The sequence below is a fragment of the Microcaecilia unicolor genome, chromosome 10 (assembly GCF_901765095.1).
Source record: "Microcaecilia unicolor chromosome 10, aMicUni1.1, whole genome shotgun sequence".
NCBI classification, from domain to species: Eukaryota; Metazoa; Chordata; class Amphibia; order Gymnophiona; family Siphonopidae; genus Microcaecilia; species Microcaecilia unicolor.
Window position 1 is genome coordinate 142820364 of NC_044040.1, and position 263543 is coordinate 143083906.

At 44.4% G+C, this 263543-nt stretch overlaps 1 protein-coding gene and 1 long non-coding RNA gene across 2 annotated transcripts; one reads left to right on the plus strand and one right to left on the minus strand.

Moving 5' to 3' along the window:
• Nucleotides 1-101966: 101966 nt before the first annotated feature.
• Nucleotides 101967-104725, minus strand: LOC115478939. The gene is made up of 2 exons (XR_003943596.1): nt 104555-104725; nt 101967-102941 (listed from the first exon to the last, which is right to left on the minus strand). It is a non-coding gene; the product is annotated as an uncharacterized LOC115478939 (long non-coding RNA).
• Nucleotides 104726-104832: 107 nt separating this feature from the next.
• LOC115478881 (ubl carboxyl-terminal hydrolase 18-like) lies at nt 104833-241822 on the plus strand. Its single transcript, XM_030216526.1, has 15 exons — nt 104833-104939; nt 124681-124752; nt 149413-149478; nt 152405-152491; nt 163845-164234; nt 178418-178514; nt 184647-184792; nt 190162-190244; nt 193902-194042; nt 200483-200578; nt 201749-201910; nt 202485-202616; nt 209822-209871; nt 239064-239096; nt 241145-241822. The coding sequence occupies exons 2-15, from the start codon at nt 124698-124700 to the stop codon at nt 241239-241241; spliced, it is 1635 nt and encodes a 544-aa protein (XP_030072386.1). The 5' UTR covers nt 104833-104939; nt 124681-124697; the 3' UTR covers nt 241242-241822.
• The last annotated feature ends 21721 nt before the right edge of the window (nt 241823-263543 follow it).

Genomic DNA, 263543 nt, shown 5'->3' on the forward strand with positions numbered 1-263543 from the left:
GAATATGTCTGCTTTTGGAAATGTGCATCTGTGATATTTTGCATGTAAGTTTCAATTTTTCTAGTATTGCTGCATGCTGAGTCTGACTTCTTGAGGTAACTTTCCAGTTCAGTATTTTGCCTTCATATCTGTTGTGTCATGGGTTTTTCATGTGTGATCAAGGTGCAGTATCCTGCTAGCGTGTAGTATTTGCAGCCCTTTTTGTTTTGTTTTTTTCACGCGGTAGTGTAATGGTGTTTTAGAGCCTGGTGTAATTACAGTTCTACCTTTCCACGCATAAGGTTGTAGCTCGTCCTGCCCTTGGAATTAGTGCTGTTATGGTTTGGTAAGGTTATGAGTGTGTTTTTCCACAAGTTTGTGTATAGTGTTTTGCAGTGGAGAGATTGTGTGTCCGCACCTCTGCCCCCCCTCCCCCCCGGGGTTATGAGAATTGGAACTGCTAATTGTAGTGGACTTGAACTGAATAATTTCTGGGGAGGCGGGGTTTCATGATAGCATTGTGCTTATTATTTCAATCAGTTTTTCTGTACAAATTTAGCTTCATTTGTCTTTATTTGAAATTTCATAAATAAAAAACGTTCTAAAAATTTAATAATCAATGGGGTGGAGCTGGGGCGGGGTGGGGCTAGGGCAGGGCTAGGGCAGGGCAGGGCTAGGATGGGGCCCCACCAAATTGGTCTGCACAGGGCCCCGCACTTGCTAAGACCAGCCCTGGTTGCAGGCTCCTTAATTGCTTTGCTTCCATACACCTGTTTCTGCTCTTTCTTTGCCTGGCTTTCAGGCTCCTTGATTGCTTTACTTCCACCCACCTGGGTCTGCTCTCCCTCTGCCTGGCTTCCCTTGCTTCTCTCCTATTGGTCTTCTGGTTCCTCCTTCCCCTGCTCTTGTCCTATGGCTGTGCCCCTTCTCCCTGCTAGTCCCTGCTGATGTCAGACGCCAGCACTTTATCAGCTGAGCTCTCCCTGGACTCGATGCTTCGGCTTCTACTTTGGTAGGTGTTACTTGCTCAGTAGTGTGCTTCTCCTCTACTGTGCTCTTCATTGCTGACTTTGCCTGTACCTGGATTACTTTCGTGCCTGCTGCCTGCCTACTGACTCTGCCTGTACCTGAATTACTCTTGTGTCTGCTGCCTGCCTACTGACTCTGCCTGTACCTGGATTACTCTCATGTCTGCTGCCTGCCTACTGACTCTGCCTGTACCTGGATTACTCTCTTGACCTGCTGCCTACATACTGACTTTGCCTGTACCTGGATTACTCTCTTGACCTGCTGCCTACATACTGACTTTGCCTGTACCTGGACTACTCTCTTGACCTGCTGCCTGCCTACTGACTTTGCCCGTACCTGGATTACTCTCTTGACCTGCTGCCTGCCTACTGACTCTGCCTGTACCTGAATCACTCTCTTGCCTGCTGCCTGTCTGGCTGTCATGTTCATCACCCTGCTTCCTGCTTCATCTCATAAGCCCTGCAGGCCGCCCACACCTAGGGGCTCAACCTCTGGGGAACGGCGGTCAGCGCAGGTGAAACCCGGGGTTGTCCATCCGCCAAGCAGAACCTGGTCCGAGTACCGGGCTTGGCAGCACTCTACTTGGTACAAGAACTCACAAGTCTGAGAATTAAGCAGTTAACGTGAATTAGCACACAATAACTCTGACTGCAGAAGCACAATATCTGTTAACATGGTAGCATGACAGTGCACACTAATTAATGCATTAGTTGTATGTTTTGTTGGGGAGTGGCAACTAGGCAGGTCATGGATGGAAAATAGGCATGGACTGCATATTGCAGTTAGCTCATGGTACTTACTATAAATTAATTGTCACTTGTGCAGTTAGCATGGGTTCAGTTACTGCCTCTTTAATAGGAGGCGCTAATTAAATCCTTGTTAATTGCAAACAGATGTAATGCACACTAATGAACTTTTCAGTGCAATAATTGCATAGGATATGCTGGGCACATTCCCAACAATTATCACTCAGCCTTTGCACTTACCACATGCAGAGATGGGTAGTAACGAAGTACTTGCAGTTTGTTACAGTACTTAAGTACCAGTCAGTACTTTTACTTGTAACGAGTTACATTTTTTCCAAAACTTTTTACTTGTAACTCATTACAAATAAGCTGTACTTTTGTACTTAGTAACGAAGTACAAGTTAAGAAAGTATTTTCTAAAAAAAAGTATTTTTCCTTACCTCTGCTTCTCCCCCTCAGCACTTGCAACTGATTGGGCCCGAACTTCTGGTCCCAAAAACAGGTGAGCTGGGACCGGAAGTTTGGGCCCAACCAGATGCAAGCCTGCATCTGATGTCACATCACCTGCCAGGAGTGTAAGTCATCCTACCAATAGGGGGAACGGTCGCACCCCAAATGGATGTTTCAAAAAAACGTACCTATGCGCATGCACTGCCTCCTTCCCACTTGCACGCAGTGCCACAGCAGTGATGAATAAAGCAGCGCCGGGATCGTCATCATCGTGATACTGTGTTGCCTGCCCTAACATGACTGCTCAGGTGAGCCAGCCCAAACCCTACAGTTCAGCCCCAGCCACGCACACACCTTACCATAAGGAAAGAAGGTATGAATACCTGGTTGACATTCTTCTCCTTCGGGCAGCACTGTGGGGCCCCAGCAGGGTTCTCAGGTACAGCCTGGTGCAGCCCTGCTGTTCGGTGCTGTGTGTTCTGACTGTGCTGGCTTTGGCACAAGGAAGGGTTCCGTTCCACGGTGCTGTGTGCTCTGTGCTGGTTGTCCTAACTTTTTAGGTTTTGGCTTTGGCTCTAGCTGTCTGGATCAAGAGTCAGATTCCTGTTAATGATATTGAGTGGGGTGCAAGATAATGCCTTTTGGGAAAACACAAGTTTCTTCTGGATATAAAGACTATCTAAAAGAGCCTGCAGACATGATATGCAGTGTAGAACGGTTTATCTAGTATTAAAGACAAATAAGGTGCCTCCTTATTTCCTTTCTCCAGTAAAATGATACACTGTGGGGGGGGGGGGGCAGAACAAAAGCAAGATGGTCATGACAAAGGGGGGTCATCAAGGGAAGCAAGAGTGAGATCAAGGTGCTTGGCACTATTGGGAGGTGGTACAGCTTCGTTTCAGTCACAAACAGAAGAAAATGTTGCAGGTCTGCTATTCATAGTTTCCGTTTGCTATATAGTTTCTGAGCGGCATATTGTTTTGTGATGATAAAGAGCAGTGTGTTATTTCTAGCAAAAAAGGTGCCGGTACTCAAATGTCAGGCCATCCTTCAGGGGTGGGGTGATCAATGAGGAACCCACCCCATAAGAGCCAGGCCCCCTGCAACCAGTAACAGAGTCTATGACAAGGCAGAATTGGTGTGTAGAGCCTGAGCTCTTTCATTAAAACTTGGGGTCCATGGGTCAATTTTAGCAGACAATGGAAATGGTGCCGGTACTCAGTACCCCCAAGTACCCCCTCAAAAAAAGCCCTGATAAAGAGTATCTGGCAATGGAGGGATGTTGTGTTGCTATCTGTTATGGGATAAGCAAATTCATATAAATCTTACAGTTAAACAATGAAATAATTTTAGATATGCTTTGTTTAGCTGTGAATTTTTGCTTATAGTTGCAGTGATGATAGTTGCTATGTCAATTTGGCATATTATTACATCTCTGTTATTTGTTTATATAGTTTAGATGTCTCCTCTATTAATTTTTCTCCAGTATTGGTTTCATTTTATTCTCACTTATTATGTTTGTGTTCCATTGTACCCTCAGAGATCTAGACAGATCACAAGTTGATATGTACATATTCACAAGTCAGTACTGCCGCTTGTAAACATACTAGATTCTGTGGTCCTATTTAAGAATACTTTTTACTTTGTAGTAAAAAAGTAGTTTTAAGAGCTGTACTTTATTACTTTTACTTAAGCATTTTTGGGGATACAACTTTCTACTTTTATTTCACTACTTTTGGAAGCCAATACTTATACTTTTTACTTAAGTACTTTTAAAAAGTAACGAACCCATCTCTGACCACGTGATAATTCTTGCAGTTAAGGTGTGGTAAGTGTCATGTCTATGATTGTACGTACATGGTGTTGGATTATTTGTAGTAAATAATTAGCAGATTTTAGTACACACAGCTTCAGCTTTAGAAATGTTAATTTCTTTCTTCATCTCTCTCTCATTCACCCCTGAATAATTCACTGCTGAGTCACTTTAAAGTTGAAGTAACAAAACATCTGTTTACTCACAGTTTGTAGTTAGATTATAATCAGACAGGCTTATATATACATATTACTATACATTTGTATTATCAGCTCCTTCCATGTGCTTAGATGGTAATGGATGCTCACACCACCATAGATCCTCTCAGGTTAGGAGAGATCATGAGCTCCATGTGCTCCATGTGCTGCATGTGCTGCATCTATCCCCCACAGGAAGTTGCATAGCAGTGTGACCTCTCTAAGTAATTCACATCAGAGGTCACAGAGTAATCACAGAGAAATAATAGGTGACAGGCAATGCATGTAAAATACAATTACATTCCAACAAACCCCTTCTCATGCATAACTGTCATGCAATTATTTATTCATACAAAGTCCAAGCTTTATACGCAGATTCACAAAATGTTCTCTGGGTAACGGTTTGGTCATGATGTCAGCTGTCATCTCACTGGTGTGACAATAGTGTAGACTGATGACCCCTTCTTTCGCCAACTCTCGCACGTTGTGGTATTTCGTTGCGATGTGCTTGGTGCGTGACTGAACCTTGTCATTCTGTGACAGTCGGATGCAGCTCTGATTATCTTCCATTATCTGGATTGGTCTCTGTTCAGCTATTCCAAAATCCAGCAAAAGTTTTTCAATCCACATCAGTTCTCTGCACGCTTCCGATGCTGCCACATATTCAGCTTCTGTAGAAGACAGACTCACAATACTTTGTTTATGACTGGCCCATGAAATTTGTACATTTCCATACATAAACACATATCCACTTGTGGATTTATAATCAGAATGATCCCCTGCCCAATCTGAATCACAGTAACATATTAGTTTTGGATTACTATTGGCTGAAATCTTTAATTTACAATCAATGGTACCCTTTAAATACCTTACCATCCTTTTAACTGCAGTCCAATCTGATTTGGTAGGTGAGCTGACCCTTCTGCTCAAAATTCCTACTGCATTTGCTATATCAGCCCTGTATGTGGTAGCTAGATATAAAAGCTTACCTATGGCTGATCTATATTGGATGTTATCTGGTAAAGGTTCTCTTACTGTTTCATCCTTCAGAAAATCAGTGATCATGGGAGTGCTTACAACTTGGGCATCTTGCATACCTAAACTTTCAATAAGCTCATTTATTTTCTGCTTCTGGCTTAGAAGATAAGAACCATCATTTTGTTTCTCAATTTCTATACCAAGATAGTATGACACATTACCAAGTTCTTTTATCTCAACATTCTGGTTTAAACACTTTACAATGTCCTTGTACTCTTGCTCACTTTTGCTTGCAATGAGCAGATCATCAACAAAAGCTAAATGTATGCATATTGTCCATTTGTGCACCTAGTGTACAAGCATTTATCTGCTTCACCTTGCTTAAATCCTAAATTTGTCAATATTTCATGCAATTTTTCATTCCAACATTTTGCACTTTGCTTTAATCCATAAAGACCTTTGTTTAATTTACACACTAGCTGTCTTTGTTTTGTATTTATGAAACCTGTTGGCTGTTCCATGTACAAGTCTTCAGTTATATCTCCGTGAAGAAACGCTGTTTTCACATCAATGTGTTTGACTTGCATGCCTTTTGAGACTGCAATGCTCAGAAGTGTTCTTATTGTCGTGTGTTTCACTACAGGTGCAAACACTTCATCAAAATCTTCTCCATATTTTTGAAGATATCCCTTTGCCACTAATCTGGCTTTATACCTTTCCACTTTTCCTTGTGCATTCCTTTTTAACTTGAATACCCATTTGCATCCTATAGCTTTCTTGCCAGGAGGTAATTTTGTAAGAATCCAAGTATTATTTTTATCCAATGCATCAATTTCTTCTTGTGCAGCTTTATGCCATTCAGCAGCTTCTTCTGCTGGCATTTTCTCAATCTCATCCCATGTTAAGGGCTCTTGAGCTTCTGCTGACTTTGTTAGGTAAGACAGTCTTGGGGGTGGAACACCTTTGTTTTCCCTGGATGAGCGTCTGACAACAGGTTGGTCTGACCTTTCCGCATCCTCTAAATCTGAGAGTTCTTCTCCAATTGATTCCCCTTCTCCAACTGTACTGTCTTCTTCAATGATCCTTTCTGTGTCTGCTTCCTCTGCCTGTTCCTCGTTAGATACAGATGAGTTGCTTTCAGACATCTGCCTTGGTATGGCATTTATATACACTGGCATGTCTATTATGGTTCTAGTTTCATATTCTGGATGATAAGGCTCATCTGGGATAATCCAGCCTTTATCAACCCTTTTGTTTTCATCAAAATATGTAACATGTCTTATGCCAACAATGCCAGTTTTCAGATTCAAAATTCTATATCCTTTGTGTCCTGGAGCATAGCCAACTAAAATGCCCCTTTCTGTTGTGGAATCCAGCTTATGCCTTCTTTGCTTTGGTATATGAGCATATGCTGTACTTCCAAATGTTCTTATGTGTGACAGGTTTGGCTTCCTACCATGCCATGTCTCATGTGGTGTGCGCTCAGCGCCTTTAGTTGGCATTCTGTTTTGTAGGTACACTGCTGTGAGAATGGCTTCCCCCCATAGTCTTTTAGGGAGATTGCTATCTGACAGCATACATCTGGTCATTTCCACAAGTGACCTAAATTTTCTCTCTGCAACAGAATTTTGTTCTGGTGTATAAGCTACTGTTGTGATATGTTGAATGCCTTCTTGTTCTAGAAATGTGCGCATGCTTTGTGAAGTGAACTCACCACCATTGTCGGTCTGAAGAACCTTTGGTTTTCTTTCAAATTTATTGCTCACCATGGCTACGTATTTCTTCAGCATGTCTGTGACTTGACTTTTTTCTTTCAGCAAATAGGCCACACAATATCTAGAGAAATCATCCAAGAATATTAGCACAAATCTGTTATTTCCCAATGATGGGATATTAAACGGTCCACATAAGTCACTGTGTATTAAGTCCAGCACTTTATTACTCCTATTTCCTGTGTATGCAGGAAATGAGGGTCTCACACCTTTTTGAGTAACACAGTCTATGCATTTCTCCATTTTACCAGCATCTGCACTTATCTGAATGCCGGTGGCCAGTTGCTTACTGTAAAGATCCTGGATCACCTTAGAATCACGATGTCCCAGGCGGCGGTGCCAGATTTCCAGACTACATTTACCATCATTCTTCCTTACTTGCGCCATATGTGAGGCTTCACCTGAAATGTTCAGCTTATAAACATCATTATGCATAAAAGCTTCAGCATACACTTCATCATTTTTAGAGATTGTGCACTTACTGTTTTCAAAATGAATCACAAATCCCTTCTTATCTAATGTAGATACACTAAGCATATTGCAAACTGCTTGGGGAATATACAAGACATCACTTACAGGAATTTCTTTAACTTCATTAGACACTTTGCATTTTAAGAATCCAATACCTTTTGCTTGGATCTTAGCAGTCCCTGCGTTTGCAGTTTTAAGAATACCTTCCTCTGGACACATTTCCTGAAAGAAATCCTTACAATTGGTTAAATGGCATGTGCTCCCCGAATCCAAAATCCAAGTACTTTCATTTGAATTATTATTTACCATAGTCAAAGATTTTTCTGCCATTAGAAAGCCCTTGTGTTTATCTTTGTCCTTCATACATTTCCTGGTTTGAAAATTCTCTAGTTCCATTGGCTTAGGTGAGCTAGAGGGAGTGTTTTGTGTTTCCTTACACCATTTAGATACATGTCCCTCCTTTCCACATGAGTAGCAAATCAGCTTGCCCTTGGGTGGAGTTTTCCCATAGCTCCGCCTTCCTCTGTTCTTTGCCAAGAAATTTGTTTCATTTCTCTCTGACTTGCTTTGAGAACAGATCTCCTCAGAATCATTTATTATGCATTCCTGCCTTAGTTTTGATGTTGCCTGTTCAAAAGATTGCCCTTCAATGGCCTCATTTACAGACCTAAAAACATCAAACTTCTTTGGTAGTGAGGTAAAAAGAAATGCTCTTTTCAATGCATCACACATGGGAATTCCAGAAAGTTCTAGCTTTTGAAATGAAGACATAAGATGCATAATGTGATCATTACATTTACTTTTATCCCTTAATTTGGTTTCATTCAACTCTGCCAACCAAATTGGTTGCTGCTTTGCATATGTAGTTGCATACATAGTTCTCAGTTTATATAAAATGTCCTTTGGTGTATCTTTTCCCTCCACTAATATGGCTTGTTTCTCTGAGAGAGCTTCCAAAAGCATGCACTTCACATAATAGTTTGCATTGTCCCATTCAGCCATATTTTCATCTGTTCTGTCTTGGTCTAAGCATATATTTAATCCTTTTGCTCGAAGGAGACATATGAATCTTAATTCCCACTGCTGATAATTAAACTCAGTTAATCTAGGCACCTTGAGAGAATAGAACAATGGTGAATTTCTTCCCTCAGCCATTTTCTTAGCCTTCTGTCTGCTGTGTGGGGGGAGAGAGAGACAGACTGAATCTTTCCTTTAAAACTTAAGAGAAAAAATGTGGCCTTTTTTTCTGCCTGGTAATATTTCTCTTCTTTTTCAATTCCTGGCCCTGGGCCCATAACCCTTTTGTTGGATTATTTGTAGTAAATAATTAGCAGATTTTAGTACACACAGCTTCAGCTTTAGAAATGTTAATTTCTTTCTTCATCTCTCTCTCATTCACCCCTGAATAATTCACTGCTGAGTCACTTTAAAGTTGAAGTAACAAAACATCTGTTTACTCACAGTTTGTAGTTAGATTATAATCAGACAGGCTTATATATACATATTACTATACATTTGTATTATCAGCTCCTTCCATGTGCTTAGATGGTAATGGATGCTCACACCACCATAGATCCTCTCAGGTTAGGAGAGATCATGAGCTCCATGTGCTCCATGTGCTGCATGTGCTGCATCTATCCCCCACAGGAAGTTGCATAGCAGTGTGACCTCTCTAAGTAATTCACATCAGAGGTCACAGAGTAATCACAGAGAAATAATAGGTGACAGGCAATGCATGTAAAATACAATTACATTCCAACACATGGCAGGGCAGAAATGTGGTCACAACAAGTAACTATGCTGTTGCTCTGATTTTAGCCTACGTGTTTTCAGTGAGTGGTGGAGGGAAGGGATAAATAAGTGCATGTGGTCATCCTTCATGTAACTGAATTTGGTCGCTTCCTTTCCCCAACTCATGCAGTGCAACATTAGTGGATGTCTGCTAAACATGGATGGGGTCTGTGACCTAGATGTATACATCATAGGATCCAACTTTTCAAAATTATTGGGGGCCCTAGACCCAATAAAAATTACCTCTCCCTGGACACAGTGAAGGAGTTTATTCAATATTGGGAGTGCTCAAGTACCCACAACACCCATAGAGCTGGCTCCTCTGCATACATCTTATGTGGTACCCCTGTACAGGGCTTCAAATCATGCAGCACTGACAGATATACATGCCACTTCACATGGGCTGGCCTGCTTTGTTAGGAGTGACTGCAATTACAGGCGCAGGTGGCATCTTACAGACTGATCACGTTATTGAGATGTGTGCCTATAGGGACCAGTGTACAATGCATCAGATGCTGTTGGTTACTGTCTCCCTGCAGAGGTCATGCCTCACTGTACCGGTTGCTATGTGAGTTGCCACCTGCTTTTGCCATATCTGTGTAATGTGACAGACACTTGGCTGTATAGATCCAGCCACACCTAAAACATACCTCGATCAGCAGCTAGATGACACTGGATTCGCTGCAGCAAGTTCAGCTGGACCCTCCGGATGGCATGGAACCTTGTCTTAAGTGCTTTATTATCTCTGTCCACTTTGAAGCACCTAGAACAGAAATAAGAATTAGGATATACTGTGACAGGCTTTCTATATAGGTATGGAATGCAGGGCTTACTTTCTGAGCTCTGAAGGGATTCTTCTTCCTTCTCCCCTCCCCAACCCCAGTTCCCACTACCTTGGGAGAGATGATGTGAAAGGGGGCCCATCTTAATTTTTGCACCTGGGGTCCATTCAGTCCTAGCTACATCACTGGAACTGAGTCATGTTAGGGCCTGTATTTAAATCCCTCATCTGCCACTGTGATTAGTGTCAGTGTTATTGATGGCCCTGCATGCCAATCCCTAGTTTTACCCTCTGCTATTTAGATGTAGCTATATATTTGCACAGGTACTTGCATAATGCAGGTGTTAACTCTGGCGTCATGGCTCAAGTATGCTACAAAGTATGCTGTCATGTCTCATGGCATATTACACATTATATTTTTTTGGGGGGGGGCGGGGGACGGACGGGAGGAGGCAGGGTATATTCTAGCTGTTAGCCTTGCCACCTTAGGTGGCCATGGCTAATGGCTGACAGATGTTTGCCTTTCTCAACATGTGTGTGCCAACTGTGTTCCTGGTGATCTGACCACATGGTTTTCTAGTTCACCACTAGTATTCAGAGCCTGTCTAATCCAGCCACTGTATTTTGGACTGATGCTGGGTGGCACAGACTTCCCCTCACCCCCAGGTGTGTGCCTATGCACACCCTCTAAATGGGCATCCTTTAGTTAACAGGTATCTGGCAGTGATGGGTGTGGGACCAAAGGGAAACACGTTGAGGCTTATTTTGCCAGGGCTATCCGGATTATTTCTCCAACTCGTCGTGCTGCAGCATGACTGCCAGGAGGCCACTCTCTGCCTAGGAGAAATGCATTTCCTCCTGACACTTTGTTCCTAATGTAAGATCTGCTAAAGACTGCGATATTGTACAAGATCAGAAACACATTGTTGAGGCTCTACATGGCTCACTGTGCGAGGCTGCAGGGCAGTGCAAGAAGGCTTATGCAAGTGGTGGCCTGCTGCCATATCTGTGCAAATTGTGACTGGTCTGGGGACACATGTATCTCCATTTTATTTGTTTATTTATTTATTTATTTATTGCATTTGTATCCCACATTTTCCCACCTCTTTGCAGGCTCAATGTGGCTTACAATATATCATGAATGGTGGATATACATAAGAAAATAGACATTTAGTATTACAGATTTTGGGTAACATGATGATGAAAAAAACATGAAAGTTTTGCCACAAGTTGCATGTTTTTCCCCAACTATGATACACTGGACTTTTGTATACAAAAGTATCCCTATTCCTCCATGTGTATCTTCTGCCCAATGGTTTATTTTATTTGTTTTTTTCCAGAGAACAGAGATGCGCTGATTTTACATTGGACCTACGCTTGCAGACCTTCAACATCCTTGTTTATTTTCTCATGTATGCAATCTATCTAAAGTGAGCCTGCCTATACGGTCCATGATGACTTTAGATCCTTTTTCTGGGTGGTGCCCTAAATTATAACTCCTGATGTGGAACCTAGCATCATGTAGTTATAATTTAGGTTATCCTTTCCTCTATTGATTAGTTTGTACTTGTCCATATTAAATTTCATCTGCCATTTGGATGCCCAGTATTCCAGTTTTGCAGAGTACTCCTACAATTTCTCATTATTTGCATATGATTTAACAGCTTTGAATAACTTGGTGTCATCTGCAAATTTTATCACTTTATTCTTTTTTCCCCCATTCCAGATCATTGATAGCTATGTTAAAAAGCACATGTTCCTGTATAGATTCCTGGGGTATTCCACTATTCAGTTTTGTCCATTGGGAATATGTAAAGCTAAATAAACATAAACACTCCTTAGAAGTTTTGCATCTGCAGCTCCTGATTCGACCTGCAAAAACTCCACAGAGGAAAGTGGAGAGATCCAGTCTTTGGGGCTGAACATAGCCTAAGGCAACACCGAATCTAACACTTCTTGTGTTCCTCCTAGAGCCAACCAGGGATATGGTAAAGCCGGTGCCAAGACCTAGGACTCGAGTGTGCCGACTACAACACCCGGAGCCTCTGCAGGGTAGGGTTTTACTTTCTCCTTGCATTTCAGCTCAGTTAATAAAAGAATGATGAAAAAAAAAAGAAGCAATTGGGCACAACATGGAAGGTCTCCATGAGACTGGATCAGCTAACAGCATGATTGCCATTTGGGGGGAGAGTTAATGACTGTTGTTTAGATAAACAGTACAATTTACAGAGTTTAATATAAGTTCTGTTATTCATTTCCCATAATAATTAACTGTTTTGCTTTCATATGCATTCTTCACAGCTCATTAATATTATTTCTAACCCAATGGAAGTTGTAAAGAATTATACAAAAGGGGTCAAGATTCAGGTTTATTTATGTCATAATATACCGCATATCAGGTACAAAACTAAAAAGATTTCATGAAAGAAACAGCTGAAGAAGAAAAAGAAGTTACATGTAAGAAATTCTGAGAAAATAGTAGGGAAGTAATTGTCCAATTCTGTGTGCAATCATTAAGCACCCACAGTCTTGTTCCAGACCCATAGAGTTATCAGGATATAAAGGCTTTCTAAAAAAAAAAAAAATCAGGGGGAAGGCTGCAATTAAATAAGTTGGCAAATTATGCCATAAGGTTGGTCCCATGAAGCGAAAGATGGAGGTACGAATAGCATCAAACATTGTTTGCCTGAAGTTGTTGATATTGGGAATGCAGGGTTCATTGAAGGTGTGTAGGGTAAATACAAATGGGAGACTGGTTATGTTGAATTTGATGAACTAATGTAAGGATTTTATAAGAGATATGGAACAAAACAGGTAGCCAGTGCTCATTTTTCAGAAGAAGGGTCATGTGAATCCAGCCTTTGGCTCCTATGAGTAATATGACCATTGTATTCTTCATATGCTGTAGACATTTTAGTTCTGTTGAACGTACACCTGAAAAAGATCATTGCAATAGTTCATCTGATTTAGGATTAAAGAGTGAAGAGTGAAATATTATATGCAGTGATTTCTCATCAAAGAATGACCACCCCAAATGAATCTGTTTTAGTTTGAAGAAGTTTTTCTGGATAAGAGCGGAGATGTAAGAGTGGAATGTTAAATTTATAATCTAGGATTATTCCCAAGATTTTCAAGGAGTTAACTGTTTCAGTATGGGTTCCTGCCGTAGTAAGTGGATGTAGTATCTTGACAGGTTCTGGCCTGTTAAATATCAAGGCTTTTGTTTTTTCAGGATTTAATTTTAGCCTGTGAGATTGTAGCTGATTTGCAATACTAATTAATTTCTCATTTATTATTTTAAATATCTTGAGGGCAATTTCTCCATATTGGTTAGATTTGCACATACTATGCCAGGAATGACCCTCACTGTTAAGCCAGGTTAGGGCTCGTCAGCTTGGAAAAGAGATGGCTGAGGGGGGATATGACTGAGGTCTACAAAATCCTGAATGGTGTAGAACTGGTTAAAGTGAATCAATTTGTTACTCTTTCAAAAAGTACAAAGACTAGGAGACACTCAATGAAGTTACATGGAATTTTTTAAAAACAAATAGGAGGAAATATTTTTTCACTCAGTGAATAGTTAAGCTCTGGAACTTCTTGCCAGAGGATTTGGTAACAGCGGTTAGCATATCTGGTTTAAAAAAATGTTTGGACGAGTTCCTGGAGGAACTTGAGATGGATATGGGGAAGCCACTGCTTGCCCTGGGATTCGTAGCATCAAGTCTTGCTACTATTTGGGTTTCTGCCAGGTACTTGTGACCTGGATTGGCCACCACTGGAAACAGGATACTGGGCTAGATGGACCATTGGTCTGACCCAGTATGGGTATTCTTATGTTCTAATACCTCTCGCCATGGGCAAGGCCAAATTAATCCAAAAAAAGAAGGAAAGGGAAATGGGACTTCATATACTGCCTTTCTGAGGTTTTTGCAACTACATTCAAAGCAGTTTACATATATTCAGGGGCAATGGAAGGTTAAGTGACTTGCCCAGAGTCACAAGGAGCTGCAGTTGGAATCAAACTCAGTTCCCCAGGATCAAAGTCCACTGCACTAACCACTAGGCTACTCCTCTACTCCAGTACCTCATGGTACCTTCTGGGAAACAGAGCAATGAAGTAATAATACAAAAAAGACAAGGTCAAAGAACTTCGAGTTTTCAAAAGTTTAATCAACTCCTACAAGATATAATCCCACCCCTAGAAACCAGATGTAGAGTCAGAGGAGGCGGAAATGGCAAAAGAAAGGTCCCAGTTAGGCAGACCATGTGAGCGAGAGTGAGGAAAGTGAAATATGCATTTGCATTCCTCACAGCTCATTAATATTATTTTCAACCCAGTGGAAGTTGTAAAGAAATATACAAAAGGGGTCAAGCTTCAAGTTTATGTCTTAATATACCACATATCAGAGATACCATCTAAGTGGTTTACAAAATAGAAAAGAAAATGAATGAAAGAAAGAAAAGGCTGACAAGGAAAAATAAAGTTACAATTCCATGTAAAAACTTCTGAGAAAATAGTGGTGAGGCACTTGTCAGTGCAATTCCATGTCAAATGTTAGGTATCCACAGTCTTGTTTGAGACCCAAAGAGTTATCATTCTGCCTCGCCTCACTCTATGCTTGGAATAAACTTCCTGAGCCCTTACACCAAGCCCCTTCCCTACCCATCTTCAAATCCTTGCTCAAAGCCCACCTCTTTAATGTTGCATTCGGCACCTAACCTTTACACCTTTCAGGAAATCTAGACTGCCCCAATTTGACTGCCCCTACTTGACTGACTGTGCATTTGTCCTTTAGATTGTAAGCTCTTTGAGCAGGGACTGTCCTTCTATGTTAAATTGTACAGCGCTGCATAACCCTAGTAGCGCTTTAGAAATGTTAAATAGTAGTAGTAGTAAAACCTTTTCAATAAGGCTTAAACATCTGAAGGGAAGGCTCCAATCATAAATAAGTTAGCAAATTATTACATAAGGCTGGTCCCATGAAGCTAAAGGTAGAGGTACAAATTCTGTCAAACTTTATTAACCAGCCAAACAAGAATAATGGGAGATTGGTTATGTTGAATATGATGGACTAATATAAGGATTTTAAAAGGGATATGGAATGAAACGGGTAGCCAGTGCTCATTTTTCCGTAGAGGTTGCATGATACTACTGTTTGACTCCCGTGGGTAATTTGGGTGGTGACTCCTAATGTAGAATCTAGCATCTTGTAGTTATAATTAAGGTTATCCTTCCCTCTGTGGATTAGTTTGTACTTGTCCATATTAAATTTCATCTGCTGTTTTGATGCCCAGTCTTCAGTTTTCCTATCTGCATATGATTTAACTGCTTTGAATAATTTGGTGTCCTCTGCAATTTTATCACCTCATTCTTTCATACCATTCCAGATCATTTATAACTATGTGAAAAAGCACATGTCCCTGTACAGATTCCTTAGGGTACTCCACCATTCAATGTTGTCCATTTAAACCTACATAAACATAAACACTCTTTGGAAGCTTTCCGTCTGCAACTCCTGATATGAAGTGTACAAACTCCACAAGGAGATCCAGTGTTTGGGGCCAAACATAGGCAACACAGAATCCATATTTCATGTATTCGTCCTAGGTAACACAGAATCTAACACTTCTTGTGTTCCTCCTAGAGCCAGGTAAGGATGTGGTACAGCCACTGCCAAGATCTAACATTCGAGTGGGCCCCCCACAACACTTGGAACCTCTGCAGGGTAAGTTTGTACTTTCTCCTCACACTTAGGCTTAATTAATAGAAAAAGAAAAAAAGAATGAATCAGGAAAATAGGGAAGGTCACCATGGGTCTGGATCAGCTCACCCATGGCTGTTATCTTGGCTCCCCTATGTTGCTCCAAGGGGAGGGGGAAGTTAATGACTGTTATTAAATTTAGATGTACAACACATCTTGAAATGTTTAACACAAGTTGTGTTATTCATTTTCCATAATAATGAACTGTTTTGAATGCATTTGCATTCCTCACAGCGCCTTAATATTATTTTCAACCTAGAGGAAGTTGTAAAGAAATATATAAAAGGGGTCTAGCTTCAAGTTTATGTCTTAATATACCACATATCAGAGATACCATCTAAGCATTTTACAAAATTTAAAAAAAATCATGAAAGAAAAGGCTGACAAGGAAAAATAAAAAAAAGTTACAATTCTATGGAACAGCTTCTGAGAAAATAGTGGGAAGTAGTTGGTGCAATTCCATGTGAAATGTTAAGTGTCCACAGTCTTGTTTGAGACCCAAAGAGTTATCAAGAGATAAAAGCCTTCTCAATAAAATATGTTTTCAGGGAACCCTTAAAAATCTGAAGGGAAGGCTCCACTCATAAATAAGTTGGCAAATTATTCCATAAGAGTGGTCCCATGAAGCTAAAGGTGGAGGTACAAATTCTATCAAAATGTATTAAATTGTGAAACAAGAATAATGAGAGGTTGGTTATGTTGAATTTGTTGGACTAATGTAAGGATTTTATAAGGGATATGGTACGAAATTGGAAGCCAGTGCTCATTTTACAGTAGTGATCACAAGATACTAGTGTTTGGCTGCCATGAATAATTTGAGTGGTGACTCTACTCCAGATCTGTTAGAACCATGTAAAAAAGCACCACTCCCTGTATAGATGTCTGTGGTACTCCACCATTCAGTTTTGTCCAATGGAAATATTGACCATTTAAACTTACATAAACACTCTTTGGAAACATAGCATCTACACCTGCAGCTCCTGCTACAAACTATAAAAACTACAAGGGGAGAAGTAGAGAAATCCAGTCTTTGAGGCTAAACATAGGCAACACAGAATCTCATTTTTCTTGTATTCCTCCTAGGCAACACAGAATCTAACACTTCTTATGTTCTTCCTAGATCCAACCAAGGATGTGGTACAGCCGCTGCCAAAGTCTAGTACTCAAGTGGGCCCACAACACTTGGAGCCTCTGCAGGGTAGGGTTGTACCTTTCTTCTCACACTGAGGCTTAGTTAATAGAAAAAGAAGAAGAAAAGAACAAATCTGGCAAAACAGTGAAGGTCTCCATGGGTCTGAATCAGCTCACAGCATGGCTCCATCTTGGCTCCCCAGGAAACTCCCAGGGGAGGGGGAAATTAATGACTCTTGTTAAGTTTAGATGTACAACACATGTTGCAAAGTTTAACACAAGTCGTGTTATTAATTTTTCATAATAATGAACTGCTTTGCACGCATATGCATTCTTCTCAGTTCTTTAATATTCATCCCAGTGGAAGTCGCAAAGAAATATAGAGAAGGGGTCAAGCTTAAAGTTTATTTACATCTTAATTTACCACATATTGGAAATAACATCTAATTGGTTTACAAAACTAAAAACATTCATGAAAGAAAAGGCTGACGTGGAAAAATAAAAAAGTTAGAATTCCATGTAAGAAGTTCTCATAAAATAGTGGAGAGGTAGTTGTCAGTACGATTCCATGTCAAATGTTAAGCATCCACAGTCTTGTACGAGACCTGTAGAGTTATCAAGATACAAAGGTGTTCTAAAAAAAAATACGTTTTAAGGGAACCCTTATATAGCTGAAGGGAAGGCTTCTATTATAAATAAGTTGGCAAATTATTTCATAAGGCTGGTCCCTTGAAGCTATAGGTGGAGGTACAAATTCTGTCAAACTTTATTAACCAGCCAAACAAGAATAATGGGAGATTGGTTATGTTGAATTTGATGGACTCATATAACGATTTTAAAAGGCATATGGAATGAAACCAGTAACCAGTGCTCATTTTTCCGTAGAGGTTACATGATACTAGTGTTTGGCTCCTGTGAGTAATTTGGGTGGTGACTCCTAATGTAGAATCTAGCATCTTGTAGTTTATAATTAAGGTTATCTTTCCCTCTGTGAATTAGTTCGCTCTTGTCCGTATTAAATTTTATCTGCTGTTTTGATGCCCAGTCTCCAATTTTGCTATCTGCAAATGATTTAACTGCTTTGAATAATTTGGTGTCCTCTGCAATTTTATCACCTCATTCTTTTATACCATTCCAGATCATTTATAACTGTGTGAAAAAGCACATGTCCCTGTACAGATTCCTTGGGGTACTCCACCATTCAATGTTGTCCAGTGGAAATATTGACCATTTAAACCTACATAAACACTCTTTGGAAGTTTTCTATCTGCAGCTCCTGATATGAACTGTAAGAACTCCACAGAGAGATCCAGTATTTGGGGCCAAACATAGGCAACACAGAATCTCATATTTCTTGTATTCCTCATTGGCAACACAGAATCTAACACTTCTTGTGTTCCTCCTAGAGCCAGCCAAGGATGTGGTACAGCCACTGCCAAGATCTGACAATCGAGTGGGCCCCCCACAACACTTGGAACCTATGCAGGGTAGGGTTGTAGTTTCTCCTCACACTTATGGCCCTGTTTACTAAGCAGCGTTGTAGGCACATTAACATTTTTAACGCACGTTAACCATGTACGCGTGTTAACCATGTACATGCTTACAATATCTCTATACGCACCTACAGGGTTAGCGCACGCGCTAAAAATACTAACACACCTTAGTAAACAGGGCCCTTAGGCTTAGTTAATAGAAAAAGAAAAAAAGAATGAATCAGGCAAAATAGAGAAGGTCTCCATGGGTCTGGATCAGCTCACAGCATGGCTGCTATCTTGGCTCCCCTCTGTTGGTCCAAGGGGAGGGGGAAGATAATGACTGATATTAAAGTTAGATGTACAACACATTTTGAAAATTTTAACACGTTGTGTTATTTATTTTGCATGATAATTAACTGTTTTGAATGCATTTGCATTCCTCATAGCTTATTAATATTATTTTCAACCCAGTGGAAGTTGTAAACAAATATACAAAACGGATCAAGCTTCAATTTTATGTCTTAATATACCACATATCAGAGATACCATCTAAACGGTATACAAAAGTTTAAAAAAATTCATGTAAGAAAAGGCTGACAAGGAAAAATAAAAAATTTACAACTCCTCATTATCTGCATATGATCTAACAGCTTTGATTAATTTGATGTCATCTGTAAATTCCATCACCTTACTCTTTTTTCACATTCCAGATCAGTTAGAACCAAGTTAAAAAGCACAAGTCCCTGTACATATTTCTGTGGTACTCCACTTTTAAGCTTGTCCACAGAAAACATTGACCATTTAAACCTACATAAACACTCTTTGGAAATGTTCCATCTACAGCTTCAGCTCCTGCTATGAACTATAAAAACTCCAACGGGAGAACTAGAGAGATCCCGTTTTTGGGGCTGAACATAGGCAATAGAGAATCTCACTTTTCTTGCATTCCTCCTAGGCAACACAGGATCTAACACTTCTTGTGTTCTTCCTAGAGACAACCAAGGATGTGGTACAGCCACTACCAATACCTACCACAGAAGTGGGCCCACCACAACCCTTGGATCCTCTGCAAGGTAGGGTTTTTCTTTCTTCTTACACTTAGGCTTAGTTAATAGAAGAAGAAGAAGAAGAAAAGAATGAATCAGGCAAAACAGTGAAGGTCTCCATGAGTCTGAATCAGCTAATAGCATGGCTGCCATCTTGGCTCCCCAGGACACTCCCAGGGGAGGGGGAAATTAATGACTCTTGTTAAGTTTAGATATACAACACGTCTTGCAAAGTTTAATACAAATAGTGTTATTCATTTTTTATAATAATGAACTGTTTGCATATGCATTCTTCACAGCTCTTTAATATTATTTTCATCCCAATGGAAGTTGCAAAGAAATATAGAGAAGGGATCAAGCTTAAAGTTTATTTATGTCTTAATTTACCACATATTAGAGATACCATCTAAGCAGTTTACAAAACTAAAAACATTCATAAAAGAAAAGGCTGATGAGAAAAAATAAAAAAGTTAGAATTTTATGTAAGAAGGTCTCAGAAAACAGCAGGGAGGTAGTTGTCAGTACAATTCCATGTCAAATGTTAAGGGTCCACAGTCTTGTTGAGGACCCATAGAGTTATCAAGAGATAAAGGCCTTCTCAAAACAATATGTTTTAAGAGAAGGCTCCAATTATAAATAAGTTGGCAATGTGGTCAGCCGCTGATGGCCAGCGTTTTGTCCCCTGAGCAGCAAGTGCGGGACCGCTGTGCATCGACCTGCCCACAGATGAAAGGGTTGGCGAGTCCTTTGATTAGCGCCGGTGAAGGAGCGTCAATGCTCTTGGACCTGGAAAAACAACTCCATTGCTCCCGAATTATTCAACCACCATGTCCAAAGGAGTGGAGGAGTGAGTTAGAGGCATATGCTGAAACGGAGGACGTTTACAGCAGAACCCGAATCGGCGGAACCACTCCTAAACACCTCAAGAGAAATCATCTTGGAGTTTTTGGCTTCCGTGGAGGTCACATTGAATACCATCTGGAAGGCGCTTCGGGACCTAACGGCGGTAGTAAATAACTTTGTTTCAGATATGATCTTATTGGAGAGTTGCATGGACAATTTGACTGAAACCTCTGAGAGTGAAAAAAGTGATATGACAGATGAAGTTCTGTACAAGCAAGAAGTGGTCATGATCTTGAAAATAATAATGGACCAGAGACTTTGAATAATAAGGTGGATGTTTTTGTGGATGATTAATGTCGAGATTATTGTTTTTCCCAGTTCCAGGTATTGACTCCTAAAGTTTTCCTCAAAAATATTTCCTTAATTATTACTTTGAAAGGAGTGAAGCCTGTGAAAACTGGGATTGCTTTAATCAGTGGGATTTGAATTAGAGATTTAATATGTATCATTAAATAATTTCTGGTTTTTAAAAGAGAGAAAATGTAATCAGATGTATTATTTCTAACTAAAATCTGGATAATAAGTATGTTCTCAATGAAATGAATTGACTATACGCCGTATTTGGTCTTGAGGAAGCCAACCAGATGATCAATGTGTAATAATGAAGTAGATGAGTAATATCTAGGGATAATCAGGTTAATACCATGCTTTCTTTTTTCTGTTTACTGTTTAATAGATCTCCTTGTCTTATTTCACTCTCCCTATTTTTCTTCACTTTGTGGTCTAAGAAAGAGAAAGATTGTATATAATCCATATATCTAGTTGGGATTGTTTTCTTCTTATATTGTATTAATGTGCAATCAGCTCTGTATTACTGTTTGCAAGTGACCCTTGTAAAATGAAAAATTATAAATAAATGAGTTTAAAAAAAATAAATTAATTAATAAGTTGGCAAATTATTTCGTAAGGCTGGCCCCATGAAGCTGAATGTGGAGGTACAAATTCTGTCAAATTTTATTAATCAGCGATACAAGAATAATGGAAGATTGGTTATGTTGAATTTGATGGACTAATATAAGGATTTTAAAAGAGATATGGAATGAAACTGGTAGGCAGTGCTCATTTTTCCATAGAGGTTACATGATACTAGTGTTTGCCTCCCGTAGGTAATTTGGGTGGTGACTCCTAATGTAGAACCTAGCCATCTTTTAGTTATAATTAAGGATATCCTTCCCCTCTATGGTTTAGTTTGCACGTGTCCATATTAAATTTCATCTGCTATTTGGATGCCCAGTCTCCAGTTTTGCAAAGTAATCCTGCAATTTCTCATTATCTGCATATGATTTAACTGCTTTGAAGAATTTGGTGTCTTCTGCAAATTTTATCACCTCACTCTTTTTTCCCATTCCAGATCATTTATAACTAAGTGAAAAAGCACATGTTCCTGTATAGATTCCTGGGGGGTACTTCACCATTCAGTTTTGTCCAGTGGGAATATGACCATTTAAACCTACATAAATATAAACACTCTCTGGAAGATCCACTGGCACAAGTAGAGAGGTCTAGGCTGTGGGGCTGAACATAGGCAACATAGAATCTCATACTTCTTGTGTTCCTCCCAGGCAACACAGAATCTAATACTTCTTGTGTCCTTCCTAGAGCCAACCAAGGATGTGGTACAGCCACTGCCAATACCTACCACAGAAGTGGGCCCACCTCAACCCTTGGATCCTCTGCAAGGTAAGGTTTTTCTTTCTTCTTACACATAGGCTTGGTTAATAGAAGAAGAAGAAAAGAATGAATCAGGCAAAACAGTGAAGGTCTCCATGGGTCTGAATAAGCTAATAGCATGACTGCCATCTTGGCTCCCCAGGACACCCCCAGGGGAGGGGGAAATTAATGACTCTTGTTAAGTTTAGATATACAACACGTCTTGCAAAGTTTAACACAAATAGTGTTATTCATTTTTCATAATAATGAACTGCTTTGCATGCATATGCATTCTTCACAGCTCTTTAATATTATTTTCATCCCAATGGAAGTTGCAAAGAAATATAGAGAAGGGATCAAGCTTAAAGTTTATTTATGTCTTAATTTACCACATATTGGAGATACCATCTAAGCAGTTTACAAAACTAAAAACATTCATAAAAGAAAAGGCTGATGAGAAAAAATAAAAAAGTTAGAATTTCATGTTAGAAGGTCTCAGAAAACAGCAGGGAGGTAGTTTGTCAGTACGATTCCATGTCAAATGTTAAGGGTCCACAGTCTTGTTCAGGACCCATAGAGTTATCAAGAGATAAAGGCCTTCTCAAAAAAATACATTTTAAGAGAAGGCTCCAATTATAAATAAGTTGGCAAATTAATTCATAAGGCTGGCCCCATGAAGCTGAATGTGGAGGTACAAATTCTGTCAAACTTTATTAACCAGCCAAACAAGAATAATGGAAGATTGGTTATGTTGAATATGATGGACTAATATAAGGATTTTAAAAGGGATATGGAATGAAACTGGTAGGCAGTGCTCATTTTTCCGTAGAGGTTACGTGATACTAGTGTTTGGCTCCCGTGGGTAATTTGGGTGGTGACTCCTAATGTAGAGCCTAGCCATCTTGTAGTTATAATTAAGGTTATCCTTCCCCTCTATGGTTTAGTTTGCACTTGTCTATATTAAGTTTCATCTGCTATTTGGATGCCCAGTCTCCAGTTTTGCAAAGTAATCCTGCAATTTCTCATTATCTGCATATGATTTAACTGCTTTGAAGAATTTGGTGTTTTCTGCAAATTTTATCACCTCACTCTTTTTTCCCATTCCAGATCATTTATAACTAAGTGAAAAAGCACATGTTCCTGTATAGATTCCTGGGGGTACTTCACCATTCAGTTTTGTCCAATGGGAATATGACCATTTAAACCTATATAAATATAATCAATCTCTGGAAGATCCACTGGCAGAAGTAGAGAGGTTCAGACTTTGGGGCTGAACATAGGCAACATAGAATCTCATACTTCTTGTGTTCCTCCCAGGCAACACAGAATCTAATACTTCTTGTGTCCTTCCTAGAGCCAACCAAGGATGTGGTACAGCCACTGCCAATACTTACCACAGAAGTGGGCCCACCACAACCCTTGGATCCTCTGCAAGGTAGGGTTTTTCTTTCTTCTCAAACTTAGGCTTAGTTAATAGAAGAAGAGAAAAAGCGTGAATGAGGCAAAACATGGAAGGTCTCCATGTGTCTGGAAGAGCTTTGAGCTTGCCATCATGGCCCCCTTAGGACACTCCCAGGAAGGGGGAAATTAATGACTGTTGTTAAGTTTAGATGTATAGCGCATCTTGAAAGTCAAATACAAGTTGTGCTATTCATTTTCCATAGTAATGAACTGTTTTTCATGCATTTGCATTTCTCACAGCTCATTAATATTGTATTCAACTCATTGGAAGTTGTAAAGAAATATGCAAAAGGGATGAAGCTTAAAGTTTATTTATGTTTTAATATACCACATATTGGAAATACCATCTAAGCAGTATACAAAACTAAAAAATTTCATGGAAGAAAAGGCTGACAAGGAAAAAGAAATAAGTTACAATTTGATGTAAAATGTTCAGAGCAAATAGTGGGGAGGTTGTTGTCAGTGTGATTCCATGTCAAATGTTAAGTGTCCACTGTCTTATTCAAGACCCATAGAGGCCTTCTAAAAAAAAAAAAAAAGATTTCTGGGGACCCTTAACTAACGAAAGGGAAGGCTCCAGTCATAAATAAGTTGGCTAATTATTCTATTAGCTGGTCCCATGAGGCTAAAGATGGAGGTACGAATTGTGTCAAACTTTATTTGTTTGAAGTAGGGGACAGTCAGAAATTGTTTATGTTAAGAGCACAGAGCTTTTGAAGGTGTGTAGGGTATTAGCAGGCAAAACAAAAATAATGGAAGGTTGGTTATGTTGAATTTGACAGACTAAGTAAGGTTTTATAAGAGATATGGAACAAAAATGGTAGCCAGTGCTTATTTTTCAGAAGAGAGGTCACGTGATACCAGCATTTGGCTCCCGTGAGTAATTTGACCATTGTATTCTGTATATGCTATAGACCTTTTAGTTCAGTTGAATGTGTACCCTGAAAAAGGACATTGCATAGTCCAGCTGATTAAGAATTAAGGAGTAAAGTAGTATATGTAGTGAGTTTTCATCAAAGAACGAGCACCTCAAACGAATCTGTTTTAGTTTGAAGAAGCTTTTCTAGATAAGAAAGGACATGTGGGAACAGAACATTAATTTGTCATCTAGAATTATTCCAAAGATTCATATGGAGTTAACTATTTCAATATGGGCTCCTGCCGTAGTATGTAGATGTAGTATCTTCACAGATTCCATCCTGTTAAATATTAAGGCTTTTGTTTTTATTTTCTGGATTTAATTTTAGCGTGTGAGACTGTAACCAATTTGCAATACTAATTAATTTAAAATATCTTGAAGTCAGTTTCTCAAAATGGGTTAGTTTTATGCATTCTATGACAGGAATTAACCTTGCTCCTCAACCTGGGCATGTGGTGTATATTCTTAGTTTCTCAAATTTACTGCTATCACTCACCATAAAACTTGCATTGTGCCAAAAAGAGTTTCTCTCTGGGGTTTGTAAGATGTAACACATACAAGCAACCTATTCAAGTGTGTTTGAAAATTCTTTTTGATCAAGTCTGTGGCACCCAAAATGATGGGAAATATTTCTGTATGTTTCTGTCACATCATCTTGATCTCAGGCTTCATTTGTTGGTACTTGAAAATATTCTCTCTTTCCACATGGTCCACAGAGTAATCGCTTGAGACCTGAAGTACGTGCGGTACTTGAGGCTGCTGCTAGAGTTCTTGGCAGCCATTTTCAGGAGCAGCTAGCACCGGGCCTGCCCATTTCCCCCCTAGGCCACCAGGGACCATGCCTGAGGGGGGCTTGTGGGGGTGTCCGAGCTTGGGCCATATGGTATTTTCTTTGGAGAGGGTAGTGGGAGGATCTGAAGGGGGGATAAGCAAGGTTTGGGGGTGGGAGGGGGTTATTAAAGAGGGTGCTATGCTGTTCTGGGGGTGAAAGGGAGGATTGGAAGGGGATTCGCAGGAGCACATGTACCACAACCCGGAGGTTAAGTGGGCCCCAGCTAACATTCAGACCAGAGCCCAGTTAACCTCACCGCATAAAGTTAGAACAGCCTTTATGCTGTCCTAACGTTTTGTGGTAAACCTAACCAGTCAGCGAACTGAATATCGCCACTAACCAACTAGGTCATTGCTCCACCATAACTCTGCCTCTGGCCCATCCCTATCCTCGTCAGTTAGGAAATGGCCATTTAGAGGGATATTCTGTGGCACTGCCCAGTTAAATGCCAATGAATATCCGATAGCCCCGGACAAGCGATTTAAACAGCAAGGAGCCTCTCCTGGCCATTTAAATAAATTTGAATATCAGGCCCTTAGCATGCAAATGGCATTTACATTTAGGAAGTCAGTGTTTTCTGCTACAGAGTTTAAAGAAACCCAAATCTGTAGGTGGTGGGATTCAAGCAGCAAAAGTCAAAGTGGGTGCTAATATTAATATACTGTATTCATTCATGTAGATGGCATTTTCATCACTGTTCTTTCAAATCCAGTTTCTAGGCAGAAACGTGAACAAATAAAAAAAAAACTGGAAGCCATCTATGGACCTGATGGAATCCTAGGTAATAATTCTTTGCTATTATTTACAATACCTGGTGTTTTACATGAACACAAGTCATTTTGGGTACTGTGCATAAATTCAATGGTACATGCAATAAATAGCACCTCGTATTGTGTGAACCAATCAGATTCCATTCCGCATAAGGTCATGTCTGGCATTGTTCCAAATATGGCTGCTTTCAGAGCTACTTGGGAAATTACATAAGCAGCTGAAAAGTTTACAAAAATAACTTAGCAGTAACCTTTCTAATTTGATAGATGAGTTCTGTTCATTGTAATGTATGTGTAACCCCCAAGGAGATTTCCCTCCTGCAGGGTGAGGGTGGGGGAATCTCCTGGGGGTCACTGGGTTGAATGGGAGCTAGAAGAGCTGCCTACTGTGGGCGGAGAGGGAGAGGGGATGGGGTGAAAAGAGAAATAAAAGTGCTAAGCACTGTTAGAGCGGGGTCTTTGGTTGCCCAGTCCCTGCTGAGACTCTAAGCACCAAGGGGGAATCCCAGACATGGGAAAGTGGATCTCTGCAACTGTAGGTCAAGTTTAACCTCTGCTGAGGAGCAGAGGTGATAGGAACCAGCTTCCCTGAGCTGGGAAGCCATGTGTGTAAGAAAGGAGCACCTGGTGGAAAGGCATCCCAGGCAGGAGAGAAGTGGGCACTTGCTGTGACTGCCTGATTTATTTTTAAGAGCTGGTTCCTGAGAGAATTGGGGGGTGGGGATGCCCTCCGGCCTACTCAAGACTTCTCTGGCCCCGGCCTGTACCCAGCCAGAAAGACTTTTTTTTTTGTGAGCCAAGAAACCCTCACCAAGAGCTCAGTCAGGAGTTTAGTCATATATTGCTGGAGCAAGGGTTACAGATATTTTTGAAGTATTAGCCAGGACCTATTGAAAGGGTCAAGGAAACCATATACAATCTGTAATATGCAGCCATTATAATTCAAGAGAGCAGAAAAGAAGAATTTACAATTCAGAACTGATCTTACGAACTGGAGTTTTGCTTAGCAGCTTTTTCAATCAAGGAATAAAATGTTTTTTTAAACAGCAGTGCCAGCAGAATTATGTTTTAGTTGATTGATTTGGCAATTAAAACAAAAACTACCATGTATGGTCTCTTTTTTTGTTTGTTTTTGCTGTGATTTTTATTTCACTTCTAAGGAGATAACTGCATTTCACATATTTAAAAGCTCCTCCTACTGAGATTCATAATGGTGGGGCAGGCAAAGTAAATTCTTCAGCCTGCTAAATAGGAGGTGGTAAGTGCTCCTGCATTTATTTTTTTCAGATACTGCATACTAATAGGAGCACTAGCACATGACCTAAAAAACATTTTTTAAACCCTACAATAATGCCACTTTAAATCTGGGCGTAATGTTCAGGAAAGTCCTGTGTTATAAAATGCTAAGCTCAGGTTCTACTGCACCTTTAGGCTTCTAAAATTTGTGACCTATTTTCAGTCAAACTTAAGAGCACGTTTCAGCTAAAAATTAAACTTATGCTTATAAAATTAGGCATATAATTCATTTGCATAGGTTTATACACCTAGTTTATGAGCCTAGTTCTGAAAATCAATGCTAAGCTCCAAACTTTTTATTCCTGCCCTAAATCTGTCCCAGTTTCCACCCACTTTTTATGCTCCTAAATTTAGTAGTTTAGTGGAATTTGTAGCATAAGTTTAAACACTGAGTGCTAGTAAAGTTTCAAAGAGACCAATTTAGGAGCATAACTCTTAAAGACAGGAGTATGAGTCCTGTAAATATTAGACCTTTAGGGGAAATTCTACAACTGGGTGCCTCCATTTTGGCAACCTGAGCAGTCAGAGACGAATCTGTACTGGAACCTGGACCTCCAGATTCTGTTCTTGAATACTAGCATAACCTGTATCGATGTGTCTTTTACACACTTGCAGTTACACCAGCCACAGATCTGGTGTAACTGCAGACACGTAAATGCGGCAGGGACACACATAACTGGGAGCCCTGTCCATGGCCCACCCATGTTAATGCCCCTTCCTTGCATTTACATGCTATTCTGCTTATTTTCGAAAGAGAAAAATGCCTATAGTGCAACCTAAATCGGGAGATAGACGTTTATCTCGCAAAGGCGCCCAAATCGGTATAATCGAAAGCCGATTTTGGGCGTTTCCAACTGCACTCTGTCACGGAAACGAATAAAGTTGACGGGGGCGTGGTGGAGGCAGAACGGGGGCGTGGTTATCAGCTGAGGAGAGATGGGCGTCTTTAGCTGATAATAAAAAAAAAGGCTTTTTTACCGCGATATTGGGTCACTTTTTTTTTCACGAACAAGTCCCAAAAAAGTGCCCCAACTGACCAGATGACCACTGGAGGGAATCGGGGATGACCTCCCCGGACTCCCCCAGTGGTCACTAACCCCTCCCACCAAAAGACCCCATTTTAAAAACTTTTTTCCCAGCCTGTATACCAGCCTCAAATGCCGTACCCACCTCCATGACAGCAGAATGTGTTCGATCCTCTCACAGCCTTTCCCTGGGTCAGATGTGGCTCTCGGGTGCACTACAGGGTCACATCAGCATTGCATTGTGGTGGGTGTAGGGTATTGGGCTCCGTGATTTCATTAGCTTGTGTTACAGTTGGTAGGCTCTTCTCCCATGGTGCTTTTCCCCCTGCCTACTGGGTCAGAGTGTGCCCTGTTGTGTTTCCTGTTGTAGTCCATGCGGTAGTGGCCATTTTTGTAAGCCAGTTTTAGTTCCCTTTCCTGTGTTAGCCACGTTAGAGAACTTAGTTCTTATCTTGAATGTGGCTGAAAGAGGGCATTGTACAGCATTCTGCCAGCTCTGACCTACTGCTCATCTCAGTACCAGGGAGACTTGTTGCCAGTGGGGCACAACCTCTGATCTGCAGTTAACTGTGAGTAAGCGTGCTTATTCCAATAAAGGACGTTTTGGAAGAGATTAGTCTTCAGGTGTCAACTGGTGTGCCAATGTTATAAAGCAGCAACCAGTCCTAGAGGCCTGCGTGTATGCAGGTCCCTGGAGCACTTTTAGTGGGTACCGCAGTGCACTTCAGCCAGGTGGCCCCAGGTCCATCCCCCCCCCCCCCCCACCTGTAACACTTGTGCTGGTAAATGGGAGGCCTCCAAAACCCACTGTACCCACATGTAGGTGCCCCTTCACCCCTAAGAGCTATGGTAGTGTTGTACATTTGTGAGTAGTGGGTTTTGGGGGAGGGGGTTGGGAGCTCAGCACCCGTGGTAAGGGAGCTATGCATGTGGGAGCTTTTTCTGAAGTCCACCACACTGACCTCTAGGGTGCCCAGTTGGTGTCCTGGCATATCAGGGGGGCCAGTGTACTACCAATCCTGGCCCCTCCCACGACCAAATGGCTCGGATTAGGACGTTTTTGAGCTGGGCGTTTTTAATTTCCATTATCGCTAAAAAAAAACCAAATGCCCAGCTCAAAAACGTCCATTTTTTCGAAAATACGGTTTGGCCCACCCCTTCACGGACCCGTTCTCGGAGATAAATGCCCATGGAGATAGGCATTTCCGTTCGATTATGCCCCTCTATATAAGTTATATACCATTACAGAATAGCATATTTTGCGGGTAAGTGTACACTTACACAAGTGCTAGTATTCTGTACATTTACCTGTCCAAAAGGCACATAAATATGAGCACCTAGATTATAGAATTGCCCTTCATGTACTTAAATGTGGACAATACTGAGGGTAGGAAGTCGTCTTAGCTTTCTAGTGCTGAACAAACATATGTCTAAGGCCTCTAAGTTTTAACTGACAATCACAGGGGCTGTAGGTCCAGCTCAGAATCGGTCATTTATTTATAATATTAAGATAAAGAAAAGCAATTTAAATATAAGACCAAGGTCTGCAATTTCTGTACCAAAACTAGCACTATCAGAAGGCTTTTATTGCACAGTTAATCAGTGTTTGAAAAGTACAGTAATTCTCTTATAATATTAGCTGATGCCTGTAGAAGAAACTGGGTTTTGCTATACTTATGCACCCTGTTCCCACCTCCTGGATACACCTCTCGTTACTACTCAATTCTAGAGCTAAGTACCATAGACCACTTGTGAACCCTGACATAGATGTGTTGATGGGGAAGGATCTTTACCTTCAGAGTCCACAGAAACATTGCACACAAAAGTGAACATTTTAGCTGCAGATTTCATGCAAGAAATTACAAGAAAATAGAGGTTTCTGATCCTTCATTTCCATACTCTCCTAGGACACCATAACGCCCCTGCTGTTTTTTAGATTCTCAAGCACTGTTCTTATATCTGTTTCTCCAAACTATTTGAATTTCAGCCAAAAGTAATAGAAAATGATCCACTTTAAGATGTCTGGGAGTATCTATATGGGTGTTGAAGTCACCCAGAATCACAAGATTACAGTGTGGTTCTCCAGCCTCAAGGACAGAGAAAGAAGGCAATAAAAAATGTAAAAGTATAAAGGAAGGGGGAGGAGAAGAAGTAGTTTAACAACTAAAACCTCTGAAGGTTCATAGAAAACAACTGATGCTTCTCTTAGCTGTATCATGCACTTCCTTGTTATCAAACAGATGAATCCATTACAAGTGGGTTGTGTCTATCAACCAGCAGGGGGAGATAGAGAGCACTGAAAAACCATAGTGCCTCATGGCCAGCTAGCTCCATCTGCCTCTTCAGTATTCTCTATCTCCCCAGCAGGGTGGACGCAGCTTGTTCAAGCTCCTTCAGAAATCTGCCTGGGGTGGCTCCTGTGCTGTTGCCAGTTGTAGCAGGGGTGTTGTGGCTGATGGTGCCCACTTTAAAGGCACATAGGTACGCCCTTTCCCTGCCTTACCCGGCCCCCAATGTGGATGTAGACACATAGGCAAGCCCTGTCCCTGTCTTTGCCCACGCTGTGGATGCAGGCAAATAGGTTCGCCCTTTCACTGCCTTTCCCACGCTACTGGTCCTCCGGAGTGGAAAAAGTTGCCTCTTGCGCTGTTGCCTCTAACTTTCCTCACAGCGTCAAAAAAAAAAAAAAAAAAAGAAAAGTCGCTCCGCGCTGTAGTGCTGCAATCCAAGAAAAGAGGCTTTCCTTCAGTTTGTGCAGCGGATCGGAGCTCTGTCGACTTGTTCCGGAGAGGTAAGAACATTTTGAAGCTCCTCCGGGGTGGGCCCGCGTTCGGGGCGATTTTGGCATGAATCTGCCATTTTGAATTTCCCTGACAGATGGCTGCAGGACAAGCGCAGAAGGGTGGATTCCCCTTCAGAGAGTGGCGCACCCCCATGTTCCCCCCCGTGGTCGGGATGTGAGGAGTCTGAGGGGTCTGGCAGGCCCTCGTGGTCTGGAGAGCCGGAGGAAGGTGCAGGATTGCCACTGGATCCGGATGATCCTTCTGCGGTGAGGATTTTCCACCACGATGAGCTGCCAGCACTGATTTCTAATGCACTGCAGGCCCTCTGTATCGAAGATCCTGTGAGTGCTGAGCTCTCCTCTGCTAATCCAAGGATGACAAGTACTAAGAAGCCTGCTCGAGCCTTTCCTTTGCATGACTCCATCCAATAGCTTATTTCAGCTCAATGGGTTGACCCCAAGGGGTCTTTGAAAGTTGCCAGGGTTATGGGGCAATTATACCCTCTAAGTGAGAATTTGGCGCGCCTAGCTGTGCTTAAAGTGGATGCCCTAGTCACAGCTGTGACAAAGAAAACTACCCTTCCGGTTGAAGGAGGAGTTGCCCTGAAGGACATGCAGGACCGACGCCTTGAATCAGCTATAAAGCTGTCCTTTGAGATTTCAGGCCTATCCTTACGGGCATCTGCATGCAGCTGTTACGCTGCCCGAGCCTGCCTTGCTTGGTTACAACAGGCAGTGGAACAGCCCGGAGATGGAGCGGAGCCCCTTGCGGAGGTGGCACCGCGGATGGAGTCGGCCTTGTCTTTCTTGGCTGACGCCCTTTATGATCTGGTCAGAGCTTCGGCTAAACAGATGGCTTTGGCGGTGGTGCCTCGCCACCTGTTGTGGCTACGGCATTGGGCGGCTGACATGGCCTCTAAGTAAAGGTTGGTGAAGTTGCCCTTTCGAGGCCTTCTCCTATTTGGTGAGGAGTTGAAGATCATTGTTAAAGGCCTGGGGGATGCTAAACCCCAGCGCTTACCCGAGGACAGGCCGCGGCCTTCCTCCAAGGGTCAGGCGGTTCCCTCTTCTTACAGACCTCGTTTCAGAGAAGCTCGAAGGTACCGCCCAGGGCGTTCTGCTGGGTTCACTTCTCATGCCCATTTTCAGCAGAGGAACTCCTTTCGCTCGGACAAATGTTCCGCAGCAGCTGGCTCAAGGCCTGGAGTTCAAGGACGACCCTCTTAATGATGGTGCGCCGGCCCTCTCCTCGCGCCCTGACTTTCCCTCTTTCACGAGGAGTGAGCCAAGATTTCCTCAGATCAGTGGGTCTTGGACCTGATCAGAGATGGCTACAGAATAGAATTCAAATCCCCGATAAGAGACGTGTTTGTGGAGTCCCGATGCGGTTCTGCCGCCAAACGGACGGCGGTAGAGGAGACCTTACAAGGCTTGATTCACCTAGGGGCGGTGTGCCCGGTGCGTCCCGCCGAGCTCAGCTCTGGCCGTTACTCCATTTACTTTGTGGTGCTGCGAAAAGGAGGGTCTTTTCGGCCAATCCTAGACTTAAAAGAAGTCAACAAGTCTCCGAGAGTGCGGCATTTTCACATGGAAACCCTGCGCTCTGTCATTGCAGCGGTACAGCCAGGAGAGTTTCTCACGTCTCTGGACCTGAAAGAAGCTTACTTGCACATACCAATTTGGCCCCCACACCAGAGGTTTCTGCGGTTTGCGGTGATGGGAAAACATTTCCAGTTTCGGGCCTTGCCTTTTGGCCTCACCACAGCTCCCCGAACCTTTTCCAAGCTAATGGTGGTAGTAGCTGCCTTTCTCAGGTGAGAGGGTAGCCAGGTTCACCCGTACCTAGACGACTGGCTCATCAGAGCGGACTCTGCAGAAGAGAGTCATCATGTTACAGCCAGAGTGGCCTCAGTACTGCGATCTCTGGTCTGGGTCGTCAATATAGCCAAAGTCACCTGACCCCCTCTCAATGTCTGGAATATTTGGGGGTCCGGTTCGCCACAGCCTCGGGGTATGTTTACCTACCCGAGCAAAGGCGGTGCAAGCTTCAGAACCAGGTCTGTCTGCTCCTGAGGATGCCTCGCCCCCGAGCTTGGGACATTGTCCAGCTGTTGGGGTCGATGACAGCCACCTTAGAAGTGGTGCCATGGGCGAGAGTGCACCTGAGACCTCTGCAGTGTTCCCTGCTTCAACGATGGTCTCCAATATCTCAGGATTATCAATGCAGACTCACGTGGCTCCCTGCGGCCCAGCTCAGTATGGAGTGGTGGCTCTCAGACAGCATGCTGCAGCGAGGAATGCCGCTAGCGGTCCCCGATTGGTGCCTGGTGGTAACAGATGCCAGCCTGCAGGGCTGGGGTGCACATTGCTGGGGAAGGCATGGCCAGGGTCTCTGGACACCTGAGGAGTCGGTGTGGTCCATCAATCGCTTGGAGTTCAAAGCGATATTTCAGGCGCTTCTGGCCTTTCAATTGACCCTGGAAGGATTGGCTGTCAGAGTACAGCATGGCTATTGAGAGGGCGCAATTGAGAGACAAGGGCTATTCCAGTAAAGGTCATTTCCACTCTCCTACAGGTCCACAATGGTTCCACTTCCGTGGCTTATGCCAGGATTTGGCACCAATTTGAGGCTTGGTGTGCTTCTAAAGCGATCACACCCATGCGGGCTTCTGTCTCGCCGATACTTGACTTTTTGCAGGATGGTTTACAAAAAGGCTTGGCCTATAATTCCCTGCGTGTTCAAGTGGCAGCCTTAGCATGTTTTCGAGGGAAGGTCGCTGGCCTCTCTGGCTGCTTGCCTGGATGTGGCACGGTTTCTCAGAGGGGTGCTTCAGCTCCGTCCTCCCGTGTGGGCTCCCTGTCCGGCCTGGAACCTGGGGTTAGTTTTAAAGACCCTTCAGTGTTCACCCTTCGAGCCACTTAGGCGAGATTTGGAGAAGGATTGACCTTAAAAACGGTCTTTTTGGTGGCCATTACATCGGCGAGATGGGTATCTTTGCTCCAGGCGCTGTCCTGTCAAGACCCATTTCTGCAATTCTCAGAGTCCAGAGTTATGGTACATACGGTGCCTTCCTTCATGCCTAAGGTGGTTTCAGCGTTTCACCTAAACCAGCCTATTTTCCTGCCTTCCTTTTCTAAAGAGGAATTTCCAGAATCATTTGGGCAATTGCACCTTCTGGATGTGCGAAGGGCTCTGTTGCAATATCTGCACATGTCAAATGCCTTCAGGACCTCTGACCATCTTTTTGTTCTATTGTCAGGTCCGCACAGAGGGTCTCCAGCGTCTAAGGCCACTATAGCCCGTTGGCTCAAAGAAGCTATTTTCTCAGCATATTTGCTGTCTGGCCGGCCTCCGCCTGAAGCCTTTAAGGCGCATTCCACAAGAGCGATTTCGTCTTCCTGGGCTGAAACTGGAGCACTTTCTCTTCAAGTGCAGCGACATGGGCTTCTAAGCTCTCTTTTGCCCGACATTACAGGCTGGATGTGGCTGCCAGGAGAGACGCGCATTTTGGAGCACAAGTGCTGGTGCGTGGTATGGCTTGTTCCCACCCTATCTAGGGATTGCTTTGATACATCCCACTCATAATGGATTCATCTGCTTGATGACAAGGAAGGGAAAATTAGGTTCTTACCTTGGTAATTTTCTTTCCTTTAGTCATAGCAGATGAATCCATGAGCCCTCCCTCAGTGGTTCATTATATGATTGATGTTAATTTTATGTTCAGTTTTTCCTGTAGATATGTTTCCTCATTGGGAGAAGTTGGAAAACAGTCTTCAGGATTTCTGTTCTGTTACAGGAGGTTGAGTTTGTCCCTCCTTTGAATTGTTGCTCCTGTTCTGGGGCGTTCATCCACTGTGAGGAAAGTTCATGTTATTAGGCTTTGCGGTGTAACACTGCTTTGGAAGCTTCAAATACTGAAGAGGCAGATGGAGAAGAGGCAGATGGAGCTAGCTGGCCATGAGGCACTATGGTTTTTCAGTGCTCTCTATCTCCCCCTGCTATTTGATGGACACAACCCACTCATAATGGATTCATCTGCTATGACTAAAGAAAAGAAAATTACCAAGGTAAGAACCTAATTTTCCCATCCATGGACAATGCAAAAAAAATTAATGCCCACCCAAAGACAGGACAACCTGTCTCATGGACAGGAATTGTTTTCTTATATACATTAGAAAAAATATGTATTTTAGAACAAAGAAATTCAACATTTTGATAACAAAAAAACTGAAAATAATATGATAACATAAGAGAATTTTCATCCTGGACAAACACAAAAGCATAGACCTTTTGGTGATGAAATTGTCTGAGGCCTCTAGCAAGTTAGTAACATCTAAAGATGACTCAGGAGCAGGATCTAGTCTCTTTTCTTGATTGCCCATTGGTATATAATGTATATTTTATTTTGTTACATTTGTACCCCATGCTTTCCCACTCATGGCAGGCTCAATGCAGCTTACATATTGTATACAGGTACTTATTTGTACCTGGGGTAATGGAGGGTTAAGTGATTTGTCCAGAATCACAAGGAGCTGTCTGTGCCTCAAGTGGGAATTGCACTCAGGTCCCCAGGACCAAAGTCCACCACCCTAACCACTAGGCCACTCCTCCATCTACTGTTCAATGGTCACAAAGTATTCTTTTGGAATGTTGATACTTCCATCACATGTCTATAAACAACTCTTAGGGAGATATAGAATAAACAAGGACATTTCATATTTAAACGTTAGCTGCATTTTCCATATTTTCAATTTTTCCATGTATAACAGTCTTATCCAACACCATCGTAGCTTGAACTTCCTTAACCATCTTTACTTCTTGTTCCAATGTATCAATCTTCTGAACAGTTTTACTAAACTTAGATTCAACAGCCTGAGTTTTAGCAAAAGCCTGTGAAGCAAATTGAGGAAACAAAAGACAGAATGTATATAGGAACGCTACCACAGACCATACTTCATTCAGGGTTATCTCCAAGCCAAGGTCTTACCAAGGGAGGAATGCTAACAAGTAAAGCACAATCTCAGCAAATCTAGATGTCTCCACTCTTCCATCCACTCCTTTATGAGGATCAACAGTTCCACTCCTTTAGCAGTGGACAGCCCTGTAATTCCTACCTGTATCTCGACCACCCCTGTGGAGGTCATATGGCAAAGCTTTCCCCCAGCCAGAGTAAATTTCATTCCTTCTGCAACCCTTGGCTGATCATCATTGGTAGACTGGGGAAAACTGGGCTCAGTGAGACATCACTGCCCAAGGAAAGTCCATTCCCTGACACTCTAGTGTTTTCTTTATAGAAATCTTTTATTGCAAAAACTATAGCATCAGCATTACTTCCTTTCAGTTTTAAAATTCTACAGAATAACATTCTATATTCCAATGAATTCATGGGTCTGAACTTGAAGTAAAATATAAGATATTTGATAAGTGATATGTATGTATTTTCATCACCAGTTAAAGTATGTAACACTGATTATCTCATTTCATCTATGATATTCTTTTGCACAACACTAAGAACATATATGTAAATTGTTATCTTTTAATGCAGCTTCCACTCTAGTATGGACTCCAATATGGTATACTTCTCTCTCTTAGCTACCTTGCAAAGTTAATATATGCAAAGTGTTCTCTCTTAATGTAGTATGGACTCTAGTATGGTATGCCCCCTCTCTTATCTACCTTGCAAGAGAGGCACTCAGAACAGATACAGAACTAATCATAGGTCATCCTACTATATCCAGAGACACACACAAATATTGACACTAAGCAAGTAGATCTAACCAACCCCCCCCCCCCCCCCCCCCCCACACACACACACACACACACACATCCATTAAAAAAATGGTTGAGCCCTGGAAATAAAAAAAAAAAACCCTTCACACCCTAATAAGAGATAATATGTTCATTATAAGAATACTGCACAATACAGAGAGGGCTCAAAGTACAGAAGAAGGTCCAAGTATCAAAAGAAAGCACCAAGGGTCCTTTCTTTTGAAGATTGTTGTCTAAGCTGTGTGATTAAAGGAACTTTTGTCCTGTATTTGGAGGCCCTTTAAGAATACTTACAGAGCTATCAGTCCTAATGCTATTAACATCCATGGAGGCCACAAGAGAGAACAACAGCATACCAATACTCTACAACTTGCGCCCCCACAGCAATAACGGCAACCCACTCCAAAAAATGTAAATCACTCACTTGATGTCGAATCACAACAAAAGACCAGAAAGGAGAACAAGAAACACAGAAACCCTAACGAACGCCAACTAGCAAAAATTACCACTGTTGCGCAAACAGAGGATGAATACATACCAATACCTGTGGGATATATCAGTGCCAGATTAGTGATAAAACAGAAACTATAAAGGATTGGATATCAGACAAAGACCTCGGTCTGATATTTCTTAACGAGACATGGATCCATGACAAAGAAGACCCTATTGTCCTGGATTTGTGCCCACCAGGCTATAAAATCATACACTGGACCAGAAAAGGATAAGAGGCGGAGGAATAGCACTGATCTATAGAGCCTTCCTAACGGTTGAAGCCATAGTGGAATTCATAACACCACAACTGGAAATTGCCTTGTTTATAATTAAGTACCAGACACTACATAATCAACTGTGCTGCATACTATTCTACAGACTCCCAGGAAACTGGAAAGAAACCCAAACAAACTTCAAGGATTTTATTTCTAGCACATGTATAGCCAACCCCAATACCTTGCTAATAGAAGATATTACTATGCATCCAGATGACCAAAAGATAGACAGCTCCAAAGAATGTAACAAATTTCTTCAACTATGGGACTGCCAGTGACGGCCAGTGACCACAACCCCTGTCAAAGGCCATGCCATAGACCTACTAGCCTACAGATTCTCAAAGGATACTAATTTCATAATACAGAACCTGAGCTGGACAGCATCCCCTTGATAGGATCACTTTAAGCTAAATATGACCCTTTACTAGAAAGAACACACAACCTACACAACATCAACATGAATACCATACAAATCATGAGGAAAGTTTGATTCAACCAAATTTTGGATGACCATATTTGAAAACCAATGGTCCGAAATGACAAACACAGAATTCCTATCAGAATGGGATGAAAGGTGGATTAACAAACTGGACATAAAACAAAAACTGGATAAAGGCGCAAAACAGTCCCATGGTTCAATGAAGAACTAAAAGCAACTAAAACCTTATGCAGCAGATTAAAACAAGCATGGAAGAAAAACAAAAATGAAACAATACCACATGGAGAGAAGCTTGAAACAGATACAATATCAAAATCAGACAGGCTAAAACAAAATTCTACAAAGAACAAGTAGACCCAGGCTACAAAGACACAAAGAAACTATACAAAATAATAAACAACCTAATAAACACCAAACCTCTGATGACGGTGAACAAAAATTCGCCATCAGCTAAAGATGACATAAACTTTGAATCCCTAATAGATGAACTCGAACACCACCTAGATGAAACCTCAGCAGACAGAACATGGACCACCTTCACGCATCCCACAAATAAGATAGTAGCACAAGCATTAAGGAAATTCTCCTCTACTTACTGCATGCAAGACACATAAGCACATAAGCATCGCCACGGTGGTAAAAGACCAAAGGTCCAGCAAGCCCAGCACTCTGTCTCTGACAGCGGCCAATCCAGGCCCCAAGAACCTGGCAAAAACCCAAATTTAATAATGATCAATGGACTTTTCCTTCAGGAATCTGTCCAGGCCCCCTTTAAACTCAGCAAGGCCAGCTGCCGTCACTACCTTCTCCGGCAATGAATTCCAGAGTCTAACTATGCGCCGAGTAAAGAAAAACTTTCTCCGATTTGTTTTAAACCTACCACATTCTAGTTTCATCTTGTGTCCCCTGGTTCTATTATTGTTAGAAAGTGTAAACAAACGCTTCACATCTGTCCGCTCTACCCCACTCATTATTTTGTAGACCTCTATCATATCACCCCTCAGACGCCTTTTCTCCAGGCTAAAAAGTCCTAGCCGTCTTAACCTCTCCTCATAGGGTAGATGTCTCATCTCCTTTATCATTCTTGTTGCCCTTCTCTGCACCTTCTCCAATTCCTTTATATCTTTTTTGAGATGAGGCGACCCGAACTGAACACAATACTCCAGGTGCGGTCGCAGCATGGAGCGATATAACGGCATTATAACATCCTCATCCTTGTTTTCCATCCCTTTTCTAATAATACTCAACATCCTGTTCGCCTTCTTAGCAGCCGCAGCACATTGAGCTGAAGATTTCAACGTCCTATCAATGATGGCTCCCAGATCCCTTTCTTGATCCGTGACTCCTAAAACGGAACCTTGCATGACATAGCTGTAATTAGGGTTCCTCTTTCCCACATGCATCACTTTGCACTTGTCAACGTTGAACTTCATCTGCTATTTGGACGCCCAATCCCCCAGTCTCATGAGGTCTTCTTGTAATCTTTCACACTCCTCCTGTGATGAGACGACCCTGGATAACTTTGTGTCATCTGCAAATTTAATTACCTCACTAGTTACTCCCATCTCAAGGTCATTTATAAATATGTTAAAAAGCAGCAGTCCCAGCACAGACTTAACTATGTACTAAAAGTTGGCCCAGACCAATTCATAGGCCAACTGACCTCTCATCTGAACTACATGTTTCAGGAAGGCTGTTTCCCACAGAAAAAAGGCAGCACACTGCTTACACCAATCCTGAAAGACACCAAGAAAAATATCAGTGACACTTCAAATTACAGGCCAGTGGCATCCATACCTTTAATGACTAAAAAAATGGAAGGAATAGTGGCCAACCAACTACATTAACAAATTTTCCATACTACATGACTCCTAATCAGGCTTCAGACCCCATCACAACTCCAACACAGTATTGATTACACTACTGTCCAACTTCAAAAAGGAAATTGCAAATGGAAAAAAACATACTCCTACCACAATTTGACATGTCGAGCGCATTCAACATGGTCGACCATCAAATCCTAAAAAGAATCCTTGATAAAATTGGCATTGGAGGGAAGGTGCTTAACTGGCTAGTAGGCTTCCTGACTTCAAGATCCTATGAAGTCAAGACAACTTCCTCTCTCTCCCCTCCATGGAAAGCAGAATGTGGGATCCCCCAGGGCTCACCACTCAATGATACTATTAAACTTAATGATGGCCCCCCCCTGGCCCAAACACTATCCAAACAAGGCTCCAACCCCCTCATGTACACCAATGACATGTCCATCTACACCCCCTTCCAAAAAGACCTGACTGAAATTGTGTCTAGAACAGCAGATGGCATAAACATAATGGAATCCTGGGCATCATCGTTCAAGCTCAAACTGAACAAGGAAAAAACACACTGCCTTATTCTCACATCACCACACAATATGAAATACTACCCAAATATCGACACCATGGGCACATCCTTCCTTATATCTGACAACTTAAAAATCGTAGGAGTTTCCATCAACCGCAATTTATCCTTTGACAAGCAAATATGAACCACAACGAAAAAATGTTCCAAACCATGTGGAAACTGAAACACATAAAAAAACTACTTCCCAAGAGACGTATTCCACACACTAGTCCAATCCATGGCCCTTGCCCATGCAGACTACTGCAATGGAATATATGCCGGATGCAGGGAACAACTGCTAAAGAAGCAGCAAACAGCACAAAATACAGCGGCCCGTCTAATATTCGGAATAAACTGATTTGAAAGCGCAAGACCTGTGCTGCTCAAACTCTACTGGCTACCCATCAAAGTACGTATAACCTTCAAGATTTGCACACTGGCTCATAGGATTATCTTTGGCCTCGCACCAGAATACATGACAAAACTAATAGATCTACCTATGCGCAATGCAATTGAAGGTGCAAGAACCTACCTCACCTTATTTCCCCCGAGTCCAAGGATCAGGAAATTATGATTCAAATTATTCTTCCCAATGTGCATCACTGTGCATTTGTTCACATTAAATTTCATCTGCCATTTGGATGTCCAGTCTTTCAGTTTCCTAAGGTCTTCCTGCAGTTTTTCACAATCCGCATATGTTTTGTCAATTTTGAATAGTTTTGTGTCGTCTGCAAATTTAATCACTTCAGTCATCATTCCAATTTCGAGATCATTTATAAATATGTTAAATAGCATCGGCCCCAGACAGTACAGATCCCTGCGGCACTTCACTATTCACCCTCCTCCATTGAGAAAAATGGCCATTTAACCCTACCCTCTGTTTTCTACCCAGTGTGTATGTAAACATCAGCACATTTTTCTCTATGCTGCCACCAATGTGTATGTGAACATCTGCTCATTGCTCTCACTGCTGCCACTACCAATGTGTATGTGAACTTCAGCACATTACTCCCACTGTTAATGATTTCCAAGAACTTGATAGCATACATTTTTGTTTCTTCAGTTATTGAGTGCTTGGAATATTTAATCATGTGTTCATTTATATCTTGATCTGATAACACTGAAGTGTTTATTTTAATGACCAACAATATACTGTCAATGATAAAGTTTGACTTCTGGACAGTGACGTAGCCAGACCAGTTATTTTGGGTGGGCCTTCAAAAAACAAACCATTTCTTCTGCGTCTCTCTCCCTCTTTTCAACCCTGGACCCAGTATTTGCCCCATCTACAACATGGCAACCCCCCTCCCCCAGTGCACTTCCACGTTTACGGGCGGTAGCAGCAACGCACATCCACTGGCAGCACTGGTCTCTGCAGGCTTCCCTCTGCGGCATCCTGCCACAGAAAATGGGAAGTGACATCAGTGAGGGCGTGATGTGGAAGAGGGAAACCTGCAGAGATCAGCACTGCCACCAGATGTGCGTTACTGCTGCCACTCACAAATGTGGTGAGGTAGGGAGGGAGGGAGGGAGTTACCGGGCGCACTGGATCCAGGGAAGGCAGAGAGAAAGTGAGGGGAGTCATTTGGCCACCCCGAAAATGTGTTGGCGGGACCAGACAGGGTGTACCTGAGCTAAGAATGAGTGGGCCTGCCCACCCGTAGCTACGCCACTGCTTCTGGATTTGAACAGTGATATTCTAGACACTCTCTCTTTTGAACTTCTTAGAGTTTCAAGTGAAAGGTTTTTAGTTCTTAAATGTGTTACAACATCAGGATGTGACATACTTGAAAGATGACGCTTCAAGAAATCTAGCCTCCATATATCCTCTGAGACCTTTCCTGTAGAAAATTCTCCAGGAAATTTGGCATCTTGGCAATACACACAAATAACTCCATAATCCTACTGCTACTACTACTACTTATCATTTCTATAGCGCTACTAGGCGTACGCAGCGCTGTACACTTGAACATGAAGAGACAGTCCCTGCTCGACAGAGTTTACAATCTAATTGTAAAGTGCAGTTTAAATCACTCTGTTTGTCAGTGTAGCTGTTTCTATCATTTCATCAAAACAATTATGACAAAGAAATTCACTGTTCGCTTACACTTGGGTTTAGACATCACTAACTGTTATTCTTCTATATGAAGATGATACATAGTTGTTCAACTTATTGCTGGTGAACTAATAAGATTATGATATGAATAAACAGGTTAGCCAAATATGCAGAGGGCAGAAGCATGTTTTCATGTGCTATACTCTAACCTAAGGAGGTTCTATTGGTCCTTATATATATGACTAATAGAAGGACAAAACTTTCCAGAATAGGAGCAATGGTGATGCAAAGATCTTTGGTATACAAGTGAAAACATGAACATAACTGCTGTAATGCCACAAAGGCAGTGATACCAAAATAAATATTCTCATTTGAAACTCAGATTTAATTGACTAAAAGTGACTGTGTGTGAAATTTTGAATGATTGGAATTGGAACTTTATCTGTGCTTAGAGTTTTGCCATGTGTGCTAAGAACTATGTCTGTGTGCACAAGCACATAGCTTAGAGGGAACACTAGTGCCAATACTGGGTTATGCTAATATTCTATAACAGAATCTGGGCACCCAGATGCTGTTACAGAATTGCCTCCATAACATTTTTGTCCACTCTTGCTCCATCCTCATATCACATCCCTTTTCCAAGCAGATAAATTATCTCATTCTGCAACAGAATGGCCAAATTTATTCATGGAATCATAGTGGATTTTGTTAATGCATTTATGTATTTGGCACTATCACTGACTCCATAAATGGTTTTGAATATTAACTTCTTTGTCTTTAGGTGTTATAGAAAGGGCAAACAGTTGTTAAGGGAATTTAATTGATCTTTCATTTCAGGTGATCAATTTGAAGCATGTCCCAAAATCCTTATGTCATGTGGTCATGCAGTGGAACCCAAGACACTGAGTGAATATTGCCAACACAAGGTAGAAAGTGTAAGTGTGCTTTGTTTTTCCAATTACCCAGCACTGTATAGAAAGTCTGATGTTAAAGAAGGGTTTTATCTATAGAAGGAAAGATCCCATTCATCTTTTCAGAATCAATTGGAACTTTGAAGAGTTTGTTCTATTTGGAGATGGGAAAAAGATGGAAAGAAAAAGGTGCATTTTGGAAAAAATGATCATGGCCTAAAATGAGGCCTGGACCTCTCCAGCAGGATAATTGCTAGGTGCCTTTTCAGAGAGTGAAAGCAGCTATTGTGGAGGGTACATCTCTGCTTGTCTGTCTATCCATTCATCTAGCTATCCATACATATCAGTATTTAGTGAAAGTTATACATTCACCACCTCACACCCTCTGTCAAATGGCCTCTCAAGCCCCGTGCAAGGCAACACAAGACCCAAGAATAGAATGGAAGGAGTAGCAGGAGTCTGTGCCACTGATGCTCCCAGTATCTGCTCACCCTACATAACTTTTAGGGATGGGGACAGGAGAGGTGATTTAAGAAAAATGTGTCTCTGTTCAATGTGCATTCACTTTCTACCTTGTACTATTGCTGCTTGAGTGAATGAAAGAGCTTACACTGCTTTGAAGTGTCATTAAATATCCTTGATTCACTACTACAAGATGACCACAGTGAGCAATACATGTTATTTCACTCTCACAAACGTAGAGCTTTTTTTGAACTATTCTTATACAGTATGTGTAGTTGCTGATATCTTTTTGAACAGAGACTGCTAAGCCTGTTAAGCTTGCAGGATGGGTGACCTTCAGTGGTCTATAATCTGATCCATTTGCCAGTTATGGAACCTTGATTTCTTTGTTTCTGCTTCTTTTGGGAAGCTGGGTGAGCCTACTGGTGGATCTGTGGGGTGCACAAGAAAATGAGCAACATAGATTTTTAAGAATTTACCCCCACAATAATATGTAATTGCATATTACCTGTCTGTGATGCTTGAAGTCACCTGCTTGATTTCTGGGCCATAATGTTGCATAGAGATTAGGAGAGGCTAAAGATCACAGCCTCACCCACAGCTCAGAACAAAGGCTGCATCCTCTTCCACTGTAGTACATCAACCACACATTTAGAAGCAACATTAGTCAAATTTCACTGATTGTTGATGGGTGGTTTTGAAACTCAAAACTGGTTATTGAGTTCTAAAACAATGCTCACACACGTTATAGTGGATCAGGCCACAAATGAACTCACTCTGGAGAAGGGTGAATTCCCCCTCCCTCCATGTCTTCTGTGGCTTGAAAATGCTCCTCCGTACTAGCTTTCTTGGCATGTCACCTAGATACTATTTTAGATGTTGCTGGGGAGAAGCCAGCTGTCTTGGTACATGTGGGTACCAATGACCAATGCCACAGGAAAATGTGGGAGGGAGGTTCTGGAAGCCAAATTTAGGCAATTAGGTAGAAAGCTCAAATCCAGAATCTCTAGGGTAGCATTTTCAGAAGTGCTCTCCATTCCATGCACAGGGCTCAAGAGACATACAGAGCTCCGGAGTCTCAATGTGTGGATGAGGTGATGGTGCAGGCAGATTTGGGAGAGATACCAGTGACAGAAATGGTATTCAAAGCTGATGAGTCAGAGAAACTGAATGAAATCTCTATAAACCTGGAAGATATACAGGGGCATAATGGAACGGGGTGCCCAAGTTTTCATGAGGGCGTCCTCACAAGACGGCCCCGCAAAGGGGCGGGGAAACCCGTATTATCGAAACAAGATGGGCGTCCACCTTTTTTTTCAATAATACGTTTGGGGATGCCCAAATTTCAACATTTAGGTTGACCTTAGAGATGGTCGACCTAAATGTTGAGATGATCAACCTTAGAGATGGTCGTCCCCGGTTTTCAGCCATAATGGAAACCAAGGATGCCCATCCCAAAAATGACCAAATGCAAGCCCTTTAGTCATGGGAGGAGCCAGAATTCGTAGTACACTGGTCCCCCTGACATGCCAGGACACCAACCGGGCACCCTAGGGAGCACTGCAGTGGAATTCACAAATTGCTCCCAGGTGCATAGCTCCCTTACTTTGGGTGCTGAGCCCCCCAACCCCCCAAAACCCACTCCCCACAACTGTACACCACTACCATAGCCCTAAGGGGTGAAGGGGGGCACCTACATGTGGGTACAGTGGGTTTCGGGTGGGTTTTGGAGGGCTCACATTTACCACCACAAGTGTAACAGGTGGGGGGGGGGGGCCTGAGTCCGCCTGCCTGAAGTGCACTGCACCCACTAAAACTGCTCCAGGGACCTGCATACTACTGTCATGGAGCTGGGTATGACATTTGAGGCTGGCATACAGGCTGGCAATTTTTTTTAGGGTGGGAGGGGGTTGGTGACCACTGGGGGAGTAAGGTGAGGTCATCCCCAATTCCCTCTGGTGGTCATCTGGTCAGTTTGGGCACCTTTTTGAGGCTTGGTTGCAAGAAAAAATAGACCAAGTAAAGTCGGCCAAGTGCTCGTCAGGGACGCCCTTCTTTTTTCCATTATCAGCCGAGGATGCCCATCTCTTAATCACGCCCTAGTCCCGCTTTCGCTATGGTGCCGACACGCCCCTGTGAACTTTGGTCATCCCCGCGACGGGAAGCAGTTGAGGACGCCCAAAATTGGCTTTTGATTATGCCGATTTGGGTGACACTGAGAGAAGGACGCCCATCTCCCAATTTGTGTCGGAAGAGGGGCGCCCTTCTCTTTCGAAAATAAGCCTGATTATGACAAATTTGACAAATTGAAGAGTAGCAAATCACCTGGACCAGATGGTATTCATCCTAGTGTACTGATGGACTTGAAAAAATGAAATTGCAGGACTATTGTTGGTAATATGTAATGTATATTTAAAATCAAGCATGGTACCGGAAGATTGGAGGGTGGTCAATGTAATGCCGATTTTTTAAAAAAGTTCCAGAGAAGATCTGGGAAATTATAGAACAGTGAGCCTGACGTCGGTGCCGGGCAAAATAGTACAGACTATTATAAAGAACAAAATTACAGAGCATATTCAAAAGCATGAATTAATGAGACAAAGCCAACATAGATTTAGTGAAGGGAAATCTTGCCTCACCAATCTACTACATTTCTTTGAAGAGGTGAACAAACATGTGGATAAAGGTGAGCCAGTTGATATTGTGTATCTGGATTTTCAAAAGACATTTGACAAAGTGTCTCATGAAAAACTCCAGAGGAAATTGGAGAGTCACAGGACAGGAGGTAGTGTTCTATTGTGGATTAAAAACTGGTTAAAAGATAGGAACAGAGAGTAGGGCTAAATGATCAGTATTTTCAATGGAGAAGGGTAGATAGGGTTCCCCAGGGGTCTGTGCTAGTCCTGTTCCTACCCTGCCACTCATCCCAATGGAGGAGTTTTCTTACCACTCTACTCATCTCTTTATCATTCATTCACTCTGACAACTTCCCTTCCTCTCTTCTCTACTCCCTCTTTCCCCCAATCACCTTCTTACTCTCATCTCTCTACTTACCTTCAAATCCTCTTCTCTTCCACAATCTCCTCACCTATCCTCTCTTCCCAGCCATGCTGTTCTGTTCTGTCTCTCCTCCCCTCCCCCCCAAGCTAGTGGGGCCTGGTGAACTTTGCCAACCACACTGACACAGCCTGGAAATGCCTACTTGCTATATACTTCCAGCCAGCCATCTGAGGTGGGGTGGGAGGGTTAACCTCCAAGATCCCAGCATAAAATATATACCTCTTTTCTTTTATTGGTGTCACAAATAGTGCAATAACATTTTTAAACTGGATATGAAATTTAATATTTGTCTGAGTCTTTCTTTCTTTCTTTCTCTCTATGGGGTCCTTTTACTAAGCTGTGCTAAAAAGTGGCCTGCGGTATCAGTAGCACGGGACTTTCTCGTATATTGAGGCCACTTTTAGTGTGGCTGTAAAATGGCTGCATTTCCCATATCTTCAATTAATGGCCATGTGCTAATTTCCCAATTAGCAAGTAGTCATTAGCACATGAGCCCTTACCAACATCCATTTACTACGCGGTAAGGGCTCCCGTGTTAATCACAGTCTAATCAGTTAGCATGCAACGATTTAGCTGTGCTAACCAATTAGAGATGGGCACACCTACTCTCTGCTCCCAAACATACCCAAGTGCTAAAAAATATTTTCCAATTTGTAGCATGTGAGTAGCGCACGCCAAACACAAAACTACAGTGGGATACCTGAAGGTGCCTAACGGTAGTGGATTTTAACCTGCGGTAAGCACGCATTAGTACTTACCACAGCTTCATAAAAGGGCCCCCCCTATATTTGCAGGGGGGCCCAATATTCAAAGGATTTATGCTCCTAACTATGAGGCCCTTTTACTAAAGCTTAGCGTGCACTAACAGAACTAGTGTGCACTAAATGCTAAGAAGCCCATTTTATATCTTTGGACTTCTTAGCATTTAGTGAGCGTTAAGCTTTAGTAAAAGGGCCTCTTTGAGAGTTTATTTATTTATTGCACTTGTATCCCACATTTTCCCACCTATTTGCAGGCTTAATATGGCTTACAAAGATCTGTTATGGCATCGTCAGACAAAGGGAAGAAATACAATTGGTGTTGTAGAGAGATAACAGATAATAAGAGGGTCTAGTCATGCAGTTGTTCCTTGAAACATTCTGAGTAAAGTGAGGGTTGTATTCTAGTGATTATGGGTTATCGTGGTAGGCTTTGTTAAAGAGATATGTTTTCAAAGCTTTGCGGAATTTATTTAATTCATTCATTGTTTTCAACTGAGTTGGTAGTGCATTCCACATCTTTGTGCTTATGTAGGAAAAGTTGGACGTATGTGTTAGTTTGTATTTGACCCCTTTACAGCTGGGGAGGTGTAGGTTTAGAAAGGTGCGGGAAGATCATTTGGCATTCCTAGGTGGGAGGTCCACAAGGTCTAGCATGTAGGTCGGGGCATCTCCATAAATGATTTTATGAACAATCGTGCATATCTTGAATGTGGTATGTTCTTTCAGTGGGAGCCAGTGTAGGTTTTTTCTTCGGGGTTTTGCACTTCCATATTTTGTTTTTCTGAATATAAGTCTGACTGCAGTAATTTGGGCCGTTTGGAGTTTCTTGATGGTCTGTTCTTTACAGCCGGTGTAAAGTGAGTTGCAGTAGTCCAGGTGGCTTAGTACCAGGAATTGTACTAGGTTTCGAAAGATGACTCTTGGGAAGAAAGGTTTTATTCTTTTGAGTTTCCACATGGAGTGGAACATCTTCTTCGTTGTATTCTTCATGTGGTTTTCAAGTGTGAGATTTCGGTCGATGGTGACTCCAAGAATTTTCAGACTGTTTAAGACGGGGAGGGAAAAGTTAGGGGTGGATATGGTGGTGAATTTATTTGTGTTATATTGTGAGGTAAGTACAAGACATTGTGTTTTTTCTTCATTGAGTTTTAGCTGGAATTCATCCGCCCAGGAGTGCATGATTTGGAAGCTTTGGTTGATTTTGTTGGTAATTTCTTTTAGGTCATGTTTGAATGGGATAGAGATTGTGACATCATCTGCGTATGTGTATTGGTTAAGGTTTTGATTGTCTAATAGCTTGGCTAGTGGTATCATCATTAGGTTAAAGAGGGTTGGTGACAGGGGGGATCCTTGGGGGACTCCGCATTCAGGTATCCATGGGTCTGATATCGCTGTGTTAGTTGTTACATGGTATGATCTAGTTGTCAGGAATCCTCTAAACCAGTTGAGTACCTTACCTCCAATTCCAAAGTATGCCAGGATATGTAGTAATATTCCATGGTTGACCATATCGAAGGCGCTGGACATGTCAAATTGTACGAGAAGTATGTTATTGCCAGTTGCAATTGCTTGTTTAAATTTATTCGTTAGAGTTACTAGTACTGTTTCTGTACTATAGTTCGATCGAAATCCTGATTGAGATTCATGCAAGATTGAGTATTTATTTAGGTAGTTGGTGAGTTGTTTCGTCACTGCGCCTTCCATCGGTTTGGTTGTTAGAGAGATAGATTCTACTGGGCGGTAGTTGGTTAGGTCATTTGTACTTTTCTTTGCGTCTTTGGGTAATGGGGTAAGTAGAATATTTCCTTTATCCTTTGGGAACAGACCATTTTGTAGCATGTAGTTCAGGTGTTTTGTGAGGTCAGTTATAAATTGTTGGGGGGGCGTTTATTATCAAATTACTAGGACATATGTCTAATCTGCAGTGCGATTTGGCGTATCTTTTGAGTGATTGTGAGATGTTTTAGGTCGATAGTTCGTCAAAGTTTGTCCATGATCGGTCTGCTGGATATTCCCCATGTATTGGGTCTAGGCACTCAAGGAGGTTTGTATAGTCAGTTGAGTTGCTGGGTATATTGGTTCGTAGTTTAGTGATTTTCTCTTTGAAGTAGTTGGCCAGTTTGTTTGCTGATGGGGTGTCTATGTTATGCTCCTAAACTGGTCTCTTTGAAAATTATAGGGCTCAGTGTCTAAATTTTATTTGCAATATTTCACTACTCCTAAATTTAGGGGCATAAAAAGTAGGTGACAACGGGGCAGATTTAGGATAGGGAAAAGAAGTTAGGCACTTAGCACTGATTTTCAGGACTAGTCTCAGAGGTTCCCATCCCTCTGGAGCTTATTTAAAAATTTTACTTTTGGAGTTTTTCTTCCCTTTTGAAGTAAAACCAGAAACAGAGACATAGCTGCTAAGCCGCTAAGAACAAAGCCTGGAGTGCAATCCTTTGAGCTGGGTCTGTGAAACTACCAGGAAATCACAGCCCTCTCATAGTGACAGAGTTCATTCACATTGTTTGTGTTTGAACTCTGGGGATTTCTGATGCAATCTGGAAAAAGATTCAGTTGGGAGCTGAGAGGAAACCAAACAGAACACTGAAAAGAGCAGTTGGACTACAGAACCCACAGGACTCTTAGCCCTTGAGCCCCAAGGTTGTTTCAGCACGTATAACAAGGAATTACATGGTTGAGAAGCTCTCTTCTCAAGTAAAACACTGATTAATATTAGAGCTCTCAAGGAATTGACTAGAAAAACCTAACATAGTAACATACATAGTAACATAGTAGATGACGGCAGAAAAAGACCTGCATGGTCCATCCAGTCTGCCCATGACAAACTCATATGTGTATACCTTACCTTGAATTGAATTTGTACCTGTCCTTTTCAGGGCACAGACCATATAAGTCTGCCCAGCAGTATTTCCCGCCTCCCAACCACCAGTCCCGCCTCCCATCACCGGCTCTGGTACAGACCGTATAAGTCTGCCCTCCTTGCTTCCCAACCTCCACCCCCTCTTCCCTCCACCTGCTCCGCCACCCAATTTCAGCTAAGCTTCTGAGGATCCATTCCTTCTGCACAGGATTCCTCTATGCATATCCCATGCATGTTTGAACTCTGTTACCGTTTTCATCTCCACCACCTCCCGCGGGAGGGCATTCCAAGCGTTCACCACCCTCTCCGTGAAAAAATACTTCCTGACATCTTTCCTGAGTCTGCCCCCCTTCAATCTCATTTCATGTCCTCTCGTTCTACCGCCTTCCCATCTCCGGAAAAGATTCGTTTGCGGATTAATACCATTCAAATATTTGAACGTCTGTATCATATCACCCCTGTTCCTCCTTTCCTCCAGGGTGTACATGTTCAGGTCAGCAAGCCTCTCTTCATACGTCTTGGAACGTAAATCCCATACCATCCTCGTAGCTTTTCTTTGCACCGCTTCCATTTTTTTAACATCCTTCGCAAGATACGGCCTCCAAAACTGAACACAATACTCCAGGTGGGGCCTCACCAATGTCTTATACAGGGGCATTCAAACCTCCTTTCTTCTGCTGGTCACTCCTCTCTCTATAAAGCCTAGCAATCTTCTAGCTACGGCCACCGCCTTGTCGCACTGTTTCGTCGCCTTCAGGTCCTCAGATACTATCACCCCAAGATCCCTCTCCCCGTCCGTGCCTATCAGACTCTCCCCGCCTAACACATACGTCTCCCTTGGATTTCTACTCCCTAAGTGCATCACTTTGCATTTCTTCGCATTGAATTTTAATTGCCAAACGTTAGACCATTCTTCTAGCTTCTTCAGATCTTTTTTCATGTTTTCCACTCCCTCCGGGGTGTCCACTCTGTTGGAAATCTTGGTGTCATCCGCAAAAAGGCAAACTTTACTTTGTAACCCTTCGGCTATGTCACTCACAAATATATTGAACAGAATCGGCCCCAGCACCGATCCCTGAGGCACTCCACTACTCACCTTTCCCTCCTCCGAGCGAACTCCATTTACCACCACCCTCTGGCGTCTGTCCGTCAACCAGTTCCTAATCCAGTTCACCACTTCGGGTCCTATCTTCAGCCCATCGAGTTTATTTAAGAGCCTCCTGTGGGGAACCTTGTCAAAAGCCTTGCTGAAATCTAAGTAGATGACGTCCATAGCACGTCCTTGATTTAATTCTCCTGTCACCCAGTCAAAGAATTCAATGAGATTCGTTTGGCACAATTTCCCTTTGGTGAAACCATGTTGTCTCGGATCTTGCAACTTATTGGCTTCCAGGAAATTCACTATCCTTTCCTTCAGCATGGCTTCCATTACTTTTCCAATAACCGAAGTGAGGCTTACCGGCCTGTAGTTTCCAACTTCTTCCCTATCCCCACTTTTGTGAAGAGGGACCACCTCCGCCGTTCTCCAATCCCTCGGAACCTCTCCCGTCTCCAAGGATTTATTAAACAAGTCTTTAAGAGGACCTGCCAGAACTTCTCTGAGCTCCCTCAGTATTCTGGGGTGGATCCCGTCCGGCCCCATGGCTTTGTCCACCTTTAGCTTTCCAAGTTGTTGATACACACTCTCTTCTGTGAACGGCGCTCTATCCACCTCATTCTCAGGTGTACTTTTGCCAGTCCCTCTTGGTCCTTCCCCAGGGTTTTCTTAAGTGAAAACAGAACAAAAGTATCTATTTAGCAAATTGGCTTTTTCTTCATCATGTTCTACATAGCGTTTTGTTGTATCTTTTAGTCTCACAATTCCCTTTATAGTCTTTCTCCTTTCACTAATATACCTGAAGAAGTTTTTGTCTCCCCTCCTTAAATTTCTAGCCATTTGTTCTTCCGCTTGCGCCTTCGCCAGACGTACCTCTCTCTTGGCTTCTTTCAGTTTCATCCGGTATTCCTCCCCGTGTTCCTCCTCTTGAGATTTTCTATATTTCTGGAACGCTAACTCTTTAATCTTTATTTTCTTAACATATCTACAGTATTATATTTCTTTGGGCCCATCAGAGCTATCTAGGGAATTCTGTATATGTCATCCAAAATTAGGCGCCGGGATGATCTGCGCTAAGGGTGAATTCTATAAAGGCTGTTCTGCATGGAATGGTCTTCATACAATTCTAATTAGTATGCATTTTCTTCTAGATTAGTGTGCATTTCCCCCCTGGATTCTATATATTGCGCCAAAATCCAAGCGTATTCTATAACAATGCAAGTAAATTAATTGACTTAACAAGCCAATCAACGTTGATAACAATGCTTAGCAAGCAATTATGAGCACTAATGGGTAATAATTAGAATTTACGTGCATAACTCACTAACCAGCTTATAATCAAAAGTGATCGCCGGCCATCTTCCGACACAAATCGGGAGATGGCCGGCGATTTCTTAAAAGCGGCGAAATCGGTATAATCGGAAGTGGCATTTTTGACAGCATCGCCACTTTCCCGTCGCTTCGCCGGCGAAAGTTCAAGGGGGCGTGTCGGTAGATTAGCGAAGGTGAGACATGGGCGGGCTTGGGCTTGGCTACCAGATGGCCGGCTTTCGCCGATAATGGAAAAAAAAGCGGCGTTAAGCAGTATTTCACCGGGTTTACTTGGTCCTTTTATTTTCACGACCAAGCCTCAAAAGGGTGCCCCAACTGACCAGATGACCACTGGAGGGAATGGGGGATGACCTCCCCATACTCCCCCAGTGGTCACCAACCCCCTTCCATACTAAAAAAATAAAACTAAAAACCTTTTTTGCCAGCCTGTATGCCAGCCTCAAATGCCGCACCCACCTCCATGACAGCAGAATGTGTTGTATCCTCCGACAGCCTTTCCCTGGTTGCGATGTGGCTCTCGGGTGAGTGTGACACCTTTTCTGTTAGGTGCCCTGCAGAGTTACATTAGCAATGCATTGTGGTGGGTGTAGGGTACTGGGCTCTACTCCCATGGTGCTTTTCCCCCCTGCTAACTGGGTCAGAGTGTGCCCTGTTTTGTTTCCTGTTGTAGTCCATGCAGTAGTGGCCATTTTTGTAAGCCAGTTTTAGTTCCCTTTCCTGTGTTACCCACGTTAGAGAACATAGTTCTTACCTTGAATGGTGCTGAAAGAGGGCATTGTACACCATTGTGCCAGCTCTGACCTACTGCTAATCTTAGTACCAGGGGACTCTTTGCCAGTGGGGCACAACCTCTGATCTGCAGTTAACTGTGAGTAAACGTGGTTATTTCAAGAAAGGACTTTTTCAGAGAGATTAGTCTTCAGGTGTGAACTAGTGTGCCAAAGTTATACAGCAGCAATCAGTCCTAGAGGCTTTATGCAGGTCCCTGGAGCAATTTTAGTGGGTGCAGTACATTTGTGGGTAGTGGGTTTGGGGGGGAGGTTGAGGGGCTCAGCTCCCAAAGTAAGGGAGCTATGCACGTGGGAGCTTTTCTGAAGTCCACCGCAGTGACCCCTAGGGTGGCTGGTTGGTGTTCTGGCATGTCAGGGGGGCCAGTGCACTAAAAATGCTGGCTCCTCCCACGGCCAAATGCCTTGAATTTGGCCGGGGTTTAAGATGGCCGACATAACTTTCCATTATCGCTGAAAAACAAACCCGGCCATCTCAAACCCAGCGAACTCCACGGCATTTGGCCGGGCTAAACCATATTATCGACAAAAAAGATGGCCGGCGATCTATTTGGCCGGCGACGTTCGATTATGCCCCTCCACGCATATTCTGTAATGTACTGTGCCTAAATTCTAATGTGCACATCCAAAAAGGGGTGTGACTATGGGCAGGGAAATGGGCGTGTTGTGGGCATTCTGGAAAACTACGTGTATGATTATAGAATATACCTGCTCCAGAACCGCTGCAAACACGAAAACACTGTATGAGGCATGGCCATTAACAACCCACCTGTGCACAGTCCATAATTTTACATAAATTGTCTATAGCGCCAACTTAGCTCATTTATATCCACTTAAGTCCACTTAAATTTGTTATTTTACTACAAAAATAAATCTGCCCAATATTTAGGGCCCTGTTTACAAAGGCGCGCTAGCGTTTTTAGCACACACTAACCCTGTAGATTTTAGTCGTCTTTTCCAAGAGATGGTCACATATTTGTCATTAAAACAACTTAACACAGGAATTTCCTGAACTCTAACTGTAAAATTAGCATGGTTTCTTAGGTCTTTATTTCAGTTGTTTCAGGTCATGCACTAATATTGCTAATAGCACATGAGACCTGAAAAAAAAATAATGCAGGACCACTTAGCTGAGTGCTCCTGTGTTACGTTTGCATTAACCAAACCAGAGAATAAACTTTGTGTTGAGTAAGTTTGGTCTCCCTCGGGTCATCTTGGAAGTGTCCTATTGGTTACACTACTCCTATGTTACTGTGCAACTGTTCGTAGTGTTTCTTGTTCCTCCATTATGGTGGTTGATCTACATGCATTAACCAGTTAGCATGTGTTAATAAAAATGCAGTAGCTGGTTAAAGCAGACATGCTCATTCCCCACCCCATACCATACTCCCTCCCAAAAATATATATATTTTAAAAAATTCATAGCACACGGTTTAGTGTGTGAAAACAGAAAAAATACTGCAACATGCTTTAAACTGTTAATGCAATAGCTTGTTCTCAAATACTAACTGCACATCAAGGGGGTCTTTTACAAAGGAGCGCCAGCGGTTTTAGTGTGCACTAATTATTAGCATGCTGTAAATGCTAGAGACACCCAAGGGAATATATGGATGTCTCTAGCATTTAGGGTATGCTTATTTTTACTATGTGCTAAAAACGCTAGCATGCCTTTGTAAAAGGCCCACTCAGGGCTTAATGCCCTTTAGTAAAGGGGCCCATAAGTAAGCTACAGAAGAAAATCTGCAACTCCTAGAGATGTGGAGGAGTGGCCTAGTGGTTAGGGTGGTGGACTTTGGTCCTGAGGAACTGAGTTCAATCCCTGGAACAGGCAGCTCCTTGTGACTCTGGGTGAGTCACTTAACCCTCTATTGCCCCATGTAAGCTGCATTGAGCCTGCCATGAGTGGGAAAGTGTGGGGTACAAATGTAACAAAACAAACAATTTCAATAGAGAAATATCACCTAACAATTTACTGCTTTTCCAGGGGAACTTTAAGTTTACTTGCCCTTATTTTATTGATGAAGAGGAATGCAATAAAGAGTGGTCTTATGAAGAAGTACGAAGGAATGCTTTCCTGAGTGCCAAGCAGCGAGAGAAGTTTGAAGAAGCTATTGCTTTGAAGACTATGACCAAGTTCTTTGACGTTAAACAGGTAAATAAAGGGGTAGACTTTCAAAAGTTTAGTCAGGGTCTATTCATTTAAATTCTGGAGTAACAGATATATCCAGCTCTTTGAAAATGTATCTCAAATAGCAGGTAAAAAACTACATATGTACTTTATGTAATTTTATATAACATATGTCCACATGTAAAGCATGTTTTTACATGCATAAAATGGCTCTTATAACATTGTACTGGTGTTGGAGAGTAGCATATGCCTGTATTTCTTTTACTTTTCAAAAGTGCTTGTATATATTACATGAGTATATCTAGAAGAACTTAGTTGCTATTGTCATAACTAGGCATTTTTAATTATATAAGTTCAGGTAATATTTGTGACTGGAAATCCAACAAAAGTTGTGGGCTAAAGTTATCTGGGTATCTTCCCTGCTGAGCTCATTTTTACAGATTTTCCTCATAAGGCATTAGTAACCCAATTTACTGCTCATTACCATACAGTGGACCTTGGTTCTGTATTCAGGCTGATTGGGACTGGGCACACTGCAGAGACAGTGTTCATTGACCCAGGATGATAGCGAGTGAGGGCTGACCCAAGGGTACCAGATGCCCTTGGTAAACCTTCTGCCATATGCTTCCCTCCACCTCCCCTGCACTCAAGCACTGTCTGCCGCCTCCCTCCCATTTGGGGATAGTGGCAGAGGGTAGTGCTTGAGTGTGGACCTCTTCTGCAAGGCCCCATGCCAGCTCAGAGTACTTTCCAAGCAGCCTGAGAAGAGGTGCAATACCTTGACAGAGATGGTGGCAGAAGGAGCATGCTGGACATGGGACCAAGGTAAGGATGGGGAGATTAGATGATGCTCTTCTGCCGCACCATCATCCTCTAAATGCTGATGCCCTAGGCCAGGGGTAGGCAACTCCGGTCCTCGAGAACCGCAGGCAGGTCAGATTTTCAAGATATCCACAATGAATATGCAGGAGATAGATTTGCAAGCAGTGCCTCCATGGTATGCAAATCTATCTCCTGCATATTCATTGTGGATATCCTGAAAACCTGACCTGCCTGCGGCTCTCGAGGACCGAAGTTGCCTTCCCCTGCCCTAGGCAGATGCCTAATTTCGCTAAAATTTTGCGAATCGCTAACAGCTAGCGATGCACAAAGGGGATCGCATGCAAATGAGCTGCATAGATCCCTCTTTGTGCATTCTTGCTGTTTGCGAGTTCGAGCTGTCAAATGGGTTTGACACTGCTGTCAAATCCATTTGACAGCTCTGATGCACTGAACCTCCCCAACTCCACACTATTTTTAAAACATTTACCTGGTGGTCCAATGGACCGTGACCCCCCCCCCCCCCCCCCCACGACTCCTGAACCTTTTAAAAACATTTTCCCTGGTGATCCAGTGGACCGTAACCTCCCCCTCACAACCACCGAAACCGCTAATCTTTTAAGAACATTTTCCTGGTGGTCCAGTGGATTGAGCTGCTTTTGACAGCTCTGATGCACTGGACCTCCCCAATCCCACACTTCTTTTGTAAAAAATTTACCCTGGTGGTCCAATGGACTGCAACCCCCCTCCCACGACCCCCGAACCTTTTAAAAACATTTTCCCTGGTGATCCAATGGACCACGACCCCCGCTCCCACAACCCTCAATAAACCCCAAACCTTTTAAAAACATTTTCCCTGGTGGTCCAGTGGACCGTGATCCTCCCCCACGACCCCCTTATATGGTGTTTAGCCCCACCCAGTGCATCCCAAAATGCACTGAGCAGGGCCTAGGCACCACCATTTTGTTCAGACTGGCCCAAGGCAGGAAGGAGGAGCCTTTGCTCCTGCCCTCCTGCCTCCACCTTGTTGTAAAGGTACAGTGAGGGGCAAGGTGAGGGTCGGGTACATGAGGGGGGGGGGATGTGCACGCGCAGGGGAAGGAGTTTGATCCACTGGACCACCAGGGAAAATATTTTTAAAAGGTTCAGGAGCCATAGGAGGATTGCGGTCCACTGGACCACCAGGGCAAATGTTTTTAAAAGGTTGGGGGGTCATGGAGGGGTCGCGGTCCATTGGACCACCAGGGAAATTTTTTTTTTAATTGGGGGGGGGGGGGGGCGCCAGGAGGTGAGAGGTAGGAGGCATAAGCAGGCAGCCTTTGCAGCTGCCTGCTTGTGCTCTTCTCCTCTCCAACAGCTCCAGAGCAGCTGTAAAATTTGCTTGTTAAATTAGGACTGCTCTGGAGCTGTGCGTCCTCTGGAATACACATTAGACTACTAATGAGCTCATTAGAATACTAATGAGCTCATTGTAATGCATTTGCATGGGGTTCTCGGTGGCTGCTAATGGCACACATTAGAGCCACGGAAAGCCCATTTATGCATTACTAAGTACCTAAACGTTTGCTTTAGACTGGGTAGAACCAGTCTAAAGCAAATGTTAATAGCACTGTAAGCTTTGTACATCCGGCCCACAGATAGTACCTGCCTATAATAAATATAAACCACTTTGGTTGTACCACAGAAAGATAATATATCAAATCCATAGCCTATTTACTGCTTGGCTGTTGACATGTCAGACAATGAAGACATTGAGAAGCTAGGAAATCCAGCTAGACTCTGAAAGCCAACTTTGATACAAGAGCCTAATTAGGAAATCTTCGCTCAAAGTAAATTCCTTTGCATGCATGTGGCTTCATTTATCCTCTGCTTCTGTTTTTACCTACCTTTTTGTTGATCTCGATCTCCATTGGATTCCATATATTGTGCTGGGATTTCCACATGGAATTTAAAGCGTACTCCATAACAATGCACATAAATTAATTGGTTAACAAGCTAATCAGTGCTAATAATTGGATGTTAACAACCAATTATCAGCACTAATTGGCATTAATTAGAGTGAACGCGCACTACTTGCTAAGCATATTCTGTAACGTGGTGCAAGTAAATTCTAAGTCGCATAGTTGAAAAAGAGGCGTGGCCACGAGTGTGGAATGGGCAGGTCATGGGAGTTTCTAAAATCTATGTGCATTGTTATAGAATAGACCTGATCCATGCCTAATTACTGACAAATCCTTCTCAAACTTTTAAAGAACTTTTTCAAGAGTTAATGTTTTCTGCTCATTAAGGGTCATAAGTTTTTCATATCGAGTTGACTGTGTTTGGAGAAAGTCTCTCCTTTGCTGTAATCGATCCAGCCTTAAGAGCAATGATTCTTCCATCTTTCCAACCGCCTCCCACAGCTCTTCTAAGGCAGTGTTTTCCAAGTCCAGTCCTGGAGTACCCCTTGCCAGTCAGGCTTTCAGGATATTCACAATGAATATGCATAACCTTGATTTGCATACACTGCCTCCATTATATGCAAATCTCTTTCATGCATATTCATTGTGGATACCCTGAAATGCTACAACATCAAGAAGAAGAAGAACCTATACAGTCAACCTCAACAGTTATGGACTTATGGTTAGATATTATTCAGTTAAGAAAAAACATTATTAGAAATGATATGCATTTCCAGACTATGTTAAGTTATTGTAAGACTTAAAGGATTCCGAGAGGGCTCAGAATCACTAAGAGGCATATTTTCAAAGCACTTTGGGAGGCTAAGTTCCATAGGTTTCTATGGAACTTTGGGAGGCTAAGTGCTTTGAAAATGAGCCTCTATAGCACCTACTATGTTTTTAGATGATGAATCTTTTTTAGACAAATGGTGCTGCATATTGAATAAGTGTAGCCTTGATTTGATGATTTTATTAGCTGAAACTTCTAAACACAAAAGTACCAAACTACAGGAACCTCTAGATATTAAGGTCAATAATATACGTTCTGTAGATCCGAATTTTGAGCATGTATCCAAAGATGTTGATCATAAGATGGTCAAAATTAAAAATGAGATCAAAGATATTAAGAATCGAAAATTCTTAAGAGATAAATTGGATTACAAGAGAGGAAATGTATATCCCTTCTCTAAAGCAAGAGTATATCATTCAAGAGACAAGAGCAATATTGCATTTCATACTAAAACTCATGTAATACATCCACATCATACCACTGACGATTATACACCTAAAACACCTAGACTTTCTAGACAAATATCTCCTAGAGAGCAGAGACGCAAAAGAATCAGAAGTAATTCAGGGGACATGTTCACATCACCTTTATGCAGCCCCACTGGTATACCCAATTATCAGCCACCAGTGAGGAATACCAATAGAGAACTCAATACACTACCAGATGAAGAATGTCCACCAATAGACAATCTCAAGTATGATCACACTCAAGGTTTTTTAGAGAGACTCTGGACCAAAGACAATGAAACAAAGAAGCCAAGGATACAATCCATCTCCAAGAGCACATACTATCCTCCCAAAGAGAGGAAATATTCGACCAGATTTTTCTTTCCCCACAGAGGGAGGGGCCGAGTCAGATACAGGGGAACATCAAATTTCCAGTATCACCCGTATCAGGAGGAGAGACCCTATTACAACAACCAGGGGAAATCACACCAATACCAATCACCGGAGATGACGTTCCCTATTTTCAATCTTTCAAAAACTACACTTTCACAACAGGAAATGGATGTCTTACATAAAGGGTGTCATTTGTTCCCAGTGTTAAATACAATGCCTTTCAGACCAGGATTGACCTATTCAAATTCAATCGAAAATTACAAATTATCCAAGCTTTCACTAATATAACTACTTCTAGCATGGACATATCTACGGTAAAGAAGCCCTCAATCTGGATGCCACCAGGTCCCATAAATCCACTCATTCAAGCATTGCCTACGTATGTAGAAAAAGATGTTCTGCAGCTTGAGAAGAAGAAAAAGTTACGTTACTATAATACAACCAGAATAGAACAAGAAGCTATTCATAATCTTAGCCGTAATAAAGAAACAGTGATCAAACCAGTAGACAAGGGAGGAGGGATCGTAGTGATGGACCGTAGTGATTATGTATGTGAAGTCCTTAGACAACTTTCAGATCTCAAATTTTATATTCCATTAGATAAGGGCCCCACTTCAGATTTACAGGCGGACATTCAAGAACTTATAGATATATCTTCACGTATGTGTTTTCTTACCAAGAAGGAGAAAGAATTTTTACAAGTAAAACATTCAGTTATCCCTACAATATACATCTTGCCCAAGATCCACAAATCCTTAGATAACCCACCTGGTAGACCCATTGTGTCTGGTAATGGATCTATTCTTGAGCCACTTTCAATTTTTTTTAATTTTTTTATTCGACCATTTGTCCCTCAAATTCCTTCTTATGTACGTGATACCACAGATATGATAAATATATTACAGGAATATGATGGATCATTAACAGATACTATAATGGTGACATTAGACATAGAATCATTGTATACCAATATTCCTCAGATCGAAGCACTCAAGATTATAGAAACCTTTCTCCAGAAAAGAACTACACACAAAAGAATTCCAAATCACCTCATTCTTACTTGTGCAACCCTTGCATTCACAAAAAATTATTTCTTATTTCAAGATACTTTCTATCAGCAGAGTCTGTGAATAAAGGTGTTTCCTTTTATCACCGTAGTCCCGTTTCCCTGGAGTCATTGGTCCACTTCCCACTTCCTATTTTGACAGTTTGTGTTCATAGAAGTTGTTCATCCACCCCGTGGATAGCTTTCTCCTTTACCCTGAAAGCCTGACTGGCAAGGGGTACTCCAGGACTGGACTTGGGAAACACTGTTCTAAGGTAACCTTCTCCAGTCTTTTCTTCCTCCTACTGCAGCTGGATTCTCCTTCCAGCTGCTGCAGTTTGGAGTAGGCCTCAGGAGACTGATCTATACCATCTCCAATCTCCAAAACCACCCGAGAGTCATTCTCTCCATCATCAGCAATCTAGGACACCACTGCCCCATCAACTGGTTCTGCCTCAGCGGTGTTCTCTGTAGTGGTGTTGTAGTAAAATGTCCGGGTCAAGGAGGCATATCTCAGCATTCAAAGCTAAGGTATACATCTAGGACACTGTGCTCCGTTTTTCCTTCCCGGAGCACTCCCACCCATTCAACTGAACTGGAAACCCAATATCTTCTGCTGCATCAGAGCCGAAGGGCCTCCAGACTTAAATTAGTAAGTCCGAGGTTTTCCTTTGTGTTTGACCATCGCTACTCTCACAAAACTCCAGGCTCAGAGACAGAGCTCAATAGCGAGCTGTCATAGTCTGCAGCATTTTGACATCTTGGATGAAAAATGGTCATTATTCTCAATGGAGAAGGGTTTAATTTGGAGGGTTGGGTACAGTTTGTAGGGTGTTATGTCAGTTGCAGGTAGAGTAGTTTTTGGGGTAGGATAGTTGTGGCCCAGTTTTTGGGATGGGGCAGTTCACAGGATGGTGGGGCAGATGGGGGAGTACTTTCATGGAATGGAGCAGTTTGCAGGGGTGTGGAGGAAGTATGCAGGGTGACACGGAGTAGTTTTAGGAAGTCGGCAGTTGCAAAGGGTAAGTGTAGAAGAAAGGGCAGTTTTCAGGGGTGGAGCAACTGCAGAGGGTAGTTTTTACATAGAAACATAGAAAAAAGCAGATGAAGACCATATGGCCATTCACTATCTGTTCCTCTTCCTTAGAGATCCTATGTGCTTATACCTTCCTTTCTTGAATTCAAATACAGTCTTGCAGGCTTATTTTCGAAAGAGAAGGGTGCCCATCTTTCAACACAAATCGGGAGATGGGCGTCCTTCTCTCAGGGTCGCCCGAATCGGCATAATCGAAAGCCGATTTTGGGCGTCCTCAACTGCTTCCAGTCGCGGAGACCACCAAAGTTCCCGGGGGGCGTGTCAGAGGCGGGACTGGGGCGTGCCTAATAGATGGGCATCCTCGAGTGATAATGGAAAAAAGAAGGGCGTCCCTGATGAGCGCTTAGCCGACTTTACTTGGTCCATTTTTTCTTACGACCAAGCCTCAAAAAGGTGCCCAAACTGACCAGATGACCACTCCCTCCCACCCTAAAAAAAACAACTTTAAAAACTTTTTTTGCCAGCCTCAAAAATCATACTCAGGTCCATCGCAGCAGTATGCAGGGCCCTGGGGGGGGGGGGGGGAGGTGTGTGTGTGTCAGTGGAGGCGTGGATGTCCTTCTTTCAAACATTTTGGACATCCTGAACTGCCCCCCCCCAACAGGAACAGCCAAATTTCAAGGGAGTGGAAGAGTGGCCTAGTGGTTAGAGCACTGGTCTTGCAATCCAGAGGTGGCCGGTTCAAATCCCACTGCAGCTAGAAATCCAAATAAATAAATAGCAAAAGCATGGACATCCTTCTCATAGAAACATCCACATTTTGGACACCCTTAGCAGGGACAGAGGCATAGCGAAGGCGCTTAACACTTGGATGTCCTTTAACCATACTAAAAAAAAAAGACATCCCTGACGAGCACTTTGACGTTGTCACCTGGACTTGTTTTTTTAAGGTTGTAGACGACAGTTTATTTAAGGTTGTAGATGGCTATTATACACGCAGCTTGTCTACGTGTATGAAGTTGTCTTTGGCACGCGCAGAGCAGCCATGCATAACGCTTGGCTGCTCTGCACTGGCTTCCCCTCCTTAGGAAGGAAATCGTGTGCAAATGAGCTAACAGCGAGCAGCTCATTTGCAGGCGATTTCCTTCATGCATGCCCGTTCCTTTCCGAATCACTAAGGGATCAGTAAGGGAAGGGCTTTTTCCATTCAGTTAGTGCATCAGTTAGTCCACTGCAGTGCCCCCCTAGGGTGCCCGGTTGGTGTCCTGGCATGTCAGGGGGACCAATGCACTACGAATGCTGACTCCTCCCAAGACCAAATGAGTTGGATTTGGTCATTTTTGAGATGGGCGTCCTCGGTTTCCATTATCGCCGAAAACCAGGGATGACCATCTCTAAGGTCGACCATCTCAACATTTATGTCGACCATCTCTAAGGTCGACCTAAATGCTGAGATTTGGGCGTCCCTGACCGTATTATCGAAACGAAAGATGGACACCCATCTTGTTTCGATAATACGGGTTTCCCCGCCCCTTTACGGAGCCGCCCTGCGAGGACGGCCCCAGGAAAACTTGGGCGCCCCATTCGATTATTTATTTATTTATTTGCTGCATTTGTACCCCACATTTTCCCACCTATTTGCAGGCTCAATGTGGCTTACACTATGTTTCAAAAGGTATAATCATAAACAGAGTAAGAGGTATGGTCTAATTTAACATGTTACTGTGTAAAAAATTAGGTAGATAGGTCAGTAGAATTATTTACATAACACAAAATAAAACAGGTAGGATATACAGTGGTGGAAATAAGTATTTGATCCCTTGCTGATTTTGTAAGTTTGCCCACTGACAAAGACATGAGCAGCCCATAATTGAAGGGTAGGTTATTAGTAACAGTGAGAGATAGCACATCACAAATTAAATCCGGAAAATCACATTGTGGAAAGTATATGAATTTATTTGCATTCTGCAGAGGGAAATAAGTATTTAATCCCTAGACCTAATACTTGGTGGCAAAACCCTTGTTGGCAAGCACAGCGGTCAGACGTCTTCTGTAGTTGATGATGAGGTTTGCACACATGTCAGGAGGAATTTTGGTCCACTCCTCTTTGCAGATCATCTCTAAATCATTAAGAGTTCTGGGCTGTCGCTTGGCAACTCGCAGCTTCAGCTCCCTCCATAAGTTTTCAATGGGATTAAGGTCTGGTGACTGGCTAGGCCACTCCATGACCCTAATGTGCTTCTTCCTGAGCCACTCCTTTGTTGCCTTGGCTGTATGTTTTGGGTCATTGTCGTGCTGGAAGACCCAGCCACGACCCATTTTTAAGGCCCTGGCGGAGGGAAGGAGGTTGTCACTCAGAATTGTACGGTACATGGCCCCATCCATTCTCCCATTGATGCGGTGAAGTAGTCCTGTGCCCTTAGCAGAGAAACACCCCCAAAACATAACATTTCCACCTCCATGCTTGACAGTGGGGACGGTGTTCTTTGGGTCATAGGCAGCATTTCTCTTCCTCCAAACACGGCGAGTTGAGTTCATGCCAAAGAGCTCAATTTTTGTCTCATCTGACCACAGCACCTTCTCCCAATCACTCTCGGCATCATCCAGGTGTTCACTGGCAAACTTCAGACGGGCCGTCACATGTGCCTTCCGGAGCAGGGCAGGGGCGTATCTGCGTGGGGCCACAGGGGCCTGGGCCCCCGCAGATTTCGCCCTGGCCCCCCTCCCCGCCGTCAACCGTCCCCCGCTGCTTACTTTTGCTGGCGGGGTCCGACCCGCAATCTCCATATTTCGGCTTCCTCCGTGGCCATGTGCTTCCAGGAAGTAACGCTGCAGTGCTGATTCGTTGAATCCAGTTCGGCGTGTGACGTCCCAGCACGTCAGACGCCGAACTAGATTCAACGAATCAGCGCTGCAGCGTTACTTCCTGGAAGCACATGGCCACGGAGGAAGCCGAAATATGGAGATTGCGGGTCGGACCCCGCCAGCAAAAGTAAGCAGCGGGGGAGGGTTGACGGCGGGGAGGGGGTGGAGAGAGGCGGCGGCGGTGGCGGCGGCGGGGGGGGGGAGGCAAAAATGTGCCCCCCCTCTCTGGCTCTGGCCCCCCCTACCGCCGGATTCCAGATACGCCCCTGGAGCAGGGGGACCTTGCGGGCACTGCAGGATTGCAATCCATTATGTCGTAATGTGTTACCAATGGTTTTCGTGGTGACAGTGGTCCCAGCTGCCTTGAGATCATTGACAAGTTCCCCCCTTGTAGTTGTAGGCTGATTTCTAACCTTCCTCATGATCAAGGATACCCCACGAGGTGAGATTTTGCGTGGAGCCCCAGATCTTTGTCGATTGACAGTCATTTTGTACTTCTTCCATTTTCTTACTATGGCACCAACAGTTGTCTCCTTCTCGCCCAGCGTCTTACTGATGGTTTTGTAGCCCATTCCAGCCTTGTGCAGGTGTATGATCTTGTCCCTGACATCCTTAGACAGCTCCTTGCTCTTGGCCATTTTGTAGAGGTTAGAGTCTGACTGATTCACTGAGTCTGTGGACAGGTGTCTTTCATACAGGTGACCATTGCCGACAGCTGTCTGTCATGCAGGTAACGAGTTGATTTGGAGCATCTACCTGGTCTGTAGGGGCCAGATCTCTTACTGGTTGGTGGGGGATCAAATACTTATTTCCCTCTGCAGAATGCAAATAAATTCATATACTTTCCACAATGTGATTTTCCGGATTTAATTTGTGATGTGCTATCTCTCACTGTTACCAATAACCTACCCTTCAATTATGGGCTGCTCATGTCTTTGTCAGTGGGCAAACTTACAAAATCAGCAAGGGATCAAATACTTATTTCCACCACTGTAATGACCAATAGTGATAATGTGATTAACATAATCAAATTAGAAGGGATCAGTATTAGTTGGTTTAGATGTAGAATGGAATCAAGTCATTAAGGAGGATTTTTATTGTAAGTCTCTTCGAACAGGTGCGTCTTCAATAACTTCAATAAGTCATGCACTGTTTTTATAACATTCGGTAGTTTATTCCATGATTTTGTGCAGAGGTATGTGAAGGTAGATGCATGTAGTGATTTGTATTTGAGTCCTCTACAATTGGGGTAGTGGAGGTTTAAGAACTTTTGATGTTTCGTGTAGGTAAGTCAATTAGGTCTGACATGTATGATGGAGCTTCTTCATGGATGATTTTATGGGTTAAGGTGCAAACCTTGAATGCAATTCGATCTTTTAGTGGAAGCCAATGTAATTTTTCTCTGAGGGGTTTGGCGCTCTCATACTTCGCCTTTCCGAATATGAGTCTAGCTGCGGTATTTTGGGCAGTCTGGAGTTTCTTGATGGGTTTTTTTCTTTGCATCCTGCGAAAATGGAGTTACAGTAAACCAGGTGGCTCAGTACTAGCGATTGCACTAGTTTGCGGAATACTTCCCTTGGGAAAAAAGGTTTCACTCTTTTCAGCTTCCACATAGCAAAAAACATTTTCTTTGTCACATTCTTCACATGGAAATCAAGGGTGAGATTTTGATCAATAGTAACACCCAGGAGTTTTAAGTTATTCGCAATAGGGAGAGTGTGGCATGGTGTATTAATATTGGCGTAATTAGTCTTGTTAAACTGCGATGATAAGATAAGACATTGAGTCTTTTCTGCATTGAGTTTAAGTAGGAAAGCATCAACCCATGAGTTAATGATTTGGAAGCTGGTATTAATTTTATCTGTAATTTCTGATAAGTTGCTCTTGAATGGAATGTATATTGTGATGTCGTCGACGTAAATATATGGGTTTAGGCCTTGATTGGATAATGATTTGGCTAATGGCAACATCATTAAATTAAAGAGAATTGGTGAAAGCGGCAAGCCCTGAGGCACTCCACATCCAGGTCTCCATGGTGAGGAAATGGTCGACTTAGATATCACTTGATAAGATCTTACAGTTAGGAATTTGTAGAACCAGTTCAATATGTTTCCACCCAGTCCAAAGTATTCAAGGATGTTTAATAGAACACCATGGTTAACCATGTCAAATGCACTAGACATGTCGAATTGGAGGAGTAGAACATTATTGCCAGCTGCAATAATTTGTTTGAATTTAGTTAGGAGTGTTATAAGAACTGTTTTAGTGCTGTGATTAGCACGAAATACGGATTGAGACGCATATAATACTGAGAATTTACTCAAGTAATCATTAAGTTGTTTAGTTACTAAGCTTTCCATTAATTTGACTACAAGAGGGATGGATGCAACTGGGCGATAGTTAGTTATGTCATTTAATTTTTTCTTCTGGTCTTTGGGGATTGCAGTAAGTAATATATTACCTTTGTCAGCAGGAAAGGATCCATGTTGGAACATATGGTTTAAATAGGAAGTGAGATCGATTAAAAAGCGTTGAGGAGCATATTTTATTAAATGACTAGGGCAAGCATCTAGTTTACAATGGGATTTGGTAAATCTATTGATCGTTTGGGTGACTGTATCCTCAGTTAGGGAGTTGAAATGTGTCCATATTTGGTCAGCTGGATATTCATCAGTAATTGGGTCTAAGTAATCAATAAATGTTTCATAATTAGAAGAGTTAGTTGATAAGGTGGATCTTAATTTGATGATTTTTTGATTGAAATAAGTGGCTAGATCATTTGCTGATGGAGTATCAGAATTAGTTGAGGTGACCGGTGTAACATCTAGTAGGTTATGAACAGATTGAAACAGCTTGTGTAAATCTTTGTAATGTGGTCCAATTTTGGATTTATAGAATGACCTTTTAGTCAGTCTGATGGTGTATTTGTATTTCCTTAACATTAGTTTCCACGCAATGAACATTTGTTCATTTTTCATTTTATTCCATGCACGTTTGAGTCTTCTTGAGTTTTTAATTTTTTCAGCTCATTGTTGAACCAAGGGAGTGAGTTATGTCTTCGTGATGTTTTTATTTGTAATGGTGCTATTGCTTCAAGTATGTATTTGCATCTGTTATCCCAACTTAGAAGGTATTGGTTGGAATCAGTTTGAGTAGTCCAGTCATTTGCGTAGAACTTCTGCCAAAATGTATTGGATCGATTTGACCCTTGTGGTGAAAGTTTGTCGCTCCTGCTTCTGGATCAGATTTTTTATCTGCCAATGCATAGATATATTTAATTTAAAGTGATCTGACCATGGTACTTCAGACCAATTTGTATCTGTTATTGTAAAGGTATGGTCAGAAGAGAATTTGTATGTGAATAGGTCTAATGTGTGGCCTTTAACATGTGTTGCTTGAGTATTAGTCCAATTGAATTCCCATAGTTTGAAGAATTCCCTGCAATCTTGTGTGTTCTTTACATTGAGGTCTTCAAGATGCAAATTTATGTCTCCCAATATGAGGAGATTAGAATTAGGCACGCAGGCATTCGAGATGAAATCCGTGAGATAAGGCTGGCATTCTTGCCAGTTTCCTGGTGGTCTATAAAATAAGATGATGTTTAGATGATCAAACAAGGAAGGATGTTTAATAATAATGCCCCTCTATGTCTCCATTATCTCCATCAGGAGGCCATTTCACATATCTACCATCCTTTCTACAAAAATGTTTTTCCATAGATTACTTCAGAGTCTATCCCCTTTCATCCCAAGCTCATTCCTGAAATTCCTTTCAGTTGAAAGAGATTCTCCTGTGCATTTTATGCCATGGAAATGTAACTATCATATCTCCCTGTGGTAGCAGGGTCGAGGGCCGGCCACAGGACCATCACAGAAACAGCCAGACAAGGTGGTACATTACACAGAAAAACTCTCTTTATTACTTCAACTGAGGTATAATGAAACCTGTTGCATAAAATGGGAACCTATGCTAAAATAGCACAACTTATGGTAAAATAACGTATCTTAATGGTAGCCCATGTTGATAGCTTCCCCCCTGAATGGGGTCTCACCAGAGAATTACACAGAGGCATTATTACTTCTTGTTTCCTGCTAGCCATTCCTCTCCCTTTACACTCAAGCATCCTTCTAGCTTTTGCCATTGCCTTCTCTACCTGTTTAGCCACCTTAAGGTCATCAGATACAATATACTATCAAGTCCTGCTCCTTTTTTTTTAACAGAAATACTTTATCCCCTATAATACCACTCCCTTGGGTTTTTGCAGTCCAGATACATGACCTTGCATGTTTTTTTAAGCATTGAATCTTAGTTGCCAAATTCTAGACCACTCTTCACGCTTTGCTAGATCCCTCTTCATGCTATCTGCACCTTCAGGGGTGTCTAGTCTATTGCAGATGTTGGTATCATCTACGAAAAGGCAAACCTATCCAAAAAGCTTTTTTGCAATATCGCTTACAAAATATTTAAAAGAACTGGATCAAAGATCAATCCCAAAGGCACACCACTGGTAATATCCCTCTGAGTGAACTCCATTTACCACTACTGTTTGTTGCCTTCCACTCAACTAGTTTCTAACCCAGTCAATCACTTTATGGTCCATACCGAGGGCAATCAGTTTATTTCTAAATCATCTATGACGAACTGTGTCAAAGGCTTTGCTAAAATCTAAGTACACCATATCCAGTGCTCTCTCTTGATCCAACTGTCTGGTCACCCAGTCAAAGAAATTACCCAAGAAATTACTACTCTTTACCAAGGAACATAACATGACTAATGATCGTACTGGACATCACGCAATCTTTATCCCTTCCGATCCTCCACATATACCTCATTCGATCTCTATACAACCTGTATTTGTTATCCACCAACTGGGCAAACGCCTTTGACGGTATTATGTAAGGGAAAGGGAATGGGGCTTGATATACCGCCTTTCTGTGGTTTTTGTAACTACATTCAAAGTGGTTTACATAGTATATACAGGTACTTATTCATACCTGGGGCAATGGAGGGTTAAGTGATTTGCCCAGAGTCACAAGGAGCTGCAGTGGGAATCAAACCCAATTCCCAGGATCAGAGTCTGCTGCACTAACCACTAGGCTACTCCTCCACTCTAAGCCACATTGAGCCTGCAAATAGGTGGGAAAATGTGGGGTACAAATGCAACAAATAAAAAAATAATAAGATTTGTTTGACAAGACCTACCTCTATAAAAACCACGTGCCTCGGTTCCTGCAAACTATTAGATTCCAGAAAATTCACTATCCTCTGCTTTAGTAGCATCTCAGTTAATTTACTCACCTCAGACATCAGACTACCTGGTGTGTAGTTCCTAACCTCCTCATTACTTCCACTTTTGACTACTCCCTACTCTAAAATGGCATTGTAAAATCAGACAGTGGCACTTCCAGTACATCCTTCAGTACCCTTCAGATGTATCCCTTCTGACCCCATTGCTTTGTCTACCTTCAGATTAGCTAGCTCCTAGCAAACACAGTCTTATGAAAATTGTTCAAGATCTTCCTTACTTCCATTCCTATTTGTATTTGTCTTCTATTGTCCTACTCCCAGCCCTTCCTCTGTGAACTTACAACAGAAATATTTGTTTAAAAATTTCCACTTTATTATTGTCAACTTCTACATATTCTACTACTACTACTTATTTCTATAGTGCTACTAGACGTATGCAGTTCTGAACACATTTTATGTAGGTACTTTCTCTGTCCCTAGAGGGCTCACAATCTAAGTTTTGCACCTGGGGCAATGGAGGGTTAAGTGACTTGCCCAAGGTCACAAAGAGCTGCAGTGGGAATTAAACCCAGGTTACCAGGATCAAAGCCTGCTGCACTAACCATTAGGCCACTCATCCCTCTCCTTCAGGGGGGGCGGGGGGGACGACAAAATTCCCTGGGCCTCCAAGGGGGGCCCGGCGCCGGGGTCAGGCTGCCGGCGCTGCAGTTCCCGGTCTCACCTGCCTGCCTCCTCGGCTCCGGGCCCCCTGCATTCGAAGCGGCAGTCACAGATTGCCTCCCTTCGGGCCTTCCCTCCCTGTGTCCCGCCCTCATGGAAACCGGAAGTTACATCAGATGAGGGTGGGACACAGGGAGGGAAGGCCAGAAGAGAGGCGATCTATGACTGCCACCTTGAATGGAGGGGACCCGGAGCCGTGGAGGCAGGCAGGTGAGGCCGTGGACTGCAGTGGCGGGGGGAGCGACGGGGGGCAGCAGCGGCAGGGGGAGTGATGGGGGGCGGCAACGGTGGGGGGCGGAGGTGGGGCGGTCTTGCCCATGGCCCAGCCCAGTTTCTCAGCGGCCCTGCTCTCCTTCACCCTTGAACCTCACAGTGCCACTTTTGTACTTTCTCCAATCACTAACATACTGTATCGAAAAAATATCTTATCCTTCCATTTTACCATATTGGCTATTTTTTCTTCCATTTGCATCTTTACTTTCCTAACTACTTTACCCTCTTCTCTTAGCTTTTCCAAATATTGCTGACTGTCCTCCTGTTTCTGCGATCTCTTGTAGATTATGAAGGCTAACTTCTTTTCCCTTACCTCTTCAGTTACAACTTTTGAGAATCAAAGCAGCCTCCTTTTCTTCTTCTTACTTTTGTTTACTTTCCTAACAAAAAGGTTTGTTTCCCTTAAAATAGCTTCTTTCAGTTTTACCAACTGCTTTTCTACTTCCCCTAGTTATTTGTCCAGCTAACAACTCTTTGAGGTAGTCCCCCATCTGGTTAAAATTAGTTGTTTTTTTTTTTAAGTCTAGAACCTTCACTTTTGAATTAACCCTCTCCGTACATATCTTAATATTGAATCATGTGATCACTGGATGCCAGATGTTAACTACTACTACTACTACTACTACTTAGCATTTCTATAGCACTGCTAGGGTTACGCAGCGCTGTACAATTTTAAACAAGGGGAAGGGCAGTCCCTACTCAAGAGAGCTTACAATCTAAAGGTAGTAAAACTATGTAGTCAGTGTAGGTATCATGAATGGGGAAGGTGATTAGGCGCCAAAAGCAAGGGAGAAGAGATGATAATCCACTATAACATCAGAAACACTGTTCTCATTCGTAAGTACCAGGTCCAATGTGCCTCTGTCTAATGTGGGTTTCATTCCCAACTGCAGGAACAGTCCTTCTTGTGGAGAATCCAGGATCTCCCTATTTCTAGAGGTCCCCACAACAGGAACATCTCAATCAACATCTGGCATATTGAAATCACCTATTAATAGTACCTCCACTTTCATAGCTATATTGTGAATGTCCTCAGTTATATCTGTCTACTTCCTCTGCCTGTGAAGGATTTCAGATTAACCCACAGTGCCTCTTTCTTAACCCATAAATCCTGCAATTCTGTCACGCTAATCTTATCTTTAACATATAATGCCACTCCTCAAACCTTTTTTTTTTCTATTCTGTTCTTCCTGATTAGAGTAGAGCCTGGTGTAACTATGTCCCAGTCATGGTTCTCCGTGAACTGTGCCTCTGTGATCACCACTAAATCCAAATCAGCCTCTTCAATTACAGCCTCTAGAGCCAGAACCTTATTTCCCATATTACTAGCATTAGTATACAAATCTTTCTAGATGTTTTCCTTTGTTTTTCCCATTTCTCTAGGAGTATTTAATGTTGTAATTATCTAAAGACTTTTAATTACCTAGGGACTTTTTCATCCTTTCCCAATGATTCTAGTTTAAACCTCTCTTCAGTAGGTTAGCCAGTCTATTGTGGAAGACACTTCATTCTCTCTTTGATAGATGGACACCAGCCAGCTGATTTTTGAAAGAGAATGGCGACCATATTCCGACCCAAATCGGGAGATGGCCGCCCTTCTCCCGTGGGCACCAAAATCGGTATAATCGAAAGCCGATTTTGGGTGCCCCCAACTGCAGTCCGTCACAGAGACGAACAAAGTTCCCGGGGGCGTGTCGGAAGGGTAGCGAAGGCGGGACAGGGGCATGCTGGGGCGTGCTTAAGAGATGGCCGCCCTCGGCCGATAATGGAAAAAAGAAGGGCGGCCATAGCGAAAATTTGGTCCACTTTTTTTGGACCTTTTTTTTCCACAACCAAGTCCCAAAAAAGTGCCCAAACTGCCCAGATGACCACCGGAGGGAATCGGGGATGACCTCCCCTGACTCCCCCAGTGGTCACTAACCCCATCCCACCAAAAAAAAAAAAACTTTAAAAACCTTTTATTCCCAGCCTGTATGCCAGCCTCAAATGTCATACCCAGCTCCATCACAGCAGTATGCAGGTCCCTGGAGCAGTTTTTAGAGGGTGCAGTGCACTTCAGGCAGGTGGACCCAGGCCCAACCCCCCCTTACCTGTTACACTTGTGATGGTAAATGGGAGCCCTCCAACCCCCCCCCCCAAAACCCACTGTACCCACATGTAGGTGCCCCCCTTCACCCATAAGTGCTATGGTAATGGTGTAGAGTTGTGGGGAGTGGGTTTTGGGGAGGATTTGAGGAGCTCAGCACCCAAGGTAAAGGAGGTATTTTAATGTTTTGTTTTTATTTTTAAAAGTGCCCCCTAGGGTGCCCAGTTGGTGTCCTGGCATGTGAGGGGGACCAGTGCACTAAGAATCCTGGCCCCTCCCAAGACCAAATGCCTTGGATGTGTTCGTTTTTGAGATGGCCGCCTTCGGTTTCCATTATCACCGAAAACCGAAGCCAGCCATCTCAAATCTGCCCAAATCTTAGGCATTTGGCTGGCCCCAACCGTATTATTGAAAGAAAAGATGGCTGGCCATGTTTTTCGATAATATGGTTGGGACCGCCCCTTCTCGTGGCCGTTCCCGTAGATGGGCGCCCTTACAGATGGGCATCCCTGTTCGATTATCCCCCACCATGTCTGCTCAGTAGCCCTTGGAATGTGATCCCATGGTCCACGAATCCAAAACGCTCTCAATGACACCATCTGTGCAGCCATACATTCATCTCCAGGATGCAAGCTTCTATTCTTTGGCCTTTGCCCTCAACAGAGAGGATTAACAAGAACACCACCTGTGCACCTATCTGCTACACCCTCTCTCCCAGAATGTGAAGTCACTTTTGATACATTCAGTAGGATATCTAGCAGTATCATTCATGCCAACATGGATGAGCAGCAATGGATAATAGTCAGTAGGCTTGATAAAGTCTTTTCTCTTTTCTTTCTATAGGTGTGAAAACCCATACAACTGAAGTATGGCTAGGAAACAGAGTCACCAAAGATGCTGCCCCAGTTATAGCTTCTGTCTCTGTCCAGACTGAAAGCTTGATCCAAGTGGTAAGACTAGTTCCATGTGCAAAATGTCTGCAAGTTGAATCCCTCCATCAGAGAAGTGGAGGAACTGAGAGAGAAGGTAGTGAGGCTGACAACAAGTACATTGACAAAATGCTTCTCGAGGCATCAAGGATCTCCAATAGAGGGGAAGAAGAAGCTGTGCTTAAAGAGGAACACTGGACACAGATCACCAGACCCTGCAGAATTGATACCCTTATGAAATGCTTCTTGAGGCATCTAGGATCTCCAGTAGAGGGGAAGAAGAAGCTGTGCTTAAAGAGGAACACTGGACAAAGATCACTAGACCCTGCAGAATTGATACCCTTATGAAATGCTTCTTGATGCATCTAGGATCTCCAGTAGAGGGGAAGAAGAAGCTGTGCTTAAAGAGGAACACGGGACAAAGATCACTAGACCCTGCAGAATTGATACCGTGACTCCACCATTCCTTGAACTGAAGAACTGGTATGTGGCTCTGAAAGTGGAGAAAATGAAATCATCCCAGACACAGGAGGAACTAAAGCTCAACCCCCCCAAATTTGGAGGATCAGTGGCCACTAGGAAAGGAAGTTGTGGTTGGCATTCCTTTCTGAGGGATACAGAGGTATCCAACTGTCAACCAGACATAATGTGCCAGGAGATATGCTCTCTGCCTGATGCCAAAGTCTGAGATAATACAGAAAGGCTACCAAGATTAACCTTATTCCCAGCTGTTGTGTTAGTCAAAAGAAGCTTCTGGCCTCTTTTATATGAGATCTGACTGCCTGTTCTGATGCCTTGTGTGTTGTTCTGCTCCCATCTAGTAGCAAACACTTATACAGATGCCAATCAAATTTTGGGTTTGACTTCAGTGACAAAACCAGCCTTAAAAACTGAGTTTGGCCATGCTTTGATTTGAACTGAAAATGGCAATGCATTTTCTGCTGAAACTGAAACTCTTCCCCCCGACCACAACACAACCGCAAGCTCTGCCCTCCCATAGGTCCTCCCCAGGGCTACCTTAGAAACCCTGGTAGTCTAGTGGCTTCTTCAGGGCAAGAGTGATTCTCAGTTGCTCCTGCTTTTCCCAGGTCTGCAGTCAAAGTGACTGCCATGACTACCTGTGGCTGCATCGCAAGACTGCCACAGGATTTTGCAGCAACTATTTTGAGATTGGAGCCAGTATGGGCAGGAGTGACTGGGAATCGCTCCTGCCCAAGCCAGTTCCAGTCTAGCTTAGACCATGGAAGCGACAACAATCTATGGACAGCAACCAAATTTTCTAAGCAATTGGACAGATTTTAGATGCATGGTGGACTTCTGTTGTGACCCCTGACGCAGTCGTTTCTGTAGAAACAAGGCCATATCAGGTGATCTTGTCAATAAAAGCGTTTCATTTTCTACCTGTGTCTGTGCCTCCACTCTTTGGCCATTTCTGCTTCTTTCTTCTTTCTTGGTGTGTTCTGCAGAGATTGACTCTTCTTGTGTGTCTTATTTTCAATTTAGCCAATCAGCACAGATTTTCAGCACTAACCAACTGAATTTAACCAAACAATTTCAGTTGCACAAACAGCAGGCCTAAACATAGACAAATTTTGTCAAGATAGATTTAAGAAACTTTCCAGCCACTGACCCAGCTAGTTAGGTTTGGCTGAAAAATTTAGCTGAAGATAACCAGATAAAATGACCCCCACCCCCACCCCCTCACCCTCTCGAAAGCCATGCAGAGACATACTGAAAATTGACCTTTTTATGTGTACTTGGTAATATTGTGATATAATTTAATGCATGCTGTTGGCAGTGTCTTTATATTAATGTCACCATGAAGGAGCAGAGATACTGTTTTATGAGAAGACATTGATTGCCAGCAGCCAGTCCATGGTTCAGGCCATAGTGCTGTGTATTTCAGTACACCAGTCACAGCCACGTTCATTACACAAAATGGTCAGCAGGGTTCAGGAACATTATAGAGGTGATGTGCTATCAAGGGAAGGGAAGATGACTACTGCTACTGTGCCAGTTGTTGATGTGTAATAACGGATCTCTCTTTCACCATTCCATTTCCTATATTTCTCTTCATTTTTCTCTCATTTCTAACCTAGCCTGTTTTCCCCCATTTTCCTCTCAGACTAGTCTTCTTCTTTGTTCCAGGGAGCAATTTTATAAAGTTATTTTCATATATATGTGTCCATATAAACTGGCTTTTAAATAGTGCCACCTATAAAAGTACCTGTGATGAGTGTATACCATTTACTTGCCAAGGGTGCAATCTAGGTGGAATACTGGAAGAGTTCACGATGCATACTCAATGCATATATTTGTGAACTTTACAAGTGACTATGTCCTTGCTTGCATTCAAGGGACAATTTCTGCCACTTGCACTACTATTTTATAATGCCATATAGACACCTATGTGTCTTTATAAAATAGTCCCTAAGTAGGTACCTATTTGGCCTCCTAATCTTGACACCCCACTATAAAATTACCCTCCATGTGCCTACATTTGGGTTCTCCTTTTCAGGCAAGGGATTACTGATGTCTTTTTATCCCTTTTTAGATGGGGAAGAAGTAATGGGAAAGCACAGGGGGTAATTCTCAAAAGGCACCTAGGCCTGGATTCTATATATATCATGGCGAGTTATGTGCATTAAATTGGGCATGCTCCCAAGTTACACATGTAAATTAATTGAGTAATGAGCAAACCAGTGCTGATAATTGGGTGATAACCAATTATTGGCATTAATTGGCCCTAATTAGGATTTACATGCATATTGTATTATATAATGATGAACGCATAAATCCTAACATGAGTAAATATTTGGAGGCATGGCTAGGGGGGTTTCTGGGGCATTTCAAAATTTTACAGGTGTAAATATAGAATATGGCCAGCGCTGGCATTTATAGCTGCTTATAGCAGGCATAAATGCATGTACCTGCAGTTAAGCGATTCTATAAAAGGCACATAACCCGTATAGAACTGTGCTAAGTATGTTAAATTTTGAGTGCCAGTGTTTAGGCGCTACTTATAGAATTTACCCCACAAGTTCTGTAATGACAATTATGTGTGTAACTGCCATTGTAGAATACTAACAAAAGTCCATAGTAATGCGCCTAACTTTTGGCTGGTGTAAATGATCACGCCTAGCTGCTTTCAGGTCCCAATGATCATTTTCCCTGTGCTGTGCTGTTCTGTTCTGAACAGCGCTGTAAAATTTGCCCTGGAACAGCGCAGGGAAACAGCGCCCCGATGATCAAAACTAATAGCATGCACAATCCTCGCACAGAAGCTGTTTGACAGGTCCGGGCTGTCAAATAAAAAAAAGCCTGGACCTAATGCCATTATCTCCTGATAAACAATGGTTATTGAGGATGTTCTTTAAAAATAGACAGAAATTATTTCTAGGCTTTAAGATTCAATTATTTCTTGATGTATCAAGAGATACCCAGCATAGACATAAGCAGTTTCTTTTGCTGAAACCTGGGGTTTTTAGAAATAGATGGAACCTTTTTTCTAAGATACACATGTAAATGTATCATTAGATATAAAGATGTAAAATATATTTTCTTTGAATCATCTCACTTGTCAGCATTTTTGGCAACTAAGAGAACATCAGGAGAATATATAGGCTCTTCATAAAGTAAATATCTAGCTCTTGTACTTCAGGTACAATATGCCTTAAATTTTTCTTATTTTTCCTCTCAAGTCTTGGATCCAATATTGTGAAATTGAGTGTATTGTAAATCATATTTCCTTTTTTTTTTTTTTGAGAATTTCTTTTTGAAAGAGTTTTACCTTTAGAAACACTTTTCTGTACGAGTCAAATTGCTTGGATTTAATTTGTTAAAATCGTATTTTAAAAAAAAGCCTGGACCTGTTGACCATACTGATGTGGGCTGCAGGTCCAGTGTACCTCCAGACCCCAACCCCCCCCCCAACAGTGGCCCTGATGGTCTAGAGCCCCCCCAGGAGACCCCCCCAAACCTGGTGGTCTAATGTCCTCAACCTACCCCCCGTACCTTCAGATGACGAAGGAGGGAGTAGCACTCCCTCCTCCTTCCAGTGCTGCCTCCAAAATGGCTGTGCCCTGTCCTGCCTAGTGCATCCTGGGATATGCTGGGTAAGACTTCCCTACCATATAAGGGAATTTACAATGCCAATTAACTCCAATTATATCCAATTGATTGTTAACCCCTTTACCGTTTAGTGCCTAATTTAACAATTATGTTAAACACGTAACTGACAGTATTATATAATCTGTGTGTGCAATTTTGTGTGAAAATGGGTGTGCAAGATCAGAGAATTAGGGTGGTAATGGTTTCTATACTGCAGATAATAGAGTTAAAGGTCCTGACATTTACCAAGAAATAGATTTAATAAGATTTAATATTGTGCTATGGATAAAAAGTTTAAAGTTTATATTTTTGTATCTTTGATAGAGTGGTCTTTTTCTGAATTTTTGGTGTGCTTTTTTGTCAGTGTCCTCAGTGTTCTACCTTTGTGGAAAGAAAAGATCCAACTGATCTCAGTGTGTGTTGTATAATATGCACAGCTCTCAGTGAAAAGAAGTACTTTTTCTGCTGGCAATGTCTGCAGGAATGGAAAGGACCTCTTGTTCGAGAAGACAGGTGTGGGAATGAAAACTGCAGGAATCAAGACTTGGAGATACTCAAGAACTGTCCACTTATAGCCTTGCATGACACCAAGATTGCAAACTGCCCATCCATTCGAGCCTGTCCAACCTGCGGCAAACTTGTGTCACATAATCAAGAATACTGTAAGAATGTAACATGTGATGGATGCAAAGTGGAATTTTGTTTTGCTTGTCTAGAGCTGACATTAGTCTGCCAAGCTAAAAAACCAGACTCATATTATGACTTATGTGCCAAACCAATTGCTCCCAGGCAAACTTTTATTCCAAGTATACACAGATATGTATAGAAGTCAATTGTGGTTGTGGACATGGTGGTATACATGACATTATGTTGCTGTAAATGATGTGATACAAAAACAAAAAAATGCTATTAGCAGATCACCTTCTGCTGTTGTGTACTTCTTATTGCAATCAAAAGTCCTTGTCAAACTACTAAATATAATTTTTTGATTTTTCAATGCAACTAAAACTATTGCCTAATACCCAGATGTCCAGATGAATGATTTAACATCAGATAGGTTTATGATTAGCTGGGGTGTTCCACAAGATTTGGTGCTATATGCGTTGCTTTTCAACTTTTTTGGCATCTATAAGCACAGTTTTGTGAGAATTGGGTGTCTTCTAAAGAACTTATGCTGATGATTTGCAGGGGGGAGGGTTTCCATTGCTGGAGGTTGATGTTTCAGGTGTAATCCGGGTCTCACCTGTGCGCTAGCTCCAGCCCCGTCTACAAAAAACAAACTAGCAAAACTTCAGCTTGAGTTCACAGACTCCACTCACTCTCAGGCCACTCCAACCACACACCTCAAGTCCAGTTATTTACATCAATCTCTGACTTCTGCCGTTCCATGGGGAACACCTTTACCACTTCCTTCCCAGGTATATTTATAGAGGATTTCTTCTATCAGGACTATTTACATATGTATATGTTCTCCTGTCTACGCCTATCCTGTCAGAAAGTTGTAACCCCAAGGGCAGTTCTTCTCCACCAAATCGCTCCGCTACCACCAGGCACAGACCCTTATGGTTGTCCTTCTGCAGGTGTACCTCACAGGCTGCACCCCGGCCTTGGGCAGACTCTCTTCTGCTCTAAACACTGCTTACAGGCCGGACTTGCCAATCTGCCTGAAGCTGTGCTCCTTCACCAGTTATTGTGAATTGGACAATAACTGCTCCTTAATTCCATGCCAAGCTTAAAATGGCAATTCAGGATCCCCCCTCTCCTTCTGCGGGTCACTAGATATGGTGTACTTGGGATTTTAGCACAGCCTTTGACACGGTCCCACACAGGTGACTGATAAATAAACTGAGTGCCCTCTGTATGGAACCTAAAATGACTGACTGGGTTAAAAACTGGTTAAATGGGAGGAGACAGAGAGTAGTGGTAAATGAAGTTTGCTATGAGGAAAAGGGGTCGGTCCTGGGCTAGCTCTTTTTAACATCTTTGTGATTGATATTGCAGATGATACCAAGCTCTGTAATAGGGTGGGCACCCCTGAGGGGGTGGATGGCATGAGGAAGGATCTAGTGAAGCTTGAAGAATGGTCCAAAAATTGGCAACTAAGATTTAATGCTAAGAAGTGCAAGGTCATGCACTTGGATTGCAAGAATTCAAGGGAACAGTACAGTATAGGGGGTGAAGTGCTTCAATGTATGAAAGAAGAGCAAGATTTGGGGCTGATTGTGTCTGATGACCTTACAGTGGCCAAACAGGTAAAAAGGGCGATGGCCAAATCCTGAAGGATGCTTGGGAGCATAAGGAGAGGGATGACCAGCAGGAAAAAAAGAGGTGATAGTGCCCTTATATAAGTCTGAGTTGAGACCACAGTTGGAGTACTGCATGCAGGTGTGAATAAACAGGCCTTCAAAGAAATGAATTTGTTCATTTCTTTGAAGGCGTGAATAAACATGTGGATAAAGGTGAGCCAGTTGATGTAGTGTATGTAAATGTTCAGAAAGCTTTTGATAAAATTCCCCATTAGAGACTCCTGAGAAAATTAAAGCGTCATGGGATAGGAGGCAAGGTTCTGGTGTGGATTAGGCATTGGTTATTGGACAGAAAACAGAAGGTAGGGTTAAATGGAGGAGGATGAACAGTGGATCTGTGGAGGGGGAACAGTGGGAGTACAGCAGGAATCTGTACTGGGACCGGTACTATTTAACATGTTTATAAATGAGATGGAAATCAGAACGATGAGTACGGTGATCAAATTTGCAGATGATACAAAACTATTCAAGGTTGTTAAAACACCTGCGGACTGTGAAATATTGCAGGAAGACCTTAGGAATTTGGAAGACTGGACATCCAAATGGCAGATGAAATTTAATGTGGACAAATGCAAGGTGATGCACATTGGAAAGAATAATCTGAATCATAGTTACCTGATTCTAGGGTCCACCTTGGGGGTCAGCACAAGAAAAAGATCTGGGTATCATTGTAGATAATATGCTGAAATCTTCTGCTCAGTGTGTGGCAGCAGCCAAAAGAGCAAAGTCGAACCACATATGCATATAAGATCCCCCAGTGGGGCAGCCCCGCCAACAGGATGAAGCTTTAGAGCTGTCCATTTTGTGAAGTTGCTCCGGTGTAATATACCAGCGCATCAAAAGTTTATAGTTACATTCCCTTATTGCCACAGAGATATTGCTGAGCGTTACACAATGTACTATTTCAGCCCACTGAGATAGGGAAAGGTCACATTGAAGATCTCTTTCCCATTTGTGCATATATGGCAACTTCACCAACTCAGGACCTTTTAGAATTTTATAGAGCTGAAATCAGCTCCTTGGCCAAAGTATGCTGGTCCCACACCTTCTCCAAGTGTGTCCACTCTCTGCTAGGTGCAGTCCTAAAGGGGCCACTCAGTATGCTATGTCTACACTGTAGGTAGAAGAAAAAATCCCTCTCCTGTATCCCATGGGCCGTATGCAATTGCTGGAAAGAAACCAAAGTTGTACCTTGGAAAAACTGGTGTATATGTAAGATACCCCTGGATCTCCATCTGGAGAGCACCATTACTTGCTCAGGTACAGCACCCGGGAAAAGTGCTGTTACGGCCGCTAGAGTGGAATACAGTGGGATGGGTTGAAATGATCGTTTCATATGGTTCCACACTTGCAGGATATGATTAACATAAGTATTAGAGCTAAGGTTCAACCCCCTCTGTGTCTGGGGAGACCATAGTAACTCGGCTAAATGACCCCCATGGGTGTAAGATTGTTCAATGTGCACATATGGCTTTTCGGGCACATCCTCTCTCCAGTCCCAAACATGTCGCAGCTGCGCTGCCTGCTAATACCCATAAAGGTCTTGTAACAGACAGGATAACATCATCTGCAAACAGTGATATTTTATGCTCTTGAGAGCCTTCCAGAACCCCCCTCATATCACCCAACTCTCTGATTCATTTAAGGGTTCCATCACCAGGGCAAATAAAATAGTAGACAGTGGGCAACGCTGCCGAGTTCCCCTCCCCAAGGGAAAGCTTTTAATGTAACATCCATTTATCTTGATGTGGGTTGCCAGCACTAAGTACAGTGCCCACAGCCACGATAAGTATGTTGGTCCTATCCCAACCTTTTGTAGAACCACAAACAAGAACCCCCAGTGGACCCGATCAAAAGCCTTTTCCACATCTACTACAATCAACAATGTAGGGATATGTTCCCTTTTGGCTACCCATATAAGTTGAATCAGTCTCTTAATGTTGTCTAAGGTTTGCCTACCGGGGATAAAGCCCGCCTGGTCCAAGTTAACCAGTCCAGGCATCTGGGGGGCAAACTGTTTTGCCAATATTTTAAAGTCTGTATTAATTAGCGAAATGGGGCGATAAGAACCATAGAAAGTGGGGTCCCTCCTCGGTTTGCATAGTACTGTAATACCTGCGGTATTCAGCTTGGATGGTAGGTGAGGATCCAGACTCAGGGCATTAAACGCTCTCATCAGGACCCCTACAAATTGGTACCAAAATATTTTATAAAATGCATTGATGTACCTGTCTAGCCCTGGGGACTTACCCTGTGGTAGTGTCTTAATGATATCTAGTATCTCCTGTCTGGTGATCGGTGAGTCCAATTGTGATTGAATATCCTCCGCCAGCTTAGGCAGCTGGATATCCTTAAGATAGGCTTCAAAGCTAGGGAAGGTGATAAACAAATTGGTGGCATATAGCTAGGAATAGAATTCCTCAAACCGCGTCTGTGTATCTTTTCCCCTGGTCAGCACCCTCCCGCTCGCTCCCTTAGTCTTTGTAATACTTAAATTTCCCTGTTGAGTCCTAAGCTTCCTTGCTCACATTCGCCCCGCTTTATTCCCATGCTCATAATAAGATTGTCGTAACCGCTTAAGCCAAAATTCTATCTGTTCCAGCAGCAAGTGGTTTAGCTGGTCCTTGACCCTTGTAATTTCCTTCCTAAGTGTGGGTGATGGCCTGGAGATACAAGCAGCTTCTAATGATGAAATCTGGTGTGTAGGTCTTGTTCCCAGGCCCTTTGCTCTTTTTTTTTCCTAGCACCCTATTTTATGAACGTACCTTGGAGAACAGCCTTCAAGCTGTTCCAGAGTGTAATATCCTGCACTTCTCCATTATCATTGTCTTGCAGAAAGTGTTGTATTGCCCGATTAATGTCCTCTTTCACTCTAGTGTTGTTTAACAGGGCTTCGTTTAGTTTCCAAAATTTGAGGCCTCCACTTTCAGGGCCCCAGAGAACTGAGCACCAGCATGACCCATGATCTGACCAAGTAATATTCTCAATTAGTGCTCTTTGTACTCTATTCATCCAAAACATATCCCCTCACATTAGATCACTTCTAGAGTAGCTATCATGAACTACAGAGCAGTGGCGTAGCAAGGGCGGGGCGGTGGGGGTGATCCACACCAGGTGCAACCGGTAGCAGGGGTGTCGCAGTGTCCTAACTTTGTCCCGCCGTCAGTTCATGTTTGGAGCGGCCTGCCTCCCCCAAGTTGAGTTCCCTTCCCCTCACTTATTCCGCGGCGCCGGCACGCACTTTCCACTTCTGCCATGTGCTGCTGTTCGGCGCCTCGCTCACTGCATCGTCTCCTCCCACCGTACGGCTCCTCTCTCCCGCCCAAGAAGTTTGCTGTGCCTCCAGCCCATCTGTACTAAACGTCTTCCCCCCCCTGCGGCACCCTGTGCGCCAATCACGCCAGGGCGCCCTTCCTGCAGCTGTGACGTCTCCTTTCTGGGTGGCTGCCTGGTTCTTTTCTTCTCTCCATGACTCCATCCCAGCTCGTGGCCACCCGCCATCTTCAGTGCAGCCGCGAGCCTTCTGCTTTCAGCTGCAGTGCTGCACTACTATTACAATCCACCCCCGCCTAGCCACCGGTATCATCGGCAGAAAAGAAAAATCTTGCAGTTGGAGGAGCAGAGCCCAGACAATTAGGCCCTGCATGGCATGATGTAATATTTATTTAAATTGTGCTGCCTTGACTTTTTTTTTTTAACTTATTTAATTTTTTGCTGCTGCTACTGCTGCTGCTAGTTAAGTTTGGCATGAACAGCAAGCTGCAGTGGTTTGGGGGGTGTCATAAAATGTGAAAAGGAAGCACTGGGGGGCAAGAACAGTCTGGATGGGAGAGTAAGAGGGGCAGACACTGGATGGAAAGGGGCGGAGAGAGGGGCATACTTACGCTGGATGGAAGGGAGAGAAAGGGCAGCCCGCACATGTACAGATGGATGGAAAGGGGGAGAGAGGGGGCAGACGCTGGATGAAAAGAGAGAGGGGCAGACACTAGCTGGAAAGGGACAGGGGCAGAGAGGGGGCAAACACTGGATAGAACAGCCGAACAGGGCAGAGAGAGGGTGCAGACGCTGGATGCAAAGGGATATAGAGAGAGGGGCTTCTAGGGGCTTCAGTTTAAATTTTCTCTACATACATATTTCTGTTTTTAGTTTGTGCTTATTTTATACCAAGTTAGAAGGTACTAGTGTTTATGGTATGGTAGAATAGCTCTGTAGGTCATGAGTGACATTTGTTGTAGGGCAAGTACTGGGTTTTTTTACAAGAATTTCTTTTCTGACCATGTATCTCATTTCATGATTATTGATAAAAAAAAACAATTTTTTTCTTGGGGGGGGGGGGGTGTTAAAAATAAGTCGGCCCCGGGTGTCAAGTATGCTAGGTACACCACTGCTACAGAGTAAAAAGTGTATTCCCTGGCAGTTGAATTACAGGTTCTCCAGATATCTATCAGATGAAGCTCCTTAATCATTTTAATACAAGCTCTAGTGGGGTGTGTCTTATAAACTTGGGTGGAGGGATTAGGGTTACCATACATCCGGATTTACCCGAACATGTCCTCTTTTTGAGGACATGGCCGGGCATCCGGACGGATTTGGCCAGCCTGCTCGTTTGTCCGGATTTCTGGACAAACGGGCTGGCTGGCAGGGGAGGGACTCCCCTACTCTACTCTACTATCCCTGCTGGTCTAGAGGTACCTCTTCGGGGCAGGAAAGAGCCCCCAATTTCCTGCCCAGAGCACTGCTGCTAGCTGCCCTGCATCCTGTGAGTCCGGCTCTCGGCGTTTCAAAATGGCCACCGAGAGTTGAAGCAGCCTCGCGAGACTTCAACTCTCGGCGGCCATTTTGAAACGCCGAGAGCCGGACTCACAGGATGCAGGGCAGCTGGCAGCAGCGCTCCAGGCAGGAAAGAGGGGGCTCTTTCCTGCCCCGAAGAGGTACCTCTAGACCACCAGAGATAGTAGAGTAAGGGGAGGGGAGGTGACGGGGGGGAGTGGAGATGACAGGGGGGAGGGAAGGTGATGGGGGAGGAGAGGTGACCGGGGGAGGGGAATATGCATTAGGGGCGGGGCGAGGACGTGAAAGTGGCGAGACAGGGGGCGTGAAAGGGCGGGCAGGGGGCGTGAAAGGGGCAGGGCAAGTGTCCTCTTTTTATGAGGACAAAAAATGGTAACCCTAGGTGGGATGGCAGTCTAAATCAGGATTAGGGACAAAATTAAAATCCCCTCAAATGAGAATATGACCAGTGGTTTCAGCTCGTATAATGTCTGCAATGTCTGAGTGATTAGGTCAGTGTATGTTGATGAACGTCACTGCTTCTCCATACAATGTTCCGTTAATAAGTAAGAACCTGCCCTCATCATCTTGGTGGATCTTATCTACTGTAATATCTGTCATCCTGGTAGCAAACCTTCAGGGGTGGTAGGCTCCCTTCAGCAGTCCACAAACAAAGTCCTTCCAGACAACACAGCTTTTAGTTCCAAACAGTTTATTTCCCCTCCTCCACAAAATCTCAATTCAAGGGGGTTAAAGTCCCATTCAGTTTCCAAAAATAAAGCAACAAGAAAAACTTTCCTTTAAATCCAAGTTCTCCCCCAGTTCAACAGCCTGGGTTTCAGTTTTAAAAGTCTTTCCGCTTGACCCTACTTGTCCCTCTAATTACCGACCCATCTCCCTCCTTCCTTTTCTCTCCAAATTACTTGAGCGTGCTGTTCACCGCCGCTGCCTTGATTTTCTCTCCTCACATGCTATTCTTGACCCATTACAATCTGGTTTCCGCCCTCTCCACTCAACCGAAACTGCGCTTACTAAAGTCTCCAATGACCTATTACTGGCTAAATCCAGAGGTCAATATTCCATCCTCATTCTTCTTGATCTTTCCGCTGCTTTTGACACTGTCGATCACAGCATACTTCTCGATACCCTGTCCTCACTTGGATTCCAGGGCTCTGTCCTTTCCTGGTTCTCTTCCTACCTCTCCCTCCGCACCTTTAGTGTTCACTCTGGTGGATCCTCTTCTACTTCTATCCCTCTGCCTGTCGGCGTACCTCAGGGTTCTGTTCTTGGTCCCCTCCTCTTTTCTATCTACACTTCTTCCCTTGGTTCATTAATCTCATCCCATGGCTTTTCCTACCATCTCTATGCTGATGACTCCCAAATCTACCTTTCTACCCCTGATATCTCACCTTGCATCCAAACCAAAGTTTCAGCGTGCTTGTCTGACATTGCTGCCTGGATGTCTCAACGCCACCTGAAATTAAATATGACCAAAACCGAGCTTCTCATTTTCCCCCCCAAACCCACCTCCCCGCTCCCCCCCGTTTTCTATTTCTGTTGAAGGCTCTCTCATTCTCCCTGTCTCCTCAGCTCGAAACCTTGGGGTCATCTTTGACTCTTCTCTCTCCTTCTCTGCTCATATCCAGCAGACCGCCAAGACCTGTCGTTTCTTTCTTTACAACATCTGTAAAATCTGCCCCTTTCTTTCCGAGCACTCTACCAAAACCCTCATCCACACCCTTGTCACCTCTCGTTTAGACTACTGCAATCTGCTTCTTGCTGGCCTCCCACTTAGTCACCTCTCCCCTCTCCAGTCGGTTCAAAACTCTGCTGCCCGTCTCATCTTCCGCCAGGGTTGCTTTACTCATACTACCCCTCTCCTCAAGACCCTTCACTGGCTCCCTATCCGTTTTCGCATCCTGTTCAAACTTCTTCTACTAACCTATAAATGTATTCACTCTGCTGTTCCCCAGTATCTCTCCACACTCGTCCTTCCCTACACCCCTTCCCGTGCACTCCGCTCCATGGATAAATCCTTCTTATCTGTTCCCTTCTCCACTACTGCCAACTCCAGACTTCGCGCCTTCTGTCTCGCTGCACCCTACGCCTGGAATAAACTTCCTGAGCCCCTACGTCTTGCCCCATCCTTGGCCACCTTTAAATCTAGACTGAAAGCCCACCTCTTTAATATTGCTTTTGACTCGTAACCACTTGTAACCACTTGCCTCCACCTACCCTCCTCTCTTCCTTCCCGTTCACATTAATTGATTTGATTTGCTTACTTTATTTATTTTTTGTCTATTAGATTGTAAGCTCTTTGAGCAGGGACTGTCTTTCTTCTATGTTTGTGCAGCGCTGCGTATGCCTTGTAGCGCTATAGAAATGCTAAATAGTAGTAGTAGTAGTAGTAGTAGGGTGGTTGCAGAATGGCAGTACACCGCCCACAACACAGCTAATTGACTCCTGTGACCACCCACTGCCTTCAGTCCCTGCAACTCTGCCCCAAAGTACAATTACAGTCCATGTCAACTGGCTCCTCAAAACCTGGTGTGTTGGTCTCTCCAGCCTCCCCTTCCTCCAAGCACTCCATTAACTCTGCTTCTCTGCTAGGCTGTTGGTTGGAGACCTCCTCCCCCTCCCAGGTGGAAGGAATCTTGTACTGATTTCTAACCCAAGGGTATTGAGCTTTGTCATCCCTGCTCCCCCTTCTGGCCCTCGCCTGCCATAGCAGCTGCTCTTTCCAGTCCTTTTCCCCTCCCTTCCACGTGGGGGCCATACCGGGTTTTGGGACCTACCACCCCGATCCCTTCTCTCAGGGCCTTGTGGGGAATGTAGTCTGGCCCCATACCTCCTCCTGAGCTGCTTAGACCCTCCAACCTCCTTAAACTACCTAAAAAACCTATAGTGCGGTGCACTAAAATAGCAACCTCTCTGGTGTCCCCCCCCCCCCCCCCCCCCCCGGAACTGAAATAAACCTGTGGATAATCTCTGTGTTTAAGCAAATGTTCTCCTCGTTGGGTGAAGTGGGTTTCTTAAATCAGGACAATTCCCAGACCCAGTCGCTTGCATTCTTTAAATAATAGGCTATGTTTCCTCGGGGTGTTTAACCCTTTAACATTATCAGGCTTATTTTCAAAAGAGAAGGGCGCCCATCTTTCAATACAAATCGGGAGATGGGCTTCCTTCTCACAGGGTCGCCCAAATCGGCATAATCGAAAGCCGATTTTGGGCGTCCTCAACTGCAGTCTGTTGCGGGGACAACCAAAGTTCACAGGGGTGTGTCTGAAGTGTAGCGAAGTTAGGACTGGGGCATGCCTAACACATGGGCGTCCTCGACCTATAATGGAAAAAAGAAGGGCGTCCTTGACGAGCACTTGGGCAACTTTACTTAGTCCATTTTTTGTTACGACCAAGCCTCAAAAAGGTGCCCGAACCGACCAGATGACCACCGGAGGGAATCGGGGATCACCTCCCCTTACTCCCCCAGTGGGCACCAACCCCCTCCCACCCTAAAAAAAACTTTTAAAATATTTTTTGCCAGCCTCAAATGTCATACCCAACTCCATGACAGCAATATGCAGGTCCCTGGAGCAGTTTTAGTGGCTGCAGTGCACTTCAGGCAGACGGACACAGGCCCATCCCCCCACCTGTTACACTTGTGGTGCTAAATGTGAGCCCTTCAAAACCCACTAGAAACCCACTGTACCCACATGTAGGTGCCCCCCTTCATCCCTTATGGCTATGGTAGTGTTATACAGTTGTGGGGAGTGGGTTTTGGGGGGCTCAGCACCCAAGGTAAGGGAGCTAAGCAACTTCTGAAATCCACTGCAGTGCCCCCTAGGATGCCCGGTTGGTGTCCTGGCATGTGAGGGGGACCAGTGCACTACGAATGCTGGCTCCTCCCACAACCAAATGGCTTGGATTTGGTTGTTTCTGAGATGGGCGTCCTCGGTTTCCATTATTGCCAAAAATCAGGGACGACCATCTCTATGGATGACCATCTCTAAGGACGACCTAAATTTTGTGATTTGGGCATCCCCGACCGTATTATCAAAATGAAAGATGGACGCCCATCTTGTTTTGATAATACGGGTTTCCCCGCCCCTTCGCTGGGACATCCTGCGAGGACGTCCTCAGAAAACTTGGGCGCCCCTTTCAATTATGCCCCTCCACGGGTCCCAATAAGTATCTTTTCCCTAGCCATGGGTAAACATGCAAAGTAAGATAATATTCAACCAACATTTCCATATCCATCTTTCCCATTGAGCCACATTCCCTCCCTCCCGGTTCCCATTAACCCCCCCCCCCCCATCCATAATAACCCCCACCCCTTCAATCTCCATGCCTCCTTCTGCATAGATTGTAAGCTCTTTGAGCAGGGACTGTCTTTCTTCTATGTTTGTGCAGCGCTGCGTACGCCTTGTAGTGCTATAGAAATGCTAAATAGTAGTAGTAATAGGAACCGAGTTACGAGGCATTGTATGGCAGTGGCGCCCATCAGCCCAGGGATGCCCTGCAACCTCCAAAGGGGTTCATAAATCTTAGAGTTTGAAAACTCTCTATAGAACAGAGCCCCATATGGAATTCCCCCCAAATAACCCTCCCCCTCCCCCATGATCAAAGGTCACAAAGACATAGACAACAGTATTTTTTTTTTTACATTTGTACCCCGCGCTTTCCCACTCATGGCAGGCTCAATGCGGCTTACATGGGGCAGTGGAGGGTTAAGTGACTTGCCCAGAGTCACAAGGAGCTGCCTGTGCCGGGAATCGAACTCAGTTCCTCAGGACCAAAGTCCACCACCCTAACCACTAGGCCACTCCTCCACTCCACAGGTATTGCTGTACCCGTGCTCTGCCAGCAAAGCGTCCTAAAAGTCAGGTCAATCCAGCCCGTTCAGGTGATGGGCCCTTCCTCTGCAGTGCAGAGGTTCCTTTGTGATGTGGTGTGGGATGCACCCCCTTGCGCCATCTAGTGTCTGCCCATTTCTGCTCTGGCTGTTTGCTTAGTGAGCGCTCCGATGTCCTGTTTAATTCCAGCGAGAGCCTCTTTTAAATCCTGCCAGACTAATTGGATGTCCGCTCTGATATCTTTCAGTCATTGCTGTAGTTCACGGCCACTGACTGCTCCAAGAGGCGCTTCAGACTCTGAACCAGTATCACCCTCTTGCTCTGATTCAATCTCCGCCATCTTGGCTTCTGCGCTTGCTCCTGCACGAGTTCCCACCTTATGTTTCTCTCGCTGCGGGAGTGCCGTTTTCACCAGATCTGACTTCCTCTTGGTCGCCATCCATCAGAGTAGGCTCTGAGTTGCACCGAATTGCTCCTGGAGTGGGTATAGGAGGTAATAGAGCTTATTTAATTGGCATTCCTCTCAGAGTTTAAGCCCCGAGCTGCCATTCTTGTTGCTGATGTCACTTCCTCCCAGGAGGAAATATTTTATCACTCAATGAATAATTAAGCTCTGGAACTCTTTGTCGGAGGATATGGTAACAGCGGTTAGCGTATCTGGGTTTTAAAAAGGGTTGGACAAATTCCTGGAGGAAAGGCCCATAGTCTGTTATTGAGACAGACATAGGAAGCAACCGCTTGCCCTAGGATTTGTAGTATGGAGTATTGCCACGATTTGAGTTTCTGCCAGGTACTTGTGACCTGGCTTGGCCACTGTTTGGAAAACAGGATACTGGGCTAGATGGACCATTGGTCTGACCCAGTATGGCTACTCTTATGTTCTTATGTGCAATTCTGGAGACCGTGTCACATTTTCAAAGCTGGAAACTGGGTTTGTGAGCCCTTGGGCCACTGCCGAGGAGCAGCAGTGGCAGGCAAAACCAAACCCACGCTAGAGACAGGGCAGATCTCTGACAAACAGTTAGGCTTCACCTGCACCTGGCCACTTTCCACCAAGAGTTGAGCTCAAGGCTTCAGGTGGCCAGCAGGACTTATGGGACAGGGCAGGACTGGCTAACAGCTAGGCAGCACAGGGACAGCAAGGCAGGGAAAGGATAGGCTAAAGGCCAGGACTGAAAGCTGCGAGCAGTCACTGAAACAGGGAATAAACACAGCTAGACAGGAGACTGAACTGAAAGCTGCAAGCAGCCACTGAAGCAGTGAACAAACACAGATAAACCCAGAACTAGACAAAGACATACAAACAAGACACAAGACTGGGAAACAAGCAATACTCTAAACTAAACATAGACTAGCTAGAACAGGCAAGGCTTCAGGCAAGAACAAGAGCAAGGAAACAAACTCAGGCTGAAGTGCAACAAGCACCAACATACCAGGGCCTTAGACACAATGCAAAGGCAAAGCAGCAAGGTTTCAGAATGGCTAATAAGCCCAGCAGCACCTGGAGCTCAGCTGCAACAATCACCAGGAAACTATGGGTGCTGTGTAGGTTCAATCCAAGCAAGCAAGTCTGGCAGCCCGGAAGATCCGGACCGGACTGGGCTGAAATCTGGAACGGGTGACAGTCCACAGCAGCCACCGGTTCTGGCCACCAGAGGGCGAGGTGAGCACAGACGTAACAGACCGCACCTACAGAAAGACATAAACAGGATGAAGTCGGTCCAGAGGGTGGCTACAAAATTGGTAAGAGGTCTCTGCCATAAAATGTATAGAGGCAGGCTTATAAATATCAACATTTATAATATGCCCACCTGGGCAGCAGTGACCATCAAACGGTTTGGTTTGATATGACGGCTGAAGAGGAGGGTGGCCACTCAAAACTCAAAGTCCTGGATTTCAAGCATGCTGACTTTAGTAAAATGGGGGAATACCTGAGGAAGGAGCTGATGGGATGGGAGGAAATACAAGAAGTGGAAGGACAGTGGTCCAGGCTGAAAGAAGCTATAAATAGGGCCACAAACCTTTATGTAAGGAAAGTAAATAAAAGCAAGAGAAAAAGGAAACCGATATGGTTCTCCAAGCAAGTGGCTGAGAAAATAAAGGCTAAAGAGTTGGCGTTCCAGAAATACAAAAAAACTTAAGAAAAGGAACACGAGGAGGAATACCAGATGAAACTGAAAGAAGCCAAGAGAGAGATACGTCTGGCGAAAGCGCAAACAGAAGAACAAATGGCTAGAAATGTAAGAAGGGGTGGCAAAATTTTCTTCAGGTATATTAGTGAAAGGAGAATGACTAAAAAGGGAATTGTGAGACTAAAAGATACTGCGAACCACTATGTGGATAATGATGAAGAAAAAGCAAATTTGCTAAATAGATACTTCTGTTCTGTTTTCACAGAAGAAAATCCTAGAGAAGGACTGCGATGGACTGGAAAAAGTACAAATGAGATTGAAGTGGATAGAGCACCGTTCACGGAAGAGAGTGTGTATGAACAACTTGAAAAGCTAAAGGTGGACAAAGCCATGGGACCAGATGGGATCCACCCTAGGATATTGAGGGAGCTCAGAGAGGTTCTGGCGGGTCCTCTTAAAGATTTGTTTAATATATCCTTGCAGATGGGAGAGGTTCCGAGGGATTGGAGAACAGCGGATGTGGTCCCTCTTCACAAAAGTGGTGATAGGAAAGAAGCTGGAAACTACAGGCCGGTAAGCCTCACTTCGGTTATTGGAAAAGTAATGGAAGCGATGCTGAAGGAAAGGATAGTGAATTTCCTGGAAGCCAATAAGTTGCAAGATCCGAGACAACATAGTTTTACCAAAGGGAAATCGTGCCAAACGAATCTCATTGAATTCTTTGATTAGGAGACAGGAGAATTGAATCAGGGACGAGCTATGGACGTAATCTACTTAGATTTCAGCAGGATTGCTTATTTCCGATCTGACGAAGAAGGGCAACCTTCGAAAGCTAATCAAGAAATGTATTAAGTTATGTTCAATAAAAAAGGTATCATCTTATTTTCTTTTCCATGTTTTATTTTGTTTGATTTCTATTGATAACTTTTAAGAGTGGACTAACACGGCTACCACACCTCTCTAGCAAAGCTTTTGACACGGTTCCCCACAGGAGGCTCTTAAATAAACTGGATGGGCTGAAGATAGGACCCGAAGTGGTGAACTGGATTAGGAACTGGTTGACCAACAGACGCCAGAGGGTGGTGGTGAATGGAATTCGCTCGGAGGAGGGAAAGGTGAGTAGTGGAGTGCCTCAAGGATCGGTGCTGGGGCCGATTCTGTTCAATATATTTGTGAGTGACATTGCTGAAGGGTTAGAAGGTAAAGTTTGCCTATTTGCGGATGATACTAAGATCTGTAACAGAGTGGACACCCCGGAGGGAGTGGAAAACATGAAAAAGGACCTACGGAAGCTAGAAGAATGGTCTAAGGTTTGGCAATTAAAATTCAATGCGAAGAAATGCAAAGTGATGCACTTAGGGAGTAGAAATCCACGGGAGACGTATGTGTTAGGCGGGGAGAGTCTGATAGGTACGGACGGGGAGAGGGATCTTGGGGTGATAGTATCTGAGGATTTGAAGGTGACGAAACAGTGTGACAAGGCGGTGGCCGTAGCTAGAAGGTTGTTAGGCTGTATAGAGTGAGGTGTGACCAGCAGAAGAAAGGGGATGTTGATGCCCCTGTATAAGTCGTTGGTGAGGCCCCACCTGGAGTATTGTGTTCAGTTTTGGAGGCCGTATCTTGTTAAGGATGTAAAAAGAATTGAAGCGGTGCAAAGAAAAGCTACGAGAATGGTATGGGATTTGCGTTACAAGACGTATGAGGAGAGACTTGCTGACCTGAACATGTATACTCTTGAGGAAAGGAGAAACAGGGGTGATATGATACAGACGTACAAATATTTGAAAGGTATTAATCTGCAAACGAACCTTTTCCGGAGATGCGAAGGCGGTAGAACGAGAGGACATGAAATGAGATTGAAGGGGGGCAGACTCAAGAAAAATGTCAAGAAGTATTTTTTCACGGAGAGAGTAGTGGATGCTTGGAATGCCCTCCCGCGGGAGGTGGTGGAAACGAAAACGGTAACGGAATTCAAACATGCGTGGGATAAACATAAAGGAATCCTGTTCAGAAGGAATGGATCCTAAGGAGCTTAGCCGAGATTGGGTGGCAGAGCCGGTGGCGGGAGGCGGGGATGGTGCTGGGCAGACTTATACGGTCTGTGCCAGAGCCGGTGGTGGGAGGCAGGACTGGTGGTTGGGAGGCGGGGATAGCGCTGGGCAGATTTATGCGGTCTGTGCCAGAACCGGTAGTGGGAGGCGGGGCTGGTGGTTGGGAGGCGGGGATAGTGCTGGGCAGACTTATACAGTCTGTGCCCTGAAAAGGACAGGTACAAATCAAGGTAAGGTATACACAAAAAGTAGCACATATGAGTTTGTCTTGTTGGGCAGATTGGATGGACCATGCAGGTCTTTTTCTGCCGTCATCTACTATGTTATTATGTTACTATTTATACACTGGAAGAGAGGCAGGAGAGAGGGGATATGTTAGAAATGTTTAAATACCTCAGTGGCGTTAATGTACAGAAGGTGAGCCTTTTTCAAATGAAGGAAAACTCTGGAATGAGAGGGCATTGGATGAAGATAAGAGGAAATAGGCTTAGGAAGAATCTAAGGAAATGCTCTTTCATGGAAAGAGTGGTGGATGTGTGGAATAGCCTCCTAGTGAAGGTCATGGAGATGAGGACTGTGTCAGAATTGAAGAAAGCGTGGGACAGGCATGTGGGATCCCTTAGGAAAAGGAGGAGTTAGTGGTTGCTGAGGAAGGGCAGACTGGATTTTGGCCTTTTTCTGCCATCAAGCAGAACTGCCAAGGGGTCCCAATATTTGAGAGGGAGATTTTAGTATATGCCCTAGCCCCACCCCACTCTGCATTGATTCTGCCCACTCTACCTCATGGCTCCGCCCCCTGGCACATGTCAATCCTACAGCCATTCCAGAAAATATTTTATTTACACCAGTGACAGCAGGGCTGTGTAAGGGAGAGTGTTTTAGTTCACTCTATTATGCCCTCCTATCCAGCATCTATTCCCCCCAGGGACATAACCGCCACTTTGAGCTTAAGCCCACTCCAAAATTGTGGAGCTGGTTGAATTGCTGGTGGAGCTGCCCAAGTCCTGCTAGTTGAAGAGGTCCACTACATGAATCTGCTACGTGCTCTTTGAGCAGTGCAGCACATGGCAGCGTACTTCAGTCACCGATGCCGGCCCTCCCACATATGCTCAGTTCAGGCACTTGAAAATGGAAAATAAGATTATATCTTTTTATTGTAATAGCCTAATATCCTTTTCAATTAGCTTTCAGAGGCCAAAACCTCCTGCCTCAGGTCAGGTCAGGACAGTATAATGCTGTTATGGTATCCTCTCCTAAACTGAGTAAGGAAGTATTGGTCTCTAAAGGTTAATCAAAAATGTATCAAAATCAGTTCAATATAAAGGTATCACCTTATTTTCTATTCTATGTTTTATTTGCATTTATTAACCTTTATTAACACAGTTACCACATTGCTTTATCCTAAATTAAAAATAAAATTGTTTTCTGTACCTTTGTTGTCTGGCCATTTACTTTTTCTAATTGGGTTGGTCCCAGTCTCTTGGTTCAGCTTTCCTTCGTCTTCTCTTAACTCTCTTGCCAGGTTTCCTGTTCATTTGTCATTTTTCTCTCCTTTCTTCAGTTTATTTTTCTGCCTCTCTCTCTGTCCAGATTTAATTCATTCTTACTATCCATTCTTTAATTTCCCTCTTTTTACTTCTTCTACCTATGTCTTTACATCTTTTCCTCACCTTTGTTCTCCCCATGCCCCTTCCTCTTATTCTCCACTCTTTCACTAACTTTATCCTCTCCCCCTTTCAATCCAGCATCTTCACTCTTTCTCTCCCCATCCTTCCAGTGTCTCCCCCTCTCTCTGCTTCTTTTCATCCAGCGTCTCCTCTTTCTCTCCCTATCCTTCCATCCAGCATCTTCCCTCTTTCTTTCCTCATCCTTTCACCTATCTACCCTCTCCCAATCCTTCCATCTAGTGTCTCCCACTATCTCCCCTTCCTTCTAGCCAGTTCTCCCTTTCTACCCTTTTCCATTCAGCTTGTCCCCTCTCTCTCCCCCCATCGTTTCAGTGTCTCCCTCTTTCTCTCTGCATCCTTCTATCCAGCATCTCCCCTCTCTATCCCTACCCTTCCATCCAGCGTCTTCTCTATTTCTCTTCCCATCCTTTCCTTTCATTTCACATCTACTCTCTCTCTTAATCCTTCCATCCAGTGTCTCTCTCTTTCTCTCTCTCCCCTTTTCCATTCCGCACATCCCCTCTTTCTCCCCATCTTTTCAGTGTCTCTTCTCTTTCTCTCTTTACCCTTCCATCCAGCATCTTCCCTCTTTATGTCCCCTCCTTCCAGCATTTTCCCCATTTCTCTCCTTCCTTTCATCCAGCATTTCTCCTCTTTTATCTCTCCATCTGACCAGACAGGGTCTCCTAATCCTTCTTCCCAGAAGCTTCTCTCCTACCCTTTTCCATGTCCTCTCTTTCTTTCCCCATCTTTCCACTTATCTCTCTCTCTCTCTCTCTCTCTCTGTACCCCTGTTCCATCCCACATCCCTTCTTCCCACCCTGGGACCTCCCAGTCACTCCCCCAAGTGACTCTCAACAGGGATTCTAACTCTTAATGATCCCCATATAATAGAGGATTACATGTTGTTGAAAATATGATTTGATAAGATCAGTGAGTGGATGATGATGCACTTGGGCGAATTTGCTTGGTCCATTTTTTCTTACGACCAAGCCTCAAAAAGGTGCCCGAACTGACCAGATGACCACTGGAGGGAATCGGGATCACCTCCCTTTACTCCCCCAGTGGTCACTAACCCCCTCCCACCCTAAAAAAAACTTTTTAAATATTTTTTGCCACCCTCAAATGTTATACCCAGCTCCCTGACAGCAGTATGCAAGTCCCTGGAGCAGTTTTAGTGGGTGCAGTGCACTTCAGGCAGGTGGACACAGGCCCATCCCTCCCTACCTGTTACACTTGTGGTGGTAAGTGAGCCCTTCAAAACCCACCAGAAACCCACTGTACCCACATGTAGGTGCCCCCCCTTCACCCCTTAGGGCTATGGTAGTGTTGTTCAGTTGTGGGTAGTGGGTTTTGGGGGGGTTGGGAGGGCTCAGCACTCAAAGTAAGGGAGCTATACACCTGGAAGCAATTTATGAAGTCCACTGCAGTGCCCCCTAGGGTGCCCGGTTGGTGTTTTGGCATGTCAGGGGGTTCAGTGCACTACAAATGCTGGCTTCTCCCACAACCAAATGGCTTGCATTTGGTCATTTCTGAGATGGACGTCCTCGGTTTCCATTATCGCAGAAAATCGGGGACGACCATCTCTAAGGTCAACCTAAATTTTGCAATTTGGGCGTCCCTGACCGTATTATCAAAACGAAAGATGGACGCCCATCTTGTTTCAATAATATGGGTTTCCCCACCCCTTCGCCGGGACATCCTGCGAGGACATCCTCAGGAAAACTTGGGCGCCCCTTTCGATTATGCCCCTCTATGTAGATCAATGTGCGGCGGAAAGGGCTCAGGCAATAAATAGCCGTGAGCTACTTTTGATTTTACCGCACAGCCAATTTACTGCCCCTATTTTAAAAAGCCCTTTTCCCCAGCCGCAGTAAAAAATGGCCCAGCACATGCCAATTTCTCAAGTCCACCCTTATGCAAGCCACTTTTTACCGCAGATTAGTAAAAGGACCCCCTACTGTTTATGGTACCTACTGTATGTGGTGAATTGCAGCTCTGCCCCAGCTTCCCCTAAACTATGATCTTGAGAAAATCTACATACAGAGTGTATGAAAGTAGATTCAATCTTGTGATGTGATTCATTTTTATGCATGCACATCTGCAGGATTTTAAGCATATCTGTGTGGTTTTATAAGCCCCTGCTGGTTTCTTCCACATGTAAAACATACTTTTCATACGGAAAAGTGTAGACCATTGCATTCAGCCATTGCAGACGTTATGAACTGCCACCTCAGCTTGATCTAAATTGCACACTTTGCCCTCTCTGAAATTTTATCTCTGTTTACTGGAAGTTATTGAATGTTATATTTACTAAGTGATAATGACTATACTAGTTTACCTTTTGTACTGACATGCAAATAGATCTGATGTTCTGGAACTAGATAACATACATGAAGGTAATGTTTAACCCTGCAGCAAACAAATTTAACCCCGGATTCTATATAAATTTGTGCATGGATTGCAGATGCTTATGCAAATTAATTAGCTAAGAAGTAATAAATTGATGTCAACAATCAAGTATTGCAGTTAATTGCCAGTAATTAGATTTTGCGCATACATCTTCCGGCGTACTATTCTATAACCCCACATACCTAAATCCACTAGGGGTCCTTTTCCTAAGGCATGCCGAAAAAGGGCCTGCGCTGGTGTGGGCGCATGTATTGGATGTACACTGGTTCTTTTTTCAGTGCACTTGCAAAAAAGGCCTTTTTTTTCCGAAAATGGACAAAATAAAAATCAGCACACATCCATTTTGGGCCAGAGACCTTACCGCCACCCATTGACTTAGCAGTAAGGTCTCATGCGTTAACTGGGCGGAAATCGTCAGCCGTCGTAGACTGCCAATTACTGCCCGGTTAGCTCCATGTGGTAGAAAATATAAATTATTTTCTGCCATGCGTCAAGATTAGATTTACCACCGGCAGCCGGGCAGTATTTCTAATTTGACTCGTGCTGTATGCGTGTAGGTGCCTACGCATCTTAGTAAAAGGGCCCCCTAGTGTGTAACTCAAAAGGAGGCGTGGCTAGGGGCACAGTAAGGGAGTTCCAAAAAATTGCATTCGGATTTAGAAAATATGGCCATTTCTGCGTCCAAATGCCAAGAGTTTCAGTTAGCGTAAATACCAGTGTCCAAATTTGGGCACAGATTAGGCTCTAAGTGCTATTCTATAAAGACAGCTCAACTTGGAGCGTTCATTATACGATAGGACTCCACGCTGTTTTTTCAGGTGCCCAAATTTGGGCACCATTTACTGAACCTGGTCCTAAGTGTATACTACTAGCACACACAAATAGCAGCAGAGCACTAACTTGTCCTACTATATAAATGAAGAGTGAGCGACGTGCCGCACATGCTCAGAACAGTGCAGCTGTTCTGCGCACGCGCGGCACGTCACCTCCTACGCCCGCAGTCCGCCCTCAAAAGCTGGAGTTAGTCACACTAGAGCAGCCTATGCCAGCACTCCTGACCGGCTGCTGCGGACGATCATTGCCGGTGGGGATAGAGAACTGCAGGTAACCAGCGAGCACCGGGTGGGGATCGTCTAACAGCGGCTCCGAGGCGCAGTCCGATGACCTGCTGCCGTTGCTGCTGCTGCTGTGACCGCAGGCCGTTCTGGGAGCCGGGCACTTCCCTCTGCCACCATCCCCCAGGGCGGCTTTCCTGGGCGGGGACGGGGCTCGGACCGCTTTCTTGACAGTGCTTCTGGGCGGCCTGGGTTTATTCTTAGCACTGGGGGTGCTGCAGCGGGACGGGCTGGGCGGCTTAGCAGAAAGGTGTGGGGATTTGAGGGGCGGTGGTGGTGGAGGAAGCTTGGAGGTGAGCGGGTCCCGCGGGAAGAGGCGCACTCTCTGTCTCCGCAATGATTCATCTACCCCAGTGCCACTCTGCACCGCCCCCATCCCGTAACTTCAGCTCCAACAGATTCTTCTCAACGAAAGCTGACAACGCCTCCATCCCTGAAACTAAACACCTCCTCAACAACAGAGGATATAGTTTGCCTCCCCCCTCCCCCAACACCATCGCATTAGGCATGGAGAAGAAGGGATGAACCGGAGGGAGGGGAAATGGATTACTACTAAAAACATTTTTTAAAAACCTGCCGTCATCAAACTCATTCTCACACTCTCTCTTTCAGACAGATGCACACACACACACACACTCTCTCGCACACACACATATACATACTCTCACTCACTCATCAACTTTTAAATTACATTTGAGAAATAAAAAATCTTGCCTGTTTTAATGGGCTTAATGGCTTGTATTCTATAATGTAAGTGTGTAAATCACTTAGGGGCCCTTTTACTAAGCCACACTAAAAGTTGGCACACGCTACATTTCACTTGTGGGTTTCCCACGTGCTGAGGCCACTTTTAGCATGGCGGTAAATTGGCCGTTTTTCAATGTGGTCCATTAATGGCATGAGCTAATTTCCCAATAAGTGCATGGCCATTACCACGGGAGCCCTTTCTGCCACCTATTTAGTAGGTGGTACAGGCTCCCGTGCCAACCCCGTGCTAATTGGGCAGCATGTTGTAATGTACCCATGCTACCTGATTAGTGCAGGGCATACCTATTCTCTGCACATAGACATGCCTCCAATGCCAAAAAATACAATTATTTTTTAGTGCAGGATTAGCACATGCTGATGAGCACACTACTCTGGGACACTTCAGCATGTCTCAAGGGTGCTTTTTACCACATAGTAGGCACGTGCTAGTATCTACCACGCCATAGTCAAAGGACCCCTCAGTATAAATGCAAGGGGGGGGGCATAGGCAGTGAAGTGTAAGTGCATACACCTAAATGTAGGCTCATTAATGCTAACTTATACTAGTATTCTATATGAACATTTATACGCAGAAGTGTTCTTATAGAATGGATTCACAGCCCTTGTAAAATAGTTTCCTACATTTCGGCACTCTGTTATAGAATTGTCCCATATGTCTATGGTATCAGGCCAAACCTATGACTGAATGGACAAATACTATCCATCTTATGAAAGGTATGGAGGGCAGGCGGAGCAAAGATGAAACAAATAGTTATCTAGATAACGATGATGCTCAACCACTATTGGCAGAGTAACCACATTCTGAACCCCATTTTATATAGAACATAGAGATCAAAATTAACATGTCCAAGACAGAACACACTCATTTCCAGCAGTATTTTAGAACAGGATCTGCCCATGCAAAGCCTTTTGTAAAATATTTGTTGACACATGCAGCAAAAGGAGACATTTTACAAATATACAGGTAGAAATATATGTCCTCCTTTTGAAGGTCTTCAGATATGTCCTCCAGGTTCTTTTTTTAATTTTTAGGAAAATATCCTCTTTTTCTTTATGTGTCTATGACCAACACACCTACCCACATAATGAGAGAAACCATCTCTGGTCTATTAGTCAGTCTGGACACATGGGGGCGCTAAAGAGAGAGAAAGGAATTGCTGATGTCCTCTCTGTTTCCATGTTGCTTGAATCTGTCAAAGGCATTTTGTTCGAATAGCACCACTTTAGGCATATGTCATGCTAAAACTTTCACATGTTTCTCAAAAGCCTGCCAAAGTTGATAACCGCTCTTATGATAAGTACACTTAGGCGCAAACTCAAATCTGGATTTTTTTATTATTGTAAGTCAGCCACTGTTTGATGTGTGTTCATTAACTAAAATCCATTTACATATTTGCTATGATTAAATAGTTTTTTTTAGCAAAGGTAGCAACCCATTTTTATTTTTTGTGTCCTCTTTTTTTGTCTCCGCAAATATGGTAACCTTAGATACTGGACACCTCAGGGGAGGTAGGGAAAAGAAGGGTTAGGCACTGCACTTTGGGGGGGGGGGGGTAGGGCCTTAAACTGGCCTCTGGTGAGGCCATATGGCTGAAGATTACCTAGGGCATCAGATACTCTTGGACTGGCCCTGTATAGAGTCGGTTTCCTTTTATTTGACCATATCATTTACTTCCACTACCCTCTTAAACATTATTATTCATTATTCTACAAATTATGTGAAAAGACTGAGAGTGCTATTCATCAAACTGGGCCCTGCACTGCTACATGGGAACAGCACACAGTTGGCTTGTAGCTAGATAGTTCGAAAATCATTGTCTAGACTAGACATTTGACTAGACTAAAAGAAGACCAGAGATGCAAATCCAACCTTCTTCCAGCTGCCTATCAGCTATCTCTAAGTGCTAATATAGGGGAAGACAAAAAAACACTGTAAATCTGTATCCAGTGGCAGATAAAAGATCCTGCCAGGATGGTCTTTTCATTATGTACATCTGTCATTAAGCATGTTCTTTACCACCCAAGGATAACAGTGGAAGAAATCTCTCATTGCACGGGTTTTACAGCACTCAGCAATGATGTGTCTTTAAAGCTAGTTAGAAATATAATTGCCTCTGGTTCCAATATCTAGCAGAGAATCCATGTGTCATATTTCTAAATGCGTTCTTGATGTCGACCTCCTATGAGCTTCAGTACCAGTATGATGACAGATAAATGCTTGATCTTGTGGTTTCCCAAAGTCTGGTTATCCTCCAGGATACTGTCCGCAAAGATAAGATGTAGGAAGTCAACTTTATGTCCATATGAGAAATGGGAAAGAAAGATAAGAAATCATAAGAGTACAGTACATGAAGTATTTTATATGTTCTTCCCACACCCTGCGGCTCTGATATGCTACAGAACAGATAGAGAAGATCGGTCAATAAGTCACCTTTTAAGCCTGCACAAAAGCTGACTTTTAGAAGTTGGTCTCCCGTTGGCCCCTTTGTGTCTCCCTTTCCTCAGCCTCCTGTCCCCCCACTATCATTTACGCAGTCCTAGTCCCCTATTTCAACCCTCTGTATTCACCACTGCACAACCCTCATCCACCTTCCTCACTTCATTCATATTGCCCATTCTCTCTTGGCATCCAACCCCTTTCTTCCTTCTCTTACCCCCTACCCAGCTTCCCCTTGCTTCTATTTACCTCCTTCCTAGTCACATTTCTACATCTTCCTTATCACATACCTCTTCCTTTATGTCTCTCACACATTCCATACTCCCCTGTCTTTTTACACTGCCTCTATCCCCATTCCCTGCCCTATCTTTCCTCTCTCCCCCCCCCCAAAAAAAAAAAATTCTTCTGTCTGTCTTCTCATCCTCTCCCTTTCTCCAGATACTCTTCTTCCCTTCTCATGCCATTTTCTGCCCCAAACCACTGGAAGGAAACTAAAATTGGTGGGGAGGGGAGGGGGGCAGTGGTTGTATTGTTAATAGTACATACTCTACACACTTTTTGCAGCATGTGCACTATTCACAATGTGCCCTCTTTTAGAAGAGTGTGCATTGTTTCTGAAAGAAGGCACACTCCTTCCCGACAGTGCACGAATGTGCACATCACTGCACATGTGCGATTAGCATGCTCATATGTGCACTATCAGAAAGGATTGTTCTCTCTTTCAGAATAGAGGGTGCACTGTTTCCAAAAGAGGGCACACTACAATATTTCTCTCTCAATGAAAAATTTAAAAAAACAAACAAACAAAATGAACATTTCCATAACACAACACAGGAAAGATTCCAAAACCAACATTTTGGAGTAACTGTATACAAATAAGAAATCCAAACAAAGGAATATGTGGGTATTTATCAGTAGTTCTTGTACATTCACCACTGCTGAAAATCTGCATAACTTTAAAAAGTATTCTTATCAATTTAAAGTTATGTAATGGGTGGCCTGCAGAAAATTGACCTCATAAAACCACAGCCATTAGACAGCTCACCTCCAAGAATTCAGACTATGATATTAATTGATAAAAACAAAAACAACAAACATTATCCTCAATCAAAACCCAGTCCCCAAAGCTGATGTAAATAGCCAGGTTTTAATAAACCAATTGCAACATCTCTGGGCAAAGAACAACATTCACAAAACATAAAAACATCAGGGCCGGATTTAAGATTTTTTGCTCCCATAAACAAGGCCAGACAGCAGATCTCAGTCAGCAGGGTTGAGAGATGGTGTCAGATCCCAAATATTGTGCCCCTTTAAAGCAGTGAACCTAAAGTAAACAGAAGCAGGCTCCTCTTGGGCCTGGGCATTTGGTGCCTTCAAAATTTGGCAGCCTAGGCAGTGACCTATGCCTAAATCCCAGCCTGAAAAAGATATATTCCTTCCCCCTCTGACCCCTTGTGTCCCGGTTACCATTTTTCTCTTGTCCTGGCATGTCTTCCAGTATTTTCTCTTTTAGCTGCAGAATAGTGGTGTTGGAGAACTCTTCTTCAGTACTTGCAATATCAATTGTCGTTAGCGCATTCCTTAGACCCCTTATGAGCACTTGGTACAACATTGTGTCAGCTCCCTGCTTCATGCTTGACAAAGTGAAACTACCAGGTGCTGCATTTCACAGAACAATTTAACTAGATGCCCTGCCTGCAGCTGCCAATCAAAGAAGGACAAAGTCCTATCAGTAATACCTGAGGTCGGGAAGGCAAATGCTCTATATAAAGTTGAATGTCTTGGAGGCAGTTTGCAGGCAGGTGGTTCTCTAGATGTAATGTGTCCTTGGAAAAAGCTACAACTTGCTGAGGTACGTGCTTTAGAAAATTAAATTCACAAAGAGAGAGAAAGAGGGAGGGGGTGATTCAGAAATTTCTGAATACACAAAGAGAAGGAGTACATGAAACACTCTCTCTGATGTGAGAATGGCTGGTGGATGTCCTCCCTTGTAGAGGGGATGGAACAAAAACTGAAAAGGATTTTTTTTTTAACTATGGGTACCTTTTGGTTTCAGGTAATTCTGGGTAGTCTCCAATGAGTTTGTTTTATATTTATTTTAATAGGAATGAACCTCGCTTCTAAACTAGAATATGCTAGGTACGATCATAGTTTGTCAACTTATAATGCTCTTCTTAATACTTCGTTCTATTATGTCACGAAATCAGATGGTGTGACATATATATAGAGAGAGAGAGTGAGCAGTTTCACTGGAGGCTGCAAATACAGGGCATAATCCATACTTCCACAGGGAAAGTTTCAGTGAATAATGTAAATGACTCTTTAATAAGCAAAATGTTTGCAAAAAACATTTTTATACTTTGAATATACTTCCTTATCACAGGAGCTGTGACACTATACTGAAAAACAGATGTTTTCTAAAAGTGTTTTCTAAGCCCCTGTTTCACACACCCGGTGGAAAATATTAAAGCCTTGGGACTAGAACCTGGCATTTATTTATTTATTTATTTATTCCATATTGTATTTTTGGTTTAGCAGGCTCCCAGCAAAATCAGAAATGGCTTCTATTATGCTAAGGCGCCATGAGCCTTCATGCACAAGGATGAAGTGTTTTCCTTATCCTCTTAGCCTAGTGGTTCCCAAACCTGGTCCTAGAGGCACCCTAGCCAGTCAGATTTTCAGGATATCCACAATGTTTATTCATGAGAGAGATTTGCACGCAGTGCATGCAAGTCTCTTTCATGAATTTTCATTCTGAATATCCTGAAAACCTGACTGGTTGGGGTGCCAATGCCTTAGCCTATTCATTAGCTAAGAGTCACAGACCACAGTTTCCTTCAGAGGCCAGTATGCCTATATCTCTACTCCAGCCAGTAGGTGTCACCATTGTGTGATGCCTGAGACATACCCTCCACAGAACTCTGCTTTTACAATGAGAAGACAACCCACCCTAAAAAGAATGGGATGCATTTTTTTCTTCAACTGTTAGCAGATGTCCCCTCCCTTTCCTCTTATTGCCCCCCTTTCTAGGGTTCTTTTGCTATTATCCCTATGTTTTTCCACAGCTATCCTCAACAACTACAGTTCTGCAGATTAATACATCCAGAACAGTCATATGTGTCTCATTGGCTCCCTCTTGTGTCTTCTATGATACACTGCATGTGGAACTAGAGTTTAAAGGGATTTTTCTTACAGCTTTTACAAAGTAAGTTACATTTAGCTACAATATGCAGTTTTCTGTCTCAGGGGGCTTGTATTCTAAATTTATATCTGAGGCAACAGAGGGTTAATTAACTAGTCCAACCTCACAAGGAACCACAGTAGGATTCAAACCAGGTTACATAAGTACATAAGTAATGCCACACTGGGAAAAGACCAAGGGTCCATCAAGCCCAGCATCCTGTCCACTACAGCAGCCAATCCAGGCCAAGGGCACCTGGCAAGCTTCCCAAATGTACAAACATTCTATACATGTTATTCCTGGAATTGTGGATTTTTCCCAAGTCCATTTAGTAGCGGTTTATGGACTTGTCCTTTAGGAAACCTTCTAACCCCCTTTTAAACTGGTTGTTAGCCCACTGCACTAACCAGTAGGCTACTCCTCCATTCCTAATGAAATCCCAGATAGTCCTGTGGACATTCTGTGCCAAAAATGATAAATTGTGTGTGCAATATTTTACAAATCTGCAAACTGCTGCATATTTGGTTTCCCATAATATAATCATTACTTTTCAGAAATAAAGTGCAATATAGTAATCATTATTCAAAATAAGGCATCATAAAGCAGTAGAGCACACCACTGCCCCAGCCCACTCCATGAACATCTTCACACCCATCCATTCATTGTGCCCCTCCCCATACACTCTTATCCTTTTTTTTTTTATATAATAATTTTTATTGACAAGAGGATTGTACACCAACAATAACATCCAAAAAGGAATCATGTACCAACAGTAACACTCCATGTGAGATTTACATATACAGAGAAGTACCAAAAGCCCACAGATCCAATCCAATTCACTGGTGTGCAAGCATATCTACAACGCATAGAACGTATTCTAAAATTGAACCATAACAAAACGTGTGGCACTCCCTCTTGCACTTGTTTTTAGTTTTCACCCTCATTCCTCCCCCAAACTCTCCCCACCCCCCACCCCTTCCACCCTGCTTCCTCCCATCCCATTCCCATTCCCCCCCCCCCCCCCCCCCGGAGACTGTCGGGTACTATTTACCAATATAACCTCCCCCCCAATACTGGTGAATGCAGTGTTACGCGAATACATTACACACTCAGTGCAGCTTCATAAGACATTCATAGCTTCTTTTCCACATTTCATGGCCCGCAGACAAATGTTCCCTCTCATCCTCTATTTCCAATTTTCCTCCCCCCTCCCAGCCCGCCATTTGTTTCATAGCTGCATACCATTTAGCTAAAGGAGGGGGGGACTTGTCCACCCAGTGCTGTAGGATAACTTTTTTAGCTAACACCAGGACAGGAGCACAAACCTGCAGTGCAAGACAGACATCCCCTGTTCAGCTAAATCTGAGTCCAATCCCATCAGCAAGATCCTGTAATTCCAAGTTATTGGTATTCCAACTACTTCTTCTAAATGTGCCAACACTCCTGCCCATAATGGCTGCAACACCCGGCATTCTAAAAAATGATGTACCAGCGTGCCTTTGTGGTTCACACATTTATCACATTCTTCTGAGTCCCATATTCCCATCACCTTCCCCCTGCATCTTGTGAGGTAGGCCAGATGCAGAAATTTTAATTGGGTTTCATGGCAGCTCACATTTGGCTTTATCCTGTAAGCCAGATCAAAACAACGCTGAAGCTCGGATACCGAGACCTCCATTCCCGTCATTTCACTCCACTTGGTTGCTAAGAAAACTGGGATTGCACTAGGCACCCAAGTTTTGCCTAGATAATACCAACGGGAGAGCTTGTTGCTCTCCACCGGCATCTGCTTGAAAACCACATCAAGTCCTGTAAATACCAGGAATCGCTTGTCCACCGTGCGTATGGATAATAAGTTATGTCTGAGCTGCAGGTATGAGAAAGAAAAAGCTTCAGGTATGTTCCATCTTTCCTGACATTCAGCAAAGGTCATGATTGATAACCCCCCCGCTGAACCCACCTGCCCTACATACCTACATCCCTTCTGTGCCCACCCTCGAAAAAGAGAATAACCCTGCCCTACAGGGAACTCTGGATTATCCTGCATCTCTATAAACGGGGAGGGACCCCTATCCCCTCCCACCCGGTGACGCCACCACACCCAAGCTTCCTGAAGGGGCTTCAAAAGGGGAGAAAGCTTACCCCACTTATGCCTGGCATGTATTGCATTGAAAACGGACCAGGGGAGAGCAGCAGTTTCCCATACTTCCGGGGACGCAAACACATAGTGCCCCGTGTGCACCTCGTGTACCCACCTAAGGAGTGCGGAGACATTATACAATCTCAGATCTGGTAAATTAATCCCTCCCTCACTCCTAGATCGAATAAGCTTGCGATATCCAATTTTAGCTCGACGCCCTCCCCAGATGAAAGACGAAATCACTCCCCTATAAACTGCCTCATCCTTACCGGCCACCCACAGGGGCATCATTTGTAAGGTATATAAATTTTTGGGAATATCACCATTTTGACTAGTGCCACCCTACCCATAAACGAGATAGGCAGCTCCCTCCATTGCTTGCATATTTGCTTAATCTTTTCTAACTTATCACGAAAATTGGTTTTATACATAACACTGAAGTCTAAATGTAAGTAGACTCCCAAATATTTCATCGGGCCTGTAGCCCATTTGAGAGGGAAGTCAAGACTCCTCCTGCTAGCACAAAGCTCAGATACCCCCATTGCTTCCGATTTATCAAAATTTATTCTTAGCCCTGAAAAAGACCCAAACTGCTGTATGAGCTCTATGAGTATGGGTATCCCCTTGCTTGCCTGACCTAAAAATATGAGCATATCGTCCGCAAAAAGATTTATTTCGTACTCACACTTGCCAACCTATATACCCTGCACTGCCGCTGACTGTCTGATCTTGCATGCCAGGGGCTCCAAGGCCAGCACAAACAGCATGGGTGACAAAGGACACCCCTGCCTTGTACCCCTCTGTAAGGCAAAAGACGTAGATAATTTATTATTTATCAGAATTTGTGCTGTGGGACTCCTATACAGCGCTCGTACCCCCTGGAGAAATTCCCCAAAGATCCCAAATTGCGGCAAGACCCAAAAGAGATGGTCCCATAATATTTTGTCGAACGCTTTCTCCGCGTCTAGACTTACTAACAGGCTATCTCCTTGTTTCCCTCCCTTTTCTAAAATTGCACTCAACGCTCTCAGTATGTTGGTAGAAGCGTATCGCCCTGGGACGAAACCCGTCTGGTCGGCGTGCACCAAAAATGGCAGCACCTTCCCCAGCCTAGCAGCCAAAATTCCCGCGAAGATCTTAATATCTTGATTTAATAGGGAAATAGGTCGGTAAGATCCCAGAAGCTCTTTATCACGACCCGGTTTGGGAAGGACTATAATTGCTGCATGTGTCAGGGTTCCTGTATTTTGTCCTACCTTACATAAGGTTTCACATAGATCACTGAATGGCCCTGCAATGCGCCCCTCTAAAATCTTATAAAACTCTGGACCCAACCCATCAGGTCCTGGGGCCTTGGCTAATTTCAGCCGTTTGATGGCTTGCATCACTTCACCCCCCTGTATGGGCTCATTAAGGAAGTCACGTTGTGCTTGTGTGAGAGATGGGAGATCAAGACCCCTAAAAAATGAGTCTCTATTTTCTCTGTCGTACTGCCCTGTATCATACAAGTCCTTATAAAAGTCCACAAAAGCTCGTTGAATGTCCTTCTCCTCAACTGCTGCCTGTCCCGAACCCGATTTTATACGAGTGATCACCTGTTTTGCTGACCGATTTCTAACCATGCTGGCCAATAGTTTCCCCGTCTTACTCCCCCACCTGTGTAAACGAAACTTATAGATTTGGATATCTCGCAAGGCCCGCTTGTTGAGAATATCATTGATCTCAGTTTTTAACTCCTTAAACCTAGTCTTCGCTACTCCCTCTCCCCGTGCTGCCGCTGCCCTAACAGCAGTAAGTTGACGCAGTTTGTCAAGCAGCTCTTTCTCTCTCTGCTTGCGGGTACTAGCTGAATAGGCTATTATTTTCCCTCTCATCATCACTTTTCCCGCTTCCCAAAGTACGCGCGGATCAACTTCCCCATTCTGATTCTCGGCCATATAGAGCTCCCACTCTCGAGAAAGGAACTCCTTAAATTCTTTATCACAGTATAAGGTAGGGTTCATACGCCAACCCGATTTACTCCGATCCCCCACTAGACCTATGTCCACCCTAACCAAGCCGTGGTCAGAGACAACACATGGCTCAATCTCAGCCATCTGACATACCGCAAAAAGAGATGGGGACATCAAGATGTAGTCCAGCCTCGCAGAGCATTTGTGTACATGCGAGTAATAGGTGAAATCTTTATCATCTGGGTGCAACGCCCTCCATGCATCCACTAATCCCAAATCTCGTTGCAATATACCTATGCCCCTCTTGCCCAGCCCCTTAGGCCTTGCCTTTGGCGGCTCACAATCCACCAAGGGATCCACTGTTAAGTTGAAGTCTCCCCCTACAAGCAATTGATACTCCTGTAGCTGTGCCAGGGTAGCTAATAGCCCTAAGAAAAATTTACTGGAGTAAACATTTGGAGCGTAAACCGAGCATAAGGCTACTTTTAACCCTTGGATATCACCTGTCCAAATTACAAACCTGCCCTCCGGATCTTGGATTACTCTGTGGCAGATGAGGTCTAATCCTTTGCCAAAAAGTATAGCCACGCCCCTTTGTCTGCTATTGTACGATGAAAACACTAAATCACCTACCCAACCCTGTTTCAATTTAAGGTGTTCCTGGGCAGACAAATGAGTTTCCTGTAGCATCAAAACATCAATACGTAGTTGTTTTCCATAATGCAGTATCTTTTTCCTTTTAATCGGAGAATGAATTCCGTCTGCATTTAAAGAAGCCACTCTTAAACTACCCATTTTCCCATACCCAAATTAGACTCTTAACAGACCAATAAGTCTTGAGCATGCTCCGAGACAACATCCCAGCTATGCCGTCCCTCGCAGATGCCACCTCAAACTCATCCTGCACTCTGATATGCTCCCTTTTAATATTACTGCTTAACAGTCTCCTTCTCGTGCCAGCCCCCTCCCCCACTGAACCCTCCCACCTTCCCTCCCTATCCCTCCCCTCCTCCTCAAACCTCCCAGCCGCCCCCCACACTTGACGAAATTTCAGCAATCCCCGGTAGTCCCACCCATTCCCTCCCACCTTATCTTCTCCCCAAGCACACTGATGCAGCCACACTTCAACACCCCAACATACCAAACCTATCATAGCCCATAGCATCCATACCCCCCCCCCTAACCCTCCCCCCCTTTCGGTTGAGTACCGCGACCTCTCAACCACAACCCACATAACTGCTAACACACGGCTTCCTTCCCCCCTCCTCCCCCTGGTAACTCAGATGCATTGTCGCCCCTCCCGAATTGACAAAAGTCTTCCCTGTTTGTTTCTTACTTCTCCTCTCCTGTCTCAAATCCCCACGTAACTAACAGCAACATTAAACATCCCTGAAACCCACAATGATCCGTTTACAATCCCACCCCACAGTGAACAAAAACACACCAGCAAATCATACCTCTATGTGAGACCTATCATCGTTTGTACAATAATAGAAGTATGAGGTCTTTTACCGGTTGTGGGATCCCACCCACTGCAGCTCTGCTCTACGTAGCCCAGAGCTATTCAGTAGCAATCTAAACATACATAACTGCAAACACTATCTTGTCACTGGGTCTGTCTGTTAAGTCCCGTTCCTCTCCACCTACACCATGGGACTCTTCCCACATAAGTCTCAATTGTTGCTTGGTCATAACTCACGAATTAGGAGGACCTCTTTCTCTCCAGTTCTTAAGGGCTTTAGCTCACGTCGCCTGTCAGCAAAGCATGCAACCATTACGCAACAACAAGATACGCATGCACATTTTAATGCTTACTAACCATAGTAACAAAGGTCCCACCACATGTCCTTGCCAAACTTGATATCCTCGCATCTTACTGACACTGTCTTTCTGCATCCCGAACCATATTTCCAGGTAACTTGTCCAAAAAGGCTTGCAACTCCTCCGCTTTTGTTAAAGTGAAGGAACTATTGTTATAAGTGATTCGCACCTTAGCCGGGTATTGAAATGCAAACTTAACACCTCTCTCAAACAACTTAGTGCAGAATGGTGCCAGCAGCTTCCGCTGTTCCATGACACGTGCTGAAAAATCTTGAAAGAGCAGGATCTTAGTTCCTTCATAATCCAGACGTCGTAACTTTTTGAATTTGTCGAGAATTGTAGCTTTAGTGGTATAATTCAGGGACTTTGCGATTATCAAGCGTGGTTTCCCGCTCGCTTCTCTGCGCGGCCCAACTCGATGGACTCGTTCCACTTGCCCCTTGCACATCTCCGGATCAAGCCCCAACTGCACCGGCAACCATCTTTCAGTGAAATTTTTTAAGTCTGCATCAGGAACAGATTCAGGAATTCCAACTATGCGAATGTTGTTTCTTCGGCTTCTGTTTTCCTGATCGTCCACCCTGTCTGACAACAAGCGGACCTGAGCTTCCAGGGCTCCAATCCGTCCTTCTGCCGATTCCATATGTTCCTCCTGAGAGGAAATACGATCTTCCGCTTCTCGCAGTCGAGCCGCATGGGCGGCGATACATTCTTTTATCTCGTCCATGCCTACATTAAGCTTAGCAAGCTTATCATCCAGGAGCTGTGACATGTGTTTTATAGATAACTGTACCATATCCTCATGCGATGTTGCTGGGTTCGGGGTCTGTGCTGCCACAGGTGGTGATGACGATAATGGCGGGGACGGCGACGCCATTTTGGCTTTCAGTGAGTTGCCCTTCTCTTTACCCACTCTCTGTGGTTTTACGGGCATGCCGCTTCGCCTGTGCTACACACAAGCACCCTCCGGTTCCCCGCTCTTTCAGGCACCACCCGAACCGTTTTTTAATGTGCTGAGGCACCGTGTGCACCAGTAAGTAGGGTTACAAAGGCTGAGGGGAAGGGAGCCGAGCTCTCAGGCGTCCGATCAGTCCTCTTGCATCACGTGACCCCCGGGAAACCATACACTCTTATCCTTCCACCCATTTGGCCCCCCAAAAAATTCAATCCACCCATTCACTCTGCCCACCCTCCCAACCAGTACACCCCTATCCCCATGCACTCTTCTTCCCAGTACAAATCCACCAGGCACCAACCCATCCTTTCTCTATCTGTCCCCAACCCCATCCAATCGATCCACCCTCCCATTCACTCATCCCTATCCCCCAGCTTAATCCACCCACATGCTCACTCGCTTTTTTCTACTTTACTTTCACCTTAGTCTGATTCACCCAGTTGCTCCACCTTCAACCCGACTCATACCCTCATTTCCAGCTGTCCTTGTTAGCTATGAGCCCACATGGGCTGTATTGATGTAGTAGTGATCCTCTCCTTCATGCGGCTCATTCAGATCATGATAATATATCTATATGTCAACATTCACGCAATGTAACCAACAAAATAGGTTTCTTAAATCATCTAAATTTGCTGGAAAAGCAAGGAAAAAATAACCCTCTAGAGCAAGAGATTACATATATTTTTTAATGAAGGAAGAAATCCTTAGAAGTTAAACATCAATTTTGGATATGTGACATTTAAGTACCGCCTTTTAGGCCCCAATGTTTAGGCACCAGAACATTTAGACACTGTTGTTTAGGCACCAGGCATTTAGGCCTGATTCTCTTACTCTATCTCCAAGCTTGAGTTCCCTTCCCTTCTGTCCGATGCCTCACCTGCATTCCCTGCCTGCTTCTTCTCAGCGGCACTACTGCCTTTCTTAGAAGTTTGCAGGACTATTTTTGGGGGTGTAGAATATAATCTTCTAGATGACAGGTCCTTCAGCATCCATCAATCTGTACAGTACTTGCAGCCTCAGGGGCCAAAGGTGGTTGACACTGAGGTGTGGTAGTACCTTGTCTGTCCTTGTGTATTAAGAAGAGCCCAATAAGTGGATTATACACCTCCACAGCGAGGGGATAGGCAAAGGGCTTGTCTTGTTAATAATGGCCTATACGTAGACCCTGCCAGTTAGAAGTGCAGCTTCATAGGACTGTATTCATACTTAGGCACTAGCCCCCAATTCTATATATGGCGACTAGAGTTATGCGTGCAAATTGGCATGTGTAGTCGATTTGCGCATGTAATTTAATTGATTAATGAACCTATTGGCAGCAATAATTGGATGTTAACAAGCAATTATTGACACTAATTTGGACTAATTAGAATTTATACACACTACTTGTTAAGCAAATTCTATAGCATAGTCCACGTAAATTCTACCACACAGAAAAGGGGGGTGGCTATGGGAGGAGCATTAGTGGATTGTGGGTGCTCCTAAAATTTATTTATTAGGATTTATTTACCGTCTTTTTGAAGGATTTCACTCAAGGCAGTGTACAGCAAGAATAAATCAAGCATAAGCAATAACAGCAGTATTAACATTCAAACAATACAAAGTATGGCATAGTATGCTACATTACAATGTCAGCACAATACGTGATAAAACATTTTAATAGACAGTGTAATATATGGTAACATATATTAAATGTTTTTTTCCTGGGGCTCTGGGGGGGGGGGGGGGGGGGCTTGTTCCAGGGTTTTGGTGGATGGTTCTGGCTGGAAAAGGTTTAAAGTTAGTTTGGAAATTATTAATGGAGTTAGGTGAAGTGTGAGATGTTTCTTAAATATGGTTTTATTTTTCAAGAAATAAACCATGATTAGGTGGGGATTCTACTTTAAAATGTTCCTTTCTGTTTTGGGTACAAGTCAGGTTAAAATTGACTTTGAAATTCTCTGTATAGGAAGTTTTACATTTACTTCTATGGGGGAGGGAGATTCTAAACAGATCTAAGAAAAAAACCCTGTCTTTTTCTGACAAGCTGATTGGTTGAGTGATGTCAGATCCTTTAGGGGGGGTGAGTTGCTAGGGAGACTGGGTGAGCAGAAAAAAAGGCTGGCTGAACATGGAGAGTGAGACAGAGAAACGTATGCTGAGTGTGTGAAAAGTAAGAATTAAGGCATGGATTTTATGAGTTTAAAGTGAAATGTGACTTGGACAAGGGTACTTGGATAGCAAAAGTGAGTGAAAATGAGATGATTTGAGCTGAGAAGTGAGTACTTAAATGAACCAGACTGCCTTTTCCATGGTTGTGTTTCTGAATACATGTGGGGTAAACTGATGTTCTGGGTGAGAAAGCAGTACTAACAGAAAGCTGTGAGAAAGTTTAAACCATATTTAATTTGGTTTTGAGTGGAGGAAAGGTATGTTTCTGCATGCAGTGAATGGAATGGTTAAGTTATAGGGAATTTAAGGTCATGGAAGGTGGAATGAGAGTCTGTATGCACAGATACTAAGTGGACACACATGGCTGTCTACCCTGGTAAGACTGAGAGAGGCTGTGCTTAGTGTCTCTATGGCAGGTGTGTTTTGTGCTCATATTCTGATTGCAGTACAAGGTTTGTCAGGTGGCAGATTAAGCCCTGCTTTTGTATGAGAGTGCTGTATGCTCCAGATTGATCTGATAACTGTGCAGGGAAATGTTATATTTTTATGTGAAGTCTATGAGAGGGAATGTTGAATCACTATTTGAACATGAAATGGGTTACTGTGTGAGATCCCTGAATGCAGTGCAAAAGTCTTCTTCTGCAACAGTTTAGACTAGGGAAACAACAGTGAGAAATAGGTTTTGTAGTGAGAAAACCTTTAACTTATTTTATTTCAATTAGAGAGTGTGGCCACAGTATTGAGAGCTGATTAATTGTCACCAGAGTAGAGTCCGTTCCTGATCCAGCTCAGGCAGTTCTAAGGTTTTGCTTCCCGAATTATTTTCTTTATAAAAGAAGTTTAGGGAGAAGAGATCGGTGAATTATCCCCTGAAGTGTTCTGGCTGAGCTCCAACGCAAGAAAGACCTTACCTAAATAATTTCAACCACAGCTAAGTGACATTTGCAAAGGGTGTTGAAGGACATATAAGTTTTTTTGGTTTACAACATTTTAAGGGAAAACTAAAGAACAGAACAACATCAAATATAAAAAAATCCATGTTTTCCTGACATGCTTAAGTGTTCTGGGTTCAAGTGAGATCCTTGCACAAACATCCATAATACCCATAAAGACTCAAATTCTGACATCAATAGCAAGGAAAGAGTATAGAAACAAATATCTGATTTTGATAAAAAGACAATTTAAATATTTATCTGAAAAAGTTCTTTTCTGCCTTTTTAGGTGATTTTGTTGAAAGAAACAGAAAAAGTTAAGGGTATATATGTAAAACTACATTTGAATGTTGAATATGTTATTGCAGTTCTATTAAGCCACACATTAATTGTGAATTTGAGTTTATTTGAATGAAAATTTGCTTGCATTTGTATCCAATAAAGAAAAAGATAATTTGCATATCTGAAGGTGTGGTTCTTCCATTTCAGGAACAAATCCTAAATTTAGATTCATTTCCTCCTTTATTCTTTGAGAGTAAAGGACAAGGTTAGTTTATTTGTTCCATTCCCTCGGCTGTGAGTGGGTGTTCCTTGGATATTCGCCATGACTACAAACATCAGGTATCTGGGAGCACATCACTACAGTCCAGCCGAGAGGAGTGGCAACAACAGCATAGGGTGTAAGTAAAGGGAACATATAGATAGATAAGATAGAGTAACAGGAGTAAGAAAATAGGGTACTAATTTAAAGAAAGTTGCAAATAAGGTCAGAAAGGTGCTTGAATATTATCTTAGCTAGGGTAGAAGTGGATAAACATTATGCGCAGTGTTATAGAATATGCCCGATCTGTGCCTAAATTAAGCTTGGGAATTTCCACCAGGTTTTATTTGGCGTAAATGGCCGCAACTAAATTTAGTTGCAGGAATGGCCACTAAAGGCCAAATTCTATATATGGTGCTCAGAAAATCCACACAGAAAACATTTCCGCCTAAGTGTATTCTATAAGTGGCACCTAGATTTAGGCACAGTACATAGAATATGCTTAGTTGATAGCCCTAGCTCCTAAAACAACGTGCCTCCATTTACACCAACAAAAACATGGCATAAATCCTAGTGTGTAAATTTAGGTGTAAAGGGCCACATTTTATAACAATACGCATAAATTTTGGAATGTCCATGAAATGCCCATAGCCTGCATGCATTAAAATTTAGGCACAGCGCATTACAGAATACGCTTAGGGAGTTGTGCGTGTAAATTCTAATTATTTCCAATTAATGCTTATTATTGCTTGTTAAGTGCTGTTAACAACACTGATCAGCTTGTTAAGCCACTTATGTGCGTTATTATAGAATATACTTGAATTTCAGTGCGGAACACTAAGCGCACTATATAGAATCCGGAGGTAAGTGTATTCTATAAACCGCGCCTAACTTTAGGCTAAGTTTATAGAATACTGCTAAGTGCAGGATTTTTTCAGTGTCGATTTTTTAGGTGTTATATATAGAATTTGGTCCTAGAAGTACAATTTGCTAAGTTCTAGGGCCAGGGCATAATTCCAGTCAGAAACACAGTTAAAACAGCTTCAACTCTGATTATTTTGTTTATATAGATAAAGATAGATATACACACACACATAGATATATACTAAATGTGGGTAATTCTCGTAGTAGTTGGCAGATGTCAGAGTGCTGGAGAAGAATGCCCTCCCATGAATTAGATGACATGTCAGTTTTGGCTATTTCAATGTGGCAGATATGTCTAAGAAGCTGATTGGTGTTGCACTTCAAGTCTTGTTGCTAGGGTCTAGAAACCTCTAGCTGGACCAGAGATATCCTAGCCCCAGTGGCGTAGCAAGGGCGGAGTGGTGGGGGCGGTCCGCCCTGGGTGTCAGCGGGTGGAGGGATGCTCCGCTCCCGCTGCTCCCACCCTGTCCTGCCTTAAAAAAATTTTTTTTCAAAGCACCGGAGTGGCAGGCAGCGCCTCGTGTCTGCCCTGCTAGTAAGAAGCTCCTGGACGTCGTCGTCGGGCCTTCCCACATTGAGTCCCGCCCTCCTCTGAGGTAATTTCCTATTACTGCGAGGGCGGGCGGGACTCAATGTGGGAAGGCCCAACGAAGACGTCCAGGAGCTTCTTACTAGCAGGGCAGACACAAGGCACTGCCTGCCACTCCGGCGCTTTGAAAAAAAAAATTTTTAAGGCAGGACAGGGTGGGAGCAGGAGAACAGAGCTGGTAGGTGTGTCGGGTCGGGTGGGAGGGGGGACTCAGAGGGGTGCTCAAAGGGGAGAAGGGGATTGGGGAGGGTGGGGGAGGGAGCCCAGATGGGTGCCCAGAGGGGAGAAGGGGATTGGGGAGGGTGGGGGAGCCCAGATGGGTGCCCAAAGGGGATTGGGGAGGGTGGGGGAGCCCAGATGGGTGCCCAGAGGGGAGAAGGGGATTGGGGAGGGTGGGGGAGCCCAGATGGGTGCTCAAAGGGGATTGGGGAGGGTGGGGGAGCCCAGATGGGTGCCCAGAGGGGAGAAGGGGATTGGGGAGGGTGGGGGAGCCCAGATGGGTGCCCAAAGGGGATTGGGGAGGGTGGGGGAGCCCAGATGGTTGCCTGAAGGGGATTGGGGAATGTGGGGGAGCCCAGATGGGTGCCCAAAGGGGATTGGGGAGGGTGGGGGAGCCCAGATGGGTGCCCGAAGGGGATTGGGGAGGGTGGGAGAGCCCAGAGGGGTGCCCAGAGGGGAGAAGGGGATTGGGGAGGGTGGGGACAAACCCTGGATGGAAGGGGGAGTGTGAGGGAGGGCAGACCCTAGATGGATGGGAGAGGGAGGGCAGGCGGATTGAAGGGGCAGAGAGAAAGGGCAGATGGTGGGTGGAAGGGGGAGAGAGAAAGAGGGCAGACTGGGGCAAATGGTGGATGGAAGGGGCAGAGATAGAGGGCGGATGTGGATGGAAGGGAGGGAGAGAGAGAGAGAAGGCAGATGTTGATGGAATGGGGAGAGAGATGGCAGACTGGGGCAGATGGTGGATGGAAGGGGCAGAAATAGAGGGCAGATGTGGATGGCAGGGAGAGAGAGGGCAGACAGTGAGTGGAAGGGACATTAGAGAGGGCAGACACTGGATGGCAGAGAGAGAGAGCAAAGACAGATGCTGGATGGAAGGAAGACAGTAAAAAGAAGATGAGGAAAGCAGAAACCAGAGACAACAAACTGTAAATATATATTTTTATTATTTTGCTTTAGGATATAGTATTGTAGCTGTGTTAATGTTTATAAATAGAACATGTAAATAAGGTAATCTTTTTATTGGACTAATTTTAATACATTTTGACAACTTTCAGAGAACAAAACCCCCTTCCTCAGGTCAGGATACAATACTGTAACAGCACTATACTGTATTGACCTGAAGAAGGAGATTTTGGCCTCTGGAAGCTAAATGTATTAGTCCAATAAAATGGTATTATTTTATTTTCTGTATTTGTTTTATTTCTATTTGTTAATTTGTAAAGTGGTGATTGGTATTTGTTAGTTTTTTCAAATTTACATCTGCTGTCTTTATATTTTGCACAGCACTATGGGACATTTTCTGTTTCTGTGGTGTTGCATTGTATGCAGAGTCTGGCATCGGGGGTTCAGTTTAATTTTTGTCTAAATAGAAAGTTTATGATTACTTATTCTATAGTGGATTAGGGTGTATCTGTGTTTGTGAAAAAGACATGGCTTTCAATTGGCATTGACTGTGCAGGATCGACGATCTGTACTATTCTGTCTGGTTTCGTTTTTACAATAGGTGAATTGATGTTCTAGTGCTCACTGTAGTGTTTAAGATGCTTTCCTTTTCCTTGTGCGACTCATAGAAATGACTGCATATGGGATGGTAGAATTGCTCTATAGGTCCTGAGTGTTTTGTATTCTCGGTATGCCTAGTACTGGATTTAGGGGGGGGGGGGGGGGTGTTAAAAAATGACCGCCCCGGGTGTCAACTACCCTAGCTACGTCACTGCCTAGCCCAGAGCTTCCCAAACTGTGACCCAGATGGGATCTCCATAGGTGCATCATTATTCTGTACCTACAGGGGGGGGCACACAGCTTTTTTGGCTGCAATCATGAGTTCACCACTGTAAAGGGATTGAGAAACACTGTCCTAGCCTCCATAGGGAAGGAATTTTGCCATAGTGTCCTGAATGTTCCTGGCTTGTGTGATCTTACAATGCCTAATCTGGCAGTAGTCTTAGCTTTTGTAATAAAAGGGCTACGCAATATGCAACACGTGGTGTAGGAGTCAGAGAGTGGAGCAGTGGCGTAGCCAAGGGTGGGCCTGGGTGGGCCCAGGCCCACCCACTTTGGGCTCAGACCCACCCAGTAGCAGCACACCTATGATGTGGCTGGCAGAGATCCCCAAGCCCCACCAGCCGAAAACTCCCAACAACTGTCCCTCCTGCGTACCTTGTAAATAGATCTTCATCTGCAGTGAGCAGCAAGTGATACATACTGCTCGCACCGGCCCCACAGCCTTCCCTCTGACATATTCCTGCCTGTGTGGAAACAGGAAGTTGCATCAGTGGGAAGGATGTGAGGCCAACATGAGCAGCGTGTATTAGTTGTTGCTTGCTGCCGGTGAAAATCTGCTATTTAAAAGGTATGCGGGAGAGGGGGGATGTTTGAGAGATCATATGGCATGCTGATGAGAGAAGGAGATACCAAATCACCTGTAGGATGGGGCAGGGTTCTTCTGCCCACCCATCTTGGGCCCAGGCCCACCCAAAATTGGGTGTCTGGCTACGCCCCTGGAGTGGAGGCTCAGGGCAGAGAAGATCACAACCTCAAAAGGAGACTGACTGGTTTAGGCTATTGACAAAACCTGGGAACCTGAGAACTTCATAGTGGATGAAGCACAGCCTCTGTACTGAAAGGAAGGGAATCTTAACTGTGTATCCATCAAGAATGCAGGAGTCTGTTTAGGTAAAGCTGCTCACCTATGATCTTTGGCGTGGAAGCTAGCTCTGTGGGTGACGAGCACCCACAGTGCTGTGTATGTGCCTTCATTATGTTCAGGTACTGTGTTTAGCATTGCTAATCATTATGGAAAGTTGGTGCCTGTGACATGTCTAGGCCACCGACACCTGTGATGTCCTATGAGTTGTGGATTAGGCAGTCTCCCTTTGGGTGGTAGGAAAATAAGATCCCAGGCAGCTGAGAAGGAGCCAGAAAGACAGCAGCACTGTAGGGGAGAAGTGGGGAAGGAGCGCAGCCAGGGTGCCGGAGAGAAAAGAGCTCAGGCTAGGAGACAGAGTAAGAGAATTGGGCCTAAACATCCTGGCGCCTAAATATCCTGCGCCTAAACAGCGGTGCTTAAGCAGCGAGGCTTAAGCTTAGGCTCCAGCAGTGTTTCCTCCTTAGTCGCCTTTATCATCAAAACTCATGTTACTCTCTCTTATCTCTCTATGGGACCCTTTTACTAAGCTGTGGTAAGCAGCAGATTAAAGATCGCTACCACAGAGTGTTCTCAGGCATCCCACAGTTGTTTTGGGATTGGCGCGCACTTCCCACATGCTAAAAATTAGATTTTATTTTTTAGCACCGGGGGTGTGTCTGGGGGTGGAGAATAGGCGTGTATTGCGCTAATCAGCGCAGCTATATCATCACACGCTAACCGATTGGCATGTGGTTAACGTGGTTACCACATGAACTCTTACTGCCTAGAAAATAGGTGTCAGTAAGTGCTCACATGTTAATAGCCATGCGCTAATAGGAAAATTAGCATATTGCCATTAAAGGGAATTATACAAAATTGGCCATTTTACCTGCCGGGCTAAAAGTAGCCTCAGCGCATGGGAAAGACCTGTGCTGGGGATAGTGTTGGCCACTTTTTAGTGCAGCTTACTAAAAGGGCCCCTATATGTTCCACTTTCACTTGTCTCCTTTGCTAACTATTACGCTGTTCTGACTTGTATTATGCTGACATTGTAAATAGTATACTATGCTATAAAGTGTGCTGTTATTTGAATATTTTACTTTTGAAATTATTTCTTTCTTTTGTCCAAACTATAATTGCTGTGCACTGCCTTGGGTGAACTTCTTCAAAAAAAGTGTTAAATCTAATAAATAAATTGTACAGGAGGTCATGAAGTATTACTAAGGGGCATCAGATTAAGGGGCCTTTTTACTAAGCTGTGCTAAAAAGTGGCCGGCCAGTGCTATCACTAATGTGGGGCTTTCCTGTGTGCTGTAAAATGGCCACACACTGATTTCTCCATTAGCGTGTGAGCCCTTACTGTCACCTATTTTCTAGATGGTAAGGGGAAAGGGAGGGACTGGGACTTGATATACCCCTTTCTGTGGTTTTTGCAACTACATTCAAAGCAGTTTACATAGTAGATACAGGTACTTATTTGTACCTGGGGCAATGGAGGGTTAAGTGACTTGCCCAGAGTTACAAGGAGCTGCAGTGGGAATTGAACCCAGTTCCCCAGGATCAAGGTCCACTGCACTAACTGCTAGGCTATTCCAAAAGGCTCCTGTGCTAACCATGTGCTAATTGGTTATCATGCACTGATATAGCTGCGCTAAACAATTAGCGCAGAACATGCCTACTTTCCGCCCCCAATGCTAAAAACCTAAAAAGTCTTTTTTTTTTTTTTTTTTTTTAGTGCATGGGAAGTACGCACCAATCCAAAAACTACCATAGCACACTTGAGCGTACCCTGCAGTAGTGGTTTTTACTAAGCACCACAGCTTAGTAAAAAGGCCCCTAAACTTTTCATCTCCATTCAGTGCAATTACTCATACTTACTGTTTCTCTCACTAAACTCCAAATCTAGACTGTCCCATAGAGAGCTGCACGGGAACGGGGTTCGCAGGAATCCCGCGGGGACGGAGGCAGTTCCTGCGGGGTTCCCGCGGGGATGGAGGCAGTTCCTGCGATGGAAGCAGTTTTGCAGGCTTCCCGTGGAAGTGTAAGCTGCACCTGCACCAGCCTCTCATCTACCGAATACCAATTTCTTTGAGTGCTGTCTTCTCCTCCTCCTCTTCTTCCTTGTTTTAACAGCATAAATGTGGAAAGTCTTCCATTAAGGAGGTGGTAGAGTTACAAATGATGACAGAATTCAAAAAGGCGTGGGATGAACACAGAGGTTCTCTAATTAGAAAATGGAAGTTATATAAAAGCTAACCTTAAATGGCTGCATGTGTGTGGATGTGTCAAGTGACGCTTAGATGGCGACTCTGGCTGTGATGAACTAGGGCTGATACTTGGCAGACTTGTATGGTCTGTGTCTCATAAATGGCAATCTGGTGTAGGATGGGCTGGAAAGGGCTTAGACAGCAACTTCAGTGGCTGGAACATGAGGACAGTGCTGGACAGACTTTTACGGTCTGTGTCCCACAAATGAGAACATGAATAGGCTGGAGTGGGCTTCGATGGCAACTCCAGCAGTTGGAACATAAGGATGGGGCTAGATAGACTTCTGCGGTCTTTGTTCCAGAAACACGAAAGAAAGACCATAATCAAGTATATAATATCACACTCGTTGATTTAATGATGAATTGATCATGAGTGTGACTATTGGGCTGAGTGGATGGACCGTTCAGGTCTATTTGCTGTCACTTACTATGTTACTATTAATACTCTTTGCTCCCAGGCTGGTGCACAGACCTCAGCTCTGACACAGGCACGAGAATCAGATGTCACCTGACCTACTGGCGCGTGCATGTGGTGACCTCTCAGCACACACTGCCAGTGAATCAGAGACAAATCTTACATGTGCGCACCAGAGTGTTCCAAGTTCCAACTTCCGTTCCTTCCTTGCTTACAGTGCTGTGGCTCAAATCCAGAGAGAGACTGAGGGAGCTGACTGGAATTTTCTTTTATGTACCATATGGGTGGGGATGGGTTAAATTCTTACGGGGATGGGTGGGGATGGGTTAAATTCTTGCGGGGACGGGTTGGGATGGTTTAAATTTTTGCAGGGATGGGTGGGGATGGGTAAGATTCCAGTGGGGACGGGTAAGATTCCATCAGGGACGGGCGGGGATGGGTAAGATTTCTGTCCCCCTGCAAGTGTCCCATACCCTTATCACATCCTCCTTCCAGACTTTGATCCTGAGGAACTGGGTTCGATTCCCACTACAGCTCCTTGTGACTCTGGGCAAGTCACTTAATTCTCCATTGCCCCAGGTACAAATAAGTACCTGTATATACTATGTAAACTGCTTTGAATGTAGTTGCAAAAACCGTTCCATTTCCCATCTCTGTGGGACACTACCACTAGGACTCAAAATCTGGGGTTCACCACTTTCTGGGACATACCACGGGGCAAAGGGACCACATCTCATTTAATTAAGACCATAGTGAAATATGTAATTGTTTTACCTGGTATACATTTTTCTGTTTCTTACTGAACTTTCTATATACAACACTTTATAAAAGTAAAATTATAAGGATTTAGTGCTATTTTTTTGTTTTGTTTCTTTTCCAGCCCCGGTCCAGGTGATCATGAGACGATTTCAACAATTCCTAATCAAGTATTGTTGCTGCTGCTGCTCTCACAGTAAGTGATAGACCCTGGTCAGCTTCTGTCCTTCCAAATCGATGCCATCATAATCTCTTGACAGTACAGAATTCCTTGTGTATTCTCTGATGTATGAGGCGCACACAGAAATCTCTGTAGCTTTTGCAGTTTTGATCAAAAATGTTATCAAGATATGTAAGGCAGGGTTGGTAGGCAACAGCCTACAGCTCACCCCGAGTCTTGATAACCCATTTACATAAATAGTATGTAGCTTCCCACTCTTTCCATACTTCCCACTTTCTCAATAAGCCAGTCTACGACCAAGGCTGCTGTAATGAACCATTTGCTGAACTGAAGTCTTTAGGCAAACAAATACAATGTGACAGCAGCAGGCACTAGTCAAAAGGTAACAAATAGTAATTAACTGCTAATATTGAGGCTCTCCCGCCTACTTAAATTGCTTGTGGCCGCTTAACCGCCAATATTCAGTGACACTTAACTGGGCAATGTTGCTGAATATTGGCCAGTTCAGGGGTGGTACAGGTTGCGGAGTTGAGAAGGAGCCAACAGTTATGTAGGTGCTAGCAGTATTCCGTGCAGGCATATAGGGCCGCATAAAAAGCAATCCTAAATATGCTCATTTAGCTATGTGGTGCTGGCAATGAATATTGGCTGACACCCACATAACTTCCGAGTACTGGCCTGAAGCTTTCTGATACCTTCTCCCTCCCACCCACCAGGCTCTTCATCCCCAGAATGTCAACAGGCCTTCCTTACTCCCTCCCTTCCACCTCCCAGCAGATCACCAACCCCATCTCTAGAGATATGGTGTAGTAGTTTTCTGTGCTCCTATACCAGTCATTAATATAATCTCATCCCACTGGCCACCGTCAAGCATTTGATATTAAGCAAACCCATGCCACTGTACCCTTTAAGAGTTTGGAGCACCGCCAAGGGCAGTTGAGGCTTCTTACCTAGCAACAAGTAGTGTTGCTGTGGCTTCACTAAGATGTGTTCCTCAGTGTGCCTCAGAAATAAGCATCTGGAAAATATAAAGCCAGTGAGGAGCCAGCAGCATATTAAAAAAATGAAATGCGTCCCCACAGGAACAAAGAATAGGACCTCCAGAGGTGCAACTTCAGCTAGGTGTCTGCCAGAAGTGGTTTAATATTTACCTGATACAAATCTGCTAACTCCAATGGCAATATAACTTCCAAGTACGTTAAGGCCACCTCCTCCCAAGCAAGTGGAAAAACACCTGTCCAGGTTTGCTTAACAGTCAATGGTAGAGGCAGAGCCTAGACTTGACTAAATTAAGCTCAAAACCAGAGAGTCTGCCAAACCACTCAATCGATGCCAATAGATGTGAAAGGGGCTCCTTTGGGGAGGTGAGCACCCTGTATAAGAGGCTTGGGGAGGCTAGGCCTCTCCAGCCCCAACTAAACTTTTCCTGCCCACCGGACCATTGCCTTCCTCTATTGCATTGCCCTCTCTCACTTCTCTATCCTGCCACTGCCTTATAGCACCTTTTAGTTCCCTTTCTTCCATTTCTACCTTTGCCAGGTCTGTGCAAGTAACCAAGGAGTGAAGACTCACGGGACCACGACTCTCACTGCACCGTTAATGCTTCCACAGCTGGTCCCACCTCCTCTGACGTAAACATCCAGGATAGGCAGAGGAAACAGTACTAGTGCATAAGTACATAAGTAATGCCACACTGGGAAAAGACCCCAAGAGTCCATCGAGCCCAGCATCCTGTCCACGACAGCAGCCAATCCAGGCCAAGGGCACCTGGCAAGCTTCCCAAACGTACATACATTCTATACATGTTATTCCTGGAATTGTGGATTTTTCCCAAGTCCATTTAGTAGTGGTTTATGGACTTGTCCTTTAGGAAACCATCTAACCCCTTTTTAAACTCTGCCAAGCTAACCGCCTTCACCACGTTCTCCGGCAACGAATTCCAGAGTTTAATTATGTGTTGGGTGAAGAAAACTTTTCTCCGATTTGTTTTAAATTTACTACACTGTAGTTTCATTGCATGCCCCCTAGTCCTAGAATTTTTGGAAAGCGTGAATAGATGCTTCACATCCACTCCACTCATCCTGTTCCACTCCACTCATTATTTTATATGCCTCTATCATGTCTCCCCTCAGCTATCTCTTCTCCAAACTGAAAAGCCCTAGCCTCCTTATTCTTTCTTCTTAGGGAAGTCGTCCCATCCCCGCTATCATTTTAGTCGCCCTTCATTACACCTTTTCCAATTCTACTATTTTTATTTATTTATTTATTGCATTTGTATCCCACATTTTCCCACCTCTTTGCAGGCTCAATGTGGCTTACAATACATCATGAATAATGGAAATACATGATAAGATAGATATTTAGTATTACAGACAGATCTTGGGTGACATGATTATGATAAGACAAGATAGTAGTCTAACAAGCATCAGATATACTAAGTCTTTTCTGGATATATGTGGAGAGGGTCACATTTGTTGGTCTTTGTGGTATGCCTTGTTAAAGAGATGGGTCTTCAGTAGTTTGTGGAAGTTAGTAAGTTCATAGTTCGTTTTTAAATTACGGCGGCAGCACATTCCAGAATTGTGTGCTCAGGTAGGAAAAGGTTGACACATGCGTTAGTTTATATTTTAGACCTTTGCAATTGGGGAAGTGAAGGTTGAGGAATGTGCAGGATGTTTTTTGGCATTCCTGGGTGGTAGGTCTATCAGGTCTGACATGTAGGCTGGTGCATCCCCATGAATTATTTTGTGAACTAGGGAGCATATCTTGAACGTGATGCGTTCTTTGATTGGGAGCCAATGTAGCTTTTCTCATAGGGGTTGAACACTTTCATATTTTGTTTTACCAAATATGAGTCTAGCTGCAGTGTTCTGGGCTGTTTGGAGTTTCTTGATTATTTGCTCTTTGCAGCCAGCGTATAGTGCGTTGCAATAGTCTAGATGGCTGAGTACCATTGATTGCACCAGGTTACGGAAGACGGACCTTGAGATGCGGCGACCAGAATTGAACACAATACTCAAGGTGCGGTCACACCATGGAGCGATACAACGGCATTATAACATCCTCACACCTGTTTTCCATACCTTTCCAACTGCTATAAGTGTTAGGAGAAGGGGGATGGGACTTGATAGTCCACTTTTATGAGGTTACAATCATAGCAGTTTCCATATTATATACAGGTACTTATTTTGTACCTGGGGCAATGGAGGGTTAAGTGACCTGCTCAGAGTCACAAGGAGCTGCAGTGGGAGTTGAACCCAGTTCCCCAGGTTCTGAGATTGCTGCACTAACCGCTAGGCTACTCCTCCTAATTGCCAGAAATACGTGTGTAACATAAAATATTCTATAAGTAAGTGTGAACCCCGCCCATGCACTACCCATGTGCATGTCCCTCTGTTAAATACATATTATGTTGTTGCAGGAATGGAGGCATGAATTTATGATACTTCAGGAGTCAAACAGCACACATCAGAATGAGAGAGAAATCTTCTTTATTTGCCAGCAAACAAAGTAGGACATCAGTTCTAGCTCTCTTCTCTCTTTCTCAGCTCTCTGTGTCTTTGTGGCTTCTGTCTCAGCTGCTTCTCTTCTGCTGTCTCTCCTGTTATCTTCCAGCTTTCTTCTGTCCTTCTCCTGTCCTTCTGCTCTCTTTCAGCTCTCCTTCTGACGTAAGCTGCTTCTGCTCCTACTTAAATACAGTTCTATCTAGCCTAGCCTAGCCCCCCTTACTCTCCAATTGGTTAAGGAATAGATTGATTACCTTGCCTCAGCCAATCAGCTCCATACAAATATCAGTTACATAGGTTCCAGACATTCTAAACTGACCTGTGACCTGGGGCCTCTTACACCAGACATTGTGGCTCCCATCTCTTACATGTTCTTATTATGATTGATTTCTCATCTATAACTTAAACTGGGTTCATTTAGAAGCTAAGGGATATTCTTACATTTATTATTCTCATATTCCTAGTCTGGTTCATACTAACTACTTAACTGAACTCTGGCATTCATTAAGGGGGTCAAGGGCCAGTCTTACTTAATAGCATACGGCTATGGTCTGTTATTTCTTTCAGGAGGCCAGTCCTACACTTAGCTATAATTAATCAAGACTTTTCCTGACCTTTTTCACCTATCAGCTTATACATTGAACCAGCCAGGACTATGGCTAAGTCAAACCATATGTTGATCTCTTCAACTACAGTTTTGCTTAGAAAGTCAGACAAAGAGTAATACAGAATTTAGAAAGGTATCCTACATATTAATTACACAGAAAAACATATTCTAAAATAAGCATAATCAAATTTCCTATAAAACAAATCTAAACATCAGGAATATCTACATATTAAGCACTTCTAAATAGTATTTCAGCCTATTCTTAAACTACAATATGTCATATGTCTGGCTCATGCCTGCTTACAAAACTATTCAGTATGCCTAATAATATACAGATGTTGAGCTAGCTTTCATCATTCACAAGGGACAGAGTTTCATTTCTCACTGACCTTTCTAACCTTTAGCTCGGCAAGCTAGAGTTCTAGTAATTAAATCCAGCCTGCATTCCTTTACCTGCAGGACTGAAGAGAATTCAAACTTCAAGCTTTTAATATCATTTCTTATATATATATAATTATGCCCATGGCTGCCTCATTCCCCCCTTTGAGACTAAAATCAGCTTATGCAGAGATAAGTCTCACATCTCAAACTCTGGAGATTATAGTGATCCTAACTAGGAATAGACTTGTGAATCACCATTACCCTACTTGTTAAGGTTCGACGGCATACTGCCGAAGCACATGAGGCCAGGAAACAAAACAACAACCCTGCTAAAACTAAGACTATTAGGGAAATGAACAAGGGACGTATCCAGGAGGTCAATGACCACCACCAGGAGGTAAGGTCTAATCCTCCTCGGTAATCCTCCACATTAAGGCTAGCCAACTGTAGGACTTTATCCATAGCATGCCTAACTACATGCGTCCTATTTATGACAATGGTACAGCACTCTGAAGAATTTAGCACTGTGCAGAGACCACCTTGGGCTGCAAAGAGATAGTCAAGACCCATACGGTTATACCGAGAAACTATACTTAATTCATTAATTTGATCCTGCAATGCATTGACTACCACGTTCAACTCATGAACTAAAACATGGAGTAGGGACTGAAGTCTCCGGGTAGCCATACCTAGTTCAGTAATACCCGCTACCGGGCCCCCAATTGGAATCCAGGCCGTGGCAGAAAGGGCTACAAGTCTCTTTTTAGTCAGAGGATAAGTAGAGTTAATATACTGGAGGGCTAATTCAATCGCCTCATCCTCTGTGGCAACGGAAGAGGGTAAGGACAAGGCCTCTCGCTTAGAGCGGTGCGGGGATGGTGGTTTGAGAAGAGGAATAACTTTAGGAAAATAATTCAAGGTCACCAATACACAAAAATCATATGTGGGGGGAAGAATCATGTGGAGGACATTATCACAGAGCCAGTAATGACCAAGGAGAGGGCGACGAAAGTTCCCAATAAATGTAGGCACAGGATGGAGATTAGGATGCCCATAATGTGAGCCCCTATCCCAGGGGGAACGAAGAAGAAATGGAGACTTTGTACACCATAGGTGCCAATCCCCAATTGTAACAGACCGCTCATATGATGCAACCCCTTCATACCCCGGGGACTTATGAAAGTAGAAAATAGGATGGGACACTATAGTCTTCTCAGTAGTAAGGTTAGGAGCCAGGTAATCACCCTGGTCATAATCTGCAGGTATGGTAGTAGGGCACATAGGAGTACCTGGAGAAACTACCCACACAGGTTCCTCCTTCTCTGGGAGAACATTAGTATAGTTACAGGGAATGGGAAGAACAGTTGAGATGTCTCTTGTTAAACAAAACACTCCAGAAGCTGGATAGGGAGACGTAAAGACTGGCCTTAGAGAAGAATCAGAGGGGGAAGTAGCATTATAAAAGGACCACCAAGTATAATCCTGGCTCCAAGGGCCTGAACTCGAAAAGTAGGGAGGTATAAGAGCTGGGAGCTGCACAGGGACAGGAACAGCTGGGACATCTGTGGTATAAGGAGAAAATCGGGAACACACAATACAAGGGGAAGTAATCTTTGCCTGGCTAATTAGTTCCTGGACTGAGTGTAACCAAAGGTTGGAGCGAGTTGGGGTATTAGGAACAAGGAGACAAGGAGTAGAAAACAACAAAAGCATCCAAACTACTAACATTTTCTTTCTTCCTAATCTAAAACAAATACAGCAAACTAATTAAGCAATAATATTTCAACAGTCTGTGCTAATCACAGATTACTCTAATATAGTGTTCTCAGTCTTTGAGTTCTTATACCAGTTGGGATAGACCCTCAACTGACAAGGATCAAGCTTTCAAATTCCAAGAAAGCCAGAATCAGGGCAAGAAAGAGTCTCAGTGTGAAGCCGAAGTTCAGCAGCTCCTGCAGTATGCAGTTGACCCTTCTTTTCAGCTAGTAGATTCTTTGGTTCGGGTCAGGCGCAACTTCAATGGCTCCGCTGGATCACTTTCTGCTCTCCACTGTCTAGGCTCCGTCTGATCCGTGCTGGGCTCAGTCTGATCAGCAGACTTAATTCGAGACCAATGGACCCATGGAGTTATCCCTGCGACCTTCACAGCTGTAGGAGTAGAAAGCAAAACAGTAAAAGGTCCTTTCCATCGGGGCCCCAAAGGCTGAAGCCTCCAGTCTTTCACCCAAACTCTATCCCCTGGCAGGAAGGAATGTACCTGAGCCTGGAAGGGGACATGGTTTATTTCTCTCACATAAGACTGAAGCTCAGAAATTATCCTGCCCAAGAGGGCTACCTGCTCCTGCACCTGGGCAGACCCTAAAATCCCTATGTCTCCCTTAATTCCCTGCAAAATGGCTGGGGGCTTCCCATACACAATTTCAAAGGGAGAAAGGGCTGTTCCTTTAGTTGGGGTGCATCGGAGGCGGAAGAGGGCTAGTGGCAATGCCTGTGGCCATTTCAATTGGGTTTCCTGACAAATCTTTGCTAGGCTATTTTTCAAGGTTCTGTTTGCTCGCTCAACCTGCCCTGAACTCTGGGGACGATAGGCACAATGCAATTTCCAGGTAATGCGCAATGCGCGAGACAGGGCCTGAAGTGTGGCTTCAACAAAGGCGGGACCATTATCTGAACCTATGGCAAGGGGCAATCCATACCTGGGGATGACATCCCTAAGGAGGGCTCGAGCTACTTCTGTGGCTTTCTCAGTAACTGTAGGATATGCTTCCACCCACCCAGAAAAGGTACAGACCATGACCAAGAGATATCGGAGCCTACCGCTCCTGGGCATTTCTGTGAAGTCTATAACTAGAGACTCAAAGGGTGTTAGTCCTCTAAACTGAACTCCTGGTGGAATACGGGGTCCCTGACGAGCATTATTCTGGGCACAGAGAGTACATCGGGCAGAGGCAGTGGCAACCAGACTATCCAATCCTTCCAGCACCACTACTCGACTGAGTAGGCGGGCTAGTGCTGTTTCCCTAAATGTGATAGGTCATGAGCTTGAGACACTACAGGCCAAGCTAGGTGGCGTGGCACCAGAACTCTGGTATCAGGGAGATGTAACCAGCCATCAGGTCTCCTTACTGCACCTTCCTCTTGAGCCCATTTCTCTTCCATTTGGGTGTACATAGGCGTCCATTCTTGCAGTCGAATTTGGAACAGGGGAGTCACAGTACTTGCTGGGGGTCCTCGAGCAGCTTCCTTGGCCACCCGATCAGCATGGCGGTTCCCTCGGGCCACTGGAGTATCTATTCTTTGGTGTCCCCTACAGTGAATAACAGCTACCTTCTTAGGGGCCCAAACAGCCTCTAGCAGCTGAAGTATTTCAGGTCCATACTTAACAGGTTGGCCTGCAGCATTTATGAGTCCCTTTTCCTTATCTCCGTATCTCCGTATCTCCGTATCTCAAAAAAGATATAGTAGAATTGGAAAAGGTACAGCGAAGGGCGACGAAAATGATAGTGGGGATGGGACGACTTTCCTATGAAGAGAGGCTGAGAAGGCTAGGGCTTTTCAGCTTGGAGAAGAGACGGCTGAGGGGAGATATGATAGAAGTGTATAAAATAATGAGTGGAATGGATCGGGTGGATGTGAAGCGACTGTTCACGCTATCCAAAAATACTAGGACTAGAGGGCATGAGTTGAAGCTACAGTGTGGTAAATTTAAAACGAATCGGAGAAAATTTTTCTTCACCCAACGTGTAATTAGACTCTGGAATTCATTGCCGGAGAACGTGGTACGGGCGGTTAGCTTGACGGAGTTTAAAAAGGGGTTAGATAGATTCCTAAAGGACAAGTCCATAGACCGCTATTAAATGGACTTGGAAAAATTCCGCATTTTTAGGTATAACTTGTCTGGAATGTTTTTACGTTTGGGGAGCGTGCCAGGTGCCCTTGACCTGGATTGGCCACTGTCGGTGACAGGATGCTGGGCTAGATGGACCTTTGGTCTTTCCCAGTATGGCACTACTTATGTACTTATGTACTTATACAAAGCTCCATGAGCATGTAGGGTTGTGAAGGCATACTTAGAATCAGTATAAATGTTGGTCACCAGTCCTGCTGCTAGCTCCAGAGCTCGTATGAGGGCCACAAGTTCTGCTTTCTGGGCTGAAGTTCCTTGGGGCAGGGCTCTTGCTTCTATCACCTTGTCCTCTGTCACCACAGCATAGCCTGCCAATCGCTTGGAGTTCTCCACGTAACTGCTTCCATCTGTGAAATAAATTACATCTGGGTCCCTCCACGGAACATCTTTAAGATCTGGTCGACTGGAGTACACTTCATCCATGGTTTGGATACAGTCATGATCTGGTGGTCCCTCAGATGCTGGCAAAAGAGTGGCAGGATTGAATGTAGCCACCGTTTCCAGGTGTATCCGTGGATTCTCACACAAGCTAGCTTGGTACTTAACCATACGGTTATTTGTAAACCAATGGTTGCCCTTATACTCCATGAGGGTGAGAACTGCATGGGGGACTTTAACAACCAGTTCTTGCCCCAAGGTCAACTTATCAGCTTCCTGGACCAGTAAGGCTGTTGCTGCAATGGCCCTCATGCAGGCTGGCCATCCTTTAGCCACTCCATCCAGCTGTTTAGACAGGTATGCAACAGGCCTCTGCCAGGATCCCATCATCTGGGTCAGCACACCCAGAGCAACCCCCAGTCGCTCATGGACATACAGTGAGAAAGGTTTCTCCACATCAGGAAGGCCTAACGCAGGGGCTTGGAGTAGGGCTTTCTTTATAGCAATGAAGGATTGTTGAGCTGTAGGTCCCCATTCAAATGGTTCCTTTTCACCCCCCTTTGTGGCCTGGTAAAGGGGTTTCGCCATCAATGCAAAATTTGGAATCCAAATTCTGCAGAATCCGGCTGCTCCCAGAAATTCCCTAACTTCTCTTCTGGACTTGGGTTGGGGAATTGCAGCAACTGCTTGCTTCCTACTAACATCCAGTCTCCGACTTCCCTGGGAAATGCAAAAGCCCAGATACTTCACTTCTGACTGACAGAGTTGGGCCTTTGAGCGTGAGACCTTATAGCCTGCATCCAAGAGTAACTCCAGCAATTCTCTGGTAGCCTCAAAACACTCTTCCTGGGTCACTGCTGCAATCAGGAGGTCATCTACATACTGGAGTAAAACTCGCCTGGAAGGCTCAGATTTAAAAGTCTTAAGGTCTTGTCCTAGGGCAGTCCCAAAAATAGTGGGGGAGTTCTTGAACCCCTGTGGCAGGCGGGTCCATGTATACTGAAGCTTCCTTCCTGTTACTGGGTTTTCCCATTGAAAGGCGAAAAGCAGTTGACTGGCGGGGGCCACCCGAATACAAAAGAAGGCATCTTTTAGATCTAGTGTCGTGAAATGGGTAGCTCCAGAAGGTATCAATCAATGGATTTGTTGACCACTCGTAAGTCTTGGACTGGCCGGTAGTCCTCAGTCCCTGGCTTCTGAACTGGCAATAGTGGCGTATTCCATGGAGACTGGCAAGGTCGAATAATTCCATGGGATAACAAACGATTCAAATGTGCTTGAATCCCTTCCAGAGCCTTTCTGGGAATTGGGTATTGGCGAAGATGGATTGGCCGAGCACTTGGAAGTAAGTCTACATGTACAGGAGGAATATTTCGGGCCAACCCTGGGGGATTATCTTCTGCCCATACCCCACTAACCTGAAAGCTGTCTGCCAGGGATAGGTCAACTTGGCCCTGCGACTGATGCAGCCGCCATTCTTCTTCAAGAGGGCAGCAGAAACTCAATATACCCTTAGGGCTGGATATCGGGGGCCGAAAGGAGACTGAAGTCTGGCCATCAGAGTCAAAGGAAATTTGGGCCCTAAGCTTGGACAGCAGGTCTCGACCTAACAAAGGGATTGGACAGTCTGGCATATACAGGAATTCATGAGTGACTGTGTGTGAGCCTAATTGGCATCTACGGGTCGTCAGAAAGGGCCTCCGGTTCTGCACCCCCGTGGCTCCCACCACTCGGACAGTTTTTCCAGACACAGGCGCTAATCGCTCCGTCACAACAGAATGTTCAGCTCCTGTATCAATCATGAATGGAATTGAGCGGCTCCCTATAGTTAACTTGACCATAGGTTCCTGGGAGCCCAGTTTGTAGGAACCCGGTCTGTCCTATTCGTCCCATTCTGCCATCTCGGCTATCCCGATGATGTCAGATTCAGGAGGCTCATATCTTCCCTCTCGAACTCGGCCTCGGCTTCCTCGATCTCCTGGTCCCCTTCTCAGTCCCTGGCGCCTCTGGGGGCATTCATCTTTCCAGTGCCCTCTTTCCTTACAATAGGCACACTGGTCCCTCTCCAATCTTGGTCTGGGATTCTCCCCCCTTGGCCGGGATTGATTGAAGGAATCTCGGGGCCTGGCTGGTGGTCCGGGGTCCCACTTTGGCTTCCCATTAGCTAGAGGTCGACCTCGGTTAAGGGTGGAATTAGTAATGGCTGCCGCTAAAAGGTCGGCCTTCTTCTGCATCTTCCGGTCAGCCTCTCGGCGCACCTCCTGATCTCTATTAATGAAAACATTGGTTGCGATCTCAATTAGCTGGGTGGTATTCATCCCTGCGAATCCCTCCTGACGCTGCAACTTCTTCCAGATATCTGGCATACTCTGGGCCACCAATGCACTATTCACCATTCTCTGGTTTTCTAGGGCTTCAGGGTCAAATGGGGTGTATGTTCTGTAGGCTTCAATTAGTCGCTCTAAAAAGGCCCCAGGGGATTCAGCTGCCCCTTGGAGAATTTCAGAGACCTTTGCCAGATTAATGGGCCTCTTTATGCCTTTCCTCATACCTTCCAGCAAGTCCCGGCAATAGCCAGACAACAGTTCATAGTGCTGCCCATCATTTGGATCCCAAACTGGAGCTGCGCGAGGAAACCGAGCTCTAACCCATCCCTCTGGGTCCTGTGTCCCCCCGGGGACACGCTCTCGCGTGATGGCCTCAGCATTTTGCAAAATCTTCCGCCTCTCCTCAGTTGTGAAGAGGGTCAGGAGAAGTTGTTGACAATCAGTCCAGGTTGGGTTATGGGTGGCCATAATGCTAGCCACTAGGTCCACCACTGCCTGAGGCTTTTCAGTATAAGAGGGGTAATGCGTCTTCCAATTCAGGAGATCGGTGGTTGTGAAGGGTACATACTGATAGGCCTGTGCCTGTATAACCTGACCCTGATTATTAGGATCCGGTCGAGTGGTGGTTACCTGTCGGAGTGGCAGAACTCTCGAGGAGGTGGGAATGGAACCTGAGGTAGAGCTAGGAGCTACCCTCCTATCATGCTCAGAAGTGATTACAGCGGGTCTAACCCATTCAGTGGAGGTAGGTTGAAACCCTGAGGGATGGGGAGGGGTACTCATAGACTGAGAGGTGGTCACAGGTGATTCAGGCCATTGAAAGGGATGCCGGGCCCCTGATGAGTGGGTAGGGGTATTAGAGGGAGAGGCTGGGCTGTCAGGAGTTGAGGAGTCAGGGAGTGGAGCCCAAAGCGGGTCTTCGGAGGTTAACAGGGAAGGATGTGGCAGAGGAGGATAGAGACTGGCTGAAAAGTCCAACCTAGGATGTGGTGAGGTTCGCACAGTGGGGGAGGAACTATCCGGAGAAGCCTGTGCTGGAGAAGCTTGGGCTGGGCGGCGTGGATCTCTAGGGGCGGCACGGAACCCCAACAATGGGCCATAAGGTGGTGGCTCAAGGTCTGAGGGGTCATCAGAGAGTATGGGTTTCTCAGGCAGGGTAGGAGCGGAAGCCACCGATTGGGTGATAGGCTTCCTGGGGCTCTTTCCCTCTTCTAGTTTAGATTTTCTAATCTTTCTTTGAGCACGACCTAACATGAATTTTACTGGGGATCCCATATAAGTTTTCAACCAGGAGGGAGGGTCAGTCACAAGGCTGTCCCAGGAATCTATATAAGGGAGTTGTTCAGAATATTCTGGTTCTCCTGCAATTATGCTGTAGACCTTCCGGATTACTTCAATATCTAAGCTGCCACTAGGGGGCCACCCCACTCCCATAGATGGCCACTCAACTTCACACAAGGTTCTTAGAGTACCTGAGCTTAAAGTCTGTCCATAATCATTAATTAAAAAGCCTTTTTTGAAATTCTTAAGCATACAGTCTAGGGGAGTATCAATTTGTCTAGACGATTTCCCTCCCATAATGCTTACAGTTACAACACACAAAGAGGGGGGGAATTTTTGAAAGTGCAGTAAGGGGTCCGCACTCTCGAAACACTAGGTAGACAGACAGCAATCGCTTCCTTCCGTCACTGGCCAATTGAACTCGCGTTAATTGGAAACGCAGTTATAAGAAGTCCGCACTCAGTTAATCATTCACGCATCACACATTCCATACAGAAAATCCCACCCAACAATTTCAAATTTCTCAGATACAGATAAGCTCAAGCGTTTTCGCTTCTAGTCCCCACGACTAGAAGGTACTAGGGCCTTCGCTGAGAGTTGATCAGGCTCTCCTTCCCTCAATTTTTGAGGGGCTGGTTTACAATTTCCTAGCTAGGACTACAATACAGAATACATACCCGGCGAATGTTCCTCAGTCAGTTGGGTGCTGGGATTAATGCAGGATTCAGGATCCCACCGCTGCCACCAAGAATTGTTGCAGGAATGGAGGCATGAATTTATGATACTTCAGGAGTCAAACAGCACACATCAGAATGAGAGAGAAATCTTCTTTATTTGCCAGCAAACAAAGTAGGACATCAGTTCTAGCTCTCTTCTCTCTTTCTCAGCTCTCTGTGTCTTTGTGGCTTCTGTCTCAGCTGCTTCTCTTCTGCTGTCTCTCCTGTTATCTTCCAGCTTTCTTCTGTCCTTCTCCTGTCCTTCTGCTCTCTTTCAGCTCTCCTTCTGACGTAAGCTGCTTCTGCTCCTACTTAAATACAGTTCTATCTAGCCTAGCCTAGCCTAGCCCCCCTTACTCTCCAATTGGTTAAGGAATAGATTGATTACCTTGCCTCAGCCAATCAGCTCCATACAAATATCAGTTACATAGGTTCCAGACATTCTAAACTGACCTGTGACCTGGGGCCTCTTACACCAGACATTGTGGCTCCCATCTCTTACATGTTCTTATTATGATTGATTTCTCATCTATAACTTAAACTGGGTTCATTTAGAAGCTAAGGGATATTCTTACATTTATTATTCTCATATTCCTAGTCTGGTTCATACTAACTACTTAACTGAACTCTGGCATTCATTAAGGGGGTCAAGGGCCAGTCTTACTTAATAGCATACGGCTATGGTCTGTTATTTCTTTCAGGAGGCCAGTCCTACACTTAGCTATAATTAATCAAGACTTTTCCTGACCTTTTTCACCTATCAGCTTATACATTGAACCAGCCAGGACTATGGCTAAGTCAAACCATATGTTGATCTCTTCAACTACAGTTTTGCTTAGAAAGTCAGACAAAGAGTAATACAGAATTTAGAAAGGTATCCTACATATTAATTACACAGAAAAACATATTCTAAAATAAGCATAATCAAATTTCCTATAAAACAAATCTAAACATCAGGAATATCTACATATTAAGCACTTCTAAATAGTATTTCAGCCTATTCTTAAACTACAATATGTCATATGTCTGGCTCATGCCTGCTTACAAAACTATTCAGTATGCCTAATAATATACAGATGTTGAGCTAGCTTTCATCATTCACAAGGGACAGAGTTTCATTTCTCACTGACCTTTCTAACCTTTAGCTCGGCAAGCTAGAGTTCTAGTAATTAAATCCAGCCTGCATTCCTTTACCTGCAGGACTGAAGAGAATTCAAACTTCAAGCTTTTAATATCATTTCTTATATATATATAATTATGCCCATGGCTGCCTCAATGTAAGTTAACTGCATATTTACAGAATAATACTTAGGCAGAATTTTGGCATTTATGCGAGTATGTTCAAACGTGTGTGTAAATGACATTATGCAAAACATTTACACCTGTAATCAGTATGTTATAGAATTACTCCCTTAATGGTTACAGCTAAAAATATAAACCACTTTTAATATTGGGTTATGACCAAATATTTTCTCTTAATCTAAAAGATTTAAGTGGTAGTTAAGATGGTGAAGTTGCAAGGTGATTGCATGATTTCTCTCTCCTGTCTGGGGAAATATTTCCTATTCCTAGCCCTCTGGGGACAGGGAAATACCTATTGTACCTGATGTAACTCACTTTGAACTGCTGAGCTAAATCTAGATCCACAAGTACTTGGAAGTACAGATCTAGTGAGGCTTTTGTGCATTTTGGTTGTTATGAATTTCACAGAGAAAAATATTTACAAAAGTGTATCTGATCATGACAGATCGGGAATTTATGATATGTTGAACTTGTTTGTTTGTTGGGTTGAAGTCTTAGAAACATACTACCATCTAAAAACAACACAAGAAAATAGAAAGCTTGCACCAGCTTTCCTAGTCATTCAAGTAGCCCAGTATTAGGCCCAATTGATCAGTTCTTTGTTGTTGGAACCTCAAAATGGCCGAGCAGATTAGAGATGACCGGTGGGGGAGCTAAGGCCAGTCGCGTACCAAGGGGGGGCGGTGGGGGGCGGTCCGCCCCAGGTGCACGCCGCTGGGGGGGGGGGGGTGCCGCGCGCCTGTCGGCTCTTCGTTTTCATGCTCCCTCTGCCCCGGAACAGGTCCTGTTCCGGGGCAGAGGGAGCATGAAAACGAAGAGCCAACAGGCGCGCGGCACCCCCCCCCCCCAGCGGCGTGCACCCGGGGGGGGGTTCTTTTGCCGGGGGATCGGGGGTTCTTTCGCCGGGGGGGGGGGGGGGCGTCGCGCTGTTCCGGTGGGGGGCGCTGCACCCGGGGGGCGGGGCGCATCGGCAATCTGCCCCGGGTGTCAGCCCCCCTAGGAACGCCACTGGCTAAGGCCTTGCACACTGCTATCAATTACTCCAGATTCTGAGGAAAGCTCTGTGCAGCATCATGGTCTGTACATTTTATTAGTGCTGATTCCATATTTGACCATCTCTGAAAGGGCAGTTAGCAGAAGCTGTTCATCTCTGCTGCACAGTAAAAAATTATGCGCATTATTTATTATCCCTCAATTAGCCTTAGATGATTTATCCTTCCTCCACCACTAACCCATGCTCCCATGGTCTTTAATCAGAGATGTAATTTTTTTGTAGGTATGTGTCGCCAAGAGAGGGGTGGCCTCTGCCAAAAGAAATAATGTATTCATTGCCCAGTCAGCTAGATACTCATGGGTTGGGGATTTGCATCTGCAAATGGGGTGGAGAATGTCCAACAATTCCTAACCCGTGCACTATGAATCATCCATGAACCCAACTGGTGCCGTGAAACCATATTTCTCTTTGTTATATCCTCTGTAAACAAGCAAGTAGGAGTGCTGGTAAAGCAAACAGAATAATTTTTTTACTACAGGGGAGAAATTAAGGTTAAATCAATCATTCACTAATCATACATTGCATATAAAACATTACCAGCAAAATATCATAAAAAGAAGTATAAAAAGAAAACCTAAACAAGGTGAGAGGCAGTGGGAAGTATGCAATAAAGTTTGCTAGTTTTTTTCCTTCAAGATGGGGGATGGGAACATATGGGGGAAGTAGAGAAGCAGTGGGCATAACTGAAAGGAGCTATTTAAAGGGCAGCAAACCTTTTTGTTCAGAAAGTAAATAAAAGTAAGAGGAAAAGAAGGCCACTTTGGTTCTCAAAAATAGTAGCTGAAAATGTAATGAAAAGAGGTTAGCCTCCTTTGTTGAAAGGGTGTGGATGCATGGAATGGCCTTATAAGAACATAAGTATTGCCATACTGGGACAGACCTAAGGTCCATCAAGCCCAGTGTCCTGTATCCAACAGTGGCCAATCCACGTTACAAGTACCTGGCAAGATCCCAAAAATGTACACTACATTTTATGCATTGTAAAAGGCATCAAATACAAATCAACATATGCCTCCAGTTTCTTCTGTGTTTGCACCAAGATTTGGAACACACTACCAAAAGACCTAAAGCTCAAGAACAACTACATAATCTCTGAAGGCCCACCTTTTCAGGAAATTCATCTCCACTGAAGCAACTTAAACATCCAGTTTACTGAATTGCATCTCCAATAAATATAACAGGGGACAGAAAAGGCACAAGCTCCCGTAGCTCAACTTACCCCAAACATTTAATGGGATTTAATTTAGTTTCAGTTAGACATGTTAACACTGTCAATATCAAGACACAGGCTAATCTACTAGGTCTACACAAATTTTAACCTTGTTCAATATACAAACTGCTGCGAATCTACTACAGACTTCACTATCCTATATAATAATTCTCACCTCCAACAGGATGTGCCTGGGACCGTGCCTGCCGGAAGTGGTCTGCTAGGCAGGCACGCACTGACCTGAGTGACATCAGTGACAGACAATTTGGCAAAGCAAAACAATCTGAGTGCTGGCCATTAGGACACAGGATTGATAGGAGAGTTTTAAAAGACTGAAGGAACCGAAAGTGTTAAATGGGGGGAGGGGGGGAGTTCTGAACAACTGAAAGACATGCAAATTTGGGACAGGAAAACAATCTCAATGCTGGCCATTAGCACACAGGGTAACATAGTAACATAGTAGATAACGGCAGAAAAAGACCTGCACGCAGGGCCGCCGAGAGGGGGGGACAGGGGGGACAAAAGTCCCCGGGCCCGGGCCTCCAGGGGGGCCCGGCGCCGAGTCCGTGGGTGGTCGCCCCTCCGTCCCTCCGAATTGCAAAAGCGATCTTGTTCAGTTCTTACTTCGTCGGGGGTTACGGCGAGAGCAGCTCGCAGACGCAGTAAAAAGCGTGCAGGCTCCCGCTTCAGCCTTCCCTCGTTGTCTGTCTCTCAGCTCTGGTCCCGCCTTTGAGGGCGGGACCACAGACAACGAGGGAAGGCTGAAGCGGGAGCCTGCACGCTTTTCCCTGCGTTCTCTTCTGCATGCTGCTCTCGCCAACCCCCAACGAAGTAAGAACAAGATCGCTTTTGCAATTCGGAGGGAGGGACGGAGGGGGGCCTTGGAATTCAGTCGGATGGACGGAAGGAGAGGGGGGCCTTGGATCTGGGAGGGAGGGAGGGAGTTTAGTAGCGCTATAGAAATGATAAGCAGTAGTAGAAGGGCCTTGGATCTTGGAGGGAGGGGGGAGGCCTTGGATCTCGGAGGGGGGGGGCAGGCCTTGGATCTCAGAGGGGGGAGAAAGAAGAGATTGCTGGACAAGAGGGCAGGGCAGGGGGGGAGAGAGAAGAGATTGCTGGACAAGAGGGCAGGGGGAGAGAGAGAGAAGAGATTGCTGGACAAGAGGGCAGGGCAGGGGGGGAGAGAGAAGAGATTGCTGGACAAGAGGGCAGGGGGAGAGAGAGAAGAGATTGCTGGACAAGAGGGCAGGGGGAGAGAGAAGAGATTGCTGGACAAGAGGGCGGGGGAGAGAGAAGAGATTGCTGGACAAGAGGGCAGGGGGGAGAGAGAAGAGATTGCTGGACAAGAGGGCAGGGGGAGAGAGAGAAGAGATTGCTGGACAAGAGGGCAGGGCAGGGGGGAGAGAGAAGAGATTGCTGGACAAGAGGGCAGGGGGAGAGAGAAGAGATTGCTGGACAAGAGGGCAGGGGGGAGAGAGAAGAGATTGCTGGACAAGAGGGCAGGGGGAGAGAGAAGAGATCGCTGGACAAGAGGGCATTGGGGAGAGAGAAGAGATCGCTGGACAAGAGGGCATTGGGGAGAGAGAAGAGATTGCTGGACAAAAGGGCAGGGGGGAGAGAGAAGAGATTGCTGGGCAGGGCAGAGGGGAGAGAAGAACTGCTGAACATGGATGGATGATTGGAGGGGGCAGGGGAGAGAGGAAATTTACTGGATATGGTTGGATGGAGGAGAGGCCAGGAGAGAATGAGGAGTTGCTGGACATGGATAGATGGAGGGGAGGGAAGTCAGGAAGGAGATGCACATGGATGGAGGGAAGGGAAGAGAGAAGAAAAGCTGAACATGGATGGATGGAGTGGAGGGCAGGGAAGAGAGAAGAAATGATGGACAAGGATGAAGGGAAAGAAAGACAAAGGAAGGAGATGCACACGGATGGAGGGAAAAGGAAGAGAGGAGAAATGCTGGATATGGATGGAGGGGAGGGAAGACAGGAAATACATGCACATGGATGGAGGGGAGGAGAGTGAGGAGAAATGCTCAATTTAAGGGCTGGATCGGAACACTTTCAGGACAGATGCCGAAACTTGAGGAAGGATAGGGACAGGGCTACAGATGGTAGACAGGACGCATAAGGACACAGGAGGATGGTGAGAGAAAAAATATCAAATGGAAAGAAGACACTGCATAAAACAGAAGTTGGGACCAAAGCGAATAGAAAAACTATGATCAGACAACAAAGGTAGAAAAAAGTATTTTATTCAGAATTTATTAATTGGAATATGTCAGCTTTTGGAAATGTGTATCTGTGATATTTTTCATGCAGGTTTCAATTTTTCTAGTATTGCTGCATGCTGAGTCTGACTTCTTGAGGTAACTTTCTAGTTCAGTATTTTGCCTTCATATTTTTTTATTTCTAGTTCCTTATGTCATATCTGTTGCCATGTGTTTTTCATGTGTGATCAAGGTACAGTATTCTGCTAGTGTGTAGTATTTGCAGCCCTTTTTGTTTTGTTTTTTATTAGGTTGTGTACTGGTGTTTTAGAGCCCGGTGTAATTATAGTGCTGCCTTTCCACGCATAAGGTTGTAGTTCGTCCTGTCCTTGGAATTAGTGCTGTTATGGTTTGGTAAGGTTATGAGTGGGTTTTTGCACAAGTTTGTGTATAGTGTTTTGCAGTGGAGAGATTGTGTTTTGGCTTTACTGAGGTGGCACCAAAACATCAGAAAAGGTGTAGAGCCTAAATCATGACACACTACCTCTTGAAGGATCTACATATAGTGCAAGGGCCCGGCACTGGGGGTGGGGGGGGGGCCCAGGGGCGGCCTTGTCCCGGGCCCAGCCCAGTCTCTCTGCGGCCCTGCCTGCACGGTCCATCCAGTCTGCCCAACAAGATAACTGATGTGTGCTAATTTTTGTGTATACCCTACTTTGATTTGTACCTGTGTTCTTCTGGGCACAGACCGTATAAGTCTGCCCAGCACTATCCCTGCCTCCCAACCACCAGCTCTGGCCAGGGCCGCCGAGAGCCAGAGCCGGGCCCGGGACAAGGCCGCCACCGGGCCCTGAACTAACCTTAAACGCCTCCTTCCTTTCCCCACCTTCGCGGCAAGCAGCAGCAGGGCAGACCTCTCCTTCCTTCCGTGCTCCGGAGGCGTTTAAGGTTAGTTCGGGAGCGACGGCAGGCGGGCCTGACTGTGGTGGCACCAGGCCCCCTCCGGAGGCCCGGGCCCGGGGACTTTTGTCCCCCCTGTCCCCCCCCTCTCGGCGGCCCTGGCTCTGGCACAGACCGTATAAGTCTGCCCAGCACTATCCCCGCCTCCCAACCACCAGCCCTGCCTCCCACCACCGGCTCTGGCACAGACCGTATAAGTCTGCCCAGCACTATCCCTGCCTCCCAACCACCAGTCCCGCTTCCCACCACCGGCTCTGGCACAGACCGTATAAGTCTGCCCAGCACTATCCCCGCCTCCCAACCACCAGCCCCGCCTCCCGATCTCGACTAAGCTCCTGAGGATCCATTCCTTCTGCACAGGATTCCTTTATGCATATCCCACGCATGTACATAGGAGAGTTTTAAAAGACTGAAGGAACCAAAAGTGTTCGGGGGGGGGGGGGGGGGGCAAGTTCTGAATGAATGAAAGAAATGAAAATTTACGAGAGGAACACAATCTGAATGCCGGGCATTTGTACACAGGGTAGATAGGACACTTTTTTAAAAAAATGAAAGACGTGAAAGTATTACATCTTGGGGGAGGGGTGAGGAGGAAAGCGGTGGGGTATCCGGATACTGGGCGTTAGGGCCACGGGGGTACATAGACTTTTGAAAGCCTTAAGGAACCCAAAGTGTGGGAAGGAGGAGGAAAAGGAGGGGAGGGAACGGGGTGAGGGGCATTAGGAACAGGGAAGGGGGCCCTGTCACACACTCTCATTCTCACACACACACTGTCACACAGACAGTTTCACTCTGTCACACACCCGCACCAGGGGCGTATCTGGAATCCGGCGGTAGGGGGGGCCAGAGCCAGAGAGGGGGGGGCACATTTTTGCCTCCCTCCCCCCCCCCTCGCTGCCGCCGCCGCCGCCTCTCTCCACCCCCTCCCCGCCGTCAACCCTCCCCCGCTGCTTACTTTTGCTGGCGGGGGGCCCCAACCCCCGCCAGTCGAGGTCCGACCCGCAATCTGCATAGTTCGTCTTCCTCCGTGGCCGTGTGCTTCAAGGAAGTAACGCTGCAGTGCTGATTCGTTGAATCCAGTTCGGCGTCTGACGTGCTGCGACGTCAGACGCCGAACTGGATTCAACAAATCAGCACTGCAGCGTTACTTCCTTGAAGCACATGGCCACGGAGGAAGACGAACTCTGCAGATTGCGGGTCGGACCTCGGCTGGCGGGGGTTGGGGCCCCCCGCCAGCAAAAGTAAGCAGCGGGGGAGGGTTGACGGCAGGGAGGGGGGCCAGGGCGAAAACTGCGGGGGCCCAGGCCCCTGTGGCCCCACGCAGATACGCCCCTGACCCGCACATTCACTCTGGCTCTCTCAAACATACACACTCCCAGGAAAACCTGGCTAGCGCCCGGTTCATTCGTTCCAGAAACGGGCCTTTTTTACTAGTTTCACATAAATTGTAATGTTGTTGAATACAATCTGTAACATTTTTACTCCATAATCATGTAAGCCACATTGAACCTACCAATAGGTGGGAAAATGTGGGATACAAATGCAATAAATAAATAAAAATAAGCAGTAGATTTCCCCCAAATCCAGCAATTCTCCTCTCTCCCCTGCCCTCTCCTCCATCCATCCATATCCAGCAAAATTCCTCTCTCCCCTGCCCCCATTCATCCATCCATGTCCAGCAATTCTCCTCTCCCCTGTTCTCCCCTCCATCCACCCATATCCAGCAAATTTCCTCTCCCCTGCCCCCTCCATCCATCCATATCCAGCAACTCTCCTCTCTCCCCTGTCCCCTCCATCCATCCATGCCCAGCAACTCTCCATTCTCCCCTGCCCTCTCTTCCATCCACCCATATCCAGCAAAATTCCTCTCTTCCCCTGCCCCCATTCATCCATTCCTGTCCAGCAATTCTCCTCTTCCCTGCCCTCCCCTCCATCCATCCATGTCCAGCAACTCTCCATTCTCCACTGCCCCCATTCATCCATCCCCTGCCCCCATTCATCCATCCCCTGCCCCCATTCATCCATCCATGTCCGGCAATTCTCCTCTCTCCCCTGCCCTCTCCTCCTTTTCTGTCCAGCAATCTCTTCTCTCCCCCTGCCCTCCCCTCCCCTCCACCTCTCCATGTCCAGGGATCTCTTCTCCCCCCTGCCCTCCCTCAGCTCCCCGACAGCCCTCCTCTCCATTCCTTCCTGCCCCCCCCCCCCCCCCCACGTTTAACTGTTTTACTTTCAGGCACAGCAACAGCAGTGAAGAGGACAACACAGTGGGCTCGCCTGCAGCTTCTTCCTTCCCTCACACAGTGTCCCGCCTTCTGCGATGATGTATTTCCTGTTTCCACGAGGGTGGGACACTGTGAGGGAAGGGAGAAGCTGGAGGCAAGCCCGCAGTGCTATCTTCTTCACTGCCGTCGCTGCCACTGAAAATGCGGGGGGGGGGGGGGAAGGAACGGAGAGGAGGGCTGTCAGTCGGGGAGCTGGGAGCTGAGGGCGGGACGGAGGAGAGCTGCCTGCAGCATTGCGCCAGCCCTGCATTTGGGAGGGCAATGCCCCCTCACCCCCCTTCACCCCCCCCCAAACTACGCCCATGCTTTTTCCTCCATTACATATAAAAACCGTCACCACGTCGTTCATAAACCACTTGAGTGATCAAAATAGACCACTTAAATAGCAGGCCTCTCTCTGACCGCTAAAATGTTAGCTAGTTAACTTTGTAGCAGCCAAAATAAACTTGAATATTCAATGCCGGTCGCTGGAAATGGCCTGGCATTAAATATTGGTTTTTAACGCCAGCGGCAGACAGCAAATGCACTGCCCACCGGTGGCTGAATATTGGGTCCTAAGACTCTGCTCTATGCAAAATTATCTCATTTATATTCATTATGTGTATCATGAAAACCAAAATACAAGACAGGAAAAATCCTCTACGACGACGAAACACGGAAGGCAAGAGTAGAGGCTGACCAAAGGCAAATCACCACTGGAGATATATGAATCCACTACTACTACTACTACTTAGCATTTCTATAGTGCTGCCAGGGTTACGCAGCTCTGTACAAGTTTAAACATGGGGAAGGACAGTCCCTGCTCAAGAGAGCTTACAATCTAAAGGTAACAAACTATGTAGTCAGTGTAGGTATCATGAATGGGGAAGGTGGTTAGGCGCCAAAAGCAAGGGAGAAGAGATGGGCTTTGAGTAAGGACTTGAAAATGGGCAGGGAGGGTGCATGGCGTATGGGCTCGGGAAGTCTGTTCCAGGCATAAGGTGATGCGAGGCAGAAGGGGCAGAGTCTGGAGTTAGCGGTGGTGGAGAAGGGTACAGATAGGAGTGATTTGTCCTGAGAGCGGAGGTTACGGGTGGGAACATACGGGGAGAGGAGGGTAGAGAGGTAATGGGGGGCTGCAGATTGAGTGCACTTGAAGGTCAATAGGAGAAGCTTGAATTGTATACGGAGGCGGATCGGGAGCCAGTGAAGCGACTTGAGGAGAGGGGTGATATGAGAGTATCGGTTCACGCGGTAGATAAGATGTGCGGCTGAATTTTGGACAGATTGAAGGGGGGATAGGTGGCTAAGCGGGAGGCCAGTGAGGAGAAGGTTGCAATAGTCAAGACGAGAGGTAACGAGCGAGTGGACGAGGGTTCGGGTGGTCTGTTCAGAGAGGAATGGGCGAATTTTGATAATATTATAGAGGAAGAAGCGATAGGTCTTAGCTGTCTGCTGGATATGGGCAGAGAAGGAGAGGGAGGAGTCAAAAATGACTCCGAGATTGCGGGCTGAAGAGACGGGGAGGATGAGGGCGTTGTCAACAGAGACGGAAAGTGGGGGAAGAGGAGAGGAGGGTTTGGGTGGCAAGACAAGGAGCTCAGTCTTTGCCATGTTCAGTTTCAGATGCCGGTTGGACATCCAGGCAGTGATGTCTGAAAGGCAGGCCGAAATCCAACAGTCTTTATTGTTATACTAAAAAGAAGAACCCGACACGGGCTGTCTTTCGACGCACACAAGTGTCTACATCAGGGATCATACAGTAAACTCTATAAATAAAGAATGGTGATGAAACAATCATAATTGAAAACTTTAAACAAAAACATTTATAGCATTGTACAAAAAAAAGTTTTTTAAAAAGAATTGAAACATAGATCATAGTAATAAATAAAAACATTTAAATTATAAATCAATAAATACAAATGATGAGTTAAAAGATGTTTTAACTCGAGACACCAATGTAATAAATATCGAAAATACCAACACCAATATCTCTGTAAAAGAAAACATAATAAACATAAAAATAAATCGCGAACAATAAAACTTTAAGTGGCATTGCTATACTGGTCACATAAAAATGTATGCAGAAATAGTCCATTCTGTGTCAAGACTAAAATGTTATATTTGAAAAAGATGATGATAATATTAAAAGTTCAAAATACTGAATAATAATAATAATAATAATAAAGAAATAATAAAAAATAAATAATAAAATAAAAATTAATATTAAAAATAAAAATAAATAAGTAATCCAATGATTTACTTGTCTGCAAATGAATAGTGATAAGAAATGTAAAAGTGAGGTTGAATTACATTATTGAATTAATGAATGAAAAAAAATAAAAAGAATGATATAAAATCATGAAAACCAGACAGCTGCAGGACAGGTAGGTTTGTGAAGTCATGCTTTATCTGGAATGTGATTTATGACATTATTGCATACTCTAAACAGTTTTTGATTATGATATACAGATAGAATCTAACCAGATATGGACTGTACCTTGTTAGTCCAAAGATCTAAAGAGCTCAGTTCAAAGGAAAATTGCATAAATGTTATACCCTTCTTTTCACACCAGGTCCTCCGCCATGCAGGAAAAGAGGTGAAGAGAGCAGAGGACAGAAACGGTTGCTAAATGAAAGAGGTAGGACACGAAATGTGTTCCAAAAGACGGAGGTGGTAAGTGCTCCCTGCCGTATAGCCACGCAGTAAGAGTAATCTTACCGCATGGCCATTTTTTTTTTTTTTTTGGGGGGGGGGGGGTACTTTTTACCCACTGCGCTAAAAAGAGGCCTGGCACATGGGGAAAACTGCCTCCGCTACCACAGGGCTCTTTTTACCTCAGTTTGGTAAAAGGACCCCATAGACTGTAAGCCTTCCAGGGACAGGAAAATACCTACTGTACCTGAATGTAACTCACCTTGAGCTAAATCAAAATCTAAAATCCAGTACCAGGTTTACTGTGAAACCCTATAAAACGTAATAGCACTAACCTCCAGGAGTCACATAAAAAGGGCCTACCTAGGAAAATATTAAATAGTAAACATAGTAGAGGGCAGTAAAACATTAGTATACCTATTGGGAAAACTAAATAAACTGGATTAGTACAGATCATTCAATCCCTTTTCCACATATGCAGAACATAGACAGACCAAACGTTTTGTGGGGGTAGCTGAAGCACAGTTTACAAAAGCCCAGTGCATATATCCACTAAAAATATATATTTATGTATTTGGATTTATTACCTACCTTTATGAAGAGATTCACCCAAGGCAGTATACAGTAGGTACAGTTTAACATCAAACCTACAATTTATCAAAGTATGTAGATCACATCAAACCCCATGATATCAAACACCTCTGTGATGGCTAGTTTCACACAGGGAACGCAGCCCTGTGACTCACTAAACTCTTCATTGGCTATCATGGAATAAATATACTCTTAAATACTAGATAACAATTTTATCAAAATCTTGTATAGAAAAAAACTTAAGTGACTTATCTGATACAGGCATTGATATACCCTTTTTAATCTCAGGATCTCAACCAATATGGGCCTTTTTTCACCTATGCTGCATCAGGGCACAGTCCTAAAATAAAACTCAAAGTACTATCAGAGTATCAACCCCTTACAACAATATACAATGCATTATGACACTACACTATCCACATACCTGGAAAGATGCATTCACTCTCCCAGCTTCCTACATTTTCTATTAAACATGGCACCTGTACTCAGGTGCATCCCTATATCTAAAACACTGGCCCACTCACCAATCAGAATCCTAGTTTAACTTTAGCAAAGACATTAGCGAGGCCTAATTTTGGAAACTGATTAGTCTTTGCTAATGTGAAATTAGGATTCTGATTGGTGTGTGGGCCCCCTTCAACATTTACCCCATCATTTTATCTATTTATTTCTTCTCAGTGCTTGCTATAGCATAAGTTGTCTAAGAAAGCGACTATGCGGTTTACAAATCTAAAAGAAACAATTGTGGTAGGAACTGGGAGGCACAAGGGATGGGGAAACACAATCAAGAGTTAATGTTAAAGACTTTCCATCTCTCCCCTCCTCCTCTTAGTCTTCCCTAGTTGGGGCAGGTTCAATGTAAAAACATGTGAGACCAGCTTCCTGCAAACTCTGCCGCTAGCTCTACTGGTCACGCCCCACCAACACAGGAACTTCACATTGAGAGGGCATAACTATCAAAGCTAGCAGCGGTGCATGCAGGAAACAGGTCCTGCATATCTTCACATTGCTTTTGCCGCAGCGGCCAACCTGGGAAGAAACTGGGCTCTGCATTGGTGGCAGCAGGATGTGAACTGGGGAAGGTCACAGTTGAGGCTGGGGAGGCTTAGCTTCCCCAAGCCTCTTATACAGGCACTTACGGGGAGACAGATGTCCCCAAGACCCTGACTTCCTGATCCTACTTGGAATAAAAAAGCTTCACACTTAAAAAACTCAAAACTCAGTCCACTCCAGGGGATATATATATTTTTTAAACTGCTATCCCTGAAATTAAGTAGATCAGTATTCAGTTGCCGAGTTCAGCATTTTTTAAACACTGGCTGCAGCAGTCAAAAAATATCTAGATATTCAGTGCCACTATCTGGCTACTGGCCTGCACTGAATATTCAGATAAGACAGTCAGTGCTGGGATTTATCTGGAGAGTGGCAATATTTAAGGGTCTAGTTACCAACATGAGCTACTATTAAGATGTATTATTTTACTTTTACTCCCAGTTATAAATAACTACTGCTAGATGGCATTGGCAAGGCAGGAGCAACTGAGGTTCGCCCCTGCCCAATGATCACTGAACCGCCAGGTACAGGGTTGGTAGGTGGAGGGTGGGCCATTTTGGATTGGGGGGAGGACCTTGATTGAGGTGGGGGAGATGGGATTAGATGGACAGCGCCAGCACCTTTAGACTAAATCCTGGGAGAACTGGGCCATGACTTTAAAGTCTAAAGCTCCCAGCACAGTAAAACAACTGGGGCTATTTTACTGTGATTTTATGACAATAGTGTGACTTGTGGCAGGCACCTGATTCACAGCGCACGTTGTGTTATGTTTTTTATCATAGTAAGGAACTGCTTTATATGCATTTGCATGTTTTGCATCTCATTACTCTGTAACCCATTGTGATTTCACCACAGTAGAACAAAACAAGATGCATTAGAGCCCTTTAAGTCACATTAAGGGACAAATAACGCAATTTAAGTCCCTAACATATCTTAATAAAGTCTCCCCAAAGTATTGCTTCAAAAACACAGGCCACATGTTCACAGAAAATGCTCAGTGCTTCAGGTTGCCCACAGTGATCTTCCTGAGCCCAGTGTGCACTTCAAATACTACCAGATTTAAGGGACTGGTGCTACCTGTTTCTTTGCCCCTGAAGGACCAAAAAAAACAATATTCTATGGTCTGCAACATTCCAGGGGACAAAATTCCTGCTCTGTGGTTATGAATGTCTATAGGTTAATAAAAATCCCACCTCCTTGAGCTGAGCCTGTGGCACTACAGAGGGATTATGGAATCCCTGCTTTATGATGTTTGCTTCCTTTGTCAGGAGACCCAGCATCGGCAGAATCAACTATAAGGAACACAAATTTAGATTCGTATGAAGGGAGACGGAAACATCAAGCACAAGTATCAGGTAGGGCAGAGATTATTAGCACCATTCTTAGGAGGATTATTAGAAATATCCATTTATCGCTCCTGAGTTTGTATCTGGGAAACAATTCCCAACCCCTATTTTAGGCTCATTTGCTGTCTTTTTGGTGAGAATTTTGAACAGTTAGATAATTCATTTTTCCTTGAATTATATCAAAAATAACCTCTTTACTAAAGTCATTAAACCTAGGCTGTCAGGGTACAGAGGTGCACATATTCAGCCTGTTTTATAAAAATAACTTTATGAAATTATTTCACTGGAAAATAGGTGCACACGATTACATCTGCTCCAAGGCAAGGCAGGTGTAATTATGTTTGTGTATGTGCCAATGAGTCATGTCAATTCCATCCCCATTCTCCACCAGGGAGAATTCCTGCATGTATATCATCTAATAGTACACAGTGGCTTCTGTGCACATACTTGAACACACTTTTATAGAGCTTAGGCAATGTTATAAGAGCCTACTTAAGTGACATATAAGAAAAAAACAGCTTTAGCACAATGTTCTGTGAAAGAGAATGTGAGATGATAAAAAGGAAAGAATGAAGTCTTGAGAATGACGTGTTCTGATGACATTTGGATAGGAAAAGAGTAATGAGAAGGGCCTAATGGGAAACACAAAGAGTAAAAAAGAAGAGGGAAAATTCAGATAGGAAAACAGGGGGAGATATAGAGGAGTCTGAGTTCAGTAGTTACCAAAGAACAAAAGTGATTTGTAATTGAGTTTCAGCATTATAAATAAGTCAAGCAAGGGCCAGAGTAATGCTTGCACCTTCTGAGCATAGGCTGAGGACTCCTGGAGGAACTCTACCATCTGGTACAGCTGAGTCCAACCTGGAAACTCTTTAGTTTTGATAAGGAGGCTCCAAATCCAGGGGATCCTAGTCCAGGTCTTCAGGAGAGTTCCCAGATTCTTTGGGCCCAGGGCAGCATGCTCTCCACCACTGGTACCACTTGTTTAGCAGAAGCAGTATAAGCAGTACAAAGATCATGGTGTCAGGGAAGAACAGACAGGAAGCTTGTTTCTTCTGAACTTCTGCTCCCACTTCCCATGGCTGATTGGTTCTATGGCAAGTGAACATGGCCAGTAGGATGTAGGAACAGATGGGAGTGGGAATATGAGAGGTGAAAACTTCCTGAAAGCCCTCACCTGTCATTGCTGGACCCTCCAACTCCTTCGAAGCATGACAGAGACAGAGCAGATCATGAATGTTTAGCAGAAGTGGCTGAGCAACTGCAACACATTTCCACACTCCTGATGGAGAGAAAAGCCAACATTAAAGAAATTAAGGTAGAACTTTCCCAACTAAATTTATAATTTGCTGCAATGGATACCAAATTGACTGCCCTAGAATGCAAGGGTCAACTGGTAAATGAAATTGTGACACAACAACGGGCAGATCAGAGGGCCTTCCATGCACTTGAAACCATGATGGAAGATTTGGGTAATAGAAATCAGTGTAATAACCAAAGGATCCTTGGTCTCATGGAGAGTACTGAAAGAAAGGATCCAATATCCATCTTGGAAAACTAGCTGCCAAAAGTGTTAAACTTGCCATTTGAACACCCTCTAAAAATTGAAAGGGCCCACTGGTTTCCTGCGCTATCAAACTGTGGTAGAAGATGCCATGACCATCGATTTTTAAAAGTCCTGCACTTTCCTCATGTTTTTGCTAATCTTGAAAAGATGGGAGGCATGTAAAAAGTCTCTTGGCAAAGCCAAAATATATATATGCTGAATTTTACAAAAGTCACTGCTAACAAGAGAAGGTGCTTTCTTGTTCTCAGACAGCATTTGAAAGTGCTTGAAGCTTGTTATGGTCTGTTAGCTGCCACACAGATTACACACCAAAACCTATCTTTAACCAGAAGATTTGGAGAAATATGGAGAAGCAGGATGCATTAGTGCAAATGGCCACTTAAATAGGCTTTATGGGGTTAGCAGACCTGTAAATATGTGTGGAATATGGTAAAACTGTGTTAACTTTGAGTACAGTGATCTAGAGCTGGCATACTTTAACTGGCTTTACATACTGGGCCCCAGGAGAGACAGGCCCTCATTCGAAGTTGTCAATCATTGTGTTCCAATTTGGTGCAGCATACTTGAAATACTTCAGGAAGACTGAGGAGAGAAACTCGGACTGCTTCCCAAAGGCACTTGACTTCACCCTCAGTTTTTCATATTAATTGTTTAAGAGTTTGTTGTTGAAGCTGGTGGTTTATGTTGATGTGTGGTGTTTATGTATGTGTGTGCTTGTGGGGGTGAGTGTACAATTTTATATATACAGTAGAGTCTTGATTATCTAACTCAAACAGGACTGACCTGTTGTCGGATAACTGAAAAGTTAGATAATACAGAAAACATGAATGAGGCATAAATAAAAGGCATATAGTATATGTGTTTCAAATATGATTTATTAACATTATTCAGCAACTGTCAAAAAGTATTGTATTTGTGCTTGTAACGTAACAAACATTTTTAACAGAAATACTGTGCACATACTGCAGCAAGACATATTTATCCACTCCTACCGTAGCTGAGATAATATTTAACCAACTCTCTAACCTCATGTGCAACTTTCTTTAAATCATTCACCTTACTTTCTCTTTTTACTCTCTTACCTATCTATATGTTACATCTTTGTGTTACCCTTCACTATCAATTAAAATGTTCTATTACATATTGAGTTGATATTGTAAGTAGTATACCATGCCATACTTTGTATTGTTATTTGAATATTTTTACTGCTGTAATTGCCTATTGCGCATGTTTGATCTATTCTTACTGTATACCGCCTTGAGTGAATTCCTTCAAAAAGGCGGTAAATAAATCCAAATAAATAAATATAGTCATACACAAAACAACTATTGTGCACAGCAGAGTACTGCATATGGCTAAGTTGATTAGTGTATAAACAAGTTATTTTAAAAAATTTGTGACTAAGGTTTGTTTTCTTGTTTTATTTCTCTTACTTAAGGTGAGGTCACACCAGCATCTGTATATAACGTCAGTCACAGTCTCTTCCTCTTGTTCCATATAAGCTAGTAAAGCCTCAATAGTTTTATCTAGTCCGTGTGCAGGCCCAGCACAGTTGTCTTCATCATGACCATCATCTTTGTTCCCACTCCCATTCACTATAGCAGTCACATCACTGTCAGTTAGTTCTTCTTGCTCGTCTTTCTTCATCCCTTCCTTTATGTTATTTTCACAAGCATTCTCACAGCCCAGTAACAAAGGAGGCAGATTATCATCATCTGTCTCAGCAGCTTCTTGTTCAGTGTTATCTCCTTGATCATTTTCATCTTCAGAAAGTAACTTTCTCCATGATTATGCTAGGGTTTGTGGTTCAATTTCAATTTCTTTAATGTTTCAATTATGCCCTGGTCCATTGGCTGACACAATGATGTGACACTGAGAGGAAGAAAAATCTCTCTAATTTCAGCACTTCTTAGTTTGTCCTCGTCAGGATGAGATGGTGCATTGTCAGTGTGAAGGATTACTTGCCTAGGCAGCTTTAGCAATTTCAAAAACTTTTCTACGGATGGAACAGATTCACTGAGAAACTAGCTACGGAAAATGTCTGTGTCCATCAAGGCATTCTTCTGGTTCTTATAGGAGACTGGAAGTGCAGCAAGAGCCAGGTTTTTAAAAGCCCTTGGATTTTTCAACTTTCAAATAAAAGTGAGTGCAATTTATGTTTACCAGTTGCATTACTACAGACAGAATAGTCACTCTTTCTTTACCAGGAGCAAGAGCTGAAGTTCCAGCTGTGAAGCTAGAGTTCTTGCTGGCAACATTTTAAAATTTAACACAGTTTCATCACAATTTTATATCCCCTCCCTTGTGGAGGAGTGGCCTAGTCAGGGCCGTGCCTAGGGTCTCCGGCGCCCCCATGCAGTTGGCCCCGCCGGCGCCCCCCCCCCCCGAAAACGATCGCTACACTACCCGCCCTCCTCCCCAGATCCTTTTTGTTTAAATTTACCTCTCCGGCGCGTGGCAGCGTAGCGTTAGTGAGAAGGAGGCGGCGCTCCCCCGCCCCGACGTGTCTTCTTCCCTTCGCTCAGTGTCCCGCCTTCTTCTGACGTCATTTCTGATGTCAGAAGAAGGCAGAACCGAGCGAAGGGAAGAGACTGACACGTCGGGGCGGGGGAGCGCCGCCTCCTCACTAACGCTACGCTGCCACACGCCGGAGAGGTAAATTTAAACAAAAAAAAAGGACAAGGATCTGGGGAGAAGAGGGCGAGGTAAGCATGGTGCGGCGGGGCACCCCCCAGAGGATGGCGCCCTCCTGCCATGCTTACCTCGCTTACCGTGTCGGCACGGCCTTGGGCCTAGTGGTTAGGGTGGTGGACTCTGGTCCTGAGGAACTGAGTTCAATTCCCACTTCAGGCACAGGCAGCTCCTTGTGACTCTGGGCAAGTCACTTAACCCTCCATTGCCCCAGGTACAAATAAGTACTTGTATATAATATGTAAGCCATATTGAGCCATATTGAGCCTGCCATGAGTGGGAAAGCACAGGGTACAAATGTAACAAAAAATAAAATACACCTTCCTTTGTAGTAAGATGATGAAATTCTATTTTGAATTTGATAAATTCCTCAGAATCTGCTGACCGTGTTCCCCCAGAAATACTGAGCTGTCTTATTCCATATCTTTTTTTTCCAGCGATCAAGCCCCTCTGATGTATACTAAAGCACTCATTGTGCAGGCAAGTGCCTGCTATTGTGTGTGTGGTGGTTGTTCTTTTCATTTTTGTTGTTATTTGTTATAAAATTAATAAAATAAATTGAACATTAAAAAACTGATTTCCATTCTTTGGAGCTAATTTTATAAAAGACTTGAGCATGTAGAATAGTGTTTTATATACTCAAGTAGGTGCTTGTGGATTATGAATGAATAAAAGAAAGTGCTCAGATAATATATGGGGTCCTTTTACTAAGGCATGCTAAATGATAAAACACCCATTTTATTCCTATGGGCATATTATAGTGTGTGCTAACAATTAGTGCTTGCTAATTGATGTCTGTTAGCATGACTTAGTAAAAGGATCCCATAGTGCCTTCTCTTATGCAATACATGTGGGATTTGCTAGGGGCACATACTGGCAAATAATAGATACAACCTATTTATCTATGCAGATACAACCCACTTATCTATGTAGATGATGTTACAATTTACATCCCATTTGAAAAGGATCTGTCAAAGTAAGCGCACAATCCAATCAGGAATAAACATCATGGAATCAAGGGCAACAGCATTCAAGCTAACAAAGAAAAAACTCAATGTCTAGGACTAACATCACATCACTGCAAAGACATCATATCTTTCACTGATCTAGACGGAATGAGGCAATTGATAGCAGACCACGTGAAAATTCTAGGAGTTATTCTAGACTGCAAACTGAGCCTTGAATAACAAGTCACGAAAACCATGTTTCACACTATGTGGAAGCTGAAACATTTACAAAATTGCTAGTTGAAACAATGGTGCTGGCCCATATGGATTATTGCAATGGATTATACGCAGGTTGTAAAGACTCACTCCTCAAAAACCTACAAACAGCTCAGAATACTGCTGCAAGACTCATATACGGCAAATCTAAATTTGACAGAGCATACCCATTGTTGAAACATCTTCATTGGCTTCTAATCAAAGCGTGGATGTCCTTTAAACTATGATTTCTAGTTTACATAATAAACTATGGCTTAGCACTAGATTACATGATAACCTTAACCGACCTCCCAATACGAAACTCTTATCAAAGGCACCCGTAACTTTCTGATTCTTCACTTCCTACATTGTCAGGGCATAAAATACAAAACTACGCATGCAGAAAGCTTTAGAGCCCTGTTTACTAAGCTACGCTGAAAGCGCAAACACATTTTAGCGCTCGTGCTAATGCTAGAGACGCCCATAGGAATTTAATGGGTGTCTCTATCGTTAGCGCTTGCTAATTTTTAGCACACACTAAAAAGTTTGCATGCCTTCAGAGCAGCTTAGCAAACAGGGCCCTTAATTATTTACCTACCCAATATGGAACTCACTACCAAAAGATATAAGATGCATGAACAACTATTTAAAATTCCGGAAACATCTAAAAGCTTTCATCTTCAAAAAAATACTTGCACGAAGAAACCATATAAACGAACCCAAAAACTCCTAAACCAAACCATCATGATGCCATGCACAAATGTGAAATTATCTGCTACCCTTTAACCCTAAAATAACTGCTAATAGTAAATGCTAATAAACGTGACATTGTCCACTGATCGTCAAACCCATACCGTTATCCAACATTTAATATTAATCAGTATGGGGTTCATTTTTGAAAGAGAAAAACGTCTAAAAAGTGGTATGAAGCAACATTTGGATGTTGTTCTCATAAAAACATCTAAATCTGTATTTTCAAAACCTATTTTTCAGATGATTTTCTTTGCTGTTCATCTGCAGTGCATCCAGATCTCAAGGGGGCAAGTCAGGGGTGTGTTAAGGGTGAGAGTTGGGCATTCTTGAGACTTGGATATTTTTCACCCATAATGGAACAAAACAAAACCTTCAGGACTAAAACTAAGATGTTTTGAGCTAGACCTGTTTTTATAACAAATAAGGCACAAAAAGGTGCCCTAAATGACCAGATGACCATTGGAGAGAATCAGTAATGACCTCCCCTCACTGACTACTCTTCTACCCCCCAAAAATGTAATTAAAGACATTACTTACCAGGCTCTATGCTAGTGTACTTGGGTCCATTAGAGCAGCATGCAGGTCTCTGGAGTAGTCTAGTGGTGGGTGCAGTATACTACAGACAAGTGGACCCAGGCACATTCCTCCTCCTACCTGTTATACTTGTGATGGAAACTGTGAGCCCTCCAAAACTCACCATAAACCCACTGTACCCACATATAGGTGCCCACTTCCACCCATAAAGGCTATTGTAGTGGTGTACAGCTGGGGGTAGTGGGTTTTGGGGGGGTTGGGGGGCTCAGCAGACAAGATAATAATGCAATAATATCCAGTGTACCTGAATGTAACTCACCTTGAGCTACTACTGAAAAAAGGTGTGAGCAAAATCCAAATAAATAAATAAGATAAGGGAGCAATGGTGAGATCTATACCTGGGAGTATTTATTTGAAGTCCACTGCAGTGCCCCCTAGGGTGCCTCATTGCTCTTCTGGGATTCTGGGGGACCAGTCTTGTAAAAATGATGGCCCCTCCTACATTCCAGTGGCTTGATTTTCTACATTTTTCATTTGGACAGGTTTTTTTTCTGAAAATGGTCCAAAAAAATGTACAAAGCATAAAACCATATTCAAAAAGCAAAGATACATACCTGTAGCAGGTATTCTCCGAGGACAAGCAGGCTGAGTGTTCTCACATGTGTGGGTCAGCATCCATGGCGGCCCAGGAAATGACAAAGTTTTCTACAGCAAAATTTTAAAAGTTTGCCAGAGCCTTCTAGCGCGCGAACCGCGCATGCGCGGATGACTTCCTGCCCGTCGCATGAGCGTTCCTGCTCAGTTTAATCAAAAAGCAAATAATAAACAAACAACAACTTCAAAGGGGAGGTGGGCAGGTTTGTATGAACAATCAGCCTGCTGTTCTCGGAGAATACCTGCTACAGATATGTATCTTCGCTTTCTCCGAGAACAAGCAGGCTGCTTGTTCTCACATGTGGGGTATCCCTAGCAACCAGGCTCACTCAAAACAATGAACATTGGTCAATTGGGCCTCGCAATGGCGAGGACATACCACATATTGTCCTGAAACCATAAACAACTAACAGAGTGCAGCCTGAAACAGAACAAAAATGGGTCTAGGGGGGTGGAGTTGGATTCTAAACCCCAAACAGATTCTGCAGCACTGTCTGCCCGAACCAACTGTCACATCAGGTATCCTGCTGGAGGCAGTAGTGACATGTGAATGTGTGAACTGATGACCACATTGCAGCCTTGCAAATCTCCTCAATGGAGGCTGATTTTAAGTGAGCCACTGACGCAGCCATGGCTCTAACATTGTGAGCCGTGACATGGCCCTCCAGAGTCAGCCCAGCTTGGGCGTAAGTGAAGGATATGCAATCTGCTAGCCAATTAGAGATTGTGCATTTTCCGATGGCGACTCCCCTCCTGTTGAGATCAAAAGAAACAAATAACTGGGCAGACTGTCTAAAGGGCTTTGTCCGCTCCACGTAAAAGGCCAATGCTCTCTTGCAGTCCAAGGTGTGCAAACTGCTTTCGCCAGGGCGGGTATGAGGACGGGGAAAAAATGTTGGCAAGACAATTGACTGGTTCAGATGGAACTCCGACACCACCTTTGGCAGGAACGTAGGGTGCGTGCGGAGGACTACTCTGTTGTGATGGAACTTGATATAAGGTGCATGCACTACCAAGGCCTGAAGCTCACTGACTCTACGAGCTGAAGTAACAGCCACCAAGAAAACGACCTTCCAGGTCAAGTACTTCAGATGGCAGGAATTCAGTGGCTCTAAAGGAGCTTTCATCAGCTGGGTGAGAACGACGTTGAGATCCCATGACACTGGTGGAGGTATGACAGGGGGCTTTGACAAAAGCAAACGTCTCATGAAGCGAAAAACTAAAGGCTGTCCAGAGATGATAAGCACTACAAGGCAATGATAAGCACTAATCACACTAAGGTGAACACTTACGGAGTTGGTCTTCAGACCGGACTCTGACAAATGTAGAAGGTATTCAAGCAGGGTCTGTGTAGGACAAGAAAGAGGATCTAGGGCCTTGCTGTCACACCAGACAGCAAACCTCCTCCATTTGAAAAAGTAACACTTCTTCATAGAATCTTTTCTGGAAGCAAGCAAGACTTGGGAGACACCCTTCGAAAGACCAAAGGAGGCAAATTCTAAGCTCTCAACATCCAGGCTGTGAGAGCCAGAGACTGGAGGTTGGGATATAGAAGCGACCCCTCGTTCTGAGTGATGAAGATTGGAAAACAGTCCAATCTCCATGGTTCTTCGGAAGACAACTCCAGAAGAAGAGGGAACCAGATCTGACGCGGCCAGAAGGGTGCAATCAGAATCATGGTTCCGCAGTCTTGCTTGAGTTTCAGCAAAGTCTTCCCTACTAGAGGTATGGGAGGATACACATACAGAAGGCCTGTCCCCCAATGTAGGAGAAAGGCATCTGACGCTAGTCTGTCGTGGGCCTGAAGTCTGGAACAGAACTGAGGGACCTTGTGATTGATCTGAGTGGCAAAAAGATCCACCGAGGGGGTGCCCCACACTCGGAAGATCTTGCGGACTACGCCCATGTTCAGTGTCCACTCGTGAGGCTGCATTATCCTGCTCAACCTGTCGGCCAGACTGTTGTTTACACCTGCCAGATAAGTGGCTTGGAGAAACATGCCGTGATAGCGAGCCCAAAGCCACATCTGGACGGCTTCCTGACACAGAGGGCAAGATCCGGTGCCCCCCTGCTTGTTGGCGTAGTACATGGCAACCTGAATGTCTGAATTAAGATTAGTTGGTTGGAGAGCCGATCTCTGAAAGCCTTTAGAGCGTTCCAGATCACTTTTAATTCCAGGAGGTTGATCTGCAGACCTCTTTTTGTTAGGTTCTCAAGGATTTCGGACACTGGACTGACGTGAGCCCTTGGGCTGCTGATAAGGAACGGCAGCAGCAGGCAAAAACCCACCAACTAGGACTGGACAGGACACAGGATTCACAAGCAGGATACAGAAACAGGACTTCACCTGCGCTAGACCACAGTTCCTTAGGGGTTGAGCCCCTAGATGCAGGCAGCCGGCAGGACTTACTGGATGGAGTGGATCAAAACAAAGTTGACTAGACAGGGTACAGGATATAGGGTCTCAAACAGACAGGAAACAAACACAAGCTTGGCTAGAACAGGGTTCAAGGTACAGGGTCTCAAGCAGGCAGGAAACAAACACAAGCTTGGCTAGAACAGGGTTCAAGGTACAGGGTCTCAAGCAGGCAGGAAACAAACACAAGCTTGGCTAGAACAGGGTTCAAGGTACAGGTCTCAAGCAGGCAGGAAACAAACACAAGCTTGGCTAGAACAGGGTTCAAGGTACAGGGTCTCAAGCAGGCAGGAAACAAACACAAGGTTCACAACCAGAAGGGAAAGGAAGACAAAAGCAGACAGGGAAGGAGCAATCAGGACTGGATTCAAGACAGGATACAGGAGACTCAAACAGGCAAGGAATACAGACTAGTGACACTAACCAAGAAACAAGGCTAAGCAAGACAAGGCAGAAGTGCACTAAGCACAAACACCAACCTGGACCTTTGGCATTTGCAAAGGCCAAGCAGAAAGTTTCCAGGTGGCTAATAAGCCCATCAGCAGCTGAGGCTCACTGCAGCAATCTCAAGGCAGCTAATGGTGAGGCTAGCTGCCAAACTTCCAAGCAAGACTGGAGGGCTAAAATATCTGGACCGGACTGAAAAAAGAGAGTCTGGAAAGTCTATGGCAGCCACCGGTTCTGGCCACCAGAGGGCGAGAGGAACACAAACCAAGAAAAAAGTCACAAATGTGATACTTTCCTGAAAGGACCAGGCTCCCTGAGTGTGGAGCCCATCTACATGAGCTCCCCACACCAGGAGAGATGCATCCGTCGTCAGCACTTTTCGTGGCTGAGGAACTTGGAATGGTCATCCCATGGTCAAATGAACAGGGGTGGGTGGGATTAGCACTTATATGAGTGTATTCTATAAAATACATCTGTATGTGCCAATTTCTACTAGCATACACATGCACAAAATTATTCCTGTCTTGGACCAGGTGTAACTTTGTGTAGAAGCTTTTAGGGAGATAATTCTATAAAGACATATAGACACATATCACTTTTATAAACTAGGTATAACAAATGCATCTATGTTCCTTCCCTGCCTAGGCAACTTGCTATAATATTATCCTCTCTATGGCAGGACTCTGAACATCTATCAAAGTGAAACAATGCTGATCATTGATTAGAACTGTGGTTCTCAACCCAGTCCTCGGGATACACCCAATCAACTGGATTTTCAGTTTACCCACAATAAATATGTATGAGATAGATTTGCATAGACTGAAGGCAGTATATGCAAATCTATCTCATGCATATTCATTTTGGGTATCCTGAAAATCTAATTGGTGGGGTGTGGACTGAGGATTAGGTTAAGAACCACTGCTTTAGATTGAGCAGATGGCTGTGGTCAGTATTATCAGTTACCAAAGTTATGAAAATCCTAAAGTTTATTTTTATGGACAGATCAGCCTTTTTCAGTGTTTGTAAATGAGTTTCATATAATACCTTTTTGGGTGAGAAACACAAAGACTGACTTTGAGAACTTATTTCCATTTGCAGAGGAGCAAGCCATAAATAGAAGTGTTGGAACTGATCAAAAGCCACAGGAGAAAAATCCAACCCAACATGATGGCTCACGACAAAATTTCTATACCAGAGAGAGAGGACGTCATGGCACTGGAAGAACTGGGCTTGATGGTTCAGGAAAGCACTTCCAACAACCCAACAAAAAGAGAGGAAGTGGTAGTTCAAGAAGTGACTCTCAGAAATCTAATACTTCAAAGAAATCATCTGAGACCAATAGCAAACAGATTGGCCATTTCAAGTCACAAAACTCCAGAGAAATGGAAAAATATGCTCCTAGTAACAATTCGTACAAATGCAAACAGCAACATGGGAGCAGAAACATTTCACAACAAACAAAAGTCGAAAATATCTTCCCAGATGCAGGTATTCTAAGTTAATTTGGTCTTTATCTGTGTATGTACTGTTCTAGGCAAAGTATAGTGTAGATCAAACAGCCAGCATAAACCATCCCCAAGTAGAAGCTTCACCAGTGCAGGGGCGTAGGCAGACCTGCCATTTTGGGTGGGCCCAGAGTTAACCTGGGTGGGCCCTTCCCACCCCCTCCCCTACCCCTGTACATACATACAATATAGTTTTTTTTTAATGACCTGACGTCTGCCCGTTTCTCTGAACCCTCTCCCCCCGTTCTACCTCAGAACCGTTGCCCATCGCAATTCCTATAGTCAACCTGTGCCAGCCCTGGAGGCTTCTCTCTACCACGTCCCCACCAAGAAAAACAAGAAGTGACATCATTGAGGGCAAGACATGATAGAGAGATACCTGCAGGGCCGGCACACGATGCCTATAGGAATAGCCACCAGCATAGATGCCAGCAGTAGCTCTGAGGTAGACCAGGAGAGGGGGTTCCAGAGAAAGATGGGCAGATGCCAGGCCACGAGTGGAGAAGAGGGAGAGAGAGTAGTGAGGTGCCACCACTGAAGAGTTTTGGGGGCCACATGGGCTGCTGACTGGGTGGGTCTGAGGCAAGAATGGGTGGGCCTGTGCAGTGGCGTAGGAAGGGGAGTGGGGGGCGGTCCGCCCCAGGTGCACGCCGCTGGGGGGTGTCGGCTCCGCACTGGTGCACTGCCCTCTCTGCCCCGGAACAGGTTGCTTCCTGTTCCGGGACAGAGAGAGCAGTGAACCAGCGCGGAGCCGACACACCCCAGCAACGTGCAGTCGGGGCAGAACGGCCCTCCCGCCCGTCCCTCGCCGCAGGTATGTGCTCCGGGGGGGGGGTTGCGCTCCAGCAGGAGGAGAGTACGCCATGCTGCACCCAGGGGGGGGGGGGGGTGCGCAGCGGTGACCCGCCCCGGGTGTCAGCTCCCCTCGCTACGGCTCTGGGCCTGTTCCCACCCAGCCCCACCCTTAGCTACGCCACTGCACCAGTGTACTCTCAATTCTTAAGCAAATCTTCTTTATTTTAGTACTCGGAATAAACAAAGAAAATCTGACTTACAGTTCAGTTGCTTATAAAAGAATTGTGGCCTTCTGCCCATAGAGTCTGTATCTAACACCTCAAAGGTAAGGAGGTGGTCAGAACCTCAGCCCAGCTGAGATGAAAAGCTGTAGCACCCAAGGAAAATAAGGGAAGAACTTGGAGAAAATAAATGGGAAATGACTTGGGTAAGATAACTTTGGGAGATGTCTTGATGTCTTGGGAAATGCCATAGGGAATGGTGAAAAATCTTGATGGAATTACAGTAGATTAAGGAGGGATCAGCCCCTAGAACAGCTGCTGATCACGTGGAGGGGCATAATCGAAAGGGGCACCCAAGTTTTCCTGAGGACGTCCTCGCAGGACATCCCGGCGAAGGGGCGGGGGAACCCATATTATCGAAACAAGATGGGTTTCCATCTTTCATTTCGATAATACGGTTGGGGATGCCCAAATCATGAAATTTAGGTTGACCTTAGAGATGGCCGTCATTAGAGATGGTCGTCCCTGATTTTCGGCCATAATGGAAACCGAGGATGCCCATCTCAGAAACGACCAAATCCATGCCATTTGGTTGTGGGAGGAGCCAGCATTCGTAGTGCACTGGTCCCCCTCACATGCCAGGACACCAACTGGGCACCCTAGGGGGCACTGCAGTGGACTTCAGAAATTGCTCCCAGGTGCATAGCTCCCTTACCTTGGGTGCTGAGCCACCCAAAACCCACTACCCACAACTGTACAACATTATCATAGCCGTAAGGGGTGAAGGAGGGCACCTAGATGTGGGTACAGTGGGTTTCTGGTGGGTTTTGAAGGGCTCACATTTACCACCACAAGTGTAACAGGTAGGGGGGATGGGCCTGGGTCCACCTGCCTGAAGTGCATTGCACCCACTAAAACTGCTCCAGGGACCTGCATACTGCTGTCATGGAGCTGGGCATACTGCTGTCATGGAGCTGGGTATGACATTTGAGTCTGGCAAAAAATATTTTAAAAGTGTTTGTTTTTTTAGGGTGGGAGGGAGTTAGGGACCACTGGGGGAATAAGGGGAGGTGATCCCCGATTCCCTCCGGTGGTCATCTGGTCAGTTCGGGCACCTTTTTGAGGCTTGGTCGTAAGAAAAAATGGACCAAGTAAAGTCGCCCAAATGCTCGCCAGGGATGCCCTTCTTTTTTCCATTATGGGTCGAGGACGCCCATGTGTTAGGCATGCCCCAGTCCCGCCTTCGCTGCGCTTCCGACACACCCCCATGAACTTTGGTCATCTCTGCCACGGAAAGCAGTTGAGGATGCCCAAAATCAGCTTTCGATTATGCCGATTTAGGCGACCCTGTGAGAAGGACGCCCAAAATGATAGCGGGGATGGGACGACTTCCCTATGAAGAAAGTCTAAGGAGGCTAGGGCTATTCAGCTTGGAGAAGAGACGGCTCAGGGGAGACATGATAGAGGTATATAAAATAATGAGTGGAGTGGAACAGGTGGATGTGAAGCGTCTGTTCACGCTTTCCAAAAATACTAGGACTAGGGGACATGCGATTAAACTACAGTGTAGTAAATTTAAAACAAATCGGAGAAAAGTTTTCTTCACCCAACGTGTAATTAAACTCTGGAATTCATTGCCGGAAAATGTGGTGAAGGCGGTTAGCTTAGCAGAGTTTAAAAAGGGGTTGGACGGTTTCCTAAAGGACAAGTCCATAAACCGCTACTAAACGGACTTGGAAAAATCCAAAATCCCAGGAATAACATGTATAGAATGTTTGTACATTTGGAAAGCTTGCCAGGTGCCCTTGGCCTGGATTGGCCGCTGTCGTGGACAAGATGCTGGGCTCGATGGACCCTTGGTCTTTTCCCAGTATGGCATTACTTATGTACTTATGTACTTAACTCCCAATTTGTGTCAAAAGATGGCCGCCATTCTCTTTTGAAAATGAGCCTGATAGGCATGCTAGGAAGACTAGGCTCTCACACTGTTACCTCTGGCCTTTATTCAAACCTCATCATCTCCTGTAGATGCACTCCATAACTTCAGCTATTTTTGTCTCACAATTTTGAATTTGCTTCACACTTTCAATTACAGGTTTGGTATTTTGACTCTGAAAAAATGGAAAACTGTGAATGAATTCTTTTTCAAACTTTGAGTCCCTTAGGCTTCTTGGCACTGCTGAATACATACAGTGATCATGGTTCCGTACCTATTAGCCAATACTTGGAATGTTAGAAATTAAACAAAAATAAATATTTCAGAGGACTGCCATGATAATGTAAGACAATCACCTCAACATGTTTCCTGTGCTGTATGAACTCCATTTTTAATAGAAGGTACAGATCAGAACTGAGACCATCCAGATTAGGACATTTTCAGTTTCAGTGGTATTTCAGAAAAGGATCTGCCAACATATTTAAAATTATGCATGGGTTGACATCGGAATATGACATATACTTACTTTCCAGCATTACATAGGACACCTCGTTTGTCTAGTTTTCATGTACTTAACTTTCCTTCTCGAAGGTCTGTTTTGGTTTAAGCATATTTAAGAAAACTTTTTTTTGTTGTTATCAGGCTCCCAGAATTTGGAATAGTCTATCTTCATATCAGATTACAATACAATCTCCTTACTTGTGATTTCAAAGATAGTTGAAAACTTTTTTGTTCTTTAAATTTGTATTCTCTAAGGGCCTCTTTTACTAAGTTGTGTAAGTGTCTATGTGCACCCAACACGCACCAAAATGAACTTACCGCCCGACTACCGCGTGCCTCTTGCAGTAATTTCATTTTGGCACAAGTCCACTACGCACGCAGGACTGGCACAAACGCAGGACTGGCACAACGAGCTCTCAGTCCCTCCTTCCCGTCCTCAGCTCCCTGACAGCCCTCCTCTCTGTTCCTTCCTGCCATAGGCACCCGGTATAAGAGGCTTGGACAGGCTAAGCCTCCCCTGCTGTGCTCAGAGAGGTTTAAATTGTTGAATTTACCTCCATCCTCACAGCAGGAGCTGCAGTGAAAGCCCTCTAGCCTTGTGTAACCAATTGTAGAAATTGGTTTATAGTTTGTTTACCTTACTGCTGGGAGAGCGGGGAGGGGGGGGGGGGCTGGGTTGCCAGGGACATATTTAAAGAGGATGACTTCCTGACCTGCACTGAGGACAGATAGCAGCAGAATTGGATACTGGACCAGCATGATCAGAAAAAGTCACCAGACAACAAAGGTAGAAAAGATCATTTTATTTTCATTATAGTGTTTGGAATATGTCCACTTTGAGAATCAGGTGCTCAACATTAAAAGTTTATATTTATTTACTTATTTATGGCATTTTATCCCACATTAAGCAAGAATTAGGGTGTTTTGTGGCTCTACATGCGAATTGTGATTATATGATCCCTTGTTTCATATTGTTGACGGTCTGCATTTTCCGTATGGGTGGTATATTGGTGTATTAGTGTTACCTGTCCGCTGTACTCCAACCCCACTCGTGAGCCCTTGAGCCCAGACCCCCCTCCCCCAACAGTAAGGAAGTCAAGGGGAGCCCAGGGTAGACTGAGCCACAGTAGCAAGAGCCCACCTTCAGTGTACTCACTAAGGACACCAGCTTCGAGGAGAGGAACAGGCTTTCTCACAGGATGAGGACACAGGAACCAGCCGGCGGCAACCGGAACTCCCTACGAACAGCAGGCACAGAAACTGGGGCAGCTAACCGTCTTCACCTGCACTTAGCTAACATTCAGTAAGGGTTGAGCCCTTACCTGCAGTCAGCCGGCAGGGCTTAGGGACTCCCGCAGCAGCACCAGGAGAAGCTGAACCCCACTGAGAATCAGATCTGGGCAGGCAGAACCCAGAACTAAACCAAAAAAAAAAACAAGCCAGAGGCAAGCTACTGGCTACTGCACACAAACCCACTCAGAACCAAAGACCAAAGGGTTAACACACACCAGCAACAGGAAAGGGGAGGGGCCACACCAGGGAAGTGAAGAGAAAATACCCAGGAAGACAAACGCTGCTCTGAAACCCAAAACTACACTCAGCTGCTCCCTCCGGGGGAAAACAACCAGAGAAGGGAAAATGAAGAGGAACTAAACCCAGCACAGACACACAGCAAGGGAACACAGAACAGAGAGAGAGAGGGCAACACAGAATACCCCTCCTCCACAGCACAAGCTCACAAACACAGATATCTAACAGGCAATAGGCAAGCACAAAGCTCAAACGCCAAAGCACCGCACCCTGGGCTAGCAGGTAACAAACAGACCCTGGATACTGACGTCAGCACTGCAAACGTCAGCTACACCTCGAGCTGACCAATGGCAGGTAAGTCCCTCCCAGCTATTCTAGCAGAGACATTCCCACTCCTCCCCAGCCTGCTAGCAGAAACATAACAATTAGGTTCTGCCCAGTTGTGCATAGTGTTTTGCAGTTGAGCAATTGTGCTTAGAATATGCTTTGAGCAACCACTTTATTCTTTGACATATGATACATATCTAATATCTAAATTTAATAAAAGGTATTAATTGTGACTTTTATTTTTATTTACTTATTTTTTCTGTGTTATCAGACAATTATGGATTTAAGCTCCACCCCTGGCCCCACCCCTAACCCCGCCCCCACCCCTGCCCCCTTTAGCCTCCCCAAACAGTTGGGCCACCGACCGCCTAGGCTTCCTGCCGCTCGTGCATTTAAACCTTTTATTTTCAGCAGCAACGACAGTGAAGAAAACAGAACAGCAAGTGGGCTCGGCTCCAGTCTTTCCCTTCCCTCACAGACAGTGTCCCGCCTTCCTATGATGACGTATTTCCTGTTTCCGCGAGGGCAGATACTGAAACTCGAGGAAGGATAGGAACAGGGCTACAGATGGTGGACATGGTGAGTGAAAAAATATCAAATGGAAAGAAGACACTGCATAAAACAGAAGACACTGGGACCAAAGCGAATAGAAAAACTAAATGATCAGACAACAAAGGTAGAAAAAAGTATTTTATTCAGAATTTATTAATTGGAATATGTCAGCTTTTGGAAATGTGCATCTGTGATATTTTGCATGTAAGTTTCAATTTTTCTAGTATTGTTACATGCCGAGTCTAACTTCTTGAGATAACTTTCCAGTTCAGTATTTTGCCCTCATATTTTTTTATTTCAAGTTCCTTGTGTCTTATCTGTTGTCACGTGTTTTTCATGTGTGATCAAGGTGCAGTATTCTGCTAGTGTGTAGTATTTGCAGCCCTTTTTGTTTTGTCACTAGGTAGTGTACTGGTGTTTTAGAGCCCGGTGTAATTACAGTTCTGCCTTTCCACGCATAAAGTTGTAGCTCGTCCTGTCTTTGGAATTAGTGCTGTTATGGTTTGGTAAGGTTATGAATGTGTTTTTGCACAAGTTTGTGTATGGTGTTTTGCAGTGGAGAGATTGTGTGTTGGCCTTACTGAGGTGGCGCCAAAACATCAGAAAGGGTTTTAGAACCTACATCATGATACACTACCTCTTGAAGGATCTACATATAGAGCTTACGCATTTCTAAGGTCTACACTGGCATGGTAGGGGAAAGGGGATGGGGAAATACTACTGGAGAGGAAGAGGAAGTGCTGGGTAAGGAGGAAAGAAGGAAGGAAGGAAGGGATAAAGAGCTGGCTTTTTTGGGAATAACCATAATGTATATGTATGAGATATACATATTCATTGTGGTTATTCCCAAAAAAGCCAGCTCTTTCTCCCTTCCTTCCTCCATATTAGCATATTCATTTGTGTGTGTGTATGTATATATATATATATATATATATATATATATATATATATATATATATATATTCAAATGAATATGCTAATATGCCCCACCCCATCCTTTGCCCCCCCCAAATGAAACAGTCAAACTATGCCCATGTTGCAAGGATATTGTCAGGTTCTCAGTTCAGAGCCCACGGGGCCGGGCTCTGGAGCAAACGTGAGCCCTTGGGCTGCTGACGAGGAGCGACAGCAGCAGGCAAAACCCACCAACCAACACTGGGCAAGCACACCGGCACAGGCAGGGACTGCAGGCACCGCCCAGCGAGCCGGAACACACGGACTGGAATCCCCTGGACTGGAGGACACAGGACTGGAACACTGGACTGCAATCCCCCGGCCTGGAACCACACTGGACTGGAGCGCACTGGACTGGTCCGTACAGCTTCACCTGCGCTTGGCCACTACCCCCCTAAGGGTTGAGCCCTTGGGTTCGAGTGGCCGGCAGGACTTACTGGATACCGGATGACACAGGGACCTGGACTGGAAACAGAAGTATTCCTAAACCTAAACTGATCTAAGTGCTCCCAAGCCCTAAACCAGCAGGAGTGTTCCTAACAGTAAACTGACAAAAGGACTTCCTAAGCCCTATACTAAACAGGAGCTCCTAAGCCCTGCTCAACAAAGGGGCTTCCTAAGCCCTAAACTAACAGAGCAGGGAACTAAACACAAAGCTAACACAGGTGCTACTAAGCACCAAGCTACAAGCAGAGCTCTACACTAACAAGCTAAACACAAAACTAACAAGCTACCTAAGCACTGCTCTAGCAAGCTAGATACAAAACTAACAAGTAGTTTCCTAAGCCCTACCCTAGCAAGCGAGACACAAAACTAACAAGGTGCTTCCTAAGCACTAATCTGGCAAGCTAGACACCAAACTAACAAGGTGCTTCCTACAGCACCAAAACCCAAACAGCAAAGACTGCAATGCTCCCAATAGCACAAACACCAGGAGTACTTCTAACAGTAAAATCTGTAGTGTTCCTAACAACACCAAACCCTGAAGTACTTCTAACAGTAACAGAGCTTCCAAAGCCCTACACACAGCAATGCTTCCAAAACCAAGAGGGAAAAGCAGGGGAACCATAAGGGAAAAGCAGGAAAGCTAAACACACAGACACCAGTGCACACTGCACTAACACTAACCTGGACCTTAGCAAAAGCAAGCGGGGAAACTAGACACAAAGTCAGAAGTGCACACTGCACCACCCTACCTAAAATAAACACCACCGTTGGAAAGGCTCTGAAGGAAACACCACCACTTCCTTATCAAGGCCCTCCCTGATGATGTCACACTCCCTAGACCCAGGCAGCACCCTGAAACACAGAGAGCACACTGAAACCCATAGAGGCCCAACCCACACCAATGCAGCACCGTGAAGCACTTGAAGCCAGTACACACAAAGAGAGGTAGAGCTAACTCAGTCCACACACACAGGTGCAGTATAGTGAAACAATTAGAGCCATGCTGCTGGAAGCTGCCAGCACAAAGAGAGAGAGCCAGCTGCTCAGAAAGGACAGACAAAAGAAACAGAAGCCAGCTAAGCTGACCACCAGGAAAAAGGTAAGTTTGAGAGGGGTTATGACCACAATCGTAACAGATATTTGGCTTAGGGCCCTGGCTGCCCTTAGATCCTGGCTGCTGCGGATAAGAATGGCTTCCCTTCGCCAACCAAGGATGGTTAGCTATAAAGATGTCAGCCAACTCAGCTACTTGGAGTAGGGGCTGGTGATGTTGAACATGTTCCCTCACCTCTGGACGACGCTGTAGAAACTACTCCAGGACCATCAGGTTTTGACAGTCCTCCAGGGTTTTAACCTCAGCTCCACTGAGCCACCGTTGATGCTAGCAACTTAGCTCAATCACAAACTCGCTGTGAGTATCATCCGCCCACTTTTGCAAAGTCCGGAACTTTAGTCTGTAGGTCTGTGAGGTAATGGCATAACAGTTCAATAAAGCTTTCGCACCTCCTCAAACTGGGAGCACGTCTCCATGGACTGTCCTTGGAATGCCTCAAGTGTTCTACCAGTGAACTTTCCTCCCAGATAGTACACCCAGTCTTTCTGAGGAATCTCATTGAAGCAGCAAATTTTTTCAAAGGCAGTTAGATATCCATCTGTCACCTCTGATATCATCAAACTGTGCAAACAAGTTGAGCCCGATCTGGGTTGTGGATCCTGCTTCTGACCTCAGAGCAGGGGCTGGGCGGGCACTTTGGATACGAGCCATATCCAGCTGGACTTCCGCTCCTCATGCTGCAACTGGAATTCATGATCCTCATGCCGCAGCAGGTCTTCCCGTTCCTCTCACTGCCATCACTCTAGTATGTAGATCTGCCGGACCTCAGCTGGTGTGGCATCTGGCCCTGCCAATTCACAGGCCTCTGCCTACAAGGGGTCTGCTCTCACCCCAGAAAAACTCTGCATAAGCCAGTCCTGCAGCTCCTCCTCATTGAGGCTATCCAGTTGCTCTTGTGTTAGGACAGGCACCTCCAATGCCTGCTGGCTACTGCCAGTTGCCATCAGCACACTGCTAATCTCCTAATCCTACCAAAAATATCTCTGAACAGGAAGGGACCCTGATACTGCTGCACTTTTTCACTGTACTCTGTGTCTGGATGTTACAGATAAAAAAAAGACTCTGAACCACTCAGTGGATGGTGACCCTCACGCCACACTCTGAGTCTAACAATCCCACCGCTGCCACAAAAAAAGGACAAAGGTCTGTCACAAAACAACTAGCCATCCGACTGGGGTTACCCCACAGCCACTTAGAGGGTCTATCCCCAGCACAGCTCAGGTCCGCCTGCGCCTGCCACTTGTGCTCTACACTAGCACCCTCCTCCCACTGACTGGGTCACAACCGCCTCTGGGCAAGTCTTCCATGCTCAAATTATCCCCAGTAATTTCTAGATTACTAAGGCCACACTCGCAGTGGTCCCACAGTTCCCAGAAAGCACTCACAAACACAACACACAAACCACCAAGATTCTTTATCAGTCCAGACAGGCAGAACAAACACACAATTGTGTTTATTCTCAGAACTTGGAACAGTGGACAAAAATGTGCAATTGTCAAACAATAACAATAACTGAAATATGGATGAATTAGAAAACTAACTAAAACATTTGCATACTGTCTATACAATACCTGGGATAGTTGTTCACAGAGCCTTAGCAAAAAGATCTCTTTCTTCTTCCAGGCTAAGACTGAAGCAACAGTCAGCGCTACTGGGTAATTTCAAACTCTAGGCCAATCAGAGCCCAATCAACAAGTTTTAAACATATATTGCTGCTTGCTTCTTGCTTGTGTTAAAGAAAAAAAAACACTCAGTTCCCTATAACAGCTTTAAGCGTAAACATGCACTATCTGCTGGCCAAATAGGAGAAATACATTTCAGACATAATCAAAACAGGGAAATACCCAATACATTTTGCAGGCTTAAAACACTGTTTCTTCACAGTTTCCCTTCTGTTCTTTGGTTTATAATTTTTAAGTTTTGTACAGTTTTGTTCTCAGTCTCTCAATTGTATTGCTAATACTTATTATAGTACTTGAGTCACACCAAAGAGAGCTTGCTTCTGGAGTTCATGGGGTGTAATATGTACAGACAAAAACAACTTGATAAAGTATGCTCAGAAACAGCTTTTAATCAGACCTGTGGCATCCAGTACAATTAGAAACATTTCTTCCACAATTTTCTTGATACTTGAAAACTTTTTCCCTTACCCCTTGATTCATAAAATCATCACTTGACACAGATACCTCTAACATAAATGTTTTGGGTTTTTTTCATTTTTCTCCTTCACCACTATGTCCAGTTTACTTGCATTGTTTTTAAAAATGTAATGTTTATGACATTTTTCATCAAATGTTCTCTACATGGTTTTACAATATGTGCATAACTCCTAACTCCTGATCTGAGTGGGATGGGATGATGGGGGGGGGGAGGGGGCTAGTAATCTTTATTGCCTGGGGCCCAGATCACTGTCTGTCCGCTCCTGCATAGAGGCATTTTACAGCTCTTGAGGATCAGTGTTTTGCAAATTTCAAAGTCATCATTCCAACAGTGGCATGTGCCATCACTTGCATAAACAACAACTGTTAGAGCTGGTTTCTCAGGAAGGTACTTATATATCTCATCTTACACTCTGTAGCAATAGCAGGAAACATACCCTACAGTAAAGAGGAAGTGGAAGTCCATCTGTTTCACATGCTACAATCCTATTGTCCTAGAGCTATATTTGAGACTGGTCAATAGTAGCTCCTTTGTGACAGGAGAACAGTACATATGAGCTTTGGGCTGCACTACAATTTTCCTTTCAAAGTAGTAGTCTTATAGCTATTCCTGTGTTCTTTCTGCCAGCACAACAAAAAGTAGACTATTGCTATCAAATTCTTATGGGAAAACCTGTCTATGGAGACAATTGGATACTTCTTCATGCTCAATCAAGCTCATTTTCCTACAAAACTCTGGCTCCAACCTAACCCTGTTGGTGCTTCTTCAGAGTATTTGGGGCCGTCATGCCAATGCTGGTGTCATTTTATTCTTCCTAGTGTCTCGGTGTGTTCCTACTAATGTTAGTGCTTCTTTGTCCTTTTCTCGATGCTTTCATGCCACTATGCCTTTCATGTGGTAGCTTGGGGTCTTTATGCTGTTGTTTCTACCATTTGCCCCTCTTTTGATGCTATGAGATCTTCATGCCACCCTCGATATTTTGCAGTGCTCCAAAAGGCCCTTTTACTAAAGGTTCGCCAAATGGTAATGGGCTTGCCATGCGGCAAATCAGAACTACTGCAGGCCTAATATAGCCTCTGGTCATAGTTCCACCCTCAGCATGCAGCATTTCCGGTGCTACCGGAAATTCCAGAAAAATATTACTGCAGAAGATTACCTGGAAGTAATCGGGCAGCACCGCACACTGCCTGGTTACTGCCGGATTAGTGCAAGAGCTCTTACTGCCACCTCAGTAGGTGGCAGTAAGTGCTCCCCCCAAAATGGCTGCTCGATAAGTGCAAACTTACCGGATGACCATTTATTTTGGGGGGCTTTTTACCCGTTGCAGTAAAAAGGGCCTCAAAGCACAGGGCCCTTTTTACTGCCATACTCTTTAGCAGATGCCTGCCATTAATTTTTAAGCAAATTGCATTCAAAATGGATGGAAACCCATACTGTACGGTTAGAATGCAAAATTGTGTTCCTGTTGACTTTAATGGGTATCAATGAAATTAAAATTTGGAATATGAAATGGGTGATTGATCCAAAACCAAACCAAACCCATGCATGTCTTTACCAGTAAGAATATATCCCAGTCAGAAGCGTAGGCAGGCTTTGATGGCCGTAGGAGCAGACCTTCTGTAAAATAGGTGCCGGTGCGAGGCTGAAGGGCTGAGCAGCATAGGCACGATTTCATTTAAGATCTATTTGGGCGAGCAGTCGCTCCCCTTGCACCCCACCTAGCTATGCCTCTGATCCCAGCTGCAAATCATAGGGGCCCTTTTACTAAGCCACATAGGCGCGTACGTGTGTCCTATGCGTGTCACTTTTGAACTACCGCCCTACCGCATGGCCCGGGCAGTAATTTAATTTTTTATGTGCATCTGCTACGCCCGCCATAAAATTGCCCTCAGTATGGTAGTACTCAATTATAAGATCAAAAATTTAGAAAACACCATCAAGGAGAATAATCTACTTTTTGTCAGATTTCTTAGATTTTTAACGTTTTTAATTGTGGATTGTTTCAAATGTTATTTGAGGGAGGGGTTGCAAATCTTAATCTCCCTTCCTGAAAGGCTTTGAATTGGAAATACTCTGTAAAATCAACTTTCTGAATCTGATTTGAGCCTGTTGCAGAAACTGAAACAAGTCCAATAAACTTTTATTAAGGAGGATTGGCTACCCTGACTGTGTCTTTGATCCTTAAGCCTGAGAGATGTTGGACTTTAAAATAAGATTTTCAAGATAGACTGTCTCTGTTCCTGGGTCTAAAGATCTGCATCTTCCATGATATTTTTCAAGCAACTGAGGCTAAGAGCAAGAAGCTTTTGAGCCTTTAGTAAGAACATACACTTAGGGATGAATTTCCTCTAAAATAAGTGCTTACTAAAAATCAAGGATTAGATATGAATATTATTGTTGTTGTTGTTATTGTTGTTACTGCGAATGATTTTCATCTTTTTTTTTCAGCTGATGGTTAACAGTGGCCCAAGGTTTTCTGTGACTTGCGGTTTATGGTTTACTTTGATATACTGCCTTTCCTTTGAACTTACAATTAATTTTGGGTCTCAGTTTTAGGTTTTTATATTCATTTTGTTTTTATATTAATTTTTGAAGGCTGCATCCTGCTTGACAGGTTGTTGCCTACGCTTTGCTTTGTGCTTTTGTGATCTGGTTTTAAACAGAGACAGTATACATTTATATATTTTTATCTGAGCATTGGTTCTCTTCCCAGTTTAATGGTCTTTTATGACAGATGAGGAGGTTAGCTTTCGGTGACTAATTCTGAAGGTGATAGAGATTTTCTTGTTTTTTCTACCCTTTTTTATCAAGATTATCTTCCTGTGAGTTTTACTGGTAAAAATAAAATGAAATACAAAGCAAAAAATTAGGGGTCATTTTACTAAGGTGCGCTGAAAAATGGCCTGCACTGGTGTAGATTCATGTATTGGACATGTGCAAGTCCATTTTTCAGCATACCTGCAAAAAAGGCCTTTTTTTTGCTGAAAATGGATGTGCGCAGGGCTTTTTTTGAGAGGGTACTTGGGGGGTACTAGTACCAGCACCTTTTCCATTGTCTGCTAAAATTGACCCATGGATCCCAAGTTTTAATGAAAGATCTCAGGGTCTACACACCAATTCTGACGTCATAGATTCTGTGACTGGTTGCAGGGGGACTAGCTATTGTGGGGTGGGTCCCTCAGTAATCACCCCACCCCTGAAGGGTGGCCTAACATTTGAGTACCGGCACCTTTTTTGCTAGAAAAAAACGCACTGGACGTGCAGCAAAATACAAATCGGCATGCGTCCATTTTGGGCCTGAGACCTTACCACCACCCATTGACTTAGCGGTAAAGTTTCATGCGTTAACCAGGCGGTAATCATCAGTGTGCATACACTATTACATTCCGGTTAGCACCATGTGGTAGAAAATAACAAATATCTTCTGCTGTGCATATTGGATGCAAGTAAAAAAAATTGAATTACTGACCAGGGCACGCGGTAGCCAGGCAGTAGTTCCAAATTGACGCATGTAGGCGCCTGTGCACCTTAGTAAAAGGGCTCCTAAGGGTATTTAAGGAACTTGAATGAGTGTTAATAAACGGAGATGAATTGTTTTTTATTTATATTTTATAAATTACATATTGCAGGTTACATAGGGCTTATGAATTATGGTTTAAACTGCTGCTTGAATTCCCTTACCCAGACATTATTCAGGATTGAGGCTCTTCAAAATCTCCTCCAACAGTGAGTATTCTACCTCTAGAAAATTTTGCATGGTCACCTGTGAGCAATCGCTATATTTGGGTCAGTATTCAAAAGCATTTATCTGCATTATAGCACCTACTAATGGGTGCCTGCTGCTTACTGAGATATTCAGAGGCACTATCCAGATAGGGGGAAATTCTATATAGATTACCTAAAGTTATACACTAGGATGATACACATTAAGCACAAATTCTATTACATGAGTTGTGTGTACAACTGCTGATATAGAATATTAGTGAAAGTCTACACTCGCACACCTGTCTGTAGATGCAAACACTTACACTAGCTCAATGGCTGGCGTAAATGTTTGCGCCTAACTGTAGGCAGTTAAGCACATTAATGCTAGTATTCTATAACCCTTGTACATAACTGCCTGACACTCTCCCAACCCAAAGCAAAACAGAAGAGCAGATCTCCACACAACATGATGCAGCACAGTGGAGATGACCAAAAACAACATGAATTTCAATGGTGCAAGGATAACTTTAATGATGGTCTTCTGTGTTTCGGCTGAATGGCCTGCATCAGGAGTCTAGAGCAATACAGAACAACAAATAGTCTTGATACTCAATGTTATTGAAGAATCAAGACAAGCCTAGATTCTGCAAATGATGAAGGGTTATTAATCCTATAATACCTTTCTGCTGCCAACCCACTTTCTAGGAGAGAAACTACCACAAGAGTTTTGTTGGAGTTTTACAAAGAGCAGAAGATGAATAGCTCTTTCTGCATCTGAGTCAGAGAAATGTCTGGTGCATGATTTTGAGTACCAGGACAATTTGTTGTTCTGCAATGCTCTGGACTCCTGATGCCGGCCATTCAGCCGAAACACGGCATCATCGATATTCTTGTTGTTTTTGGTTATCTCCACTGTTTCCTGTGCTGCTATGCCCCCTTCCAGGACCATGCCCCCCTTGGAGTTGTGTGCTCTAGAATTTGAGTGTTTACCTTAAAGAATACTGACTAAGGACAGTAACTGTATTGTATTTTTGTAAAATTTATATTCCACCATTAACCTTAAGGATGCGAGGCGAATTACAAAAGAGAAATAAAAACACATATAAATGGATTTATAGCAATCTTCCTTATTAAAGACAAATAAAATTTAACAATCGCTGATTTAGAAATAGATAACCTCTAAGTGCCCTTCGAAAAGATAAGGTGAAGTTTGACAAATCTGATAAGGAATATTATTCAAAATGTTGGCACTTTGATGTACAAAAGGAGTGGCCTAGTGGTTAGGGTGGTGGACTTTGGTCCTGAGGAACTGAGTTCAATTCCCACTTCAGGCACAGGCAGCTCCTTGTGACTCTGGGCAAGTCACTTAACCCTCCATTGCCCCATGTAAGCTGCATTGAGCCTGCCAAGAGTGGGAAAGCACGGGGTACAAATGTAACAAAAAAAAAAAGATTCTTCCCAAATTGAATCTGAGAAGCGTACAGAGATTGAATTTATGGAAAATCTAAGAAGTCAATCTATTAATAGAAAATTCTAAAAGTTGCACTATATTTTCTGAATTCAGACTGTAAAAACTTTTATGTCAAATAGGTTGTGTTAAAATTAAGACATGATTTCACTTTGAGCCAATGTAGCGTTCAAAAGCAGAGTTGCTTTATGAAACTTTCATACTATGAAAATCAACCTTGCAAAAGTATTCTGCAGCAATTGCAGCTTCCTACATAGTTTTTTTGATGTGATAGAACAATACAAGGAATTGCAATAATCCAAGTGAGGGCTCAAGATGGCTTGAGCTATGGTTCTAAAGCCTGAAGGACTTAAAGATGATCTTACAGCTCTTAAGTGATGCAAAATGAAAAAGAACTAATGTACAAGCTCATTAATCTGAAATTCAAATGTCGGTTTGAGTTTAGAATCTCTCCTAGTGCTTTAGATTTATATTCAAATCTGAGTGTTTCTCCTGAGAACAAAATAACATTAGTTGAAGAACTGGTTTACAAATCTCCAAACCACAACAGTTTAATCTGTTTAATCTAAGAAAATTATTTGTCCAATTATTCACTGTGGTAATAAAATGCTTCACAGAAAGAAAAGTATCTTCCAGGTTCTGGGCAGAGGATGAATATATCATCTGCATAGGATATAGAAAACATATTTGTTTATCTAAAAACCTACCCAGAGCACTCAAACATATATTAAACAATTGGGGGGGACAGCAAAGATCCCTGTGGAACACCACAAGTCAATGGCCAGAGAGTAGATTCTGCTCCTTTTTCCCAACGCTATCCACTGGATTCTGTATAGTGCAACTTAAGTTGTGTGCACAAAGCCGGTCGTATTCTGGATTTGTGCGTGCAACTTAATTTAGTTAACAAGACAATCGGTGCCAATAATTGTCACTTAAGCAATAATTGACACTAATTGGCATTAATTAGAATTTACGCACACAACTGTCTAAGTGTATTCTGTAACATGATGCGTGTAAATTCTAAGTCACTCAATTCTATGCACTCAGGCAGGCGAAAAAGAATTACTTCAAGGAAAAATTGGCCCGGATTTCAAAGATGCCAAGAAACTCTTCTTCTTTGTAAACAAGCTAATGGATACTGCGGTACTTACCTCTACGGGTGGTGGTACCCCGCCTGCTGCCGATTTAGCAAAATTTTTCCAAGACAAACTTAAGAAGCTGCAGAGCGCCCTTCCGCAAAACAATTCCAACATTGGTGACTTTATTGCAGGCTTGGACCCGGGGCCTGACGAGCAGCCAGCGGACCGTTTATTCTCCAGCTTTTCCACTCTCTCAGTTGATTCTGTCAAGAGGGAGCTTCGCCGATTTGTTAGGAAGTACTGCAGGCTGGAGTTTGCCCCAACTATCTGCTTCAAAGTGCCCCTGCCTGTTTCCTTGAAGACCTGACCCTGTACCTAAACCATATGCTCGGTGAAGGCAAGTTCCCAGCAAGCCATGGTAACATCTTGCTGACCCCGGTGCCTAAAGACGCTAAGAAACTAAGTAGCGATTTGACCAAAAAAGCAAACAGGATACTAGGAATTATTAGGAAAGGGATGGTAAATAAGACCAAAAATACTATAATTCCTCTGTATCACTCCATGGAAAAGTCCATAGTCTGCTATTGAGACAGACATAGGGAAGCCATTGCTTGCCCTAGGATTGGTAGCATGGAATGTTGCTACTAATTAGGTTTCTGCCAGGTACTTGTGACCTGGATTGGCCACTGTTGGAAACAGGATACTGGGCTAGATGGACCATTGGTCTGACCCAATATGGCTATCTTATGTTCTTATGCTAGCTTTTTAAAAATCTTTATTACTAAATCGGATGAGACTGGAGCAAATTTATCCCCAAATCTATCAGTAGGTATTTCCTCTAACTGATCATGTGTGTAAGTGCCAATTAGCACTAATCATAGCCAATAATTGGTTACGGCTAATTAGTGGTTATTTAATTCATTAAGTTATGCATGGAACTGACCTTATTCTATAAGCTGAGTAAGCAAATTTGTGTGCTAGTCAGAAATTTGGGTGTGAAACTTTCTAGAATTAAAAGGATAGTGTTTCTGAATGTCCTTACAGACTGCCTTGGCACCTGAGAGATAGGACTGAATTCTATAAATGGTGCCGAAAAAATAGGCGCCAAAAAATAAATGCTGAGCGCTATTCTATAAGCCATGCCTAAAGTTAGCCATGGTTTATAGAATAGCGCTTAAGTGCGGGGTTGCTCCTACATTTAGGCGCATTCATTTGCACCAATGAAAATGTAGTGTAAATGCTGGTGCCTAAATTTAGGCACTGAGCCCCAGTTGTGCATGTATCCAAAATCCACGCATATGCTCCACCATGAACATGCATGACTCTTCCATTGCCATGCCCTCTTTTCCACGACACTTGTAAAATTTAGGCACGGATCACACGGCTAAATATATGTGCATACACCTTAATTAAGTACAATTAGTGCCAAAATGTATTGCTTGTTAAGCCAATTATTGGTGCCAGTTGGCTCATTATTCAATTAAGGTGCGCATGCAATTTCAGCATGTGCCCAAATTTGCGCATGTATCTCGAGGTGTCTTTTATAGAATTAGGGTGATAGTGCCAGAGTGGAGCATGGGCAGAGCCAGGCTGTCCCAGAACATTTCTGGATAATGATGGTATTCAGTTCACTATTCAGATATCTTGGGACAGAAAATAAGGGGTCACGCTATGTGTCTTCCTGTCCGTCCGTCCATCTGTCTGTCTGCAAGACAAGGGGCAAAAGAACTCTCTAAAAATGAAACAGAATAACATGAAAGTTGGAATTGGGGGAGGGGGAGGCTGGTAAAAAGATATTGCAAGTTTGAAAATGGACCAGATCAGACCAGAGATTCCAATTAAATAAGTTCCCCCCACCACCACCACCACCAAAAAAATCGACCAATGTATTTCTATAGGAAAAGCAGTCCCAGATTCTGCAGCATAGAAATTTACATACAGTGAAAGGCAGCAGTTAAGATATTGCTTGCTTCAAATATCCTCTCTCCTGTTATCAACTCACCACAACCCTGAAATTGTCCCATCCCCCAAAACTAACCCCTTCCAACAGTCCTCCATCCCAAAAAAGCCCCATCCCTGATTCTGAAAATAATCCCAATATACAAAACTACCCCATAAATACCCTAACTCCCTCAAACTTCCCCACCCCTCAAAACTAACCCCTCCATCTGCTCCACCCTCCCCCCCCAAACTAACCCCTGCAACTGTTCCCAAATCCCCAAACTGCCATACAACTTCCTGTAATTCTCCCAAACTGTCCCTATCCCCAAACTATCCTCTGAAACTGACCTCTTTTTCTTACTTTCTTGGCTTGACCATGGTGGGAGGAAGTTATGATCCATCAAACTACCCTGATCCTCAGTCAGTAACTTTCAAACACCTGGCCTATTCAGAATGCTTGCCTATACAGCTCAATGCTAACCCCCCAGTTTTTTTTCTATTCATATACTTAACTTCCAATTTCCAAATTATCTGCCTTTTGAAGCATTTTTGAAAATTGGTTAGAACATGAGGAGAGTGCTGATTTTGCAATTGTATTACTGTTTAGAGCAGCTTATGGACTTTGTGAGCCAAGTTTATTTTGCCCTACGAGCACTTTCGGACACAAATGCCCTGTGGGAGTTAATTGATGATTGAGATTAGCCCCAGTTGCCACTTAGATAACTTGTCACTGTAGTGGTGCTCCCAGTATGGTATTTTGAGTAACTGTATGCTTCTCTGGGACTTTCTCCCACTACAGTATCAATTTATTTATTTTGGCATTGGCTCTAAATAGAATGTGTTTGTGATTTCATTTATCCTGATTATATACTGAATTTGGTGAATAGTTTGATCTTTAACTTCTGTCAACAACCAGCCTGCCCAAAGGAAAGCTGGCCAATTGGCAATCCAATTAGTAATCCAGGAACGTTTACGGTTAACACCAATGTTCACAATATCAGACTGGCTCCACAAATGTCTTCCAATAATCCTTAAATTTGCTTCCAGGCTTATTCCACACAGTACCCTCTACTGGTGGCCCTTTATAAAGCACAGCATTCACTTAAATTAAGCGTGTGCTTTTTCATTAGTAGCTCAAGACAAGTTACACTCAGATGTGCTAGGTACTTCCCTCTCCCCAGAGGGCACACAGTCTAATTTTATACCTGAGGCAACAGAAGGTTTAAGTGACTTGTCCAAAGTCACAAAGAGCAGCAGCAGGATCTGAACCCCAGATGTCAGTCCACTGTTCTAACTAATAAACTACTCTTTCTTGTCCTGCAGTGCTAGTCCTACTGGCACTCACAAGGCTCTGCAGTGGTATAGCCATTCTGGTACTCACAGGGAACTGCAGTGGTACAGTCCTCATGGAACTCATAGGGTAAAGTTCACTTGTAAAGCACTAGCTCATACTGTCAACATTCTTGTTATTGGTAGCAGAGCATCACTGCAAGAAACTACCCTTTTTCTGACAAATACTCTGATCGCTTACAGTTACGCAAATCAGGGCTGGACGATTAAATTCCAAGATAAATTTAAGCGGTAAATGAGAGGATGCTGAAAGGATAAACTGTTAAATCAGAATCAAGTAGTTATGGAGGAAGTAACATGTTTTTCTTTTATAAGACATGACAACAGTGGGGGTCTTGAAGATCCTGAAATGAATGTACCTCATCAGCTACACAAGCTTTTCTGCAGAATGAGGAATAAAAATGAGGGCTACGTGGCGGACTCAGGCCTCATAATGTGCTTAAGGAATAATGGGATACAAGGTAAGTGAGGAGCAAGGCGTAAATTTTCTAAAATGAACAGGGAATGGGAACCACTTGCTGTTGAAAATAGGAGTCAGCTATCAATCAAGCCTAGATCTCTGAGTGGTTATTGGTTGGGGATGATAGGAGACTGAAATGCTGCCTCACAATTCCAGAGAAGTTTTGCTTGGGCTAAGCCTGTGACATTGTCCAATCCCTAAAAGAGTTATCAAATGTGTTAGGTTTTGATTAATGAGGTTTGCTTACTGTTCCTTGATCTATTGATATTGATGATTTCAATTTTCCTGTCAATTTAGTGTCTTCAAAGTCTACACAAATTTTGCTGAGGACTATGATCACATTATGGTACAGGCCAGTGAGTTAAGGGCCCACGCCATAATGTAACCTGGATCTTTTTTTCTATACAGAGAATTCTATAGATCAGGGGTTCCCAAACTTTTTTGGTTTGCGGCACCCTCTGGCCACATGGGTCTCTGCAGCACCCCCCCCCCCCCCCCCCCCCTCAGCCACATGGGTCTCCGCACCCCTCCAGCCTGGCCACATGGGTGTCTGCACCCTCCCTCCGGCCACATGGATCTCCTCACCCCCCACCACCACCACATACGTCTCCCTTTCCCTGCAGCCCCCTCCTCTCACATAAGCATCTACTGATTAAAATAAGAATTTGCAAAAGGCATGTGCAAATCAGCGAAAGGAATCTATCATTATAAAGGAGAGGGGCTACATTTCTGAGAATCTTAATAAAGTGCAAAATAACCTAAACTACTATTTGAAATAGGGAAATGTCATTTTTTAAATCTTTTTATTGGTGACCACATAAACCAACATTGCTGCACATGCAGCATCAGTACAGAAATAAGCACATATCAAGTTATCATGCTATTACAACAAGTATCACCTAAGCCATAGTTAGTACATCACTCTCATTTTTCCCATTTCCCTCCATGCTTCCCCTCCTTCCTTCCTTCCTTCCTTCCTTCCTACATTACCTTTTTCTAATCCTCACCCTCCTACCAATGAACATCAAGGTTCCTAGGGGGGGTCTGTATTCTTATAACTCCCAGAAATGACTTGAAGAAGTGACCACCACATTGCTGCCTCCACCCTAATCTTCTATCTGTAAGTCCCCCAAACCCCACTCCACCCCCTTTCTTCATCGGGCTACTAGGTTAGAGGTTGTATTTCTCATTCCTCACCATAGAACTAATTTACTTCATATTAGTGCAAAATAGTGAATGACAGCAAATGAAAACCAATGGGACCTATCCAGGTATTTATTTATTTTTGTTACATTTGTACCCCGCACTTTCCCACTCATGGCAGACTCAATGCGGCAGGCAATGGAGGGTTAAGTGACTTGCCCAGAGTCACAAGGAGCTGCCTGTGCCGGGAATCGAACTCAGTTCCTCAGTTCCCCAGGACCAAAGTCCACCACCCTAACCACTAGGCCACTCCTCCACTCTCCCATGCCTTCTTAGAAGTTCAAATGTCTTTTCACTGCTGTTTTGAACTGAAGCTTCCATGCTTGGTTTCCATGCTCTTGCCCTATAGAAGATCCTCTGAGCCCCATTCTACAGAAAACATACAGATCAGAATTGAGATGTCCAGGTCGGGATGTGCTCAATTCCAGTAGTATTGTAGACAAGAAATTGCTGAGTGCATGTATATTTGCCAGCTAGAGTTGTCAACTTTTTGAAAGAGAAAAACCCGACGCCATGCTCTATGCCTCTCCCTTCTCCTGCCCCATGCCCTGCCTCAAGTCCCTTGCCTCAACTACTGTTGCACCTTATCCCATGCTCCTCCACCCCCCACCCTCCCCACACCTAACCATCCACATTAGCGTTGCCATCTCAGAAGAAAAAAATGGTACATACATATATTCTCTGATAATTTTGCAAACTCTGATGTTATGACAAACTAAAATCATGTTAAAATTTTGATGTCCCCTCAGTAAAACCAACACACAATCCCTCCATTGAAAAACGCTATGTAGAAACAACTTACCATACCATAATAGCACTAACCTCCAGATCTCAAAATCAACAAGTTTATTCGTGAAAAGGCAACACTATAAAAATTACACTGGGCCCTAAAACACCAATACAGCCCCTAGTGAGAAAATAGAACAAACAGGAGTGCTACAGATCTCTGTATAGAAACTACATGCTAGCAGAATACCGCACCTTGATCACACATGTAAAACACAGGCAGGCTCTCAGCAAATATGAAACAAGGGACTACACATTAATAATAGAGATATGAAGGCAAAAAAAAGTAAACCTCAAGAAATGAGACTTGCATATACAGCAATACTAGAGACAGAGAAACTGAAGTGGAAGATATCAGAGATGCACGTTTCCCAAAGGTGACAGATTTTAATTAATAAATGCAAAATAAAATACTTTTTTCTACCTTTGTAGTCTGAGCATTTCATTTTTCCATATGATCTGGTCCATTTCTCTTGTGCTTTTCTCTGTTTTTCCTGTCTTTCCAAGATGTCCTGTCCACTTGACACTTCTCCTCCTGTCCACCATCCATCTTCTCTCTGCATCCTTATTTGTCCTTTCCAGCATCTCTCCTCTGTGTCTCTGTTTCTATCCCCTCCACATGTTTAGTATCTGTCCTCTTAGTGTTCCTAGTCTCCCCTTATATTCAGTTGTCCCCTCTGTGTCCCTATCCCTTTGCTAGTGTAACCTAATCTCTCTCCCTCCCCCTCCCCATTCCCAGCGGGTCCACCACATCTCCATCTCCCCCCTTATCCCAGGTCCTAAATATCTCCATCCCCCCAAACCCAGGTCCTGTATATCTCCATTCACCCCCAATTCCAGGTCCTACATATCTCCATCCCTCTCCCAATCCCAGGTCCTATATATTACCACTCCCCCCCCACACACACACACACTCACACAAAACTTGGTCCAGCTTATCTCCTTTTGCCAGGTTCTTGGGGCCTGGATTGGCCGCTGTCAGAGACAGAGTGCTGGGCTTGATGGACCTTTGGTCTTTTCCCAGCGTGGCAGTGCTTATGTACTTATGTCTCTCTCCCTTCAAATCGGAGTCCAGCATATCTCCATCTCCCCATCCCAGGTCCAGCATATTCCATTCCACCCCTCCCCTCCAATCCCAGGCCCAGCATATTTCCATTTCATCCCCTCCCATCCCAAGTCCAGCATATCTCCATTCCCTCCCATCCCAGGTCTGGCATATCTCCATTCCATACCCCCTCCCTTCGCAGGTCCAGCATATCTCCATTCCTCCCTCCCATCCCAGGACCAACATATCCCTTCTCTCCTTCTTCCCTCTCCCCAAACCGCATCCAGCACATCATCTTCCAAGTTCCAATCCCCTTCCCCCCTCCATCCAGCATAGCAGCCTCTCCCTCTCTCCCCCCCCCCCCCCCACCCACACCCAAGTCAGCACATCTCCAGTTCCATTTCCTCCCCCTGACACAGATCCAGCATTTCTCCTGCATTCCCCACCCGGGTCCTCCAAACTTGATGTATCAGTGGCCAGCAGAGATTAAAGCGCTTTGCCTTCGGCCAGACTCAGGCACATTCCTGTTCCTCTCCAATGTCCTGCCTCCTCTGTTGCAATTTCCTGTTTCTTCAAGGGTGGGACATTGAAGAGAAACAGAAAAGCACCTGAGCTTGGCCGGAGGCAGAGTGCTTTAATCGCTGCTGGCTGTTGATGCATAGGGAGGGAGAGAGAGGTCGTTTTTAAAAAAATGGCTTTTGTGGTGCTGGTTTTTGGGGTCTGTTGGCAGTCAGCCTGGCCATTGGAAAACCAGCCACGCCAGCTCAGAACCAGCCAGTTGGCAACCCTATTGCCAGCATGTGCAGCGGGACGAGCCATTTTGCAAAGGCACATTCTGGTAGTGTAACTAGTGGCTGGCTACAGGAGTCAGGACCTCACACAAATGTGGCACACATACACACAGGTTGCATAAAAGTCAAAGTACTTTGTTTATGTACACAAAGGGACAGTAATCAGCTCTGTTACCTCACAGGCTTAGTACTTTTAATTAGAGTCTCTCTCTCTCTCACTCGAGTATTAGTAATGACATGATACATTATCAGAAATATACATATTAAAACTGCACAGTAGAACATTCACATAACAAAAATATGATGTCAGCTGTCAGCGGAATACAAATGATACACCATAATAGACAGAATGGTAGAAAATTCATATAACACGGATACGATATATATAAGATCTGCACAATACAAATGAAACACCCTAACAGGCACATATTAGAATATTTGAATAATATAGATATGATGCTTACAATGTTCATACAATACAATGAAAAATCTTCATATGCAGCTGAGATACAGAAAGACAAGATGGGTAGCACAAAGTCATTGGGATAAATAAATGGGTGATTAAACTGCAAGCAAATGTTCCCCCAAATTCTATAAACCCAATTTATGCACACAATTTATTTGAATAACAAGTCAATTAGTACCAATAATCAGGCACTAACGATTGTTAGTACCTAATTAGTGGTGCTAATTGGGACCAATTTGAATTTACGCATGCATCTTGCTAAGCGTTATTCTATACAAGTGCACGTGTACATTTTGTAGCACGCAAGTGAAAAGGGGGCATAGCCATGGGAGGGGCATGGGCGACTCAGGGGCATTCACTACAAATGCGTACAGTATTATAGAATACAGGAGATCTGCACATAATTTAGGCATGAAGATTTACTCCAGGTTTCCGTTGGTGTCATTCTTCGCACCCAAACCTGGGCGCAGATCTCAGCACTAAGTGCTATTCTATAAACAGTGTCCAACGCAAAGCACCATTTATAAAATAGCGCTTGGCGCTCATTTTTTCAGTGCCCAAATTTGGGTGCCATTTACTGATTCTAGCCCTATAAGTTTAGTTTGAATAAGGCATGTGGAGCAGGTCTTATTTACAAGGTGTATAGGTCTCAGCCTCCTCAAACCTCTTATTCCCATTGCTCATATTATGTAGAGAGCCAAATTGTCTTTGAAAATCTGAGGTGAGGACCTTTCTGACTTGAAACTACCTTAATTAAATCCTGGCCAGTTCGCCCATTCCTGAACCAGAGTCAAAAAGCTAAGTGTCCCTTCTGAAAAGCCAGAATATGGCTAATTTGGGTTTATTTTGAGGGGAAGAAGGGATTTCAGTAGATTGTAAAAGTTCTGGAATATGCAGCATAAAAGTTTCTAGAATAAGCAGAATAAAATATATTGTACAGTTTTGAGATCTTGCCAGGTACTTGTGACCTGGATTGGCCACTGTTGCAAACAGGATGCTGGGCTTGATGGACCTTTGGTCTGTCCCAGTATGCAATACTTGTACTTATGTACTTATGTTCTATTTTTTTCCCGGTGGAGCCAATGAAGAACTGGATGCAGAAGAGCTTCTGAGACATATCTTCTCAGCATTAAAGACACAGCTGGATCACAATTCAAAATCGGTGAGTACAACTACACTGTTAAAGGAAGAGCAGTGTTTTTTGTTGCAGTTTGTTTAACTGCTCACAGGAACCCCTGCAAGGAGCCATCAGGTTTACAGACTAATAGTGAAAGTACAGAGCTATAATACATGAAGATCTGGATTCCAGTCCCATCACCATATGCTTGCTGTGGGTAATTGAATGAGTTCTTTAACCTTGTGCTTAATCTCCCTTCCACCTATGATATACATAAGTAACAATTGCCATATTTCTAGCTGCTCTTTCAGTGTTATTTACATTGTTCTGTTACCTTCAGCTTCCCAGACCGTCACTTTCCATCCTCCTCCACAAGCTAATCACATAGCACCAGCCCTATGCCCCACCAGTCCTACACTCTAGCTGCTCATCACATAGGGCAGACTTGTCCAAACTAGGGCCCATGGGCCAAAACCCAGCCCACCAAGTGCTTTTTTCTGGCCGTTGGAAGTTTAGCAATTCTTGTGGTGCTTACAGCAGGATTCTGCTTCCCCACAATGACTTGGATCTCTGTAAGCATGAGTCATGCAGTGCTGGAAGTTGGGGTTCATCTCATGGTTTCAAGTCTCACAAGAATTGAAACCGTGAGACCAACCCAAACTTCTGGCACTGTGTGGCTAAAGCTTGCAGAAAGCCAAGTTGTGGTGGGGAAGCAAGAATCTCACTATTTCATCTGCAGCTGAAACCAGGTGAGGAAAAGGAAACTGGGTGAAGGATGGGAAGGTTATATGAGTGAGCGAGAAAGGGTGGTATAATTACTTTGAAAAGGTTTTCACTTAGAGCTGGATTCAGTAAATGACACAAGGCAAAGTTAGGACACCTGTTACAAAGGCAGTGTAGGAGAGTCCCAAGATCCCTTATAAGGGCCCCAACAGGAGACATCATCATCGGGCATCCAGGTGATTTTCCTGCCGCTGGCCCTTTAAGTCTTTAGCCCTCAGCACGCGTGTATGCCTAGGAGAGACAGCACTGGCCGGCACCAGGATCACCCACACAGGAGAGTCCCACACAACAAGCAACCAGAAGCAGCAGCAGCATGGGCAGCCCGCCACATCAGAGAGACAGTCCAGGGTCCTAGGTGAAGCTGTGGAGCCCGACTCCGATGTCCCCTAAGGATGAGAAATGAGTTGGGGTGTGAGGCACTGCTGCAACTGTGACAATACCTCCTTCCCAAAGACCCTTCTCTCAATCCAGGCTTAGGTCCATGGGGAAACATATGATGGAATTTTCTGATGAACTGTGGAGCATGGACATGAATCGCTGGCTCCCAGGAGTTGTCTTCGGGACTTTAGCCCTTCCATGCGACAACGTACTGGACTTTGCCTTCTAGAGTCCAGGATGTCTTGGACCTTGTACTCATTGTCCAGATCTGTGGCCATGGTAAAAGGTACAGGATGTTTGCTTCCTTTCCACTTCAGCACAAGAGGTTTGAGGAGGGATATGTGGAACGTGTTATGGATCTGCAGAGTGGATCAGCTGATATGAGATGAGTCCAACTTGGTGAATAATAGGGTATGGCCCAATAAACTGAGGAGCAAACTTGGAAGATGGAAGTTTGACTCAAAGGTTCTGAGTGGATAGCTAGACCAGATCCCCAGGTTGGAGTTGGGGAGCCGGACATCTCTTCTTATCCGTCTGCCTCTTATGTTTTTCTTCGGTCTGGACCAGGAGTTCCCATGCTTTTCTCCATTGGTTAGTGAGGGATACAGCTGTGACCTCAGTGGCAGATACTGAGGAAGTTTGAGGTATGGGCAAGGGCACTCTGGGATGCTGCCCAAACACAATTTGGAATGGCAATGAGCCAGAAGTTTCACTCACATGATTGTAGCTGAATTCAGCCCATGCTAATAAGTGAGACCAATCATTCTGTTGGGAGGACACATAGCTGTACAGAAAGATCTTTAGGATCTGTTGACTCTTTCTTTCTGCCCTTTGGTTTGAGTGTGATAGCCAGACAAGAAATCCAGATTAATTCGTAGGGCCTTGCATAAACTTCCCCAGAGCCTTGAAATGAACTGAGCTCCCCAATCTGAGACAATGGTTTTGAGTAATCCATGTAGATGGAATACCTCTTTGAAGAAATGTCAGACCAAGGTGGATGGTAACCCAGGTAAAGGAATGAAGTGAGCCATATTACGTATTGTCAGTGCACTTTTTCTAGTGAAAAAGGTGCCGGTACTCAAATGCTAGGCCACCCTTCAGGGGTGGGGGTAATCACTGAGGGACCCTCCCCACAATAGCCAGGCCCCCTGCAACCAGTCACAGAACCTATGAAAAGGCAGAATTGGTGTGTAGAGCCTGAGCTCTTTCATTAAAACTTGGGGACCATGGGTCAATTTTAGCAGACAATGGAAAAGGTGCCGGTACTCAGTACCCCAAGTACCCCCTCAAAAAAAGCCCTGCGTATTGTTTTGACTTTGTAAGTAGTATATTATGAGGGGCATAATCGAATGGGGCGCCCAAGTTTTCCTGAGGACATCCTCGCAGGACGTACCGGCGAAGGAGCGGGGAAACCCATATTAGTTTATAAGGTTACCCGATTTGAGAGTGCATCTCCTTTTGCTTATAAAATTACACTGGCTCCCAATCAAAGCCAGAATAGCCTTTAAACTTTACATTGCCTTAACTCCAGATTATATGCCACCTTTAATTGATCTTCCCCTTCGTAATGCTCTTCCTGGCTCCAGAGATTATTTAATCCTCCACTACCCCAACTGCAAAAATGTGATCTATAAGTCAGTTTTTGCATTAGGATTCCCGTACCTCTGTACCAAGTGGTGGATTTCCCTCTCGAAAATAATCAGATGGGAACCTAATTACTTGACATTCCAGAAACACCTTAAAGCTTTTCTGTTTAAGCAATTTCTCATGGATGGTCTCAATTAATGTCGATTTCTAATTTATAATAATTTTATTTTTCAGTTTTACTTTAATTGGTACTATATATGATTAATTTCTCATTTGATATCTTTGCATGTCTCTTGGAGTATTTTCAAAGCACTTAGTCCTTATCTATAGTTTAAATTGTAGCATTTAATGCTCAATTGCTTTGTTATCATAACTTAATGTATATTGTTCCACATCCCTTTTGTACTGTTAATTATAATAATTTGTTAGCCACATTGAACCTGATCTATTTGGGACAATGTAGGATGTAAATGAAATAAATAAATAAATGTAACCGTCCAGGAACGGTACCTGGCTGGTTAAATGGCACTTAACCAGCTATCCGGCGATATTCAGCAGGGGATAGCTGGCTATCCCCCACTGAATATTCCCAGATAGTGGCTAGGAGATAACTGGCTATATCGCACGATATAGCCAGCTATCCCCAAATATTCAATGCATAGCCGGCTATTGTAAGCAGCCACATTTCGCTGCTTACAATAGCTGGAATATCTTTGGCCGGTTTAAATTTAACCGGCTATCTCTGAATATCAATCATCTTAGCTGGTTAAGTTTAAACCGACCAAAAATAAAACGGATATTCAATGCCAACCACTGGAAACGGCCCAGCGTTGAATATCCGGGCTGACTGCCAACCGTTGGAGTTAGCCGGGCTTCCTCCTGTAGTCTGAATATCATCCCCATGGAATTTAGGTTCTAGGTAATAAAGATCAATTTTTGTGAGGTTTCTTACAGGCTTTATCAAAGTTGTTCACAGTGTCAGCAGAGAATTTTCTGGTTTTTGAACCCTGTGGTCACTCTGAAGTGGAACAGACACGCCTTTTGACCATCCCTCTGCCAGTCCTTCAGCCAAATGATCTTCCTTATCAATCTGTGGTAAGCAAACACTTGGACAATTTCTATGTATATGTTAGCTCTATCCTATTTTTAAAGGAGCTTTTATTTTTAAGATACATTTTATGGATTTTGGATTTTGTAAACCACTGTGATCTGTCAAAGCTAGGCAGTACAGCAAATTTTAATAAATAATAATGAAAAATGGTTCCTAGAATTTAATGGCAGTACCATGACCAATATGTTAAAAAAATTAGACTATTCTAAGCTTCAAAGCATCAGTGCTGGTATAGTTTAATTTATAGTTTATTAAAATTTTATATACCGCCTTTCTTTTCCAAAAAAACAAGGCAGTTTACAATAAAATAACATAGCCAAAGGCTTAAAAGTGAAAGGAATGTCATAAAACAATAGGGTAGGAGAAAAGAGAAATAAGGATAGCAAAAGAATAAGCAAAATAGGAGATACAGAAAGATTGCTGTCCGCTGGGTGCCAGACTCAGATGGAGAATCCATAGGCCAAGGTAAATAGGTGAGTCTTCAACAGGGCCGTGCCAAGGGTCTGTGGCGCCCCCCTGCAAGGGATCGGGTGCGGCCCCCCCCCCCCCGCAGACAAGCGGTTGGAGCGCGCGCCCCCCCCCCCCCCCCCCGTGAAGATGATCGCTGTCCTCTCTCCCCTGCCCTCCCACTCCAACTGCCCGCCCTCTTCTCCCCCCAACAAAATCTCTTTTAAATTTACCTCCGTCCGGCTGGCAGGGCAGCGAAGGCGCAGCGTCAGTGAAGGAGGCGGCGCTCCCGACGTCTCTACTAGTCTTCCCTTCGCTCAATGTCCCGCCTTCTTCTGACGTGAAGCTCCGTGTAGGCCGAAGCCTAAATTTTGGGCCGGCTTCGGAGCTTTTTTATTTTTGGCTCCGATTTTATCCACGGACGTCGAGGATCGGAACGGAGGGAAGTGGAAATGTGAGAAGAAAATCAGGAATCAGGTAAGGAGGTTTTTGTTTTAAAATTTTAATTAGTTTAATTTTAAATTATGAAAATACGGTTTTTGATTTTTAATAAATCAGGGGTTTAACGGATTTGGACGGGGTTTTCAGTTTTAGGTTCGGGGAATTTTTTAGGATTTTTGTGGTGATTTAGTTTTTCAATTTTTAAATTCTTAATAGGGGTTTTGGACGAGCGTGGGTTTAACAGGGATAGGAAAGGGTTAAATTGTTAAATTCGATGGGGCAGGTTAAGGAAGTATTTATTGAATTTTTGGAATGGTTTTTACTGAGTTTGGGATTTTTGGAAGGGGTTTAGGTGGAATAATGGTGGGCGGACGTTAAATTGTGGGATATTTAAATTCTAAAAATACAGTTTAGTAGGGAATGGGAAGTTTAGTGGGCATAGTAAATTTGGGGTGATTTAGCATAAATTTATGGTGGTTTTTAAATAATTTAGGAATTTCTCATAGATTTCTATGGGGATTTCCTATTTAAAATGGAGATTAAGTTGTGCTGCTCAGCATTCCGCTTGTCAGCAGGCAGCTGCGGAATGCTGAGCAGGACGTAGGATTGGCTGCTAGGGTTTGGAACCCCAAGCCGAAGGGTCCGTCTCCTGGGAAACGGCTTGGTGAACAGTTGGTCAGAGTGGTTTTGACCTTCAGAGAGTGAGGAAGCGCTATGGTGTTGTGAGTGAGGAAGAGTGATTTTGGGTGAAAAGAGGAGAACAAATAATTTTAGGGTAATAGAATTATTAAGAGTAATTAGGAAGTATGTATGTGGGATAAAAATTTAAAGTGAAGAGGGTTCCCTTAAGTTTATTTTGAGTTTGAATGTCCTGGGTGAGTAAAAGGTGATTGAGAGTGAAAGTTAGGTTAGATAAGGTGAGGGGGGAGGTTAGGTGGCTGAGTTAAGTATTTTTTAAAGTTGGGTTTTGGGGTTTTAGGTGAGAGTAAAGGAAAGAATCTTGAAAGGCTGTATGAGTGCAGAGAAGATGAAGAAGCGGAATGTTGAGAAGTAAGGCTGGCAGTGGAATGTTGAGCTGCACTGCTCTGCTGCAAGTGATCAGACACTCTATTTAGCCTAGGGCATAAATAAAATAAAGCCTGGAATTGAAATAGAAGGGTGTTTAAGTTAATTTTTGTTTGACTTTAGCTAGTGAGCCCCAGTTTATTATTATAAATCCCCATAAATAGAATATTCTTAAAAGTTTAAGATAAGAAGGCAGGGTTTTGCTCCCATTTTATTTGTTAAGTGAGAGGTGTAGCACGAAGACGTCATGGAGGGAAGAGTGAACATCGGAAGTTTGGGCCCCACCGCAAGAAAGATCCAGTGTACAAGTTTGGCGACCTCTAAGTACAATTGTAGAAACAAAGAGAGTTAAAGAATACAAATAACAGAAACAGACAAAAATTATTACTTACATTAAGTCTCCCGGGAGTGAAGATCCTTGTGACACCTGTAAAAGAAAAGAATAACAAAGAATCAAATTCTTAATAGGGGTGGGTAGCTGATTGTAGGGGTTTTTCTTAAAACTATACATTTTCTTGTTCAAAAAGGGGTAGGTTGAAAGTTATAATACTTATCTGATTTGTTCTAGTCTACGATGATAAGGTTGTGGAACCTGTAAAGAAAAGGAAAAGTTTAAAGGTTAATGTTTTGTAAATGTGTTGGATCAATTAAAGAAACTGGTAATAGAAAAATATAGTTAAAATTATTACAGTCATTGTTTGACTATTTCCATTCACTGAAACTGTTGGTGCTATTCAATAAATATAAAATTATTAAATCTTCCAAGCTAGTCTGGTTTTTTTCAAAATCAGGAGTAATCCAATTTTTAGTTTTTTTTCCCCCTTTACTTCTAGGGAGTAAAGGGCGTGGTTAGTGACCTGTGCAGCTTTCTGACGCTCAGTGGTGTGGAAGCTGGAAGTCGGCCACGACTAGTTACATCAGATTTCCAGCAAAGCACTGCTAACTGAGCGTGAGCATAGCTGATTACATTTAATATCTATATGAGGGACATAGTGAGCATAGTTAGGGAGGCAGGTCTGACATGCCACTTGTATGCTGATGATATCCAGGTTCTTTAGGCTATCTGTGATACTCAGGGAAAGATTGTAGCAAAAAAAAAAAATCAACCAAGGGAGAGGAAGGAGTGTCTCTTCCTTCCTCCTCATCCTTTTAGAGGGCAATTCTATAATGTGATACCTCAAGTTAGGTATCATAAGGGGGAATACTGAGTGCCAATTCTATAATGGCACTTAGGCATACCTAAGTCATTACAGAATGCTAGTGTAAACCCACTCTGGCATGCCAAATGTTAGGCACATTCACTTATGCCAGGTTGGCATGCCTAAGTGCACCATGCTATGCACATATCTTATAGCATTCTATAAGTTGCGTGTGTCACTTGGCATCATGCCCATGGTCCACCTATTCTCCATCCATGTGTATGGCCCCCCTTGCAGTTATGCACTATAGCACTAATGCACCACCTTATAGAATAACATGTAGGGCACTTGTACTCATAAATGCCAGTTAAAGTGCCACTTTTGAGTGCAAGACGCACATAACTGCATATATCTGTAGTGGCCTAAATACAAATCAATTTACGCCACCAACTTTACATACATAGGCACTCAATTATGGAATGCTCTACCCAAACAAATCAAATCTACCCAGAACTACCTAAACTTCCGAAAATTATTGAAATCAGTATTGTTTAAGAAGGCCTATTCCCCAGGTTTAACTTAACTAGAATTAATTATTACTATAAATTTCAGATCCAAGGACAATAATTACCTGTTATTATCTCTTGCCTTTTTTGCTGTTTAATTGTTATTTTTATCTTTATCCTCAATTTGTATAATTGTTCTTCTTGTAATGAGCCTGCGATCAGTGGGAAAAGGTGGGATATAAATGTAATAATAAATAAATAAATAAAATATCTAGGTATAGAATTGCCCATCACATATGTCTCCCTCCCTCCTTCCCTCCTTCTTTCCTCCTCACCTTACTGCTGGGACTGTTCCTCATCTTATAATCCACACCAGTCACTACAGTACTTGGTGCTGATGATTTCCACAAGCAGCAGTGGTACATCCCATGCGAGTTTGCTCTCTTTGAGGGGCATAATCGAAAGGGACGCCCAAGTTTTGTTGAAGACGTCCTCGCAAAATGTCCCGATGGAGGGGCGGGGAAAGCCGTATTATCAAAACAAGATGCACGTCCATCTTACTATTTGATAATACGATCGGGGACGCCCAAATCTTGAAATTTAGGTCGTCCCTAGAGATGGTCGTCCCTAGACTTGGTCATTTCTGATTTTCAGTGATAATGGAAACCAAGGGCGCCCATCTCAGAAACGACCAAATGCAAGCCCTTTGGTCATGGGAGGAGCCAGCATTTGTAGTGCACTGGTCCCCCTGACATGCCAGGACACCAACCGGGTACCCTAGGGGGCACTGCAGTGGACTTCATAAAATGCTGCCAGGAACACAGCTCCCTTACCTTGTCTGCTGAGCCCCCCCAAACCCCCCTAAAACCCACTACCCACAACTGTACACCACTACCATAGCCCTTACAGGTGAAGGGGGCACCTAGATTGGGTACAGTGGGTTTCTGGTGAGTTTTAGAGGGCTCGCTGTTTCCTCCACAAACTTAACAGGTAGGGAGGGGGATGGGCCTGGGTCCACCTACCTGAAGTGCACTGCACCCACTAAAACTGCTCCAGGTACCTGCATACTGCTGTCATGGACCTGAATATGATGGACCTGAATATGACATCTAAGGCTGGCATAGAGGCTGGCAAAAAATATATTTAAAGATATTTTTTGATGGTGGGAGGGGGTTAGTGACCACTGGGGGAGTAAGGGGAGGTGATCTCCGATTCTCTCCGGTGGTCATCTGGTCAGTTCGGGCACCTTTTTGTGGCTTGGTCATAAGAAAAACAGGACCAGGTAAAGTCATCCAAGTGCTCATCAGGGACACCCTTTTTTTTCCATTATGGGTCGAGGACGTCCATAGGCACACCCAAGTCCCACCTTCGCTACGCCTCCGATATGCCCCCTTGAACTTTGGCCACCCCTACGATGGAAAGCAGTTGGGGACGCCCAAAATTGGCTTTCGATTATACTGATTTGGACGACCCTGTGAGAAGGACGCCCATCTTCCGATTTATGTCGAAAGATGACAGACCTTTTCTGTCAAAAATGTGCATGTTTGTGGCACAGGAACCCATGGGCTGGCAGCAGTTCCAATGGTGTTCACTTATGAACCCCTATACCTTTAAGGGATGAACTCAACAGCTTAGCCTCGACACTGCACTGGCTAGCACCACCAGTGTCTAGATGGCTGACCCACTCACCACTAAGAAATAACCAGTCCTCTAATAGGCCAGTCCACTGCTGGTGATAGTTACAATTTTTATTCCTTTTAATTGTTGATTTTCTCATGGCTTTTTTTTCATATAGACAGGGCAGGTATGAATATCAGCTTTCCAGTAATTATGAATTATTTGTGCCACAAACATACCATGACTCAAAAATCATTTCATGCTCAAACTGTGGTTATTTTGATTGACAGTTGTTTTGACCCATAGGGTCTCAACATTCGTAGGTACGCACAGATGGACAGTGATGAGTCAGAATGAGCTCAATTCAGACTATATGGTTGTAAAGATATTCTCATGGTGAGGGCTATCCTCAACTTGTCAGAAAAGTATTTTAATCCTGCCTATTTTATAAAATACAAATAATTGCTAAAAAGAACAGGGCTGACCTAAGGGTATCTGATGCCCTAGACAAACCTTCAGCCAGATGCCCCCTCCTCACCAGGCAGCTCAAAGCTCTTCCCTTTCATTTCTACCATCTCCTCTTCATTCTCCCCCACCCCACTACCGTGTGTACACCATTAACTTAACCATCATGCTCCAAGTGCTCAGTCTGTCCCCTATCCCACCCCCCAAGGCATCCAGCATTCATCCTTTCTTTTCCTAACCCCCTCTCAGATGTCCAGCATGTCCTCTTCCCTTCTCTATTCCCTCCCCCTCCCCCAAGATGTCTATCTCCCCTTCCCTTCCCTACTCTTCTCCCCACAAGGTTTCCATCATCTCCCCTTCCCTTTCTTTCCCCTCCAGTGTGGCACAATTTGAGTTGCACCAGCACAGCAGTCAGCATCTCTAAACAAGATTCAGTACAGTCAGCATGGGGCCTCGAGCATTGCTACCGTGTCTCACTGCCTCCAATCTTCCTATATGAGAAGGATGAGATGCAGCAGACCTAGGCCACATGGGTGATCAAGGCCTAGTGGTGGCCAGGCTGTCTTGTTTAGAGACACCGACTGCCATGCTGGTGCTGCCCTTGCCCCCCAAATTATGCCACTTTACGTGGACAGTTAGTGATCAAGCCAATCCTAGGAAAGAACTGTATGTTGTATGGTGTTTTGCTGTCTTTTCTGCTGGAATATAGAGAAGCTAAACTCTGTATCTTGTTCTTCTTTCTAGGAGGAGGCCCTCAAAGTGTTCTTTAGTATCCAGTTCTTAGAAAATGATAGCATGGTGTACTGTCAGAAGTGTAAGAAGACAGCAAAAGCATGTCAAGTATGGAAGCTGTTCCTGATTTCTTCATTCAAACATTTATCCCATGCCTTCTGAACCTTTCCCAACATTCTCTCAAAGTTCTAGCCATGATCTCCTCCCACTCCCCATTTAAAAAAAATCTCTGAAACCCTGGTCTCTGATCTCCACCCAACAGCCTAACTTATATCCTGGGATCGTTGACCACCAGTCTTTCAAAGCCCTGCTTTCTAACATATGACCTCCACTGAATAATCTTCTAAAGCCCTGGCCACTGAACTCGTCCCTAGCTGTTGTGTCCTTATGACCTCAATTTGAGACTTAGTTAAAAGTTAGTGTTTTTAAACTTGAAAAAAAATACCTGTTCCCAAATTTAGATCCTCATGTTGTTGGAAGTAAAATAATAAGGCTTCATATTTTAAGAAATAAAGAACAATATTTAAAAGTAAGAAATAGGTTTGGGTTTTTTTAGATATATTTCAAAATAAAATATTTCCAGTGACGAATTGGGCTATGTGATCTATACAGACCATACTATTAGCATCCTGAAGCCCTTTCTTCTGCCCAACAGTGTCTCTCAAACTACTTCCCTATTGCTGATATACTGCAGTGTCTCAGATTCCTGTCTTATGACCCGCACCTCTTGTGTCCCCCAAATCCCAACTCCCAACACTGTCTCTCAGAGCTACATCTCAATTTTCAACTCCTATCCCTGCCATCTCCTTACTCACCCCCAACCCTTAACTCTGAACCCTGTCCCTATGATCTACATCTTGACTACCAACCCCTGCCTTTGTTACCCAACTTCTAGTCTTTGACTTGGTGACCCCACCACCCATGTCCTCTCACTTACATCTTAACTGCCACTTCCAGCCAGATATTGAATCCAATTACCTCTTGCAGCAGTATTCACTTCATTCATCAGTCTCTCAAACCCCTAGCATCTAACCTGTACCCACAAGTCTCACAACCCGTAGAGAGAATGGTGAATGCTGATCTCCACCCTTCCCAGCTAAGGTTGTCTTTCCCAGCAGAGGGTTCAGCTGGACATTATTCTCTATATGTATGGGAATAAATGGGGCTTTCTGTGTCTCCTAGATTCACTATAAAATGAATAAATCCAATTACTAACAAAAATAAAATACTGATTCAGAATTTGCACTAAAAAATTGTAATACATTTTTCTCCTATCAGGGATGCAAAGTGCTGGACTATTCACCCATTGTGTGCTTACACCTGAAAAGATTCACTTTGGATTACAACACTGGGAGGCCAAAAAAACTCTATCATTATATGACATTTCCTCAGGAAATAAAATTTAGGTCCTTTCATGAACAGCATGCTGATTGCCCAGAAGTAAGTGTCTCTGCATTCCGTCAATGGATAAAGCATGTCTTGTTTTTACTTAATACAACAATCAGCCACAATCCACTAGCTCAGTTGTTCCCAAACCTGGTCCTGGAGGCACCCCAGCCAGTCAGGTTTTCAGGATATCCATAACGAATATTCATGAGAGAGATTTCCATGCACTGTCTTCAATGCAATGCAAATCTCTTTCATGAATATTCATTGTGGATATCCTGAAAACCTGACAGGTATTGGAGCCATTGCACTAACTTTTGCCTCCTTAAACCTCATGGGTGAATCATACCTTCCTTCTCTCTTCCCTAATCTTTGATCATTACTAATTGTATCTGACATCATGGATTGACTATGTCATAACCAAACTCTGTAAGCCACATTGAGCCTGCAAATAGGTGGGAAAATGTGGGATACAAATGCAATAAAATAAATAAATCAAAATTAAAATGTAGGGCATTTCAAAATGAAGTATTCTATCTAGAAATCAGCAAGTTGGAAGTTCTATTTAAAATGTTCCCTTTAATTCTACAGTAGAAGAGTTTCTTCTTGTTTCTCTTTTTATTTCCAGAAGGAGCAGCTACACTCTTTGTTTTCAGTGGTAGTTCACTGTGGTAATGCCTCATCGGGTCATTACCTGGTTTTCATCAGGAACAAGATCCAAGATAGGTGGCACCGTATAAATGATACATCTGTAGTGCCGGTAAGAGAACAGTACCTCCCTGTTTTTCCAAGAAAAGTTTTCATGAGACAAAAAATAGGAGAGTAATTTTATAAAAGGACTCCTAGGTTGTGAAGGCATAGAGAGGCACAAGTTGAACCTACTTTATAAAAGTCTATGGACCCCTATAAAATGGCCTATATGAAAGCTTCCACATACAGTTACATCAGCTATGAGGCAGGAGGAATTTATGCATGAATATGCTGATAGGAATCAGCGCATATGTGTTCATTTTATAAAATATAAGCATCTGCCAGTGTGTGGGACTAATTCTGTAACAGGGTGCTTATCTGAAAAGCCCCCCAAATTGCCTACTTTTATCCATGCATTGGGTACTTGCTATTAGAAATGAATTCAATCAAAGCTGTGAGCAAGCTAAATACTCTCACCTGTAATGGAGGAAAGACTTCAGATTCCCTGCATTCACCCTAATTGTACTTTCCTTGGTAGCAGGCTGCTTCCAATCCTATGCAGACCGTCATCTGCTCTATTAAGATTAGGTGCAGAATCGTCATAAGTCAGAAAACCTCCATTTAGAGCAATTACTATTAGCTACTCTAATTTATTGCTTAACTTCTTGTGTTGTAGGGAAATGCACTTATCTGGACTGTAGCTCACTCGATTGGGAATGCTCAACAGAGAGCCTCAGTTTCTCCAGTGCTTCTTAAGAAGCTGTGTCCTCAGCTACTGAGTCTGCCCTTTTTTTTACCCTGCAACAAATATATAAACATAACCATTTCGAGAATGGATCACTAGAGTAAGCTTATAGTGTGATGTGCATGAAGACACCTACCTTTCTTTCAAAGGTCCTGCTTGTTTTTACTTCATAAGTACATAAGTATTGCCATACTGGGAAAGACCAAAGGTCCATCGAGCCCAGCATCCTGTTTCCAACAGTGGCCAATCCAGGTCACAAATACCCGGCAAGATCCCAAAAATGTACAAAACATTTTATACTGCTTATCCCAGAAATAGTGGATTTTTCCCCAAGTCCATTTAATAACGGTCTATGGACTTTTCCTTTAGAAAGCCATCCAAACCTTTTTAAAACTCCGCTAAGCTAACTGCCTTTACCACATTCTCTGGCAACAAATTCCAGAGTTTAATTACACGTTGAGTGAAGAAACATTTTCTCCAATTCGTTTTAAATTTACTACATTGTAGCTTCATCGCATGCCCACTAGTCCTAGTATTTTTGGAAAGCGTGAACAGACGCTTCACATCTACCCGTTCAACTCCACTCATTATTTTATAGACCTCTATCATATCTCCCCTCAGCCGCCTCTTCTCCAAGCTGAAGAGCTCTAGCTGCTTTAGCCTTTCCTCATAGGGAAGTCGTCCCATCCCCTTCATCATTTTCGTCGCCCTTTTCTGCACCTTTGCTAATTCCACTATATCTTTTTAAAGATGTGGCGACCAGAATTAAACACAATATTCGAGGTGCGGTCGCACCATGGAGCAATACAAAGGCATTATATCATCCTCATTTTTGTTTTCCATTCCTTTCCTAACATTCTATTTGCTTTTTTAGCCGCAGCAGCACACTGAGCAGAAGGTTTCAATGTATCATCAACGACGACACCTAGATCCCTTTCTTGGTCCGTGACTCCTAACGTGGAACCTTGCATGACGTAGCTATAATTCGGGTTCCTCTTTCCCACATGCATCACTTTGCACTTGCTCACATTAAATGTCATCTGCCATTTAGACGCCCAGTCTCCCAGTCTCGTAAGGTCCGCTTGTAATTTTTCACAATCCTCCCACGATTTAACTATCTAAAATGGTGTCAGGGTTCTTAAACTTGATGCTACCTTTTCCTTCCGGTCTCTACCGACCTGATTCATTAAAGGGACTTCACTCTTGCCCAAATTTGACATTTTTCCCTTCTTTATAGAAATGCCTTCCACTCTATGTGCATATTTAGTCCCTTAGGAGTTAACGTATTTAACCTGAAGATCCACCATTGTTCCACCTGTACTAAAGCCCGGTCTCGATTTTCACCTCTTAGTGATTTGTCCAACTGATCTATAACCGTGCATTTAAAGTCCGCAAACGTATGTTGTTGTTCCATGCAGTGAGCCACTAGAGGGGCTTCCCTGCGCTGGTGAGTGATGTTAAATTTATGATCGCCAAGACACTGTTTCAGTGCTCGCGTGGTTTTCCCAACGTATAATTTTAAACAAGTGCATTATAACACATACACTACATGGTTGCTGTTGCAATCTGTATTATGTCTTAACTTGTATATTTTACTATCATTAGGATTAGTAAACTCATTTGTACTCCTCATGTTTGAACAATAGATGCAGCTTAAATTGTGAAGTGCTGCGTACGACTGGTAGTGCTATAGAAATGATTTGTAGTAGTAGCTTCCACAATGTTTATGACCCGTAGTTGGTATGGAGTTAGATCTGTCTCCTAACCTAGGCTGCATCATGTCTTCCAAATTTTTTTCTCTAGAGTACACTATGTGTAACCTCTGGTTATGAAATGCTGGGTGTGATTGTACTGCCCTCCAATGTTGCTTTAATATTTGTACTACTTTTTGTATGCCATGTGTGTATCTCAAAACACGTTTGTTGTTGCTCCTCTAACTGCCTCATGCTGGATTGTAGGAGAATTTCCCTATCATTATATTTCGCTCTAGAGTAGGCTGTAGTGTAGGCAGACTCAGTAGCCGAGGGCACAGCTCCTGAAGAAGCACTGGAGAAACAGAGGCCTCTGTTGAGTGTTCCCAATCGAGTGAGCTACAGCCCAGATAAGTGCATTTCCCTACAACACAAGAAGTTAAGCAATAACTTAGAGTAGCTAATAGTAATTGCTCTAAACAGAGGTTTTCTGACTTATGACGATTCTACTTTTATGTCTGGCAACATAGGAACTTACGTGCCTGTGTAAAATAGGCTCTTAGAACTATCCCTAATAGCGCAGAAATGCTTTCACACAAATTTACACCTGCTCCAAAGACAGTGTAAATGTGTGCATATACACTCATAGTTTTTAAAAATATGTATCTACATCACAACTCCACCCCTGTTATGCCTAAACTATACTCTTGGTTTATATACTTATGTGTGTATTCAGCCATGCAATTTTATAAAAGCCCTTTCCTATGTATACAACATGCCTTACATGCAGGAAAAGCACTATGGGGGTAATTCTATAAGGGGTTCTTTTACTAAGCTAAGGTAAAAGGGGGCCTGCGCTAGCTTCAGCGTGTGTTTTTGATGCCTCGCTGAGGCCCCGTTTTACTGCAGCTGTCCTTTTTCTTGACAAGAAATGTCCATATGGTCAGTGAACTATTTTTGGGGGGAGTACTTACCACCATCCATTGAGGTGGCAGTAAGGGCTCCCGCAGTAACCTGGCGGTAAACGGGCAGCATGCGGCACTGTCTGATTACTGCCGGGTAAGCACTGGCACTACAAAAATAGAAAAATGTTTGTAGCACCAGAAATGGCACGCGCTGGGGGTAGGAACTACTGCCGGGCAATCTTGGTGTTTAACTTGCATCCCAGTGGAATGTGGTATTTGTAGTCCCCGATTCTATCTATTGAAATCAATGCTATGGTCCCATAATGCATTAGGGTTGTCAGAAAACCAAGAATGGCCTATAATATCCTTCCTGAAATTGGTAAATATGGCAACTTTATATATACAGAGCAAAGGGCTGTAAGCCCAATGTGGGCTTACCGCTTGCTAAACTGGAAGTACTGCCAGGCTACTGCAACAGCCCGGCAGTAGTTCCACCCCCAGTGCTGCGCGCTGCCCGGTTACTGCTGGGTTAGCACGGGAGCCCTAACCGCCACCTCAATGAGTGGTAGTAAGTGCTCCCCACGAAATGGCCACATGACAAGTGCTTCACTTGCCACATGGCCATTTCTTTTTTAAAAAAAGAACATCCTTTTACCAGCTGCAGTAAAAGGGGGCCTCAGCGCACATCAAAAACATGTACTGACACCAGCGCAGGCCCCCTTTTACTGCAGCTTAGTGAAAGGACCCCAAAATTTCATGTTCTAGGAAGGTCAATTCCCACTGGACAAAGAAAACATTCTATTCACACCCATTCCAAAAGAAACCAAGAAAATAACCAACAAAATCACAAACTACAGGCCAGTTGCATCTATACCTCTGACAACTAAGATGATGGAAGGTGTGGAGGGGCATAATCGAACGCCCATCTCCATGGGCGTCTATCTCCGAGAACGGGTACATGAAGGGGCGGGACAAACCGTATTTTCGAAAAAAATGGGCGTCCATCTTTTTTCCGATAATACGGTTTGTGCCAGCCAAATGCATCGGATTTGTGCGGATTTGAGCTGGGCGGTTTCATTTTTCAGCGATAATGGAAACCAAAGGCACCCAGCTCAAAAACTAACAAATCCAAGGCATTGGGTCGTGGGAGGGGCCAGGATTCGTAGTGCACTGGTCCCCCTCACATGCCAGGACACCAACCGGGCACCCTAGGGGGCACTTGTAACAATTTAAAAAAAAAAGCGTTAACTACCTTTGAAGTCCATAGCTCCCTTCCCTTGGGTGCTGAGCCCCCCCAAATCCCCCCCAAAACCCACTCCCCACAACTCTACACCATTACCATAGCACTTAGGGATGAAGGGGGGCACCTACATGTGGGTACAGTGGGTTTTGGGGGCGGTTTGGAGGGCTCCCATTTACCACCACAAGTGTAACAGGTGGGGGGGGGGATGGGCCTGGGTCCACTTGCCTGAAGTGCACTGCACCCACTAACAACTGCTCCAGGGACCTGCATACTGCTGTGATGGAGCTGGGTATGACATTTGAGGCTGGCATACAGGCTGGAAAAAAAAGTTTTTAAAGTTGTTTCTTTTGGGTGGGAGGGGGATTAGTGACCACTGGGGGAGTCAGGGGTGGTCATCCCCGATTCCCTCCGGTGGTCATCTAGTCATTTAGGGCACTTTTTTGGGACTTGTTTGTGAAAAAAAGGGTCCAAAAAAGTGACCCAAATTTGCACTAAAAACACCTTTCTTTTTTCGATTATCAGCCGAGGACGCCCATCTCTCCTCGGCCGATAACCATGCCACAGTCCTGCCTTCACCACGCCTCCAACACGCCCCCGTCAACTTTGGTAGTTTCCGCGATAGATTGCAGTTGAAGATACCCAAAATCGGCTTTTGATTATATCGATTTGGGCGCCCACGGGAGAAAGACGTCCATCTCCCGATTTGGGTCAAAATATGGGCTTTTTCTCTTTCGAAGATAAGCTGGATAGTGACCAAACAATTAACAGAATATATCACCAAATTCTCCATACTGCACGAAACCCAATCAGGCTTCAGGCCCCACCATAGCACTGAAACAGTGCTAATCACACTCCTGGCTAAATTCAAGCAGGAAATCACAATAGGCAAAAACATCCTCGTACTCCAGTTCAACAGTGCATTTGACATGGTAGACCACCACATCCTACTAAGAATACTCAATAAGATAGAAACTGGAGGGAAAATGCTTACATGGATTAAGGGATTCCTACCACTAGGTCTTATCAAGTAAAATCAAATTCAGAAATCTCCCCACCTTGGAAAGCAGAATGTGAAGTACCACAGGGATCACCGCTCTTACCTATACTATTCAATCTAATGATGATCCCATTAGCCAGGTCCCTATCCAAACACAGCCTCAACCCATTCTTATATGGGGACAATGTTACAATTTATATTCCTTTCAAAAATAATCCATCAGAAATCACCTCTGAAATCACGAACAGCATGAACACCATGGAATCCTGGGCATCAGCCTTCAAGCTGAAACTCAATAGAGAAAAAACACACTGCCTCATTCTCTCATCCCAACACAGTACTGAACATCCTATAACCATCAATGCCTTGGGCTCATCTCGCCCAATCTCAGACAACCTGAAAATCCTAGGCATCACCTATCACTTGAAAACCAAGGCAGGGCTACTACAAAGAAAACATTCTACACAATGTGGAAACTCAAACGCATAAAACAATACTTCCCAAGGGACATATTCTGCAACATGATCCAAACAATGGCTCTAATCCACGTGGCCTATTGCAATGGAATCTAAGCAGGATGCAAAGATCATATCTTAAGGAAACTACAAACTTCACAAAACACGGCAGCTAGGCTCATCTTTGGAAAAACACAATTCAAAAGCACAAAATCCCTCCTCCAAAAACTACACTGGTTACTGATCAAGGCAAGTAAAGCCTTCAAGATCTGTTCTCTAGCGCACAGAATAATCTGGCCCAGCACCGGGCTACATGATCGAACTAATTGACTTACCAATTAGGAGTACAAGTAAATCAGGGAGATTGTACCTAACCCTTCACTTCCTCAGATGTAAGGGCCTGAAATACAAATCAACATACACCTCCAGCTTCTCCTTTATATGCACCAAGCTATGGAACGCATTGCCAAAAAACCTGAAACTCATGGACAATTACCTAAGCTTCAGAAAAAATCTGAAGACCCACCTTTTCAGAAAGTTCATCCCCACAGAACCAACTTAAATGTCCAGATTACCAAAATACAACCCAAATAATCATGAAAATGGACAGCAAAAATACAAAACTATTGTCGCTCAACCTGCCCCACACACCTACCACATTCTACTACCCTACCACAACCAAATCATATGCTAAGCCACTGGTCTATACAAAACATAATTACAGTCTTTCCACTCAAACTGTCATGAATCCCCTACAATATCTCAATAGTCCCATACAAACTTTTAATTCGGACTATGCAATCTATAACCAATTTTACTATGCACTCTGTAACCAATTACTCTAGAATCTGTAACCATCTCTCCGGAACCATGTAAGCCACATTGAACCTACCAATAGGTGAGAAAATGTGGGATACAAATGCAATAAATAAATAAATATAATAGAAATAGTGATTTCCCCAGTGTCACACAGATTTAATTTGGAATCTGGACTTGCAATCCAATATTTCTCTCGGTTTCTAGTTTTGAATTTCCCTTCTTTCACACCTACTTTTCCCTGTTTCTTTATCATATCATCTCCCCTCTTCCCATCCCCCCCCCCCCCCCCTCTGTTTATAAACTTTTGAGTAAAATATTTTGCTCACTTATCAAAACTGAAGGTACATGAATAGTCTGTAAACTGTGAATAAATACTGTGCTCTTAGAAAATATATGAAATGTTTCTGTTTTATCTTTTAGGTCTCATGGGAAGATGTGGAAAAATCATTTGGAAATAAAGATAATTCTAGGTATGATTTAAAAATAAAATAGATCTTTCAGTATTCATTTAGGGGCTTGGTGGGTAATTATATAAGGAACTACCACGTGTTAGGCAGCAAGAATGCATGTGAATGTGGATATTCAATTAGTTTCAATCTACATTCTGTAACTACGTGACAAGATGTGATGCCACATACTTTGTAGGTAGGCATTCACATGGGTGGAGTTTGGGGAAATCATAGGCAGGGTGCATACTTACACATGTAGATTATAAAATATTCTCGATGAAAGGGTATGAGCCCTTCTACCAGCTAATGGGAAACTCAGAACTACTGAGTGATATCATAATATAAACATCCATGCAGCCCAGAGCTTGCCAGTATTTTTCAGACTCCTCAGAAGATGGTAGGTGAGTACCTGTGCAGCCCTCATCAAGACTGGTCTGGTTTGGGTGCACCTCTTTGGCTCCATATTTAAAAAAAAAAAAGTAGAGTGTAATTTGGTGAAACAGCAGGCAAAAAAGAAAACCCACTTAGGAGAAAGTTAATATTGTGAGGAGCCTTGTTTTCCTGTGCCAGGGTGCACACTTCAGGTCCCTCCCCCCAACCTTCTCTGAGAGTTGTCCTGTGCCTCAGCCCCATCTCCCCGCTACTGGGAGGGGTTCCTTGAGTACCTCTTGAGAGCAAAAGGAAACAACCGACAAAAAAATGAGAGAGAGAAGAGACATAAGTGCACTGTAGTCTTACTGAAAAGGCGTTCGGGCAGAGCCTCCAGAGTCGGGCTTTTTTCCCCTGAGGCTCAGCTCTAATGTTGGAGGTGGAGATATTTGTAGAGTGGTGGAAGTTTTCTGCTGGGCACCGGTGGGACTGTTGAGCCAAGATGGCAGCTTCTCCGCAGAAACCGCACCACTGTGCTTCTTGCTCAGTACAGCACGTAGTGTTAGCACAAATACATCAAAGGTCACTAAGGGGCCCTTTTACTAAGGCATGCCAAAAAATGGTCTGCGCTGGTGTAGGTGTATGTATTGGATGTGTGCAGGTCCATTTTTCAGCGTGCCTGCAAAAAAGGCCTTTTTAAAAATTTTTGGACAAAAATGAATGTGCTGCAAAATTATTATTATTATTACATTTGTACCCCGCGCTTTCTCACACAATGCAGGCTCAATGCGGCTTACATAGTAATTTGAAATACAAAGTTAATAGAATTTTAATAAAACAATAGTAAAACAATGTAAAGTTGGGCTTAGTAGTGTATGATAAGTTGAGCTAGATAATATATGACTAGGATAAAAGAGGGTAGACAGGATAGGATAGTGTAATTTGGGAGAAAGGGTAAGGAGGGATAAAATTAAGGAGAGATGGAAAGAGAAGGATGGGAGGTTGGTATTTAAGTCAGAACAGAATTGGGGGTGGAAGTTGGCGAGATTAGATTGGGGCATTTGGGTAGGCTTGCTTAAAGAGATGAGCTTTCAGCATTTTTCTAAAGGGCAATAATTCGTTTATTAATTGGATTGGTCTGGGTATAGCGTTCCAAAGCTGGCTGCCCAAAAAGGAGAAACTGAATGCGTAGTAGGTCTTGTACTTAATTCCTCTACAATTGGGAAGGTGTAGGTTAAGATAAGTTCGTGAAGAAATAGATCTGTTTCTAGCAGGGAGGTCAATCAATTCATTCATGTAGCCAGGGGATTCGCCGTGGATGATCTTGTGGGTCATTGTGTTGATCTTAAAATGTATTCTTTCTTTGATGGGGAGCCAGTGAAGCTTTGCTCGAAGAGGTGATGCACTTTTGAATTTTGATTTGCCAAAAATAAGTCTGGCAGCCGTGTTTTGGGCAGTTTGGAGTCTCTTCAGTATTTGGGTTTTGCATCCTAAAAAGACACTGTTGCAGTAGTCGGCGTGGGTAATAACAGTAGACTGTATCAGGTTCCGGAAAGTGTTGAGTGGGAGATAAGGCTTCATTCGTTTCAATTAAACATCATATTAAACATTTTCTTCGTGGTGAGCTTAGCGTAGTTATCAAAAGATAAATGGCTGTCTATCGTTACTCCCAGTATCTTTAAGTTGTCAGATTTGGGGAGTTTGACATCAGGGGTGTTGAGAGTAGTCGGGAGATAAGGGGAGTATTGGGAAGAGAGAACCAGGCACTGCGTCTTTTCTTTATTTAATTTCATTTTAAAAGCATTAGCCCAGGAGGTTAGAATGGTAATGGCAGTATTGATTTTGTCGTGGATTTCAGATAGATTGAATTTAAAGGGGATATATATGGTGACGTCATTGGCGTAAATGAAAGGATTTAGACCATGTTTGGTTAGTATTCTGGCCAAGGGGATCATCATAAGGTTGAAAAGTATCGGGGAGAGTGGAGATCCCTGTGGTACTCCACATTCTGATGACCATGGGGATGATAGATTTGTAGTTCCTTCGACTTCATAGGATCTGGTAGTAATGAAGTTAGTAATCCAGTTGATAATGTTTCCACAGATCTCAAGTTTGTCCAAGAGTTTGGTAAGGATTGAATTGTCAACCATGTCAAAAGCGCTGGATAAGTCAAATTATAAGAGGATGATGTTGTATCCGTTTGCTATTTCAAGTTTGAATTTAGATATTAAGGTTAGAAGAACCGTTTCAGTGCTGTGGGCAGGTCGGAAGCCCGACTGGGACTCGTGGAGGATGGAGAATTTCTGAATATATTCATTAAGTTGTGAGGTCACTCTGTTTTCCAATAATTTGGTGATTAGAGGTATGGATGCAATTGGACGGTAGTTGGTAACGTCATTCACAGGTTTGTTTGTATTCTTTGGGATAGGTGTTAGTAATATGTTACGGTGCTTGGTGGGGAAAGAGCCTTTTTGAAGTAAAAAGTTTAAGTGGGAGGTGAGATCGGAGATAAAGCATGAAGGGGCGCTTTTCAGAGTGCATTCATTTGGGGCCTGAGACCTTACTGCCACCCATTGACTACTACTACTACTACTATTTAGCATTTCTATAGCGCTACAAGGCATACGCAGCGCTGCACAAACATAGAAGAAAGACAGTCCCTGCTCAAAGAGCTTACAATCTAATAGACAAAAAATAAATAAAGTAAGCAAATCAAATCAATTAATGTGAACGGGAAGGAAGAGAGGAGGGTAGGTGGAGGCGCGTGGTTACAAGTGGTTACGAGTCAAAAGCAATGTTAAAGAGGTGGGCTTTCAGTCTAGATTTAAAGGTGGCCAAGGATGGGGAAAGACGTAGGGGCTCAGGAAGTTTATTCCAGGCGTAGGGTGCAGCGAGACAGAAGGCGCGAAGTCTGGAGTTGGCAGTAGTGGAGAAGGGAACAGATAAGAAGGATTTATCCATGGAGCGGAGTGCACGGGAAGGGGTGTAGAGAAGGACGAGTGTGGAGAGATACTGGGGAGCAGCAGAGTGAATACATTTATAGGTTAGTAGAAGAAGTTTGAACAGGATGCGAAAACGGATAGGGAGCCAGTGAAGGGTCTTGAGGAGAGGGGTAGTATGAGTAAAGCGACCCTGGCGGAAGACGAGACGGGCAGCAGAGTTTTGAACCGACTGGAGAGGGGAGAGGTGACTAAGTGGGAGGCCAGCAAGAAGCAGATTGCAGTAGTCTAAACGAGAGGTGACAAGGGTGTGGATGAGGGTTTTGGTAGAGTGCTCGGAAAGAAAGGGGCGGATTTTACGAATGTTGTAAAGAAAGAAACGACAGGTCTTGGCGGTCTGCTGGATATGAGCAGAGAAGGAGAGAGAAGAGTCAAAGATGACCCCAAGGTTTCGAGCTGAGGAGACAGGGAGAATGAGAGAGCCATCAACAGAAATAGAAAACGGGGGGAGCGGGGAGGTGGGTTTGGGGGGGAAAATGAGAAGCTCGGTTTTGGTCATATTTAATTTCAGGTGGCATTGAGACATCCAGGCAGCAATGTCAGACAAGCACGCTGAAACTTTGGTTTGGATGCAAGGTGAGATATCAGGGGTAGAAAGGTAGATTTGGGAGTCATCAGCATAGAGATGGTAGGAAAAGCCATGGGATGAGATTAATGAACCAAGGGAAGAAGTGTAGATAGAAAAGAGGAGGGGACCAAGAACAGAACCCTGAGGTACGCCGATAGGCAGAGGGATAGAAGTAGAAGAGGATCCGCCAGAGGGAACACTAAAGGTGCGGAGGGAGAGGTAGGAAGAGAACCAGGAAAGGACAGAGCCCTGGAATCCAAGTGAGGACAAGGTATCGAGAAGTATGCTGTGATCGACAGTGTCAAAAGCAGCGGAAAGATCAAGAAGAATGAGGATGGAATAGTGACCTCTGGATTTAGCCAGTAATAGGTCATTGGAGACTTTAGTAAGCGCAGTTTCGGTTGAGTGGAGAGGGCGAAAACCAGATTGTAATGGGTCAAGAATAGCATGTGAGGAGAGAAAATCAAGGCAGCGGCGGTGAACAGCACGCTCAAGTAATTTGGAGAGAAAAGGAAGGAGGGAGATGGGTCGGTAATTAGAGGGACAAGTAGGGTCAAGTGAAGGCTTCTTAAGGAGAGGTGTGACCACAGCATGTTTAAAGGCAGCAGGGACAGTCGCAGTGGAAAGTGAGAGGTTGAGAATGTGACAGATAAAAGGAATAAGAGTAGGAGAGATGGCATTAAGAAGGTGGGTGGGAATGGGATCAGAGGAACAGGTGGTACATTTTGAGGAAGAAAGGAGAAGTGTAGTTTCCTCAATAGTAACTTCAGGAAAGGAGGAAAGGGAATGAGGGGAAGGAGAGAGAGGGGAACAGACTAGTGGAGGGAGAGCTGGTGAGGTAGAGAAAGCAAGGTTTATCTTTTGAACCTTGTTGTGAAAGAATTCAGCAAGGGTCTGAGGAGATAATGAAGGGGGAGTTGGGGGAGGGGGCACCTTGAAGAGAGAGTTCAATGTGGTGAAGAGAAGTCGAGGATTAGAGCCAAGAGAGTTGGTCAGTTGGATATAATAATCCTGTTTGGCACGTAAAAGAGCAGATTGGAAGGAGGTCAGCATGAACTTAAAGTGTAAGAAATCAGCAAGGGCCCGAGATTTCCGCCAGAGGCGTTCGGCGGAGCGGGTACAGGAACGTAGGTAGCGGATATTAGAAGTCAGCCAAGGTTGGGGTTTTGTACGCCTTACAGGGCGGGTCATCAAAGGTGCAAGAGTGTCTAAGGCAGAGGATAGAGTATTGTTGTAAGAAGAAACAGCCTCGTTGACAGACTTGGATGGTGCCACAGTAGAGAGGAGGTTTGAAACATGGGAGGATAGAGATGAAGGGTCAATATCGTGAAGATTCCTAGATAAATTAGATAGGATAGGACGGGACTGGGAGGGAGGAGATTTAAGTGTGAAAGTTATAAGATGGTGATCAGAGGAGGGATGATCAGAGGCAAGGAAACTAGAAGGTGAACAGTTGGAGGAGAAGATGAGATCAAGACAGTGACCATTTTGATGAGTGGGGGAGGTGGAGCATAGTTGGAGATTAAAGGAGGATGTTAAAGCGAGTAACTTGGAAATATAAGAGTTGGAAGGATCATTAGCAGGAATATTAAAGTCACCAAGGATGAGAGAGGGGGAGGAAGGATCATGGAAGAAGGCAAGCCAGGCGTCAAAGTCACTGAGAATGGATGAAAGGGACTTATCAGGGGGACGATAAATGACCGCTATTCGAAGAGGCAGAGGAGAGAAAAGGCGGATAGAGTGGACCTCAAAGGAGGAAAAACAGTGAGATTGAGGGGGAAGAAGGGGTTGAAATCTGGAGGAGGGAGAGAGAAGTAGTCCAACACCGCCCCCACGGCCAGCAGGGCGAGGATTATGTGAAAATAGATAACCGCCATTGACTTATCGGTAAGGTCTCACGCGTTAACCGGGAGGTAATCGTCAGCACACATACACAGCTGATTACCGCCCAGTAAGCACCAAGTGGTAGAAAATAGAAATTATTTCTGCCACATGTTTTGGACATGCATCAAAATTAGAATTTACTTCCTGGGGCACGCAGTAGCCGGGCGGTAGTTCTAATTTGATACGCGTTGTACGTGCGTAGGCACTTACACAACTTAGTAAAAGGGCCCCTAAGTGCAGAGTTAGCACTGCCAACTTCAGGGTTGCAGGAGACTCCTGGCAGTGCTCCAAAGTCAGCTTGGGTGGCTGCAGGAGAGCAGACTGACTTGGCAGGATTTAGAGGGGAGCATGCTGGTGGAAATCACTGTTTAAAGTGACTTAACTTCTTCACAGCCCCATTCATATGAATCTCCGATGCTGCACAGGCAGGATTCTGTTGGTGTTTCTTCTGCTTTTTCTCCGGAGTTGTATTATTGCTGCACCTTCTGTATGAAGCAAGGCTTACTGGTCCCCTCTTCTTGACTCCAGAGAAGGGGCTCTTTGGGGCCAAGAGGCAGTGTGTATTAGAAAAAAAACAGAATTTGGATGATTTGTTTTCAGGGGATTCTTTGAAACCCCTGGGTGAAGCTGTAATCAAGGAAGCTGTTTGGCAAGATGACCTAGAGGCTGGGAGCTCAGAGATTCCTCCAGGTGAAGACCATACTATGGTTCACATTTTCCATAGACCAGAGCTTCCCTACTTGATAACTTGATTAATAATAATAATACCAAAACTTATAACCCGCACTAGCCTTTCAGTTCAGAGTGGTTTATATAATAAGATTCTGGTCAATATCCAGGAAATTACAGAAAATCATAATAATTTGCAAAATGAAAAAGAATATGTCTTAATCTATAGCCATCTGAATACACTGTGCTGAATTTAGTAATATTTCCTAAATAAGAATGTTTTTATTTTACGATGAAAGTTCTATTGATGCTTCAGTAACCTGAATAAGAGATCCACTTTTGAAAGGGATGAGGAAGCCAGCAAGAACCTTCTCATTTAATGAAGATCTCAGAGAGATGGTGGAGGTCAAATGGCACGCCATTGACATAGCCCTAAGAATTGTCAGAGCCATGGCTTGCCTTTATCAGCTTCCTTTGATGGAATTGGAGAGAGTTTTAAGTTACCAAAGGTAGATGCGTTGGTCACAGCTGTCACCAAGAAGAAAGAAGTTCCCATTGAAGGGGGAGCAGCATTAAAGGATCCTCAGTATCAAAGAATGGAAGCCCTCCTGAAGAGATCCTTTGAGATCTCTGCTCTAGTATTGCAAGCAGCCATCTGCGGAGGTTATGTGGCTCAAGCCTGTTTTTGGTGGGCAGAAAAGACTTCCAGATTCCCTGGTGGAAGCCACAGTACAAGTTTCTGAGGATGTCATAAATTTAGAGTTAGGTACATCCTTTTTGGCAGACACCATGTATGATTTGGTTAGGGCTTCAGCAAAGAATCCAGCATTGGCAGTGGTGGAGAGGCATTTTCTCTGGCAAAGGAATTGTTTTTGTACCTGGGGCAATGGAGGGTTAAGTGACTTGCCCAGGATCACAAGGAGCTGCAATGGATCTTGAATCCAGTTCCCCACATTCTCAGCCCACTGCACTAACCAAAGGCTGCTACTCCACTTTTAAATTTTGTGGAGTCACCGAAACAAAAATGAATTTTGTTATAAAACACACATCTTGAGGACATTGGATATTGGAGCTGTGTGAATTTAATTGATGTTCTGGGGTTCTTTTTTACTTTTTTGCAAGTCTGACTGTGAGGACCTGTTGACATCTGCAGACCGAGCACTGGCCCACAAACAGCTAAGGATAAGTGTTTACAGTATTACATCTTTTTGTGTTCTCTGGGCAGGGAGTGTTTATTGTTTAACCCTGTGAGAATTGGAAGGTAGGAAGGGCTTGTGCTATGATGTGAGAGGGCTGCAGTTTTGAACCAGAGACAGTTGGTTTAAAGAACACTACAGCACTACTGAGCACTGCAAATTAAAAATAAAAAAAAAGTATTGTAGTTGAGTTATATATCATTTAAGCTGGTGGAATTGTTGGAAATTACTGATTTACCCACACCAGGTTGATTAGATTGAAACCCATATATTTTTTATTGGACATCTGCCTTCCCCCAGAAACCAAAACTCTTTCGAGTTTTATAAATATTTTATGTACTCATCGAGATGTGGCCAGCTTAAGTCCACAATCCAAGTGAGATCTAGGCTACACAAATAATGCCCAAACGGTTTTGGTAGAAGCTATGCTGATCCGTGCAGAATTTTTGTACCTGGAATTATTTGAGGTGCTGTGGCTGGATCATTTTTGACCAAGTTGCTAGAGAATCATGGCATTCTGAAGACTATATTTATTGCAGAGACTATAAAAAGCTATAAGGAGGCTATAAGGTTGTGGTGTTAATAGTTTGGGCAGGTGAGGCCTTATTCTCAGTCAGTTTTACACAGCCTGAGTATAAACTCCCTCAACAATTAGAAAGAGACACTGGGATAGAAGGTATTTTTATTAGCATGTCACCAAAGGCAGTACAGGCAATTAGGCATTCATATCTGGACCAGTGGCGTAGGTGGGGCACAGGGGAAGCGGTCACTCCCCTAAACGGATTTTTAAAAAAACAGCGCCTATACAGTCTTGAATCGGTGGGGCCGACAGCCACATTTTTTTAAAAATTTGCACTTTCTCCCTGTCCTCTCCCTTAGTTCCCACCCCACCGTTCCATGACACGCCTCCCTCCAGTCCAGCCCAATGCCACTTTCAGTTCTCCCTCTCCTCCCTCCCACAACTGTCATGCCTATTTTGAGCATGCCCTGCAACCTGCCTGATTGACGCTGGACCGGGCTTGTCACGACTCACGAGTCCCTCCCTCGCGCACACACAGGAAGTGTGACTGAGAGGAGCGGGACGTGGATGGTAGAGGGAAGGATGTGAGTCTGACTGATGCCGGCGTGCTATCGCTGCAGGGGCGGGGCTGGTAAATGAAGAAGCAGGTTTGATGACGGTCCGGGTTGGGGGGCCAGAAACCGGCACTGGACTCGGAGGGAGAAAGAGAGGGGGGAAACAAAGCGGTGCTGGACTTGGGTGGGTGGGGAAACAAAACAGTTCTGGACTGGGGCGGAGAAGAGAAGGGGGAAACAAAGCGGTGCTTGACTCCGGGGGGGGGGGGGGGGGGGAAGAGAAGAAGGAAACAATAATAAACGCTATTGAAAACAATAGCAAAAAGATTATTAGCAATAATGTGTGGTCGTCCATATGTAAAAAGTCTTGTGCTGTTCTAGTTGGATGGGTGCCTTAAAAGGTGGAGGACAAAATGTATTTTTTGGGGGGGGGATTTGTTTGCAGCTTTTCAATTTATTTGAAAGCTTCCCATATCTAGATTTAAATACCATGAAATAAAAATTGAACATCACTAAAACAGCTTTTAGTGATGTTCAATTTTTATTTCATGATATTTAAATCTAGATATGGGAAGCTGGTAGAAACAAGCAGTTATCTCTGTATTTTGTGCTCATTTTCTGCACTCTTCTATACAATACAGATATAGAAATTTCAGTGAGAATATCCTGTTTCTTGATCTTAACTGTTCATCTGTTCCTGTAATCTGCCTTTGGGAAGCCTAGTGTTATAAAGATGGGATATATTGAAATTAAATGGAAATAGAATTAAACTCTCTTTCCATTGGGCACATGGAATCACATCTGTATCTGATGTCTGTTTTGGTAACTTGGTGGCCCTTTACTAACATCTCTGCATGAATACAGGGGGCGTCCCTATAGCCAGCCCCTCCAAATGACACTGATTTAAAATGTAGAACAAATTAGTACTCTAATTGATGAAACCAATACTTCCTCTGTCTACATCCATATGCTGCACAAGCCAGCATGTTTGAAAATAAGTGAGATTAAATAAAAATGCTACCAACAATAAAGAACGACAACAAGGATGTAGCAGCTCATAGGCTTGCTTGCTTTGTTTTGAACGTACTAGATGATGGCTGCGCGGGGAAAGGGGAAACATACAGTGGCGTAGCCAGACTGCCAATTTTGGGTGGGCCTGAACCCAAAGTGGGTGGGCACAAAATTTTCTCTCTACCCCCCTCCCCCAGCAAAATTTAGTCACACTAATCAGATACATTTGTCACACAGGGTAAAGTGCTGCTTTTCAGTGCATCAGATTTCAGACAATTTATTTAATAGCCTAACACCCTTTTCAATGAGCTTTCAGAGGCCAAAACCTCCTGCCTATGGTCAGTATAATGCTGCTACGGTATCCTCTCCTGACCTAAGGAAGGAAGTATTGGTCTCTGAAACTTTATTAACAAAGGTACCATATTACTTTATCCTAAATTAAAAATAAATTTATTTTCTTTACCTTTGTTGTATGGCCATTTACTTTTTCTCATTGTGTTGCTCCCAGTCTCTAGATTCTGCTTTACTTCGTTTTCGCTTAACTCTTCTGCCACGGTTTTCTGGCCATTTCTCATTTTTCTCTCCTTTTTCTTTGCTTTCTTCAATATTTTTCTGCCTCTCTCTCTGTCCAGATTTAATTCATTCTTACTATCCATTCTTTAATTTCCTTCATCTACTTATGGCTTTTCATCTTTTTCTCACCCTTGTTCTCCCCATGCCCCTTCCTCTTATTCTCCAGTCTTTCACTACTCTCCTTTTCCATCCAGCAGCTCTCTTCTTTCTCTCCCCATCCTTCCAGTTTCTCCCCTCTCTCTCTCCCCATCCTTCCAGTAGTCTCCCCTCTTTCTTTCTGCATTCTTCCATCCAGCGTCACCTCTTTCTCCCTACCCTTCCATTCAGCGTCTTCCCTCTTTCTCCCTACCCTTCCATCCAGCGTCTCCCTCTTTCTCTCCCCATCCTTCCACCCATCTACCCTCTCTCCTGATCCTTCCATCTAATGTGTCTCTCTACCTCCTTCTAACCATGTCTCTCTCTAGCTCTCTACCCTTTTCTGTTCAGTGTCCCTTCTCTCTCCACATCCTTCTAGTCTCTCCCCTTTCTCTCTGCATCCTTTCATCCATCTCCCCTCTTTCTCTCCCTATCTTTCCATCTGCTTTTTCCCTCTTTCTCTCCCCATCCTTCCATCTGCTTTTTCCCTCTTTCTCTCCCCAACCTTCCATCTGCTTTTTCCCTCTCCCGATTCAGGCCCGCCAGCGCCAGCCCTAGCTCCCATTGCCGGCCACTGCTGCTTTTCCTATTGAGCAGCAGGGCCGGCGCTACAAAAAGAAGAAGCGCTCAGCTGACTGAGCTGAGCGCTAATGACAAAAAAAGTTGAAAAAAAAAAGCGTGGCACCTCCGCAGGCAGCCTTGAGGCATTGGCTGCTGGCTCTGCAGGCTCCTCCCGTCTCTTACATCACTGCCCCTGCGTCGCTCTAGGGGGCATGTCTGGGACAGAGAATTGACATGAATGCACTTATCAGCTTGTGTGCTGATCAGTGGTATAGCCAGACCCAGTATTATGGATGGGCCCAGAGCTAACTGCCCTTCCATTGCATGGCACTCCACAGCCTCCCCCCTGAGATATTAAAAAAAATTATTGATCTTTTCACCTACCCCACATCAACATCTCTCCTCCTCTGTGGTGTCCTGGTATCTGACCACCTGTTGCTGAACCCCGTCCCCATAGGCGCCCGGTATAAGAGGCTTGGGGAGGCTAAGCCTCCCCAGCTGCAGCAGGATGGATCAGCTGTTTCTCCCGGGAGTCCCGCTGCTCTGGGGGGTTTACATTGTTGATTTACCTCCATCGTTGCAGCAGCAGCAATGAAAGCCCGTCTCTAGCCTTGTGTAACCAGTTGTAGAAATTGGTTTAATTTGTTTACCTTTCTGCTGGGAGAGGAGGGGGGGGGGGGGGGGTTGGCTGGAGGTGTACTGGGTTGCCAGGGAGATATTTAACGAGGATGACTTCCTGCACATGAGCAGTTCATACCAAAGAGACTTGCACTGACCCCTGAAATTTTAAAAGTGCTAAAAATAAGTTTTAAAAGTATTTGTATTAAATCTAATTGCAGAATTTAGGTGCTAGGATGTGGGATTGGTATGCTATGTACTCAAATTTGCTCAAGCCATATGCAAATTAGTCCATTTTTGGGAGGTTCTCATTTGCATATTTATGGGTAAAAATTGTTGGAAATGTTTACAGCCTTAATGTTAGGGCATGGCTCTGATCAAAAATGTGAAGTTTGATCCAAAAACGAAGGGTTTATCTAGTGTTTTTGACTAAAAATTCCCATTAGAGTGTCTGTATGTTAATCTGCATTCAAATAGAGTTCTTTGATTGGATGATCAGCTCCTGTTAGAATTCTGCCCGGGAACACAGAGAAGAGAGCAACTGACGATTTGGCCAAGACAGACCTGTAGCTTTGAGCTCCGTGTGTAAGAATTGAAAGAGAGAATTGTTGTTTGATCTAAGTTGACTGAAATTATAAAAGAGTGCCTGATTATGTGGTAAATGAGAAAATATGAGTGAAAATATGGTGGAAATTTACAAGTTTGAGGTTTCTCTATTGAGAAAAGGATCTGAATATTTCACTTGTAAGCCTTCCCTTCGTTCCCGTCAGTGTCCCGTCTTCTTCTGACGTCATTAACTCTTTCCGCGAGGGCGGGACACTGACGGAAATGAAAGGAAGGCTTACAAGGCTAGAGACGGGCTTTCACTGCGGCTGCTGCGACGGAGGCAGGGGAGCGAGGAGAATTGTTGAGGGTGGGTATGGATGGCTGGAGGGGGGCAGGGGAGCGAAGAGAATCACTGGGTGGGTGTGGATGGTTGGAGGGGGGCAGGGGAGAGGAGAGAATCGCTGGGTGGGTGTGGATGGCTGGAGGGGGGCAGGGGAGAGGAGAGTTGCTGGACATGGATGGAGGAGAGGGAAGAGTGAGGAAGGAGATGAGATGAGGAAAAAGGAAGAGAGAAAACTGCAGTGGCGTAGCTAGGGTAGTTGACACCTGGGGCCGGTCATTTTTTAACACCCCCCCCCCCCCCAATCCAGTACTAGGCATACCGAGAATACAAAACACTCACGACCTATAGAGCAATTTTACCATACCATAAGCAGTCATTTCTACGAGTCACACAAGGAAAAGGAAAGCATCTTAAGCACTACAGTGAGCACTAGAACATCAATTCACCTATTGTAAAACGAAACCAGACAGAATAGTACAGATCGTCAATCCTGCACAGTCAATGCCAACTGAAAGCCATGTCTTTTTCACAAACACAGATACACCCTAATCCACTATAGAATAAGTAATCATAAACTTTCTATTTAGACAAAAATTAAACTGAACCCCCGATGCCAGACTCTGCATACAATGCAACACCACAGAAACAGAAAATGTCTCCTAGTACTGTGCAAAATATAAAGACAGCAGATGTAAATTTGAAAAAACTAACAAATACCAATCACCACTTTACAAATTAACAAATAGAAATAAAACAAATACAGAAAATAAAATAATACCATTTTATTGGACTAATACATTTAGCTTCCAGAGGCCAAAATCTCCTTCCTCAGGTCAATACAGTATAGTGCTGTTACAGTATCCTATCCTGATCTGAGGAAGGGGGTTTTGTTCTCTGAAAGTTAAGTCAAAATGTATTAAATTTAGTCCAATAACAAGATTACCTTATTTACATGTTCTATTTATAAACATTTATTAACACAGCTAAAATACTATATCCTAAAGCAAAATAATAAAAATATATATTTACAGTTTGTTGTCTTTGGTTTCTGCTTTCCTCATCTTCTTTTCACCGTCTTCCTTCCATCCAGCATCTGTCTTCGCTCTCTCTCTGCTCTCCAGTGTCTGCCCTCTCTAATGTCCCTTCCATCCACATCTGCCCTCTATTTCTGCTCCTTCCATCCACCATCTGCCCCAGTCTGCCATCTCTCTCTCCCCCTTCCATCCACCATCTGCCCTCTCTCTCTCCTTTCCCTCTAGCATTTGCCCTCTATCTCTGCCCCCTTCCATCCACTGTCTGCTCTTTCACTCCCTTCTGTCCACTGTCTGCCCTTTCTCTCTGCTCCTTCGATTCACCATTTGCCCTCTCTCTTTCCCCCTCCCATCCATTCAGGGTCTGCCCTCCCTCTCACTCCCCATTCCATCCAGGATCTATCCCCCCTCTCTCACTGCCCCCTCTTTTCGGCTCCCAGTTCCCACCTGCGGCTGCCCCTAGTTCCAGATCCATTGATTCTCCCATCCACCCCTGCCCCAGGCATGACCCCATTCTCCCTCCTGCTCACTTTTCAGACCCCAGTTCCAGCTCCATGCCCCTTCTCCCATCTGTCTCCCACCCAGTCCCTTCTGCCCATCCGAGTCCCCCTCACCCCATCTGTCTCCCACCCAGTCCCTTCTGCTATCCAAGTGCCCCCCCCCCTCCCCCCATCTGTCTCCCACCCAGTCCCTTCTGCCCATCCGAGTCCCCCTCACCCCATCTGGCTCCCACCCAGTCCCTTCTGCTATCCAAGTGCCCCCCACCCTCACCCCATCTGTCTCCCACCCAGTCCCTTCTGCCCATCCGAGTCCCCCTCACCCCATCTGGCTCCCACCCAGTCCCTTCTGCTATCCAAGTGCCCCCCACCCTCACCCCATCTGTCCCCCACCCTCACCCTGCCTCATCTTCTCCCTGCCACCCGGTCTTTAAAAAGAAATTGCCGACGCAATAGCGAGCGCAGCACCTCGTGTGCAAATAAAAGAAGCGAATCCGATCATCTCATTGGGCCTTCCTTCACTGTCCCGCCCTAGAGAAAATAAGAAGTTGCGTCAGAGGAGGGCGGGACAGTGAGGGAAGGCCCAATGAGATGATCGGATCCACTTCTTTTACTTGCACACGAGGTGCTGCGCTCGCTATCGCGTCAGCAATTTATTTTTAAAGGGCTGGTGCGGGGGGGGGGGGGGGGTGCCAGGATGAAGAGCAGCGGGAGCGGCGGCACCCCCCTTTCTGGTGACACCCAGGGCAGACCGCCCCCACCGCCCCGCCCTTGCTACGCCACTGGAAAACTGCACATGGATGAAGAAAATAGGCAGAAGCTGGATCCACTGGACAGTCAAGTCTGTGGAGGACCCAGCTTTTACTTACGGATGTAGGACAAGAAATGAAGAAGAAAGGCAGAAAGTAAAGAAATAAATGGAAAGGAAGCCCTGGAAACTGAGTTAAGAGGACAGATAGCAGCAGAATCGGATACTGGGCCAGCATGATCAGAAAAACAAAGTCACCAGACAACAAAGGTAGAAAAGATCATTTTATTTTCATTATAGTGTTTGGAATATTGTAATAACTGTAATCCCGGTAGCAAACCTTCAGGGGTGGTAGGCTCCCTTTAGCACAGTGGCGTACCAAGGGGGGGGCGGTGGGGGCGGTCCGCCCCGGGTGTCAGCGGGTGGGGGGTGCTCCGCGAGAGCCGACAGCTTTTTTTTTTTTTTTTTTAAATTCGTGCACTGTGCAGCGATCGCCGATGCAGGCAGCGCCTCGAGTCTGCCCTGCATGAACTGAAAAGAGGAAATCGCTTTGCTGACATCGGGCCTTCCCTCGCTTGTTGTCCCGCCCTCGAGGAAATAGGAAGTTACCTCAAAAGAGGGCGGGACAACAAGCGAGGGAAGGCCCGACGTCAGCAAAGCGATTTCCTCTTTTCAGTTCATGCAGGGCAGACGCGAGGCGCTGCCTGCATCGCTGCACGGATTAAAAAAAAAAAAAGCAGGGTGGTGGCTTTAGGGGGGGCTCAGATGGGAGAGGGGGGCTCAGAGGGAAGAAGGGGATTGGGGAGGGTGGTCATAGGGGAGAAGGGGATTGGGTAGGGTGCTCATAGGGGAGAAGGGGATTGGAGAGGGTGGGGGTGCTCATAGGGGAGAAGGGGATTGGGGAGGGTGGGGGTGGTCATAGGGGAGAAGGGGATTGGGGAGGGGAGTGCTCAGATGGGAGAAGGGGTCTGGGGGGTCTGACAAGGGGGCAGGAGGGAAAATGGGTCCATGCCTGGGGCAGGTGGGAGAATGGGTCTGGGGCTGAAAAGGGGGGATGCAAGGCATGTGGTGGATGAAGGGGGCTGGAACTGGGGGCTGAAAAGGAGGGTATTTGGGATAAGGGGGCTAGTACTGGAACTGGGGGCTGAAGCTCGGGACTGATGGGAGAAAAGGGCTGGGGACTGGTGGGATAGTGGGGCTGAAAAGGGGGGCATGTGGGAGATGTGGGCTGGGGCTGGAACTAGGGGCAAGTGGAATAAGGGGGCTGAAAAGAGGGGGCAGAGAGAGAGGGGACAGACCCTGGATGGAAGTGGGGAGCTTGAGGGAGGGCAGACCTTGGATGGATGGGAGAGGGAGGGCAGACGGATTGAAGGGGCAGAGAGAAAGGGCAGATGGTGGGTGGAAGGGGGAGAGAGAAAGAGGCAGACAGGGGTAAATGGTGGATGGAAGGGGCAGAGATAGAGGGCAGATGTGGATGGAAGGAAGAGAGAGGGCAGACACTGGATGGAAGGGACATTAGAGAGGGCAGACACTGGATGGCAGAGAGTGAGCGAAGACATGCTGGATGGAAGGAAGACAGTGAAAAGAAGATGAGGAAAGCAGAAACCAGAGACAACAAACTGTAAATATATATTTTAATTATTTTGCTTTAGGATATAGTATTGTAGCTGTGTTAATAAATGTTTATAAGTAGAACATGTAAATAAGGTCATCTTTTTATTGGACTAATTTTAATACATTTTGACTTAACTTTCAGAGGACAAAACCCCCTTCCTCAGGTCAGGATAGGATAATGTAACAGCACTATACTGTATTGACCTGAGGAAGGAGATTTTGGTCTCTGAAAGCTAAATGTATTAGTCCAATAAAATGATATTATTTATTTTATTTCTATTTGTTAATTTGTAAAGTGGTGATTGGTATTTGTTAGTTTTTTCAAATTTACATCTGCTGTCTTTATATTTTGCACAGTACTAGGGGACGTTTTCTGTTTCTGTGGTGTTGCATTGTATGCAGAGTCTGGCATCTTGGGAGTTCAGTTTAATTTTTGTCTAAATAGAAAGTTTATGATTACTTATTCTATAGTGGATTAGGGTGTATCTGTGTTTGTGAAAAAGACATGGCTTTCAGTTGGCATTGACTGTGCAGGATCGACGATCTGTATTATTCTGTCTGGTTTCGTTTTACAATAGGTGAATTGATGTTCTAGTGCTCACTGTAGTGCTTAAGATGCTTTCCTTTTCCTTGTGTGACTCGTAGAAATTACTGCTTATGGTATGGTAGAATGCTCTATAGGTCCTGATGTTTTGTATTCTCGGTATGCCTAGTACTGGATTTGGGGGGGGGGGGTGTTAAAAAATGACCGGCCCCGGGTGTCAACTACCCTAGGTACGCCACTGCTTTAGCAGTCCACAAACAAAGTCCTTCCAGACAACACAGCTTTTAGTTCCAAACAGTTTATTTCCCCTCCTCCACAAAATCTCAGATCAAGGGGTTAAAGTCCCATTCAGTTTCCAAACTAAAGCAACAAGAAAAAAACTTCCCTTTAAATCCAAGTTCTCCCCCAGTTCAACAGCCTGGGTTTCAGTTTTAAAAGTCTTTCCGCTTGGGTGGTTGCAGAATGGCAGTACACTGCCCACAACACAGCTAATTGACTCCTGTGACCACCCACTGCCTTCAGTCCCTGCAACTCTGCCCCAAAGTACAATTACAGTCCATGTCAACTGGCTCCTCCAAACCTGGTGTGTTGGTCTCTCCAGCCTCTCCTTCCTCCAAACACTCTATTAACTCTGCCTCTCTGCTAGGCTGTTGGTTGGAGACCTCCTCCCCCTCCCAGGTGGAAGGAATCTTGTACTGATTTCTAACCCAAGGGTATTGAGCTTTGTCATTCCTGCTCCCCCTTCTGGCCCTCACCTGCCATAGCAGCTGCTCTCTCCAGTCCTTTTCCCCCTCCCTTCCACGTGGGGGCCATACCGGGTTTTGGGACCTACCACCCCGATCCCTTCTCTCAGGGCCTTGTGGGGAATGTAGTCTGGCCCCATACCTCCTCCTGAGCTGCTTAGACCCTCCAACCTCCTTACAATATGTCCACTTTGAGAATCAGGTGCTCAACATTAAAAATTTATGTTTACTTATTTATGGCATTTTATCCCACATTAAACATGAATTAGGGTGTTTTGTGGCTCTACATGAGAATTGTGATGATATGATCCCTTGTTTCATATTGTTGTCGGCCTGCATTTTCCGTATGGGTGGTATATTGGTGTATTAGGTTCTGCCCAGTGTAATATTTATGGTACAGTAAGGTTCTGAGTTTGTTTTTGCACAAAGTTGTGCATAGTGTTTTGCAGTTGAGCGATTGTGGTTAGTATATGCTTTGAGCAACCACTTTATTCTTTGACATATGATACATATCTAATATCTAAATTTAATAAAAGGTATTAATTGTGACTTTTATTTTTATTTATTTACTAGTAAAAAAGGCCCGTTTCGGAAAGAAATGAAACGGGCGCTAGCCAGGTTTTCCTCGTAGTGTGTAGAAGCGCTGCCGGGCCGCCTCTTCCACATTGCGCCCTCTCTCCCGCCTCCTCTTCGTCGTTCCGCCCTCTCTCCTGCTTTCGGCTACTGATTGGCTCCTTGAATGTGCTCCGCCCTCAACGTCATGACGTTTGACGCGAGGGCGGGGCCCACAGACTGTGCTACAGAGCTTCGAACCCGCCTCCTCTTCGTCGTTCCGCCCTCTCTCCTGATTTCGGCTACTGATTGGCTCCTTGAATGTGCTCCGCCCTCAACGTCATTACGTTTGACGCGAGGGCGGGGCCCACAGACTGTGCTACAGAGCTTCGAACAAACGAACTGGCTTCATTGACGTCAGTGGTCAATGGAACGTTGAGAGTGGTTTTTATGTCCAGATGGGGCGTGGCCTAGGGCGCAGATGGGCGTGGCTGAGTGCAGGAGTCCAAATAGCCTAGGTCAGGAGCCACAGTTGGAGTGAGGTGAGCTTCAGAACGTCTGAGGGGGATTCAGAATGTCTGAGGGGGATTTTATTTATATAGATTTTTTCTGTGTGCTATCAGACAATTATGGATTTAAGCTTCACCCCTGGCCCCACCCCTAACCCCGCTCCCTTTAGCCTCCCCAAACAGTTGGGCCACCGACTGCCTATGCCCGTCCCTCCCTGGTGTACCTTACAGGCATCCCCAGCACCTGTAGTGATTCAATTATTGCTGCCTGCGCCAGCCCTGCAGGCTTCCATCAGCCAGGCCACGTCACCCAGGCCCACCTGTAGCTACGCCACTGGTGCTGATGTTGTTGCTGCGCTAACTGGTTAGCACATGCGTAATGCGGGAGCCCTTAACAGGAAGTGGTATGTGGTCCCATGGTAATTTTTTTAAATGGCCACATGCTAATGCACAGAAAAGTCCTACAGGGTGTGCTAAGCCCATTTCGTAGCGCAGCTTAGTAAAAAAAAAAAAAGCCCCCCCCCCCCCCTAGTTAAGGAGGCATGAGGAAACAAGGGAAGGATTCTTGAGGACAGAGAGTTAAGCACCTAGGCAAGGTTCCTGCCCCTCCCCCCCTTCTCCTGTTCTCTTTCAGCCTCAGAAGCAGGCAGCTGAGCTGTGCCCTAGAAGGTGTCATTATATAGAGTAGCTGTGGGCCTGAAAGTGGGAGAGAAAAGTCTCTTTAAGGAAGAAGGTATGCAGCTGGGCTGTGTACAGCCAGTTAAAGGCAGGATGTCGGGAAAGGGGAGAAGTATTTCCTTAAGGCAGAAAGCCTGTAGCATAGAGAATTGCCCTAAAGTTAGGAAGCCTGGAAAGGGAAGAAGGATTGCCCAAGGCTAGAAAGGGGAAGAAGAAGAAAGCCAGGCTACCGTCTTAAAAAGCCCCAACATATTCCATGCTCTGACAGCCAGTAAGATTGAATGCTTATGTTTATTTCAGCATTTACTATACTACTTTTAAATAAGAGCAACAAGATATTTTACAGACTAAGTTCATAAGGAAAGAAATGCCAAAACTGGATAGGACAGGGAAAAGAATAAAGACCAGAAGAACCCAGTAAGGGCATCACAATAGTACAGGCAAAGAATGCCCTGCAGATGCACCAGAAAGCTCACCAATCAACCACTTCCTATGTATGTCCGACAAAAGTCAAGCTAAACAAGTGAGTCTTGTGAGTGGCCCTAAATTTCCGCAGTGAGCGTTTTTCTCAAAGGGAGAGGGGCAGTGTATTCCACAGCAAGGGTGTGAAATAGAAAAAAATACACTTTTGGGTGGATTTTAATCGTGCCTGCAAGACCAAGGGAAGTGTCAAGCAGTGCTCCTGACTGGAATGAAAGGGGCATTCCAAGATACATGGACCCAAGAGGAAGGAGAAGTAGGATGGAGTATCCAAATCAAATGTTTTTTGGGCAAGAGTTAAAACCTTAAACTGAATATGGAAGGCAATTGGAAAGATGCTAAAGGAATAATGATGTGATACAATCATCCTGCTTATTTTCGAAAGAGAAGGGCAGCCATCTTCTGACACAAATCGGGAGATGGCTGGCCTTTTCCTAATGCCGGCCAAATCGGTATAATCGAAAGCCGATTTTGACCGGCTTCAACTGTTTCCATCGCAGGGCCGGCCAAAGTTCAAGGGGGAGTGTCAGCAGTGTACCGAAGGCGGCCCTGATGTTACGTTCCTCACCTGGTTCCAGGCCTGTGCGGCCAGTTCGGCAGAGCTAATCGGCTATCTTGGTGGTGTTTCTCCAGGATAGGTCGGCCATCTTGGGATGGGCATCTTAGCTTGTGGCAGCCATCTTGGGGTTGGCTGGCTGCAGGAAGGAAGCCCATATTTGGGCGTTGGGTTTCTCTGCTGATGGGGGCAACCATCTTGGTTCAGCTGCACATGTTTACGATTGATTCCTGCTCTATTTAAAGCCCTGCCTCTTTGTTGCTTCGGCCTCAATTGTTCTGAGGAGTTGCTGTCTGAGTGCTGTTCGCCGACTAACTTCTGTTCCTGTTTTTCTGTGTACCGGACCCTGGCTAGTTTTCTCGGATATTGCTTGTTTCCATATCATCATGCTGATCAATCCATAGACTGGTGGGTTGTGTCCATCTACCAGCAGGTGGAGATAGAGAGCAATCCTTTTGCCTCCCTATATGTGGTCATGTGCTGCCGGAAACTCCTCAGTATGTTCTCTATCTCAGCAGGTGGTGGTCACACACAGCAGCAGTTCTGGCTAGGTCTCCAAGCCTAATTTTTAGGTTTTGTTGAGTACCAGAGGTTGAGGGCTCTTCTTGAGCAAGTGCAAACCTGGTGGCGCCAGGTCCCTCCTTTTCTCCCCCCTCCCGCTGGCTCCGTTAAAAAATAAATAAATAAATAAATAAAAATTTTGGACGTCCTTAAAAGCGTTTATTTCAACGTTTATTTAAACGTTTATTGCAGCTACTCACTGGGACACCAGGTCGTTACAGCTCGGAGCAGGTAATTTTTACCTTTTTTATAGCGGGCAGGGGGTTCCCCGATTGATCTCCACGTGGCCTATGGCGTCGGAGGGCGAGGGCGCGAAAAATCGCTCCCCGGACCGCGTGTGCGCTCCTAGCGGGGATGCGGGGGTATTAAAGTCTGATTCGCCCTTGTTGGGTGTCAGCTCGGAGGCCGGTCAGTGTCCCGAGTCTTCCTCCGGTGCGGCGGTTTTTCCCGCCATAAACGCCCATCCCCCGCTGCTCGCCTCCGCCATCTTGGCCGGCCACTCTGCTCGGACGGCTTCTTCTTGGGCCGCCCTTGAGCTGGGAGACGTTCATGCCATGGCCGCCCTTGATTTGGGCGACGGCAAAAAAGCGGCTAAAGTTAAGTGCCGTTCTTCCCGCGCGGCTCCTTCGCAGAGTGTCGCGCCGGACGCCATCTTGGATGCGCAGCATGTTTCTCCCCCGCTCTTACGAGCGCCGGTTGAGGGTGCATCTAGGGCTGTGGCCCAGGCTGCTGAAGTGCACAGTCTGGGGGGTTTCTCCCCTGAGTTTATTTTGCTGCTGCATCAGGCCTTCCTTATGCAGAACGCTGCCCCTTCTCCCTTGTCCGATAAAGGGGTTGAGGCCCCCGGAAGTAAACGCCCTCGGGTGGATTCCCAGGCCTTAGAGGACGCTGTTTCCTCTGATGTAGATGAGGGCAGCGTATCCGAGTTCTCCCAACGGTCCTTTGGGGATTCCTTGGAGGAGACGGATTCCCGCTCGGATGGAGCGGATGACCCCTCTGCAGCACGGATCTTTCGCTCAGAGGTTTTGCCCAACCTGTTAATGCAGGCCATGAGCATTTTAAAGATTTCCTCTCCGGAGGACGTCTCTCCCTCAGCCCCTGTTGGCTCTGCCATTATGCTGGGGACAAAGCGCCCGCCTAGAATCTTCCACGTGCATGATGCCATGCACTCCTTAATTTCGGCTCAATTGGATGTCCCGGAAGTGAGCCTCAAAGTGGCAAGGGCTATGTCCCGCCTCTATCCTTTGCCTGAAAGTGAACGTGAGGCCTTTCTTTGGCCTACCGTGGATTCTTTAATCACTGCGGTGACTAAGAAAACGGCGTTGCCGGTGGAAGGTGGCACGGCCCTAAAGGACGCCCAAGACAGAAGATTGGAGGCGGCCTTAAGGTCTTCCTTCGTGGCGGCTGCCTTAAGTTTGCAGGCCTCAGTTTGTGGCTCCTACGTGGCCAGGGCGTGCCTGACGATTGTGCAGCGGGCTTCCCCCTCGGATCCTTCCTTGAGGGCTGATTGGCCGGCCCTGGAATCGGGCTTGGCTTATTTGGCAGACTTGCTGTATGATGTCTTGAGAGCCTCGGCTAAAGGTATGGCTCAGACAGTCTCTGCGCGGCGGTGGCTTTGGCTGAAACATTGGTCTGCGGACCACGCCTCTAAGTCCCGCCTGGCTAAGTTGCCTTTTAAAGGCAAGCTGCTCTTTGGGGTCGAGCTGGACAAAATTGTGACCGATCTCGGCACGTCTAAGGGCAAGAGGTTACCAGATGTCAGGGCTCGGGCCAGTGCTCGCCCCGGTATCTCCAGAGGACGGTTTCAGGAAGCCCGTCAGTACCGCCCGGGCAAGTCGGGCTCCTCTGCCCCCTCTTCCTTCAAGAGGAACTTCTCCCCCAAGCAGCATTCCTTTCGCAGAGACCGCCGTCCAGGAGGTACGCCCTCCGGTCCTCCCCCAGGGTCTCGTACCCAATGACGGGGTCCTGGTCCATGGCCCAGTGCAAATTGGAGGACGCCTGTCCTCGTTTCTGGGCGAGTGGACCAGGGTAACTTCAGACGCTTGGGTGCTGGAAGTCAACAGAGACGGCTACAAGCTAGAGTTCTGCCGACCCTTAAGAGACGGGTTTGTACTCTCTCCCTGCAAGTCTCCGGTCAAAGCTGTGGCAGTGCAGCAGACCTTGGACAATCTGATCCGCCTGGGTGCGGTCGTTCCGGTGCCAGAAAATCAGCTTGGCAAGGGACGTTACTCCATTTATTTTGTGGTACCAAAGAAAGGAGGTTCTGTACGGCCTATCCTCGACCTCAAAGGGGTCAATCGGGCCTTGAAAGTTAGGCACTTTCGCATGGAGACCCTCCGCTCTGTTATAGCGGCAGTGAAGGCAGGGGAGTTCCTGGCATCCTTGGACATCAAGGAAGCGTACTTGCATATTCCCATCTGGCCTCCTCATCAACGCTTTCTGCGTTTTGCAGTCCTGGGCCGACACTTCCAGTTCAGAGCCCTCCCGTTCGGGTTGGCTACTGCTCCGCGGACCTTCTCCAAAGTAATGGTAGTCATCGCGGCCTTCCTGAGAAAGGAAGGAGTACAAGTCCATCCTTATCTGGACGACTGGTTGATCCGAGCCCCCTCTTATGCAGAGTGCGGCAAAGCTGTGGACCGGGTGATTGCTCTTTTGAGCTCCCTGGGGTGGATCATCAACTGGGAGAAAAGCCAGCTGCGCCCGACTCAGTCCCTGGAGTATCTGGGAGTTCGATTCGACACCCAATTAGGCAGAGTGTTCCTGCCGGACAATCGGATTGTCAAACTTCAGGCTCAGGTGGACCAGTTCCTAGTAGCCTCTCCGCTCCGGGCTTGGGACTATGTGCAGCTGTTGGGCTCTATGACGGCCATGATGGAAGTAGTGCCCTGGGCCAGGGCTCATATGAGACCACTACAACACTCTCTGCTGCAGCGCTGGACTCCGGTGTCGGAGGATTATGCTGTGCGCCTTCCCTTGGACCCAGCAGTGTGCAAGGTGCTGAGCTGGTGGCTGCAGACAGACAAGTTGTCTGCAGGGATGCCTCTTGTGACCCCGGAGTGGATTGTCGTCACGACGGACGCCTCTTTGACGGGCTGGGGAGCCCACTGCTTGGGAAGGACAGCGCAGGGGCTCTGGTCTCCTGCAGAGGCAAAGTGGTCTATCAACCTCCTGGAACTCAGAGCCATTCGGTTGGCGCTTTTGGAGTTCCTCCCGGTACTGGCGTTGAAACCAGTACGGGTCCTGTCGGACAATGCCACGGCTGTGGCCTATGTCAACCGCCAGGGAGGTACCAAGAGCACCTCTCTAGCCAAGGAGGCCATGAATCTATGCCAGTGGGCGGAAGCGAACCTGGAACAGCTGTCAGCGGCCCACATTGCCGGAGTCATGAATGTCAAGGCGGACTTTCTCAGTCGCCATACCTTGGATCCCGGAGAGTGGCAGCTATCTGCTCAGGCGTTCTTGGACATCACGAAGCGCTGGGGCCAGCCGAGCCTAGATCTGATGGCGTCATCGGCCAATTGCCAAGTGCCGCGCTTTTTCAGCAGAGGACGGGACCCTCGATCCCTGGGAGTAGATGCTCTTCTCCAACAGTGGCCGACACAGGAGCTTCTCTATGTGTTCCCGCCCTGGCCCATGTTGGGCAGGGTGCTAGACCGGGTGGCAAAGCATCCGGGCCGGATAATCCTGGTGGGTCCGGACTGGCCCAGACGTCCCTGGTATGCGGACTTGATCAGGCTCTCAGTCGACGATCCTCTGCGGCTGCCAGTGGAGCAGGGCCTGTTGCATCAGGGTCCCGTGGTGATGGAGGATCCCTCCCCCTTTGGTCTTACAGCCTGGCTATTGAGCGGCAGCGTCTGAGAAAGAAGGGCTTCTCAGACAAGGTCATCGCCACTATGCTAAGAGCGAGGAAGCGCTCTACTTCTACTGCTTACGCCAGGGTTTGGCGTACCTTTGCAGCATTATGTGAAGCAGGCTCACTTTCTCCCTTCACTGCTCCAATTTCTTCAGTGTTGGCGTTCCTGCAAGAAGGTCTGGAGAAAGGCCTGTCGCTCAGTTCCCTTAAAGTCCAGGTAGCGGCTCTGGCTTGCTTCAGGGGCCGCCTGAAGGGTGCTTCCCTGGCTTCGCAGCCAGATGTAGTGCGCTTTCTCAAGGGAGTTAATCACCTGCGCCCTCCTCTGCACTCAGTGGTGCCTGCGTGGAATCTCAACCTGGTGCTAAGAGCCTTGCAGAAGCCGCCTTTTGAACCCTTGTCAAGGGCATCTCTGAAAGACCTGACGTTGAAAGCAGTCTTTTTGGTGGCTATCACTTCAGCCAGAAGAGTTTCCGAGCTCCAGGCACTCTCATGTCGAGAGCCCTTTCTGCAGTTCACTGAGGCAGGAGTGTCTATTCGCACAGTGCCTTCCTTCCTGCCCAAGGTTGTTTCTCGCTTCCATGTGAATCAGCAGCTCTGTCTCCCTTCCTTTCGTAGGGAGGACTACCCAGAGGAATACTCTGCTCTCAAATATCTGGATGTGAGACGAGTCATCATCAGATACTTGGAAGTGACCAATGATTTCCGGAAGTCGGATCATCTGTTTGTCCTGTTTGCAGGTCCTCGTAATGGTCTGCAGGCTGCTAAGCCTACAGTGGCAAGATGGGTCAAGGAAGCCATTGCAGCGGCTTATGTGGCCGCGGGAAAGGTGCCGCCTATCCAGCTGAAGGCTCACTCCACTAGAGCTCAGGCGGCCTCGTTGGCAGAGGCCGGGTCCATCTCCTTGGAAGAGATTTGCAAGGCGGCAACTTGGGCATCGGCCCATACCTTCTCCAGGCATTACCGGTTGACTGTGGCTGCTCGGGCGGAGGCCCGGTTTGGAGCTTCAGTGTTGCGGTCAGGGATTTCTATGTCCCGCCCTGGGTGAGTACTGCTTCGGTACATCCCACCAGTCTATGGATTGATCAGCATGATGATATGGAAGGTAAAATTATGTATCATACCTGATAATTTTCTTTCCATTAATCATAGCTGATCAATCCATAGCCCCTCCCAGATATCTGTATTGTTTATATTCTGGTTGCATTTCAGGTTCAAGCTTAGTCTTCAGTTCCTGTTCAGGAGGACTTCGTGTTCAAGTTTTTCAATGGATTCTTCAAGAGTTGAGACGAATTTGTGTTACAGTGAGCTGCTGCATTCCTCTCCCCTCCGTTTTACGGGGCTGGATTGAGACTTAAATTCTGCCGGCGCTCCCTCCCGCTTCGTGCGGCAGTAGGGCAGCTTTGTACCCCTCCCGCTTCGGCGGTGTTAGGGTCAGTCAGCTCCTCCCGCGGTTGCGGTTGCAGGATAAGCCAGATCCCCCTGCATCGGCGGGTGTGGTGTCCCTCCCCCGCTCCGCGGGGATGAGCTGGACGGATTCCCCTCCCCCACTTGTGTGGGGATGAGCTGGGTTAATTCCCCTCCCCCGTTTCGGCGGTGGTGAGCTGGGCAGAGTGTCCCTTTGTGGGTGTAATTCTCTAAGTGCTGAGTCCTGCGGATGGAGCTTGGATATCGACATACTGAGGAGTTTCCGGCAGCACATGACCACATATAGGGAGGCAAAAGGATTGCTCTCTATCTCCACCTGCTGGTAGATGGACACAACCCACTAGTCTATGGATTGATCAGCTATGATTAATGGAAAGAAAATGATCAGGTATGATACATAATTTTACCTTGCTGCCTGCCTTGACCCTGGACTGATTTTGACTGTTCTTTGCCTGTTGGAGTACTAGTTCTGGACTGTGTCTGTTTCCTGCCAGCCTGGTCAGCGGCTGTGCAACCCCGCCGGTTCCAGAAGTTCTGGTGGCCACCTGCAGCTGGGAGCTCAACTCCTGGTGAACGGTGGTCACTTCCCAGGTGAAGCTAGGGGTTGTCTGGCTGCCTGACCGAGTGCGGTGTCACTCCATCTCTGCCGTGCTCAGTCTGGGCACAGGGGCTCACTACTACTGGGTCATAACACCTGACGAGCATTTGGCCGACTTTACTTGGTCCCTTTTTGTTCATGACCAAGCCTCGAAAATGTGCCCGAACTGACCAGATGACCACCGGACAGAATTGGGGATCACCTCCCCTACTCCCCCAGTGGTTACCAACCCCCTCCCACCCAAAACAAAATTAAAACACATTTTTTTGCCAGCCTCAAATGTCATACCCAGCTCTATCACAGTACTATGCAGGTCACTGGAGCAGTTTTTAGTGGGTACTGCAGTGCACTTCAGGCAGGCGGACCCAGGCCCATCCCCCCCACCTGTTACACTTGTGGTGGTAATGGGAGCCCTCCAAAATGCACCCAAAACCCACTGTACCCACATGTAGGTGCCCCCCGTTACCCTTTATGGGCTATGGTAGTGTTGTACAGTTGTGGGTAGTGGGGTTTGGGGGGGTTTGGGGGGCTCACCACCCAAGGTAAGGGAGCTATGCACCTGGGATCAATTTGTGAAGTCCACTGCTGTGTCTCCTAGGGTGCCCGGTTGGTGTCCTGGCTTGTGAGGAGGACCAGTGCAGTACAAATGCTGGCTCCTCCCATGACCAAATGGCTTGGATTTGGCCGGGTTTGAGATGGCCGCCATTAGTTTCCATTATCGGCGAAAACCAATCATCTCTAACGCCGGTGATCTCTAAGGGCGGCCCAAATGTTGATATTTGACCGGCCCCAACCGTATTATCGAAACAAAATATGGCCGGCCATCTTGTTTCAATAATACAGTCGGGTACGCTGCTTGACGGGGCCCTCATTAGAGATGGCCGCCCTTATAGATGGCCGCCCCCATTCAATTATGCGCCTCCACGTCTCCTAGCATTGTAAATAATCCTAAGGGCAGTATTTTGAACAGATTGCAGATTCTTAAGTAGCAACTGAGTGGCTCCAGCATAGACAATGTTACAATAATCAGGTTTTGACACTATCAGTGCATATAACAGTGAGCTACCCTGGAGTTATACAAAAGGGGCGAATATGTGTGAATAGTAAGTCCTGTGATTGAGTTAAAACACTAGTATTAAACAGTTCTAAAATCACCTGCTTAGCTACAAGGGTGCTGGCACAGAATGTCGGCCAACACCTACATAACTGCCAGATCCTGGCCCCACTCCCTTCCTCCCCCCCCCCCCCCCTCCGAAGCACATCACAACCCCCTTCACCTTAGGCCCTCCCAGGCCTACCTTTTAAATTACTGCTGGTGTAGTGGGATCCGGTGGGCAGGAACGATGCCCACTTGATCCTGCCTGGTGCAGATCCTTGCAGAAAATGGCTACCCAGACCTCCAGCGGCAGCCTCGACGTACTTTGAAATACCATGAGGCTGTCACTAGAGGTTACGACAGACATTTTCTGCAAGGAGCCTCATCAGGCAGAATAAATTGGGCATAGCTCCCGCCCATAGGACCCCACTACACCACCAATGATTTAAAAGGTAGGCCTGGGAGGGCCTATGGTGGTGAGGGAGGGTTGTGATGTGTTTTGAGGGGTGGGAGGGAGGGAGATCGGGGGCAGGGTCCCAGCACTGTCTTATGCGGGCCCTGGCTGAATATTGGCCGCAACCCACATAAGTTCTGGTGGCGTTTTCCAGTTTCTCTCAGCACCAGATATTCAATAACGGCGCCCAGAGATGACCCAGCACTGAATATCTGCGGCTAATTTAGCGGTGACAATCAGCATTTTTAAAAACACAGACCTCCGCTGGCTGAATATTGGCCGGTATATTTCTAACAACACTTTGTCCAGTGACTGCCATGATTGTTGTGATTAAGGCAGGAGATGAATCCCCTTTAAAGATGCTCTATAATTGTTGAGAGAGCATTTTCCATGAATCTCTTAGAGCAGGCATGTTGGCAAGGTGAGTGGCAAGGTCAGGATTTTAGTTCAGCTTTATTTTAACTATATTTTTAACTATTTTAACTTAATTTTTAATATTCCTATGTTTTATGTCTTAATATTTGGTTGTCTGAGCAAGGAAGGCTATATAGAAGTAAATTAAATAAATAAATGGCATCTCTCTCACACACACACAGATAGATAGATGTTTTTGTTATAAAGTCCTCTTGTTGACTCACGTAAATAACCAGGTGTTACAGTTTTACTTTGTGAAAAACATATAGAATTAGATTGTTCTTTAATTTTTTTTTCTATTTATTTTATTTCAGCTCTGAAACTGCCTATCTCCTGTTTTACAAATGGTGAGTAAACTGGAATTTCAGGTAGGAGTGATTAAAGCGAAGGAGCTATTAGGTACTTAAAGGTCAAGGAATGGGCCTCTTCTCTTCTCCTTTCCTCCCAATATGAAACATTTTTTTAAAAATCACAATTGCCTCCTCCAATTAAGCATGATCCTCTAAAAATGTATTAAACATGACGGGAGTAATTTTATAAGGAACCACTTAGTTAAGGCACCCAATTTTGCAACTAGCTTGCAAAATTGCACGCACAAGTTATAAAATAGTGCCTAACTTTGGGGTCCTTGTACTAAGCTACGCTAGCGTTGGCACATGTTTTTGACGCACATGGAGGCCCCCTTTTACCGCAGTGGGTAAAAAGCTGTCTCTTTTCTTTTTTTTAAACAAATGGCCAGAAATGGTATTTAATGGTGATGAGTTGGAGGAATTGAAACAAATTTCTGTAAATCTGGAAGATGTATTAGGGCAAATTGACAAACTAAAGAGTAGCAAATCATCTGGACCAGATGGTATATACCGCAAAGTACTGGTAGAACTAAAAAATGAAATTACAGATCCATTATTAGTAATGTGTAACTTATCTTTAAAATCAAGTGTGGTACCTGAAACCTGGAGTGTGGCCAATGTAACACCAATTTTTAAAAAGAGTTCCAGAAGTGACCTGGGAAATTATAGACCCATGAGCCTCATGTCCCTTCTGGGCAAAATGGTAGAGACTATTTTAAAGAACAAAGTTACTGAACACATACATAGGCATATATTTAATGGGACAAAGCCAATATAGATTTCGCCAAGGGAAATCTTGCCTCACCAATCTGATACATCTTTTGAATAAACATGTGGATAAAGGTGAGCTGGTTGATATTGAATATCTGGTTTTTCAGAAACATTTGACAAAGTACCTCATAAAAGATTCCTAAGAAAATTAAAAAGTCATGGCATAGGATCAATGTCCTATTATGGATTAAGACCTGGTTAAAAGATAAAAAAGAGAGTAGGATTAAATGATCAATATTCTCAATGGAGAAGAGTAAATAGTAGGGTTCCCCAGGGATCTGTGCTGGGACTGGTGCTTTTTAATGTATTTATAGATGACCTGAAAACAGGAATGGAAGTGATGATACAAAGTTATTCAAAATTGTTAAATCACAAGAAGATTGTGAAAAATTGCAAGAGGAACTTATGAGACTGGGCATCCAATTGGCAGATTAAATTTGTGATACACATAGAAAATAGCAACCAAAATTATAACTGCATGAAGCAAGGTTCCACATTAGGAATCACCACCCAGGAAAAGGATCTAGGTGTTGTCAATGATGATACATTGAAGTCCTGTACTCAGTATGCAGAGGTATCTAAGAAAACAAATGAAATATTAGGAATCTTTAGAAAGGAATGGACAGTAAAGCAAAGAATATTGTAATGCCTTTGTATCGCTCCATGGTGCAATTGTACCTTGAATATTGTGTGCAGTTCTGGTCATTGCATCTCAAAAATGGTATAACTGAATTAGAAAAGGTGCTAAGAAGAGCAACCAAAATGATAGGAGATGGAATGACTCTCCTATGAGGAAAAGTTAAAAAGGTTAGGGCTTCTCAGCTTAGAGAAAGCTATGGGGAGATATGATAGAGGTATTTAAATTAAATAGAGTGGAATGGGTAGATGTAAATCATCTGTTTACTCTTTTCAAAGATTAGTAAATTTAGAACAAATTAAAGAAAATATTTCGTCATTGAACTTATAATTAAGCTCTGAAATTTGTTGCTAGTGAATGTGTTAAAAGTAGTTAGCATAGCAGGGTTAAAAACGGATTGGCCAATTTCATGGAAGAAAAGTTCATAAACCATTATTAAAGTGGAATTGGGAAAAATCCACTCCTTATTCCTGTGATAAGCAGCATGAAGTTTATTTTACTCATATGGGATCCTGCCAGATACTTGTGACCTAGGTTGACCAGTGTTGGAAACAGGATACTGGAACAGATGGAGCTTCAGTCTGTCCCATTATGGCAATGCTTATGTATTTATGTAATATTTTATTCTTTATTTTAGTACACACCCCATCTGGGAAAGAGCACAGACTCTCCAAGAAGAAATATGCAACCTCAGCACAGCTGCAAAAGGACTGTATTCCATGTCTTACACATAAACATATCAGAAGATATCATTGTTTAAAAATGCTAAATGATTTTCATGTATGTATATACCTAGATCTTATTGGCAATTCTTATAGCCAATGTTGATACCATTAACTACTTGAACATTGAAAACATTAAATTGTATTTACCTGGAAGGAGACACTAGGAGATCCTCCAGAGCAACCCCGAAGCAGCAGGGCCATGCAGTATCACTCCTTCTGCAGTGGCAAACTCAGAGGTTAGGTAACTATCACCGGGAGAGAGGAAGGAGAGGAACATATAGATTAACAAGGGTGGGTAAAACCACCACAATCCTAACAACTGCACCAGTCACATAGGGCCCAACACTAAGCCCTGCCCCTATCGGCATCCTTAAAGAGGACTCGAACCCCAGCAGAAAGAGAGAGCAGTAGCACAGCTACAGCATCGGAACAAGGAATCCCAGGAAGAGGAAGTCTGCAGTCGGAGAGCCCTTGTGGGAACAGGGGCAGGAGACCAAAGGCTCCCACCGCCAGCCCCTCACTGGGACCATGGGCTGAATTTGTTGATGTCAGAACCCTTATTTTATCATCCTCACTTTAATATTCCCTTATCTCTTGTTTGTCCTGTTTGTCTGTCCTAATTAGATTGTAAGCTCTGTTGAGCAGGGACTGTCTCTTCATGTTCAAGTGTACAGCGCTGCGTACGTCTAGTAGCGCTATAGAAATGATAAGTAGTAGTAGTAGGAGCATAAGCCCCCTCCCCCCAACATCAGACTATTTTTGGAAGAACCGAGAAGCAATAAGAACAAAACTAGATGAGTGACAAGCATGTGGAGCTTCGGAGCCTGCCATAGGAGAATACAGAGGACTTGGGAGGCAGATGCTCACAGAGAAAGCATATGCTTGAAGAAAAAAGTGCCCACGTGCTGGAGGGATAGAAGTTTGTATAGAGAGCAGAAGCTGAACAGGGATATAAGAGGCCCTGCACTCCTCCTTGAGAGGTGGAAAGGTAAGCAGGCAGATAGAGAGAAGCCAGAAAGACCCAGTAGTCTCACTGAGGAATGTCAATGTCAATGTGCCTGCCAGTGAGAGAGAAGGTGAGCACGGAGGAAAATGCTGAAGAGAGCTGAGAGAGCAATTTAGCAGAGAAGATCATGTGTGTGTGTGTGCTGGTATCAGAGAAAGCAGCCTCAGTGAGTGCCCTAGGGGAAGTAGTGCCAACAAAGAATAGAAGGGAGAAGGAACTGTTCAGGGAAAGTCCAGAAAATTGCAGCCTGGAGTTGTGTGAATGTGGAACCCCACAGCCAGCCTCTATAGAGCATCAACAGTCAGTATGCTGCAGCTAAGGGCAGACCCAGATACCAGGGCTTAGGAGGCATCTGCCAGCACGGAGAAGTAGCACACCCTATTTGCCAATGAGAGACTGCAACTGAAGCAGTGCTACCAGGTTGTGGTGAGCTGCCAAGGGCTACAGAGTAAGATTACCAGATGTCCCCGATTTTGACTTGATGTTCCTGATTCCATGAAGGACAAGTATCTCCTGTCCCTGATTCACATATGGGGATATGCGCCTAATTTAGGCACGCACATTTGCACATTTCAGTTGGTGCAAATGACTGCATCTAAAGTTAGGCATGAGTCCCGGGCATAAGTGCTATTCTATAAACCACACCTAACTTTAAACTCAGCTTATAGAATAGCGCTTCTTTTTGTGCCAATTTTTTAGGTGCTATATATAGAATCTAGCCCTAAAGGGGGTAGTTAGTGATTACATAAGGAAACTAATACATTAAGGAAAATCATGGCTGAAAAAGCCAACGCTGTAAGCCACATTGAGCCTGCAAATAGGTGGGATAATGTGGGGTACAAATGCAATAAATAATAACCTATATATATATATATATATATATATATATATATCCTTCCTTAAACCTCATGCTCTTTCAAAACTTTCTCCAACTGTAATGCATCCCAGAAGACTTATTTTGCATTTTGAACGAGAAACAAACATTTGCTTGGAAATTTTAGAAAACAAGTAGAGAGAAGTATTCAAGAAATAAAAGCCTTTCTTCTAAGCTGCATAGCCCTACTAGCTACATCTGGGAAAAATGATACCTTAGCTGTACAATAAGAATTATCATTTTTCTTAAAGTAGCATTTCAAAATAGCCAAGTTATCTTTTTCATAAAGGTAACCAGGAAAGTGGGCTCTGGATGAAATAGCATCCTTGAAGTCCTCTAAGACCTTCATTAAATCAAAACACGATACTAAAGAGTCCATCTCCTGACCATTTTCCATCATTACCAACTTCTTATTTGGTAAATTAACAAGTCGTTTGCATTTACCAAACCCATAACATCCTTAAAGTATTTTCTTAACAAAATCTCAGGCACCAACAGACAAACAGGGAAAATTCAAAAAAACAAAGATTCCTCATTCTGTTGCCCCCTTGATCTTCCCCGAGGTTCGTTGTGCCACACACTGCAGCAGTAACAATGATACAAAGGCCCAGCAAGTTACATGGAATCGGGACTGGCATCTTCATCAGTGCCTGACCGCCAAACGCCCTGCAGCAGTAAATCTGGGAACAAAAGTGCAGTAGGCTCTTTAGCTCCCTGCTGATTTGGCTTTTTCATTACATAATTAATATAAACCAGCCTAAGATTTTTATGCTGCACCCTAATTAATTTGTGCTAAGCAACTGAAATAAGGCACTTTGAAGATATAAAGGCATAGAATATTTATTTTTAATAGAGTATAATTTCTACGGTGGAAAGTTTGAAGGGAGGCCCCACCCCACCATGTTCCACCCAGGTGTCTCAGATTTGCAAACCAAAAATCTGGTAACCTCACTCGAAAACCTGGGACACATAGAAAAGCTGTGACCACTAGCATTGTAAGCACACCACTGACTAAAGCTCAAAGGGACCCTTTTACTAAGCTGCAGTAAAAGGGGTCCTGTGTTAGTGGTGGCAGCAGCTTTTGCCATGCACCAGGACCACTTTTACTGCAGCAGGTGGAAATAACCAAAAATGAAATGTATGTTCAGTAAGTTCGCACTTACCACATGGCCATTTCGGAGGGAGCAGATACCGCCACCATTGAGGTGGCAGTAAGGGCTTCTGAACTAACCCAGCAGTAACCCTCTGCGGAAATATTTGTTCAATATTTCCCCTAGTGCTGGAAATGGTGCACGCTAGGGGTGGAACTATCGCTGGCACCTGCATTGGGCTGGCGGTAGTTCTTGGTTGCCTTGTGGCAACCCTTTAGTAAAAGGGCCCCTAAGTTGAAGAAACTTTAGAAAAACTTAGTTCTGTTTTTTTGTTTTAATCTTAGAGAGAATACAGTCTAGTCTTAGTGCACACATGTTAGACCTGTCCTTTTTATATCAGGGAGAGAACCTTTGGAACAGATTGCCTTTGGAGATTTGGAGAATACCACTGTACTATGCTTTTCAAAGTGTGCTAAAGTCATTTTAGTCAAAGAGTGCATCCAGTCTTCCAAATCCCAGCAAATCAATATCTTCTCCTTTCCCTAAGAGATCCCACATGCCTGTCCCACACTTTCTCAAATTCAGGCACAGTTCTCACCTCCATCACCTCCACCGGGAGGCGATTCCACTCATCTACCACCCTTTCTGTAAAAAAATATTTCCTCATATTACTCCTGAGACTATAACCTCTTAACTTCATACTGTGTCCTCTCATTCCAGAGTTTTCTCTCATTTGAAAGAGGCTCACCTCCTGTACATTAATGCCACTGAGGTATTTAAATGACTCTATCATATCCCCTCTCTCCCGCCTTTGTTTGAAAGTATACATATTGACAGTGCTTTTTTTGTAGAAAAAAAGGTGCCGGTACTCATTATGGGCAGAGTCACCACATATGGCTCCACCCCTATGATAGCCACACCCCTTATACCAGCCATGGCGCATATAAACAGACATCATTGAAAATATACTGGTATAGTAGAAAAACAATAACTTGTGATTTTTTTTCATTATAAATCATTTCTGTAAGATGTTACAGCTCCAGTATACCCAGTGCAAAATAAGACAGCAGATGTAAATTCTCAAATTGGACAAATTCCAAACACTAAAATGAAAATAAAATGATTTTTTTCTACCTTTGTTGTCTGGTGACTGTTTTCTATCCATACTGGTCCAAGTGTCTGATTCTGCTGCTCTCTATCTGTTCTCTTAACTCCATTTCCAGGGCTTCCTTTCCATTTATTTCTTTACTTTCCTCCTTTATTCTTCCATGTACAGCATTTCGCCTCTCTCCCCGCCAACCCCTCCATCCATCCATGTCCAGCAATTCTCCTCTATCTCCTGCTCTCCTCTCCATCCATTTCCAACATTTCTCCTTCCTCCCCTGCCATCTCATCCATGTGCATCTCCTTCCTATCTTACCTCCCCTCCATCCATGTCCAGCATGTCTCCTCTCTCCCCTGCCCTCCCATGTCCAGCGATTCTCCTCTGTCCCGTCCTCCCCTGCCATCCATGTCCAGCGATTCTTCTCTGCCCCCTGCCATCCATGTCCAATGATTCTCTCTTCCCTGCCCTCCCCTCCCAGCAATGTCCAGCAATTCTCTGTTCCCTCCCCTCCCAGCCATGTCCAGCAATTCTCCATTCCCTGCCCTCCCTTCCCCTCCCAGCAATGTCCACCACCAATTCTCCATTCCCTGCCCTCCCCTCCCCTCTCAGCAATGTCCACCACCAATTCTCCGTTCCCTCCCCTCCCCTCCCAGCAATGTCCACCACCAATTCTCCATTCCCTGCCCTCCCCTCCCAGCAATGTCCACCACCAATTCTCCGTTCCCTCCCCTCCCAGCAATGTCCAGCAATTCTCTGTTCCCTCCCCTCCCAGCCATGTCCAGCAATTCTCCGTTCCCTGCCCTCCCCTCCTAGCCATGTCCAGCAATTCTCCATTCCCTGCCCTCCCCTCCCAGCAATGTCCACCACCAATTCTCCATTCCCTGCCCTCCCCTCCCAGCAATGTCCACCACCAATTCTCCGTTCCCTCCCCTCCCCTCCCAGCAATGTCCAGCAATTCTCTGTTCCCTCCCCTCCCAGCCATGTCCAGCAATTCTCCGTTCCCTCCCCTCCCCTCCTAGCCATGTCCAGCAATTCTCCGTTCCCTGCCCTCCCCTCCCCTCCCAGCAATGTCCACCACCAATTCTCTGTTCCCTGCCCTCCCCTCCCAGCAATGTCCACCACCAATTCTCCATCCCCTCCCCTCCCAGCAATGTCCAGCAATTCTGTTCCCTCCCCTCCCAGCCATGTCCAGCAATTCTCCGTTCCCTGCCCTCCCCTCCCCTCCTAGCCATGTCCAGCAATTCTCCATTCCCTGCCCTCCCCTCCCCTCCCAGCAATGTCCACCACCAATTCTCTGTTCCCTGCCCTCCCCTCCCAGCAATGTCCACCACCAATTCTCCGTTCCCTGTCCTCTCCCATGTCCAGCAATTCTTGGACCTTTTTTTTGCCCCCTCCCCCCCCTCCCCCGGCGAGTCCTGACCTTACTTTTTTTTTTAAGACTCAGAACGCACGAACGATGCAGCCGGCAGTGATTGAAAGAGGCTGTCTGGTGTCTGCGTCGGAGCTTCCCTCACCCTCTGCGAGTCCTGCCTATGCGGAAACAGGAAGTTGTAACAACGAAGGCGGAACTCGTAGAGGGTGAGGAAAGCTCCGACGCAGACGCCAGACAGCCTCTTTCAATCGCTGCCGGCTGCATCGTTCGCGCGTTCTGAGTCTTAAAAAAAAAAGTAAGTGCAGGACTCGCCTGGAGTATTGCGGGGGGGGGGGGGTGCGGGGGGGCAAAAAAAAAAGGTGCCGGTACGCCGTACCGTTGCGTACCAGCACAAAAAAAGCACTGCATATTGAGAGCCTTAAGTCTGTCCCCATACATGTTATAACAGAGACCACTGACCGTATTTGTAGCTGTCCTCTGGACTGATTCCATCCTGTTTATATCTTTTCATAGGCGCGGTCTCCAGAATTGCACATAGTATTCTAAATCAGAGACTTATAGCATAGTGCTATCACCTCTTTTTTCCTGCTGGCCATCCCTCTCCCTATGTACATGAGTATCCTTCTGGGTTGGACTGTCACCTTTTCTACCTGTTTGGCCACCTTGAGATCATCCAACACAATCACCCCCAGCTCACGCTCTTTGATACACAGAAGTAATTCACCCCCTATACTATACTGTTCCTGTGGATTTTTGCAACCTAAGTGTAGGACCCTGCATTTTTAGCATTAAATCTAAGTTGCTAATTGCTAGACCATTCAGCTTTTTTTTGTCTCTGATCTCCTTCCAAACTCTGGGAGGTGTTATTTCTTTCAGGTGGTCACTTAGGGAGAATTTAATTAGAAAATGGTCTGACCATGATAGGGGTGTTATTTCAATACTGTTATCCCAGTATTCTGGGATATCCACCCCTTTGTAGAATACCAGGTCTAGTATGTGACCCTTTTCGTGGGTTGGAGAATTGATCACCTGTTTAAATCCTAGTGCTGTCATCATGTCCAGAAAGGCAACTGTGGTGGCATCTGGGGTTTTGATATGTAGATCGAAGTCTCCCATGATCACCAGCCTAGGGTAATTCAGGGTCACTTGAGTAATCAGGTCTAGGAGTTCTTGCACAGATAATGTGTTGTTACGAGGTGCTCTGTAAATCATGAGCAGCCAGATTGGCTTCTCCTCTTCAAGTTGGATTAAAAGAGATTCTGATCCATGTAGCTGGGGGATGGATATTCTGTGCAGTTTGATTGTGTCCCGCATCAATACTGCTACCCCTCCACCCTGTCTTCCTGGTCTTGGTTGATGTTGGATGTTGAAACCTGTTGGGCATAGTTCAGCCAATGGTAAACCCCCACTTTCATCTAGCCAGGTTTCATTTATTCCTAGGATGTCAATATGCTGTTCATTTATGGCATCATGGACCACCGAGGATTTCTTTGCAACTGATATGGCATTCACCAGTCCTGTAGTTCCCAAGGGTGGTCTGGGGGTGCTGTAGGTAGCTTTGGTGTGACAATGAGGTGATCTTTTAAGTACTGTTATGTAGGTGTTTGACCTCTTGCACTTTTGCCTTCTCTTTGGTTTGTGTGGATTATGGTTTCCTCTCCCACACACCACTGGGATGCTTGCATGACACATTTTTGTGACAGAAGCTAGTTAGGCAAAATTTCACTGGGTGGCACTGCAATCCACTCTTTGGAGTACACCCTGTAGATCAGCAGTCTTCCTAGTTGGCAATGCAGGGTTAAGGCTTTAATAGCTGAAAGAACAGACCTTTTAAAGTTGTAAATTCAGACCAGGCCTGTGAGATCAAAATCTTCCATCAAATAGAGAAACAAATGGCTGCACTTAGCACTTCTATGTGAAATTCTTGGAAACAGTGCATAGGTTTCCTTTAGTTTCAAGGAATCTAAAAGATTCAGAGTTATAGAAGTAGATTATGTGGTTAAAATACATTTTTTAACTCACAGATTGCAGGTATGAACTTTACAGTTTCTGGTTCTGATGTCCTTGGATGGTCCAATTGATGCAGGTTGCTGTAGGCTTTTTCTTTATTGTTCCAGAGGAAGGATAGATGTAAATAAGGACCCAGCTCCAATCTCAGAGCATGAGAGTTATTTAGGGGAGATAAAATTTCCTTTCTCCAGCCAAAAATAAATGGAAGAAGCTCCGAGTAAAATTGAGGACTGGTACCTCAACACAGACTGAGCAGAAGTCAGTATAAGTTTGGGTTGTAAATAAGCAGAAAATGTAGTTATTTAGTCTAAGTTGCAGAGCCTGATGTCAGCCCAGCCAGCCCTTTAAACTCTTATCTCTTGCTAAACACTCCAAAGGAAGTTCTTAATGGATCAATCCCCAAAACAAAAAAACACATTTAGCTTCTGGGTTGGTGATAGATGTAAATCGTGCAAACAACCGTGGGCTGTATCAAGGTGTACATGCCACTTTGTATAAGAACAGGAAGATTTGGTTTCAAACTGGCAATACATTTCTAAAGTAATCTTAGTAACTGAAAAGAACAGGACCGGTCTTAGACCGAGGCGGCCGCATAGGGCCCCGCGCTTAGGGGGGCCCCGCGCGGAGTGCCTCAGTCAGCCTTGACCTAGTTCCGGCCGCCCGGGGATCGCTGCCGCTCGTCCCAACTGCCCGCCCTCTTCTCTCCCCCACGATCGATCCCTTTCCTTTTTTTTCCTTTTAAATTTACCTCCAGTCCGGCAGCGTCAGTGAAAGTGCTCCCAGTAAAAGCGCTTCTCTTCGCTGTGTCCCGCCTTCTTCTGACGTCAGAAGAAGGCGGGATACAGCGAAGAGAAGCACTTTTACTGGGAGCGCTTTCACTGACGCTGCCGGACTGGAGGTAAATTTAAAAGGAAAAAAAAGGAAAGGGGTCGATCGTGGGGGAGAGAAGAGGGCGGGCAGGGGAAAGAGGGACATGGATGGGATGGCAGGGCTCAGAGAGGGGAATTGCTGGATACATGGGTGAATGGAGGGGAGGGGAGAGAGGCGAATTGCTGGATGTGGATGGAGGAGGGAAGGGCAGAGAGGGCCAAGGATGGACTTGGATGGGATGGCAGGGCCCAGAGAGAGGAGAAATTGCTGGAAATGGAGGGGAGGGGAGAGAGGAGAATTGCTGGATGTGGATGGAGGAGGGAAGAGCAGAGAGGGCCAAGGATAGACTTGGATGGGATGGCAGGGCCCAGGGAGAGGAGATATTGCTGGAATTGGAGGGGAGGGGAGAGAGGAGAAATGCTGGATGTGGACGGAGGGAAAATTGTTGAATTTAAGGGCTGGATCAGAACACTTTGAAGGCAGATGCTGAAACTGGAGAAAGGATAGGGATTGGGGGCTACAGATGGTAGACAGAACACATAAGGACACAGGAGGATGGTGGACATGATGAGAGAAAAAATATCAAACGGAAAGAAGACACTGCATAAAACAGAAGACACTGGGACCAAAGCGAATAGAAAAACTAAATGATCAGACAACTAAGGTAGAAAAAAAGTATTTTATTCAGAATTTATTAATTGGAATGTGTCAGCTTTTAGAAATGTGCATCTGTGATATTTTGCATGTAAGTTTCAATTTTTCTAGTATTGCTGCATGCTGAGTCTGACTTCTTGAGGTAACTTTCCATTCAGTATTTTGCCTTCATATTTGTTGTCATGTGTTTTTCATGTGTGATCAAGGTACAGTATCCTGCTAGCGTGTAGTATTTGCAGCCCTTTTTTTTTCACAAGGTAGTGTATTGGTGTTTTAGAGCCTAGTGTAATTACAGTTCTGCCTTTCCATGCATAAGGTTGTAGCTCGTCCTGTCCTTGGAATTAGTGCTGTTATGGTTTGGTAAGGTTCTGACTGTGTTTTTGCACAAGTTTGTGTACAGTGTTTTGCAGTGGACAGATTGTGTGTCCGTACCTCTGACCCCCCGGGTTATGAGAATTGGAACTACTAACTGTGGACTTGAACTGAATAATTTCTTGGGAGGGGGGGGGTTTCATGATAGCATTGTGCTTATTTCAATCAGTTTTTCTGTAGAAGTTTAGCTTCATTTGTCTTTATTCAATTTTTAGAAAATTTTTTATTTATGAAATTTCAAATAATCTTATCAATGGGTGGGGCAGGGCTAGGATAGGGGCGGGGCTAGGATGGGGCCCCACAAAATTGGTCTGCATAGGGCCCCGCACTTGCTAAGACTGGCCCTGGAAAAGAATTTTTATGTTTCTTTCTGGTAGTGAAACATATAATTCTACTTGGTTTATATTTGTATGTATGCCTGAACTTTTGCAGTTATAAATGACTACTCTCACTTTGGTTTAAGGTATTATTTAATAATGTTCACTTTTTTTGTTAATGTTTTGTTTTGTTTTTTTACCTAGTGTCATAACTTCTTGCTTACTGTTTTGGTATATATAGAGGGGCATAATCGAACAGAAACGCCTATCTCCATGGGCATTTATCTCCGAGAACAGGTCCGTGAAGGGGTGGGCCGAACCGAATTTTCAAAAAAATGGACGTTTTTGAGCTGGGCGTTTATTTTTTTTAGCGATAATGGAAACTAAAAACGCCCGGCTCAAAAACATCCTAATCTGAGCCATTTGGTCGTGGGAAGGGCCACGATTCGTAGTACACTCGCCCCCCTGATATGCCAGGACACCAACTGGGCACCCTAGGTCAGTGCAGTGGACTTCAGAAAAAGCTCCCACATGCATAGCTCCCTTACCACGGGTGCTGAGCTCCCAACCCCCTCCCCCAAAACCCACTACCCACAAATGTACAACACTACCATAGCTCTTAGGGGTGAAGGGGGCACCTACATGTGGGTACAGTGGGTTTTGGAGGCCTCCCATTTACCAGCACAAGTGTTACAGGTGGGGGGGGATGGGCCTGGGGCCACCTGGCTGAAGTGCACTGCGGTACCCACTAAAAGTGCTCCAGGGACCTGCATACACGCAGGCCTCTAGGGCTGGTTGCTGCTATATAACATTGGCACACCAGTTGACACCTGAAGACTAATCTCTCCGAAAACGTCCTTTATTGGAATAACCGCCTTTACTCACAGTTAACTGCAGATCAGAGGTTGTGCCCCACTGGCAACGAGTCTCCCTGGTACTGAGATTAGCAGTAGGTCAGAGCTGGCAGAATGCTGTACAATGCCCTCTTTCAGCCAAATTCAAGGAAAGAACTAAGTTGTCTAACGTGGCTAACACAGGAAAGGGAACTAAAACTGGCTTTCAAAAATGGCCACTACCGCATGGACTACAACAGGAAACACAACAGGGCACACTCTGACCCAGTAGGCAGGGGGAAAAGCACCATGGGAGAAGAGCCTACCAACTACCAACATCGTGAGACTGTAACACAAGCTAATGAAATCACGGAGCCCAATACCCTACACCCACCACAATGCAATGCTGATGTGACCCTGTACTGCACCCGAGAGCCACATCTGACCCAGGGAAAGGCTGTGACAGGATCAAACACATTCTGTTGTCATGGAGGTGGGTACGGCATTTGAGGCTGGCATAGAGGCTGGAAAAAAAGTTTGTAAAGTGGGGGGTTTTTTGGTGGGAGGGTGTTAGTGACCACTGGGGGAGTCCGGGGAGGTCATCCCCGATTCCCTCCAGTGGTCATCTGGGCAGTTGGAGCACTTTTTTGGGACTTGTTCATGAAAAAAAAGGGTCCAAAAAAAGTGATCCAAAATCGCGGTAAAAACGCCTTTTTTTTCGATTATCAGCTAAAGACACCCATCTCTCCTCGGCTAATAACCACGCCTCCGACACGCCCCCGTCAACTTTATTTGTTTCCGCGACGGAGTGCAGTTGGAAATGCCCAAAATCGGCTTTTGATTATACCGATTTGGGCGCCTTTGTGAGACAAACGTCTATCTCCCGATTTAGGTCGCACTATAGGCGTTTTTCTCTTTCGAAAATAAGCTGAATGGTATATGTTACTGCTGTGATTGCGAAAATGGCCTTAATATTTCAAACGTTATTCAGCCTGTGTCCCATATGGTTATAAACGTCATCAGGGTAGGAAGTTTTGGTAGAGTCTTTGGTTTGATTAATTCAGTGGACACATGGCAGTACATTTTATAACAGAGCATTTTGGAAGTCAAGGTATATATGCTGCCCTGATTTGATAAAGTAACGTAACATGTAACATGTATTTCATCAAATGTAGGTGTAATTCTCTATTATACTGGGGATTATAAAGTATTGGTAGAACTCTCCAGAAGACCTGGGGGGAGGATTTGAGTGGAGTGAGGTGTGTGAACCCTGCCTAAATGAGGTGGCTCTGAGATAAGATGCAGGAAGAAATGTTTCTGGGTGTGAGTGACAGAAAGTGCAGAGTAAGAGGTAATAAATGTTAGAGTTGGGGGAAACACTGGGTCTTTGGTTGTCTGTACCCCCACCGGGACCCTTGGAAGACAGGAAGATCCCAAAGTGGCTAAATAAAATTAGACTGAATTGAGAGTAGTTGCTGCCCCTAACTGTGGAAAGGTGTGAGAACTTAGGATGGGTAAGGGGTGCCCATCCTGAAAGGAGGTGCCAGGACAGGAGAAGCCTGTTCAAGGCCAGGGTGCACCCTTAGAAGTGCAATGCTGGAAGAAAGACTGCCTAAAGAATCTGTTCCTGAGGGAAATGGATTGTGATCAATGAATAGCAGGAACAGCCTTGGATTATTAGCAGCCTCTGGGATGGGTAAAGGACAGGCAGTGTTTGTAAATGTGTAAATACTGAAAGTTGCAAAGAAGATCAAGTAAAAAAAAAAAGGGGGGTGAGACTATAATACACAGTTTTGAATGGACAGGAGGAGTTCTACTGTATATATGGGGTTATAAAGAAATTGACTTGCCTGACGGTTGCAGAAAGTTCAGTAGGAGTTGAGTTTGCATTATTTAAGAAACATCCTTGGACTGCTGTGTGTTGTTTGAAGCAGGAATGAGTATGCTTGGTCCCTGGACTAGTAGAGTTCACCATGAAACCCACTTATTTCCCAAAGCCCCGGATCTCTAGTCTGGACCATTAACCCACTCCTGAGCTCGACTGGTGAAAGGAATGCCTGTACATCTGGAGGGAGAGCTGAGAGTGGAGGAACGGAGGTTGGCAAGATAATTTATATTTGATTGTGTGCCCCAGGTCTTGGGATTATGAAGGTTGGAGAATCTGTCCAGACCCAGAGGGACTGAGCTAATGTGGGTCGGACCCAGGGTTACATAGGCATGAATACCAATTGCACCCCCACTCTACTTATTTTCTGACCCTATAAACACATTACACATATTACCTCTCTGCACCTACCTCTTTTATGTGTTTATATATTGAGCAATGTTTTAAAAAAAGCCTACTTCCCCTCCGAAGGGACACCACCTTGCAGAGGTGGAGGGGCTTCAGTGTTTCAATGACTCAGAGGGCTGTGCTGTAGGGTTACCCATATCAGACAGGCCTCTGAGGAGAAACCAGACAAAGAGTGTCCCAACTTGGAGGATCCAAGATGGCGTTGAGGGAGGACGTACGCTAGTTGAGTTCCCGTTTTACACCAGAATGCCTGAAGAAGAAGGCGCGCTCCCCAGAGAATGGGGAAGAGAAAAGGCAAAGCCATGGTGTTGTCCTCCTCGAATATGGCTGGGGTTCCCACCACTTCTCAGTCTATTTTGGAGAGATTCGGGGTCATAACATCGGGGATATCGGTTCCTGCTTCGGGGAACAGCAAGGCTTTATTGCCGAATCTCAGTGGAGAGGGAGTGACTTTGAGTCCCCCTGTTGGCACGACCCCTCCAAGACCCGGAAACAGTATTGCTTCGCTATGGAGGTCAATAATAGAAACGCCCGAAGTGGGTTAGGATTTTCACGTGACCCAAGGAGGTCCTGGCGCAGCATCGACTCCGGATAATAAACTAACTGGGGGATTGGAGAGTGAGCTCTTCCCCTCAAAGATATCTAGAGCGGTTTCTGTGGAGAAATTGGACTTGGTGAAGCCAATAATGTCATAATGGATGTACTATAGGAACTGCTGCAGAGTGTGAATAACTCTCTTCTCCAGATGTTTAAAAATTTTCAGAATGTGAGTTAAAGAATTTATATTAATACTTATCTAACAAAGTGGAAGTCCAAGATATAAAAATAGAGACTTTGATTACGGAAATGGTTTCTCTATAAAAATCAGATAATTTGGTAATTAAGAATAGTCATCTTTCTTGTAAAAAATTGGAATTTCTGGAGAACCAATTAAGGAAAAACAACGTGAGAATGATAAATTTACCTATAATATCTTATATATTTGCTACTGAATTCTTGAAGAAATATTTCTCTGATACTTTGCTAATACTTTCTGATAGCCACCTTTTGGTGACTAAAGTGATTTATATTTCCCTTAAATTTTTTTTATCAGAGAAAAGAGATGTAAGTTTAACGGACATTTTGGAAAACTCAGAAGTTATAAATAGAGTTATATTATTAGTGACTTTCGCCTTTGATTTAGATAGGAACAATGTTTTGAAATTGTATTTCCGATACATGGTTGATAGTTTTTTGGGTTCAAAGATGAATATATTTCCTGACACATCAAGGGAATCGCAGACTGGGAGGTGTGAAATCTTGGCTTTGAAGCCAGGAATCATTGCCCTAGGTGGGACCTTCCTAGCGTGATTCCCTTGTAAGTGTTTTATTTCCTTATTACTTATTTGTTTGAACCTAAGAAATTATAAGAGTTTGTGGAAACAGATGAAGAATCCTCTGCAGCAACTTCCTTCAGTTACCACTGTACTGGCTGCAATAACTGATTAACCTTCCTCCCTCAGAAAATGTGAAGTGTAAGATTAACCATTTTGAGTTTTTCTTATTTTCTTTAAGATTGTTTTCCTGATCTTGTATCTTCCAATTGTGGACAATTGTATAAATATATATATTGTTGAGAGAAAAGGTTTTCCTTTTTCTTTATATTAATTTCTGTATTTCCTTACATTTATGTGATAAATGTGAATGTAATTATGTAAAATTATAAAAAATAAAAAAAATTAAAAAAGCCTACTTGAGTGCATAAAATGCTGTTCTATATTCTCAAGTTTCTTATAAAATTACTCTCTAAGGAGTCAATTTTCAAAGAGTTTACCACCTACCTTTGGAGTTAAGAGAATAATTTTATAGCAGGTATAAAAGGCTTTGGGGTAGCTAAGTCTTCTCAAAACACAGACAGGAACAGCTGCATAAGGTAGGCTGAGAACATGGTAGAGGAGCACAAAGACGGAGGCTGAAGATAAAACTCTCAGGAACTTTCTATCTACAGCTACTTCTCTAACTCCTGCTTATGATTGGCTCTTACTGTTAGGACAGAGGGAACACGGAATGGCTGCCTGGTTCTCAGCAAAACTCTGAGGAAGAAGAAGTACCTTATGAGCAAATTGATTTCATCTAAAGCAACATAACATTGAATTAATTTCATGGACTGAGTGATTTTAGAAAGCAATATACTACAGACCTCTGTTGTTAAAACGACCCCTTATGCAAGCATTACACCAAAACACAGCCTGTGTCAAGCCACCAATAAAGTTTGTTTCTATACCTCTTCTTGTGGTTAACTGTGCTTCCTTTGACTTGTCTCTAACTATTAGGCAGAACTAATCAGCTGCAAGAAATGGGGAAACTCCAGTTCTCCCTGGACAGAGTATCTTGCATCCACAGAAATGAAGTGACTCTCCCGTGATGTCACTGACCCGGACCAATACCAAAGCATTAAGCTTAAAAAGCTATCACAATATGCGCGCGTGCAGATTCCCGCTCTAGTCCACACTATATACCATCAGGCAAGAACTGCCCCTTTTCAGTTTGATATAATAGCGACAACTTAAGGGAGGGTTGGGAGGGATTGTGTGGCTGCAAGATCATCTGCCCAAGGAGAACTACCGTTACAGGTAGGCAACTTTTATTTCTCCCTGGACAGAGTATCTTGCAGCCACACAAATGAAAACTCCCAAGCTACATAGGTAACAGATTAAGAAACATACTTATGTCTATTGAAAAAATAACTGGTACCTGTGTGAGGAGGAGGTGGTAGTTGACGCCTCAGAGTACAGAAGACAGGACAGCATGACCAAAAACTACATAAGTAGATGAAGTTGTACTGATGCAATAATGTTTCATAAAAGTGTGCACTGTTGACCACGTAGCTGCTCTACAAATGTCTTGTAAAGAAGTTCTTTGCAAGTGAGCCCTCGTGGCCCTGAGATTATGAGCTGTGTCATGAGGAATGTTTGAGGGATTAGATGGCTGTGCAAGTTGATAACATAAGGTGATACACTTCGCAATCCACTGGGATAGAGTTCCTTTCGTCACTGGTTGCGGTTGAAGAATAGACCGAAGTGAAAGAAATAATTGCGAAGGCCTATTCTTGGATTTGGATCTATCCAGATAAATGGTTAGAGCCCTCAGACAGTCCAGAGTATGAAACCTCTTATGATCCTCAGAATCATGTGAAGGAGGATAAAAAGTTGGAAGTACTATTACTTGATTTAAGTGAGAAGGTGAGACTACCTTAGGTAAGAACTTCGGGTGAGCGCAAAGCACGGCCTTATCATGAAGTAATTGAGTTTACAGTGGATAGTGGACAAGAGCCTGGATCTCACCATATGGCGTGCTGAAGTCAAAGTTACTAAAAACAGCGTTTTCCAAGTAAGGTATCTGAGTTCTGTGCTGTGAAGTGGCTCGAAAGGAGAAGTCATAAGCACATTCAGCACTAAATTAAGGTCCCATGCTGGAGTTGGTGGACGAATGGGAGGGTAAAGGTGCATGAGTCCTTTAAGGAATCTTTTTGAAACAGGATGTTGCATGAGGGTCAAATCGTCCAACGGGTCATGAAACACTGAGAGAGCTGACAAATGAAGTCTTATCGACGAGTATGATAACCCTGATTTTGAAAGATGGAGAAGATAATCTAAGACACGAGATAGAGAAGCAATGTCAGAGTGGAAACAATAACAGAAACACCAGATGGAGAAACGCTTCCATTTTGCTGTGTAAGATTTCAAAAGTGGAGGCAAGGAGAACTGTAAGAAAGCCCTGTGAGAATATCATGCTCGATTGGGACCGATCAGCCAAGCCATGAGGCGGAGTGATGTGACGTCTGGGTGAAGAAGACTGCCTTGTTGTTGTGTTATCAGATCCGGATCAGCGAAAATGGAAGCGGGGGTCGCAAAGTTAGGTTTAGGAGAAACGTGAACCATGCCTGTCTTGGCCAGTAAGGAGCTATCAACAAAAGAGACGCTTTTTCCGATTTCACCTTCTGGAGCATTTTAGAAATGAGTGGAATTGGAGGAAAGGCATAGAGAAAGCCTTCTATCCATGGAATTTGGAAAGCGTCTTCTGCTATTCTGTTCGGAATGGGAAACTTTGAGCAAAATCTGTGACATTTGGCATTGAGAGGGGACGCAAACAGGTCGATGAGAGGCTGACCCCACTTGCTGAAGAAAGCGTGCGTAACAGTGGTCTTGAGTGACCACTCATGTGGCTGTAATTTTCTGCTGAGTGAATCTGCTAAGGCATTTTGCACCCCAGGTAGGATGCTGAGATCGTGGACTGGAGACCTAGGACCACATGCAGGATATGTAGAGCTTCCATGCACAGCTGGTGGGACCCGGTACCCCCTTGCTTGTTGATATAGTACATTGCCACCTGATTGTCTGTTTGAACGTGAATTTGTTGATGAGAGAGGTGAGTGTGAAACATGTGAAGAGCCAACTTGATGGCTCACAGCTCCAGGAGATTGATACTGTATGATATCTCTTCGTGAGTCCAAAGACCTTGTGTCTTGTAAGAGTTCATGTGTGCTCCCCACCCCTATTTGGATGCATCAGTGGTTAGGTAAATTGAATGTAGAGGAGGCTGAAACGGCATACCTTTAAGGAGATGTGGGGTGTGAGTCCACCATTGCAGAGAAGTTTTCAGACTGTGAGAAAGTCCTATCTTTGTTGACATAGGATGAAGAGCTTAGATCCATCTGTCCCTCAGGTGCCACTGTAAAGGCCTCATATGTAGTCTTGCTAAAGGTACTACTGGTATAGCAGCCACCATATGACCCAGAAGGACTAATAATGTCCGAGCCGTGGTGAATGATACATGATTCAGTTGAGAAATGAGAATGTGAATTTGCATGGCTCTGCTGAGAGGCAAGAACGCTAGCATCTGAGGTGTATGAAGAACTGCTCCTATGAACTCGAGTCGTTGAACTGGAAGGAGTTGAGATTTTTCCGAGTTGATGAGGAACCCAAGAATCTTGAGGAGAGAGGTGACCTTCTGCACTGTTTGGAGAGTGTCTTGAGCAGTTGGTGACGAGATGAGCCAATCGTCTAGATAAGGGAAAATCGTTATTCTCTGTTGACGAAGATGGGCTATGATCATGATCACAAATTTTGTGAACACCCTTGGCGCTGAAGAGAGGCCGAATGGAAGAACTTGACATTGGTAATGATGAGAATCCACTTGGAAATGAAGATACCTTCTGGATGAATGGTGAATAGGAATGTGTAAATATGCCTCTTGAAGGTCGAGAGACACCAGCCAGACATTTTGATATAGAAGTTGGAGAATCATTTGGAGAGTTGTCATTCTGAATTTTTCTTTTTTGAGAAATTTGTTTAGGGATCTTAAATCCAGAATAGAGCGTAGACCGCCGTTCTTTTTTGGAATAAGAAAGAATCTGGAATAAAATTCTGTGTTCCGGTGAGATTCCTGTACCAGTTCGATTGCATTGATTTGCAGAAGACAGGAGATTTCTTCATGAAGAAGAAGGTATTTCAAGCAGACGAGTCAGAGAAACTTACTGACTTCACAGTAAACCTGGAGGAGGTAATGGGGCAGTTCAGCAAACTGAAGAGTAGCAAATCTCCTGGACCAGATGGTATTCATCCTAGAGTACTGATAGAACTGAAAAATGAGCTTGTGGAGCTACTGCTAGTGATATGCAATTTAAAATTGAGCGTGGTACTGGAAGATTGGAGGGTGGCCAATGTAATGCCAATTTTTTTAAAAGGTTCCAGGGGAGATGCAGGAAATTATAGACCGATGAGTCTGACGTTGGTGCCAGGGAAAATGGTAGAAGCTATTATTAAAAACAAAATTACAGAGCACATCCGAGGACAGAGACCAAGTCAGCACGGCTTTTGTGTGGGGAAATCTTGCCTGACCAATTTACTTCAGTTCTTTGAAGGAGTAAACAAACATGTGGACAAAGGGGAGCCGGTTGATATTATGTATCATGATTTTCAAAAGGCGTTCGACAAGGTACCTCATGAAAGGCTACAGAGGAAATTGGAGGGTCATGGGATAGGAGGAAATGTCCTATTGTGGATTAAAAACTGGTTCAAGGATAGGAAACAGAGAGTGGGGTTAAATGGGCAGTATTCACAATGCAGAAGGGTAGTTAGTGGGATTCCTCAGGGGTCTGCTTTTTAATATACTTATAAATGATTTAGAGATGAGAGTAACTAGCGAGGTAATTAAATTTGCTGATGACACAAAGTTATTCAAAGTCATTAACTTGTGACAGGATTGTGAAAAATTACAGAAGGACCTTACGAGACTGGGCGCCTAAATGGCAGATGACATTTAATGTGAGCAAGTGCAAGGTGATGCATGTGAGAAAAAAGAACCCGAATTATAGCTACGTCATGCAAGGTTCCACATTAGGAGTTACGGACCAAGAAAGGGATCTGGGTGTCGTTGTCGATAATACACTGAAACCTTCTGCTCAGTATGCTGCTGCGGCTAGGAAAGCGAATAGAATGTTGGGTATTATTAGGAAAGGTATGGAAAACAGGTATGAGGATGTCATAATGTCGTTATATCGCTCCATGGTGCAACCGCAACTTGAGTATTGTGTTCAATTCTGGTCGCCGCATCTCAAGAAAGATATAGCAGAATTGGAAAAGGTGCAGCGAAGGGCGACTAAAATGATAGCAGGGATGGGACGACTTCCCTATGAAGAAAGACTAAGGAGGCTATAAAATAATGAGTGGAGTGGAACAGGTGGATGTGAAGCGTCTGTTCACGCTTTTCAAAAATAATGAGTGGAGTGGAACAGGTGGATGTGAAGCGTCTGTTCACGCTTTCCAAAAATACTAGGACTAGGGGGCATGCGATGAAACTACAGTGTAGTAAATTTAAAACAAATCGGAGAAAATTTTTCATCACCCAACACATAATTAAACTCTGGAATTCGTTGCCGGAGAATGTGGTGAAGGCGGTTAGCTTGACAGAGTTTAAAAAGGGGTTAAACGGTTTCCTAAAGGACAAGTCCATAAACCACTACTAAATGGACTTGGGAAAAATCCACAATTCCAGGAATAACATGTATAGAATGTTTGTACGTTTGGGAAGCTTGCCAGGTGTCCTTGGCCTAGATTGGCTGCTGTCGTGGACAGGATGCTGGGCTCGATGGACCCTTGGTCTTTTCCCAGTATGGCATTACTTATGTACTTATGAAGGTGACAGGAAGGAACCTGAGAGGTGACAATGTGCACGTGAGGCAACAGATTTGCAAAGTGAAGACGGTATCCCTGTGTCAGGCTTCTCAAGGAAGCACAGGGTTTGTGAGCCCTTGGACCACTGCCGGGGAGCAGCAGTGGCAGGCAAAACCACCCCCAAACCAGAGGCAAGGCAGAACAGGACTGGAACCCCAGACTGGAGTTGCAGCAGAGGCAAACAAGCTGAGACAGGCAGAGCAGGAACAGCTAGACTTCACCTGCGCTTGACCACCGTTCCCCAGGAGTTGAGCCCCTGGGTGTAGGCAGCTGGCAGGACTTACAGGACAGGGCAGGAACTGGATACCAACAGGAAACACACAACAGAGTCAGGACTAAAAGCTGCCAGGCAGCCACTAAGACAGAAACTCAGACAGGTGAGAGTCAGGACTGAAAGCTGCCAAGCAGCCACTAAAAAGGAACACAGACACAAGACAAGGAAATGCAGACCAGAAACAAGACTAGGAACTAAGCAATAAAACCAAAGCTAACTACACACAAACAAACTAGAACCAGGCAAGAAACTCAGACTAGAACTGGACTAGGCAGAAGTGCACAGAGCACACCCACATTCCAGGGACCTTAGACGATGCAAAGGCAAACACAGAAGTTTCCAGGTGGCTAATAAAGCCCATCAGCAGCTGAAGTTTTCAGCTGCAGGAATCACAAGGCAGCTACGGGTGCTGTTCAGCCACACACAAGAAAAGCAAGTCTGGCAGCCTGGAAGATCCGGATGGGACTGGGCTGAAGTCTGGAACGTGTGACAGTTCATAGCAGCCACCGGTTCAGGCCACCAGAGGGCAAGGTCAGCACAGACAAGGAAACAGTCACCACTGTGACACCCCGGTGTACAATCAAAAGGACCCATTTGTCTGAAGTGATAAGGAACCACTGAGGAGCAAAAAATTGAAGACGGCCTCCATCTGGTAGGTCTATGGCAACTGCCAGGTCAAAAAGAAGATAAGGGTTTAGGCACCATAGTGGGCGCTGGCTTAGGTGTTCTCCTTTCTCTATATGACTTCTTTGACTGCTGAGGCCTATTTGGCTTATTGTTGTATTTGTAGTTAGAGTTGTACCTATTGAAAGGGTATGGTTTACAAGAATTGTATCTCCTTTTAGAAGTGACATATGATGAACGTTGAAAAGAAGATCTAGGTTGGTTGAGATTGTCATCTTCTAAAGTATCTAGAGTTGTGCAATCCTGTTTGATGTTATCGACAATGTCTATAACCCTATCACCAAAGAGATTGTCCCCTGTACAAGGAGCATCAGCTACCCGGTTGTGAACATCTTTGCGGAGACCTGACACTTTTAACCAAGCCAGATGTCTTGTGGAAATGCTCACCGCAGTACCTCTAACTGAAGTGTCATAAGAATCATGGGTGGCTCTGATTAAATTAGTTGAACATTCTTCCAGGTTTTGGAGTAATGGTCGCAGTTGAGGTTGCATTGTAGCTGAGAAAGAATCAACAGCTTTAGATAAACTGTCCAGTATGGTGAATTGATAGTATAATGAAAAATATGAAGCCCTATCCGGGCATTGAGCATGGCACTTTTATACATTTTCTTGCCCAATAAGTCCATGAGCTTCATTTCCTTAGTTGGTGGAAAATTAGATTGGTCCCGTGAGCTCTTATGCTTACGCATGGCTGAATGAACTACTATAGATTGATGAGATAGCTGTGGCTTACCAAATCCCAAAGTGTCCTGGACCTTGTATTTTGTATCTAGACTCTTTTTTGTAGGCGTAGATGTGAAGGGAGTAGACCAAACAAGTTTATGTTGATCTGCGAGGACATCGTGTAATGGCATTGCTATTATTTCCTTCGGTGCTTCCTTGTAGCGAAGAGCTTGTAGCTTCTTTGATCGTGGATCAGGTTGAGAAGTTGAATGAATGTCCAAAGCTGATGCCAACTTGAGGAAAAATTTGGGATAAGAAGTATCCTTAGGTTGAGATGACTTAGATGGTTGCGGAGGAGAGGGGTCAGAAGGTAAATCCGAAGTGCCCGCATCGTGATCAGAATGGTTATCAGGAGAAGAACACCTAGAGTGACCCTGAGAATGTAGAGGAGAAGATTCATAGTCTGAAAAAATTTCTGCTGACATGGATTCTGATGTAGACACTGACCATGAACGTTTCCTATGAGATGAAGAAGGTGCAGAATGTGAGAAGGCAGCTGCCGAGTGTGAAGGTACCTGAGAAGTCGAGCGCTGCTGGCGAGACTGCTGGTTCTGATTTTTTAATAAAAAATCACAAAGGAGATGGAGAATATCTTGATTAGATTGTGACACTTGAAAAG

What these genes read in the sequence shown, in the direction of transcription:
- LOC115478881 (XM_030216526.1), top strand. Translation starts at nt 124,698, where the DNA reads ATGAGACGATTTCAACAATTCCTAATCAAGTATTGTTGCTGCTGCTGC. An exon ending in AGACAGCAAAAGCATGTCAA is followed by an intron (nt 200,579 to 201,748) that starts GTATGGAAGCTG and finishes TTCTCCTATCAG; the next exon opens with GGATGCAAAGTGCTGGACTA. An exon ending in GGAAATAAAGATAATTCTAG is followed by an intron (nt 209,872 to 239,063) that starts GTATGATTTAAA and finishes ATTTTATTTCAG; the next exon opens with CTCTGAAACTGCCTATCTCC.